The following is a 242,669-nucleotide window of genomic DNA, read 5'->3' on the forward strand; positions in this document are numbered from 1 at the left end:
TGTGACAATTTACTACGATACCGTTTTTACATTTCGACATACTTGTACTTTTTTGGGGTGTTTTATTTTACTTAAAACTTCTACTCTAGCACCATTGAATGACCATGAGACAATTTCATATAGTTAAAAATTACTTTATACATAAACACATGTGATATGCTTATATGATATGATGCAGCACTACGTATAGCAGTAGTATGAATCAAAATGAACTTTAATCTTGGCTCAACTTTGATGAACCAGAAAAGTGAAATGCTCTATTGTATTCATTCTGATACAATTTGATAATATTTTGATAATATAATCTTATAATATTCCATAACACTCTTAAAGGAGGCATACTTCGGAATAAATAATTTAACTTTTGATCATTCAAGAACATTTTGCTGATATAACATCTGTACTTTTACTTTAAGATTTTTTTCCGAACCTTTAATTGTGATTGAGTATTGCAGACTTGAGTACTTTATCCACCACCAGATGTCCCAAAATCCTCTCCTCACATTATCTTAAACTGAGATTCAGGCTGAGCACATGGAAACTTTTCCCCTCAGCAGCTGAATCTGAAATAAAGCCTGCTAGTGAAAACCCTTTATTCTGCACAGGTCAAATATCCAAGTGAAATGCAAAAATAATAAACAAAACCCAATTTTGAGTGAGAGGTGACTTTATGGGGAAAAACAAGAAAAGTAACTCATTTATAAGACATGATCAAGCAACACATAAAGTGCAAAGAAAAACATAAGTGTATATAAAACAAACACAAATTAACAGAAAAACTCAGGTCCAATAAGATCAGAATAATTAATCATAGATTGAAAAACAAATGTGAGAAAATAACAGCCTACAGTGTCATGTGTGACCACCAGGTGGTGCCCCATACCAACAAATGGCAAGAAAGGCACTGATCGCTTTACACCTTTTTCTTTTGTCCTATAATCGCACACCTAAGATCCATATCTTAAATGTTTTTAATTTTTTATTAATGTGATTATTTAGTTCTATTTCTATTATTAATATTTCAGTTTGTGTTATGCGCCAGTAGCCATAGTTGTAGCATTATATTAATTGGCTAGATTTAGTCTGCAAAACCTGCAGTAAGAATAGTATTCCATTGACGTATCAGTGAAATCTCATAAAATATTTAAATAAAAAGGTTAAAACTTTGGTTGCTATCTCCCTGGGAAGATGTGGTTGTCGGGGAGATGAGGATAGGGGAGACATTTCAATTATTGATGAATTCGTACGTGAAAGAGAGGAGCCTGTTGGGGAGGTGGGGGGGAAATCCACTCCTACTCATTTGGTTTCCATAGCACCGCCCTCGCGAGAGATGCAGCTTTCATACATGGGGTTTTACTGTCCATGTTTTATTTTTGTAATACGTTTAAAGCATAAAAACGGAAAATAAAAAAAATATATAGGTTAATCGAAATTGAGTTTTAGGCTAAGCAATTCTCACTTCATTTAAGCTATGATGACATAGGCCATAGCAACCGATTGAACTAACATCTCCCTCTAATGTTTCGTGAAATTGGCTATAGTATACAGTAGAAACAGACTCATATTTAAACATTAGGGTGTCTTTAATTTCACTCTGGCCTTCCTTTGCGTTGAACAGCTGGCCAGATTCTGGACGCCAAACTGCTGTCGCTGACCTCGGTGCTGAATGCGACGTCAGACGAACCTGCGCTCTCCACAGGAGACACGATACAGTATCACTCCCTCTTTGATTTAAGCCACTCCAAACACCCACTCCCGCTTTTCTAAACTTTGATCTGCCATTTTTTAATCATCATTTTTCCTTATTCATCCTCTCTCTCTCTCTTTCTCTCTCTCGCTCCCTCTCTTTTCCGTTGATTGCGGGTCCACTCCGCTCTACGACGCTGCCTGGCAGACACTTTCACGCCTTTTTGTTTTCGTCGTGATGGCACTCGGCGCGGCTACTGTACGCCAGGCAGGGGAGGAGTTGGTGCTGGATGAGGCTGGCGCCCAGTTCGTTTGATCCCCATTTTGCACGAAGGGAGTACTCGTTTTAGGTCTTTTATTGTTAAAAAAAGTAGGCTAAGATTCGTTCGTTTGGATCGTCGCCTCCCTGGACTCAGATCTGTTACAACTTCGCCTGTTATTTTCCCCCTGTATAGCCGCTGCAGTCGGCGATCCTGCGCCGTACCATGACGATTAAGCAGTAAAATAATATTGAGAAATAGGCCTACACATAGAAAATTGGATATGGAGTCCGTAAAGACGAGAGCCACGGCGGGGGTGAAGGAATTTGCGGGGAAGGCCCTGGGTCATATGCACAGGTAAGGACATGCGTTTCTTGTCTCTTTTTTCCATGCTGATTGACGTGTGATAATTTCCTCGTGATTATTAACATGCTTTGATTTTAATCAAGAGTCAGGGTTGTGTGTGTGAGTAGGTCTACCGGTCACCCAAAATTGTTGTAGGCTACAACTTACAAGGATCTCTAGTCACGCCTCTAGGAGCGTGGAAAAAAATATGCAATCGAATGTGTGTGTGTGTGTGTGTGTGTGTGTGTGTGTGTGTGTGTGTGTGTGTGTGTGTGTGTGTGTGTGTGTGTGTGTGTGTGTGTGTGTGTGTGTGTCACAGTCAGTCAGTCCATCCCGATGCGGGGCCTGTACGTAAATCTCATTAGCAGATAGGTTAAACAGGACGTGAAGGCCACGTGCGAATTTTTTAAGATTCATTCATAATTGATGATACATTTCATATTTTATCTTGAAAGCCAGTGACGCAGGCGGGAAAGACAGGCCCGCAGCATTTGCCTCAAATTAATCTCAAGACATCAAGTTCAACCGACAGGGTTCATATGGAGGTGTCCAAGCTATAAGACACATTGCTGCTTTCTGCATCAGCAAATTAATAAATACATTAATGCAATGTTGCATGCCTACACTTCCTGTTGTAGCCTATTCGAGTATTCCCTTGACTAGCCTACATTTTTTTCTTCTTTCAAGCATTTTAGAGCAGATGTTTTTGGCTTTTGATTAAAATGTAGCCTAAGCCTACTGATGTTTGACTTCAATGACAGAATCAGAAAAACGCATTTCTGTAGGCTATTGTTCTCAGGCGTATAGCTAAAAATAAGACCTTTGATTTCACTGCAGGTCAAACATCAATTTGTGTTAAATTCGACTATATTCCTTTAAGAATTAATTAGTCATATTGCTTTGTATCCTTTTGTAGAAACGCGCATTTTAAATGTTTAGATTTTGATTATATTTTGCACCTTGAATTTGAACAAACAGCGTGTAGCGAGTAGCATAAATGTGACATTCCTGAATATAAAAAATCCTAAGGAATGCCCACCGACGTGCGTCTGGAGGAGCCGCTGGTCGGTCCCGTGAATGCTAATGAGTGTGAAAGTGAGCGGGCAGCTGCAATGCGGTACAGTCAGGGACACGTTCGCCTGTTCTCGGCTCCGCAGGCCAAGTTGGTTATTTATTTTCTTCGCATAATTGTTTTTCTAAAGCGCAAATAATATACACGTGTTAGGCCTAATTTATCGTTCGTGTCTTTTGAGTCATCTTCTTCCCGAGGAAGAAAGCACTGTATGCCCATGTAGGCCTCACCAAAGGCCTAAGTGCAGCTGGTTGGTTTACGCTACCCTATACTGTATTTTCTCCACTTAAAATGACATCAAATCTGTGATAGGTACACAAACAACTAAGGCTCCCAGGTAGGCTATCCAGCCCATATCCGATATCCCACAATAAGATCTCCACGCAACATGCAAAGAGATGGGCCTCCTAAGCCTACACCATGAGGTGTTTCACATTTAGAACTCATCTCAGGTGATGTGGTTTTAGAATGAGACACTTGCTAGACATTGTCCTCACATGGCTGTTGTTGCAGAGTGATGGAGAGGAAGCAGAAGACCGGGGAAGTGATCGAGCTGACGGAGGATGGGCGGCCCCGGGAGGCCGCGGAGAAGAAACCCCCGCTGCTCGACTGCACGTGCTGCGGTCTGCCCCGTCGCTACATCATCGCCATCCTGAGCGGCATGGGCTTCTGCATCTCCTTCGGGATCCGGTGTAACCTGGGCGTGGCCATAGTGGGCATGGTCAACAACAGCACCATCCACCAGGATGGCAAGATCATCATCACAGAGGTGTGGCGAGCGCTCGTGACGTAGGCCTACAATAAGAGACCCCCCAAAAAACAAAACGCATACTTCATGCCTCAAGACACACAATTGACGGTTATTTTAGCAAAATAAATGGAAGGAAGAAAGATAATAATTAATTCCTTCGCGCACGATACAGAATGTGTAAGGCCTATCGTCTTATAAGGTCATGCAATCACCCAAAACCTCTATTCTACCCAATAATAGGCCTATTGCTGATTTCCAAAATATAAGTGTAAATAAGACAGAAATCCTCTGGCCCACAACATTTTGTTAACATGCACGACTCACGAGTCGTTTATGGGCCAGAGAGTTGATCCTGATTTATAATGTCAGAGGTTTTCATACAATGCTCTTTCAGTGTAATATGGTTTTAAATTGATCAAATGCCTATGTGTTTGCATAATTTGGTTAATATGTGTTATGTTAAAACACACACACATATTTCAGTGATTCTTGAGAAGTGGGACAAAACAGGGTGCAATGTTGAAAAAATACAAACCCTTTGTTTAGGCAAATTAAATTACATGTAGTATGTATCCAACATATACTAATATATATATATACTATTTTATATACTATCTATGATACTAAGCTATGAGCTAAGCTTTGACACAACCTCCCAGCTTTTGTCCTTTTTATCAAAATGCGATTTTTACCTTGCAATTCCTTATCAAAATGGGCTTTTTAGCTTGCCATTCCTTATTTTGTGTCAACACCGTCAGACACCAAAAACACAAATTAATTATCCCTCAATTTATGCTAGACCCATGAGATGTATAGTGATCACAAATATTCACCAAGACTGACAGAGGCCACAAAAAATATTTTCAAAATGTATATGAATATAAATTTATTTTTTTACATCTGACGGTGCTGACATATTTAACGTTTCTTAAACAGAACAAATTGAGTTTTTCTAGTAGCCATTTAGTTTGATGCTAGTAGCCTATGAAATAAAATGATCGAAACATTTCTAATAACTTATTCAGAAATGTTAAGTTGGTGTGTTGACATATCATGGTTGTGATTTAGGACTTTCACGATTTGGAATATAAAATATTCTAAAACTTTAACACTTATCAGAGCTTGTCTGACTCTGTACTCTGCAGAGGTAGAATGTGACAAGAGGTCCTTCATAGTGACAGCTACTAATCACTAACAACATTCTATGAACATTTTTCTTCTTCTTCTTCTTCTTCTTCTTCTTCTTCTTCTTCTTCTTCTTCTTCTTCTTCTTCTTCTTCTTCTTCTTCTTCTTCTTCTTCTTCTTCAGAAAGCCAAGTTCAACTGGGATCCACAGACTGTGGGGCTGATTCATGGATCGTTTTTCTGGGGCTATATCGTGACACAAATCCCGGGGGGATACATATGCTCCAGGCTGGCAGCAAACAGGTAGGCGACACTCCCAGTGAATCACCATAAAAACATCAAAACGACACTTATTTGCCAGATTTTATTGTATTATTTTTTTTAAATATAAAAATAATTTGTTGCCCTGTTCATGCGAATGCCTTGAACAGTTGGTGACTCTCGTTCCTCTTGCGCTCATTGATTTATCTAATTAAAATATGAAGGAAAAATAAAATAAATCAGCCACAGCCGAGGCCAGGTTTAACAAAAGCAATGGCGTCACTCTTGTCTGAATGATGAAATAGATGAAAATGCACAGTAATAGGCAGAGCGCCACATTAAGGCAGCAGACAGTCATGTGTTCGTTTCACCGGGCTGGCTGCAGGCCTGCAGCTCCCGGTGTCAGGGCTTTCTGCCACCTGTTAATGAGCTCCCTGCGGGGACCCGGGTCTAATCCCTCGCTCCCTCAGGGCGTGGAGACCAGACTGAATCTTGTCGCCAAAGCCTTTCATTCACATGAGAAATGCCAGAGCGTTATTCGTCACACTTAGGCTACGTTATAGGCCTATTACACTGACACTAGGCTACACTATAATATTAAGAAGGTGCCCAATTTATGGATTGAATGTTGAAATCAAGGCTACTAGAAATGGATAATGGGTCTACGCTACTTTAATCGGCAGACCTGCTATTGCCACCACAAAGGCAAAATGGTTCGGCTTAAACCTTAACACTAGAGGCCAAAATCTGTAGCATACTAATAGGCCTAACAATTTAAAAAATAAAATGCAAGTATTGACCAAATATAGGCCTAGAAATAGCCTAATAGTAGCCTAATAATAGGCCGATAGCCTATTTTATAAAAAAACACACACATCCTGGTAATCTACCTGCTAGGCTATATCATTTCGAATTGCCTTTATATTATATTTATAATGTAGGCCTTTTTCCTTGAAAAAATATTTTCCTCGTCCTGTTGATTGACACGCGGATGTAATTGAATCAGTTGGTCTCGTGCCCAACAGTAGTTCCAACCGGATTAGGGTTTGCCCCCCGCGCGCAGATGAGAGCGGCAGGAGAACGTGACAGAAATGAGAAATAGCTCGGTGTTTATGTATGGTATGGCCCTCATCGCCGGCGCCTGGTTTCACTTGGTCAGCTGTTCCCTCGCGGTTAATAATAGGATGCGAAAAAATATGAATAATGTTCATCCTTCTTCCGTTGACAACGAAAACAAATATGAAATATCATCATATTTGCAGAGCATTCCTTGCAACCTGTATAGGCCAAGTGTTTAATCCGTAGCCCATGTCTACAATGGGTGAGGTTTTTTTAACAACCAGATGATAGGCAAAGTCATAAACGAAAATGCGTTAAGAAATAGTATCCCAAGCTTAATCAATAAATAGGCCTTTTTTGGATTTGCATCGAAAGCAATGTCTAATTCAAGTGAAATCGGTTGCTATGCGACACACAAGCATCAGCGTGGCTGTATTTATATCTATGGTGACTGCAACGGGGCGTCGATATATTTTTTCATGACGTCAATCAGAAACGGAGGTCACAACGTACGAACATCATCGCTGCATGTTCCTGCTGGGTGCAATGTTGATTATATCCTGCTGTTCTTTCCAAAGCCAGATAAAGACAAAGAGATCTTTTCAAATGTCCTTTCATGTAAAATATAAATGTGTCATTTTTCATGTAAATGTAGAAAAGCGAAGTGTAATTAGCAAAAGCCTCTAGGCCAATAATATGTCATAGGCCTATTTGATCTGATTTGATAGGCTATTTCAATGCACGTTCCCTTGTCCTCATGGCACAAAGCGATATGTCAATGACAGGGGTTCAGTTGAAATAATTATGAAGGTAGCCTAGTTGCTATTTATAACAATGCAATGTTTAAAATACATCTCATCATTTTCAGGGTATTTGGTGCAGCCATTATCCTGACCTCCATCCTCAACATGTTCATTCCCCATGCTGCCCGAGTCCATTATGGTTGTGTCATTTTTGTGAGGATATTACAAGGGCTGGTGGAGGTAAGTGATCATCTCAAGGGCTATAACAACATGTTTGATATACTGTATTCTCCTTAATAGAAGATAACGGGATATGCCTGATTTGAGTTTCTATAATTACGGTTATCAATCGCTGGGAATATGCAATAATACACCACACAGAAAGGGGCTTCCTGGGAATTTTACTCTGTGAGAAAGCAAAGGGGAAAGACTGTATTGCACACTGGATATTCAACCAGAGGAAATGTGAGACAAGCTGTATTGATCCAGTCCAATACAGCCCAGTGTTTGGGGGATAGTCCAGTTCCTGTTTTGCTTTCACAATTTGTATCCTGGATACAACAGCCAAGTGCTGTTGCTACAGATAGATGAAAAGGGAAATGCTGATAGGCAAACACGCTCTGGCTTTGTGGTGAGACATGACACCCAGATATATGCCTGCTGTAGTAAAAAATAAAAATACAGATAGCTGATACTGCAGTTCATCTGCAAAGATATCAGACATAATGAAAAGTGATGACTAAGGCATCCTTTATATACAGTATATGGGAAATCATTTTTAGGGAATACCTGGCTGAAGGTTTTCCATTTCAATGTTTGTGGATAAAAATTGTATCAAACTCAGAATCATGATGGTAAGATAATATTTTATCAGTAGTCCACCGACATGTTAGAAGTTGCATCCCATCTTCATTTACAGTAAGGCAAAACGATATAGCATTGACACATTTCTGTGGAGAAGAGATCAAATCAATCTAATCTACTAATCTAATATTGCACTGCCCTGCTCGCAGTGCAGATTGTATTTTACCTCGGCACAGTTTGTTCAAATTAGTGGCTGATGAACACTTAATAGCTGCAGGGCTGCTCTGCTTAACAAGTAGCTCATCAGCTCCTCTTTGCTCATCGCCACGGTATTTGTTCATGTTAATTACAAGGGTGAAAATGTTAATTTTTGTTTGTTATTATATCTCTTGGTTCATGTTCGTTTCTGAAAAGTTATTCCTGTGTAGATTGTTGCAACACATTAACTCCAGTTATCCAGACACAAAAAACGCACTCATGCCTTTATGATGTTTAAAATGGTTATATAGTGAAACAAATGATGTTTTGTTCGTATTCATATAACAACTTTTAGATAATTAATTACCGTTTGTTGGATCCACCAATAATTGGTACAAATCAACGTATACACGCAGCACATCATTTGTACGTTGTACAAACCTATATATTTATTTATAAACATCCCTACTAGCTTCTTGCATGACAAAAATGGCCGACATGGAGCATCGACCGCTCCTTACGTGAATACATAGCCTACATTTCCAAAACAATATCAGGAAGACTGAGTGCTCTGAATAAAAGGCCAGAGAACATAGAGTTCCATTCTGCTGCCGAGTGTTTCTGCATGTTCCCTCAGCATGAATTGAAAGCCACTCTCTGTATGTGGTGTGTTCAGGGAGTGACCTACCCGGCATGTCATGGCATCTGGAGTAAGTGGGCTCCTCCGCTGGAAAGGAGTCGCCTGGCAACCATCTCATTCTGTGGTAAATGCTTATTTTTTTCAATTTCTCCTGTTGGGCGTTTATACGATTGATGTATTGCATATATAACTGTGTTCGTTAAGAGGTCTGAGCATCCAGCGCTTTTACTCCCCTGTCTCGCTGTCTGTCAGGCTCTTATGCTGGTGCTGTGATAGCCATGCCTCTGGCTGGGATCCTGGTTCAGTACACAGGCTGGTCCTCAGTGTTCTATGTCTATGGTAAGATTGTGTGAAACATGAATTGTTTGTGCGTGTGTCAGTTGCACAGCGGTAAAATGAAGACAGAAATATGTTATTAAATATGTGTGTGTGTGTGTGTGTGTGTGTGTGTGTGTGTGTGTGTGTGTGGGTGTGTGTTGAAATATGTTAGACTAAAGGGGTTTTAAGCTTTGTTGAAAGTTAAAGAGTTTGACAATCCAGTGTGTCCAGTGAAAGTCAAATGGATTTATCCAGGCAGACATCGTATTGATCCCCCCCTAACATCCCTCTCCCAATGTTTGGTTGTGTCAATAACCCACCATCTCTCTCTTTCTCTCTCTCTCTCTCTTTCTCTCTCTCTCTGGACTTAGCTTTCCTGTCTGGTTTTTAAACTGTCAGGCATTTTTGAAAGATGTAGCTGCTGAACATTGTCTGTGTGTGTGTGTGTGTGTGTGTGTGTGTGTGTGTGTGTGTGTGTGTGTGTGTGTGTGTGTGTGTGTGTGTGTGTGTGTGTGTGTGAGTGTGTGTGTGTGTGTGTGTTTGAGTGTGTGTGTGTGTCTGTCTGTCTGATGTCAAACTTCGCTGCAGTATTTCATGTGCTGGCGTGTGATGTGTCTGTGATATTCAGGGGTCGTCGGCATCATCTGGTACATGTTCTGGGTCCTTGTGTCCTATGAGAGCCCTGCTGAACATCCAACCATCACTGAGGAGGAACGCTGCTACATTGAGGAAAGCATTGGGGAGAGTGCCAATCTAATGGGACCTTCTGCGGTAAGGGGATACAGATACCAACCTGGACTAAAGAAAGTCATGCAAATTACTACAAGTTCCAACATAAGCTGCAGTATTGCTTTTATACAGCCGAATCCATCGTCTTTTGTCAAAGAGACACTATCAAACATTTCATGTACCGTATATAAATGTCCAAAAATCAATCTTCTTTCAGAAATTCAAGACCCCCTGGAAAAAGTTCTTCACCTCCATGCCTGTCTATGCAATCATAGTGGCCAACTTCTGCAGGAGCTGGACGTTTTACCTTCTGCTGATTAGCCAGCCTGCATACTTTGAGGAAGTGTTTGGCTTCGAGATAAGCAAGGTTAGCTTACAAAACAACTGACGAGCCTGGAGCATGAATTGTATGACCAATAAATTGACCCATTCAAATGCTATGGAAAAACAACAACAACACAACACAACACAACACTAGGGTGTAGGAAACAGACGTTTGTAGAGCTAAGCATGTGACACTTTGCTCTCCGAATGATTCATAATCAAAATCGAAGTGAGTGAAACTGGTGGCCTGTGATTTGTTGTCATGAGCGGATATGTTACATCACAAGGCAGCGTCAGGTCACAGAGGCTACACAAGATCGCCACAGCTATCACAGACAGATATTTGACACTGATGGATTTTTTTTTGATGGACTGATGGTCAAGTGACATAGGTTGCCTGTAATAGATAAATAAAGTGCTTCATATGGAATAAAATAAATTGAATGATAAACAGTCACGTCTGGTGAAAATTTACTTTTTGATGCATCAAATGGCAACCTGTCTGTTCAATATTATGACCTCTTAAAGACCCTAAAAACATAATGTTTGCCATTTTAGATATTCACAAATAAACAAGTTCAGACATTTTTCATGCAGAGATTAACCCAATACTATCAACTAATTTCTCCCAATTAAATGCAGAGTGAACTACTTTTTACTTGAAATGTGTCGGCTATGAGGCCCTCAAAAATGCCCACATTGAAATAAAAAAAAGTAGTGTCCATGAAGTGAACACTAATAATACAATACACAGCATTTTAAAGATGGCAAAATTAACAATAGAGGGACACTGTACCAGGGTTTTGAGGATGTATTTCCCGAAGCAGGTTTTATAAACTGATCATATTGATAATGCTATTCTGCAACTGATAATGGTGGATTTTCCTATATGCGTTTGTAGGTCGGCATGTTGTCTGCCCTGCCCCATTTGGTGATGACCATCATTGTGCCCATTGGAGGCCAGCTGGCCGACTACCTACGCAGCAGGAACATCCTGACGACTACCACTGTCAGGAAAATCATGAACTGTGGAGGTGAGAAGTCTGAACTCAGGACCAAATATCGTTTCCCACACCTCGCTCTGCACAGCTACGGGGTGTTACTTCACAGTGTTCGATCCATGCTGCTCTCTTTTCGCTTTGCTCTTCACTGACAGATTTTTAAGGCTTTAAGAGATGGGCCTGTTAATGTTTTTGTAGAAAAAAAATCTATTGGTGCAATACTTACACACAAGTTGGCTTACTGATTGTGACTGCGCATTGATTTCATATCTGTCACTTATGTAATTGAGTGCAGACCATGAATCATGCTTAATTAAATTGGCGCAGCAATGACCAACAGCCCTGGGCTTTTTGTGTATGTGTGTGTGTGTGTGTGTGTGTGTGTGTGTGTGTGTGTGTGTGACCTGCTGTCTGTCTCTTTCAGGATTTGGCATGGAGGCCACATTGCTGCTGGTGGTAGGATATTCCCACAGCAAAGGGGTGGCCATCTCTTTTCTGGTGCTGGCTGTGGGCTTCAGTGGATTTGCCATATCAGGTTGGTACAAGTGGAGGACACTTTAAACTCAATCAGAATATGATCTACACATGTACATTCAAGGGTATAATAGAAAGTAGTATAAATGATATGAGCTTTGTCGGGGAGTAACATTTCTGAATCTTAATTAGTGTGGCTGTTTTCAACAGAAGGGCCAATGGGTTAAGGGAGTATAAGAGAAGCGTAATAATCCACATTTGATGGTGATACATACATATGTTTATATGTGGAATAGCTTTCACAAAAATGTTTTACTGTTAAGACAATTTTGAAAACACTTAGTTAAAAGAACCATTTTGGGGAGAAAGGGATATATGCTTTCTTGCTTAGTGTTAGATAAAAAGATAAACCACAACCTTAATCCTCATTTGTTGTTATGCTAAGCTAAGCTAAATGTCTACTCTCTAGATGAAGCTTTATATATACGATACTAACAAAACAAGACAGGGGTTATCAATTTTTCTTCTTACAGTTTGCAAGAACGAGAACAAAAAAAGAATAGTTTTAAGTATAAATTAATTGGAGACCATTAGACATAAACTAGAGTCCCTCTGATGATGAGATAAGATAGACGATTTAAATTTTCAGAACTTGCAGTTATCAGTATTGAAATACATAAATACAATAATAAACTGTGTTGAAATGTATTTGTAATATATTAATTCTAAACATGATTGCTGTTATTTAATAGTAGGTGGAAGATCCATGTTGTTTATAGCAGCAATGATGATGAGCTTAAATCAACATTGAATGCATAGCTAAGGACTTCGTTTAGAAATCAGTTTTCATATATTATTTGTTACACGTTTTTCACTGACTAGCCCAATGTGCAGCTTCCTTCAGCCGTTTTCATTCATTCAACAGATCCCCTCATGTCTATGCTCAGTTACAGAGAATGCAGAGGTCCATGACTGTCTGCAAAATCAGTTTCGTGCCTGTTGTTCTTGAGCCCTCTCCTATAGTGTTTAATAATTCAGTGCTAGGATTCCCGAGGGATTTGCCAGGCAGGCAGTGTGAGGCTGCTCGCGAGGACACTTACTCATTCAGCCAGTCAGAGTGGGGGAGGAGGAGGAGGATGTGCGGCGAGTTGCTCCCTATTCCTGCATCACCGTTTGGTCGGCTTTTATCTACAACTGTGTCATGCTCCTGTTGCTTTTATTCCATGATAGTACTGTTGCAGACAGTGTACTGTTTCCCTCAACTTGCCAACTAAAAATCTGTCTGCCAGGCCTCGTCATAATTCACAAAGCTCACATATTGACAGTATTTCAATTGTTATGTTCCCCCCTCCCTCCATCAGGCTTTAATGTCAATCACCTGGACATCGCTCCGCGCTATGCCAGCATCCTCATGGGCATATCTAATGGTGTGGGTACCCTGTCTGGGATGGTATGCCCAATCATTGTTGGTAATATGACGAAGAACAAGGTAAGGCAATGAACATGGCAGTAAGATCCTATCGTTTCACGAGCTCAATAAGTCTTGAAGAAGACCCTAAACACATTGGGATCACTGCAGGTCCCCTAATTTAGCATTTATGAGCAGTATTTACAATATATATATTTAATAAATGGTTTATAACACATTATAATTTTTTTTTTATGAACTATCTATGGTAATAACGTAGTTGTTTGCATATGTAACTGTTTAGAAATGTATTTCCAACATAGAAGCATCTACAAGTACAAGAGGTATACAAAGATAATGAATGGCAGTATATTTAAACACATTTGTATTAAATATATATTTAAAGGAGAAATTAAATTGCTGTCTCCAAGCTACACCAGGGTGACAAATATTTTGTTACATGTATTAAAAAGTCAAACTATTTTTATAAAACAGCTGGGTACACGGGAGGAAATCACTTTTGTTGGGGACCATTTTCAGCTGCGAATGAATATGCATTTGGTCAGCGAGTGAGTACTTTCCGTTGCAGGCTTGTATACACTGTATGTTCATGGTAATGATGGAACAAGTAACCCAATGTGTTATTGGGCCAACAATACTTAGGAGATAATGGAATCTACTTATTGGCCATTGTAGTAATTCTTGTTGACATCAATAACATGTCCAAGCCTTTCCTTAAGGATATAAAAAAAAATTACTTTTATTTCCCTTTCCTCTCCCTTCCTCTGTAGACCCGAGAGGAGTGGCAGTCCGTGTTCCTGATCGCCTCCATGGTGCATTATGGAGGAGTGATCTTCTACGGGATCTTTGCGTCGGGGGAAAAGCAGCCGTGGGCCGACCCGGAGCAGACCAGCGAGGAGAAGTGTGGCTTCATCGACGAAGACGAGCTGGCGGAGGAGACGGGCGACATCACTCAGAGTTACGGTGCCTTCGGAGGCGCTGCGGCTAAGACGTACGGCACCACTACCACAGAGGTGAACGGAGGCTGGGCTTCAGGCTGGGAGAAGACAGAGGAGTACGTCCAGGAAGAGGCACAGGGAGCAGGCTACGGATACAGGCAGCAGGAGGGATACTCTTAGAAAACAAACACACACACAGTCACTGACACATGAGTTGACTTTATTTTTTCCTGAGTGTGCATCAGTTAAGTCATAAAAAAAAATATCAAAGAACAAATGAGAAACTTAAAGAAAACTACAATCCATCGTTGTATTGTTTGCACAGATTCTAGAAAAAAATAGATCTAAAAAAAGTATCAACTCAATGTAAAAATGACTAAAATGCATAAAAAATGTAAAGATATTTGATTAATAGAGGTGTAGTAACACATATCAATTTGGCAGTCTGTAAATGTATTATTATGCATATTGATAATAGATATACTTATTGGGGTGCAATTTGTGTGTAAGTGTGAACATTTTCATCCCATCAGCCGAGGCTTTCTTGATCCCTCCGAAGCCTGTAGGGTTACATAGGAGCTGCCCATCAGAACAGACCTATTTATCAAATTAACTTAGAGTAATTTGCCAGCCATAACAGTGTATAAATGTGTCACTGCACAGCGTTGTGAACAGAAAGTAGACACTCTGTGGATATAAATTGTAATGTATCGCTCCTGAATGCACTCAGAGTAGTGTGTCCATTCAATGCACAAGATGATGATTTTTGTTTTATTCGTATCACCGGCTTCTGTGCGTGTGTAACAGTCCTTAATGGTGCAGAGATATATGACAATTGACATAATGATTGTGATGAATGTTTGGTTACACATGCGTAAAAAGGTAGAAAAATGTCTGTCAAATGTTTGATACGTGTGATCCATTTTGTAACCCCGGCACCTCTGCAGTTGATCGTTTGAGTTTAGCATTTTGCAAGCCGTCACACCTCAGCAGTGTAGTGCACAAGTAAAGCCATCCTCAACATTACGCTCAAAATGACTGTCAAGCCATAAAATGTCTTGTTGTACCAATACATTGTTGAAACATTTGTTTAAAAATTAAACACACTGTATATGACAGAGATTACTAGAGAGAAAAGTATGTTTAAGAGTTTATAGATTAAATTTAGACATTGGTAGACCAAGAGATTAAATGAGATCCATGGTCATCCATGATCTTATGAAGGCTTTATGCAATAGAAGACTTTATCGGTACAAGAGCCTTAGTATATCAGAGAAGGAAACTCAAGCTTTTGTCTTTAAGTATATATAAACCAGAGACAAAGGCACAGCAAAAAGGAGGAAAAATACAGAAATCCTGTCATGTCAAATAATCAAAACTGTAACAGGAATCAATGTGTTCGTGTAGGCTCCAACTTTGTCAAGTGAGAAGCTGATAGAGAAAATAGGCTTTTCAGGGCCCTTAAAAACTAAAGGGAGAAGATTTTAAAATGTCAAATGACGTCATAGAGGTTGAAGTGAACATTCCCAAACAAGTATTTGAATGTTTACATGTATCTTTGCTTTTGCATAATGTTGACCAAAACAAGAGATTTCTAAAGAGAGGAAATAGCAGGAAGGGCAATCATAAATGGGTGCAATTTGGAAAAACTGCCATTTGTTCATTTCCATTCTCAAATGTAGGTAGTTCAGACATTTTATGAATTAATGTATAATGTAATGACGTGTCTTATCCTATAGGAGTCTGACAATGAAAGGCTTCTGAATCTGTCCTTATTCTGCACTTACACTGAGAGGTCTGAAGACGGTCGATTTATTTTAATTTTTCACTTGTCTGTGGGGACCTTGAAGTCAGCACTTCACAATGTAGATGTGTGTGGATGTGTATTTATGCATGGCACAAAGTGAAATTTGTAGCGTACTACCCTTTAAAAAAATGTTTTTCACTTTTCTTTCAAACTTATTTGTCTTTGTCTCAGAAACTGTTACTGATGCTTCAATTTCTTTGCACAATTAACCAAAGGTGAAACTCAGATCTGAGTAGATCCCAGATCTGGAAGACAAACATTTTTAAGGGGGTACCGACCATCAGTTCCAGCGTATGGACCCTCCCCCTTCAACCCCAAGTGTGCAGGCGGCACCAAACATTACTCAGTGTACAAAGCAATAAATTCATAGTAACAGTTCTGGTCAAACGTCATGAACAGTCATTATGTAACAGTTTTTTATGCATTTGTTTTAAAAAAAAGTCGTGTTTTTTGTGATAACAAATGTAGAAGAAAAAGAAACACTTGTGAAGAAAATACAAATCAATATATGTATGACAATATAGTAATAGAGTGCAACACAAACGTCTTTGACCACCACTATGTGCAAGGAGTTTGTGACCGCGCTGCTCACCAGTTGAGAATGATAAAACAATCTCCGGCTGAGAAGTGGACGCTCTTCTTCATGTACCTGTTTTTGTTTTGGTGTGTTCCCCATGTGCCGTTGTCTCTCTCTCTCTCTCTGTCTCTCTCTCTCTCTCTCTCTCTCTCTCTTTCTCTATCCTGAGATTTATTTACTTTGATTAATGTTTCTAATTCAGTGGCTGGAACCCCGTTGACCTGCTTAACCACATGTACCTCCTCCTTCCCCCTGTGGGATGAAACCTGAAAAGGTTATTCTACATTTTCAGAAATGACAAATGTGCAATCTGAAATAGTTAAAAAAGTTTTTCCTGTTTTTGTGCCTCTGAAGTTACAGTGTGATTGTATGGCTTAAGTTGCTGTGTAAATTGAGAGGTTTGTTGATGTGGAAATGAAAAACTCTATATCCTTTTTTGATAAAAAAAAGAGCAGACAAATATGTATGTATCGAGTGTTTGTATTGACAAAGGAGAAAAATTGACAAAACTTTCTGAGAATCTTCTACTCTACCATTGCTTCACTTTCCATATATTTATATGAACACATTGACGTATCATCACAATTAAAATATACGCATTGAATTAATTAGCAAACAGCTGCTTATTAACACATTCAGAAGTTACAGAAAAACAACATCATTTATAACTAGTTGTGTGCATGGTCACCGTGAACGTGAGTCTGATATCAACTTCCCCTTTAGCTCCGTTTTGGTCTCTGCCAACTCCTGAGGGAAGTGCCTACGACTGTGCAGCTGCCACATTTTTCACCAAATGTTTCAACTCCAAATGGAGTTATTAAAAACCATAATATCCTTAACATTGCAAAAAAAAAGCTACCGTGAGTAGTTGATATTTGGAAAATCAGTTTAGGCTCTGTAAACTGGTATGTAAACAAAAAGGGGCCCACCATAGCAAGCAACATGCCAGTTTACAGCGCCTAAGCTGTGCATAACAATTAGATTTGTTTCAGCAAACACACAGTACAACAAGCATTCTCCAGAATCGCCGACTCACCCTGTAAGTGTCTTTGCAGAGGATATATCAACATCTACAGCCAGAAGTCAACTTGGTTAAACTTAAGGCTGATGATTTTGAGACTTTGACCTTTGAAACTCCAATTACTGAGTCAATTCTGACCATTTATTAAAACTGAAGTTTACACAAACAAACAATGCGTTGTAAGTAACATGAGCAATGCATGGATGTGTGCTGTGGTGGTGTTGAATTGGCATTGTTGGAGTTGGAGTGGATTTCAGCTGTAGAAAAGGGAGAGCGATATAGTGAACACGGGCACAGCTTATGACTCAGGTGAAATGGATCAACTAACTACTAATCTGAGTACCCGGAAGCCCTCGCTTTGCAGCAATACTATATTTCAAAATGATGTTTACTTGAAGAAAAGCATGGTGTCGGTCACGCTATCCTTAGCAGAGTGAGTTTTTAGCTGTTTTATCAAGGCCACAGGAAGTGCACAGTTAATGGTGGCCCTCCTTTCCTCATTGGTGAAATCAATAGGGTTAGTCCCCAGTGTTCGGCAGGAACTATTGACTGTTCTAACCCCTTAATGGAGATGAGAGGGAGGAAGAGCACTTATTGAGCCATTTGGAGGTGTAAGTTCGATTTAGGAGCCGACCCCTACCTACTACCAACAAAGCTCCTGCACACAGTCCTCACTGAAGATCATCAGACGAGATACTGTAAAACTAAACAAAGCAGCACAACTGAGCCTGGGCAGAGATGCACAATCTTTGTTTCTCATTTCGCAGTTCTTACCTCAAGCCCAGCTCAATCCTGGGGTTTGAGTTGAACCGGTTTTTACAGGCCGGAGCCGGTTCTCTGGCGTTGTGAAACCAAAACACTGGTTCTAGCTCCAAACTAGCCCGGAACCGGCTCCGATTTTGCTGCGGTGTGAAAGGCCTAATTGAGATGTCTTCTTTTAACCCATTGATGACGGCTGCTGCGCGATGCCACATTGTATCTCCTGACTGATGCTGCGTCGCGCAGCATTGTTACTTTATCTAATTTTCATGGCGTGCGCAACATAGAATGCACCGTCATTGGTTCAAATACACATGAGGTGGGTTTTTTTGATTTTTTGAGACCACGTGACCACCCCAAAAATGTGTGGTTTGCCGAAAATCACGCCAATCAAAAAAATTATAAATAAATAATAATAAAAAAATACGCCAGCTGTGTCGGCAATAGTGTATTACAGAACAGTTAGTGGCGTTCGGAGCGCAGAATCAAGGTCTACTATAGGCTACTGACGAAAATCACACAACACATCTATTTATTAACAATATTTATGAATTTAGGCTATATTTTGCTGCTCAAACTCAAATTCAGCCCAGCCAGGCGATAGTTAAGTTTCAGTTTCGTTTTCATCTCCGTGGTATACAGCCGTTTGGACCATCTGATCGGCTCCCGACAGCAGGAGTCAGTCTGCGTTCCAGTTGTACTGGGAAGTTTATGGTGCCAGTGATAAATGAACTAAATAATAAAATAAAGCTATCTCCTCCTTCCTATATCTGTCTATCTTTATCCCTCCACTGCACACTCAGTCACTACTATCCATGCTAAAAGGAAGCAGGATTATAACCTCGTTTAGCACATTATTTTTAAATATTTTATATTATTTATTCTTTTTGTTCTCCCCCATCTAATGTTGACGATTTTTAGAAAAATGTGTTGGTTTGTAAGCGCTAAGGGAGCATGTTTAAATAAAATCTGTGAACCTTAACTTTTAAATGTATTTTATTTCATGTTTCTATGTGCTACACAGGCTTAGATATTAAGGTTTTGGTAGACTTTACAATTCATAAAAAATGTTCAGAAAACCCTCAGGCATTAAGGACATGCATCCTAGATTGCAATAGTCATCAATGGGTAAAAAAAGAGAGGCTATTATTTGCTTTATCCAGGTATATTAAGTCCTGATTCTGCTCACTGATCTGCCAAAAGGAAAACACCAACAGTTTTGACAGAAAGCAGTTCTCACACTTTTACCTAAACATAAATAATGATTTATTATTAGGTTACAATAATGATTCAATAATGTGTCTTGCTCACAGGAATGTTAGATTTTATAGAGTTGGCGAATTATCTTTTGTTGATATCAGGGGCTGATGAGTATGATGTGAAATGTCCAACACGTTTTGCTTCAAATCCTGTTTTGCTTCAAACCATGTTTGGCTTATGATGATTATTAATTCTTTTTTTTTTGCTTGTTGTTACTTGCTGTGATCTCTGACTTTCAGCGTGCAGAGTGACATATGAGCAGAGCTTGACACTATGAAGCTTTTTTTTAGATTAATTTGCTGAAAGAGAACCCTTTATCAGTTTACAGTAAATCTGACATGTATGAGGAGGAAGAACTGTGTATGAGTCTGGAAGAAATCGGTTTTCAATTTTCAACTCTAGTGATGTGTAAACTTCAACCTTCCAGTGCAAATAATTTTAGAAAGGACTTAACAGTAAAGTACGAGACAAATTCTCTCTAACTTGAAAGTACAGCACATAGACCTTGGATTTTTTTATTGATGTGGAGAGCATGGATGTACTTTTGAGATTTAAAAAAAACCAAACCAGATACAAATTGTAATTCCAAACAGAGTATCTTTTTTGACTCTAAAAACATGTCTGAGTTGGATCATTTAATAATTCAGAACCTGCTTTAGATATATGATTTTGAAATATTAACTAGGGCAAACTATGTGCACTCTGTAGAGCAGGACTGTTTACTGTAAGTAATATTCAAAACACATTCTCTTTCCAAACATCACTGATGTCAAACAATGCCACAGGAGCTCGGAAAAGCCCAAGGTGACACAGAGATCAGTGTTTGATTAATGCACAACTTCTGGATCACGTGATATTAAAAACCTGCTCTTTTCTCCTGTCTCCACCCCAGTCAATATGTATGTATGTGTGTGTGTGGGCGTGTGTTATTGTGACCCCTGTCTCGGCTCAGCTCATTGCTGTTGTTAATTTGACAGACTCAATAAACTTGTCACCAGCCAAATCCTAAATGGTATTTTCTCACAATCAACCAGCCAGAACCGCTATCCTGTCCCGCTGCAAGTGAGGGAGGTGACCCATAACCCAGTGTGACCATCAATCTACCAATTAACGCAAAACAGAAATTGCCACTACCTTTACCCTCTGAAAATATAAAAAGTCAAGGTAACGTCAGCCTCTGTGTCTGTGAAACACGTCATCTAGCAACCCTTGAAATGCTCTCTTAAGTTTCAATGTTTTTATTTGCATCACATCCTGTATATAAATATAGCATGTTGGTGTGTTTGTGTGTGTGACAGCACTTCTAAATTGAGAGAATGTGTGCGCATATGTTCAGCGTCTTAATTGCTGTTCAACTGTGGGTGGGGGGCAGGTGCTTCTATAGCCTCAAGGGAGCTGGGCAGTGGGGGAAGGGGGTTGTGGAAGTGGAAGTGGATGGCAAAATTACTCTTTAAGGACTGGGGGGGGGGGGGGGGGCACTGTGCTCGTGTTGTGGCCGGGCCCCTGAGATCCTATGTCGCTCATAAATAAGCTCCTGATTTGCACAATGTGCCTCTGGCACAGTCTGAGCGAGTCACGGGATGATGAGAAAGTGTGTGTCCTCAGATGGGATATCGACTTAGGATCGGATAAGTAAGGACACATGAAGATTGCTTCAGGTATGATTGATTGAAATGATTATCCACAAATAAAAGTGCCACAAACGAAACCGCTGCATTACTTTTACCAATCATCATGAATTAACATTTGTAGTTTCTTCATTAAAGAGAAAGAGAAATGTATCTCTATTTTAGTCTGAGTAACATTGTGTGAACTTTCTGAAGCCTCTACAGCAGCTTTCTGCAGTCACATACAGTCACACGTGAGCTGTCCATGGTGCTCGTTGAGGGATCTCTGCGTATCACAGCCATGGGTGTGTTCACTGAGCTGTACTTAGAAATGCAGGATACAGCATGGCATCATGGTCTTCACCTTAAATTATCCAGTTCTATACGTTGCAATCCTACACCTCCCCCCCCACACACACACACACACAGTCTCTGGATCAGCGCTGACTGGCTCGGGAAACAACATCATGTCCTCCTCCTGCACGAGTCAGGAAGCGTGATTGGTTGCACATGCCAGCCCTTTAGCACTATCACCACAGCTGATGTATATTTAGCTGGTCTTCACCATGCCCCCCCCCTTCCTCCACCCACACCTCGTACGCAGCCTCCATACCACCTTGTCAGGAAGTGCGTCATAGGCTCGTCAAGGGGGAGCTTCTGGGGCGAGGCATGCTAATATTAACAAGTCAGATACTCTCCTTCACCTGGGGCCTCATTTATAAAGCTTTGCGTGGGATTCACGTGGAAGCTGGCGTACGGAAGAAATGTAGGATGTACGTGCGAACAAAAATATTCGGATTTATAAAACAGTGCGCACTCACGTCCTACGCCTGTTTCCCTTTATAAATCACAATCAACTCTAAATGTGGCGCAGCCTTTGCGGGCTTCACGTACCGCCCATATTTACCCATACATAGTCATCGACACGCCCGAATTAATATCATTTACTGAGTGCATGAAGGCGGTAGTGGCAATCGCCGACTGAAAGGGAAATGGAAAAATAAACTCCACACGGTGTGGATCACTGCGGTCACCCCGAAGTAGCCGTTGGAGAAGTGGCGAACAGGGAAAATATAGTTTGGTGGCAGTGTGAGCGTAAAGGCGATAGAGTGCAACCTGTGGCGATCTCTGTGAACGCTGTGGCCGAAATAAAAAGAAGTGATCCGACATAAAAGTGGACGCAAACAAGTGCATATCCTCACTCACACAACAGTGTTTGTGCCACGAGCGGGGGGCACTGAGACCCCCCATGAGATACAGATTCGGAGAATTCATCCCGGGGCAGTGACGGGCGGCGGAGGGTTAATAATAAACTTCACAGTCCCTTTCAAAACACAATCGCGACGTGCTTAAACACAAAGAAAAACACATAAATAAAACGGACTAAAAGCCGTGAAAAAAATCACAGTAGCCTATGTGATGTACAGTATGGCTTATCATTAGTGTATGAAAAGGTGCACTCCTGTCTGCCTGACTGAGGCATCGAGAACAGCGTCAGTGTAAAAGTAATAGGCTGTATTCCACCTCAATATTATCAGAATTAATTCCACAACATGCAGATAGGTTATTCTTTAATAACTGCAGAGCTTATTCGAACGTTGCTATTTTGTTTTTATTTGCACTCATATGTCTCCGTTTGTAGGCTATTTAAGATCCTAATTCGTTTTGTTTTTGTTGGTATCACTCCATGGAAAAATCCGTGGAGGCATTTGTTCATTAGTTGTAAGAATGGCTTCATCCGTTTTGCAAAGGAACTCCCAATATATGATAGACCTACATGGCTTATAATAGGCCTATCTGGATAAATTTTACACAAACACATTCGTTCTCGCACTTCATACATGTGCCGACGGAGTCGCCGTTTCTCCTTTCTCCACTTTCTGTGCGTACGCATGGGTCAGAGTTTGCGTGGAGGACCGCACATCTCCCGTCAAGTTTGGTTTTTATAAATCCCAATATTTGCTTAGAAATTGGCGTGCGCCCTCTTCTGGGCGTACGCAACGTTTATAAATGAGGCCCCTGGCCTCCCTCAAGATCACACAGGCAGACACACACATGCAAAGTAAAGACACTTTCTTTCTTTCTTTCTTTCTTTCTTTCTTTCTTTCTTTCTTTCTTTCTTTCTTTCTTTCTTTCTTTCTTTCTTTCTTTCTTTCTTTCTTTCTTTCTTTCTTTCTTTCTTTCTTTCTTTCTTTCTTTCTTTCACACAAAACATGTTTGGTTTGGTCATAAATTCCACTAAGAGGCATTGTTAAGTAGTCATTTAGGTGCATCGCAGTGTTTGACATTTATGTCTGACTCAAATTTCTTGTTTTTATGAAAATCATAAATGGTTTTATTACATTTTTTACACCAACAAAAATGATCACTCTTGCGATTTAATAGTTAGATATGTGGATGGATACAAAAAACTACAGCTTACAGCACACATTAATATCAAATAGAAAACAAGAACAATATGTACATTGGGAGGAAAGAGAGGGAGGCATTGTTGCACAATAAATGCAGCTGATGCACCTGGATTAAAATGTATGTGTGTGTGTGTGTGTGTGTGTGTGTGTGTGTGTGTGTGTACATGGCCACGCATGCCTGTGTGCCAATAGTTCCTTATTCAGGCTCGCCTCTTAATGCTCTATCACCAGATGGGAGCTAGCGGTCGATGTGTAGTGTGTGTGTGTGTGTGTGTGTGTGTGTGTGTGTGTGTGTGTGGGTGTGTGTGTGTGTGTGTGGTTAGGAGGGGGGTATTTCCCAAAACCCAAGCATCAGGCGTTCTTTTGTCCTCTTGCCTGTCACCGATGGCTTCACAGTGGGATGACACACACTCAAAATCTCATTAAAAAGTGAGAGATGGGGGAGGGCTTTTCATGACCATTGGGACTGAAAGAAAACATGTAATAGTGAGTCCAACTTTGTACAAGCAATGTTATGTGTCATATGAGCATTTGAAAAACGTCTGTAATCATTATGACTATGTGTACCTTTTGACATTGTGCAATTAATAAGGTGGTATTAATATGAATTAAATAAGGAAGTTGAAAGATTTCTACACTGCCTCAGACTATAGCTACAAACCACAAAAAAAAGCCTACTTCCTCTATTGCTTTATTGATTTCATGCTTCCAGCAATACTTGTGATTTGATGCGACACATCTGATAGAGAGGTCTCAGGGTGAAGGGATAACACAAGGAGCCCTTCACCGTCTGCCCTTTGGTTCTGCTTTCATAGAGACGGCTCAGAACACCAATCCTGACTGCCAGTGCTTACCATGATGAATCAATTTACTGTAACTTGCACCATATAATGACAACCCTGAAAGAACATTTTTCAACAGTCTTTATCTTGAAAACAGGCATTTTATCATCTCATGTTAAACCATTTGCTGTAATTGCGAGTATGAATGGCACAACACCAAGCCCCTTTCTTCACCGTGCAATTTTCCCATTAGGGTAAGAAATTGCTTTGCCATCGTAGGCAATTACTCCCCACTCACGGCAGCTAACCACACACCATAGCTCCTACATTGAAAAAACAATTGTTGAATCCATTTTACTCTTTGTTACTGACTTCCTGCAGTCGAATTTTAACGAGAATTTAACAGCACATATTTACATTCAGCTCATATATTGGTTTTGTTTTGGGGCACTGCTGTTATGAAACATTGGTGCACGGTGCCTTTAAGAGCTGCGCCTGCAAGAGGCGACACCTTGGGACCTGTGTGTGGGAGAGAAAAGGGGACAGACAGTAAACAAATAGGATAAAGCACACAGGGGACACTGCCTCTGACATTTGCTTTGGAGCGATGATGGAAAAATAAACAGCTTGATATTTTACATGAAAAAGCCGAGGTTGGATTGTAGCTAAGGCTATAACTCCCATTATTTTTCCATCACAACTGTTCAAAGTATGCCAGGACTGGTCAAATTGTGTGTTCTTACTGTTTGATTGATTTACATAGTTTTCTAATGTTAATGGTATAAACAGAAAATGATGGTCATTACACTCCCTGTAGTAACGTTTAACTGTGTCCTGAACTCTCCATTTGTCTCATTTTCTCCACGTAATCAGAGATATACTCCCGTAAGAAATGTTATATATGATCCCATGATTATATTATCAGATAATAAAGAATGGCCTATTGAAGAAATGTACAGGGTCGAGAAAGAATATGACAATTGTGTTCAATCTTTCATCCAAAGGCTGCACCTCCTGTCAACTCTAGATTGTCACAACATCAACCGTGCGACTAGATAACGCCTCTGACAGACCTAGTCAGCTAAGTGAAGGCTGCAGAAAAGAATCAGATGAAAAGCACAAGATAATGTCATGATCTTTCTTTCATCATATCAGCTCCCTTTGTCATCTGCTCATTTCCTTTCACTCTCTCTCTCCCTCCCTCTCTCTCTCCCTCTCTCCCTCCCTACTGCTCTCCCTTCACTGTCACTACTGCATGGTGACTCAGACACTGCAGAGAAGCTTATCTGAATGATATCTATCGGATGAGTCATGCACCGTTCAGACACGGTCCATCTCTGAAAAAGTTTTTCCTCGTGCCAACAAGTGCTCAGCCTCCTGCGCAAAGACACAGTGGCAGGCCGTAACCTCCCAGTGGCTGTTCATACTTATATCCACTCACACTCCAGCAGATTTTGGCTTTGCAGACAGTGAGCTTTCATGATTGATGTATCAAACACGGCTTATTTTCAGACTCCCCCTCCACACCTATGCTCCTGACTGAACAAACAAGCCCATTATAATGGCGCCCTGACCGCCGCTACACAAGAAGCACGGTAAATCTGTCAATCCACTGCTCCACAGAAGGGCAAGGTTTCTGTTCATTCCCTCGCTCTCTCTGTCCATCTGTCATGCTCTCTCCCTGCTGCTCAGACAGAGCAGAGAGGCAGCTCCTCGACTTGGTTTTCAAGCTTTTTAGACTATGTAGGCTACACACCCTATCCATTGCCTTAACACACTCAAATAAACACAAACACATGCAAATTCTTTGTGTCCAGGGTGCCAACAAGTCAGTCAAGCTCAACAACTCCCCAAGCAGTGGTGGGAAGTAGTTCACATTTACTCAATAGCAGAACAATGGAAATACTTTACTTTTTCCAACAGTTTGCAGTTGAAAATACATAAATAAATTACAATATTTCTCTAAACATCCATAAATAAAAGCTGGTGTTAATTCATGTCAATGTAGTAAAACAAAGGTGTAATAAACTAAACTAAACTCATTATTTTATTACTCAATGAATCATATAAATAGTAAATAGGGGCTCTTAAACTAAAGTACTGCCAACTAAACAATGATCCAATACGCTTGTATAATAATATAACTCTGCCCAATCACAAAACATTTGGAGGAGTTACGTTTGAAAAGGTGACCACAGCAAGAAAGAAAAAGATTCAGTTAAAGTTAATATTAAAATGTATAACATAATTAATAATAATAAAATAAAATGATGCCATAATATTTCTTGGCAGGGTCAGAGAGGACACAATGTTTTAGAACAATTTTCAATCCTTTTTTTCAATGGTGAAAGGGGGATGTGTGGTAAAGCTTTTCTACATCTCTGCTTCTTCACATCTCTGTGTATACTTGTGTATGTTCTGCACACAACTGAATAATGTGGCTCTAAATGTATTATTCGTGTATGTCCTTGCCTACTTTTCAATTTTTTTCTGTCTTTTGTCTGTTTCAAAAACTGAGATGAGTTGCTATGGAGACTAGGCTACTTGTGTAAAAAGGAAGTGGCATAGGAGATAAATGTGGTTTTCAGGAGACACTCTAGGACCACGAGGCTGGGGATCAGAGAGTGAGTGTGCAGACTAGAGTATGTGTGCACAAATACTCACAAAGACACGGAAAAAGGCAAACATTCACTCATCCACCATTCTGTTGCTTGTGTTTGTATATTATACAACATTAATCCACAATTATGCTCATATATGCTGATAAACCCTTTGTTCCTCATCACACTGGGACTGAGGCTGTGATCCTTCACGTGTTGACAGGGGTTAAGCGACTGGCCAGTGATAATACAGCTGTTTCAGGCACTCCATCACGTGATAATTACATTACACTGGTACTCCATTGCTTCCACTCGCTCCCGGTAATCTTGTTAAAATCCCAGTGATTGGAGTCAGAGCGACAGAGAGGTGAATGACAGAGAGTCTTGTGGAGCCGAGCCCTCTCAATGTCCGACTGAAGGTTGTGAAGTGCATTAAGCTTTTTTCATCTAACCATGGAGCTGTGCAGGCAGGGGCGTAGCACCAAATTCTGGGCCCCTATACAAAAAGTCCTGATGGGCCCCCTGAAAAGCGGTCTTACAATACACATGTCTCTCTGAGCCAGACAACTCCACAATATTTCATCTGATGAATGACCAAATCATTACTTTTACCGGTGTTTCCCCCATGATATGTCTTAGTCAAGGTGGTCACAGGCCAGGGTCACAGGAGGCGCGGCGCTTAAATTTTGGGGGTATTTTGCTCAAAGATGCCAATGCGCACTATAGAAATAAACAACTGTTTATTTGAATACAGATGTGCAATTTTGTTTGCTATGTGCAAGTATAATTTTACAGACAGTACAAAACACAATTAAAGAAAACTTCTACTGTTTTTGTGCAATACTATGCAGACACACTAAATACAAATAATAGACCATACACTTGTGTAGGCACATCAAGTGCAAATTAAACTTTTTAAAGTTCCTTTATGGATGGGGGCTGTGATTATCGTGGACAATAGGCCTACTGTGATGCGATAGCCTATAATTAATTAATGGTTATTTTTAGCCTACTTGCTTGATTTCTTTTTAAATACAGGTTGTTTTGGAACATGTCTTTCCCAATTTAAAACATAAAAATAAAGCAGCATTGAAAATTCAGAAAATCAATCTTGTTGGCCTACACTAGCATGCTGTTCTACAAATAACTCAATAGTTGAAATAATAAATACAATGTGTTTTCCCCTTAAAATGTCGAAATGCATTTCAAAGGCAGTAACAGTGTGGCACTTCTTTAAACTTACTGAAACTTGCAGGGGCCATCACTCTCATCAGACTTTTCTTTGCGCTGTCTGAGCTGATAGATAGGTTGTGTTGCCACAGTGATGTGGAGTCTTAAACTGTCCTAGCTTTGCCAGCACTTATTTCTGTACAGCTAAATATCCCCATAGAAACATCGCTGCGTTTATTTTCGCCACCAGTTCAATTCAATGTTGGCTTGCTCCTGCTTACTCTCCCGCATACATGGCTTAGTCATGCGCAGGCCCCTGATCTCCTTGCAAGGGTCAGGGGCCTATCACAAGCCAGTCAATTATTTCTTTTTTTGGAATGGCATTGTTCAGGGCCTTCAAAGATCGGGGCCACACATTTAGCTTGTTTAAAAAAAAAAAAAAAAAAAAAAAAAAAAAAAATGTATGGGCCCCCCTCTGCCTTGGGCCCCCCCACGACTGTATACCTTGTCTACCCAGTCCGTCGGCCCTGTGTGCAGGCATACACAGGTATGAAAATGCAATGCACTTGAAAATGAAGGTAGCCTATTCAAAGAATTGATGTTTCCTGTTTTAGGGTGAAGCAACAGACCTACACGATGTTGGGTTGGATTTGATTTCTTCTACTGATTATTATTATTTACTTCAAAGCAGGCACATTAATTCTCGACACAATGTGTGCTGCGCCCCAATCCAATAAAAGATGGCACATCTTTTTCCTTCTTACTCCAGCATCAAGGGTTTATAATTAAGTTGTTATGCTGCCCTCTAGCGGCCTTGTGTCATTATACTCCACAGACACACATTTTCTCTATCAGGACATTTGATATTAGTATGTGAATATATGCAAACATTTGCCTGAATATATAGTTTTTTTTCGGTTCCTTTTTTTCTGCTTTCCTGCTGCTGACTCGAAGGTGAAGTACAGTAATTTTCTCAACCAGAGTGGCTCCACATTTAGACGCTCAGTGTGGCAGGTAGTTTGATTAAAGTAAAGGTCTGCCCTGCAGCTACTGATCCCCTGGCCTGCCAGCCTCAGTCGAAGTAGGCAGGACTCATTTATCATGAGCAGGAATGTCTGAAATATTATTTATTAGTCATTTATATGAACAGCTCACAGCCAGACACCCACCAACAGTCTGTGACAGCAAGGCATGTTTAAGGCTCTGTAGGAATAATCAGTGGTAATTAAGAGGATTCAGTGACATGATTTAAATCACCATGAATCCCTTTGAGAGGGAAAACAAAGTCTGATTGGAGTATTTATTTCCCAACATCACATATAATATGGTGATGGGCGCACATTTTATGAGAAATTAGGTACAAGGAAATGTCAGTGAAATCCCTTTGCTCCCTTCAATGCTTTTAAAATACATTTTATTGAATTTTCTGTCAGGTTAAAAAAGAATTCTATCTAAGGCAAAAAGTCGGGAAGGACTGTTGTTAGTGGTATTCACAAGTGAATAACAGCAACCATTTGAACGTATTAAAAAAGGCATATATGATTTAAAATCCCATGAGGTTTTAGAAAATGTATTAGTTCAGAAATAGTTTAATGAGTGCAGCAGAGCTGAGGCCAAGGTATCCTTAAATTAAGTCTCTGTCGAACTCCATAAACACTATGGGAGATCCCCAATGGAACCAAAACCATCTATTTGTAACACCCTAGCTGCAATCAGTTTGAACTGCATGCCCTTAAATAACCCTGATAATAATTTCTCCACAGCCCCCATCTAACGAAATATAACTGTATTATTTAAACATAAAAAAAGTATTGATGAAAACATATGATTCTTGCATGTGGATAGTTAAGACAGACTGATCTGAATATCAGGTCAACATGAATGATCATTAATGTAAGTGTTAATGTGTGGAAATCAACATTTTGAAGTCACAGTTTTCACAGGAGACATTTTTAGAAGAGATTAGATTACTATAGAGTTTTTGGAACCAGAAAAATGGATACATGCACATACACCTGGTAAAGGGCAGCACACACAAATCATTTTCCCTCACATGAACGCAGGTCATTCCACCTCAAAACGAGATCTTCTTAAATCTGACAGGATGATAAAACACTTGTGAGTCCCTAATAAGTGTGTCCCCATCTGATGGGCCCCAGGTCCTCTTGACCCAGGGGACCAATTTGAGTGGTACACAGCACATGGTGCCCCGTGCTGAATTATCCACGCCTTCCCACCACCACCCCCCGATTGCGGCGGGGATAAGAAAGAGGTGGATTAGGGCTCAGTTGTCTTGGCAACATGCGATGCCATCTGTCATGTGTGTGCTGATCCGCATCGTGTAGCTGAGACATTGTTTTAATTCAATGATTTTTTCACTGCCAGACAGACCTCTGGTTAAAATACACCAGCTTGTGTAATTAATAATAGGGGTGGGGGTATGAGATTGTTTTTAAATTATTATTATTGAAATTACATCTCTTAATACAGTATGCTGACTCACAACCCAGGTGCTGTAGTGGGACGCTTAAAGAAAATAATTGACATTTTGGGAGATACAATTACATTCAAAAACAGGACCAGGTTAGCTGTTTTACCGGTTTCTTCCTCTAATTATTCACCTTAAAAGCAAATAAGTGTGTTTCACAAAATGTCAGACTTGAGCAATATGTTCTAGTGCAACAATGTGATTGACAGATGTTTTTAACAGCTTTTTAGAAAACAAGAGAGGTCCACAGTACAAAGGAAATCCCTTTACTAAGTTGAGAGTTAATATCACCTTATCCTTTAAGTTGTGCCTGCAGACATTTTACAGAGATGAACCTGTGTACCCGCTTGTGCTGTCTGGCTTCCTTTTTATAATCCCAGGCTGCGTTCCTGGACGCTGAGGGACTATGTATTAACTCTGTGGGTGCTTCCGAGTCATTGTTAAATTGTTTTAACAGGTCTTTAAAACGTCATCAGCGTGTCTGCTAAATTGTGGATCTGCTCAAAGGAACATTGTCTTAAGACAGAGAAAGGAGTTGGTTTTCTCCCATTTTAGTGCTCTCTAAGGCAACTATTCAATAAAATGTGTGTGGGGGGTTACATTCTTAAATGCATGTTGTATACTGTGAGTCTAATGCATCAATCACTCATTAATATTCACAATAGCATAGGTCAGCTGAATGCCAACCAGTGCAAATGAGGGCTGTAGGGAAGTGTTCTGATGGAGGAAGAAGGGAGTGTCTGATAGACGCAGTAACATGAGGGACTTGTCCTCTGGGAGAAGGCAGCAAATGAACCAGCAGCCACACCTGGGACCCCCCACCCCACACACACACAAATACATCAGGAGGAAAGAATATTGGGATTAGTGTATGGCTGCATCCATTACCAACCTGATTGATTGAGGCCCTAAGGCTGCTTGCTGCTATATCAAATAAAAAAAGGGTGGGAGACACCTTTTTGTTTTCAGGAAGTGTAATTAACACCAACATCAGGCTAGGCAAGAAACAAAATATTGATGACAAAGAGATAGCAGAAGAGATATTAATCGACAGTCAACACTGATAATGATAATGAGCCATTCTATCAATTGACAATCAATCTATCTATAATCAATTACTCCTGCATTTTGGAATGAATGCTGCCAGTCAAAGTAGGCCGACATTAGAGAACATATAAATACATTTTTCTAAAATATTGTAGATAAACATAATTGTTGGTAGGATATGGTCCCAAGTAGCTGCAGAGCTTTAATATTGGGTATTCATTTTGTGAATTGGCTCCAAATTTTTTTTTTTGGCCATTGCATATTTCCTATTAAGGAGCACATGAGTCACCAATCACCACTCATAAGCAGCTGTTTAAATATGCATAAGGTATTATATCATCCGCTCTGCATATGCAACCAACTGTGCACAAGTGGATTGATTAGTTAAGGTTATTATCAAGCAAGTCACTGAGGTTATGATTATACAATGCAGTGGCATCATAATATTATGGTCTGCAAAGCCTCAAATTCAAAGCCAATATGGCATTTTTGAAAATATCTTACTTTGGCACCAGTTACCCACTGGCCCACTTGGCCTACTGTTGGTTGGTTCAGGTCCCTTTTCCACAAGGAGGAAGATTTGTGAGGAGCTGCACAGCCTCTAGGGGGCGTGTGTCAGAAGCGCTAAAGGATGTTTACTTTAGTAATAGGTAGACTTCAGAAAGATTTCTGCATTCCTCCCCTGCACACTCATTCCTAACTACCCAAAGTATGCACTAGTCTGTGACTAATGTGTAGCGTTCCCAAAAACTTGATTGGGACTGCGTTGCTAGAGGAACAAAGTTTAGGCTACTTCCGGTTTGCTGTCAAATCAGCACTTAAAGCTGGGGTGAAGGATTTGGGGAGAAAATAGCAGTTGGGATAGAGATTCGAATCCAAATACCTCAACCGCTCCACTTGTGCTCTTTGGTCCCTCCCCTATGGTCCCTCCCTGACACGCTCTACACCAACAACGTCATGTGAATGGACAGTACCAACAGCCAATAAGAACAGAGAATCGGAGCCTCGCACTGATTGGTCAAAGTGTACAGCTCATGTTAACTTTGACCAATCTGAAATGACATACCCCAGCTTTAACTACAAAATGAAAAACACACCAATGAAGTTTATTTTGGTTCAAATTTGAACGTTTTTTTTTTACTAGAAACTGACTGGTACTCTGCATATAATATTCTCTGCTAAATGTGTCAAGAAAAAAACGAAAGTAGGCTCAATTGATTTTTTCTTTTCGGTCTAACAACTTGTCTTCAGGAGCCTTCACCATAAGTTGACACCACACAGTTGCAGGCGTGTACAGGAGAGTTTGTTTTAAAAAGTGACGGCAGCCTCCCACCTCGTTACATTGTTATGTGCTCACATGTGGAGAAGCCGAGGGCGATGAACATCTGGCCGTGACTGGTGTGTGCGCGTGTGAGAGGAAAAATACGGACGAGAAGATACTGCGAAGAAACGTCTATGAAACTATTCTTTTTGAAGAATCCCGCGGTTGATTTGCGTTTTGTAAGTAGGCTATATTTTAAATCGTAAAGCTACTGTGTGTTCTTTTGTATTTTCCCCATAAAAGTTAGGAATGTTAAAGGATGATTGCTGCTGATGATGACGGTAACCATGATGATGATAACACGTGTAGCCTACTAGGCTGTCTGCTGATTATTGCAAAGTTTCTGTAAAAGTTTAGACTAGATTTTGATTTTTGACAGTGTTTGAAAGCAGGACAGGTAGCCTACCATAACTTTTGTTGAAACCTTTTTTTCTCATAATGTAGCCTGCAAGTTTTTTTTTCTATTACAAAACTTATAGGCTAACAGAGTTATTAGCCTACTCACTTAGCACTCACCGATGTGTTTTTTCTGCAGCCTATTTTAACTTCACCACCACATAATTTAAAGCACTCTTGTTTAGTTTTCTTTGTCTTATTTATTTTATTTTATTTTATTTTGCACACAGTAAATATCCCCCAGAATAATCAGTTTGTAAAACAACAACATCTTGGTTTCATACATGTTGCCATAAGAACAGATGTAGTGCATTTTGATGTTTGAACAAGTTATCATGTCACTCTCTCAATACAGAGATAAATCCTCCAACATGGACTGGTCAACTTTGAGTCAGAACTTACTCAATGAACTGACTGTTCTGAGAGGTTCATATGTGTATTTTATTAACCTCAAACTAAAATAACCAATGGAAGAATTTTGTCATGTATTTTTATCTTGCTGCCAAAATGATATTTTATTGTGTGTCGCTGGAGCTGGAGAACAGTAGTTCTCTACAATTCAGGGTGCGTAACGGCAGAAGGCTACATCTCTTCATCCTGTGTTGATATGAGGTTTATTTAGTCTGGAAGCAGCTGAAGGAAAGTCATGGGGTGAGGACACCACTATAGCTGAAACATCTATACTCTGCAGTTGTATCCATTCAATACGCCTACCTGTTATTCATTCACTCGTACTACCATTAACTCTTATTATATATATATATTATATATAATTGAGTTATGTAAAATGTGATTACATTTTTTTTTCAAACAGTTAAAAGCAGAATTCGCAAGCCTATTCAGCAGCACAGAAAACTCAAAAGAGACTATTCTTTCAGAGACAGATTTGCAACTCAAGCTTTTTTTCTCTCCAAAGTAAAGTTGAGAGCTGCGCCTGTCATGTAAGGAAGACTTTTTGTTAACTAGTTGTGATATTAGTTGTTTACCAGGCACAAGGGCTTTGGTTTCATTCTCTGGAGATGTCAGCGTTAAAACTGTGCTGAAGGCCACATGCAACCGAATCATCAATCACTCTGTCTTCTTACGCACATACAGTACATGTTCAGGTATTTATGCCTGACGCTTGGGCTCAGATGTGTCATTTTGCCAAAAAAATTTTAGGCGGGCTGGCTTGTAATTTTAGCAGAATCCCAGCTAAGAGCCGGGTAGACTGTACGAATGATCCCTTATTTAGAAAGCACAATTAAAGGTTGTGAAATACTACTGAAGCAAATCTTACTTCGGGAAACATGAAAGGTTGTGCCAAGTAAATGAGGTGGAATACAAACGCTGATACATGCATGGGCCTGTGTGTGTGTGTGTGTGTGTGTGTGTGTGTGTGTGTGTGTGTGTGTGTGTGTGTGTGTGTGTGTGTGTGTGTGTGTGTGTGTGGACCCTCAGCTCTTCAGGAGTATAAAGGCTCCTAGTGTCTTAGAGCTGGCCAGTAGGTGACCTTTGCCTTCCCTTCCCAGCAGAGCCACCCTGTAGTGGAGGTGTGAATATTGCACCTGGATGTTTTGTTAGAGACAGGGGCTCTCATGCCCTGCCGGTCAACCTGTAAACCAGCCCCAAACTTGGCAGACTCGAACATCTAACATCATCTTCACATCCATCTAAAAAAAACTAAGCCCAGAGTTCACTGACATACATATTGCACACATCTTTGCCCATCTTCCTCTGTAATTATGTGATTAAACAGATTTCTCATTAACTTTTTTGCCTAGTGAGGTGACTTTTTGGCAAACTACTCTTGAGCTTGTAATGACTGAGCCACAGGGGGTATCCAACTATAAATGAGCTCTAAAGGACCATGTTTGACGGGTCCAAAACATCTGGCCTCCAGGTGTGCTTTCCCTTGACTATTCTCCTTAAGATAATATATGTTAGCAGATATACTTTTATTAGCCAAGAAAGCTACATGACTGAAGGGACGGCAATGTCACTCTTTCTCTCAGGCTGTCGGTCCACCACTTTGGTTCAGACTAAAATATCTCAACAACTGTAGAACAGATTGCTGAGGCATTCATTGTCTGCATATATGGATTATAATGACTCTGGAGATCCTATGACTTCTTTGGATGGTTAGCATGAAAGTTTGATATTCCTGTTCTGCTCCGGAAGAATAGTAATAATTTTTAACTGCTTAGCATCTAACGTTTTAAGAAACCCGATACTTTAATTTATGACCAAAATCACCAAATCCTTGCAAAACAAATGACATGTTTAGTTTCAGATACAAAATGTTAGCATATTACCCAGCTAAACCGAGATGTTGGACATGATAAGCAATTTACATGCCCTGATTATTGTATCATTTGAATGGCTGTTTTCCTTCTGGGTGCCTGCTAAGTCTTATTACCCTACAGTGCAACTTTAAAGTTGGTCATCTGGCACAAACTGAGCCTCTGCATGTTTCTACTGTATATATCTACTGCAGACCAGGTGACCCACTGCATATGTTGTTGTCTTAATTCCAGCTGATTAGCAGCGAGTGTTACTGGCAGTCAGAGCATGTCTCTGCATTGCACTGAGTTTTATGATGGAGGCTGCTCTGGGAACAGGACAAATGATCTGATGATGTAGCGGCACCAGGAGACTGGCTCAGGACTGTAGCTGTATATCTTAGTCAGTCACTTTAATCCCTTTGATTAATGGTGCAGGATGATAAGTTGTGAGAATAATGTCTATGCATGCCATCGAAGTATACAATTTGTCTCAACATGTGTTGTTGCTTTTGTAAATGTGCAAGGCAGCTCCGTGTTTTCATTGGAAAGGAATCCACCAGTATTACTCTTGAAAAACATTAGTTGGTCTTAAAACAATACTAACATGTCACAAAATAATGTGAATCTTCAGACAAACAGTCAGACTTTGTTTTATGGTCCTCGATCCAAGCTTAGCTAGGACACCTGTCTGAAACAGAAAGAGGGAATTCTGCACTTAAAGCATTTTGTTTAGGAAAATACCCACTTGATTTGGCTAACTCAGACTTTTGCCTTTGGATTTTGTCCAAGATCTCTTAGATTGGAGGAAGGGATAGCAGCTGTATGTTATTTCACTTGTTGTTTCCATAGACTATATTGTCACTTCTATGGTATGTGAAGTGAACTGATGTTGTATTTTGCAGGTGTAGTGATTATAAACTGACATTTGTTCCCAATTTTTGCCCTAGCTTTGGTAAATTCAGTAGGGGGGACTTTCACACAATTAAGAATTAAGAGTTTGCCGTTGATTTTATGGTTGTATAGGAGGCAGTCAGAAAACAGCCGATTCAAGTTAAGTCAAAACCTGCATCTGTTATTTGGTTCACCAGCATCAATCAAAGACGATCGATCAAAGCTGAAGCATGGACAGTGATGTGGAAGCAATGAACACCAGCCTTGACAGCCCTCTAAGTCCAATGCACCTGACCGGTTTGGGGATGAACTGTCTTCTTGGCCAAAAGTACAGACACTCTGGGCCGGGCCTCACCAGCCCTCAGGAGTACAACCAGTGGCTGCCTTACCGCCACGATGCCAGCCTGCTGCCCATGAAAGAAGACCTGGCCTTCTGGCTCAACACCCTAATGGGTGAGACAGTTTTTATCCATTGATTTTCACTCAAAACTGATGTTATAGCTACACTATGTGGATAATAGCTACAGTAAAAAAAAAATCCAACAGAATAAGTTATTTGATTGTAACATTTTGTAAAACTTATATATATATATATATATATATATATATATATATATATATATATATATATATATATATATATATATATATATATATATATATATATATATATATAGGGGAAGGTGGGGTGATTTGTGCATTTTGGAAGATGCAAAACCCCTTGTTTCTAGAAAACCGTGGAAGAAATTGGAAATGTGACCACATATTTAAGAAGAGCCATCCATTTGACTCATCCTGTAAAGAAGGGAGACACAAGGAATAAGATATAAGCACATTTAAGCTCAAAAAACTGTGTTTTGCCTTTCAAAGTAAAATTTCCATGATCAAGGTTTTTTGATTATTGTGTCTGAACAATTATAGACACGTTTGAAAACATTTGACACATGTTTAGTGCTTTGGTATGCTACACTTTGAGTCTATATAGTTAGCACAATGTCAACCCTAAATTGCTGCATCATGCCTATTATCCAAAATTCTGGGGATGGGGTGATTTGTGCGCAAGGGCCTGGGTGAGTTATAAGTAAGTAAGTAAGTAAAATGTATTTATAAAAGCACATTTATGACAGTTTGCACTGTCCAAAGTGCTGTACATAGTGCATTCAGTAGGTAAACAATGAAGGTACAATAACAATAACCAAAATAAAAGACGTAAAGCCCATACATCCACATAAACACAGATAGTAGTGCAGAGGTAAGATAGTTAATGGGGAGGAAACACCAGGGTGTACATATGGGTTTTGAGCCTTGATTTAAAGGCAGAAATGTAGGGGGAATCACATTTGTCAGGTGGCAGTTGGTTCCACAAGCACGGAGCAACTAGTGCAAAGTACATTTCTGAGAGTTGTGCCAGTGGCATGGCTGTATACGCTGGTCACCAAAAGAAAGTGATTGTCTACAGTAGCTCAGAAGAGAGTGACATCTCAATTCCACTTAACGACACCACTGATGAGAGTTCAGATGGCCAGAAAGATGATGATGGTGACTTTGTCATTGTGACACAATGACGCACAAATCACCCCACGTAGCGTCAAGACAACTTTTTTTCCGAAAGCTATATTTCTTAAACAGTTTATTCCAGATCCAAAGTTTTTATTGCCAGGGATGCACAACATCCTGAAATATATGTACATATTTGAGTTGGAGACATAACTGTCAAGGCCTCACTTTAAAATCACTTTGAGTAAAAAGTTGCACAAATCACCCCACCTTCCCCTATATATATTTTTTTTATTTTATTTTTTTTTATCATCAAAATATCACGTCAGGCTGTCACAGTTGACAGTTTGATTTTGGAACTGGGGCTTTTATTTTGAAGAGTGGGCAAAAAAAGCTTCAGTCACATTAAACATGGAGAACATTTACTTATCTCAAATTCACTTTAAAGCATTGTGAGAGAAAACATTCAAAGTCTCCACATGCCACAACCTGTAGGAGGGTGTCTGGAAAGTGACAAGACTCCAGTGGGATGGGTTTCTGACTAATGCTATAACGCACAAAAGAAAAGTCTGTCATTGTTTTGTAAAAGAGAGAACTGTAAACAGGCATTCGAGTTTTTTTTTAAAAGGGATAATGTAACATATACATGTATTATGTATGCTGTGTATTAGTAGTGGCACATAGTTCTACAACAATGTCAAGCTTTACCAGCTCATCAACCAAAGTGTTACTACTATGAGATAGACAGATATGGTAGCAATGGGGCTCATTAAGATTGCTGGTGCTAATCACAATTGGAACTAGAACTGCAAGCAGTTGTGAACGGGGGCCAAGCCTCCCGCGCGACTCGGGATCGGGCGTCGTCGTCCGCGGCGCCGGCCCCTCGCTTCACGGAATCCGGAGATGTAAAGTTTTTGAATGTGGGATGTTCGGTGTGGGAGTTATAGCCCCAAACGCGTTTTCTTTGTTTTTTGTGGTTTTGGCGCCCCCTATGGATGACATTCGCAAAACTACGTTAGATAGAAAGATGCAGCTCAATGTACCAAACAAGTGGATGTCAAGTTTTTGAATGTGCGATGTTCGGTTGGGGAGTTATAGCAAAATGAAATTGTCATCCTCTCCATTGTAAAGACACTTTTTTGAATTTTCCCATTTTCCCGCCTAAAGACTTAGAAAATGGCGAAAACAGGTAAAAAAATTTAAAAAATCTTTTTTTTAATAAGTCCGGCCCACATAGGAATTTCTTGCCCATATTTTTGCCATAGGCTCAGGTATGCCCCATGATAGTCTCCCTTGAGTTTCAGGAAAATCCCTTTTTTTTTTTTTTTTTACCGATTTGCGCGAATCTTTAAAGCGCTACCGTTTGGTCTTCCGATGGTCGTAGAACACTTATTTGACCAACTTTTGCTCGTGGGAGTCAGTAGAGCATAATGCTTTTGGTTTCGTCCAAATCGGGCGAAAACTGTAGGAGGAGTATGTTTTGGTGACTGACACAGTTTTTTCGATGTAGCAAAAAATATATCCTATCGCAAATGGGCGTGGCCTATCTCAAAAGATGCAGCTGACTTGTGGGCATCTGTGGATGTGAAATTTTTGACTGTCGGACTTTCGGTGCGGAAGTTATAGCCCAAAACGCCTTTTCCTTTGTTGTAGCGCCACCTAGTGGCCGGCATGTCTGAATTTTTTAGTATGCTGAGAGACCGGGGGTCTGAACTAGTGATGCAAGTGGCATGTCCCAACCCTTTACGGTTTGGGCTGCAGCACCACTTTTACGTAAGGAATAGGAATAATAATAATCCCTACAAGAACAATAGGGTTCCCTGCCCCGCAGGGCTTGGGAACCGCGTTGCTCTGCAAAACGCGGTCCCAGCCCTACTCGGGCTTGGCCCCCTAATAAACAATGCTCAAAACATCTGTGTGGAAATGTGTAAAAAATACCCTTATACGGCCCAAATATTTTGTATTTTCACCTTTATTTAATGATTTACAGAAAAACCATGTGTTTTCAGCAGCATTTTCACCTAGTTTTCTTTATGAAAACTGTAGTGGACAGATTTGTCTCTTGCTTTAAGAAATACAACACCTTTTCCAAGGCATTTGAGCTGCTGACCTATAATGTTAGAGTTAGGGTAAGTGTTTAAAATATCTTGGAATACATATTATGTGTGTAATATTGTGTAAACAACTCCTTTAAAAGATTTTGGCATTTTCATATGAGAATTGGTAGAAAATAAAACAAATCGTTGAGCCTAAACGAAAAGTAATACCTATGGATTGCTGTACGTAATTCAGCGTTTTTGTGTGAGTCCTCAGGTGTGGACCTCAGAGCAGACAGCCTGATGGAGCGGTTGGATAACGGCGTGATCCTCTGTCAGCTGGCACAGCTGATCCAGGACCAGATGATGCAATACAGCAATGGAAAGGTGCTGCAACAACAACACACAACTGACGCACACATTCACACACACACAAACATGTGCATACAGAAGAGTTCACTTGAACAATAACTAAAACAGAAAATAAGGTCATTTTGTTCCACCAAAGGAAGGCAAAGAGAGAATGAATGAATGAATGAATGCAAAGTCATTCTACATTTCAGAGGAGATTTATTCTCTTTTGCACTTCATCACTGTGACTATACAAACCTTTTCAAGCCACGATGAAAATCATTTTTCATAATATATTTACGACGTTTAAAAAAACACCTGTTTGGGCCTGTAACCTGTTGTTACATGTCACAGCTAAAAGCTTAGAGAGTCTTAAACCAGTGTAATGAGGTCAGGTCTGAGGTTGACAACATTTGGTGGTGCATTCAGATGTTGTCTGTCATCTGATGCAATTACTTAGCCTCACCTTAATGGTGTTTTTGAATCGAAGAAAAATAAGATAATATTTTAACTAGTGTATTGTCTGTCTTGACTGAACTCTGACATACTGACTGGTCACATTTACAAATATTAGTCAATTATTTAATTATTGGATAAAACACGTTTCCACTGCAAACTCACTAGCTATGTGTGTAACAATAACAATCACAGCCTTTCATGAGAAGAGTGATCCGCTGGCGAGCTGATGCAACTTCTGGATCTTTTTTCGCCCGCGACAACACTGCCAACTTCCTCTACTGGTGCCGAAAGATCGGCATTGACGGAGCCTACCTTTTTGAGTCGGAGGATTTGGGTGAGTAAAGACCGGAGATTGAGTCCCACATTATGGAGTTAAGGAGCTCCGGCCTATCCTTTTACCAATAAAGGTGTCAAGTAAATCTTGTCAAACAGCTGTTGTAGAACATTTAAACTGAAATCTTTAGACTTTGAGGTTCACCTCACCGAGGTAAAAATAATAAAACAAGTCCCAACAACTGCTTGTAGACAGTTATACATGTGTGTCCATGTTTGGGAGAACATCTTGTCCCTTATATTTCTTCTTCAATATTTTCATTCATCACAATATCTCCAACGCTGTTGTGTTAAGTAACGAAGGGTGTTATGCGGTTCTGTGCTTTCAGACTCCCTGCGTCATTTCTAACTCACACCTTCTGCATGCATGATGAGAAGACAACCCACTTGCTGTACATGGTCCTGTATCATTAAACACACTCTTCTCTGTGCACTTCTCACTCGGGCATGTCAATGCAGGGAGGCGGATGCGTGAGAGTGATAATGTGTAGGTTAATCCCCACCAACAATAAGACCCCAGCTGCAAGCAGAATAACCCTCACTTTACTAATTGAGCGATGCTAAGAGTGAACTTGCTTTGCTTTGACTGGCTTCAGTTTTTCCTGGCTTATGAAGGCACATATGATTATTCTTTTTTTTCTTCTCTCATCTCCTTTTCCTGCTGCAGTTGGGATGTGACGGTGGAAGTTGAATACAGGTGAATTCAAATAAAATACCATGATTGATGGTGACAGTCTCTCTGCTCATTACATTTAGATTTAGATTGTGTTTTGTTGTCGCACACACTTTTATGCATGCGTAAAGGTGGAGTCAGCACTTCTTGAGAATGCTTGTAGTCAAAATCACGTCTTGTCACACTCAGAGAATATCTACACACATTCCGCTGACAGTATATCCTGTGCATGCACAGAAAAACATTCCAGTGTAAATACACAGCCTAGGTGCTGTAAACGGGTATGCTTACCCCTTTGTTTACATACCCTTTGTTTACATACTTGTTTACATAGCCTATGATGTGTATTAACTCTGGAATTATTTTTTAGTGCACACACAGTACTGACAGCCAGGTAGTGGTTCTTGAGGAGATATTCATATATTTATTTATTTTTTACAAAAAGTGATTTTGAACTAAAAGCTTTCTCCAGAATCGCTGACTCAACCTTTAATCAATTGTCATCTTAACACATTAACGAACTATTACTTTTTCTGTTCCAAACTGAATGCACATACAGTAGCCTAGGCCTAGTTCCCCTCTTTTCAATGTATAGTTAGTTGACTGGAAGCAGGAGGCTGACTTGTTGATGAAGTGTTCATGCCCTCATGCCCCCAGCTGCACATCCAGAGCCCTCAGGAATTCCTGCTCTGCTTCAAAGATAGAGAGGCACAATAGATAGCTCCTGAAATGTGCCCTCTCTGTTCAGACTGCCGATCCTGTTTTTCTTTTGACAAACAGAAGTTTATCTCCGGAAGCATCTTTCCTTCCAGATGAGTGACTGTTTTTCTTTCTTCTCATATGTTTGTCCTGTATTTATGTACTGCGTGAAGTCCTCCACAAGCAGCCTCGGGAGGTGTGTCTGTGCCTGATGGAACTGGGAAGAATTGGAGCCAGGTAACTCGAAAAACACAACTGCTGGAACAGCTCTTAAGGAGAAAAACAAAACTGAATCACACTGAGAAAAAAACTGCACTATTCTTTTTTATCCCAAAAAATTATGCCAAAACAAGTTTCCTATGTACTTACAAAGACAAAACACCCAAATATTTTTTTGCATTTAAACCAATACATTACAGTTAAGTAGTAGGCCTACCTGTCTACTCTGTGGTTTCCCACCTTTTTTAAGAATCTACCTTATCCATCATAGTCGCTTAGATTAACTCAAGTACCCCTTTATTGATACCACCCATAATGTAGCAAATGTGTTTATTTGAAATGATATAAACCAAATGCTGTTTTAAACTGCTAATCTTATTGAAGTGCATATTCCAATATTTTTACATACACCAAAGCTGTCAATATTAAGGACAACGTTGGACATTTCTACCATCTTACTCTGGTTATCCATTACTTTTATGTATCAATTTCCACTGGTTTTCCGTTAATGTTACTTTTAGCTATATTTTTTTACCCGCTCTCAATCGCAACACGTGGTGTTCAGTAACATATATTTTTTCAAAAACCAAACAGTTATTTCTGTTAATTACTATCAGGTTTAGTTCCTTCACAGTCTTTCCAAGTGCTGCCTGGTTAACCAGAGACCTTTTTCCATGGGGGGTTCAAGTGCTCCTGGTTGGGTATCACCCTTCTATACTCTGTGATTGATTCATCCTCTCGATTGCTGAGATATTATTTGTAAAAAAAAAAAAAAAAACTCTCTTTCAGGTATGGCGTGGAGCCCCCGGGGTTGGTGAAGTTGGAGAGAGAGATAGAGAGGGAGGAGGCCGGGTGCTTATCTCCATCATCCCGTCTGCCCTTCTCCTTTTTTCCTCCTCCTCCATCTTTGAATTCACCACCACAATCCCCCTCTCCTCCTCCCCCTCCCTCTCTCCCTCTCCCCCTCACTCCGAGCACAGCCGGCCTGTCTGAGACCCTCACTGCTTCCCTCGCCTCTGATCTTCCATCAGCCACAACAGACCCAGCACCTCCATGTTCACCCTCCCTCTCAGCCTCTAACCCTTGTACAACCAAAGCAACAGCCTCAACACAAACACCTTTGTTCTCTTCACCCTGCACCACTACTCACACACCTGCCTCAGCTCCACCGTCAGCAGCCGTGCCCTCGCCGGGCCAAACCCTGCTATCCGCCTACATGGTCTCCTCCTCCACCACAATAATAAACAAGCACCAAGATACACAACAAACTACACCTCCCGTCAGCTCCCCACCTGCAGCCCTCCTCACTCCACGTTCCTCCAGCAAATCCACAAGCCGGAGGAAGAGCACAGGCACCAACAACATTCTGGATGATATTGTATGTATTATTGTGTCCAGTGAAATAAATGCTACATGAGCTTACAGATTTTTAAAGGTATATGCTGTATGTTTAGACTTGAATTGACCCCTCCTATTGTCTAACCTTTCCCAGGTGAGAAACATTATTGAAAATCCCCCCTGCAGCTGTCCGACCAGGTTCCTTGTTGAGAAGCAACCTAAAGGCTGCTACCGTGTCGGGGATAAAGTTCTGTATATTCGGGTGAGTATATTCACGATAACATGGCCTCTTAGTAATAATGTTCATATATAAAGACAGTTTAAGAGAAACATGTATGCCGCTTAAATTACATTTTTCTCAAGATGAGAAAAGGTGATTCATATTTGTCATGTCTGAAAATATTGATATTGGACATATCTGACAATGTGTTTTTTTATTAAACTGAATTATTGTTTTTTTTAGGCAATCACAATTCAGTTAGAGGAATACAGTGGTTTGGTTAAATATTTTAAAAGTCAAGACTCGAGGCTTGACATTTTTTTTCTTCTTTACCAACATTTAGTTGAAACCACAAACAATATTTAGAATGTAAAATCTTTCCTGTATCCAAGTCATAGACTGTATAAAGCAGGGGTATTCAACTAAAATTCAAATAGGTCCAGTTAGAGAAAATGTCCTCAAGCAAAGGTCCGGAACATCATAATGTCTAACTTGCGTTATGATTCAGTGTGATATATAGTGAAGTAGCCTAGTAGTTGTATCAACGTCTGCATGTAATTAACAACTGACTGTCAGATCAATATAGAAAGAACAATTCAAAAACATTTCAACAATATTTATTCTCACTTTTAAATAATTATAGATATATAATGCTGAAGATATATGTATTATTTAAGTGACTCAACTGAAACTAATCTCTTCATAGAGAAGGGCTGCATTTAAAAATAAAATGGTGAAAATAAATATAATAATAATCTTAAAATAAAGATAAAATATATAATTCATTTTTGAAAAATTAAATGATTTTGAGAAATATGTTCAATGTATAATTTCTAAACTTCACTATACCTATTATGTTTGTTTAACATAGTAATCTCCCACTTTGTCTAATACTGGATTTTTATTTTGCAATTTTGAAAAGCTCTGAAAAAGTGACATGTCAGAAACTAAACCCCTGTAGGGGGGTCTGGGGGTTTCCCCCCCAGTAATTTTTTTTTGTGTTTTTAGAATGTAATCGGAGCATTCTGGTGCATTCTGGGGAAAATAATAAAAGAAAAGGTCAACATTTAATATAGTTAAGATGAATAGAAAAATTAACAAAACAACATAACTTGCTAGCAGCCAGATAACTGGACTGAGGGACGGATGACCACTAGCTTTCGCTAATGTTAGTGGGGGCTACTGCCAAATATCTTGCTAAAAAATTAACCTGTATTTATAAATTCTGCCATTACTAAGAATATATAAAACTTAAAATGTAGATAATTGAAACTACATACAAAAAAAAATTTAAAAATAATGTTTTTCCTGTTGCTGTTGTGGGCAGTAGATGCAGTGCTGCTGGCGATTGGTGATTATGTCAATCTTATGTCTGTGTCATTCACACATAGGTCTACATCAGGGTAATAGAGAGTCCACATGATTGCACCTTGATCGGTTTTCACCAGTCTTACAAAAGGGGAAAAAACCATAGATAGTAAATAATAGGAAAAAACTCAGCTGTTGATCGCTCGTTAACTCGCTCGCGACACACAGAGCCGGTGAGCGAGCGGGCGAGCGAGAGAGAAAGCTGTCTCTCACTCTCCTCCCGCTGTCTTTCTCACTCTAATCTGATTTATTTAGCTGAAATTCTCGTAATTCTTGCACTTCTCTCTGTCATCTCTCGCATGATAGCTCACTGTCTCTTTGTCTGTGAGCCAGCCTGAGCCGGGAATGCACAGATTCGATTGGCTGCCTGAGTAGCAGGAGGCGGGATGGCTTAACTCGAAAGCATTTCCTGATTCGCTAAACCAGTACCGTAAAGTCTAGAAAAGCTGCGCCGGTCAAAATAGAAGCGCCCCGTCAAAATTAAATACTTAAATAATTGATTGACTACAGGTCCGGGTCCGTATAGGACGGCGTCTGGGTCCGGACCCGGACCGCGGTCCGCCTGTTAGTGACCCCCGGTATAAAGTCTTGCATTTGGTATGTCTGCCATACACCTTGACTTCCTACCTACGACTTGTGTACTAAAATGTTGCACCTGGGGCCCTCTGTGGTGTAGTGGTTAGAGCGCGTACCATAGAGGCTCAGTCCTCGATGCAGCAGACCCGGCTCGCTCTCTGCATGTCATCCCGCTCTCTACCCCATTTCATCTTTGTCTCTTCACTCTGTCAATTAAAGCATGGAAAATTCCAGAAAATAATCTTGAAAAACCTACTACGCTTGAGCAAATATTACCGCTGCACATTATCTGGGCAGCATTAAGTTCCACATTGAAACATGATGTGCAAAACAAATTAGTGTATTATGTATTTTCTAGAGGAAAAAGTTGGATCACGCCCACTCCCTCCCCTAGTTTGACGACAATAGTGCTGATGTGTTGTTTTATAAGGTAGTAATAGTAAAATAAATATAAGGATAATGTAACAGTTATTTAAAATGTATACATTAATGTGAAATATGATCTGGAATTGTAACTTGGTACATTTAAACCATGACGTGAATTCCAAATCAACTCTTATGTTTCATCCACTGAAGATGCGTCAAAGATGCTATAACACATATAAGATGTGAGGTGCGAAGGCCTTCAGGTTATTAATCAACAGCTTAGTCAGCAACAAGTGCAGTGTGTCAGAGCCACTGATCATTTGGGATGGAGATGTAGGTGCCTTTCAGCCTCCCGGAGTCGTGCACCACCCATATGGCTTCTACACAAAGGCTCAAGGAATGGCCTTCGTAGAGGCAGGGTTGCTTAGCAACCAATGGTCAGGATAAGTCTGGGCTGACAATGATTTTATTCAGCACCTAGACCTTGAGCAAATAGTTCAAACCTGAAGGAAAAATAAACACTTCTCCTCTAGCATTATTTCTAGAAGATATGAGCGTGGTGTGCCGTTCAAATGGCTGCCCACTCAGGAGTTGGAGAGAAAAATATAAAAGTATAGGTTTAGTGCACACTGTGTAAGTAATGCATTGTCCATTAAAGAGGTCACGCTGTAAAACATAGTTTATTTTTAAAATGTGTCTGTGAAATCAGATTGATCACTTCGCTGGCTAATTGGTCACTTTTTAAAACCTGGTTAACGCTTTGTTGATTAGATTGACCCATCACTCACAGCAGCTTTACAGTCACACTTTCACGGGCAGAGATTGAAATATTTTTACAGCCCATTTAGGAAATAATGTTCCCCTTCCAGTCACAGACCACCTGTTTCTCCACAGCCCACCTGTCACTAACAATAGAGCCCATGTTAGAACTCCACAGCAAAGAACGGCGATAAGACGTGATAACCAAAGCATATTATTAGCGGAGCACATTTATGTTAAAGAAAAGAAAAAAAGGAAAAACCTTTTGACTTTTGGGCTCACATTTTCTACTTATCATTGCAGGGTTATCCTTACAATGTTGTCAGTCCGTTTTTCAAGCTATAATTACCAGTTTGTAGACACTGCTTGCAGTGCTCCTTTCCCCTCGCCTTCTTGCCGCAAACACTCTGTGTGAATAGAGGGCCGCAGCCCATCAACCCCGTCTCCATCCATTACCTAGAAGCTCACAGCTGCCTACATGTGTGCTGGGAAACATGCCATAATCCTCAATTAGCATATACCACGATAACCCCAGTGCAGCCCCTAGGAGAGCGTGCCATTCAATGTGTACAGACCTTTTTAGTGAGCAGATACTATTGATTACCGAGACAAAGTCATTAGTGCGGGGGTTTAATCAGACAGCTTGTTAATGAGCGGCTGAGCATGACAGCCCCTCCTCACGTGTAAACTTTATGACCCCCCCTCTCCCTAACACCACACACACACTCACCGCTCCCCTCTATCCCCTCTGGAGGCTATTCAATCATGCTGGCCCTGAAGTGCTCCGCCATTCTTTGGTGTAAAAAAAGGGGAAGGCTTTTTTCTTTCTTCTCTGCGCCCAATTAGGCTCTCCTCCAGCTTTGTAGCAGGGACAATGTCTGATTGAGTCAATGGAAGGAAAATACATTCAGACATTTCACAATATCATGCCACATCAGTGCTTCGTTATAGGATGCTTTCTACATAAGAGAATCTTTTTTTTTTTTAAAAGAAGCATCGTGTTTTGAAGGTTAGCTTTAGCTGAGCAAAATCAGGACCGAAGTGAGGATGATGACAACCCCTTCATCATCCTCCTCTCTCAAGTGTCCTTGAGCAAGACATTGACTCCATAGAAGCTCCAGGGGTCTTTGTCTTGTAGGTGACCCTGAACTTTGACCTTACAGTGGAGAAAGTAAGAAGAGGGAATTATCATTCTGAAGTGGCATTACTGCCTATCATTTGATGGAATCATTCATCAACCATGAATGTCTTTACCACATTTTGTGCCAATCCTTCCAATTGTTGTTGAGACATGACACTGAAAACCAATAATATCAACCTCATGTGTTTTTAAAGTTATTTCAGCGTTTTTCGCTGTATAAGACAGAATTGGAAAGACAGAGTTGAAATGGGGCAAAGAGGGGAGGACATGCAGAGAACCGACCACAGGTTGGACTCGAACCGGACTGAGCCTCTTGGGGCGACGCTCTAACCACTAGACTATCCGATTGCTTTCCCCAGAGCTGTGCAGATAGCATGCCTAAAATCTGCCTCATTGTCCTTAAAAATCATTATGATCAACTCCAACTGTAACTCTTCTAACTTGCCAAGGGCTGTCTATAAAACTAATCAATGTGCTGTCCCGGGGTCTCTCAAAAACACAGTATACCTCACACATGGAGTATACATAATATATAACTTTATGTAAACTGGTAGTCTCATCAAGATCTCTTATGCAAGTCGAATACAGCATGACACACATTTGCCTTCATTCATCTCTACTGTACATTTTAGACTCACTGTACTAAAAAGAAAAGAAAACAAAACGCATCAAAATAAGTTGTAGCTAAAGCCTGCCTCCTTTCGGCCGGTGTTCAAATGACTCCTCTTTCCCTGAGCTCATGCATCTTTCAGCAGGAAAGGAGAGAAGGAATCAATGGAGCTGCCAGGGAGAACACAGGGGAATCCAGACGGTAGTTTATGGGCTGCAGACGTAGTACACTTTGTACAGAGACCTTTGAGGGGGAGGGGGAATTGTAGAGACAGAAATAAATGAATCTGCTCGAACAAAGAGTGCTTGTGTTTAATATTAGAATACAGAAAGATGCTGACTCTGTTTTACATCATAATAATTATAATAAACAATTTTCTATATTGGTTGGCGAGACATTTCCCTACTCCCCTGCTAATAGTGATAGCTAGTGTATGTGTGAATGTGAGTTTCTGTGTCGGCGTGTGTATGTGTGAGTGTGTGTATGAGTGTGTATGTATTTGTGTATGTCTCTGTGCATGTCCATGGGGGTGATCTTGATTTTATTTGCTGTTTTTCTTTTTCTCTGCTGTTGTTTTTAATCTCTGTAAGGCACTTTGAGTTACTTTTGTATGAAAAGCGCAATATAAATACAAAATTATTGATAAATTGATTGAATAGTTGTCTGAGTCATGTGATAATTTAGCCATATAAATATAAAAATAATTTATCCAAAGATATATACTTTATTTTATCATGTTTTAAACATACACCGTGAGAAAAACAATGTTCATAGTCAAACAACCAGGATACAAGAAACAACACAAATGAAGCAAGATAACCAGAAGCCAGAATAATAAAAACAATAATATTAAAAGCTATAACATCATCAATTCTATTTCCTGGTTTTAAACACAACAGAAAAAAGTTAAAGTAAATACTGGCAAAAAATAATAAACACTCACAATGCTGGATTCATTTACATTTTATTAATTTTATTTATCTGGAAAATCCAATTTAGGATGAATTCTCAGAATGAAGACCAGTCAGAATTACAATTCCAGCACGTCTGACAGGAAAGTGGTTTACTCAGGATGTCAGACTTGACCCCTGTCAACCTCAACATTTTAATCTGCAGGATGACAGCTGAGACGCACCACGCCTGGGCTTTTCCTCTGTTGCTGCTTTCTGCCTGTGCACACGTGTCTGCAAATGTACCATTGATTTATTTATTTTCTAATGTCGTACACGTGACAAACGCGTCCCCGGAACAAGTAGAGGGGATCCGCTTGTGTTATCAGATTCTTAATGGCTCCGTAATGAAGGGTTTATTGGGCGATAAGGCGAGAGGGGGTGGGACTGTGCTGACAGGACAACGGATGGCTTTGCAAGGCCTCCTGGGAATGTTAATGTCTGCTGGGAGTTGAGGGGTATGAGCGCTGAACTCATCTCAATTTCTGCTTATTTTTTTCTCTCTTTCTCCAGGCTTTATATTGTGGCTGTAGTTGCCATGGCAGCAGTTGGTTTTCTGCTGTAAGGATCTTTGTCTTCTGTCTGTGAAGGATGTGTTGATTCAGACAGCAGCTGATCTCTGTGCATCTATACAGACTGGCTGTAGAGTAGTTATTTGATTTGAAATGCTGTTCATTAGATGTCTTGTGCTGCATATCTGTGTGCCATGATGCACTGTGTATGCATGTTCATGTGTCGATTAGTCCTGCATGTGCGTGTGTGTGTATGTGTGTGTGTGTGTGTGTGTGTGTGTGTGTGAGAGAGAGAGAGTGTGTGTGTGTGTGTGTGAGTGTGTTTGTGTGTGTGTGTGTGTGTGTGTGTGTGTGTGTGTGTGTGTGTGTGTGTGTGTGTGTGTGTGTGTGTGTGTGTGTGGGGGGGCTCAGCTTGTGTCCCACGAGGTGTTGTTTCATTTGGTTTAATGAGATTTTGACAAAGCTATCCCGGAGATCATTTGCCTTTCATAGGCAGGGCTACACATGCACAAGAAGCTTGTAAATATTAGACTGGTGTGTGTGCATACATTGTGTGTGTGCATGAGTGTGTGTGTGTGTGTGTGTGTGTGTTGGGGGAGGGCCGGGAGATTGCTTTTCATATAAGTGAGAATTCATAAACATCCTGGCAATATATCAGCCAGAAAAAAATATATGCACACTTCATTTCCAAGCACTCTCTTCTCCTCCTGACTGTTGCCCTTGCAGATGCTGAATGAGCGCCATGTGATGGTGCGTGTGGGCGGCGGCTGGGAGACCTTCATCAGTTACCTGCAGAAACACGACCCCTGCAGAGGAGGAGGAGGAGGAAGGTCAGAGGTCAGGCTCTGTAGGGACAAGGCCAAGCCACCCAGTTTGAACATCTCACCTGACAGCTACATGGTGGTCGGGGCCCATTACCGTGGCAAGAAGTAGACTCTCATATTGTGTTCTATTTTGCTTCTGACATTAACCTTAATCAGACAAAACGTGGTTATTGTTGTTGTTTGTTTTTTTCCTACCTCACGTTTAAAAGAAAATGCAACTTTTAAATAACAGATAAGGTGATTGTTATCTTTGGGAATGCACTAACCTACTGCAACAACTTGACAGTTAAGCCACGTGACGTGCATGTCTTCAACGATAAGACAATAACTGTTTATTACAATCAATGAATCATTTCAGTCGCTGTAAAAAAAACAAATGCTGAGCATTCGCTTGTTCCTGTGTTTACACTTTCAAGATTTGCTGCTTTTTCTTAGTCATATGTGATACTAAACTTTTATACTATAGGTTGAATAAAACAAGCAATCTGAATACATAACCTTGGGCTATGAGAGATTATAACAGGAAATTATCCCTATTTCATAAAATATTTGTACTAAATGAATGAATTGTATAATCAATCAAATAAGCAGATTAACCAATAATGTAAACAATGGGTAGATGCAGCACTAGTTTTCCGTACATAATCATTAAATGTCTTTTCAGGGAAGGTTCTGTGTAGTACTACAAGTTAAGTTATACATTTGTACCGTTGTAGTTTAGACAGTAAACATGCAGCTATCTGTTTGTATATCATGGTTTTTGTAGTTTGAATTTGTATGTTTGAGTTTTGTATTTTGGATGTTAAGGTTACATCAGCAGTTCTAGTAGTAGTCTTATGTAGATCTATGCATAATGACTCTCAGTGTACGTAATTATTTTTCTGTATTTTAATGGATAAAACTTGTTTTGGTTTCTGTTTAGGATAAACGGGTTTTAAAAACATATATGTTTGAATGTTGTTCCTTGTTTCATATTTACGTCTTGCAAGGATATTTTTTTTTATCACCTTCAAAAGGCAAAGACACAAAACATCACATCCTCCCTCTAGATGGCACCATGTCCTCAGTGACAAAAGGCCAAGCCTCTCCTCCACGCTTGTTTGGGGGAGTGGCTGTCACCACTGCTGTCATGATAGTGGTTGCGTTCCGAATCGCATACTTTCTACTATATAGTATGTAGAAAAAAGATTTAGGATGTCCCGATTCTTGTGGCCAGATTTAGGATGGTTAGAAGTACCCGGATGTCCTACTTCATGCGGCCAAGATTGTTAGTGTTGAAAAGTGCATCCTATTTGGGCGATTCTGACCCACAATCCAGTGCGCACGTGAAGTGACGTCACATCGACGAAGCCTCCATATGAAAACAAATGGGGATGCGACGGATATAAAAGCAAGAGGCAAGATCAAGGCGCAATGTTATGATGAAATAAGAGAGTAAAGTATGTCCCAATAGTATGCCTACTGCATCCTAACTAGATTCTTTTTATTGTAGGATGTAGTATGTAGAATAGAAAAAAGAAAGAGTATGCGATTCGGAACGCAACCAGTGTTTCACCTTTCACAGTACACTCATCTCTTAGTTGGACTGTTTTTCAGTTTTAACTTCCCAAACCACCTCTCGCCCATAGATACAAAAGTACAAAACATGATGCTACCTCAGGAGAGTCATACATTATACTTTTCAAAATAAAGTGCTTTGAAAAAAAGGGGGAAAGTCTTTGGAGAACTTGAGCTACAGAATCCGGTGGGGAACAAATACAAACACTGAAATTCACAACCTGTTAGTAATTACATATTTTATTTCAGTAAAATAAATTAATTAAAAATGGACACAAGTTTTAATATATTGAAAGAAACTAACTGTAATGAGATCATGCAAGACTGTAATGTCTTTTTAGTCCCCACATAACATCTTCAGTGGATTGAACCAGTATAAATGACTTGTACAAAATAATAGCTGTGCTACTGAAACAAGTACCACTGTGAATGGCTGTGTTTTTCACAGGGCATCTCTTGTTGCACAGAGTACATTTCTAAGTTCAGCATGAAACACAGGAAGTTGCCACTTGAGAGGGATTTTTCAACAATTTTCAAATACATTGTTACACTGTGCTGACCTCATTTGTTCTCTAAAGTACATACGTCTTTTTTAAGTCTTGCTACTGTGTGCTACTGTTCTTCCATATTGAAACTCAATCCAATCGATGACAATATCTCAGTTTTTAAATACAGATGGGTTCTGGAAATTTAATATTTGACATATGGGGGGATAAATATGTGCTTTTAAGTTTTTGCTTTTAATACCTTTTGACAAAAATCCTGCACATTTGCAGTGGTGGCACATACTAGAAAACTCCGATTGGACCACCTATAATACACAAATAAAACTTGTTAAGCGATATGTGCAATTGTGCTTCAGTCCTATCAACACAATATACTTGCACCATGTACTTACTGTATACATTACAGTTTTACTGCTCACAGTAATACTTATTTTACTCCGTATCAGTTTGGATGAGAACTTCAAACTTTATAAAACCATAACACCAGAGGACATTGGTAAATACACTGACTCAAATGTCAGTGTTTAACCATATATATGAATATTTTTATATTTATGGTATGTCCTTGTTTCATGGCACCAGTATTTTCACAATAAGAGCCCAGACCGACTGACCCTAAGCACACAACATGGTATAAACCCAAACCATTGTTGTAAAAGACACAACAGGGGACCTATTACATGCTCTGGTCATATTTTGCTCCCGTATGTAGCCGTGTAGTGTATAACTCAACCTGCTCAGACTTTTACGAGACCCAGCAATGTGCAAAGATTCAACAAGACACTGATGATACAGTTTTCAATCATGCCTCAGTTAATTTTCCCAACCTCTGAAAAGTGGTAGCCTCATGAGGAGGTTAATGGTAATGGTGAAAGGACTGAACATCACACACAGTGTTGTCAATACACATTATAACACCTTTTTTTTCTTCTAAGAAAGTTATTTGACATAGCTGATAGAATATCTCAAGACTCATGTCCAGCAATCAACATTTATAAAAAAGAAAAGAAAACATCATCACACATGGCTGTAATATTCTTGTATCATGAATTTGTAGTAAACTTACAACTTTCAAAATAAATTAGATATAATGACGAAAATAATAATATTTGCGTAACAGCAAACTGGCCAGTGAGTTATTATCATCCATCCAATGTCTCTTTTCCACAAACCAAACAAAAATCCTACCTGCTACACTCATCCCGCTCCATACTTTACACTATGAAGTGTACAATATTGTAAGATAGTACACAGAAATGGTTGTATTAAACTGATATGTACTCCAGTTGTTGATTAGAAAGGTCACTTTCTTTTTCTAAATAAAAAAAATCTTCTCGGAATAAAGTACTTTATTATTACTCTTTATTTAAATGTTTTTTTGTTGACATTGCAGCCCTATTAGCTTTTATGATAAAGGGACTAAATATGGAAATTAGACACTGGCTGTAATCTTGCATATTTACATGAACTGTAAATGTTCATCGATATGCACTGTCCCTGTTTTAAATTAATTAATCAAAAATCTAAATTGAATTGTTACAGAACATTGTTAATTAGCATAACACTTAAAATCATGCCATCCGAGTATGAATCTCAAAATTAAAATACTAGAGTGAACAGCTCCTCTGTTTCCATTATGGGAAAATGATGTCCGTCACAGTAAATGATCCTTCATACTGCTTGTTTTTTATTGTATATCAGCAGTTACCGAGCCAGATTGTAGTCATGACGACACTTTTCTCCTCTACCTAGGATGTAACTTTGTTACTGAACTCACAGAAGATGAGAATTGAAAGCCACTTGTGCTTTTTTTTTTAAAGTGTGATCACTGAAGTTGCATTTGTTTTCTTCTGGAAATGCTTAACTTGCTTGTATTCAGAGTATTACACAAAAAGTAAGACCAATATTTAAGGGTTAACAATGGAGCAATCCAATACTTCCTCCACAGTTTGGTTTCTTGTTTTTACTCTTGTTATGATCCAGCCGCCAGCAAACACCCCGGTCATGCCTGTCAGTTTGGAACCGCAGAAAAAAACCTTGATGTTGCTGAATCAGGTAATGGATTCATGCTCCTAGCACCTTCCTGTAACTCTTTATCCTCTCCACACTGTCAGACATTTCACCTCTAAACAAACAGAAAACAAACATTCTTATTCAAAATCTACTTTACACGAACAATGATCTGATCCTACATAGAGATGCATTTGTACATATAGAATCTTTTAAGAAGCATCAAACGATTTGCTCTTCGATGCAAATTTTCATCTTGTGTATTTTATCGCACTGACCACAATGCTAGATGGATTTTGCGCTCTGCAGAGGAAGCAGACGTCAGCCCCGGTGCTCATGTTTTGTATCAGTTTAGTCTGCTACACTAAAGATAAGCAATGGGCAGTCAACGCCAGATTTTTTTTCCCATTACAAACAATAACACAGCACACATCACTCGACTGAAAGAGGAATGCTGACAGGATGCTCTGGCCTGATTTTTGTGTGTCTGTTCCTTTTGGTGGATTTCTCCAATGATTCATCCGGAATAATTGAGCGTGTGTGGAAAAGCACGTGCTGGTGTGTGCGTGCTGAGTGGGAGTGTATGTGGCTTCATGTTTTTAAGAGAGCACCATTTTTAGACGGATTCTCTTCAGAGAAAACAGTCACCTCAAGATCGCCATAAAGTCAGCATTTCAAACATCGGAACCAAATAAAACGTCTTATTTGTGCTATGAGAGCCTTGCCACAACCATACGTTACTGCAGGTGTTACTCTTGGTGTTCCTGGAGGTTCCTCTGGGATTTCTAAGATTGGGTGTGTGAAGTTTGTCGTTGCTTTGCTCCTTCTCAGGCACACTGAACACTGAAGGGGGGGATGGCAATGTCGGGGGTGGTGTTGTGATATGGTGATCAGACAAAAAACGTTTTAGAGTTAAACATCAAGGTTGGAAGGGTGTGGTTTGTGCGTAGGATGGGTCAGTTGCTTGAAGACGCCTCTGTCACACGGTGCCGTTCTCCTGCCTCGGCTTGTGGCTCGTTGTGCGAGTTGGTGTGCTCAAGGAGGGGGCCAAGGTGCAGAGAAAGCCAGCCAGCAATGTGAGACCGAGGCCGCCCCAGGCACAAAACATGGACCAGCCATAGCCATGGCTAATGTCCTCAGGGAGGCCGTACATGTAGCGGGGGTAGCGGGATAGCTCAAAGTTGATTCCTGCCACACATGTGCACAAGGAGATGATGCAGCATGTTCCTGTGTGAGCAGAAGAGACAGGCAGCGATTTAAAATGGTTCCAGTTTGAATATGACATACCTACATGCACTATGCATCAGACTGCAGGACCGGAATCATGTTACTGCACAACATTGATCTACAATCTCATGTCAAGCCAGTGATGCTCTCAGCTGTAACCAGATAAATACAGGAATTGAATGAAATTGGATTTTGTCTGCCTGTTTGTGTGTGTGGATGTGGGTATATGTGCTCTCACAGTACCTCCCATGAGAAAGAGTAGCCCAGCTACATATTGCATGAGGTCATGCTGCTGGCAGCATCCCAGCACTCCAATGATCCAGCCAAAGAGAATGATGGACACGGCCATGCCCACAAAGCCAGCCGTCATCCTTCTTAGATCTGCAAGCAAAGTAAACTGTAACTTAGACGTACTGTTATTGGCCGCGTTTCCCAGATTCGATCGTTCTTTGGGACCAAAGAAGGGTCGAAAGAAGGGTTCGCCTAAGAAGGAGCGCTAAGATACGGGTGTTTCCCAGATGCCATCTTAAGTGCCTTCTTTGGAGAACGCGTAAGATTAAACGAAAGAAGGTTCTTAGTGGGAGCTGTCCACCGCGGTGGTGCTGAAACTGAATAAATCGATGGAGGGCGAATCGATCACCCATCTCTTTATCAGCGCATAAATCACACACAGCACCCCGTGGTCTCCCCCACACAGGTGGAATTATGCTACGCATGTATCGTGTGTGTGTGGGGGTGTGTGGGTGCGGGTGTGTGTGTGGCAACAAGTGTATCCAAGCAGTAATCAAGCCCATTAGCGCATATATACCCCGTGGATATAGGCACACACATGTGAGAGTGGAAGAAAGCGGCAGCAAAAGAAACAAGCGGGCACCGTCGTTTACCGCCGAGGAGATGGGCGTCTTAGTGGACGAGGTCTGGCAGCACCGGGGAGTTTTATTCGGGGGAACAAGGGGCAAAAAGAACATCACGGTGATGAACCGTGTTAGGCAGGCCATAGCCGAAAATATGTCCCACTCCAGCCCATGTAGCCTGCGTGACTGGCGTGCTGCGAGGAAGAAGTTGCAGGAGTTCTAGAACCAAACAAAAAGGAAGAGTGCGAAGGTTTCACTAATCAATCTCCCTTCGTTGCAGGTGATGCAGACGCCCAGTAAAGACAGCGCGGAGTAACCCCTCCCCCATATGGTTTCAATAAACTATTTTGGTTTCTTTTCAACCATGTATTGTGTGGATCATTTTGCATTGAAATGAGGGTGTCAAACCTAGCAACAAAAAGTCCCAGGCAATTTGTAATTTATCTAAGCGTAGGTTAATTCCAGTGCCAGACTTTCAGGTAAAGCACCCGGACACTGCAGCAATAATCATAGTGTGCAGGACGTTACATCTGCTGGTTCTGTTTATTTATTTCAACCTTCAGGCCTGAGAGTTGATATGGGTGATGTGGTGGTTGTGGGTTTATGGTTTAGTGATCAGTGCTTGCTTGGTGACTGGTGGTAAAGGGGTAGGGGCTGGGGGTTGTTGGACCTCAGAAGAGGTTGATATGTTCCTAAAAACGCAGCGCAGCCAGGAGCTGCATCTCCGGGCTGAAGGCAAAATTGCAGCGGGTTGCTCTGGATGTGTGGAGACACCAGAGTGATCAGCCGTTGGATCTCCGCACGGGGCAGCCGGTACTTTGCCTGGACGGCCCGGTCTGATAGCACGTCCAGTGGGGAGAAGTGCCGACGCACGTATGCATTTATGTAAACCGTCTGGCTTCGCGCACGGCGAGGCTGTTGGTTCGCAGCGAGAATGTGTTGTATTGCAGCCATGGTTTCTCACACGCGCGGACTTTGGCAACGCCTTTATAGCAGGTGGAGCCGCTCTGGATAAGGTTCAGCTGAGTTCAATTAAATCTGTTTCCTTGATATCTGTGAAATGCCACAGGGTTGTTGATGTTTTTTTGTATGTGTAGTAGTACTATAAACTCACATGTGTGTGGAAAACGTAAACGTCTAATTCATTAAAAACAAAAAAATGAGTCTATGTTTATTGCGCCAGGTCCGCATTGAGCATTGTTTTATTATTTCGAAAAGTGGAGGAAATAAATTTCCCTGACGCGGCATGATCACTGACGATTTGGTCGCTAAGAAGGTTGTAAGAGTGGGTCAGCTCCATCTTACACTTCCGTCTTAGTGAAAGAACTTCTTTCGCTGAGAACGAATCTGGGAAACGCATTCTTCTTTCACGGCGTTCTTAAGAGCGCTCCAAAGAAGTACTTAGCTCCAAAGAGGCTCTTAACGAATCTGGGAAACGCGGCCATTGTCAATCAGAAAAGATCCCAACCGATAACTGGATTGAAGCTCAGAAGGTAAAAAGAAAGAAAAAAATGTATTCAAAACCAATAAAGCACATGTTTTATCTAAATCTGTAAATAATGATAAAGATAAACAAATAAAAAAGAAAGTATACAGATATCTAGAATATATACTGTGCATTCATATATAAGAATAGCTAATAATCTTATGTTTTGGTATAGTATGTTTAAAACAGAACACATGCCAGCAGATTCACAATACTGAATTTTAATAAAAATGATATTCCATGCTGATGCATTTAGAGGTCAAACAACTATTTTCCCTTATCGCTGTGAACAAGGATACCAAGCATAAATACAAGGAATACAAGATAATCCAAGGGTTTTTGAGGAGAGATTGAAGAGAAGATAAGCCTGTATTAAGCCAACACCTCCCTTGTTGTGATGACCTGATAACCTCAGGTCATGAGTCCAGATGGGGAGAGAGGGGCTTTTAAGGTGAGTGAGTGTGTGTTTGTATGTGGAGGCGAGGGCAAGTATAATCTTTCAAATGACCCAGACATTTAAATGTCACCAGTGTAAAAAGGCTAACATTATGGTAAAATATTACTCTAAGTTAATGGCCTGGCTGCTGCAATTGTAGATGTAGAAGAAATATTATATTTTTGGTTGATTGAGGCAAATTCCTAATATTTCCAAAACATAGGCCTATCAAGTGGTGTGGTAGAGCTATACTATTACCTTGGAGAAACATGTACAGGGAAAATACGATGAGGCCCAAAATGAAGCCCCGAGGGATCCCAAATTCCACAGATAATTAGAAAAAGTCAGACTCAAATAAACCCCCCCGAATGTAGAGGGCTTGTCTGGAGGATACATCTCTAAAATGCTAACTGAACAAGGAGACTTGTGCATTGACCGTTATCAGGTGGTAAATCATGGATTTTCTCCACCAATTAATTTGAAGTTGTTTCTCTTTTTATTGCTCAAATAGTATGTTAATTGACTACAGCAGTATCATAAGAGCAGAAAGCTAAACATATGTGATAAACAAAAAAGATGCATTAAACATAATCAGTGACAAAACCAACTCCACGAAGACTTTCAGACTTACGGAGTGCATGCCACTCGTCCTGTCGTATGGTCTTTGTGATGTTGACGGGCAAGTTCCGTGGTAGGATGGACGAAGAGTAGTGATACTTGACTGCGGTACATCTTTGAATTATTCCTGGAAATATTCAAAATAAATATGGAAACAATTATAGTTGGAGCACAAATATCTTCAACAACAAATAGAGGTAGAACAACAGAAAGAAGAAAATTGAGAAAATAATATCTCATTCTGAACACATGTTGAGGGATTATGAAATAATATACACACATGGTAGACAAGCTTCATATTTATTTCACACCCACACTGAGATTAAATGTTCTGAGATGGCCTTATTAACCTTGTGTTCCCAACCACTCCTACATTGTTATCAAGGAGGGGGGGGATTAGGAAACAATATGGAATACGGATTATTTTTAACGAAGGCTGCATAAGGAACCTTAATTGTTTCCATTTGGAGTTAATCTCTTCATATGAACTTGATGGTCAGTGCAAATAAATTGCATTCAAAATAAGCATTCCCAAGACTTTTGGAGCACACTTGTGTAGAACAGCTTGTACTTCATATGTGAAGACATGCTCCAACTTTATATTTAAATTTCCCAGCATGTCATCATTTAGGTAATTTGATATTTAAGGAAAGATGAGGGTTATTTACTACAGTACTTTGCATTTGTCACAACAGTCCAGGACCATGATGGCAGGCATTTTCATTTTATTTGCTTCTTTTATTATGTTTTTAAATCGAGTTTTGATTTTAATTTTATTTTTATTTGCTTCTTTTATTCGCTTTTAAATGTTTTATAATGTGTTTTATGTATTCTAATCTTGCCCCTGTAAAGCACTTTGAGTGGCCTTGTGTCTGAATTGTGCTATATAAATAAACTTGCCTTGCCTTGCCTTGCCATATTAATTTCTCTAATAGGGGTCCAATAGCCTTTTTTTCAGTCAGGGCTACTCCTGAGGAAATATATTTCTATTATATCAGGGTGTATTGAATGTTTTCCATGCATGCTGCTGTGGTATGTACAAAACACCGAACAATTGTGGTACTTTGTTGGTCATCTAAAGCTTGTCATCACATTGAACCTGTAACATGAACACTATGCACAACATATCTACTGTTAAAGTGGCATCCCATCTAAAAAGCATATTTTTTAGTGCCCAGCAGACCTTTGACAGATCCACAAAGGTGATTTTTATTATTTTATCCGATTAGATCTCTTCTCAGGTCTGTGTGTGAATCCTGAGTCTGTGTTTGATTGATATCCCCCTGACTGTCCTGTCAGATTTGTTGTTCCTAAAGTTCCGCTTCAGAATTCTTATTCCTACACTGAATTTGGTGATTTCCTGTTATTCCCAGTACATCTTTGCTCACCTTTTAATCCGAGGAGAGGGCTAATTAGCCAAGTAATAAACTATGCATTGCACACAGGCTACGCACATCAGGTATATGAATGAACAAAAATTCCACACTTGTGAACACCTAATAAAAGGCCACTCAAAGGCCATCTCTCAATCAAAAATGTGTAGATCTGGAGCATGTGTTAATTGGACACTTTCTCAGTGTTCAAATGAGTCCACATACCAGCAGAAATAATTATTTTCCCGAAATCCCTGCTGTCACAACATGGTGATCATCAAGACTGTACTAACGATTAGACAATCATCAAACACCTTTGTATTTATGCCCTATCAAAGTTTAGATTTTGCAGTACGTGGGGAAAACAATCCATCAACACAGTTTTGTCAATTGCATCACTTGACTTGAAGCAAGTTAATCCACAAAAAACCTGCCTAGCTGTTGACATCAGACCTATTTTGCGTGTTAAAACTTGGGTCACCCTGCTTTTCAAACTGATGAGCATGATCACGATTAGGCTGCTTGGGTAATTAGTTATCAGTGTGCACGCTTCTCTATAGCTCTGAAACTAGTATTTTCATAACTGTCATGTGGTTAGATATAGATGTATGTGTGTTTTTAATGTCACATCACTTTGACATGTGTACCACAACTACCTCATGTAATGTGGAAATGTATCCTTTGTGTAGAGGTGAATTACAAAGGCTGGGATAAAATAAAATGCGGGGTTAAGACTTTTGTTCACACTTCGTCTTAAACCTCTACTACATTACATGTAAAAGTCCTTATATAAAGCTGGCTCTTTAAACCTTTGGGCCATTGAATAATATGTGAAAAGTTTTTTATCAATAATATCAGATTACTCAGACATCAGAACCAATATAAGCCTGGCTTCGCCCGCCTACCTACTTCCGCTCAAATGTCATTTCCCCTTAAGTAGTCAGTCTGGGGCTACGGTGTATTCATGTGTTCGAGCTCAGGAAAATGTATTTGCGTCCAATCAGCGAACAGAGCGAGTGGCTGAGAATGATGACGTCGAAGTTGCGCGCCAGTTTCAGTTGAATGCTGCGTTCCTTTATCCTCAGAACTCGAAAATTTCTGACTCGGTAGTTCCAAGTTCCAACATGTCTGTGTTCCAGTGCATCTGCTCGCGAAAGTGTGGACGCCTACAACCTTTCTCGTCCAAATAACTGAACGTTAGGCTCTAGCTACAGTAGTTACCGTTGCCAGGTACTGGTAGATCAATAGACCACAATATGTAGTGAAGTCGGAAATTTCCGAGTTCCCAGTACAACTGGAACGCACCGTCAAAAGCCGGCTCATGACATACGTCACGACCAAACGTTATGCGATTGGTTGGCTGATCCAGAGTGGCACTGGGCAGATCCAATAGTTTTAAACTTCAACAGACACCCGCCTCCAAGTGAGTGAATGTTTGCCAATAGAGCAGTTCCAGACCTTCTGTACAAATGAAATGAAGTACGATGGTCTGGTAGGACCAGGCTAAACCAATATTGGCCCTTAAAATAATTTAAGAGACATAGTAAATATAATCTTAAGGATCCGCCAAGGCTAAGTAAATTGATCATATACTGCATCATGTGTTCATATACAGTATGAACATTATCATTACAGTATTTACTTCTATAGCTAGTGAAACTAATAGTAAATACATACCATTATGCCTGATATTGAGCCAGATTCTAGTCTGTGTCTCCATTCTGGCTGATTGGAGCTCATATGTTGGATAACCCAGAGGTGCAGGAGCTGGTAGTAGCAAGCACTTTTAATAGCAGGTAAAGACATTGAAGTCATGTGACCTCAATCACGTGACGGACATACTATGCACATGTGTAGTCTACAATTGATGACCAAGACAGTAGCACTGCAACAAATGTAATTGCTTTAGTAACTGTACTTTACCGTCATTTAGTTTGCTAGTATGTTTAAAATGTAAGCCACATGTATTGTTTAGACATATTCCATCCAGTTAAATACCAGGAAAAATCAACATACAGCCTCAAAACTTAACATAGGACAAAATCAACAACTTTCCGAGACAATAACGATAACAATATTCTCCATAGGCATTGCATTGGAGTATTGTGATAATGCCACAGAGTATAGCACTGTATGATTGTAGTTGTTGTCCTGCGATAGTACCCTGTATATGTGGATGTAAATTTAGTTTAAATAAGCATTACTGTTGTCACTATATAATGATTTTTTTTAAAGCAGATTTCTTTTTTTTTTTTTACTACAGACTTAGTAGAATAGAATAACTCAACTGTCATGGCAGACGTTTTTAGTTAGGCTTTTTTAGGGGCTTATCTACTTCTACTTTGGCAATTTTGACTCGTTTTTTTCTACACAGGGTTTCCATCCTTGTCTGCTTGGTCTAAGGACGTTGGTCTGGACAAGGTAAAGCATGTATGTTATGTATGAGGCCTGCCATATGGCTTCTCCTTGTTGTTCACGGAGGAGGACCATGGCTGTCGATACAGTCTTCTGTGCTGTGGCCCAAAATTCAAACCAAATGTATCAATGATTTCAGCTGATTCTTGCACTACGTAATCGCCCTTTTTTCAAATGGCGTTTTACAATATGTTGTCTAATCTCTTACAGATGCAAAACGGCTTCAGCAGACCGGCCATTATCTCGTCTCAGAGAGCGGGGACTCAGAGAGAGGAAGTTCACTCAGCACCATGGACAGCGAGAGAATGACATTAGACATAGGCGTACTAAATTAAAAAAGAAATACACCCATATCCAGTTTTAAAACCTGAACATGTTTAATCGCAGACACACAGCGTAATGAGAGCTGACAGTAGTGGGGCCTCTGTATCGTCCTGTGTTTGTGTCATGGCTAGGTGTGAGCTCATCACTGCTGAGCATCACGGCCTGGTGCACACATAGGGGGAAAAACCAGGCGTCAACACTTGTCGTGTTTACCTTTATAGATGAGGTCCTCGGTCTCCAGGTCGAAGCCTTCCCGGTGACACTTCCTCCAAAGCCCGGAGATGGTGGAGTTAAACTGCCGACTGCAGTGAGACTCCATGGCAGACGCTGCGGCCAGAAAGTGCCGCTTCCCCCTGACGAGAGTGGCAGCATCTGGGCCGCTACCTTTCCTCTCTAGGCTCTTTGGAGGCATCTGGAGGGGGAGGTTGTGATTCGATATGTAGATGTATCCCGGGTCGTTTCGCTTGTTGGCATAGTTTTTACACCTTTCCCGGTGTCTCCTGGCGTCGGTCTCGTACCAATAGTCGGTGCAAATGGCCATGGCGAGCAGCCCGAGCGCACAGAACGCCAGGAAGAGCCCCGTGCCCGTTAATATTTTCATAGCGGCCATCTTCCCCGCTCGACGGAGAGCCCAAACAGTTGCAAGAAGGTTCCTCCGTGGCCGTGGTGCTGCTGGTGGTGGTACCGCGTGAAATGAATCACGACGGCACTCAAAGCCGCACACTGCAGTCCCGCACTGGGAGCATGATGGTGCAAGGCCAGTGTCGTCCGGACTGAAGGTAGCGCTCTATTGTTGTGGGTAGCCCGGTGGATGCTATGTTGTTCCCACCATCTGTTATGGTACAGGAGGAGAGAGCGGATGGATGGCGACCAACGCTGTGAGGAGGAGGCAGGGGCAGTGATGTAGTTGCGCGCTCTCTCCTCCAGGCTGCTGCGGGGATGGGGAGGACAGCAAGGAATGTGCTGCTCTGTTATTATAGGGGATTGGTCATTTGTGATGCCTGAATGATTACCTTTTGGTGGGATTTTGTAAACTTTCTAGACAGACGTGCAATAGCTTATAGGAAGAATTTAAACATGTGCAACTATTCTTTAAGGACTCAATCAATCAAATCAATAAACATTTCAGTTTCTACCTAAATATATGAGGTAGTGTCTGTTTTTTTTCCCATAGCATAGATAATAGGTGATTTTAAGGATGTTATGACTCAGATCACAACGCTTATTTGTATATTTAAAAAAAGAATAAGCATAGCTTCACACAAAGCTCCAAAAACACACAGACAAAATGTAGCTAAAAGAGAACTGTAAAGTTAAATTGGGGAAAACTGGTATGTAAACAAAAGGTATTAGGCCTATGAACAATGGGGGGCCAACGTTCTAGCAACATGCCCGTTTACAGAGTCTAGGTTGTGTATTATTTTCATCATGGACAGGTAGCATATCTTGGAGATATTCACAGATTTTGACAACAGGCAAAATTTCACCAGAATCACCAACTCCCACTTTAAAAGGAGGACTTCAATTAATACCACACTCAGTTCTGTTGCACCACCTATTTTAATTTTCAATGATTTGTTTGTAATGATTAGTTTTACTATTCTTATAAAGAAAACAATATAAAAAGTTGTATGCATGTGCTACTCTAAATGGACACAATTCATAAAATGCACTGTATTTAAATAGGTGCAGCATGAAATTTTAACCTACATTTTAGTGAATGTCTATTTAGAGTCCGCCACAATATAATGTTGTATCGTCATTGTACAGCACCATATTCATTATGACTATGTTTCATATGTTATAGTTTAAAATGTTATGCTTTGTATTATTTCTAGGTCTAATGCTTCGGTAATAATTTGGTACTTAATTTTAATCATGTCAATAAAGAACAATTAATACAATTAAATGCCCATGACGGACAAAGAGTAGCCTAATTCCTACACACACCTGCCCCTTTAAATCCTTATTTTGAATGTTTTCACACTAAAATGAGACTCAGCCACTGTAAATGATAGACCATCTGTTTGCAAGCTTATTGGAACCGATTCCTGAGGGCAAAGGACCATTTTTCTTTTTTTTTTTTACAGCATAAAGCACTGATCTCATTGTTTCATCTAACTTAAGTCACTTTGAGGATCTTCAGTTTTTGGTGAATGACATTGCTATGATGGCTTCACAGGCATTTAATAAAACACTTCAACAGATAAATACATTGTCAATTTGACCACAATCAAATATATTCATCAGCCCGCAGGAATGTATTACGTGGACGAAGCTATGAAGTTTAGGATCACAGCTGACTATAATGATTTTGTCACTTGTGTGTTTGTGCTGCTTCCTGCTGAATGTGTCCCACCAAGGTGTACATAGCGGTAGTTGGTGGGCCTTCTGCTCTGTGACTGAGGAAGGCTCCCTCAAACAATAGGCCGCTCACCAGCTGATGACAAGGAAGACAACCCGCAGCGGAGTCGTTATGGCAACAGAAGCTTGCCAAACAGACTGTTGAAATTGGACAAGTGTGAACACACAGTCAGCACACCCCTCCCCCAATATTATATGACATTGTAGGCATAGGATCTTTGGCAGTAACAATATGGTGATGGTCCACATGTTAATGTGCAGGGAGTTCAGTTGAAGGCACAAGGCTGCCTCAGCAACTTAACACAAGTATACTGATCAATATCAGGACTTCCTAATTCCACCAAGTCCATTGTAATGACTGTGTCCCAGTTTCTCTGTGGTCTTGATAATGAAAACAAACAGTTGCCATTTTAATATAGCTGTCCCAAAATTACAGTTTATTTATTTTTTCTAGAAGTGGAAACATTATAGTTATATGAACAATCCTGCATGGTTCCTCAGAGTGATCTGTCCAACAGTACCAATCTTTTTCTTCTCTTCTTAAAAAGTCAGGCAGAGCATTTTGTGTGAGCTCAAAGAGTGTAAGGAAATTAAACTTTGGCTTCGACCTGAAACTAGTGTAACAGACCACCCTGACTTCTTGGCACCAAAAAATAGGGATAGGTGGTGGTACACGTCTGATAAATCTGTACGTTATTTGTCTCACTTTCAATAAATATGCAACACTACATCAGCAACAGAAAATGCACAACATTAATAATACATAAAATGTTTAAACTACTTAGAATTGAGTATCTTAAAGAAGGAAGTCCTTGCAGAGGTCCAATAATACCGGTTTGGTTGAAAAGGTTCACCAGGTGTAAATGTGCAAAACAACATGATTGTTTGGTCAACAATTTAAGACTATTTGGAAACCAATTTTCCATACAAACTCTCTTAATACCCATGGTATTTAAGCCTGGCACATCAGTCCATGTATCCACACAAATGTCATGTCAGCAGATCAAGAAGGGCTTCCTCTCAGTCATTTGTCCATAAAGTGCTGTTCTTCTGTCAGATATTTGTTGATGTGTGTAATAATAATAATAATAATTTCATAAGGAGGTGTAGTCTATTGATCAAGATGAAGTTGAAATGTACCCGATATGGGAGTTTGGTGAATAACAAGATTTCTCTCCAGAGTTTTGTAAGAGAAGAAAGATGGGGGTCCTCCATGTTCATCCAACAATAGCAGAGAGCAGAGCCATGACAGTCACACCGCAGCAAATGAGCAGGATCTGCAGTAGCGATTGCCTATAAATAAGAAGACGACAATGGTTCAGATTGAAGGACATTTTCAGACCACATAAGTCATTACACAGGTTTAAATAATGTCAGCAGACACTGCAGGCAGCCTTGTCTGTGGCTGATGTGGAACAATGTCACAACTTTTCAAATTTGTAACCAAAATATATTTTTTTTAATTCTATTTTAGCAATTACAGACAGCTGGACAGAAATCCACAAGTCCCTTATGGCAATATTTAGAGCCAACACCAGGGAAGGCCAAGTGCAATAGCCAGTGCACATTGTTTATTTTATGTGTCTACATGTATTTATTACATGTTTATCTAAGTTAAATTTTGTTTCACATTTGTTAATTTTATTAAATTTTTGTATTTTATCAAATGCAAAAAAACTAAAAAAACAACGTGATATCGGCATTATGTATCAGCCATCGGCCAACCTGCTCTCGAAATATCGGTATCGTCATTGGCCATTGAAAAACCCATAACGGTCGACCACTTATCTCAAGGATACATATCATGCTTTTTAACGAGCAACACTTACTTTACACTTTTGGTAGTTTACAAAAATCTCCACATGGCACCACTGAGAGCATAAACATACCTTAAATTGGTCTCCTCCAGCAGGTCAGGAACCACATTCACCAAGGCTATGTGGAGGAAGCCTCCAGAAGTGAAAGGCAATATCCAAGCAGTGGCGTTTTCTAGAAACAGTGTGAAAGACTTGTGACTGATTCTGGTAACTGGGCATTGGTCTCCAGTTAACAATAATGTGTATGATTGTATGTATATTGAGAATTGCTCCCATCTTACCTGTGCCTTCTGGAGACTGAGCACACAGAGCGAAGCATGCTCCCAAGACCCCGACCAGCGCAGTGGACAGCTGCATGCGAGCAGCACTCCACCGGTCAAACCCAGCCCTCAACAGAATGGCAAAGTCTCCCACCTGCAGAAGATGACATTTTTATTTTATTTCCTATAGCAGTCTGAGTATTCCTATGTACTTTCTGTTGTGTAAACATAAATTTGAAATTATCTGAACAAAGTTTGTTGTAACCTCACCTCGTGGGGTATTTCATGGAGCAAGATGGCAAAGGTGGTGAGGTACCCAACCTGCAAGAAAAGTCTCATTAACACCGATTTGTCTTACTTGGTAAAGAAATGCCATCTGTAGTATCCAAAAGTGGGACAAATTGATCCTTTTCAGGGTTTGGAAGTACCTCAGTTGAATGCTAAGCTCTATGTTTCCAGTGTGCAATGCATAGTGCAGAGAGGGAAATGGAACAGACAAAATAAAACAAAGCTTTATAGGTTAGTTATTAAGCAACTCTTAAAGTCTTTCAGAGTTTGTATAGTCCTATATATGAAGAGCATGACGGCACCGATCAATCTTGTGAAGCAACATTAGGTTCAAAGTTTAGTTCCATGTACTGTAGGTACAAGGCTAGTGGATAGCATCATGTAAAAATAAAAGGAAAAGAGTTAGAATAAACCGCAAAAGAAAAGCCCATTGTGCATAATCCAGCTTCATGACTTATTTCCAAATGTCATCATCTCATCTTCAACCGCTTATCCGAAATCGGGTAAATCGACCCGAGCTTGATTTCCAAATGTTTTAAAATAAAAATTACATTTCTTGTAAATTAAATTATGAATGTTTCGTGATACAAGCCAAATACGTTATTATATTAAAATATAAATGTGTACATGCAAAGTATTAAGGTATGTGGCGGCCAAGCGTTCATAGCGACTTCGCTTTTTGATCCATCGATGTCTGCTCTTCCTATCATTGTGGAGCAGAATTCACCAAGTGTTGGATTTAAGAGCACAATATAGCCTTAGCAACCTTGTGCAATAAAAATCATCAAGTCTAAATAATAAAAGTTGAAAGTATATTCGTCCATGCAGAATATACGATGTAAATACGATTAAATCAGACCATTTTCACTGCAGCAAAATAACATTGAGATAAATTGGCATGAGAGTGAACATAATACACTGGTGAGATGTCATGTATGTGTATGTTGGAGACATCTAGCTAACTTCCTTTCTGGCACATTGGTCCATAGTTCATGCTGTTTGCCTTATGTCTCTCCAGCTGGACTCTCTGCCATCCCACTGCCACAAATATACAGTAACTTACTGAAGGGACACAAATCCCTGTTACTGCAGTTTAAAGTGCACCTTTTACAACAAGCCTATACAATAAGAAAATAATAAGTTAACATCTTTTTTTGTATCCTGTAATGAATGTTCACTGAGTTGTCTACCTATATGGATGTTGATACAACATGTCCAAAGCTGTGCCCTTTGGGTCATATGCTGCCGCCAACACTGAACTTACAAGGCACTCCTTGTTATACATCCAAATTCTCCCCATATATTTTGGTCTTTTGCTTTCATTAATTATTTTAGCGTTCATCTTTGGCCATTCTGCATCCCACCTGCTTAATACTCAACTTGTTAAAGGCCTACTTCACCGGTTTGAATATGAAGGTGTATTGAATTCTGAGATCCTATGTAGTATAAATGTGCGAAAAAAATTGAAATCGGTTCATCCTAGCCTGAGAAAAGGCAGAAAGAGTGTTTTTTTTAACCCTACATTTATCTTTCTAGTGACATCACAGAAAGAGAAATATAGGGTTAAAAAAAACTTACTTTGTAAATATTACTGTGATGTCTTTTACTGTGACATCACAGTAATATTTACAAAGTACGTTTTTTTTTAACCCTATATTTCTCTTTCTGTGATGTCACGAGAAAGATAAATATAGGGTTAACAAAAACACTCTTTCTGCCTTTTCTCAGGCTAGGATGAACCGATTTTAATTTTTTTTGCACATTTATACTACATAGGATCTCAGAATTCAATACACCTTCATATTCAAACCGGTGAAGTAGGCCTTTAAGTGCACACAATCCAATCTTAAGCAGTAATATAGCATAAGTAGCCTGATATTTATGCTGAATGAACTTCTTTGTTCAGCTTTCATTTTCAAGTACCTTAACTGTCCTACATGTTGACCTGCTGGACAGTCTAGTGTCAGCATATGTACTTTATGTATAAGCAATGTTCGCCAGCGTATAATTGTGGGTTAATTTGGAACCCTGGGGAGCTTTTTCACATGCAATTATATTTTTTGGAAATCAAGACTGAATGTAGTGACCTACATTGAAAATGTCGTCACATGTTTATAACTGTCGCCCCAGATCGATAAATGCAGTAATCACTCTCCGTTTTGACTTTCAATGCAAGGCATTTTTTGACTGCATAAAATAATTAAACATGAAAGAGATATACTGCTTCCCAGGATTGTCATTGTTTTAATATTTACCAAATGGTGTTCAACAATATGTAGTTATTGTCTTTCAGAGCTCACATTCTAGACTGTAACTTAACATGATGGAAAGACAAACAAATTTTACATTGTCTACTTATGTGCACATTACTATTAATTCAGAGGATGAAAGAATGTGTGTTCTCTCCTTCATCTTTGATCTGTATTTGAATGAGAAATGTAGGCGTTCCAAGTTGATTGATATGGAGTCTTTTTAGTGTTAAGGATATTACAGCTTCTTACCTTTTTGCTAACCAGAAAACTCCCTGCTACTGCCAGTCCATGAGTGAAGTTGTCAATGCAGTTGGCCAGTAGGTTTAAGTATCCACTTGTCTGTGACACACGAAACATAATGCCACTGTTACTCACATTATCCCTGCTAAGTCGAAACAACAAGAAGTATGGTCAACAGGAATGTAACCGTATTCATCAGTCACAACATTCACTTTTAAGGTACTATTCTGGTTACATTGAATCTGTCTTACTTAAATATCAAGTTTGTATGATTTTAGAATTTGAATTCCTAAATGCCAGTTTAAGTTAGTGTAGTCTGACCCCATTATAGAGAGGCTGTAAGTAAGACAAAGAAACACCAAAAGGCAGCAGCTGGTGATGTACCATGATGTCTGGGTCACTGTTATTGTTTTCCCCCTAAAAAAGGGTTCCCAGGGGCGCCCTTAGCTCAGTTGGTAGGGTGTCCCCCCCCATGGGCCTCGGCCAGCAGCGGATCCGGGTTCGATTCCAGCCTGCGGTCGTACTCTGCATGTCGCTCCCCTCTCTGCCCCATTTGAACTCTGTCTCTACACTATCAATAAAAAGCATAAACATGCCAAAAAAATATCGTAAAAAAAAAAGGGTTCCCAATGTGAGCTGGGATAGGCTGCTGACCCCTGCAACCCTGAACACAGCCAATAAGCTATGTTAAGTGTTACTAAGTCACTGGGGATGGCAAACTACATGAATCAGTCATGAATTGTGGTGTCCCTTAAAATAATAATAATTAAAAAAAATCAGTTTCTGTCTTTTTCTTAACTGGGAGATGTTTTGGGTGTCAACATTACCGTACCTTGATTTTCTCTGATCTTTGCTGTGGACACTGTTGCTTGGAGGATTTCCATGACTCAGCATGGTGCCTGTTTTTGAGTGACACGGCAGTTGTTCCACTGAATGAATTCGGCTGTGACTGTGGAGAATGAAAAAAGGCAGAAATGAACACATTGTCCTAATATGCCCACACTTCTATTTAATACATCTTCAAATTTAGTTTTATCTTTATATATTCCAATTACACATCAGTGCTCATCATCAGTAATCTGCCATCAACTCTGAAGGGCTTGCTCCCTTAAGGAAACCAATTTGGCCTCAAATGACATCTGTCTTACTAACAGAAAGTAAATGGCAGAGGCAGACTGGAATCCACAGTGTAATAAAAAGCTCTTTTATTGTTGTTACTGCTGTGTGAAAGGGTGAGCCCACTGCCGGCAGAAAAAAAAATCCCTAATTATTTTTTTCTAATTTCCTACCTACTGTATACAGTCATAGGGGAAGGTGGGGTGATTTGTGCAACTTTTTACTCAAAGTGATTTTAAAGTGAGGCCTTGACAGTTATGTCTCCAACTACCTACTGTATACAGTCATAGGGGAAGGTGGGGTGATTTGTGCAACTTTTTACTCAAAATGATTTTAAAGTGAGGCCTTGACAGTTATGTCTCCAACTCAAATATGTACATATATTTCAGGATGTTGTGCATCCCTGGCAATAAAAACTTTGGATCTGGAATAAACTGTTTAAGAAATATAGCTTTCGGAAAAAAAGTTGTCTTATCCTCACGTAGTGGGGTGATTTGTGCGTCATTGTGTCACAATGACAAAGTCACCATCATCATCTTTCTGGCCATCTGAACTCTCATCAGTGGTGTCGTTAAGTGGAATTGAGATGTCACTCTCTTCTGAGCTACTGTAGACAATCACTTTTTTTTTGACCAGCGTATACAGCCATGCCACTGGCACAACTCTCAGAAATGTACTTTGCACTAGTTGCTCCATGCTTGTGGAACCAACTGCCACCTGACAAATGTGATTCCCCCTACATTTCTGCCTTTAAATCAAGGCTCAAAACCCATATGTACACCCTGGTGTTTCCTCCCCATTAACCTCTGCACTACTTACTTACCTCTGCACTACTATCTGTGTTTATGTGGATGTATGGGCTTTACGTCTTTTATTTTGGTTATTGTTATTTTACCTTCATTGTTTACCTACTGAATGCACTATGTACAGCACTTTGGACAGTGCAAACTGTCATAAATGTGCTTTTATAAATACATTTTACTTACTTACTTACTTATAACTCACCCAGGCCCTTGCGCACAAATCACCCCATCCCCAGAATTTTGGATAATAGGCATGATGCAGCAATTTAGGGTTGACATTGTGCTAACTATATAGACTCAAAGTGTAGCATACCAAAGCACTAAAACATGTGTCAAATGTTTTCAAACGTGTCTATAATTGTTCAGACACAATAATCAAAAAACCTTGATCATGGAAATTTTACTTTGAAAGGCAAAACACAGTTTTTTGAGCTTAAATGTGCTTATATCTTATTCCTTGTGTCTCCCTTCTTTACAGGATGAGTCAAATGGATGGCTCTTCTTAAATATGTGGTCACATTTCCAATTTCTTCCACGGTTTTCTAGAAACAAGGGGTTTTGCGACTTCCAAAATGCACAAATCACCCCACCTTCCCCTATGCTGAATTGTTCTACTTTTGCTTATTTTTCCCAAACCTAACAGATGACCCTTACGTTCCAACACCATTTAGACGTTTGTATTTTAAATATTAAAGAAGTGACTGATTCATCTCAGACTGTAGCATCCGTTTTCCGAGAACATTCCCTTCCTTGTTCCCTCATTCAGAAACCCCTTACGTTGCTAGACTGACAGTAAAATTAAGTGAGAGGAAAATAGCCTGCTGTCATCTGGCCGCTGCAAGTCAATGTTTGCCGCATGTCTATGATTGAAGAATGAGGAAGTAATAAAGGGTTATGAATTTTCAGGGCCATCAATTTCCTCCTGCTGTAAAACAGATTGGAGCTAATGAGCGATACAATTCCTACACATTTTACGTCATGCATTGTAGCTCTCGACACATATGATGCATCCATCAAAAACACTGACCTAATTCACTGAGAAAGCAGTTCAGTTTGTAACAGTCCCTCGCATCTTGGTTTAATTACCCCAAAAATACAGTATTTTAGCAAACAAAATACATAATAAGCTCCCTGTCTGTCTTTAACACACTGTCACGCTGAAACCGTGTCTATTGTTGCCTCAGTCTCTAAGCTGAGAGCTCTCCTGTGGACACTGAAATGGCCAAAGCAGCTGCTTCACCCCAGTACTATAAATAGACACTAGTGGAGGAGCTGAGCCGTGGATTCCAATCTTCTCCCTCAAAGGCGAAACAAAGACAGGAGGGAGGAAGAGACAGTCTTCACAACTATACTGCAACCATTCATTGTCCAAATAGAAGCCATGCGGGTACAAAGTCGTTTTTGTCAATCTTTGAGAGTCCTATTTCATGTGACGCCATTGACAATAGGATTAGAACAGGCATCTGGTTTTGGAATTAGTTAACGCACTAATAAAATAAAATAAATATGAACAGCCGTTTCAACCCAGAACAGAATAAATATGAATTGGTTAATTCACATTTTTAATTGATAAACATCAATTTCATCATAATTTACACTAAAATAATCTTAATAAAGGAATAGTTTGACATTTTGGAAAATATGCTTATTTGCTTTCTGGTGGAGTTTGATACGGTTTTAGAAGGTACCACACATGTTGGTATGGTTAGCATATCTTAGCACAGTGGTCCCTAAATGTCACACTATTCCTTTAAACGTTTCCCTCTTAGAGTAGATCACTGATAAACTGCTTGTACAGTAGGTCATCTGATGCAACAGTCACCAAAATACTGATAACAGTGACAGAAATATGCAGTCAAAGCACCAACAGTGGCCTGCACTAAGCACATATAAAAAACAAAAACATGTGAACGCTTGCACAAACATGTCTGTGTGCAGAGGGATGGCAGTGATCACAATATTTGAGAGAAGAACATTTTTTAATTTATTCTCATATTATTCAATTGAAATACTTACAGCAGAGTTAGAATTCAGGTCTGAATCTGAAGCAGGATCCTCTTGACTGTCTTGGTCAGGGAACATCTTCTCCAAGACTAAGAAGGCCAGCAGGCCAACGATTACCCACTGGCCCTGGGTCATGTAGTGGTTGTGTTTATCAGCTAGAATGGAAGCAGACATAAGACTGAGTAAGCAAATAAAGTAAGTGACAGCAGAGCTTCAACATGGCTCAGTGGTTATAATAACTATAACCAAAAGCTGTATAGAATAAAATAAAACCAATGCAATCCCATTGCAAATTAAATATTTACATTATTAATGCAATGCATAATTAATATATTTCTAAATTATATCATATCTTTAGAACTGTTCCCAAATGAGGTTAACTATCATTAGACTAGCCTTCGTTGTATGCGAGGAGGTCTTAAAGTCAGGGCAATGGAGCAGTAAAAATATGGTTGTCTTATACTAGTAAACATGTCATTAGCACATTTCTACTGATCACCGTGATTGTTTAAGAATAGGTCAAAGAAATAATTAATACTTTAAATCCAAAAGGCAGTGATGTGATATTGGCAGAAACCAGACCCACCTGAGGAGCCAGAGAGTGCCCACGCCTCAGGAAGGAGGTGAAGGAATACATCGCCCAGGAGACCACCAATGGCAAAGCTCAAGAGCTGCTTCAGCTTCTGGCATCCAGCTGGTAAACACAAACAAAGAGAGAATAATTAGAGACAACACATACTGTTTAGTGTGTGTTTAATAAAGAACTTTACATTCATACAAATACATTATATCATGTTGGCTTGAGATCACAGCTGCAAAAACAAGAATTTATAGCTCTACAGTTCATTCCTCTGTCTAAATGGCCCCTTTTATCATGTTTTAAAAAGTATAACATGAAACACATAAAAGTGTCTCTGACTTTGGCTCTATTAATATACATACTGATCACTCATGTGTTCCCCAGAAATTTGCATTAGGAATCCCTTCAGTAATGACTAAACTCCAGTCAGGACTGCACTTGAAAACCCAGGGACTAAAATACATCTGGAATGCAAGGTTCCTGTGGGTGGAGCCACTTAAGACGCCACAGGCCTCAGGCTGACCTACAGTAACTGAGGCCTGAGTATGGAAGCATTTCTGCAAAGGTGTTTTTTTATAACACACAAAGTGGAAATATAAAGAAGAACTGGTGGATTGAAACACACTGTGTTCAGGCATAGGTTAGGGGGGAAATCCAACAAATTGAACTGCTTGTATGCATGGACTGGTTAGAATAGTAGATGTATTATTTTCCTGGGCATAATAAGTGCACCTTACTACCTGCTACCATAGCTCTATGGATGGAAATTCCTATCTGCCCACCACTTTATTCAAGAGAATAGGATGTTTTCACTCCTGTCTTGTTTAGTTCGATTGCATCGAACCCTGGATAATTTAATCCCTTGGATTGGATCTTTTGGGCAGTTGTGAACACAGAAGATTGTGACATGATCCAACCTCGATCCAACCCAATTGCCAAGTGTAGTGCCTTTTTCCGCTTGTACAAGCTCCTCTAGCTAGCTGCTCTATGCATTATGGGTAGGACTGTACGCCTTTCATTCCTTTGGTTTAGTTTTCAGCAAGATGAATGGGAGTAATTGTGGACAGCCGCTGCCGTGACTCATTTTCAGCATCAACTTTATGCCTGTAGTGATAAACAAAGGCCAAGATTGATTTTTCCAGGATACTTTGCAATAACTTTGATGATCACTTAATAACTTTTAACCTACTGCCATAATTAGGTTAGGATTTTTATTTTATCGGCAGTAGTTTATGAAACAATTCCTACCAAATGAATGACATCAGCATCAGCTATACTTTGTGTTTAATTGTAATGAGCAAATGTTAGCAATAGCATGCTTACACTTAGAAATAAAACGGTGGGCATGGTACACATTACATGTCGGCGGATTCCTTTGTTTTTAAAAAGTTACCTCTGGGGTGCAAGATATGACAATATTCAAATTATTCATATAGGGCATTTAATCAATACATTTTGAAACAGTCTTTTATTGTCATTTCTAAACTGTTTTTTTAGGAAAGTAAATCTTTTGGAATCCCACGATTCGATTTGATTCTGATTCTTGGGGTCATGATTCGATTTACATTCAATACTGATTCAAAACCATTCCCGATTCAAAATCGTTAATGGTTTTATCAATCAGTTCAAAGGAAGACTTCGGGATCTACTCCAGTCAGCTGTGTGCTTATGCCTTGTTTCCACTGAGTGGTACGGCTCGGTTTGGCGCGGCTCAGCCCGCTTTTATTTGCGTTCCCATTCCCAGAAGTTGGGTAGGGTCCCAAAATAAGCGAGCTGAGCCGCTCCCATTTTCGGGACTCCTCCGTTGGGGTATCAAGCCATCTGAAAGGGTGCCAAAAGGGTGGAGGTCTCCAAAGCAGTCTTTTGATTGGTTCTGTGTTAATAAACCTGCCGAGTATAGTCACCTCGGCAAGAGTGTTTAGCAAAAAATTACGGCGCACAGTTCTCTGTTTATTGTGTGTTTTTTTCCTCTTCATTGAGTTAATCAGTAATGTCACCACAGTAACGAAGCTGCTGCAGCAAGCGCTGTTCGCTCTCTATGGACCAAATATTTTACTGTAAATACGCTCGCAATACAGGGGAGGGGGACTCTAAATACAGGAGCGGCTGGTTTGACCATGTGAAGATGTGAGAAGGCTGGCTTGACTGCAGTAGTTCCATGGCTTGTTGAGCCATATTCTGGCCATGGCCATCGGCGTCCGCCATAAACCCCTGTCCCAGCTTACCAACACAAAGGGCAGTGTCGGCGGTGGAGACGCAAGACAGATCTAGCTTAACCGAGCCGCTCTGTGGAAACCAGGCATAGGAGGCATTGACGCAAATGATGGCATAAAAGCCAATTAAAGTCCATATCTTATCTATCTTTATTTAATTCCATTTTAATGTGAAGCTTGTAATGCATAAGGCAAGTCAACATTATCGGCGGCAGCAAACTACATTATTTTTTTATATTTAGATTTGTTTTACCCAACAGTCGGCCATTACTCATATTCCGTACAACACATAGCTGTTGCTCCTGTTTTTGTCTGTTTCTAAAAGAAAAGGTTTTCCGTAAAAGTCGCCACTGAAGAATTCCCTGGAAGTTCAAGAGCCCATTTCTGACCGGATTTTCACACCACTGTGCACCATCTACAATTTTAAACATAAACAATGTGCAGCTGGGTTTAGCACTGGCTGCCAAAGACCCAGCAGAACTACTGGTTGATCTTATTAGGGAGTGTGGAGAGCTGAGATTTACAACGGAGACACTGAAGGGCTGGCATTTTTATGTAAATAGAAAGAAGTGTGAGGATCTGTCTCATAATGTATTGTTCCACCAATACATTATGATTTAAGAATATGTTGATGTTGCGTTAATGAGTCTGCAATATTTTCCTAATTTTAAGCAAACATTTGATCTCTGAAATCTTTTGCTTTCAACACTTTAGTCTTTTGTCAGATAGGAGTTTCACATTAAGATGGTGTCATGTGCATTCACGCTAACATGTGTGCATAGAGAATACTAAACATTATTAATGCTGAACATTTGAATAATCTATTATTAGGATGACTAGCTCTTCATAATGTAGTACAATGGTTCAATAAAGGGCACACTAAATATGAAATAATGCCTATTATTGAATTGTCTATAATGTGTAAACAAATAAAAATAAATAAAGAAGAAATCTGAAATATTGTGATATAGTCTTGAGTTACCATATTATCTTACCTTCTGTTTTGAGGGCTGCTCCAGCTTCGATGGGAATGACAAGCAGGGGGAAGATCCCGCTGAGGCCCACAGCGACAGAGCCCACCAGGGACAGGAACCAAACATGAGCACGTTCACAGGCTAAGAAGTCAGCTACTGCCTGGAGGCCTGGTAGGTCATCCAGCAGGCCTTGGCCTTGTCCTGCAGACGTGGCTGTTGTATGAGCCATAGACGTTTGAGTCATCTTCTGTCTGCCTGATGCCCCCCTGAAGGTCAGCATCAGCAGGGTCACTGGAATTAACAGAGCAGCTACAGCCCAGTTGGGCTTCCTACAGCTTACAACGTTCATCCGTCCCAAGGTCCAAAAAGCACGGGCAACCAGTAACGCTGCAAGAGGAGCACACTTTCAGACAAAAAGGCCTTGCTGTACCTCTTAAACAATGTCAAGACTAGCCAAATAGCATGTTCTGTATTATTATTATTATTATGTAAGATATTTAGTTTTCTATCACAGAAGACAAAGCAAGCAGCACCCCCCCCCCCAACCCCACCACATTTTTATTGCATTAACACATAATGATCCTTCCAATTTGTTCACTTCAATTCAATGTATTAAATTAGTTCTTAAAATAATTGTGACTAAATGTTGTAGTGCAGTGGTTTTCAAACTGTGGGGCGCGCACCCCCTGGGGGGTGCAGGGTTATGGCAGGGGGGGAGGGGCGCGGATGAATATGTGAAAAAAATAAAATAAAAAATTTGTTTGTGTTTTTTTACATTAAAGCCACTACGTGTAACATGGCACGTTGGCGTCCCCTTTGGACAAAAGCGGTAGTATTTTTACGACGCCCGCTGTCGCAAAGCTGTTTTCTAGCTCGTGCCAGGCGTGCGAGTGTGAACTGAGAAGGGCGCAATATAGTGCATGCCCGTGTGTTGAAAGTGTGAGGACTCTTTTCGGCTTTGTGAGAGTGGTTTTGACACTGCATCAACTAATGCCAGTCAGTGCTACACACACCTGATTGCAATGAGTTGATGCAGCAGTGTCATCTACTCTCTCTCACGGAGCTGAAAGATTACGTGTCCTCACAGAAAGCGAATGAACGAGAGACAGTAGTTAGTATGGATCACGATGAGGTAATGTGTTTGTGTTGTTGATGTAAATAATGACTATTTCAGATAATGGTTATCTGGTGATGGTGAAGCAAAGCAAACTTTGTGTTAGTACCAACCGCTCATTCATTTAGGAGTAAACACTGCAGTCTAGTTTCGCTCTCGTGAAATTGTATACACGTTGCTTGGCAATGCCCTCGTCCCGCCCGTAGCCTATATCACTCTCCCTTTTAGCTTTTCTTCATTGCATTTTCTTTTTTTTCTTTGATGGTTCAGCCCCGTTATCAGTCATTATGACGACAAATAACTGTCTCAAACAAGGCTCCCCTTCCCTCACCTGGAGGGATAGGCTTCTCAAATCGCGTTGTTGCGCCACACTGAAATCTGCGACCAATACGGATATGTGAACATAGAGCCTGCACGAGCGAACCGAAAATCGGACTGGGTGTGCGACCAGACCAAAAGCAGTAATAAAAACTATATAAAAACGTCTTTCTTTGCACTGATGGTCTCGTTTGCTGTTAAAGGTAATTTATGATTATCAGAGGAAACATGAGGCTGTTTAAAAGATATTTAAATGTTACTCGTAGCCGCTTTAAGATCACAGCATAGCTGGACAAGCGTTCTTCTGCTTCGTTCCTCTCACTGCATTTAAAAGGCATTCATTATATTACAGAGAAATAGGTCTCGTTAAAGAAAAAGAGCACCAAGCCCAACCCAGAGGACCCTGCATAATTTTTTTTATTTTAAATTAATATTTTTATGGAAAATCCATGTGTCCTTCTTCAATAGCTTCTAATTCATCAGACCCAGTGTCTCCAAATTATTTGTTCACACAAAATTCCTCATATTTAGCCTCTTAATTTTCCTCTCAAAGTGCACCAGATTCATGCATTTCACTATAAAAAGGTGAAAAAAATCTCCCGGGGGGGCCTACCCCCGGACCCCCTTAGGAGGGTCTGGTTCTCCACTGGCTACTATTTCCCTCCAGCAGGACATTGGAGGCACTAGCGGGAAAAAAATGGGTGTGTGAATGACATTTAACTAGTCAATAATTTGGGCAAGTCTGTCTGCCTATCTTTCTCACTCCGCTGCACACTCAGTAATTACTATCCATCCTTAAAGGAAGCAGGATTAAAACACTGGATTAAGATGCTAAAATGTATTAAAAAATGTGTTTAAAAATGCACTAAAATGTTTAGAATGTTTCAAAAATATGTTTAAATTTGTAAAATAATTAAAAGATCTTTCAAGACACAGGGATTTAGAATTTTTTTTAGGGGGGGGGGGCTCCGCTGAAATTTGTTCTCTGGGGGGCTCACTCTCTCACACAAAACCCCTGTTGTAGTGTATTAATTCACCAAAATATATGGACAGAAAAAATTGGAAAACTTTTTCTTTGAAATTACTCTTAATGACCTAAGATGATGAATAGAGCATTTATCTACTGCAATTTCTTGTAAGCCATCTGTGATCAGCTAATATCAGCTAGTATTTCAGCCCATTTGATGAATCTATCAGGGTGGAATAGACATCATTGAACTAACACAATTCTAAAGCACAGTAAATACTGGAAATTCTTCAACAACCTGCCTTAAAACCAGATGCAAATTGTTTGCATGCTCGAGCAGTGTGAAAAGTGAAGTTGTGCCAAGGTAGGCTATCTCCAGACATACCAGACTGCCAGTGTTTGCTTACTTTTAGCAGCTGCCTATGAGTCTTTCTGGCTATATGCCTCTTTAAAAGTCACAGTGGAAAAGTTAAGACCGCCTTGCAACGGACTATTTTAAAAAGTAATGTTTCTGAAAGGTTGTAACAACAGAACTTAAGGCTATTTATTCTTGCTCAAAAACATCTGAACATCATCATTAGCAGGGCAGGGTGGACCACAACAACGATATAAACACAGAATTTAAAAAAAAAAAAGGCACAGTGCTGTGAAACTGACCAACAATGCGACAAAACAACGTTAAAATGAAACCCGTGCTTGTTACAAACAACGACATACTGAACTAGCTGTGTATAAAAGTTAGCACGCTTACGATAGCCGTCATTCGCATCCACGTTAACATCAGACGCTCACAGCTTGCTAACGAGATTAGCTCCGACACAGAAAAGCGGTTCACATCAACGCAAACGGTTAATAAGTAGAACTAGCGTCAGTTGGAGAAAGTTGGTGCTAACGTCAACACAAGGGCCAGGAAAACCTCGGCAAGCTGCTAACATCAAGCGACAACACGAATTGGACCTTTTTACGATTAAAATTACCTTGTGGTTTCGGCAGTCTTTGCACCAGAGTGTCCCTGCCATCCAGGCCGATTTGGTGCGTTTCAGCAGCAGTTTCTCCAGCTGCTGAGGGCAGGACCCGTTAGCTGCAGCACAGGAGGAGGAACAGGCACGCACCGAGGCTTTCCCTAAACAGCCACGTATCAAGATCAGGGAGGGGGAGAATAAAAACATCCAGCACGGGGATCCCCGCCCCACCAAAACAGTTCAGGAAGTAGGATAACTTTATTTGTTTTGCCCTAAGGTCAAAGAAAAAAATCCTGATACATCCAGAGTAAATTTCTATGACTTTTTGAGATTTGTGTAGGCTACTATTTCATTGGAAAAAAAGTGGGCATAATAAAAGCCAATGAACTAGGCTAATCTAATCTAAATAGCCTACATTAGCAAATTAGTTAGGCTACAACCAGGGGTCGATGTAGTCATTTTGGGGCCGAAGGCAAACACAGGGATGGGGCCCTCCACAGCTTGTTCTCCACCCCTTTCAATCCTTCGCCTAGGCTATATTTAGGAAAAACATAAAAAAAAAACCATGATAGGCCTCACTTAATATTTTCAAATTCAAGTTTTAAAACAATGTTGCCAGAGCATCAACATAGGCTACAATGTGTCCAATGGACAGTTCAAAATAATAAAAATAATACAAATTCATTAAGATTACATTAAAATTCATATGGCTACATTCACAATAGGCCTACTACTGCTACCTGGTATATTTTGTGTCTATATTCCTGACAACGTTCCCTACAGTCGAAATTGACAATTATGACTGTATGTTAGAACACATTTAAAAAGTGCATTTAGCATAATATGTGACCTTTAAATCATTTGAAATCTTTTGGTGGTATTGTTGAATTAAATAACACTTAAAAAACAACATCAACAATAAATTATTCACAAACAAATGAAAAACGGCCAACCAACCTACCCTCAAAACTATAAAGTTGGCCTGTGTTTGGTTGCAACATTTAGGCTTTGTTCATTCTTCTCTCATCACTGCAAAAGCACTGAAATCATTACAAAAAAAGTTCTTAATCTTTGAACTCAAATCTGTTCCTTCAATTATTTCCAACTTCTTTGTGTCTTGTGTCTTTCTTTGCATTAAGAACTTTTTTAGGTCTATTTTTATATTTTTCGAAACAATACAGAAAGCCTTGGTGCTTAAGGCAAAAATTAAAACAGGATGATGCTGCTCGTCAGCTTCATTGTGGTAGGACCCGTCTGGTTGGTCAATTGGCCAGGTTTCTGAAAAACTGGTCAGACCTGGCTGGCCGTGTCATCCTGAAGACTTATGTCAAAGCCTTTAGAAGTTATTGTCCCCAAAGGGAAATTCTTTTTCACAAAAATGTACGTTATGGGGAGAGATAATTTAAACCTGTTTGTAGACCCAGGAAAATTACAGAGTAACTAGCCTGTCCTCTATAAGAATGTAGAAGAACTACAAAAGGTACCCAACCTGTTTTTTCATGGGGTCCAAATACTTTTCACAGCCACACCCAGACACAAGTAGCAGGTACATATGTTTTCCATGAGCAGGAACGACTCAGGAAATATAATCCAGCCAAAACTGTTTGATATCAAAAAACCCAATCTTGTCACCATTTGGCACACAACGGGTTTATAGGATGGATTATGTTTGAAACAGTATCACTCCGTTGTGTGCTCAATCTGAAACATTTTGAACATTTCTGCTTTTCTACTGCTTTTAAAATGGCCGTAAGCGGAGCTGCGGCTCTGTGTAAACACCCAACTTTGAATAGATATTGACATAAATATCTAAAAATCTAAAAATAAAGTTTAGCTTAGTTAGGTTCTTGGCTTCCAAAGACCATGGGCCCCCCAAGTGGCTGAGCCCTAGAAAGCCTTCCCACTTTCTACCCCTTATGGGCGGCCCTGCAGATACACAGTTATTGTTTCAGAAAATTTAAAAAATAAAAAATAAAACAAACAATTAAAAGATAAAAATAAAACAAACAGACGCGTGTTGAAAACACGCGGTCAATGGCATTTAGAGACCAATTTAGTAGTTCTCAGCTCAGTTCAGTTTGTCTGTGACAATGCAAAGTGTGAAGTGGCCTTGTATGTGGCCTGTTCAATTTCTTATCTGGTAGTCTAAACACATCTGCAAAAGTATTCAAAAACATACAAGTCTGCCTGCTGGCCTCTATTATTCGTTACAATATTGTTATGATAGTGACATTCACATTGTGCTCAGCTTATTAGTCTGTAATTTTTGAAACATAATTTGTTTTGAAATTGCGCAAACTGCAACTCCCTTTGACATCTTCATCAAGTTCATTCCACAGCTTAATACCCTTTACAGAAATCGAAAAGGATCGAAGTGTGGTCCGTATATTTTTCTCAGTGAATTTTCCTTTTCTTTTTAAATCATGTGAAACTCATCTTTCTTCAAACATTACTTGTTAACTGTTAGGAAGGCTTTTTTTTTAAGCCTTGTAAATAATTTGTACGGTGTGGTAATTTACCACATCACGTAATTTGAGAATTCTACCTTCAATAAAGAAGTTATTAGTGTGTGCCCTGTAATTGGCTTGGTATATAATTCTTATTGCTTTTTTTAACCCTGAACACACCATCCCATTCCCTACCGTGAAACATGGTGGTGGCAGCATCATGCTGTGGGGGTCCTTTTCTTTAGCAGGGACAGGGAAGCTGGTCAGAGTTGATAGAAAGATAGATGGAGCCGAATACAGGGCAGAAAACTTGTTAGAGTCTGCAAAAGACTTGAGACTGGGTGGAGGTTCACCTTCAAGGAGGACTACTACCCTAAAAATACAGCCAGATCTACAATGGAATGGTTTAGATCAAAGCATAGTCATGTGTTAGAATGGCCCCGTCAAAGTCCAGACCTAAATACAATTTAATATCTGTAAAGAATAGGAAATTGCTGTTCACAGACGCTTTCCATCGAATCTGATGCTGAATCTGAAGCTCGGGCTATTTTGCAAAGAAGAATGGGCAAAAATATCAGTCTGTAGATGTACAAAGCTATACCCCAATTGACTTGCAGCTGTAATTGCAGCGATAGGTGGTTCTACAACGTATTGACTCAGGGGGGATGAATACTTTTTCAAGCCACTGTATAGGCCTATTACATGGAATTGAACCCTAAATATAGTAATCAAATCAAAGCTAAAGCCAAAAAAGGCAAAACATTAAGGATTCCCTGCAGAGTTTTTATTATTGTGCCAAGAAACACACTAATGCGCCAACAAAGGCAGTGAAGAAGATCCTCAGCTAGCGAACAAACGCAGGGTTTCAAGAAACATTTATTTTCAGATGTTTTATGAGGAGGTAAATTCATTCATTGGTTTACAAGAAAACTCCACAGTGCACCTTTAAATAAAGAATGTGTTTTAGTGATGAACTATAGGCAGGATGGTCTTGAAATACACTAACAATAGAACGTCAAGAAGGAAAATATTTATATGGAGGCACTGTCTAGCTGGTAAGCCTCCCCATCCTCGCAGCAATTTTCTCTCTGGTATAAATCAAGCCCCAACCTCAGCGATTTTTACCAGCATCCAATAAGGAAGTGCAACCCTGTCTCATCAAAATTACATTCCCAGAGAACTATTCGGCATTCTCAATTACGTTTGGCTAACAAACTTATTTTGTCCGTGATTACGTTTTATTGAACATATTGCAAATAGGGGTTGGTGACGGGAGACGGGCGATTTATTTAAATTTTTATATCCAACTGTTGTCAGAGCGGGAGGTGTGCGTTGTCTGGGCGGCTGCCTGAACAGGAAATTAATCTGTTCATATTTTACTTCATTCATTCAGCCTACATCGGGTCCCATGCATAGATAGTATAGCCTAATAAATGATGAAGTCGGCGATCGATGTTCTGACATGATGGCCCCGCCTCCTTTGGGGGGAAAACAAACCGCACATGCACAGTTGCGGTCCAAAACAGCTAAAAGAAAATGATTAGAGGTAAATTAGTTAAAATTTTGACCAACAGACACAATGTCACGTTCCTTTACAATAACTCTGTCAGCTTGATAAAGTTAAAATACTGAACTGCACAGCGCTGCAGGAAAAAAAGCTGATCTCGTTCATTCAAACTGGTGACGTCAGACGCACGCCCCTCTACAAACCAATCAATATCGAGGAATGCGAAACGAGCCTATCGGCAGCCCTGAGCTAAAAAGATTATAATATTTCTAGCGAGACCTATGTACTTTATGTTCATAATCTTGATATTGTGAATTCATATGATCTGTCTGAAGGCTAATTCTCAAGAAATGTTCGGTACACAAATAGGCTACGTGCCAAGCTGTTGATCAACTGGGCAAAATCAAAGATAGCACACACACACAGCTGACAAGAGCGCTCCCTCCCTCCCTCCGCCCTCCGCCGAGTTTTTTTCCCAGAGCAATTTTTTGTTGTCAAAGGTTGCCATGGTGACACAAATACGTCACACTTCAGCTAGTAAGTGCATAAACATATGTTTTGAAAACATTTCTAGCCAGAAATACATCAGAATATCATTATATTCGGTCATTGGACGTATCTGATCTCTATTTGGTTAGTTATTATGGTGGTTTGCCGACGTATTTACCACCGTTGCTATGTAATCCTACATTTCTCATCATCCTTTAGGGCCCGTTCGACTCCTATCAGAGTGTCTGCCGTGAATTCAGGGCGCATTCCATTTACAATTCAGGGCCTCCGCCGTAAAACCAAGTCAGACACATTCACACGGCTGACACTTCCTTTCTGCCCCATCATAATAAAAGCACTTAAAGCTCACATATTATGCACTTTGCTGTCAATTTTATATGGTCTAAGTAGTCCCTAATACTTATTTTTTTAGATGTTTGCTGAAAAACCCGTTCAGGGGCCGGTTTCCCGATAACGTCATCTCTTAGCGAGCTACGAAGACTCCTACGTTATGACTTACCAAAGTTGTTTACCTCTGTAGTCGTGGTTCCCGAACGGTCTCTTAGGAGAAACACTCCATACGTCGTACGTATACTGCTGAAATCGATTGCTCAGAGTTCGATTTTCCATTTCCTGCTTATTTCATGCGAAGCTGCATGACAAGTCTTTGCGAATAAAAGATTACTAGAAATCCTTCTAAGCCGAAACATTTATTTAACACCTCTTGCTTTATAATCTAAGTATCTTTAAGAACAATAATCAGTAAGTCAGTAAGGAAACTGAAAGTAGATATAATATCGCCAATGGCCTATATCAATAAAAACAGACGGCCCAAACAGCGTCCAAATGAGCTAAAATCCTAAATACAATAAACAGTAACATGGCACACTTATTTTAAGGTAAGCTTTAATTGATTATTCATTAATTTTTTTCACACGTTTACATGTTTTGAGGCGGAGAATCCGACGCACTCTGCTGTCAGCTGAGCCGGCTCAGCTGACAGCTCCGCAGTGTGTGGAGTGATGGTTCTAGTATTAACCTTGGTCGAACGTATTACCATAGCCTATAGGCCTACTGATTTAAAAAAGGTAGCCTAGGCTATAGAAAAATATAGAAACAGCAGAGGAGATTAAGATTGTTTCCAGCAATTATTTTCTTCATGAATGACTTGTGGCAGTTCCATGCGCAACAGGGATGTCACTCGTGTCCGTTTTACGCATGGTGCTTACGGAAGGATAGCCTATGTGGGGGTCTGTAGTAGCCAAGCCTATCTCTGGCGATGCCACAGCGATCGCAGGGACTTCACTTGTCATTAAACTTATAAATCTGACTGTATTTCATATCAAAGGGACACAGCGATGACTGTATTAAATATCAAACTGATAAAAACGATCCGACTGTAGGCTGTAGTGTATCACGTAGCCTATAAAGTATTTTCATATTGACGGACATCGCATCCAATCAGTTAATGCTGATTGTCAAGTCAGTTAGATGACTATGTACTTATAGTTTGAACACTTTGTGAATCAGAGTGAATGGTATTCTGCTAAAATATATAGCTTACTTTAAATGTGATATGTACGCTATATACAGTTATCGTTTTTAACAGTTTGTTATTTAATACAGTCATCGCTGTGTCCGTTTGATATGAAATACAGTCAGATGTATTAGTTAAATGACACAAATAAGAGCTGAAACATCCCCATGGTAGAGCTAAGAAGGCTCTGCGGGCGCTCCAGACCAACCTTACCAACGTATGACGTACGAAAGAGATTCGTAGCAAAGAACGTTTCGGGAAACAGGCGAAATGTTAAGTAGGAACTCTACGTAGGGGTTACGAATGACGTAGCGTTAAGAAGGCTCTACGAAGGCTTTGGGAAACCGGCCCCAGATCATTTATTGTAGCAAGCCTCTATACCCTGATTGTCCTCAGGTCTCAGGATGACCTATATTTGTGCGATCTGGCTGGCCCCTCCCACCTCTCTGCCGGGCTTTCTTTATATGTCCATGGGGCTCTCCCACCGTCTCTGCCGTGCTCTCGCGATACTAGAGAGACACTGCGTGACTGCGAACACAGTGTTTACCCGGCCGGAGCTAAGCCATACTTTGAGAACAGTTTGACATGACCTGACATGGTTAAAACCAGTGAAAACAGTAGCTTCAAAGTTTGATTTCTACAGGAATATCTTCCCATCCTTTGTCATGTTAAAAACGAGTCATTTTCAGACTGCTGTGGGGAATATAAACAGCGTGTTATGAGCAAAACTTGGTGCTACAACCGAAGCTACATGGGTGCTAACGCTAAAAATAAGACTCAGACGATAAAATAAACTAAAAATACCACTAAAATCAGTGAAAAAAATATCTTCAAAGTTGACTTCCACACTATTAAGTTCCAATCCTTTGTCCTGTTAAAAACGAGGCATTTCCAGACTGGTGTGGGTAATAGAATTATGTTTTTATGAGCAAAAGCTGAATGCTTGTCTCGAAGCTAGCTCGGAAGCTACCGGCTAAAAATACCACACAAATCAGTGAAAAAAATATCTTCAAAGTTGACTTCCACACTATTAAGTTCCAATCCTTTGTCCTGTTAAAAACGAGGCATTTCCAGACTGGTGTGGGTAATAGAATTATGTTTTTATGAGCAAAAGCTGAATGCTTGTCTCGAAGCTAGCTCGGAAGCTACCGGCTAAAAATAGCACACAAATCAGTGAAAAAAATATCTTCAAAGTTGACTTCCACACTATTAAGTTCCAATCCTTTGTCCTGTTAAAAACGAGGCATTTCCAGACTGGTGTGGGTACTAGAATTATGTTTTTATGAGCAAAAGCTGAATGCTTTATAAAACATTTCTTTCAGTTTCACTGTTTGAAAAAACCCACAAGTAGCTTCCTATCCGTTGTGTTATTAAAAACGAGGCATAGACTGCTGTGGTTAAGATAAATTAGTGGAGTATGAGCAAAAGCATTCTGTGTTGGTGTATGTAACATTCAGGCTGTAGGCTACTATGGGCATCTTGTCGCTTAGCGGGGAAAGCAACATGGCTGTCTCTCGGAAAATTTTCCATCGGATCTCGGGGCCGTGGACCAATAAGAAATGGGGGGGGGGGGGGTTATCATAGACTACTGCTAATCTGGGGGGGAAGCATGGACATATAAAGAAAATATGGGGATGTGGCTGTGCAGTTTATGACGTCATAAACCGCGAGAATTCTGAACGGAGTATATTGGGGGGGAGGGGTGGGGGTTTCAGAAAGGGGGAGAGTGAGAAAAGGAGAGATTGTTATTTTTTTTAATATTTTGGCAGTCTCTAGGCACACCGTGGACCCATGGATATGTTGGAACACATTTAAAAAGTGCATTTAGCATAATATGTGACCTTTAACAGGAAGTAGGTTACATTATTCCCCTCCTCCGAAACGTCCCCGTTTCCACACAAAAACATCATAGGGGCACTAAGGAATAATGGAACCACTTACAGAAACATGCTGCATTACCAAAAAATAAATAAAATAATTTAAATTGAACAGATTCTTTATACCCTAAACCAGGGGTATTCAACTAAAATTCAAATAGGTCCAGTTAGAGAAAATGTCCTCAAGCAAAGGTCCGGAACATCATAATGTCTAACTTGCGTTATGATTCAGTGTGATATATAGTGAAGTAGCCTAGTAGTTGTATCAACGTCTGCATGTAATTAACAACTGACTGTCAGATCAATATAGAAAGAACAATTCAAAAACATTTCAACAATATTTATTCTCACTTTTAAATAATTATAGATATATAATGCTGAAGATATATGTATTATTTAAGTGACTCAACTGAAACTAATCTCTTCATAGAGAAGGGCTGCATTTAAAAATAAAATGGTGAAAATAAATATAATAATAATCTTAAAATAAAGATAAAATATATAATTCATTTTTGAAAAATTAAATGATTTTGAGAAATATTTTCAATGTATAATTTCTAAACTTCACTATACCTACTATGTTTGTTTAACATAGTAATCTCCCACTTTGTCTAATACTGGATTTTTATTTTGCAATTTTGAAAAGCTCTGAAAAAGTGACATGTCAGAAACTAAACCCCTGTAGGGGGGTCTGGGGGTTTCCCCCCCAGTAATTTTTTTTTGTGTTTTTAGAATGTAATCGGAGCATTCTGGTGCATTCTGGGGAAAATAATAAAAGAAAAGGTCAACATTTAATATAGTTAAGATGAATAGAAAAATTAACAAAACAACATAACTTGCTAGCAGCCAGATAACTGGACTGAGGGACGGATGACCACTAGCTTTCGCTAATGTTAGTGGGGGCTACTGCCAAATATCTTGCTAAAAAATTAACCTGTATTTATAAATTCTGCCATTACTAAGAATATATAAAACTTAAAATGTAGATAATTGAAACTACATACAAAAAAAAATTTAAAAATAATGTTTTTCCTGTTGCTGTTGTGGGCAGTAGATGCAGTGCTGCTGGCGATTGGTGATTATGTCAATCTTATGTCTGTGTCATTCACACATAGGTCTACATCAGGGTAATAGAGAGTCCACATGATTGCACCTTGATCGGTTTTCACCAGTCTTACAAAAGGGGAAAAAACCATAGATAGTAAATAATAGGAAAAAACTCAGCTGTTGATCGCTCGTTAACTCGCTCGCGACACACAGAGCCGGTGAGCGAGCGGGCGAGCGAGAGAGAAAGCTGTCTCTCACTCTCCTCCCGCTGTCTTTCTCACTCTAATCTGATTTATTTAGCTGAAATTCTCGTAATTCTTGCACTTCTCTCTGTCATCTCTCGCATGATAGCTCACTGTCTCTTTGTCTGTGAGCCAGCCTGAGCCGGGAATGCACAGATTCGATTGGCTGCCTGAGTAGCAGGAGGCGGGATGGCTTAACTCGAAAGCATTTCCTGATTCGCTAAACCAGTACCGTAAAGTCTAGAAAAGCTGCGCCGGTCAAAATAGAAGCGCCCCGTCAAAATTAAATACTTAAATAATTGATTGACTACAGGTCCGGGTCCGTATAGGACGGCGTCTGGGTCCGGACCCGGACCGCGGTCCGCCTGTTAGTGACCCCCGCCCTAAACCTTAAAGCATGTATCATTGTAGCCTACCCACTATTCTAGGGACACTATTTCTGTAAGAAAAATGTGTTTTATAGCCTGTGTGGTTGTATAATTTAAAGTTTCTGATCAAATATGTGGCGGATTATATATGAAATTATAAAATTATTAAATGTACAGTTTAAAATGTCACTGAATAGGCTTCTTGAACTTACTAAAGCAGCACTACAATGCGTGTGTGTGTGTGTGTGTCACATCTTGTAGCCTACCCTGACAGGGATTTGGTTGTTTTCTTTTAGTTAATGATATCAAATGTTGCTATAAATTGTGCATAGCCTACACATAATATAAAACTAGGTACATATTGAATGTGAAGCCTGCAACTGAAAGTATTTGGAAGGAGTAGGCCAGTTACTCAAATGGGAGTAGTTTAAAGATAGCTTTATTCATGATTTTGACCTTAAAAGGTAGAATTTTAGGCAGTATTATGACTGATTTAATCTGCATGATAAGGTTAAGATCTCTCTATAACAGTTTTTCCAATGACTCTAGCCTATTTTCTTCAAACTGCCTTTGTATTTCACATCCCTCAATTAACACCTGTCACTTTCACATGGGCCTATTTTAATTAAATATTCAGATGATTCAGCAGATGCAAGGTGTGTCAGTTCTGTGTGCAGTTCACGGGACAGTGTACAGGGACAGGGAACAGGTGGACAGTAGTGTTCGGGCATGGTGGGAGCTACACACCTCTTAAATGTAACCAAGGTTGGGAGATGGATATGGATTTTGGAAGGACCAGGAGGACTAGGCTGAATCTCCATTCTGGGAGAAGAGGTTGAGGTGATGGAGGGCTACAGAAACCTGAGCATTTATTTCAACAACAGACTGTAAATGTAACATGGAGGTTGTGCATGGAGGGACAGAGCAGACTCTACTTCATGAGCAAATCCTTGTTAACCTGTTTAAGACCATATAGTTGGTTGTGGAGAGAATGATAAGGCACAAGCTGCTGAAGATGATGGACAGCACTATTCCGTCAGCTATTTGACCACTACAGAAAGTCATTCCTGATACAATCCACAATAACTGCTGCTACAATGCTACAATTTCCCTATGGCAATAAATAAAGTACATTATCCATCTATAAATCCATCCATCCATGCAGGTATATTTAAACAACGCCTATCTGGATTTTAGATTATGCATATGGGTTCTGTATTATAATCTCTGAAGGACACACCTTTTGGTTTACTATTTCCACAAGAAAACAAATGAGCAAACAAAAAGCTTAATTTTCCATATTGGGCCTTCAAATTGATCAGAAAATCAACCTTGCGGTAAAGAACACCAACTGAATACATTGCTGGAAAAGTGTCAATGTTGAGAGTGTGAACATTGTACAATTTTACATTTAAACACACCTACAATTCACCACCATGCTTTTGATTAGATTTAATTTATTTGCACAATAAAAACAACAAAAAACATAGGCCACAGAAATATAAAATATAAAAACATTTTTAAAAGGCAACATATTGTGCAGGTGAGATATAAAAAAAAGTTGTGAATGATATCTTACTTCAAAGGTCATTTAATGTAAAATACTGAAGAAAATAAAACTAATTTAATCCTCAAGGTTATACAGAGGTAAAAAGACAAGCAAAGTGGGATTATGGTTGTAGTTTTCCTGCTTATTTAACTGTAAAGGCCGCCTACAACACCCTATTCGTGATAACCATCAAACTACATCGTGCACATTTACTGAGTGACGACTGTGTTTAATTTCTCACAAACAAATAACAATGATCATCTCACAACGATTTATGCTCTTCGTAGCTCAGGGCTGCCGCTATAGGCTTGTTTCGCGTCACGTGATATTCCTCAACATTGATTGGTTTGTAGAGGGGCGTGCGTCTGACGTCACCAGTTTGAATGAACGAGATCATCTTTTTTTCCTGCAGCGCTGTGCAATTCAGTAGTTTAATTTTATCAAGCTGACAGAGTTGTTGTTAAGGAACGTGACATTGTGTCTGTTGGTCAAATTTTAACTGATTTACCTCTGATCGTTTTCTTTTAGCTGTTTTGGACCGCAACTGTGCATGTGCGGTTTGTTTTCCCCCCAAAGGAGGTGGGGCCATCATGTCAGAACATCGATCGCCGACCTCATCATTTATTATAGGCTATACTATCTATGCATGGGACCCGATGTAGGCTGAATGAATGAAGTAAAATATAAACAGATTCATTTCCTGCAGCGTTGTGTAGTTCAGGCAGCCGCCCAGACAACGCACACCTCCCACTCTGACAGCAGTTGGATATAAAAATAAATAAAAAAATCGCTCGTCTCCCGTCACCAGCCCCTATTTGCAATATGTTCAATAAAACGTAGTCACGGACAAAATAAGTTTGTTAGCCAAACGTAATTGAGAATGCCGAATAGTTGGGAACGTAATTTTGATGAGACAGGGTTGCAAAGTGACACACATTGTAGTACCTTCCGGTGGCCACTGGGGTGGTACCAAGACTGAGCAATTTTTCTTTGACTCACGTGTTAAACAGGACCTTTTCACATTTTCGTCTTATTAAACCTATTTACAGCCTGGTCCAAAAAAACATTCTAGTCTGTATGTTTAGGTCATATCTCCATGACAACACTGAGGGGGGTGCATTTTTTTCTAGCAGGCTACTTTTTATTCTTTTTGGAGGTTAAAATGTATTGGCGCGATCTCTTGAGTGACAGCTATCCGCCCGTTGTCCCTCACTTTGCCTCGGAGGTATACGTCAGCTCGATGGGCGTATCTCCCTCCCCCCGACGTGACGTCGATTCCCTTTTTCGGCAAGAGGAGTGAGGCGGAGTAAAAATCTCACAAGATGGCGACGCGCACAAGCCAGGATTATTGGATGCCGTGTGAATAACTGAGGTCAGCCCGGATGCTACATCCATTTTAATATACTATCTATGGTATAAATATAAACCCTCGATCAGTTAAGATGGAGATAATGGGGTTTAATAATAAACAAATTGAGAGTTGGTAGTAATCAGGCAAGAGCAGTGGCGTTTCCAGGAAATTTTGACTGGGGTGGCCAAGGTGGGCACAGAGCTAAAGTGGGGTGACCATCGCACACCTGAATGAATAGCATGTGATACGCTGTACAACCAATTCAAAGATGATTTATAATTTATTTATAAATGCCCAAATCATGTTATCCATTGTAATGTTTGTCAGAAAACTAAACCCCTGAAGGGGGGTCTGGGGGCATCCCACCCCAGAAGATTTTTTTGTGTTTTTAACATGTAATTTAAGCATTCTGGTGCATTCTGGCGAAGAGAATAAAGAAAAAAGTCATTTATTTCTATTCAGATGAATAGTAAAATTAGCAAGACAACATAACTTGCTAGCAGCCAGATGCCTAACAACTGGACAGAGGGACGGATGACCACTAGCTTTTGACCAAATATCTTGCTAAAAAAATAAACCTTTATTTATGAAATTCTGCCCTTACTAAGAACATGTTACACTTGCTAACTACAAACTTTTATTTTTTTATTCAGATTTCAAAAATCTGCTAGGGCACGTGCCCATACACCTGCATGGGTGGCACACGTGTCACAAGCACACTTATGCTGTTTTCAAGACCTTTGCTCACCAGAGACCAGTTCTAGTGGCCACAGTCCTGCCATTAATTTAGTACTTGCAAATTGCAAGCTGATCTCAAATCAGTGGATTGGAGTGTTTGTGTGATGAACGTGGCAACTACCTATCAAAAAAAAAGTTAAGAAAGAAAAAAATAAATACATATCATCTCTGAACTAGGCTACATATCAGCAAAAAAAAAAAAACAAAAAAAAACATCCGAACTGGGGGGGCCACTGGGGTGGCCAGAACGATTTCAGGGGAAGAAGAAGAATCGCCACTGGGCAAGAGTGTAACAAAGAGATTATGGACCCTACAACAAGACTTACAGGCCCCCGTTACCACACATATTTCTGACTGAACATAGAGGATATTGGTACTAAACTGTGGTTTAACTGCATTCACAGTTCAGTGTGTGTGTGTGTGTGTGTGTGTGTGTGTGTGTTTGAATGGGTTAATTTATGATTTTCATAAAATGATTTGCTTCAAGTTAAGTTGCATTAAGAATGCATGACTTTTCTACATCCTTTCTTTGTAGTTGGTAGTACCTAAGGACCTGAATACTCCTTCTCTTTAACCACCTTTTAAAAAAGTTTCCTTAAATATTGAATCAGTAAAAGTACTTTATCTATGTTTAAATATAAAGTATGTTGCAGTCATAGTTGCACCCCCTCTGCTCCCGTGGTTGGATCTTTAGGTGATCATCAGCCCTACCACAAGTAGTAGAGCACCCAACTGTTTAACTGCACAGTAGGTTCTCTTAATTAACTGCCTGACCACCAGGTGGTGCATGTGACAGGAGTTTACTGCATACATTATTATATGACATTTACCCTGACAACAGCCAAAAACAACTTATCTCATTATGTTATCATAATTATTACATTTTATCTTAAGCCCTGCAGGATTTCTTTTTAAACTTGTTTTATTACTTGTAGCTAAACACTTAGGTAACTTAGCAGTCCCCCTTAGTCCCAGTTGGTCGACTTGTCCACATGTTTTCCACCCCTCTTTTTATTTTGGATCAACCTTGAAAAAGTGAGCATTTCTTACTTTGTTTAAAGTGATTCTAAAGAGATACAGAATGAACAATATTGGTCTACATTTTTCAGGTATACTTGCCACCATAATAACGAATAAAATCATATGGCTTTATTATACAAATGTTTGACGATGGACAGTCTTAACTCAAATGGATTACATGTTCTTTAGGGGATGTTGTTTTTAACATTTAAGAAGTCTCACCAAATGTTAAGTTCTCAGACTGTTAAAAATAGGCTGGCTAACTGTGGCCCTAACAGTGGACTTAGCAGAGTGAGATGTGAAGATAACAAAAAACCTGATTAATATCCGCATTGAGTCATCCTTGTCTGTCTTGAGCAATACAAAAAGAAAGGGGAACTTGGTAGTTTGGTGGGATAGGGGCCCAAGGCCTTATATGGGTAAATGTGTGTGTTTGTGTGTGTGTGTGGAGTTTGGGAATGAAGATACTCCAAAAAAATGTTAGTCAAAAATGTATGGAACAGGTTGACAAGGCAGATCAGGCCTACTATACTCCACTCGAGTTTGAGTTGTTCACTGATGTAAAGTACTTTTCCACCGTGAATGGTTGTGTGTGTGTGTGTGTGTGTGTGTGTGTGTGTGTGTGTGTGTGTGTGTGTGTGTGTGTGTGTGTGTGTGTGTGTGTGTCTGTGTGCGTGTGTGTGTGTGCGCATGTCCATATGCCTTGTGCCTTGTGATTCACCCGTGTCTAATAATACCCAAAGCCCATAGTCTGATAGTTGAGTCTTGTGGAGTCCAGAGAAAATGAGGAATCAGGAATAAGAAGTGAGAGGGCTGAATGTCCCCTTGCATGCATCTCAAGCGACCGTTCCATGTCATTGTGAAACACATGATGGCCACCGAAACCTCTGGTGATTATCAGCCAGGAAACATAGGCCTTCTCTGTGGACCGTCCACCCACAGAACTGAAATATTCAGCATAATATTCTCTTGTTGTTGCTTTCATTTCAAAAGAATCATACGTGAAACAGAAGGCATTTTGGCAACAAACAAAAACATTTTTTTAAGGCAACTCATAAAGTGGGCATCAAGTTTTCTTTAGGTTGTTACGGCCCTGTATTGGTGCATTGCCTGTCAAAGTGACAATTACTTCTGTCTGCTGGTAATTTACATGAGCCTTGCAAATGCGTCAAAACATATGAAATCATCTGACATGTGTTCTTCTGTTTTATAATGAAATTCAATTTGCATTTATTTCTGTGCTGGAGTTATGCTGTTTCATTGTAAGCAGCTGAAGGTTTATATTCATATACCATAAACACACATTTTGGTATCTTTAAAAACATAAATTGAACCTAAAAGCTGTATTCACATTTTGTAACACCGCACCTCCTGCAGATGGGAGGAGGTTTTTCTTTCTACCATGGGAGCTGCTCTGCTTTTCATATGAATGAGCTGAATAGAATGTGCTGGTTATTGTTTGCAGCTTTGTGTCACCACTGCTATGACACTAATGTGTGTCTGCGGCGTTTGTGACACCTAAATGCATGCCCTGTTTTACAAAAGTAGTTATCCAGATCATCCTTTTTTTGATAGAGATAAACAAGTTCATGTTGCCATTGTATCCAAAAAAAATCTGTTTCAATCTATATGTTTACATGGTACCTTTGTTCTATAAATGAACTTAACGAAATCGAAGAAATATTATTAGTTGATAATATGGAGTGGTGAAAAAAGAGGTCACTTTAATGTGTCATTCTCTTTAAATGTACATACAATTTGTAAAAAAAAATAAAAAATAAAAAAAAGGCTCAGTACTAAAGTCTAGTGGAGTCTACAGGTTTTAGATGTGACCAAATGAACTGGACTTATCAGCATAAGGAGTTCACGCTGGGTAAAGTTTGTCACCTTCTTGTTTTAATAAGGAAGAAGAAGACGAAGAAGGAGAAGAAGTAGTAGAAGAAGAAGAAGCCTTATGCTACCAACCTAAATTGGTAGAATTAAGGAAGTTTTTAGTTCCCCTGCTAATTTGGAGATATATAGAAAGCCTGCATTTTTCAACCACCTTTGGCATTGTGCTTCCAGTAGTTCAACAACACTCCTGTGGACACCTCAGCTCATCTGGATATTGCACAGAGGGGGGACGGTAAGATCAAGGCCGATTTGTTCTCCGAGTGAGGCTGTGGGCGTATCCTGACTTTCCTCATACGAGCACGCTGATATGAGATCATGTTTTGGTGGTATTTTGTGTATTTTAGGTATACCAATGTTAGGTTTGCGAGCCGGATCTGCTAAACAGTATTTTACCTGAAGTCTTCTTCACTTCTGTTGTATTATTCTCAGGACTGTGTTTTTTTATGTGTTTTTCTTTTGTTTAATTGTTTGCTTATGTTTAGAAAATAAGATTATAATTTTAATTGGTTTTGTTTATTACTAATAGTCTGCTTTAGTCAAGAATAGATTTTCATTTTCATTTTCATTTAACTTTTATTTATCCTCGAGAGACCAATTGAGGGGTGACCCTCATTTTCAATGACGTCGAGTCAATGAAAGATGAAATGGTCATCACATTGTATGTTTATGTTAAATGTTAGACGTTACAGAGAGCAATTTAAATGCATTATATTGTGCAAAGCTTAAACATTTTGTATAGACCTTAAATGCAAAAATCCGCATGAGAAGTTTTCACTTGAATTTTGTTTCAGCTATTTAGGGGTGGATATAAATAAAAAATTTAAAAAAAACTTACCAAATACAATTTTTTTGTGTACAAATTCAGTGTTTTTGATATACTATCCCTTTTTTTGTAACTAAAGTGCCTGTTATACAGCCTGGGATTGTTCTCTTTCTCTTTTGGACAAAGACTATTTTCTTTCAACTGAATATATCAACCAGTTCAGAAGAAATGGTGAGCGGAGATGATTTCGACATTGTAATACTGCCGCAGGAGTAACAGAGTGTGGACATCAACCTGCAGTCATTCTGGTCAAACTGATGTTCAGCAGAGGAGAAGTGCAACACTTCCTGTTGCGACGTACCCTGTATCCTGTTTTCCACAGTCAGTGGTCATGCGTGTCATTCCCCTCAGCGAGGCTATGTGGGCACGATCTTGTGACCCTGCGCTCTGAATCTTCTGACACTGAATCTAGGGAGACTCCACACGTCTGAGTAAAACTTTAATTGTCAGCAGAAAAATATGTGTTAGCAGCAGAATAGATATATTTAGGTCTTTTGAGAAATGGCCGTGACTTTAGTCTGGCTTGCTAAAAGTTGATGGGGCAGACAGTCAGTGAAAAACAGACATACTTCATTGTATAATCCCTGTGTTTTGAGGTGTTAAATAAGATGTAAAAAGCAACCGTAAAAGTTTGGTTTGATAACCAAAAGACTTGCCTTAGAATATTAGCAGCCTCTTAAAATAAGTGCATACAAATATAGTGATGAGAACATTGACACCTCTACACAGCGGGCCCAAAGACTCGAGGGGCCATACGCTGCCGATTATTAAAAGGTGCCAATGTAAGTGTTTGCTTGCTTGGTTGTGCTTTAACCATCTGAGATATGTATCTTGTGACTGCATTCAGACATAAAACACAGTTACACCCTTTGGTGGGACAGAAAGCAGTACTAGGTCAGAGCTACTGCAGGTTATAAGTAACTTCATGGGTTATCACTTGAGCTTTTACTGTAAGAGAAATAAGAATGGTATCATTCTTCCAAATTAACTCTTTTCAACACAGCTAAGAAGTGTAATTAACAAAATATCAAACTATTATTTTAAGCAGCATTACCTCACCATAGAAAAACAATCAATTACAAGTAAAAGTCCACTTTTTTTAAATTATATGTAATGTGACATTATGTACCTTTCCAAATAACATATTCTTCTTCTTACAAATTATTATTTTTTATTAATAAGCAAGAAAAACTCAACTTTGCTCATTTCAACACATGGGTTTCCATGCTACCTGGTCGATTCTGAGCCATTTTTGTTGTGATTATTTTGTTATTTTTACACATTATGTTGCTGCTGGTTCGGCTAAAGTTACACGAGATCGCTTCAAGTTAATGTTTCTCTAAATCTAAGTTTTATTAGTAGCATAATGTAGTTACATTTAAAAAAGTCAAAGTACTCTATTCAGAAAAATGGCTATTACTGATTGTTGAAACTTGAAGGATTAAGTAGCATTGTTCTTTTGTTGTAAGTCAAGGTAGAGCTACCTTTAAGAATATTATATATTGCTGGGTAGTTTAATCTATTACAGTGCATCAGATGCGTATGTTTTATAAAGTGTATGTAATATCTTAATTTGTATATGAACCTGTAATTATAGATTAATGTTGAGTAAAAGCACAAATATACAGAGGCATAAAGTGGAAACACCCAAGTAAAGAACCTCAAACGTGTATGGACAGTGCTTGAGTTACATTATATTGTCAGGCTTTTTCATTACATTTAAAATATTATTTTTTGAGAGAGCTCAAATGAGTCAGTTCTGACAAAGACTTTGCTAAAACTGGACATTGTGTGAGTGTCACATGCTATTCAGGGCTATTGTGTTGCGTTCAAGTGTTTATGTTATTTGTCGATCAATGTATTATGATGACATATAGCTGGACCCAGGCTATTTAATGTGGCACACCTGGTTACAACATGTAATGCAATCCAACAGACCCGCTACTAATTTAACACTTTTCCTTTTATTTATTTTTTGAATTACTTAATTTAGGTTTTATTTAGCGATGATTGTGTCGCGGACTGTAATAAGTATACTCGCAATGCCAGTTCAAATCACTTAGTGTAATAACAGTCATTGTTAATAATCGTATGCACATGATGGAAAATATTCGGACAAAACAACACATGGCATGTGATCTGCCAGGGTAAGGTTGTTTTCGGCCTTTCCCTGATGTTGCAATCCAATTGCAGAATGTGAAAAAAGAGTAGCACGGTTTAATAATAGCAAATAATTTACTTATAATTTATACAAATACATTTAAAAAAATCAAAAAACACAAACACAAGATTGTAATGACTTTATGGCAGTTCTAGTTGTGTTTGTATTCTAGCAGAATTATATTGAAATCTGCAGAAGTGGTATTTTGGTGCAATAAAGTCAAATGTGTTATCTGCCTCCTCCTGTTCCCTGTGGTTTTTAACATGCTGTACACAATAATGTCAATTATGTCATGTGTTAACACAACTATTTATGTACAATTTGCAATGGCATCATTCTTTAACAATGTCTCTTGGTGTACTCCTTTATTTTACTGATTTATTTTTTACAAAAGAGGATGACACACAATAGTTTTAATTACAAAGCAGCACCTGGAGCTGCTATGGATTTAGTGTCTTGTTGAAAAAAAATTAAAAACTTTCAGTAGGCAGAACTGCATATTCTAGGATAAAGGGTTGCACAAAGTCTTGTTTAAGGTTGAAGAATGGTGGCTTTAACCTCTATGTCACCATGTCACACACAAATCAAAAGATTAATGCACCAACAAGGAAAACAGATCCCTACATACTGTAGTTCTGGATCATCCTGACCATATGCCACGTAAAAAGAGTCATTTAAAGGCAGCTTTCAGGGAACTGAATCTGAAAGGCAAGTCCCTAGTTCCTCATTTGATAATATATCTCTGTTGTTGTGCATGTCCTTTATTTTGCACGTAGGCCAAAGCAAGACAAACAGACTGAGAGAAGTACAGTTTTGTGCATAAAACCAGACTTTTTGGCATCTCAAAAAAGCCAACTAAAAAAATAAAGAGGACCAAACCAGATATATCATTTGAAAATGTGTTATCTTAGATTCAAATTGTCAATGCTAATGGTGAGTGAGTGTCAATGTTGATAGAGCAATAATGGGAACCAGCATCCCCTGAATTAAATGCAGTTTTAAAATTACCCTTCAACAGATGCAAAAAAAGATACATTCAATGGTTTAAACCCCTTTCATTTTAACCATCTCCTTTATCAATTCTGACTCAAACCTGATAAAATTATTACTTTGATGCTTTTACTTTTCAATGCAGGACACAGAGTGTTTTTACAGTATTGTAGTTAAGGATTGGAGGATAGAAGATGTTATCGTGATAAATCATGATAAAAAACACCAACAATATGTTTATTGTGATGAATATCCATAATCAGGATTATCTTGAATATTTTCACATGAGTGACTTGAAAAGGTTGTCGTTATATCCATTTCACGATTTATTTTGAATTGCTTCAAGGGGGAGCTGCATCTTTCCAGTCAAATCTAAATCATAAACCGGCACCATGGCTGAAGGCTCGGTTTGTCCATTGTATACCCAACAAATTAAGCTAATTTTAAAGATTGTTTTATTATCTTTCACCAAAAGAAAGAGATGAGTCCTTAAGTGATACAATAAAACATATCAATCTCAGTCTTAACCAAATGTAAGGTAAAGTGACCCATGTGTGTTTCAGAGCCATTTTAAGAGTTCAAAAATTTGATTACTATTGGGATAGTATTGTCAATCACAACTTTTTTTTTGCCAGTTTAATAATGACACAACATTGTCATATTGAGCAGCCTAGTGGCATGAGTTGATGTTTGTTTTGATTTGTTCATGCTTTTCAACACTTGCACACAAACCTACAAGTCAGTTTCATAATAAATGTTGACACATACAGTACCTTACTATTAAATGATCAAACTTGAATTTGTTTTGTCATTTTAGCTGAATTTTACTAAAAATAAAATCATTGTCTTTTGCCTTCACTGAAAATAGTTGTGATGGAATTAGCTCCTGATCTGCTGTGGCTCACTCCGTGTATTAATACCATTGGAAAATGCTGCTGTACATGTCATCAGTTTTGCTCAGCCATCTGTGATTAAGTATGGGCCGGTCAGTGCTGTCAACAGCCTGTGTGGTTTTCACAGCTCCCCATTCAGAGACTCTTCATTCCAAAAAAAAATATTGTCTGGAGACAAGATGTCATTTTGATCAAAAGCCTTTTGAAATAATGACATAGGACACAATTATCTAAATGACCAGTTCAGTTCAGTTAAACAGCATGTAGTACAGAATGAACATAAGAAGCCAAATGTTGTAGGTGAACCTGCAAATACCACAACATGGCGCTGCTCTGCTAGCTACCCAGACTATTACTTGCCCTTGCCTACAGCAGAGGCTGTATTTTCTATGCAGAGTGTACGGTGTGGACAAGAGGACCATGTTTTCATTGTATCAGGCAGTACTTGAAAGCTTAATCAGATACGGGATGTCAGCATGGTATGGCCACCTCACTGTTAAAATGACTAAAACTTGCTCGTCTGGTGCACACCGCAATGAAGGTGATGCAGAAGAGTAAATACCAACCCTTCTATCTGTTCGAGATAGTGACTCACTGACCCATCACATATCCTCCACACAGAATATACTGTAAGCTCTTGCCCTCTAACAGACGATAGAGTCCCTCTTTGTTAACTCAACCGTTTTTAAACACTCATTTGTTCCTACCTGTTAAACTTTTAAACGATGCTGCTTGAGGCTGTAGAGATTGTGCGATAATTTTGTGGTGTTCTACTATGTGGTTTAGGAATATGTGTTTTTGCCACCGGATGTGCAATACTTCATGTGCTATTTATTGTTGCGATTGGTACAGTTGGTGCTGTATTGTTTGTTCTTATGTTTTTCTTTTATTTATTGTAACCGTCAGGGCATTTAATTGTGTATGCAGCGAGTCCAAGACGGGACAATAAAGTATATCATATCGAATTGTAACATATCCAGTGACAATTACTATCTCCTGTAGCTTCATGATAAAGTAGTCTTCCTGTGTATTTCATTTACCTGACAATGTTGCATGAAGTATGAAAGCAATATTAGCATTTCAAAGTAGATTTGACCATGTTCTTTTTTGTATTTGTAGTTAAGATCTCTGCACCCATACTGGAATAAACACACTGACCTCGGTTAGTGGATAAACATAACCTCAGTATTTTGATGGTACAGAAAGTAGTATTTTCAGCCTGTGGCCTTATCACAATGCTTCAGTCTTCCTCTTAAAAAGGCAACACTAACAATATACACTCAGATTTGTGCTACACTGTTACTGTACTATCCAGATGTTATCTCGGCATCTATGAAATATGCAGTATATTTTGTTATTTGAGTTGACATGATATTTTCAGAAACTGGTAACCAACACATATTACTTTTTATTTTTCCCTAATGCCTTCATGGCATACCAAAGCATAACCGAACCCAAGCAAATACATGTTGCAGTTTATTTGCAGCCGAGGGACTTGGCAACCCCCCCCCCCCCCCCCCCCCCCCACACACACAACAGGAATCGCTCTACCAGTATCTCCTCTTTGTGATAATTATAATCTACATTTACCACAGTGTAGTTACACCACAGATACTATACCTTCATCTTATCTTCCAGCTGTGTGTTTGTTTGTTTGTGGACACAAACTTGTGTTTGTTCTCCTTAACAACACGTTGCAGTCATTCGACTACATGGTTTGGTCCCTCAGTTTCAGATCTGCAGTACAGTACAGTACAGTACAGTTGTTTACAATGTGACATTTACACATCACACAGAGTACTGACAGCTTAAAATAATATCAATAATATATATAACAATGTGTGCATGTGCAATACATTATAGCATATATTTCAAATGAATATGGGTTTTTCTAAATGGAAAAATTACTTTCTAGATGACTTTGAATACTTCATAACGCTTTTTAGAGACAGTGTGTAAGTACATTTAAGGCAATGGAAATGATGTGCTTAAACATGCATTTTCGATGAAGCTTATTTTGATTAAACTTTTTCAGATTACCGGTTAAAAAGCTTAGTATATTATGCATTTAGTAAACCGTTTGTTATTGTAAGAATAGCAGTGAATTTGCTAAAACAATCCTTTAAACCCCCAAGTCAAGCATTAATAGGTATAGCATTGTCTAATCATTAAATGATACACTAATGCAGTTATGAAATGTCCTTTGTGGAATAAACTCTACTGCTGATGAGATCAAATCATGCCATAAATTAAATAAAAAGAATTGCGAAGGCACAGGAAAATAATAAAATCAAGCAAACTTGATATATATAATATTCAACAGCTCACTGCACCCTGTGTTTATCACTTTGTTTTGCAATGAGGTACACCCTTAATGATGATTGGCTGCTATGAGGAGGGGACAGTATATAGACCCTGATGAATGTGGAGTTTCATGGTCTCCCCTGACAAATCATCAATGGCCAGGAACCTTTAGCAGACACACTCTATTGCTCCCACCCACAGAGATTTTACAGAAGTCAAAAGTTCCTTTTTCATTTTACAGTCAAACAGAGGGCCTTGTTTATTGCATTGTAGTTGAAACAACTGATGGCCCCCCGAGAGTAGATAAGGTTGTAAGTGCATGCTTTACAATAAGAGAGAGAGAGGGGCATTTTTTGGTTTTCGTTGAGTGAGAGGAAATTTTGAAACATTGTGCAATGGTGCCGCAAAAGTTTTGAAAGGTTGTGAGAGTGTTTTGCCAGCAAAGCATCTGAGAGTCGGTCGGTTGGAGAAGAAGTCTCCATGTTGCATCCATACAGAATGGAGAGCTATCTCATCCCGCCTGTAAGTATCATTTATTTTTATTATCATTCAAACTCTCAGGAGACTTTCCAGCGTGTGTGGCTTGGCAAAGAGTTTCTCAAGTAGTATGTTTTTAAACATCAATACATTTGATGGACAACATGTCTTATCTCAAATTACATGACTAAATGTGACCGTACTTCAATTTGAATGCACACAAACTGTAAGAGACTTTTTTACAACGGGCAACATGAAAATGAAACTCTCGAGAGTTTCAGAACAGTAATGGCAAGAAAATATTGTTTATTGTCGTAGCACATAATTCCTTTCAGGGATTATAAAAATACTGTAAAGTAATAGACATAATGTGTAATGTACGTTAAAAAAGTCATTTTGTGTTTGAACATTTTTTTCTTTGCTCTTTCAGCATTCAGAAGAAATGTACGAACCTGAGATTTACAGACACCAAATTGCAGAATATTACAACAATCAATACATCCTAGATCCAGATATCCAGGCAGGTGAGTTTTACTTCAACTTCGATTTTGTCTCTATTGTGACAAATGTATCAATTGAAATCACCACTTGCATTTTTACATTAAAGTGAGTGGTGTTGGAATATAAAATATTGAATGCAAACTGATCATGATGATTGTTAGAGGCAAATGTTATTGACAGGAACTTAATCCACCGACATGAATTAAGTTTTCAAAACAGTGCGTTTCAATTTTCGTTAGAAGAAAATCATTATAGTCAACTGACATTTCATTCTTCAAATTAATCACCGTGACCCGATGCGGTGACGCTGACTCTTCTGGTGTATCGCACAGAAAAAGCCTGCAGTGTGTGCAGCTGGAGAGCACCACTTTGGGGTGTATGGAACACAGGAAACAGATGCCATTTCTTTTCGGCTGCTACAGCTACAGACATAGAACAACTTTCGCCCCATGGGGTTTTGTTAATACGAGAGAGGTGCTTTACTTTCTCTTGAAATCAACAGTTTTGAATACTGCACCAAAACAGTCTAAACAGGGGGGAAAAACTTGTCCTGACCTTTTACAAAGAAACCCCGCCACTGAGAGAGATTCAGTTTTCATGATTTCCACTTACAGCTTAATTTTCTTCTTGTCATTTTTAGATACATTCTGAAAGGACAAAAATAGATGGGGGCAACATTAAAATAGTGAAAATAAAAAAAGGTCAAGGGCTATGGCAACACTACAAGTGTGGAAACAAACAGGAAAGAGCTTCATGCTGAATTCTCCATTACTCTCCTTATTTCACTCGGTCTATGCAAACTCAGGCACTCTGAGTAAGCTGCTCTCTACTGTAGTTTATGATTCCTTTCCAAAGACACACACTGAGGCTTTCCTTATGCGTCATCTCTAACCGTTGAAACACGCTTAATTTGCTCTGTCAAATCATTTTAATCATAGATGTTCATGACTTTTGTATAAAGAATATGTGTGTTCCAGTTCACTTCCCAGGGTTTCAGTTCTTTCTCCCCTTTTTCCTTTTTTGAAGTGATAAAGAATTAAGTGTTGAGACAGCAAAACAGTGATCATAAAAAACAAAACGCTGTGGCCATTGGGCCGTTTCTCACCTTCTCTATTTAGACCACTGGGACTACCACCCTCACCCTCACATACATCCTGTAGAGTTTGAGAACCTCCAGGAGACCAATTTCACAGAGCTGCAAAGTGTGCAGGCTCTCCACCCGCCCGGCCTCATACGACACGAGGCCATTCGATACGACGCAGAAAGTCTGCTCGACCCAAATCTTGGGGCACATGCACATGTGTTACAACAACAAGTAAGTGCACTTGAAAAACACTTATACATAATAAAATAAAGAGACAAACATTACAATAAACACACACATGATCGGGTTAATGTTCCTGCACACAACAGACAACATGTATTCAAGTGTAAATGTCAATCGAAATAAACTGCAAAAAAAAGTTGTCTTTACCTTACCTTACCTTACTTTTTTTTTTTTTTTACTTTACTTTTATTTATCCTTGAGAGATCAATTGAGGGGTGACCCTCATTTCCAATGATGTCCAGTCAAACAAATGCAAAGCAAAAACAACAATAGATACACAATATACAATATTACAAATACATCAAATTCACAACAACTGAAAAACCAAAAAAACTATTGACATTTAGACACTGGTGAAGAATGGCACCAATTAAAATTAAACGGGTGAAAGTACAATATAGCCTAATTAAAACAGTTACAGGTAGAGTTTGGCAGATTTAAGATAATATGTTTAAAAACTAGTGTGTTGTGCTCTGATTGATTAGTCAGGGGATCAGTGTAATAACTGATCACTCATTGATGATGGTGATGATGACTAAAGGAAGGCTCTCCTGAACACAGCCTGGTATTAAATCTACTAAATAAATTACTTATTAGACACAAGAGTCTCTGTGTTTGCAGTGGGCAATGAAAATATATTTACATGTAGCAGACAAGTGTTGAAATGTGAATACACATGTGAAAAATTCACATGAAGGTTTTCCACCACCAACTGTTTCTTCTAAAGGATGTTGTGAAAACATTGAAATGTTGCCCACCCAGGCATACAGCTAGAGCAGCGTCCACATATCACAGCTCATGTAGAGAGAATGAGAGAGAGAGAGAGAGAGAGAGAGATAGAGATAGATAGAGAGAGATAGAGAGAGAGAGAGACAGAGAGAGAGCGAGAGAGACTGCCACACATTTACAGTGAGAAGATTTAGGTGCAACAAACATACCCTTCAGGATCTATGTGTCTGTTGTTAGATACAGTATAATATATTATATACCCAGTAATTTATGGTAGATTTGGCTATTTAAAGACTCCGAATTAAAATGTAAAAAAAAGAAAAAAAAGTGATTGTACATGTTAGGTGGAGGTATACATATCTTCCTTAATGAAAGTAGTAATCAGTTGATTTTTTTTCATGGGTAAAAGTATAGCACACTTAAAACACTCCATCACAAAAGTTCTGAATGCAGAAGCACAGCCATATTAGCAAGAGTACGCATAATTCAGAATGGTCCTGCTTTATATTTGGGTCATTATTAATGATGCATTAACTTTTGAGCGTATAGTAAGAGTGGAGCTCATTTTGAATCTGAGTAAATGTACTTAGTGACTTTCCACCATTGAATAGCATTACCCTTGAAGCTCAAGTGCAGCTCTTCAGACAATTGCACTCTTTATCTGTTCAGTTCTAATAGACACACATAGTACAGGCTGATCCCAAAACATCCAAACATGTCATACTAGATCTCGAAAAACAATGCTTAATTTAATTTATTTTTTCTTATTGTGCAACCAATAAGAAAAAATACATAATGACTTTACAAATAAATTCAAATACAATTGCATCACATTCTCCTACAGTATTGGAATATGTACTTTTGTGCTACATAAAGGGAATTTAAATATGATCAACTATCTCCAAGTTAAATATATTTCATAAGTGTTTTAGACCACCTAACTTTGATTCACTCCTTTATTGTAGGTAGCGTTCTTCCCTCGAACTCTGTACACACAGCATGTGTCCCAGCAAAGCTCCAGTGATGAGGAGCACGGAGGACGGAGTCCCCCACTGGAGGTGTCTGACGAAGAGTGCCCAAGAGATCAAGTGCGTTATGTCACACCAGGGGATCTGGGTAAGGAACCAGATTTACTTGCTATTTCACACTGTACCCTATGTGCGTAGGATCGGCACTTCCTTCATGTCTAGTGAGTAGTTAGCACAGATATTTTAAAACATATCAACTATGCTGGCCATGTGAAGACTCTCAGTCATCCAGGTCATTCGATATATATCCAGTTGCCTTTGACATAGCACCTGTAAGCAATACATGCTTGGAATGCATGTATAGTCAATCTGTGGTTGTACTGTAAGGCAAACATGCACATGTTTTTTTTCAGACAAGAAGTGTGATGTGCAGTTGCTTTGGTATTGAATAATATGTTAGTCTGTATAGTGTGGGGGTTAACATTAGTGGTTTCCTCTCGTCCTGTAAGAATGAAAGCTTCTCCAAATGCCGTTCTGGTTTATGGGCCAGTGATTTTTTTCCCTTGCATTGGGATGTTGTAGGTTTCACATTGACTCATGTCAGCTTGACCCATGTGTTCTGATGATAATTTAATATGCACATTAAGGATGAGCTATCAGCGGTATTCACCTTGCTGATCATGCATGTTCAAAGGAAGTGGGCTCACAAAAAGAAAGAGTGGTCGTTTGTCGTTTGATTTCCAAATAACGTTTTTACGTACTTAATTAAATCAGTTTACTAAGTGGTAAGAGCAATCTACAGCATATGCAAGATCACAAAATAGAACAATAAATCATGGTGAAGAGACTTATAATAATAATCGTTGTTTTAATGATGTATAGTGCCAATAGTTTTGTTTGAAATGTATAGAATTAAGTTCCTCACTTAACTATTGAGTTTGATCCATTATCATGTGTTGGTGCAAACAGCCATTTAGAAACTGATGTGATAAACATATATTTAAATTCATATTCGAGATGGATTTTCTTTTTTACTGCATTAGCAACAGTTATATGTACTCTTCTAGTTTCATCACATATAACCATGACAATGTGGAAAACACTAACCTGCCATGACTCATGGAGGATAACATCTGCCAGTATTTTCTTAGAATTGAACAGTTTTCTTTTGTATACTATGAGCTGGCTTTTTATGAAACAGGATCCAGAAAATGAAATATACTGTGTTTCCTCACGACAATTCTTTAGATTTTTTTGGTAACAATGACATGATTGGCATGTTTAAAAACAATAATTCATTGTGTCAATATTCCAAGACTAATACATGTGGCTCTATGCTGGTTTGAATGTGATCAAATTAGATTTAAAATGCAGAAATTACAATAACAACTTTTAATTTATTTTTATTTTAATTCAAATTTGTATTGTGTAGCTGTACGTAATATATACAATGATATGTGCATATCAGTTTCAAATCAGTAACGGTGCAACTCTTATGTTTCCAAAAGGCAATAAAAAGAAGATTCGGTTGTACCAGTTCCTCTTGGACCTTTTAAGGAATGGCGATATGAAGGAAAGTATCTGGTGGTTGGAAGTAGACAAAGGGACATTCCAGTTCTCTTCCAAACACAAGGAGGCTCTCGCTCACCGCTGGGGAATCCAGAAGGGAAACCGCAAAAAAATGACATATCAGAAGATGGCGCGTGCCTTGCGCAACTATGGCAAAACTGGAGAGGTGAAAAAGATCAAGAAGAAGCTGACGTACCAATTCAGTGATGAGGTTCTGGGGAAGGGTCATCAGGAGAGAAAATCATATGTGTAGGCAAATACTGAAATGAGGCATTAACTCATGAGTCAAGTGTTGGCATTGGAAGTGTAGTTTCTGGTGTTTGATGCATAATCAACTTTGTTAATGTGGTAAACAGCATTTTGTGAATAGCTCCATTACTGTTGTACAGTGGGATCAGTCCCTCTGTGTAACGAGACATGTCGGAGACCACTTGGTAAGAGTCATCCAAAGAAAGAAGATAAGAATCACAAAAGCCAAGTTTGTCATCCCTGTCTGATTGTTTAGATAACAAAATGCTAAGTAGCAGTATGTTCATTAAGTCAGGACCAAATATGAAAATGTGTAACATGCCATTTGCAAAAGTGAACAGTGATTTGTGAATAGATACTAAACGTTGTAAGTATCTCCAACGTGTTCCTATTTGGCTCCCTGGGATAGGCTCACCCTGTATTCTAAACTCCGCCCTCCACCAGGTGGGGGCAGCAAGCTGCTTCGTAGTGCAGCGATTTCAACACAGTGGCCAAAGTTAAGAACTGCAAGTCAATTTATGCTAGTGTTCAGTGTTTGAAAGATGTTCAACACACACATCTAATAGAAAATAACAACAGCAGTAGACAGTTAGACTAATTTAGTTTGATCTAGGTGTATGAACGGGCAACTCAGTGTTTATTTCAAAAATCGCAGCAAGAGAAAGGCAAGAAAGGCACGAAGGCATGAGCAGTATAGAGTTACATCTCTTTAGTTTCCGGGCAAACATCTAAATGTATAGACAAGAGAATGTGGTTTATTTTCTGGACTACATGTTGTAAGGGGTGTTACCAGAACACCAGAAGTGACTGGTTTTAATGCCACATAAAAGTGATCTTCTCATCTAACTCAATTCCTATTCAACAGTCCAAGGGAAAACCTAGAGGGGGACCTTGCCAATACTGTACATGGTGTAACTGTGGCGCTTAGTATGCATTTCAAATTAGGGTGTACACACAAGCAGTGTTATGCTCTAGGCTATTTGGAAATGTCTGTTTACACATTTTCAATATTCAAGTTTTAAATGCAGTTTCACAACATGTAACAACTGGTTTGGTGAGAGAAAGCTTCACACTTCTTACTGTGTTTGACAATTTTTTTGGACATGCTTAAGTTCTCTTTTAACTGTGGGTAAAACTACTGTATGTATATATTTACGTAGCAATGTATTATTTAAAACAGCAAGGGAAAAAAAGTTTTTAATTGGATACATTACTATGATTATTCACATTTCGAGAATTTCATTAAATATATGGTACTTTGTATGTGATGATTGAGAATCGATTGTAAAATAAATACATTTTAACATGTGTTGTAAGTGTTGCTTGCTCAGTAATACAATCTCACATCAGAGGTAAAACACACCAAAAAAAGAGGAAGAAGAGGTCAAACGTGATATAAAGTTGTGTAGTGTTGAGTTCACTGATCAGGCATGTCTTCCCTTATTACAGCTATAACGATAACTGTTGACAATGAGGGACAATTAGGTATACATGGCGGGGGAGTGAAGTGGCTTCTTTCATATATCTGCCTGTATGTCCTGACTGAGTGCAGGCGCCAGCTCTGTATACCAAAATACCAAAGCGACACATTTCATGTTAGGAGTCCTCCATATACAAGTAAGCAATGCAGTTGAGTAACCGGTTGTTTTTTCTCTGCATTGAAAACTGTTTCTTGAATTTCTAGTCACATCATAGCAACTCATGTCTTTATTACTGTACTGTGATAATAATTTGTTTTGTTGTAGTGTTTGATTCATGATGAATTCAGAGCAGCGCAAGCTTCAGTGAGAATTGTAAGAGACTTTGCCAGGATATGCTTATTAGATGCTTATCAATTTCACAGCCATCACAACTCCCCTTAAAACTAGGAAGTGACATAACTATATGTATTTGTCACATTTCAAAACCACGTTAACAGATGAAATTAAGTTCAATAAGATATAGTTAAGATATAAGATATAATTAAACAACACTTAAAACCTTCAATGAACTAACCAATATGTAGCAAAATACAAAAACACTGTAATACAAAGGAGTAATAACTGGCTAAAATGTAATGTGCACAGTGAACATATATAAAAACTACAGGACCTGGTGTCCCAAGTGCCAACAGCTCCCCTCTATGGTCAAGTTGTAATTGATACCCATAACCGATCTACATTAAAATACAATGCAATATCAGTCTTAGTTAAGACACTTATACGTAAAAGTTCTAAAGTGCATGGAGTATACAAGCTTATCAAAAGATAAGGAAAGGTGAGTTCTGAACATGTTGGAAAACTATGTCGGAAAAGACACACACATTCTCTCAACTAAAGTGTCAGTGTCACAACAAGGTCTATTGCTAGAGGTTGTCACTGCTTTTTCTGCCTGCCATTCTCTGCTAATTTGAGAGTGAGAAAAACCGGACCCTTTGAGAAGTGGCTTTAAGAAGTGGTTCAGATAAGGTTTAGTGTAGATAAGGAGACCCACAGGATTGAGGCTCATTTTGTCTTGAAATTACAGGTTTGCAACAAATGCAGCTCTCAGATCAAATTCTTTATACAGCACTGGCCATTTGTGCAGCCCACAATAACCACTTCTCAAAATTTGATGACTGTTACTGCCTGCATGTATTTCTGGTAAAGATCTTAAAGCGTCAAGTTTTTTTGTTTTCTTTCAACCTTGAACTTTTGTTTTGAGTGATTATAACTATGTTTTTTAACATTTGTACGTATACCTGTATATTGTTTCTTGTCCTTTGGGTTCCTGGCATCTTTATGCTTTGTTAATTGACAAAAAGATTGGTTGGGATACTGTGAGGGGTGAGGACAGTTTAACATTTGCCAAAGACATACTGTATAAAGCCTGCACAATTAAGTTGGAGTGTTCATGGGTCTGCAACTGTGGAGGTGTTAATCCTTAAATACTGGGTCCTCAACCCATGCCAGATAAAACTAAACTCCTTTTTCAACCATCATGTTTCATTCATCATGACTATATTTACAGGGTAACAGGGTGCAGATGTGAGGAGTGCAAACAAACAATTTTTTAGGATTCAGAGTTCTAAATTTAACTGCTGCCTTACATCCTTTCCCTTCCCTCTCAAGGCCTATCAGTCAGCCGAGGTGTTGGAGGAAAGGATGGTTGAAATATAGCCCCGAGGTCAGACGTGTCTGAAGGGGTGGGGGTTGGGCAGGGTGCTGGGGGCCGGGTTGGTGCTGGGCGGGCTTGAATGGGCTTTGATGTGGGATAACGTGGTGGGGGGGGGGGGTGGTTGTTGTTTTTTGGACATTGCGTTGGGCCTGGAAACAAAATGACAAGAGAGGTGGGATGGTTCATGAAAGGAGGGGGTGAGTGGGCCGGGCGTGAGGTGGGGTATTTGGAAGCAGCGCCACTGTTAAAAGCGAAGGGCTGAGATAGACAACAGACTGTTTAGGAACAGTGAGTCACAGTGCGGAGGTGAGGAGATCGTTCAGGATGCCAGAGCCAGTCAAGAAAGCAGGTATGTGTGCTCATTCAGCTACTTTTTGAAAAATTGTCATAACATTTCCCCAACCCATGAAAATTTACGTTGGCATTAGATTATGAAAAATAAAAAATAAATGTTGTTTTTAGCATAATCCAGAAAATAAACTTAAACTACATTTATCATTGTGTTATCAACATGCTGTAACTGAATATCTAGCGGCATATTTTACTTTGACTGTGTTTTCCTTTGAGACGACATCCTCTAAGAGACCTAAAATACCATGGTAAAATGAGTGTGACAAAATATTTGGCAATGTTGGACCACGCCCTTCTTAAGCGACTGTAGACCTAAACCAAACAGCTCACTTGACATCTGACCTGTACATTGTGTCCATTATCACCATCGATATGCTGTGTGAATGATTGCAGACTTACATTATGATGTTTGTTTATTTGCGTAACTCAGGTTCTTTAAGTCACAATTATCATCTGTTTTAACTTAACAGCTCATTTTGCAATTTATCAGAATACATAATGGATGCTACAAAGGTGTATAGAAAATAAGGGTTTTCTAACCACATACAATTTACTAGTCCAATACAGTACGTTTTGAGTTTGCTGAAGCAGTAGGTCAACAATGTGTGCATTGTAAAAGACAGTGAAACTGCACTATAAACTTATAAACTAATTAAAAAAAAAACTATAAGTAACTAAAGAGAGTATATGGACAATAAAGCAATTAGGTGAAATGTTATATGTCCAGTGTCAGCAGTTAGTAGGGAATGCAGCTTAAAATGAATTCATAACAATGTTGTAGACCAGGTAAAGTAACCATCTATGCCTCTACCACATATCATTGAAATATGTTCCATGGCTTAACAAGTTACCACAATTTGCTTGGTAGCCTAATGTGACGTACTAATACTCCAATAGCCAGTAGCCAAAGTCACAACATAGTACTCGCAATTATCCATCCTTAGTACAAAGTGTTTTCCAGTGGTCTTGTTACACGTCACTCGGTCCAGCTGGAACCATCGTCATTGTGGAATCGACACTGTCACATATCCAGCATCACTGCATTCACAAAATGCATCACTGATCCCAAAATGCCGGACCGGATTCCAACTTGACAAATTACTTTCCACACTTTTTCCCCCCTTCTCTATGTAGGGAATGGATTGTCATTTGTCAAGTGAACAGCCCGACATATCACATTTCAAACGACACAGCGCACAAATGGCCAGCTTGTGTTGGTCAACACGTACTCAGTTGTCAAGGATGTGTTCAGAACAGTGAAAGTTATCTTTGTCCTGAGCCTGTAGCATTATGAGAAGAACCAGGGACTTATCACCTGAATCTGCAGCTATCCTCAGCTTTACTGAGTTGCGGCTCCTTATTTAGATGGTCCGCTCACAACTTGACTGATTTCGATCAAAACATGACTAAATAATAAACTTAATTATTAATTCAAACAAAAAATAGTAATTCCATACAAGAATTAGGGGTAAAATATGAGCAATCAACACAAACAAGTTATTTCTTAAAGTTAATTAATATGAAACTATTCTCCACGGTATTTTGAATTTAAACAAACAAATAGTCATCTCTGGACTCTAGATAAACATCCTTTCTATCTGCCATGATACCAACACACATTTTTAAGTTCTCAAAGATGATCCGAGAAACGTTCAGTAATTGTTATTTCTTGCACCCCCTTTGGACAAAAGCGGTGGTGTTTTTAGTACGACAGCTGTAGTTTCTGGGTGAGCGTACCCATGACAAAGATATTTAGAAAAACTATATAAAAATTGCATTATTTGCACTGATGGTCTCATTTTATTGTTACATGTAATGTATGATCATCAGAGGAAACATTTTACTGTTTCAGAAATATTTATAAGTTCCTCGTAGCACCTTTAAATTGATTGTCCTAAATAAAAGTTGTTGAAGGTATATTGGCTAGATTTCCTGTGAGTGAACCATCATTTAATGTTGTAAATTCATTGATAACTGGTTATTTAAGTTGAGGTTATTTTTTTTATTGTAGTACTAAATAATAATGAATGACTTCTATACTAACTGAAATGAGAAGAATAATTTTACTTTAAAAGGTGTAAAAGGTAAAGCAGCTTTACTCGTTAACAGCCTGACAAGAGATGTCGTAACAGTGACACTGGCTGCAGACAGACTGAGGGCACATCATTCTTTCTGGGTCTCCAGAGTCACATAAATAGAGTCAAGTTAATCCCTAAACTATGATACCTGCGCCCATGTTGCAGCTGAAGCCTGCCAGGCCAGCCTTATTTGTTAGTCCAGTATATGCATACTATATTTAAACTCATAGGGTCATCTTTCAACACGTGGAGTTTTTTTATTCGCTGTGTTTTTTTTATAATGCTACTTGTGAACTGTTAAGGACTCATACATGTAAATAATATGTGTCTGAATTACGCCTATACATTTCATGATTCCAAACACCTGGTGTTACTGTGAAACACGTGCCTACTTGGGCTGGGGGTTTCACTCACTATTTTTAGGTCCTTCTTGAAGATGAAAAGTGTTAGAGAGTGACATTGCATACAACTTAACAAAAGAAAAAAAGCACAGTAGGAAAAGGCAACAGCTGGTGTTTTATACAGTGAGGGTAAAAGTTACTATTTATAGTTTCCAGACTGACATTATGTATTGAGTTTTTCTTCTATTTAAGATCACTACCCATGTCTGCTACTGTAAGTGATATGAGTTGATCATTTTGTAGTCGTAGGCTGATGTTCTGTTTGTTACAGATATTCCAGATGTGTCTTTGATTCCCTTCGGTTTAGCTTTTATTTTCACCAGATTTTCACTCAATACCAGACACTGGAGAAAGAGCAAATGTTTGGATTGGATGTGAATTTATGATGGTGAATGTACTTAAATTCCCTTATTGATTAATAGGACTGGATGTATGGATAAAGTTTTGCCTTAAAGATATTCTTCATCCTGTGGTAACCAACATCTTCTTTGGCAGTGGTGGTATGTGACTAAGTACATTAACTCAAGTACTTTACTGAGCCACAATAGAGTAAAAGAGTACTTCACTGATTTTTTTCTGACAGGAGTACTTACCAATTCATATTTAACATACATACAAAATGTATTATAATGCAATTTTATAAGTTACGTTATATATGTAAAAATGTATCAAACGACATCGCCCTGGTTGTCTGCCTGCAGGACGTCAGCAGCCCTTCCAACTCCCAGCACAATGAAAAAAATCCATCTTAATGCTTTAAACATGTAACAATGAGACAAGCTGCAAACACACCCTGAACTTGGTGTACAGGTGTGTGTGTGTGTGTGTGTGTGTGTGTGTGTGTGTGTGTGTGTGTGTGTGCGTGTGTGTGTGTGCGTGTGTGTGTGTGTGTGTGTGTGTTGTGTGTGTGTGTGTGTGTGTGTGTGTGTGTGTGTGTGTGTGTGTGTGTGTGTGTGTGTGTGTGTGTGTGTGTGTGTGTGTGTGTGTGTGTGTGTGTGTGCATTGTCCTGTGGTATGGGAACCTCTAAGTGAGACACAGGAACAAGGTGACCCAGGCAGGTGGTTTAACCAAGGTAAATAAGGTCTGTAAGGTATTTTAGCATCCCTTTACTCTCGGTCTTACACTGTGTTGCCAGAAGAATGTAGGCCAACTTCCATTTAAAGTAGGCTAATGGAATACACAATTAAGTTTTCCAATCTTATTTTATCTGTGCTCGATGAAAACTTTTAAAAACCGAACTACATCCAACTGATAATACATCTGTGCATAAGTAAAGCTTTGCAGGTCTTTTATTTAATTCTTTTTTTACATTGTGGTATTGTTACGTTCTCTGTAGTAAAATATGTGAATGCCTAATATTACACTGTCCTCGGGAAGTGCAGTAGCCTTTTAAAATGTACAATTTGAATGGGTCTCAGAGGACCCACGGACACTGTTCAAGGACACTGTACAAGGACAGCAATGTTGACTTGTCATTCTTAGGAACCTTAAAATTTTTCATGACTCGTAAATATGTGTTAGTGTTGAATAACCCTGTAGGTTTTTTCGTCCTTACAGCATCTGTTCTTTTGAACAAGGCTATCCCTCACTCAAGTAAAGTTTACAATTATTCCACCATGTCTACTCAACTGAAGCTCAAATTGTTTGCTTCAGTCCTCCACTGTAAAGTACAAAAGCTGTGTAAAAGAATACAAAGACCGCACAAATATGACTTACCACACAAATATGACACAAATATGAAGCCAGATGCAAAATTGTTTGGTTTTCAGTCAGCCCCACCCAGTGTGCTGTTGACTGTATAACACTGTGCTTTTGGGACATGAGCAGCAGCTACACTCAGCTCTTGAGCTTTTTTCTTCTTTTGCAAAAACATGAATGGCGCCAACCACTGTATCTCTCATTCCTTGTGTTTCTCTCTCTTTCTCTGCACTTTTTCAATTCTCAATAGATATGCTTGACTATGGGTTAGAATGGATGAAAGCGTCCAAGAACAAAAGCAACATAAACACAACATATGACATTATTTCTTGTCATTGTCATCTTGTCGTTTTTCTCTGCAATACAATCATGGTATCTCTGTTTTCTTCTTGAGATGAATGGATTAGAACCTAAAAGCAAAATAAATCTAATTGACACATGACACTTCACATTCTTTTCATTTTAACTCACTTTACTCACCTTCTTCAGTTTCAGCATTTGCCAAGAAACCAAAGAGTCAAGAGGCAGAAGAGGGGTCCTCTGTGGTCTTTGAAGCAGAGACCGAGAAGCCCGATGCTAAAGTAAAATGGCAGTGCAACGCAAAGGACATTGCCAGTGGCAACCAATACGCGATCGCAGCCAACGGAAACAAGCACTCCCTAACTATAAAACCTATTTCCAAGGAAGATGCCAATGTCTATGCAGTGATTGCTGGTAGTTCAAAGGTCAAGTTTGATCTGATGGTCTTACCAAAGCCAGGTGGGAGACTTGAAAGCTTTCAGCTGTGCGTTAGAGGCTTCTGCTCGCTCACCTGCATACTTGACAAAGCACAAAGCAAAATGAAGCACTCAATGCAGAAAGCCACCAAGGCTGTACATACTTGATGCACTGCATGTACTTGTGTTTCCGCAACTTTCTGCACCCTTTGACCACTGCTCACCAACACACCTCTGAAAAAGCTTTGTCTATCTTTAAAAAGTGTCTGCTCTTAAAGTAATCCTATGACATTTTGGGAGCTGCGTTTATTAGCTTTACTGCACATTTCCCCTATGCCACTTACAGTACTGAAACAAAAACAATCCCCTGCTCTCCAAAAGGCATTTCCAACCAATGTTATGACCATTGTCATTAGTGTCATGAAGAACTGTTGACAGGGCACCTCCAACTTTGCATTAAGAATACTTGAGGTTTACCAGACCAATCAGATCTTAATTAATGGTCTTTATAGCAGATGTTACATTTGGACAGAGCCAGGCTTGCTGTTTCCCCCTGCTTCCAGTCTTTATGCTAAGCTAAGCTAATAACCTCATGGCTTCTTTAACTTAAAGCATTCTCTATACAGACTTCAAAGTACGAAGAGAATCAATCCCTTCATAGCCTTACTGTCAGCAGGAAAGCTATAGTTTCCAAAATCTCAAACTATTCCTTTTACAATCTGGATATTAATAATCACTGGCTTAATCACAATAAATTTGTCCAGCACTTTATCAAATTTATAGAGCATTGTCCTGTATGCTGCAATGCATGTGTGTTAAGTGCACGGGGCGACCGTGGCTCAGGTAGAGCGGGTTGGCCAATGATCCAAGAGTTGGCGGTTCGATCCCCGCCCAGCCACCTGTGTCACGGTTGTTGTGTCCTTGGGCAAGACACTTCACCCACCTTGCCTGGTGTGAATGTGTATGACTGCTGTGTGGTTGAGGTGGTGATCGGAGGGGCCGTTGGCACGGAATGGCAGCCAAGCTTCCGTCAGTCTGCCCCAGGGCAGCTGTGGCTACTATCGTAGTTTACCACCACCGGTATGACTGTGTGTGAATGAATGGAACCTGGAACCCTGTAAGTGCTTTGAGTCCTTAGGGAATAAAGCGCTATATAAATCCTATCCATTATTATTATTAAGTGTGTCACAGAGCAACATGAATGTCTATGACTGTGACTCGCCAAGGTCCTTTCTTTGGACTTGATGAGGTGGAAACAAATGTCGAAGAAAGGCCGCAGACTAATGGGCCCAGTGGGCTCCAAGAAACTGCCCACAGCTGTCTGTGGCTCATATCATAGCCACCACCCTTTACTCTGTCTGCATGGTGACCTTGACCCGCACACCAGCACATTATTTCCTCATGAGTAACTGCCTCTTGACTGGTGTTCAGGATAGGCATGAGAGGGAGCTGATAACACATGGAAAATCAGTTGGCCTTTTAAATATGATAAGACATGAGAAATATTCAGGAGATAGAATGCTTGCCAAAGAATATTTTCATTCTGAATATCAAATTGATGGTATAAATGTCTGCATTTGACTGATTTGACTGTTTGGTATACAGTATAATATGCAATGAATATTTCTCAGTGCTCTGGCACAATTCATTTAAAAAACCCTCTGAGACCAAGCTTACCTAGTCTTATTGTTTATTTAGTAACATTCGCAATCATAAACCTTATAAAAGCTTTTCTACCCAGCCTGGAACTTGTGTTTCTTTTCAGAGACTTGTGTACAATAAATCTATACGATTAGAAATGAAATGTATAGTATTTTTGTTCATATTTAATCCATCATCAATTGTTTCTTATCGTAAGATTTGCTTTGGAGCTAAACACCATATTTGTTTTCCAAAAATGCTCTGGGAGAGTCCTTCGTCCAATCAGAGTTTTTTTTTCAGTCAAACACAATTTAGAGTAAAGGCCTCTATTGTTTTACTGTTTAAAAGAATGGCATAGGGGAGGAAGAAGTTTAAGAAGTGTGAATAGTTTGTATAATGTATAAGTTATTATGTTTATTTTTTCACTTTGTGAATCCCGAGAGCTATTTTAGGCAACAGTAAAGCAGATTCAATGTTGCTTAGCGTGTCATTTCAACAAATAGCTGTGATTTCCGTGTTGTTGTTTTTTGTGTCTTTATGTGCTATCAGTATTCTTTACATTGAAGTGACATTACTGCAACACATATATATTCTTATAGCCCAGGTTGTAATAAAACAAACTATGTCTATAGCTTGACTGAGCATTACAGGGTTGATGTTATACAAGCTTTAATAGATAATAAATCCAGGTGGTCCAACAAAAGTTGGAAATACAGTAGCTTAGGGCTCAGAGGGTTTAAAAAAAATCTCCTTTTTCCACACTTTTAGTAGACAAATATAAATAAAGTTTGCCGAATCCATTGCTCGCTTTTTCAAGCGGATTATTTGTTTATAGGGATGTATAAAGTATGGACCCAATGTTTTTTATTGTACCCGTTACTTATTATCTGGCTTGTTATCTCTGTGGTGATGGTGAACACAGAAGCCCCAGCCGTGGCCCCTGCTGATGGACCTGGAGAGCCCAGTGTTGAACTAGAACCGGTCCCTGCTGATAAACCTGCAGAGCCCAGTGCAGAACCTACTGCTCCATCTGAGGCAGCCCCCACACTGGACCAGACCCCTGCCCCGGCAAATAATGCTCCTCCAGCTGAGGGTGAGTTACTCCTTTACACATTTGTTGATTCATAAATGCACATCATACTGTCCATGATTCTTTCATAATTCTTTTGTTAAGCTTCTCAACATAATGTCAAACATGCCAAAATATCCAGACCATTTTTATATGCCATTACACATTCATTATGTTATGCTATTTACATTTTTTACCTTTGACAAATTATTTGAAGTTACATGCAAAATATTTTCCCTTGAAATTATTCTGATAATGGGAGGTTTGGCATCCTGTAATTCCATGTAACCCAATTTTTTCCGCTTTTGAGTATAACTTTAAATATTCTACCTTAATTTATTTAACTGAGTTTTTCCAATTTTGGATTAAACTGCCTTAAAACTTGAGAAACTATACACATTTTTTCTATCGTACGCAGCAGTTCAGTAATTTTAAACCAATTTCAGCATTTTAGGGTAATATAATTTTTCTATGTTGAAGGATTTTCATGCTCTAGTGTGCACCCAAAGTGTCTTGAATGACATAAACGTTCATATAAAATATATTAAAATTGCCTAATTGCAGATGGGATAGCTATGTATAGCTCTAAGCTGCTGCTTTCAACATCTACTCAATGAAGATAGTTTGAATTCCAAAATTCCATTCATGTTGTTGGCTCTGATGCTGTTGGATTTTCAGAGGTGCAGCCTCCTGACACCAGACAGGATCTGACTGGACTTTTCACAGAGAAACCCAACAGTGGAGAGGTCACTGTAGGTGAGTGTTAGGGTTTCTTCTAACATATAGGGGGAAATATGTTTCAATTGCCCCCCAGAGAAAGTCGTGGGCTTAGTGTATGTCACATTTCGTATGTTTACACTTTTATTAATATTTCTCTTCAGTCCTAACACTTAGCGAGGCAATGTATGAGGAAATGTGTATATTTTGAATAAAATGTAGTCACTTCAAAATTTGAAAACTACAAGTACATCCCAGATTTATCCAAGTGATGAAATATGTTCATGTCACTCATCATCAACCACTTATCCGGGGTCAGTTCGCCCGAGCTCCAGCAGGGGAGCCAAAACTTCCCGTTCCTGGGCCACATTAACCTTGGGGACCCTGAAGCGTTCCCAGGCCAGTGTGGAGATAAAATCTCTCCAACTAGTCCAAGAGGCCTCTCCCGACCTGGACGTGCCTGAAACACCTCCCTAGCCAGGCGCCCAGGGGGCATCCTTACAAACTGGCTCCTTTCGACGCAAAGGAGTTGCGGTTCTGCCCAGAGTTCCTCACAAATGACTGAGCCTCCCACCTCCTCTCTAAGGGATACTCCAGCCAGCCTCCTGAAAAAATTTTTTTGGCCTCTTGTACCCGCAATCTCGTAGCCTGGCTCTACCAGAACATCCTACTTCATTTAATTTGTACAGAGGGTCTGGAATCGCTCAATTGACAAACGTTAACTCACTTGAAGGCGGGTCTGTTGAATTTGAAAATTCTGGATCTGCCAACCAATCGTATAACGTTTGGTTGTTGATGTTTGTCATGCGCTGGCTTCTGACTACAACTGAAACTGGATCATGCCCTTGTTCACAGCCACTCCATCTGTTCGCTGATTGGACCGCCAAAAATCTGTCCGGAGAAAACCCACTAATATACCGCAGACCATGAACTGAAGGGAAATGACAATTGAGCGGAAGTATGTAGGTGAGCTGAGCCAGGCTAGCGATCTCGTCCTTTCAGTCATTAACCAGCCTTCATGACTAATAGGTGAGGTCTCATTCCCTACCTTGAGTAGACAACCATCGGTTTCCTGCTGAGAACCATGGCCTCAGATTTAGAGGTGCCAATGCTCATCCAAGCCGCTTCACACTCAATGAGATCCTAAGCCCACCTCTCCCCACCACAACTACACCTCACTATCCTGTCCATGAATATCACAAACAGAATTGGTGATAAAGTGCAGCCCTGGTGGAAGGCAACCCCCACAGGAAACACGTCCCTTACTGCCGAGAACCCGGACGCAGATCTCGCTTTGAGCTTACAGAGATTGGATGGCCCTGAGAAAACCCCCCTCACCCCATCCTACCTGGTCATACACCTTCTCCAGATCCACAAAACACTGGATGAACATACACCCATCCCCCTCCAGGATCCTTGCGGGAGTGAAAGCTGGATTGTTTTTCCACTGTCAGAAAAGATTCTGCATTGTACCTCTTCAATCCGGGATTCGACTATCGTACGAACTCTCCTTTCCAGCACCTTGGAGTAGACTTTACCAGGGAGGCTGATAAGTGTGATACCCCTGTAGGTGGCACACACTCTCTCATTGTGAACAGGGGACCACCACCCAGGTCTGCCACTCCTTCGGCACTGTCCCAGACTTCCATGCAATGTGTTGCACTGTGGAGTTTGACTACATCAGTGACTTCCACCAGGGAAATTCACAATGATTCCCCAGCAGCCTCCACAAGATCTGCCTTCACCATAGAAGGCGTGTTGGTCTGGTTCAGGAGTTTCTCAAAGTGCTCTTTACACCAGCAGATTACCTCCTCATTTGAGGTCAGCAGCGTCCCACCCATACAGTACAAAGCTTATTCCTGCTTCCCCGTCCTGAGGTGCCGGACGGTCTTTCAGAAACATTTTTGTGCAGACCGAAAGTAATTCTCCATTGTCCTCTGAACTTCTTCCACACCCTCTGCTTTGTCTCGTTAATGGCCTGTCGGTGTCCTTGCAACTGCCTCTGGAGTCCTCCAGGATAACAAATCTCTGAAGGAGTCGTTCTTCAGTCGGACAGCTTCTCTGACCACTGGTGTCCACCACGGTGTTCGAGGGTTATCGCAGCTTCAGCAATGGAAGTTTTGAAAATCGACCACTCGGGTTCATTGTCCCAAACCTCCACAGAGATGCCAGAAAAGCTCCGCCGGAGGAGTGAGTTGAAGATTTCTGAAACAGGGGCCTCCTCCAGATGATTCCAGTTCATTCACACTCCCCTTTTGGGCGCACAAGTTCAGTCCAGAGTCTTCCCCCACCCTTTGACCCAACTCACAACCAGATAGTGATCAGTTGACAGTTCCGCCCCTCTTTTCACGCGAATGTCCAGAACACGCGGCCTCAGATCAGATTATACGATTACGAAATTGATCATCAACCTTCAGCCTAGGTTACTCTGGTACCATGTACACTTTTGAGCATCCTTATGTTTGAACATGGTGTTCCTTATAGACAAACCATGATTAGCAAAGAAGTCTAATGACGAACAACCACTCTGGTTATGATCAAGGAGGCCGTCCCAATCACGCCTCTCCAGCTGTCTCAATCATTTCCCATGTGCGTGTTGAAGTCTCACTCGAGTTCTACCGGAGGGAGCCCCATGTAGCACTCCGTTCTGGGTCTCCAAGAAGCTTGGTAGCTAAAATACTCAGAATTGCTGTACTGTGCATACAGACAGATAACACTCACATTGCTTCTTTGGGGTGTGCCCCGCCTCTTGGCAGACCCGGCCACCAGACACATGCAGGTGGGCCCCCTTTCTGGATGTTCATATGCATAAAGATATATAACTTGACATTTAATACGTGAATTATACTCTAAATATGCTGATCATTTGTGAAATTCCATCCCAGAGTAAACAAAAGAATAACAAAAACTCAAAGCTGCACTAACTGCCAGAGTACCTGTATGCAGGGTTAAACCACATGAAATGCTTTTCTTTTATGCAGGTGCAAACATCACATTTGTGGCTAAAGTGAATGCTGAATCATTGCTGAAGAAACCCACCATCAAATGGTTCAAAGGAAAGTGGATGGACCTGGCCAGCAAGTCTGGAAAACACCTGCAGCTGACGGAAAAGTATGACCGCAACTCCAAGGTACACTCATGCTGCACAATAAAATAAGAACATGGACGTTAGTAGGGAAATAATCTGCATTATTTTAATGTTATGATGAACACATTACATCTGTGTGAATCAGTTCTCATGGACAACTGCCTAATATGTTTTTTTATAATTAGAATTAGTTGCAATATGTAACATACGTTTTAAATTGAGGCAAGAAAGGTGTTTTGGTCAGTCACCCATTATAACATCATGATGAACCAAAGGCAACCTACCTTAGAGGATATGTTATGGGGAGACTGGTTGACATGTTACCCCAACAAGAGACCTTAACAAGGACAAAGGCTGGAATAATCTGTGGCACACTATAAAAATCCCAATCTGAAACTAACTCATGATAAAATGGTATAGGTATTAAGCATAATGTTTCACAGGGTTATTAATCAAAGATGTTCACTTCAATGGGACTCATGTCCATCCACATGCTTGTGGTTGCAGGTTTACACGTTTGAGATGCAAGTCATCGAAGCTAAGCCTAACTTTGCTGGAGCTTACAGATGTGAGGTTTCTTCCAGGGACAAGTTTGACAGCTGTAATTTTGAATTGGCTGTACATGGTGAGAGGCATATTGTGGGAATACTTTGTTCAAAAATGTTATGTGCTAAAATGTTTACACGTCACATAATTTATCTTGTCTTGTATTTCCGTCACTAATATGATTATCTTGTTATCAAACTGACTTTGGATCCTGCTCTGCATTTCAGAGGCTCATGCCCCTGAAGGTTTTGACATAAGATCTGCTTTTAGGCGCACGTAAGTTTAAGACTTGTTACTTTGCAAAAAACACAAAACAACTTTATTCACATAACAAACTGAATATCTGATGATCACTAATTTCTTTTTTTTTATGTGAGTTTTTCTCACAAAGGGTTTGACTACTGGTCCCTTGTTACATTGCATTGATGCTGTCACATAGAAAGTCAACCTGTGTTTGTTTGACCTACACTGCTTAAAGAAACCCTTGAAACTATATAGATTATTATCCTTAATAAGTAACAAACACAATCTATTTTAACCCATCGTTTTATAAGTGGTGATTCATAGTAACAGTTTAATGGTCAGTTGTCCTAAACATTGTTTCAGCTCCAATTGTGTTTTAAATGTATTTAATAAAAAAAACAATGTTTAAAAAAGAAAGAGTTAATATTCCCTTGTGCAATAAGGAAAAATCACAGCTGTCACATTTTTCTGAGGGCCATATAATGAGCTTTAAAGTTTTTAATCATTGACTGTTTATGACTAAAACACAACAAAATAAAAAACTGTAAAAAAAAGAAAGAAAAAGGATACTCTAATAATAAAAGTATATTAAGGGTTGAGAAGAAACTATAATTTTATATCAAGAGAACATGAAAAGTATACTCATTTGTGCTTTATCAGTGTTTCCATTTAATAAACTATCCATCTCAAACTAATTTAAAAAGAAACTTATTTTATAAATCAGATACCAAATTACAAGGGGGTGCCCTTAGCTCAGTTGGTAGGGCGTCGTCGTCCCCCCGGGCCGGGCCCAGCAGCAGACCGGGGTTCGATTCCCGCCCGCGGTCGTTCTCTGCATGTCACTCCCCTCTCTGCCCCATTTCACCCCTGTCTCTCTGCACTATCAATAAAGCATAAAAATGCCAAAAAAAATCTTTAAAAAATAAATATATACAGTATCTCACAAAAGTGAGTACACCCCTAACATTTCTTCAAATATTTCATTATATCTTTCCATGCGACAACACTGAATAAATGACACTTTGATACAATGTAAAGCAGTCAGTGTACAGCTTGTATAACAGTGTAAATTTACTGTCCCCTCAAAATAACTCGACACACAGCCATTAATGTCTAAACTGTTGGCAACAAAAGTGAGTACACCCCTAAGAAAAATTTTCCAAATTGGGCCCAAAGTGTCAATATTTTGTTTTGCCATCATTATTTTCTATCACTGCCTTAACCCTCTTGGGCATGTAGTTCACTAGAGCTTCACAGGTTGCAACTGGAACCCTCTTCTACCCATTCATGACGACATCAAGGAGCTGGTGGATATTAGAGTCCTTGCGCTCCTCCATCTCCCGTTTGAGGATGCCCCAAAGATGCTCAATAGGGTTTAAGACTGGAGACATGCTTGGCCAGTCCATAACCTTTACCCTCAGCTTCTTTAGCAAGCCAGTGGTCGTTCGGAGGTGTGTTTGGGGTCGTTATCATGTTGCAGTACTGCCCTGCGGCCCAGTTTATGAAGGGAGGGGATCATGCTCTGCTTCAGTATGTCACAGTACATGTTAGAATTCAATGAACTGTAGATCCCCAGTGCTGGCAGCACTCATGCAGCCCCAGACCATGACACTCCAACCACCATGCTTGACTCTAGGCAAGACACACTTGTCTTTGTACTCCTCACCTGGTAGCCGCTCCACACTCTTAACACCATCTGACCCAAATAAATGTATTTTGGTCTCATCAGACCACAGGACATGGTTGCAGTAATCCATGTCCGTAGTCTGTTTGTCTTCAGCAAACTTTTTGTGGGGTTTCTTGTGCATCATCTTTAGAATAGGCTTCCTTCTGGGATGACAGCCATGCAGACCAGTATGATGCAGAGTGCGGCGTATGGTCTGAGCACTGACAGGTTGACCCCCCACCCCTTCAAGCCCTTCAGCAATGCTGGCAGCACTCATACGTCTATTTTCCAAAGCCAACTTCTGTGTACGACGCTGACCACGTGCACTCAACCTTCGTAAACTGGGCCGCAGGGTGGTATTGCAACATGATAACGACCCCAAACACACCTCCAAGACGACCAGTGGCTTGCTAAAAAAGCTGAGGGTAAAGGTTATGGCCTGGCCAAGCATGTCTCCAGACCTAAACCCTATTGAGCATCTTTGGGGCATCCTCAAACAGAAGGTGGAGGAGCGCAAGGTCTTTAATATCCACCAGCTCTGTGATGCTGTCATAAATGGGTGGAAGAGGGTTCCAGTTGCAACCTGTGAAGCTCTAGTGAACTACATGCCCAAGAGGGTTAAGGCAGTGCTGGAAAATAATGGTGGCCACACAAAATATTTACACTTTGGGCCCGATTTGTAAATTTTTTCTAAGGGGTGTACTCACTTTTGTTGCCAGCAGTTTAGACATTAATGGCTGTGTGTCGAGTTATTTTGAGGGGACAGTAAATTTACACTGTTATACAAGCTGTACACTGACTACTTTACATTGTATCAAAGTGTCATTTCTTCAGTGTTGTCCCATGGAAAGATATAAAGAAAAATGTGAAGAAATGTGAGGGGTGTACTCACTTTTGTGAGATACTGTATATATACCAAATTACGGTAAACAGTCAAATCTTACATCTGCTGTTATTTTCTGCTACTGTGATTAAATTTGTTCCAGGTCAAGCGTATTTAAAGCATATTTTATGCACCATCCAGTGTTTAACTCTCCATTTCGATATATACTGCGTATATCAACAGCATAGTAACCTAAACCCTCAAATGTATAAAGAATAAGAACCCAAGATCATTTAGACGTTTATAAATTAGAGTCCAAATTAGCTGGAGTATTGAAATTTGACAAAAATGTCCATGTGCACATAAATGACTCAATTAAAACTATATTTTATTGAATTATTTTGGCTAATCAGGATTTATGTGTTTAAACTTCTGCTAAACTTCAGTGGAATACTACATGTTTTTTACAAGTAAAACTTGACCTTTGGAAATGCTAACCTATTAGGAGTGAAGCCAAGAAGAGAAGTGGAGGACACTCAAGGTATTATTAAAGGGGTTTGTTGCAACAATTAAGGCGTGTGTTCAAACTCTGAGGACTTCTGATTGTTAAAGAACAGAGAAATCGGGACCAGGTTTAGAGACTCTTACTCTCTCCTGTGGCCTGTTTATTCACTGCTTTTAAATCAAGAATAACCAGTGTTGTGGATGTTGCAGCCTACGGTCTGCTGCATTTTGAAATAGACAACACCAGAAAGAGGACCATGAGAGAGCTAAGAGGGCTACATTTTAAATCCTGAAAGTCAACTTTAGTAGCTGTCGTTGTGTTAACCTTTGACTGAGGCAGATCTTTATACGTTGAGATTTGGTTGTTAACATGTGCTGGTTGCAGCCAACAGCTCTCTCTGATCTACTCCTGGGTCTCAATCAAAACAGCAGAGCCAGCTGCACAAACAGCTACCCGGTAGAGTGAGCTTTGACGGTGGTTTGATCGTACTGAAAATGCAGGATGTGCTAAGACACACAAGCTTTTCAGTTTCAACTCTTCCACAGGGTTGCCACATAGAGGAAGTGCTGCTATGGCGTGTTGTCACTTGGCCACATAAACCAGATACTCAGCTTCTAATCCTGTGGTTGGATCAGAGACCGGAGACAGGCGCACAGTCAGATCTATGTGCTTGTCTTTATCTTTCATCCCACTGATTAGAGTCCAGTAGACACTATAGTGACCCTTGTTGTCTCTAACCTTCAGTGTTTTGTATTGTTCCTGTTTGGATGACTGTTTCTGCTCATGGTCTAAAGGAATGGTGTGACTATTTTTGGGAAACTTGCGTATATGTTATTTTCCAGAGAGTTAGATGAAAAGATTAAGACCATTCACTGGATGTAGGGAAAACAGCCGGCTCCTCTTTAAATTGAAGAATAATTGGTTTCCCCAGACAGGCTAATGGTGAATTTGTGTCTTCCTCTAAGTAAAAAATAATGTAAATTAAAATAATTAATATTTGTTCTTTAAGAATAAAAAGGAAGAAAATAAAGGAAAATTAAAAATGCTTTATTTCTTCAGGAGACCCAAAAACACAAAGTAAATAAACCTGAAGAGTTAGGCCTTGCTCACACTATACGAGTGGGGTGAGCTTGGCGTGGGTCTTTTTATTTAGGTTCCCATATTAACAGGTGAGATCCTAACACTGCCTGGGTGTTAACCATATGAAACCCCAATAATTTTATGCTTTTCTGTATTTATTTATAGATGTACTTATTTATTATTTGTAACCCCGTTAAATCAGGGCAGTAGTATTCTGTTTATCTATCTCTCTTTCTCACTGGCATACACGCTGTCTTGCTTAAAAAAGATAAAAACAACAGCTTTGCTATCGACAATTCGGTAACACTTTACAGTAAGGTACACAAAATTGTAGTACCTACTACATAGATATGTGTTTTCTACTACATAGGTTTTTTTTGTGTTACCTACCACAATTTTTTTGTGCTACCTAACACATAAGTTTTTTTTTCGTGCTACCTAACACATACGTTTGTTTTGTGTTACCTACTAAATAGTTTTTTTTTATAACCTACTACATAGGTTTTTTTGTGTTACCTACTACATCGTTTTTTTTGTGTTACCTACCACAAAATGTTTTTTGTGCTACCTAACACAAGTATTTTTTTGTGCTAACTAACACATACGTTTGTTTTGTGTGACCTACTACATAATTTTTTTTGTGTTACCTACCACTGTCAGGATTGTACCAAAATGGCAGGCCAGAACCCAATAGCACGACAACAACCCGTTCAGGTATAGCAACAAAGTTTAATAAAGAATCAAACCAGGTAGTAGCGAGGCAACAAGTCCAAGAGGGGCAGGCAAAGGGAATCCAAAATCCAAAAGGATGGGTCAGAACACGAATAGGCAGGCAGGTAAACAGGCAGGAATTCGGAATAGGCTGGAGAGCAATGTAACACAAAGACAATCTGGCAGGGAACTGAGGGAATGAACCGGTATATATACTGTGGGGCTAATAGCTGATGGGGAGCAGGTGAGTGTGGTTAGGCCAGGTGGAAGTAATCAGCAGGGAGTGTAGAGCAGGGGGGAGTGGCCGGGTCTGAAATGACAAGAGAGTTAATATGGGAACAGACAAGTGACAAAAAACTAAATTGTGGCTGAAGTAGTGACAACCACAACATTTATTTTGTGTTACCAAACACATTAGTATTTTTTTTGTGCTACCTAACACATAGTTTTTTTTTGTTCTACCTAACACATATGTTTTTTTGTGTTACCAAACACATACGTTTTTGTTTGTGCTACCTAACACATTTATTTTTGTGTAACCTACTACATAGGTTTTTTTTGTGTTACCTACTACATAGGTTTTTTTGTGCTACTCACTACATACTTTTTTTGTGTTACCTACTACATAGGTTATTTTTGTTACCTACTACATAGTTTTTATTCTTTTTGTGCTACCTAACACATACGTTTTTTTTGTGTGCTACCAACTACATAGGTTTTTTTTTGTGTTACCTGCTACATACATTTTTTTTCTTTTTGTGCTACCTACTACATAGGTTTTTTTTTGTCACCCTGTAGACCACCTTAACCAGCCCATCCAGCTGGCACGCTGGCCCCCCATCTGAGGAGGGCAGGTCTGAGCTACTGTGCCCGATGGGAAATAAAGGCCAAGGGTACAGTAGCTCAGACCTGCCCTCCTCAGATGGGGGGCAACGCGTGCCAGCTAAGGTGGTTGAATGGAAGCACCTTGGCAGGAACGCAACATTCGGCTACAGGGTGATAGGTAGGTAACACAAATAAAAAAATCTATGTAGTAGGTAACACAAAAAAAATTATGTGTTTGGTAGCACAAAAAAACGTATGCAGTGGGTAGCACACAAAAAAAACTTTTGTGTTAGGTATAGCACAAAAAAACCTATTTAGTAGGTAACACAAAAAAAACCTATGTTGAAGGTAACACAAAAAGAAAAAACGTATGTGTTAGGTAGCACAAAAAACCTATGTAGTAGGTAGCAACAAAAAAAAATTATGTGTCAGGTATCACAAAAAAATAAAACGTATGTGTTACGTAGCACAAAAAAACCTATGTAGTAGGTAACACCAAAAAAACCCTATGTAGTAAGTAACACAAAAAAAAATGTATATGTTAAGTAGCACAAAAAAAACTTTGCAGAGGTAACACAACAAAAAACCTATGTAGTAGGTTACACATATCTATGTAGTAGGTACTACAATGTTGTGTACGTTTTCATATCGTATCCATGGCCAATGCAAGATCAATGGAAATAGGGCTGGTACATCAATGATGCGTGCAGTGTAAACACAAGAGTTTGTGACAGGCAGCAGTTCCGTGACGCAGTTACCTATTTCCAAAAATGTTGAGCTGTTCCTTTAAACATGGCAACATCTGTCTCTCACGCAAAACATTTGACTGTGCATTAATGTATTGTATCCATCAATGCACACATGTCCTTGCAGTCTTAAATAATTATGTCCAATTTAGCTTTTTTAAATATTTGAATATTGTTGTTGTACAGTACCATTAAGGATCTATACGTCTGCATATTGTAGCACCACTAAACATGAATGACCGATATTGGCTAAAAACTTAAATGTTTTTTTTTTAATTCAAACCAAATCTTTCCTGTTAAGTATTAACTTGTATATTTTCTTTGGAGAACTGTGCTGTTGATATTGATGTTTTTCTGCTGGTGGCTGATATTTCTGCAGTAGTATAGATGGAAAGGAAGACTCTGGAGAACTGGACTTCACTTCCTTATTAAAAAAGAGGTAAGCATTTAGAAAATAGTGACATAAATGTGAAGACTTTTAGGATGGGGAAACAAGTTTTTTCACTTGTGTATAATTTAACTGTGTCTCGCTCTCATTCTTTCTGGATTGTCCTGCCTCTTCAGAGAGTAAGCTACTTCTGCATTGGAATGTATACATAGAATAATGACTTTATAACACTCACCTGCATGCCAATCACCCTGAACACTAACTCATAAGGTACAATGATAAGTTAGAAACAAAAGAAACTTGGAAATGATGATTGACATCCTTTTGAGTTTGAAAACAAATAATTTAATATATTTGCCAGTGAAAATACAGCATCAAATATATACACATTCACTGAAAATCGAGTCACCCTATTTTTTCTCACTTATATTTTCACATTACTAGATTTTTACTGGTATCAATAATATTGCATTTGCGCTCTTGTCGTCTTTTCAATCATAATGTTCTCAATTGATTTCCACTTCATACTGTGTATGGCCTGTGCATTATTCTCAATCATCAATTCTACCAATGAGCTGTTCTCCTCTTTTTGGACACAAAACAAAAATACATCTATGTGTCATACAACGAGATACTCATTGTCCCCTGTGCTCAAGAAAGTTTAACACCAAGTCAAACCCCAAACACAAAATGAAGTCTGCATGGAAAAATTACTGACCCTGTTAATTAGACCTACATATTTCATGCTTGCAGATTTGTAAAATCATATTTCTAATATGCTGATGGTGTTGCTTTTGAAATGCTGTGTTTTAACTGTTCTGGTTTGTTTTGCCATGTTTGCCTTTTGGGTTTCTTCATCTGAATGAGCAGCAGTTTCTTAAAAGCCTCAACTCGGTAAGAAACTGCTGACATGCTGGTATAGCAGGAAAACTTTTTTGTGCATGCATCTTCATCCATCAAGATTCAGCTGTGTATTTACTTATTAAAGAGCAATTTCTATGTTGCTTTATTATGTCAGGTCAATTGTTAAAGATGTAGCATTATTATTTAAAAATGTATCAATATTGTTTGCTTATCTACCTAATACATTATATAGTCTAATTTATTTAATCATATTTGTACTTTATAGTTAAACTCAGAAACCTTGTCATTTTAGCCAGGATATAACCGTGCAACAAACAACTAAAAGGGAGGAGGGTATGCTGCTTACAGCTGGGCCATACAAGAATCATTATTATAATATTTCTTAAATTAATTATCAAGAGGGCTATTTTAGTCTGTCATATTTCATGAGGTTCATGACTGCAAACAATAAGAAAAGGCTGTAATGTGAATGGGAAAGGATGTAAAGGATCAAAATCCAAGCTACTTTCTAGTCATGCAAGAAGTGACCATTTTTACCTATAAAAACCACTTGTTAACAGCTTTATTACACATATTTAAGAATAACAATAAAGTGAGGCTATACATTATTAAACAATGAATGAAGTTGATGAAGCATGAGTAACTGATGAAGTACCTCTTCATTCATTGTTAATTTATATAGCGCTTTTCCCTGGTTTTTCACACTCAAAGCGCTTTACATTGTTTCGTACAAATTCACCCAATCACCCACACATTCATACACCGATAGCAGCAGCTACCACGCAGGGTGCAAGCTAACTATCGGGAGCAATTTGGGGTTCAATGTCTTGCCCAGGGACACTTCGACATGTGGCAGCTAGGCGGGGGATCGAACCTCCGACCCTGCACTCCAGAGGCGACCTCCTTACCCACTTCGCCACTGCCGCAAATAGTGAATTGATCATGAGTAAACTAAGTAATATTGGGTAGGAATGTGCGGTAAACCTATTTTTTATATAATATCACATACCAGCCCACTTCCTTTAGTCTATTTTCTATTTTTTAGAACTCTTTGCTAAAAGACTGGTTTTAACATCTTCCTCTTGTCGGTTCTTGTGTATCAGAAATGTGCAGGTGAGCACATCAGAAACTGATGTGGATGTGTGGGACATCCTCAGCGCTGCTCCACCTTCAGAATACCAAAAGCTTGCTTTCCAGCATGGCATTACTGACTTGAGAGGCATGCTCAAGCGGTTGAAGAAGATGAAGAAAGAAGAGAAAAAAAGTGAAGGTTTGTGCAGTTTATAATAAGCTAGCTCAGATTCTATAATGTAAATGCATGGACTTAATCGTGACTGAATATTGTGTATGTAACTTTTCTGAAAACTAGCTTTCCTCAAAAAGTTGGATCCCGCTTACCAAGTACAAAAGGGGCATAAAATTAAGCTGGCTGTTGAGGTTGCAAATGCGGATGTTGATGTGAAATGGCTGAAGAACGGACAAGAAATTCATCCATCTGGGAGGTTTGATAACAAATTCTGTATCTGCACCTTATTAAATATTTAATAAATAGAGGGGAAAGGGAAGTTTGGGGTCCCTTGTTGAACCTGTTGCCCCCCTGACCCGACCCCGGAAAAACGGATGACCATGAACACGAACATGAATACTGTGACAAAAAAAAATCTATTAATTTCTGTCTGTCTCTTGTCTCTGCTTTCATGACTATATGGATACATGCCATACCTTGTACTTTCATCAAATCATTAGCAAGTAAGTGTCCAGCAGCAAATAATAAACATGTATTTTGGATGGCTATATGAGCTTCTCCATCAACATGTTTACCATTTAAACTTCATATTTCCAACTATTCTGTTAGTTCATTTGTCAAAAATATGATATGAAAAAGTTATATGCCTATGAAAAAGTATTGCCTATTCTTAAAAATCATCCTGGTCTTTGTCAAGGTACATCTTTGAGAGTGTTGGCAACATGCGCTACCTCACCATCAACCACTGCTCCTTGGCAGATGATGCGGCTTATTCCTGTGTGGTAGGAGAAGAAAAAAGCACCACTGAGCTCTTTGTTAAAGGTATTTCAAGTTTAGAAGAAATTTACAACATCATACATCCATAAATAATAGATTTACAAGGTTAAGAGTCATAGTTGGATCTCTCATTCCTATCTGTTTGGTGCAGAGCCTCCTATCACAATTGTGAAGAATCTGGAGGATCAGATGGTCATGAAGGGTGAGCGGGTGGAGTTGGAGTGTGAAGTCTCGGAGGAAGGAGCCAATGTTAAATGGTTAGATATTTGTCTTTACACTCACACATCATGCATGCAGTCATCAACTAAAAATAACCGTACAAATCAAACTAACAAAATGTACTCTCTAAATATTCAGTTAATCAGGTGTGGCTGACAAACAACAATATGTTAAGATTTATAATATCAATTAGCAAGTATAAGTAAGCCTGTCTTTGATGTAAAATCACATTTTCAGTAACTCTGACAGAGTGTCTATTGCTCAGACACCCAGCAGATGGCATTTGAGTTTGTCATGTCCACAGACAGGGCGCCGTCTCTGTGGCAGACTGAAGCAGTAAATTATCACCTCAACGAAAAGGTCACATCAGCATTTTAGTCTGTCCCATGTGACCTTTATCTCAAGGAGAAAGTTGCTGCGAATGTGCATGTGCTTTTATTCCAAGTCCAAAGTAATTCTCTTGGAACAGACGCCAAAGATCAATATGTGGGGTAAAACCTCATATGATTAATGGGGAAACTGAGATAAATATAACATTGCAAAAGGCAAGAAGAGCCGTGACCTATAGTTGACAAAAATCAATGCATAGTCTCCGTAATAAATCTAATGTACTAACCTTGATTGGCCAACTTCTCCAGGGTATTACAACTAGGCATCTAGTCTGAGCATGGGATGTTTGTTTGTGACATTAAACTCAAAGGTCCGTTTGCTCGTTTTTCTGAACTTTCACCCAAATCCCATTAACTTCATTTCCTGAATTATGTAACACATGTTAACAAGCTCTTTAAAACCAGCCCCTAAGTTGTATTATTGTACTTTTAATCATGACTGTTATTCTCAATAATTATGGTTGCTGTGTGAATGTCTGCACAGGGAGAAAGACGGTGTTGAATTGACAAGAGACGAGTCTTTCAAGTATCGCTTCAAGAAAGACGGCTGCAAACATACACTGATCATTAACGAGGCCACCAAGGAAGACTGCGGCCACTACAAGGTTAAAACCAATGGCGGCGAGTCAATGGCTGAACTCCTGGTGGAGGGTGAGTGTCAGTCATGTGTGTGCTGGCTACAGCATGAGCCACTTTTGTCAGTGGTGACCACACCAAGTGCACATTCCCATACCCCACCAGTGGCTGTGTGGCATTGCCACCCCTGGCATGCTGTCTATCTTTGGATAGTGTCTCTTGCCATGGCCTGCATAAATCTTCCAAGGTTATTTCAGCGACGTAAGTCCACGTGCCAGCTAAAGTTAGAAGACGTGGAACATATTTCACCTGAAAGGAACAGGTCTGCACAAATGACCTGGTTCCTCTCCTTGGTCTTTGTTTTTCCCTGTCTTTGTTTTCTGTGTTGTCATTTTGTTGGTTTAATGTGTCTTGGTCACATGTTTAAAAGTAGTTTCATCATGTGGAACCAAAATAAAATTATAGCCATAATCATCAATAGTTCAGTACAAGAAATACAGAAACAATTCATAAAACAGCCTGTGATTTAAAGTGTTATTTTGTCTATGAATCAGGCACTAATTATCATGAATCGGTTCAGACAACTTAAATTTAGGAACAGTGGGACACAATAAATGATGGGCACCAAAGGGGGACAGTACTGGGAAAGAAAACTGGGAAAAACAGTGCAATTATCACTCTTCTTCAGAACCTGAAATACATAACTGTCATGAGCCAAGGAGAAGAGCATTTGGTTGTTGTCCATTTTGTACTATATCCTCCAAACAATATAGGCTTGTGTTTACCTCTAGGTACATTGTTCTAGCTTTGAGCTTTGATATGTAAGCTTCATGCTCCAAAGCTTCATTGCTGAATCCCAGGACTTGTAGTCAAGTTTGGAATGTAATCTATACATTTTCTATGTTCTTTAACATATACGATTTAAAAGATTTTCCAAAATCCCATTTTCTTCTATATTTTAACCCATGCTGTTTTGGAAGCATAATGTAAAATACGTTACCCTGTTATTACTTCATAAGTTATAGGTTGTTTAAACAATTTTTCCCAGACTTGAGTTTTGCTTTACAGCACCGTATTACATACTGTAGTTGCCCAAGAGTATACCCAAAGTATATTTTTTCGCCTTAGTCCTTTTTTCTTCAACGTACCCACAATTAAGTAGTTGGTAAGTATTTCTAACAGTTTTCGCAACCTCAAAGAGTACGTGTTGGTTTAAAAGTATATTTTATTGCTACGAAATAGATTTTCCTCTAGTACCAAGTCTCCTGGTGAGGCTGATGAAAGATCTGCATTCGGCACATCAAAAAGTCTGATTCATGGATAATAGTCAGATTTTGATATGTGTTTCAGTAATATGAAGGTTTTAAGTATTTTTAATCATGCTTAGAAATCTTAATTTCAATCCACAGGTGATCTAGAAATCATGGATGGGGATGGTTCAAACTCATCCACAGATGGAAGTAGGCAAAATATAAAGCCCAGCTAGTTTCACCCCTTCTTTTTTCAATCTCATTTCATCTTAGTGCCATCAGCTCACATACCAAAAGTATTCATTATGAACCAAAAAAATCATCAGCCATCACATTAAGAGCCATCGACATTTTGTTACACTTTTCTGTTTTGTAGACACTATCATTTAGTCCTAGCTATATGGTGAATATATACTTTTGCATATATATTCTCGTTATGTGTGTGTGTGTGTGTGTGTGTGCGTGTGTGTCTCAGGGTTTATTGTGTGTAAATGTAATCCCAATCTTTGCTCCTGTTCTCAGTCCAAGTTAAGTTTATCTGGCCTGTTAATCAAACACCGAGCCTGCCAAGAATTACCAGCTGCCCTCCCGCAGCAGGGATCAACACCTCGGTCCAAAGCAGAGGCCCCATTATAATGCCATTCCCACCTTATTTGGCCTCAGAGGTGATGTTAAACTCCTTTAACCTTTACAAGGAGCATGGTGTCAGTTATCACACCTGGATAACAAGTTCTTTGGGATCATTATAATGACTCCCCTGTACATTATTTCTGGTGATATAGAGTGATAGCCAGAAGCTCCTGCGGATTGTCTTATCCTCCCACTTTATTTTCTACCATAAATCCAGTTAACTATTCCCCTTGTGACTGTTCCTAAGATACAAAACACAAAGATAATGAACAACTCACCCTCCAACATAGTAGTAACATATTTTCTAATTTTTTCCCCCACATCATCATCTTATTGTAACTTCTTCCACCATTCCATACGGTAGCACCTCCTCTGCAGTCTGAAGAACCTGATAGTTTCCATTATTTGCTCTCTGATCCTGTGTTCTTCTGACCACATAGAGAAAGACTTGGAGGTCTACCAGAGCATAGCAGACCTCACAGTGAAGGCCAAGGATCAGGCGGTTTTCAAGTGTGAGGTGTCGGATGAAACCGTGAAGGGAACCTGGTTCAAGAATGGCGTAGAAGTCAAGTCTGATGCCAGAATAAACATATCACATATTGGCAGGTTAGGGCACTTTACCTCCTTGTACATTTGCTGAATATATGCCATTATACCTTGTGTAATAAACCTTGCTTGACCTTTTTAGGATCCACAAACTGACCATTGATGAAGTCAAACCCGAAGATGAAGGAGACTACACTTTTGTGCCAGATGGCCACGCTTTCAACCTTTCTGCTAAACTCAACTTCTTGGGTAATATAAGTGTTTTATATGTTTTACCCTTCTACACTATATCACAAACTAAATTGGTCTTAAACTATTTCTCACTTTTTTTTTCTTTCCTAGAGGTGAAGATCGATTATGTGCCGCGCCAAGGTACAGCAAATGTACCCTCTTGCCTCAAGTGCAGAATGAACCAGTTGAATTGCAACTGTCTGTTCATTTGAACCATTTTCTCTCACTTTCTAAGATCCTCCTAAGATCCACCTGGATTGCATGGGTCGCACTTCTGATACAACAATTGTGGTGGTGGCTGGCAACAAACTGCGTCTGGATGTGCCTATCACTGGAGACCCTGCGCCCACTGTGATCTGGACCAAATCGGATAAGGTAAAACAGACTAATCGACTTGTGTTATTAATCTGCCACAAACACAGTGTCGGACTGACACCTGTCATCTCTCCCAGTTGGTAAAGTCTGAAATCTAAGGCTCCGTTCAACACCAAAAGTATTCTTGATAGCCTAACTAATGTCACACTGTGTAACATTCAGGAAAACGGCATACTTAGACAATATGTATTGTTGTTCTAATTTAGACAAACTAACTAGAGTATCAACTCTTCTGAACCCTAATACTAATTTATATTAGTATACCCTATACTAATACCGATGGTCAAACCCGATGGATAGGACAAAGAAAGGCCGGAGGCCTCTTGGACCCTGAAGGACGGGGAAGTAAGTGTGCCTGTCAGTATGTTGACAGCATTCTAGTTTTGTTTGTCAATTGAGTTAGCTCGACGTTAATGAAAACAATATGTTCAACTGTTGCGCATTGGATGTACAAATGTAGCCAGTGGAGAAGTACATGGATTTCACCCTATGTAAAACTTGCTAAAGTTCTGCTGCTTGAGTTGGGAGAAGATAATGCAAGTGACCATCAAGACAAAGCAATTGATCTTGCAACTACATCAATAAAAGAGCCTTTTGTTATATTTATTTATTGCTTTACCACCCTGGAGAAAGAACATGCTGCTGCAGCAGCAACAACAACACACAGATGCAGACTGAAAAGCATCTTCTCCACTGGCTATTATTGTGCATGTTGCTTTTATGTCTCTGTTTTACAAAGCACTCAGAGCAAGGTCACAAACTGCATGTGGTGTTACTCAGTGTCTGCCAATTTCGATAAGGTAAGAGCATGTTCTGAATCTTCCTACAGACAGACAAGGGTCGTATGGAACTGGGAAGTAAGTATAAACATGGCAAATAAAGTTACAACGGTTATAAAGTGACTTTATGAAATGATTCCTTGAATTACATACTCCAATTGCTGAATAACTTAAAAACAGGCATGTGCCGTGTAAGCACAGGTCAGTGTGTAGAGAAAAATTATTTGGACATTCCATTGGAATTAACTGCCTTTACAGAACAAAGAGCAAGTTTGTTGATATTTTTGGATTCAATAAATTACACTTTTGTGGCTAGTTGGTTGACCTTGAATTAAATGTTTTGTTTTTTACTTCTACAATTTTTCTCTTTTTCTTTACATGTTCAAGGTGCTGCTGTTCTACTGTTAATAGATGCAATGCATGTGAATATGTGTAAATAATGCAATTCATATTGAAAAAGGAACATAAACCTAACCAAATATTTTCAAACTACAGTATAAGAAGTCAGCATATGGATACTTAGAGACTTGTGATCCCTGATTTCAGAGGTTTTCCAGCACTTGTCCTGCATTTGCATGGTGACATCTGGAGTTGTGAATTCAAATGTGTTCATGTTCATGTGGTCTTGAAAGCACACATGAACCCAAATATAGAATATACTGTATATAGAATAATAGAAACGTTGTGTTGGAAAGTGGTATGTCTAGCATTGCTCCAAAGAAGCAGCATGATGTGTATATGCCTCTGCCTCATCCACTGTTCCAGCATCTTTACTTGGAGTACGTGCAACCGAATCATCAATCAGTTTAGAGTCATTGTACCAAAAGGTACTTCACTCAAGCACAATTAAGTAACTCTGCTCTGGTTTTCATTGCGTAGGTCCTCACAGAGGCAGACGGTAGAGTCCATGTCGAAACAACCAAAGGACACTGTGTCTTCGTCATCGAGGGGACCGAGAGGCAAGACGAGGGAATCTACCACGTTATAGTTCGGAACCCCGCTGGGGAGGACACTGCAGAAATAAATGTGAAAGTTGTCGGTGAGACAAAGCTCCCCCATTCCTTTTAATGAGGAGAGTCACATTTCATTATGATCAGCGTATAGACACAAGCCTCAACATTTCCAATGTCCTTACGCATACAAAGCAGCAATCTAAGAACTATGACTTCATACAAATATTTGATGTCAAGCACATTTTATGTATTCAATAAATCACGACAGTAAGCAATGTTTTCCTCCAGATGTTCCTGATCCTCCCAAGGCTCCCAAAATCCTTAGCATGGGAGAAGACTTCTGTGTTGTCCAGTGGGATCCCCCCCTGTTTGATGGTGGACAGCCAATTATTGGTAACAAAAAGAAAAAAATCTATCTGGAAATGTCTTAGGCGTCATCCTTTTATTGTCCTGACAAGCCTGGTTGACACACACAACATAATTTTCTTCCATTTTCTATCTAAGGATATGTGATAGAGAGAAAGAAGACAAAGAGCTACAGATGGATGAGACTGAACTTTGACCCTTACCCTAACACAACCTATGAAGCCAAGCGGATGATTGAAGGGGTGGCTTACGAGATGCGAGTCTATGCTGTCAACGGCATTGGCATGTCTCGTCACAGTCCAGCCTCACAGCCTTTCGTGCCAGTTGGTGAGTCTAGAGTATCATGAAGATGTTATGTGGATGACTGATGGTAGACGGTGAGAACGAAATAATATCACCAAATAAACCAGATAGATTAGCACCGTAGAGTACAATGCTGAATATTGTGTGCCAGATGATGAGAAAAAAAAGTGTGTTAAGTAGGGGAGAACGGGGTAATGTGAGACACTTTTTACATTTGCTTCCCTCTAAGGGAGCTAAAATGATTTATCACTCAAATTTACACATTTCCCATTAATTCGGGATGTTTCCTAGAAAAGGACGTTAGCAGAATTTATTCATGACAAAGGGCAGTGAAAATATGATTGTTTTAAAAAAAAAGTTGTCTTGTGTCTCAGTTTACCCCAGCTGTGGGGTAAACTGAGACAGACCAGAGAAATCAAGGGCGTAAACTGATCCACTTACTTTTTCCACTCTGAAATTACCATAACAAGACATTTTGTAACAGTTACAATTCTGACAGCTAGCTTGAAAACCAAATATTCCAAAACTAATGTCGGACGAGTAACAGAATCATGGGGTTTGGTCAATTATGAAAAACATTTTCTAAACACTTGATAAAATACACCATATAATTCATATTCAATAATTAACATTCAAATGACATATAGAACCAGTTAGATTAAAACACAGTCTGGGGGTCAGAACACAGGACCCTTAGAGCCAGCTAGTGTCTGGGGGTCAGAGCAAAGAACAATCAGAACCAGCTAGAACATCCTGGGACTCAGAACACAGGACTAGACCCAGCTGTCATTTCCATCTTTTGAGTCTTTGATTAATATTTTTCTGCATTTGTTTTATTGGGATCATTCATTGAATAAAGACATATTACTTAGGGGCCACTTACACTAGGGCCGTGGCCCCGTGCCCAAGCTCATTTGCATACTAAAGTCTAGAACGTTTGGCTAGTGTGACCACGCCATCCGTATTCCAGCACGGAACCCCTTGGCCACGGCACACTTGGGAGAGGTGTGCCGTGGCCAAAGTACAGATGCTAATGAGATGACACGCGCACAAGCAAGCGCAAAGGCGGCGTTCCTGACGTGAATTTATTAAGGATGCATAGTCCGTTAACGTCCGCTGCCTTACTAGTCGGCACCAGAATTGCCCACCACTTGGACTTGTAGCTACATAAAATGTGTGAGAATTAACGTGTGTGTAGGCCTAGGTGTGGGCTAATAAAAGGGAGAGAGCTAAATAGGTGAGCGCAGAAAGCAAAGGAAAAAGGTTTTCGTGTTTACTCACGTTCGTCAGATGATTTTTTTCTTTGTCCTCCCGTCAGCTGTCATAATAATGCCTTTACGCATGGCGGTTGAGACAAACCCAACACAACACACAGCGGGACTCCGCGGTGATAAGGAAACAGTAGCTACTTTACAAAGACACTTAAAATAACGATCTCTGCCCATACAAAAAGTTCTGACTTGGATTACTTGATAGAGCGATCGAAGTGTATAAAACCATCCGGTACGTATGGTCTGATGACGGGCCGTTATATTAATAATAAACAGCGTGCTGCACAAATATGAGACTGTCCACCGCGACCTATTACGTCAAGGCTACATTTAAAAAAAACAATAACTTAAGGATTCTCGTTGCTCTAATGTGGAAGTGGAATATATGATGCAAATTTGGCCGGATGAAAATATTCACAAACAGTCGTATAGCCTACAAGTAGACCACGCTCCAAATCCAAACGCGCACGGTGACGTAGGCAAGGTGCAATCGTGCCCAGGCCACGAGCAGTGTGACCACGGGCCAGCGGGAGGAGTGGGGAGGGGGGGAATCATGCTGAATCTTCCTGCAGCACGGAACAGGCAAACGGCCCTAGTGTGAGTGGGCCCTTAGAGTCTATTGGTGTTAAAGGTCACTCTCCTGTCCCCCACATACATACGTGCCAAACCATGCCCTTGCTGACACCCCTTCAAACATCAACCCCCACCTCCAGCCCACATTGTCTTTTGTCTTATTCAAACTAGTCTCCTTGCTACCTCAAATATAATGGATTCATTAAAAAAGGGCACAGACACTGTCTCACTTTACCCCACAGCATTTGTCTCACTTTACCCCACTGCCACAATTTTAGAAAAAACTACCTCTCAGCAAATCAGGCTAATCTTCAGTTATCATCATCACATGGTTTCATATGTTGCTAGTTCATCAAGATGTATGATAGAAGTTTTTCCACCTGAATCAAAAATACCTTTGGCACAACAATCGATTAAGTTGACAGGAAGAACATTTACTTTTACATGCAAAAAAGACATTTTTGTGAAAAAAACATGCTTACAACATCACCAACATCACCATGAGGTCCTCTCTTTCATGGCCAAGGGGAAATGAGAGGGGCTTGAAAACATATATCTCACATGACCAAATATGTGTTCCATTGCCTGGACACAGGGGGTGTCTCACATTACCCGATGGCTCACATTCCCCCGTTCTCCCCTACTTGTAAAAGAAGGACCGCTATGGCTCAGGTAGAGCAGAGTTGGTTATTTGATTATTTGCTCCTTCTGTGTGTCGAAGTGTCCTTGAACAAGACACTGCATCCCTATTCCTCCTATCGGTTTTACATTTTACTCAACCAATTTATTGTTGCACAGACTCTTGCACAGTGAAGGGATCGGATTTGATGAAACACAACCAGATACGTCGTATTTTTAATGCCAATTTCTTATTGTCTTTGTTCCATAATGCAAAACAAACGGTGGCAATTTAATCAAGATTCAGGTGTAGATTTTTACTTTAATGTCATGAGAATGTAATTGTATAGATTTATACAAGCCTGTATTCAAGGGATTAATTTCTCTTTCAGTGAGAAATTAACTTTTTTTTCCCACCATTGATCACTCAGTCAGGCTGAAATAAATCTTAGGACTGTATGCTATGCAGCACAAGCTTGTAAACATACAAAAAAAACTGGACAATCTTACATAGTCACATATAAATACATCACCTAACCTCGATGCATCCTGTGGTCTTTTTCTCTCACTTCCTAAACAAATGTATGCCCCTTCGGAGCTGGTGTCGTAAAAACACTGCAGCTTTTGTCCAAAGGTCCTGCTTGAATCAACAAAAAGGGAAAGTTCCTCATAGCCACTTTAACAACCATCTCATTCTCTGCTTGTTGATTTAAGAGCATATATTTGTATGCAGATGGCCAATGGCTTGTAAGACAGCTGATTAGGAAACTATCCGTGGCATCCCTCTCTATAAATAATGGCCTGGAAGTTTGGACCAGCTGCTTACCTCAGAGGGGTTCTGGCTACTGTGAAGGCTGCTTGGGAGGAAGCATTGTTGTCTCGACAGCAAAGACAATAGGCAAGAGAACAAGAGACCGCATGTGAGAACCAGAGAGAATGAGAGCATAGGTTGGAGTAAGGCTTTTTGCTGAGAAGGCGGACACCTACAAACACCAGTTTCAATACACAGTGGGCCTTCTAAACTACTGAGGAACAATGACAAAACCTAAACTTCCAAAGACAGCTGAGAAGCAACAAGTAGAGGAAGAGAAACCTGTGGAACCAACAGAGGCAGAAGCCGTCGTGCTTGAGACAGTCGAACCTCCACCCCAATCTCCACCTCCACCTCCTGAGGCAGAGCAGGAACCAGGAGCCAGTACTGAAGCTCCAGCGGCCCCTGCAGAGACTGTTCCTGTAGAGGCTGTGCCTGCAGAGGCCGTCCCCAGTGAGGGAGCTCCGGCTGAGAATGAGACACAACCAGCAGAGGGTGTCCCGCCAACAGAAAATGCTCCCCCAGCAGATGGGACCCCTTTGGAGCCCGTTCCTGCTCCTGAACCAGTACCAGAGCCTGAGCCGGCGCCTGTTGTTAGTAGGTCCTAGCCGTCATTTTGAGACTAAGGTTTTTCTAAATTGAAATTAAACTTAGTGTTGTTCCTTCCTGTCTATCACATTAATGGCAACATCGCTGCATATTCCAGACCCTCATTTTGTTTAGTAGTTGCTTGTTTGGAAGTGTTAAGCATGGTTTAGTAATCGTGATGTAGATGTTTCAAGTGAAAAAGAAAATCTGTATTTGCTTCTCAAAGCAATCCTGGTCACCTTTTGCCTAAAGTAACCAGAGCTACATTTAAAACAATCTCTGCTGCTGTGACTTTCTACACACAAGGAGACCCTTGACTTCTGACAGGTGATCCCATAATTTTCTTGCACTACATAGCATCTGTCCTGTGACCTGGAGTCCGACGCAGCCATGACTTAAATTCAGCACCTCTTTTGTCATCTTGTCAACAACGTAAAAATATCGAGTTGACTAAATACTACCTATGAACAATGGGATGGGATGTTCTCCTTCGTTGCCATTTTGGAGGATTCTTCACATGCACACTGCAGCATGCACAACTAGTTATAGTACATACTGGTTTATCACTGTCAGTTATTGAGTCACTCCAAAACATTTCAAAATAATTCCTGACTGTGCAATACACTTGAGAAAGAAGATTAATTTGCAAACATGGCTAATAGACTATTTTCATAAATGATAACACAACTGCAAATATTTCATATTGAAACATTTGCTTTGATGTTATTTGAATTAGGACCATGATCACAGCAGTATCTGGTTACATTACATATATGCTCTTTTAAATCAATCTTTGTAGATTCAATGTTAACTGTGACTTGTTTTTGTGAGAAAAAAAAAATCAACAGTACTTAGAGCTTTTGGAAACCTGGTCTAAAATAGTAAATATCTATAAATGATATCAACGTTTGGGGTCTTGATAAGCTTTTACAAAATCTGATTAAAAAACAAATGTTCATAAATATTCTAAAACTTAGTTTAAAAAAATGCTTTTTTACTTTCTATATTGTTTGACAGGACTGTGTGGGCCGGAGGTAGCCTGGCTCCACCCGCCTACCTACTTCCGCTCAAATTTCATTTTCTCTTCAGTAGTCAGTCTGGGGCTGAGGTGAATTTCTCAACTTTAGCTCAGGAAAATTTCGGAACGTCCAATCAGCGAACAGAGCGAGTGGCTGAGAACGATGACGTCGAAGTCGCGCTCCAGTTTCAGTTGAATGCTGCGTTCCTTTATACTCGGAACTCGGAGATTTCCGACTTGGTAGTTCTGAGTTCCGACCTGTCTGTGTTCCAGTGCATCTGCTCGCGAAAGTATGGACGCCGACAACCTTTCTCGTCAAAATAACTAAACGTTTGGCTCTGGCAAGTTACCGTTGCCAGGTACCGGTAGATCCATAGACCACAATATGTAGTGAATTTGGAAATTTCCGAGTTCCCAACTGGAACGCACCGTCAGAAGCCGGCTCATGACACACGCGACGACCAAACGTTATGCGATTGGTTGGCTAATCCAGAGTGGCACTGGGCAGATCCAATAGTTTTAAACTTCAACAGACACCTGCCTCCAAGTGAGTGACAGTTTGCCAATTACAGCACTTCCAGACCTTCTGTACAAATGAAATGAAGTACGATGGTCTGGTTGGACCAGGCTAGGCCAGAGGATGGGGGGAACCAAACATGCCAACAGTCAATGTTTTTATAGAACTTTCAGGCAAATAACCGTGATTTATGGAAGTAAATGAGTGTCATCGGATTTTGAAAATAAAAAGCCATTGAATTTTAAGCACTGAATATTTATGCATTGAAATAACGTATCTGAATTTTTTGCAGCCTTGAAATAATGTATCTGAATTTTTTGCCTCTGAATTTAACTCATTACATTTTAAACAACTAATTTTCACCTTTATTTTACAATGTTCTCAAATTTAAAATCAAATATTCAACGTTAAAAAATTCAATGTGCCAAATTCAACTGCAAAATCCCGTGTATGAAATTCAGAGTAAAACTTTGGGGACCCAAGGAAGAGCAATCGATCATAGATGCTAGATCGCGTTCAACAAAGAGAGCAAGTGGGAATATTAGCTCATTGCCTTGGATACCCCTGACTGATGCAGGAAGGCAAATCAGGTTTTAGCCATGTCAAACGGCAACGCAAGTAACGATGGTGCTTCGGTGAGTACAAACATGTTTCTATATATATGCTAGCCATTATATTCTTCCCTATATAGAAACATGTTTGTACTCACCCAAGCACCATCGTTACTTGCGTTGCCGTTTGACATGGCTAAAACCTGATTTGCCTTCCTGCATCCGTCAGGGGTATCCAAGGCAACACGCTAGCTAATATTCCCACTGGCTCTCTTTGTTTGTTGATCGCGATCTAGCATCTATGATCGATTGCTCTTCCTTGGGTCCCCAAAGTTTTACTCTGAATTTCATACACGGGATTTTGCAGTTGAATTTGGCACGTTGAATTTTTTAACGTTGAATATTTGATTTTGAATTTGAGAACATTGTAAAATAAAGGTGAAAATTAGTTGTTTAAAATGAGTTAAATTCAGAGGCAAAACATTCAGATACATTATTTCAATGCGGCAAAAAATTCAGATACATTATTTCAATGCTGCAAAAAATTCAGATACATTATTTCAATGCTGCAAAAAATTCAGATACGTTATTTCAATGCATAAATATTCAGTGCTTAAAATTCAAAGGCTTTTTATTTTCAAAATCCGATGACACTCATTTACTTCCATAGTGATTGGCTCAAAATTACTGTGTCATAAGAACCAGAGCACAGCCTGCCTCATCCAAACCGAATTTGTGTCAAGTTTATCAAATTAATACGAAGATATCTTTCATTTGGATTGATAAATATGCCTCTTTTCGGATGCTTACTGTCATGCAACTAACTCCCCAAATTTCATTTTGAGAAGGATTTTGTGGCTTTGGGTTAAGGGGGCTTTGACAAGTGAACTTACCTTATTTGCATTTCTGTTGAGTAAAAAAATAATGGGACACCAAATAATGTGTGCATGCTGCTCATTCCAGCATTAAAGAGCCTGGTGTATTTCACTGTAAGCATGAAAATTAGACAATGCTGCTGCAGTGGAACAAGGGGGAGCAAACATCAAGCACTGGATGCAGCGAAGTCACAAAGCTTTGAAAGGGTTTTTGCCACTTTACATCATTTGTTAATTTCTGGTCCGTTTCGTCTACTTGTTCAGTGATTCACTCTCAGCGTATTTGATTGATGCTTTAACCCACAGTTATCTTCCTCTCTCTCAGCCCCTACAAGTGAGCCCCTCGGACTGTGCGTGGACGACATCAGTGACACTTCCATCTCGCTGAAGTGGCGGCCGCCTGAGAGGATCGGCTCAGTTGAACTCGAGGGTTATGGGGTTGAGTACTGCAAGGAGGGAAGTAAGTGCTGGAGCCACCTGCCTGTATGCTTCTGATAAGCAAGTTTTATATAGCACATAACATCATCATGTTGATACACACCAATCATTTAAGCACTACTATTATTTTAGATTAAAAAATGAAAATCTTGAAAATAGAAGACTGACAGTAGTTTATCAAAAATAAGTTTATGCCCAATATATATATATATATATATATATATATATATATATAAGATACGTAGCATCCCCCCTCCAAAAAAAGGAACAAAACAACTACAATACAATTGGATACTCTTTGATGATGGAATTATACAGATCAAACTGTTATATCTGGATTTTATTTGCCGTCTGTGATTATTTCAACATCTGATTATTTGCTAACAAAATGACTTATTTCTGTACTTTTAACATGCAGTTGAGTGAATCTTATCTTATCATTTTAATTTGTCTTGTGTATCCTGGTCGCAGCGGATGAATGGATACCAGCACTTCAGGGTCTGACAGACAGGACATCTCTGATCATCAAAGATCTCACCACCGGAGACAAGCTGCAGTTCCGTGTGCGAGCCCACAACATGGCAGGACCCAGTGCTCCAGCCACTATGGCTCAAGCCATTACCATCAGGGAGATAATGCGTGAGTTTAATGAGACATGACAAATGCATCTCACAAGGCCAAATGTTTCTCCTAATTTAAACCTGACCTCAAGTCTTGTAAATCTTAATTTTTTAATTTGCACAATGCCTCATTTTGTGTCTTCTTTCTTTCATAGAACGCCCCAAAATTTGGCTCCCCAGAAATCTCCGCCAGACTCTCATCAAGAAAGTTGGAGACACTGTCAACATTGTGATTCCATTCCAGGTGTTGTAAACATTGAATATGTTTAAAGCAGACACCTCAAAATCATCATTAAAGCACTGTGATGATTTACTTATAGTCGTACTCAGTCATCGTAATCCAAAACGCCTTTTGTCAAATTTAGCAAACATCTAATCACAGTCCGCTACCAGCCCGTACTGTGTGTGCACATAAAAAAGGAGGGTGAACAGAGGGGGTCGGACCAGGCGATAGCGAACGAGACAAAACCTTTCCAACCAATCAGCTGAAGGCAGTGTTTGTGACGTTAGTAACAACAATCCTAGTCGAGTCATCACGCAAAGCCTGCCGAGTGTCTTCATCGTGCCCAGGACAATTGATAAGACTCCAATTGATAAGACTACTATATTAAAAAAAAAATTATTCAGCGCACAGCATTCTCTCTCCCAGTGCACACACATTTCATCCAAGTGCAGCGCCACAGTTTTCTGCAAGGAAAAACGCTAGACTTAGCCTACTCAGATTAAATAGTTGCAAAAAATCACATTGAGGCCCACTGGTTAGTATTTAGGCTATACAGGTGCCTGCCTGTCGCCTGACAGCTATCACTGCCTGCAGTTAATGCCACAGCGCATCAAGTTAATGGGGCCGATCCGCGACCCCTTTGCCTGCAGCCCCGCATGGATTTATTTTGAAAAGACTCACAATGTTGTAGGCTACATAAGTGGGATGAGAATGTTCTTGTTGTGGTCAGTTTAAAAAAATAATAGTTAGCAAAGCAGTTAAATGAGACTACTCTCTTCTTTGTCCTTTCTTTTTTGTCTTGTTAACTGTTTTTTTTTCTCGACGGTCTATATCTTCCCCCTCCCCTCCAGGGCCTGGGACAACTATACGGGTTGTCCCCCCTTGACGGTGGGCCTGTTCATTGCTATTGCTAAGACAAAGCAGGTCTGGGGACAGTGCATCTGAAGGAGCAGGAAGGGAGGGGGGATTTGTTTTGTTTTACACTCCAACTTTAAATCTTCATACAGTTTAAAGACAAGACCAAAACATGAACGATGCACTTTTCGGTTATTTGGTTAAGTCTGGGAGATTCAGAAGTAAGGATAAAAACCAACATTGTAGGCTACATTCTATAATGTGTTTCTTTTTGCTTTTAACGGTACAAGAGTATGTTGTTTTGAATTTCGGATGTTTAACTTCAAAATTATTAACAGAGTAGGCCTACGTCAGTAAGATTGTCTTTGTGAAATTATAGTAATGTGACACAGTGCCAGAGAGATAATCTAACAGCAAAATGTCGCAGGAGAATGATAACACACCATACTACAAAGAGTGGCTTTGAGTGGGATTGATTTGTGTAGAATTATAAATAATATAAATAACTTTATATTTATGGTCCACCTTATTTCAACACTTTTTATCTGCACTGTGTCCTTGCACCACTGTTGTGTTTATTTGTGTCTCAGGTGTTGCTCTCTTCACTTGTGTGTTTCTATTATACTGTACATTTTCTTCTTATATTGTATTGTTGTGAAGAGCCTTGGATTTATGAATTATATTGCCAATGACTGCTGCTCTCATTGTTGTGCATATGAAAAATAAACCATCTTGAATCTCTTGAAAAACCCTTTGTCTTTTTCTGATCCTGCAGGGTAAGCCCAGGCCAAAGGTTACATGGAGCAAAGATGGGGAGCCTCTCGAACCCACATTTGCTAGTGTGAGGAACAGCGATCAAGATACCATCCTCTTTATCCGCAAGACAGAGAGAAAGCACTCGGGGAAGTATGATCTCAATGTGCAGATTGAAAATGTGGAAGACACGGCAAGTGTCACGCTGCAGATTGTCGGTAGGTGGGACATAGAGAGAGAGAGCTGTGGGCATTACCGGGATTAAATATAATCTCTGTCGTAAACTGTAACAACATTCATTCTAGTTAACCTCCAACCATACATGTACAGCCGTTTCTCACCATTCATATCCCTGCTCTGTAGATCTCCCAGGGCCCCCTTTGAAACTAACTATCACGGAAGTCTGGGGCTTCAATGTGGCACTTGAGTGGAAGCCACCTAAGGATAATGGAAACTGTGAAATACTTGGTTACAACATTCAGAAAGCTGACAAGAAGACCATGGTGAGACTTATTGCTACAAAAACATTTGTGTTGGTACTACATACATTACAATGACATTAGAGGTCTTCTCAGGGCAAATGTTTTGGACCTAATCTGAAAACCTACATTAAACCCGGTCCCCGATATAAGACAATGGAAGAAGAGGACATTAAGATCAATCCAAACATTGTGTTTTGCTGTCACTGTTACCATGTCGTAACAATAAATAATGAACAGCTGCAGTCAAATAGATGGATAATTAAAGACATCTGTACCTGTGCCTCTAAAAGCTGAATGATCACAGCATGTAGCCACTTCACTTCATGATCCGACCATTTGGATGTATGAGACATATTAAAACACAGAACAAAGATCTGAATACAAATGAACATTAACGGACCTAATACAATCTTATGTGATTTGGACCTGGCCTAACTCAATTCAGGTCCTGGTTATTAGTATCAAGTGAACTTGTGAACAATTTGACATACTTTCTCAGAGGAAGGCAGGGGGCGATGTGTCATTAGCCCTGAAAATGATAGTTTAACCTCTGTCAACCAATGACAGAGCTGCTGTGAAGCTATATTTGCAATATTCACGTTCTATTAAAACGAATGACTGCGTCTGTACAAATGGTAAGATGAATGCTGTATGGACACAGAGGGATTTTTTTGCCCCCCTTGTGAAACATATACACCAATCAGCCAATGCTGAGCACACAGTCTCCAGCAGGCATGCATTATGGGCATGTTGGCAATAGCTCCTACTGGCACCCTCCTCCAACCTGGAGCTGCCAGGAACAATGTCGGCCAAGAATGTCCTAATCTTATCCTCTTAGCCCTGACATGGTCTGGATTGTCCGTAGACTGACGCAGGGCCATTGTTCCTCTACCTGCTCGGCTCATGGTTCATGTTTCATGGTAGTCCTTAAATTAAATTGACTTGGATCTCTTTATAGAAAGCTGAGGCATGTTGATTATCATGTTACCAATAACAAAGTACCTTGCTAAACATATTCCCTCATTTGTTGTTATGATAAACACACCACCTAAGCTTCCCTATAAGTGTTCAGTTGGGTTGAGAAATGGTTGACCTTGAAAGCCACAGCATGGGATTCCAATTATTTTCCTTAAAAGTCCGCTTTATTGAAGCATATATGCATTCATTTTGACTCCACTAAATTGTTCACATTTTCCTTTTTTGCCATCCGTTTAAGGAGTGGTATACAGTCTATGAGCAGTACAGGCGAACCCACAGCGTCGTGCCTGACCTCATCATGGGGAATGACTATGTATTCCGAGTCTATTCCATCAACCTGGTGGGTCTAAGCGAGGATCCCTGCGACACTATAGACAGCGCTCACATCAATAAAACAGGTGGGCACTAACTGCACATATACAGCGATGGAAAAGCAGTAATGAACTTGTCTCTATGTCATGTACTGTAAGTGCAGACTTTGCACGTGAAATCGGAGCAGTCGTCATGAATGCTGGAAATCGTCTGTATGTATGTATGTCTCTCTTCTCAGGTATCTCGTACAAGCCACCTACCCACAAAGATCATGACTTCACAGAGGCTCCAAAGTTCACACATCCTTTGGTGAACCGGTCTATCATAGCAGGATACAATGCCACCCTCAGCTGCTCAGTTAGAGGCATACCAAAGGTGAGCTTGTGATAACATTAAAAATTTGGGGCAACATTGGGTGTAATAAAATATTAAAGAGGTAGGAACTGAAAATCAGTAAAATACACAAATGAATAAAACCAAAGGAAACTCCCAAACCAACAGAAATTAATACCTCATAACCAAAACACACACACACACAAACATACACCTGCCCTACTTTTCATGCAGATATTTGGAGATTAGCAAGTAATTAACACCCATTCGTCAGCCAAACAGTATATACACCAGATACATCTAGTGATTATGATTGGTACTATCGCACCAGAACTGCAGAACTAAATTATAACCTATTTGTGCAATAGTGTTGCAGATTGGGAAAAATAGCACCTGATGTATTGTTGTACTTTGTCCGACCTTATTAGCCCAAAGTGACCTGGTTCAAAAACAAGATGGACATCTCAAATGAAGCCAAGTTCCGGATGCTCAGCAGGCAGGGCGTTCTGACGCTGGAGATCCGTAAACCCTGTCTGTTTGATGGGGGAGTGTACACATGCAAAGCAGTCAACGACAGTGGAGAAGATGTAGTAGAGTGTAAACTGGAGGTTCGCCGTAAGTATTCCGCTCAATGGTACAGACACAGAAAATAATGTTTTTCATTACCTACATTCTTTTTCATCATTACGTTGTTTTTTTCTTTGTAACTGTTTTGATTCACTCTAACTACTCTTATATTTGATTGTTTTCACCCCAAAGCTAAATTTAAATAAACCACTGTTCATTACCAAACAGCAAACAGACACAGTAAGTGACTAGCAATCACTTATTGTGTATTTTGGAGCATTTGGCAGATTAAGAGCCTGATATTTTAGTCAGGAGTTGGTGGCGACCAAAAGAGGATTCGAAGGGAGTGAATATTGCTTCATGTCTACTGGACATGTGTTCCATATCAACTAAGATGATATTATGTCAATATTGTGTTAACACCTTTCAAAATTTCCCACAACTAGTGTTAGACTATTGAATAGCGTGTAGGCCTATTTTTTTTTGGTAACACTTTACAATAAGGTACACAAAATTGTAGTACCTACTACATAGATATGTGTTACCTACTACATAGGGTTTTTTTTTGTTACCAACTACATAGGGTTTTTTTGTGTTACCTACTACATAGGTTTTTTTGTGTGCTACCTAACACAGGTTTTTTTCTTGTGTTACCTACTACATAGGTTTTTTTTGTGCTAATTAACACATAGGTTTTTTTGTGTGTTACCTACTACATAGGTTTTTTTTGTGCTACCTAACACGTATATTCTTTTTTTGGGGCGACTGTGGCTCAGTTGGTAGAGCAGGTCGGCCGATGATCAAAGGGTTGGAGGTTCGATCCCCGCCCTGCCACCTGTGTCACAGTTGTTGTGTCCTTGGGCAAGACACTTCACCCACCTTGCCTCGTGTGAATGTCGATAGATAGCCTGCTATGTGTGTAGTAGGTAACACAAAAAAAACCTATGTGTTAGGTAGCACAAAAAAAAACCCTATGTAGTAGGTAACACAAAAAATACCTTTGTGTTAGGTAGCACAAAAAAAACTATTTAGTAGGTAACACAAAAAAAAACCTATGTAGTAGGAAACACATATCTATGTATTAGGTACTACAATTTTGTGTACCTTATTGTAAAGTGTTTCCTTTTTTTAGTATTTAGTTTTTACAGTTGTGTCGCCAATTGAACTTTGTGCAATAAGTTTATCAAGGCCTCTGTATTTTGACCTACGTTCCTTACTTGCAGCTCAAGTTCCCAAAGAAGAAAAGAAAGTCTTCGAAAATAAGTAACATTCAGGTGGCTTGCTGAGGAGAAGAACGATTTTTCTCCAGTGACTCCTGCATGTTGAATGTTTTTTGGTCATGAAAACCTTTTCCCCTGCATCACAAACTGTGTTTACCAAACATCCTTTTTTGGTTTTCAGAACCACTTCGCTCTTCTGCAATCACCTTGTGTTTGGTCATCCACACTGATACAGTATGTTACTATCATTTGTACAGCTGGATTACAGACGTGACCAGGTCCCTTGCTTACATTTGCTGTTGATTAGTAGACAACTTTAGTGTTGGTTATGGTTATTCCTAAAAGTATAATTCATGGTTTGTCACTCTATACAACACTCATCTCAAGAGAAGAGATACCTGGATAATTTTGTGTAGTGAATTTGGATAATAGTCAAAGAAACCAAGCAAAACTTATGAATGGAATTTGTGATTTTTTTTGTCCCATTTGTCACTTATTTCAGTTAATTAAGGGAAGAGTTGGATACAGTGTTTGGATTGGTTTGTGTGTATAAAATTGCTTCAAAGACGCTAAATATGGAGTGATTTCATTCATTCATGTATGGAATAATGGTTTTATATTGCAGTGTGGTCAATAATAGTGTCCAAGTGGACCACAGCTTCTGAATGTGCCATCATGATAGCTGTAGCAGTCGTGGTATTCACAAAACGCAAAAAGCCTGCCAATGATACCGAGAAGTCCAGTGGAATGGGCTAGAGTTGTCAGGCGGCTTAGTTTTATTATAACAAAGCCTCGCTAAAGCCAGAGGTGTGAGGCATGTGCCTAATGTGCCCGCCACAGAGGGATCTGTGTGAAGGGCTGGAAGAGCGGGGGTTGTCCTTGTACCAGAGAAGAGGAACACATGGCTGTGCCAATCAAGCAGGAGCTGTTGCAACACCAATCAACAGCTATCCCTTTGATGCCTTGAATGTAAATATTTCCTGTACCCTCTCAACATACAGCTGCAAAGGATCCAGTGAGCCTTGATCATTTCACCGGGTCACTAGTAGCCTATATCATAGGTGATAGATGTCTTCATTTTTTGTCATGGTTAGGGCTCGATGTTTTGACGTGGGGTTTCAACTGAAGCCACAAATTACAAGTTAAAGGCTTCACAGTTCCAAGCTAGCAGGACTTATCAAGTTTCATGTCCGCCTTTTTATACAATCCCAGAGGTTATTTTTCACTCATCACCAAGTTACAACTCACCACACGAGTGACGGAAACCAGAAGTGGTGGTCAACATTACTTATGGCTGGACGTGAAGTGAAACTTCACTGAATGGCACACATGGTCTTCATATTAACAGGCTTGGAAAAGGAATGTATACATGTACAACTCATGTCACCCCTAAAAGGGTGTTTGCACGGACAACTACTTGTGAAAATAGTTCACAAGACTAGAGCTAGCAGCTCTGTTAGGCTGATTTTAGGCACAGCTGTGCTTCGAGCTAAATGCTAATACTAGCATAAGTGAAGGAAGTAGCAATAATGCAGTGTAGAGGTGCTGCAAAAAATTACATCGAAAATTATTTTGTTGGATATTTTGTTTTAATAATCTGAATCTGCGAAATAATTTATAGGCCCAAAGTAACCCAATGTAGAAGGCCTTTACCATGTTCACCGTTTAGCTTTAGTTTGTGTGTTAGCATAATGGCTGATTGAAATGTCATTAGTTTCGGGGGGGGGATCTACCTTATAAGTGCTCATTGAAGTGACATTTTGTAGATTGCTGATGATGGTGCCATATGCAAAGTTAAGGAGTCACCAAGGCTAAAACAATTCGTCCTGAGGGGACGTAAATGTATGTGTACCAAATTCGATGGCAGACCATCCAATAATAGTTGAGTAATAGGAGTAAAAATCACAAACATGAACTTCTCTGTGTACGAGAAGAAAAGTCAAAAGAAGGCTATATGATACATATTCTGTGAACCATGAAGGTCAGTACCAAGGTTTGTGCCAATCATTTATATTTTATAATAATATAGTTTTAGATATTTTCCAAAATAAAAGTAAAATTTGACCATGTGGTGGCGCAAGAGAAAACATCAGGGGAAGTAGGCTATTAGGATTCTTCCTTTGATAAACAAGAATATTTGAACAAAATACAATGACAATCCATCAAAAAGTTGTTGAAACATTTAGTCTGGACCACTATTGCTATTGATTTAGCCTCTTAGCTATTGTGACTAAATCTGGCTTTTGGGAAATTTGTCTGAGCAGAAATTGTACTCTGTTACCTTTACTTTAAGCCAAGTTTACATACATTCTATTTAGTGGCTGGATAATATGATTGTACTCGGAAGTATGTATCAAACGTTTGGTAAGAGAGATCAAATTTAATTAATCACCATAGTAAATTATATTTACACTGAACACAGGTATCTAGCAGCTGGCTGAATATACTTCCAGTGGTATGGAAACATGACAACATAGGGTTTTACCATTTAAAAGTTAAAGATAAACCTGTGTTCCCATGTGGCCATTGTGCAGCAGAGAGTAATGTTCAGAGTTGAAAAAGGAACACAAATGTATAGTAGTAAATATTCTCATTTTCAGGGGATGTTTTTAGTATCCCCAGTCCCAAAAATCAATCTATGCTGCATTACATTGGCAGCAGTGATACAGTATGACAAGAATCTTTAACAAAGTAAATAGTAAAATCATTTGAGATAAATACAATATTTGATTTAGCACTGTTTTAACTTTAACACAAAGGTAAATAAAAATGCTTGCATTTTCCAATTGTATTCATTCACAATATTTTAAATGTATTTGTCTACTTGGAACAGAAACTGCATGGAGATCTCTCATTGGAAAAACTACAAATAAGATTTAATTTGAACTAAAATTAACATATTGTTTTATCATATGCGTAACTCTGCAAAATGGTTTCTGTAAAAGATCAAATAAAAATGTCATAGTTGATAGTTGGGTTAAAAAAAGAAACAATCACAGTATACAGTACATAGATTCCTCCCACAATTTGCACTGATCAAAAATGACGTACGACGTACAACCACGTGTGTCGACATAAAGCCAAGAAGACAAACAACAAATGAAAACAAACTTTTTTTTTTACAAAGCACTGCTGGTAGCCACTACAGTCAAGGAGGTAGCTTCCTTTCTTAACATCCCATTCTTGATTACTTGTTTTTTTTCTACAAATAATTGACATACAAATATAAAAACCAACAACCTAACTACAAAAAGGTTTGTACATTTTCACCAGATGGGACATCAGGCGCTTCAAAGAACAATCTACGGACATTTTGGTTGGTGCAAGAGTTTACACACCCAGTCGAGACGATGCTTACACAAAAACAGAGAAATAAGAAACCCAGATGATTATAAAATGAAATGGTGCATTATAAGGAGACAATAATATCTTGTTGGAAGAAAATGTTTCCCTACATTGCCTAAATTCCTGAGCACTCACATGACATGCACTTGTGGATACATGCTCCGAGGGTGTATCCACCTTAATGTGTACAGTCATGCTCCAGCACACCAAACAGCCAATCCCTCGTCACACACAGTCTCACTCAGGGTAATCAACTAATGCACTCAACAATGTAATAATGATCTTCTGGTGACTTTACAAATGCTAAAAAGAACACACAGTATGTGTTTTAAGTCACCTGCTAATAATGTATCTGAATTGAAAGGACACTGGAATCATTAGTTCAAAGATAATTCCTCTTATTTTCAACATAGACCTTGTTTTCCTTCATTCTTACCATCATGTTCATTTATCCCAGTCAACATTAAAACAATTGATTTACTGTAGAGCCATTCAGTAGTTGCACACAGACTCCAGCATCATAATTTTAATGCAAAAACACACTGCCGATACTTATCTTTAAATATCTGTGGTTGCGAAATGACCCCTCCCCCCCATTTAAATTATAATGGTCCATTTCATACTTTTTGGCACAGTTTATCCACTTTCTTGTTGACTCAGCTGGCTGCCAGTTTTGTTCTGCATTCACCACCATGATGGAAGAAGTGGAAGAGAGGGGATTACATTAACGTGTTTAACGTGGACAGTATTTGTGTTTTTAACTTGTTGCTCACAATCCAAATTATGTTTAATTATCAGTATTAAATCAACCAAAAACATACGTCAGCTATCACTCTTCCATTTAGTCCAACAGGAGTAAATACAGTGATTTAGTTTGGACCTGTTTGGTGTGTGACGGTCGCCAGACTTCTACAGCCAGTTAGCATAGCATAGCATTAAGACTGGAAACGGGTGGGAAAACAGCTAGCCCTACTTTAATTGTCATTAGTTAATCAGTTAAGTTATTAGTTAAGTCTTTCGTTTTTGAATACATTAAACAGGCTAGCTGTTTCCCTCTGCTTCCAAACTTTATGCTAAGATAAACTAACCAGCTGCAGCTTCATATTCTGTGTACAGATATGTGATAAATGGTAGTATATTTGATTTACTGTGAGCAGGACAGTGAATAATTACTCTTTTGATTGATTTGAACTGTTTTAACATATACAGCTAGTTTTTATTTTTACATGGACACACTAATTTTGAACAGCTTGTGCTCATTAAGAACACGAGTCAACAATAATCTGCATTTCAGATTAAATCTCATTTGAGTGTTAGTGTACTGAAAATAAAAGTTTTTTTCGGTGTGTCTTGGCCCAATGACAAATAAAACATGCAACTGCGCAGTTAAATAAGTTTGATCATGAACAAACATCATGATGGTATGAACTCAGGAAATAAGGCCCAGGTTAAAACAATTCTGGAATTATCCTTCAGACTAATGAAATGAATGACACTGGGTTTTTTTGTATGAAGAATTAAACAAAGAGAGCTGCTGTTGTTTTGGTGAATGTTTGGGTTATATTGTATATTCATCATTCAAAGGCCACCTTTTATACACCTGACATCATCTCCACTCCTGCTACTCAAACAATAAATAACATCTTTCACCACCACCAGGCATAGCTGTCGCTTAAACAGTGATATCTGCTACTTTTATCACATTCTTAGTCTTACTGAAGTAACTTAAAGAAAAGTCTCGTTTATTATAAACTGGCATTAATTTATACCATTCTCACACTGGTATACTATTATCACAGGCATGTAGGGCCGAAGTTATTGCTGAAGTTACATTATTCCCCTCTGGTGGGTGAAGACCACCTGAAAGTTACATTCAAACAGAAAAGTCTAGGATGATTATAACATTTGCTACATTTATATAAAAAAAAAATAAAAATAAATCAAAGTATAAAATCAACAGTTGCTGTGGAGAAGCTTTAAAATGTTTACAAGATGTATTACATTTAAAAATTAAAAAGCTTATAAGTAAAGGTGGAACAGAGAAATCATAAAATCTTTGACGCATACATTGAGGTTTGCAAGATCGAAAGCAAGAGGCAGGCACTGGTGGCAAGACTTTCCTTTGCAAGATCCTCGGTCAACCAGTTTGTAACATGATGTGCTGAATTCAGCTCACTTGGAAACGGTCTCGATGTTTAAAACAAAACATACCAAGTTCCCTTTAATGATTGGTGGCATCTCTGTTAACAGTAATTACAAACGTTAAGTGCTGAATAGTCTTTTAGCAGGTCAGTTGGCACATCTTGTTGTCCGATATAAAAATGTTTACATATTCTTGTAGCATCTAAATTCACAAGATCTGTGCACACAGATGTATTGGAAGGTCGGAAGCGTCCCTAGTCCTTGACTCGAGGTATGTTGTATGAGTAGTGTACCAGTGGAAGGCCTCTGCTCTGACAGAAGCAGGCTCTGCCACAGGCCTGAACCTGGTCTGAGCTGTCCGACACAAACGAGTCCCCTTCGTCTGCGTACTCAGACTGAGCGGAGGGTGTGACGCTGTCTGCCCAAAACCCCTCAGTGCGCTGGCACACGGCAGCTCCCGCCAGGAGGGTGGGACAGCTGTGAGACTTCACCAAGTGTCTGCAGACTGTGGAGGACGAGGGAGAAGAGCAGGTCCTGGCATGCAGTTCAGCCTCGCACCGCTCGCATACAACTGCCTCTCCACAGAGCTGCGAGTACACCCCACAATCAAAGCCCAGTTGGGTGGAGGAGCCTTCGTCTGTGAGCTCCGACCCTCCGCCACCATCGTCTCCGTGACCTTCTGCACCGGCCTTCACCTCCCTGCTGGAGCCTCCACGGCCGCGCAGTCTCAGCCAGTCCTCCCTGAAGGCTGGGCTGAAGAACACATACAGCACAGGGTTCAGGCACGCAGGCAGTGGGAAGAAGATTAGGGTGACGGACTTGGCGATCTCTGGGCCGCCGGCCGTAGAGCCGGTCAAAAGAGGGGCGAAGGAAAAAGCAGCCACAGGGCAGAAGAAGATGCAGTTGGTAAAGATTAGCCAGGCCACGTGTCGCAGGGCGCCCGTCTGCTCTGGATCTGCCAGCTCCACTCTTCCCAGGTGGCAGTACAGCTGGGTGTAGACGGCTGCAGTGAACAGGTAAGCCAGCGCGTTGAGCAGCACCAGAACTACTGTGACGCTAAGAGCCGGACTCTCACCACCGGCGAAGGGCAAGCAGAGAGGAGAGGCGGACTGGTCCCCGGAGGTCAGGAGAGGTAGACAGGCTCCAGCAGCAGCCAGCACACCCAGCAGTCCCGCAGCCAGACTGAAGCGTCTGTCTCCTCTACAGCAGCCTCGAGGGCTGCTGCCGGGCCTCTTGGTAGACATCAGCACCTTTCTGAGGATGGTCCGCACGGCCACGCTGCGCTCCACGGCCGCCAGAGAGAGTAACAAGACGGCCCACTCTGAGGAGAAGACGGCCAGGGCTCCGGTGATCTGACAGCCCGGCCCCATCTCCCACCACACACCGAACTCTGCGAAGGAGCCCCAGGTGGCCACGTCCAGAACGGTCAGCACGCCCACATACAGGCCAGTGAGCAGGTTGGCCAGGGCCAGCAGCCCCATCAGCAGCCGGGCTGGAGAGAGACATGGAGTGAGGGAGTGGGAATGGCCCGTGGCTCGGTGTGTGGGGGAGAAAGTGGCCACCAGCACCAGGCTGTTAAAGACCAGCGACACCAGGCAGATGAACCACACTGTCAGACGAATCATCCAGTTGCCCAGCAGGTGCTCACAAGGCTTGAAGGCTCCTAAAGACAGAAACAATGTAGTTAAGTGTTAAAAGGTTCACACTTAATGTAGGTCTTTATTCTCAGATTATTTCAAAGTTCTTACTCTGATTGGTAAACAAAGAACTAAAACATAATCAAACATTCAAAAAGCTGTTCAGTGCTCACCTGGTGAAGGAGAGCAATGCATAATCATTGAGATTCTTTCCATATCCTCCCCACCTAAAATAGAAAAATTAAATGCGAGAAACACACAAACGTTAAAAATGCAGTCAAGCCTTGCAAAGAAAGTAGTCAGGTGTATATGGTATGACGTATTTAAATGTATCTGTCTGTGAAAATAACATCTTCTAGAACGTGATTTTTTTTCTTTTACTCTGCCATGGTGCTAAACTGAAACATTATTTAAATACAGTATAGTTATTTATACATAATAATATATAGTAAAACATATCTGCACTTCACAAAGTCTGGAGAGTTAAATACAGCAGTTAAATAACATTTACATCTGGAGGAGTGGTAATAAAGACTATTTGTATCATGCTTGGGTATCCAGAGTTATGCAAAACAATCTCTGCTGATATAGTTATATCGTTAGAAAAAAATAAAAGTAAATAAAAAAAAAAAGGGTTAAGCTGACATTTCATCTGTTCCAAGCCAGGTATGAAGGCAGCATTCCCACCTGTAGATTTCTTTACTTCATTTTCCTCAGAAGAACTCGACACTGAGTCACATCCGACGAATGCACAGCACTGGTAGGCGTACGGGACAGAGATAGACCTAAAAAAACAAACAAAAATGGTTTAGGAAAGCTGTGAACATCCTGCTGAAGTCCTGTGTTGAATATACAGATGTTCCAACATCTAAATACCATACTGCAAAAGGTATAAATAATGTGCTTGTCTGCAAATATTGTGCCCTTCTGATTTTTTCTCAAGAGTAATATTTCGATGTTTCCATAGTTTGTCTACAATTGTGAAAAAAATCAAAATATGAAAACAGACGCTGCTGGCTTTCTCATTAAAACGTACAAGATGAGGTGGAGTTTGCTTCTATTTTTCTGTCACATACATTTAACCACAGCAGATATATTATTTGTTGTAGTTGTACACTTTCTGTTAATTGCAGGATTAGTGCACTTTATTTTGATCACAAATGTTGCATTGGTTAGGGTTTCCATTTTGTCCACTGAACAAATTGCATGCTTTTATTTCACCATCTTGGACTATAGCAAAACAAGTTTAAAAAGGGAAGGAGACAGTATTTATCTGTTAAAAAATTATACAGGTTTGTGTGTGTGAGAATTTGAGAAGTGAAATAATAAGACACAATCAAGACAAATACATAACAGTTCTGTTTATTTATAAAATATGAACATGTTATTTCCCAATTTTGTCACCAATCAGTGGAAACAAAAGACGGGAAAATAAACTCAGTAAGTGGCTAAGGATGACTAAATACACATACTGAATACACCAATATCAGAGAGGACCCTCTTCAGAAAAGCCTGAATTCCTCAACACCACGGGAGCTTATTGTTAATGATATATGCAGACCCTTTCCACTATAACTCAGTTTTGATGGCCAGAGAAAAGCAAACTTTGGCCCTGTCTGTACATGGGCTACGTCCTGTAATGATGATCTATCTTTCTTAAACTAACTATAAAGAAGTATTTCTATAACAGATTTGAAAGATTTTTATTTTCCCCTTCAACAATTCATGATAAACAAGTGTGATTATGTATTTGTTATTATTGTTTATTATTATTAATTGTTCCGTATTAGAGTGACAACTTAAAGGGGGGGGGGGGTGGGGGTCACATTCAACAAAGGTCCACGGCCAGTTATAAAGTGTTTCTGCATTATCTTCCGAAACACTTGATAACAGGTCCTGACCGTCAACCACAGAAGATCCTTCTCACCTGAGTTTGGGCAGGTTTTTTGCAGTCAGCACATTTTTCATCTGCGGGTTCCCTGAGAGTTTCAACTGACTGAGCGCACTCAGTCCAGAAGTCGGAATCACATTCAGTGAGTTCATACTCAGATCTCTGCAAAACATTAATACACACAAGCACTTTATTTATGCACAAAGTTGCCAATAAAACCAAACAATGATACTGGGTTTCTGAACTGGTTGTGAAGAAAGGCGTTGCCATAACACACAGGTCATATACTCACAGGTTGGTGAGTGCGGTGAGGGTGAGGAAAGCATCTTTGTGGATAACTCCGATTTCATTTCTACTCAGGTCTCTGTGTAAAAATCACAACGCAATGAACTCAAAACCCAGGCATTCAAAAATAAATGCTTTTTCAGCATCAAGTGTGTGTTGTGAGTGTGCGTGACTGAGTGGACTGGACTTACAGTAAACGGAGAGCAGAGAGACCTCGGAAAGTGTCCCTGTCAATTTGTTGAATATGGTTGTGCTGAAAGCTTCTGTAGATTGAAATAAATAGTTTCTCAGATTACAGACGAGCACATAACTTCATTACCTTAATTGTTTGTTATCATCAATTTTGAATGTTAAGAATCTGTCTGATAATCTTTACAATTCTCCTTTGAAAGGATTTGGGAACTAAATTCTAGATGTTCATTACTCACATATCCTGCAGTCGGACGCAGCCCTGCAGGGATGGCAGCTCCTTGATATCATTATAGGACAGGTCGCTGATTGAGAAAACAAACAGCGAGCATAAGACAACAAGGAAACATTTTAAATTAAGCAATAATTGGCTCATAAGCAATGTCCCTTCACATCAGTGTGTACACTTTTTCTTTTTCATTTTTTTTTAAGTGATGCGGTACATGACAAAACAGTGAGAGACATGACAAAAACACCATTGTGTGTGGGACAAGACTACATGAACACGTTTGGGACAAGACAAGCTGTCAGAGACAAGACAACAACAACAACAAGTAATAAAAATAAATAAATTAAAATATATATATTATTATTATATATATACACGATAAAGAAATAGAAAAAATAAATAAATAAAAAAATAAAAATACAGAAATAGACTAGTAGTAGCTCATGGCATATTGAAATAGTGGATGTGAGTGTGCGTGTGTGTGTTTGTGTGTGTATTTGTTGCAGGTAGAGTTAGGCAGAGTAATTGAGAATAAAATCTGAAATTAAAGTAAATAACTGGGTAGTGCGTCTCCTCCCCCCCTGCTTCGCTTCCTCTCCCCATGAAGTCACTCCCCTATCTTTTTATTTTATTTTTTATTAAATTAAAACTTTAATTCTTAATGAGGCAGGAGGAGTTCATCTTTCAGTCGCCGCTGGACCCTAGGGAAGGCTGATGGATTGGATTTATATAGCACTTTTCTCGTACTCAAAGGGTTCCAGCTATCATTCTTTCACACAGTCATACCGGAGGTGGTGAGCCATTCAGCGCCTGTGGCCCCTCTGACCACCACCTCAGACCAGCTATCATTCATTCACACACAGTACACTTTTCAAAGATGCCAATTTTTTGCAAATGGGAATTCTAATTTAGTCTGCAACAGTGTTTAAGCCATAGTTTACCGACCTAACACCACTGGCACAAGATTTATGGTTCAGATTAGTTTCTAATGATCTTAAAGCAAGACAAGAAGTCACTCACAGCGTCCGAAGCAACTTGAGATCCTCACACAGATCAGCAGGGATGGAGGAGATCTTGGTTCCTGACAGGGTTCTGAAAATGAAAAAGCCTGATTAGTCACTTCTGATTCAACAAACAAAGCAAAAGCAGGAAAAGATGCTGCATCCAGGTTCACTCACAGACTCTCAAGGTTGTTAGTCCACGTAAGGATGGGAAAGTCCTGCATCATGCTGGCCCCACGCAACATCCTGAAACACACAGACATGGCAGTAGGAATTGGCACATAAGAAACAACCTTTCAAACAGACTCAAATTGCTTTGCTTTGGGTCAGCATGGGACTTACAAGGAGTGCAGGTCGGACAGATTCTGGAAAGCTGAAGCGCCCACAAAGGACAGAGGGTTGTCATAAAGATGTCTGCAGAGGGGGGAGAGTTCAAAGCAAAGTCATTTACAATGCGATAATGGCACCATCTTCTGGACAGTGAAGTACTGAGGCAGGCCTCACACTTAAATTCCATATTAGCTCATACTGTAGGATGTGTGCTCAACCGAAAGCATCCTGTAAATGTAGCGTTTGTACAAATTTGTGTAATCAGAGTGATATATCCTTGTGGAGTGAGTGTGGCCTTACATGTTTCGTAGCAGGGGGTTATTATGAAAAGCCCCTTCTGGTATGGAAGCGATATCGTTGCTGTGAAACCCGCTGCAGGGACAAAGTCAAGGGAGACAGTGTAAACAGGAGACACTTTGCCCAATACGAAACCTGACATACAAGTTAAGCTGACGTGTTACACCAAAAATAAAAATATCAAAAGTAATGACACAAAAGGAACAAGTTAAACCAGATCAAGCACCAACAAAAGGGGTCAATTACCTCTTAATGTGTGCTACAAAGATGTAGGTCTCTCAATTGATTTAAATAATCCTATAATTAAATAATTCAGGTGCCGATCAGGAAAACCAGGCATGTGGTTTTTAACATTAGAATTAAAATGAGCACTTGTTTAAAGATGTGGCAAAAGACTCCAGCAATTGTTTTACTGTTTATTCATCGCATCCACAAAACTCACTTTTCAAATGAGTTTATTTTTTGTTTCTTTCCAAGCGTTTTGTGGTAATTTTCTTTAAATCACATGAAAACCAAAAGGCAAGCCTCTGATTCCCAAAGTACAAAATACTTTCCCTGACTGAAGAAAAAACAGGAGGATATACTCACAGTTCCTTGAGTTTGGGCAGTGCCTCTATTGCTTTAGGAAAAACCATCAAGCTGTTGAAGTTAAGATCTCTATGAGGCACAAGAGAGAGAAAGACACAGGATGTTGGTCTAATCAATGGTACATTCAAACAAAAATGTCTACAATTTAGAATTTCTAATCAAGGTACGTTCAATTATCTGGTTCTGTCTGTGACTGCTGTCAACACCAGGGCACATACTTGTCACTAATATCTAGAATTACTATCATTCTTATAATCCTAAAATATGACTTACTAGCAGTGCCTACTTAACAAATATTTTCACCTTCTCATAAATACCCAATACTAAATTCTAATTAACAATCCCTTTTTAAAGGAGTCAAAAGCTCCTGAAAACACATCCCATTGCACTCCGCTAAGCTGATATTATTTCTAACACACTATGATATCAGATTTGTTTAAAGGTTTGTCGATAAAAAATATCACAAATAGTGAAAATTTACTGAAAACCCAAAACCAAACCTTCCTGAAACAACAGCCCAACCTCTTTTCTATAAAACCTATAGGCTATTGAACACCTTAGAAAACAACTGCAGAAAAGCTATAATGCAGAGCTGCTCATTTCAATATAGGGCTACTTGTGGCTAATTAACATCCACGCGTGATTAAGAAATATTACACTGGATCAACCTGAATACAAGTAGATACAGTATTTTTAAATGTATCCTATTGGGATTTAGAACAAAAAGGACTGGACATCCCTGGCGGCCTCCTGTTAAGGTCTGTGTGTCGTACAGTTGCTGTTAGGAAAGGCTGCCACTAAAAGATTTTTCATGGCTGTGTGGCAGGAGGAAGTGGAGAGTGGGAGGGCAGATTTGATAAGCATCATGTACTTTGCTCTATTTATCCTAGAGCAATTAAAGGAGGAAGTGGACACAATGATGTCTGGAGGACTGGAGCAGAGGTGGGTGGGGGAGCTGTTAGCACACACAAACAGGAGCACAACACACACTTAAACTGATACACACACACACACACATTTACTATTGTATGACTATACACTTACAGTGTTTCCAGGTTCACGAGTCCAGCAAAGCAGTTTTCTCCAATCTCCTTAATTCTGTTGTTATGAAGATGCCTGGAAACACAGAAGCAGTTGAACACACATCCGTGGAACTTTTCACACCATGACAAGACAAAATATGGATCATTCATATTATTCTAGATTTGATTTGCAGCTTTTTTGAATTGTTCCACACAAAAAAATTTAGTGGATGCATGTGATCTGTGACTCAGGTGTCTGCACCGTGTGTGTATATGCAGAAGGCTTCCCTTTGCCTAATAGATTCAAGGTCTTTTCTTCCTGTTTATCCTAACATGTTTATACTAACCCTGCAGCAATACCACTCAATGTGTGTTTCTATCCGTGCGTGTTTGTGTGTGGGTGTTTATGGGAATGCATAACAGCAGCAGTGAAGCTCAATGAACGTTTCGAACAATCGTACAAATCCGTAAGGCATCAATTATTTGTACAGGTTCCTGTCGCTAAAGGTTTTCGTATTTCTTATTTTATTAAATTTCACGTTCAAACCCCAATGGCACATATTACAGCACAATGTGTCAACTTAATAACCGCAAGCTGTGGAAATAAATACTACAGTATATTTGTGTTTGCAGTCGGGCCGAGAATACATTCAGAGCCAGAGCAGAACACAAGGAGAGGCACTTTGAATTGAATTGTGGTGACAGAATTATGCAGATGAAGTGTGAAAAGCGAAATAGGAAGTACAGCATCTTTGATTCGGAGGGGAGGCACCAGCAGTGCAGTGATATTGTATTAACTAAATTGTACATAGTGAGGTACAGTAAAAAGGAGATTTTTGAGTTGCATAATCTTAAACATTAATTTAAAAAACCCACAGAAACGGATGACACATCAAACTATTGCTGTTTAGTTGGATTTCAAATGGAGAAATATACTCATCCACTTTACACTCAATGACTTTTACTTCTACAGCTACCCCCTCAGGTCATTGGAGTACTGTGAACATATTCTCAGATAGTGCGCCTGGTTAATTAAGCGCTTTAAAAAAAGCACACCAGCAGGTTGTTCCTGCTGAGCTATGTAGTGTATAGGTCTATGAGGCAGCATGCAAAGTTCTCCTAGATGTCCTGAGGAAATTCACTAGGACTCTCACACTGTTTATCACTTACAGTCATATGAAAAAGTTTGGGAACCCCTCTCAGCCGGCATTATAATTGACTCTGCTTTCACAAAAAAAATATAAAAGTGGTATGTCTTTAATTTACCAGGAACAGCTAAGTACTTTTGGGAGCAGTTTTGATGATCCCATTCTGTCTCACTTCAGCAGAGAGTCAAAGAGAAGTGCAACTTGCATTTAGGCACCTAAAATACATTTTCTCATGATTAAACAGACATTTCTATGAGGTTCAAGGCTTAACAACATAATCCAACCAACTTTGTGTTTAAATTCATCAGTTTTACATGCTGTTACAGGCATTAAAATCAACAAAACCACAAGGGTACCCATATTTTTGCACAGCCAGTTTTTCACATTTTATTTTATTTCATACAACCAAATACTGCTTTTCAAAAAATCTTTGTTTGGAAAACATCCCAGTACTTAGCTGTTCCTGGTAAATTAAAGACATACCACTTTTATATTTTGACTCTGAAAGCAGAGTCAATTATAATGCCGGCTGAGAGGGGTTCCCAAACTTTTTCATATGATTGTACATGCTGTAGGTTTTGTGGATCGATTTACAAATGTTGTCCTTAAGGGTGATATTTCAGTCCAGTTTAGTGGCACTAAAATACCATACTATAAATGATTTAGGTTTGTATTGATAATTGTAAGATTATTTGAAGTGCAGCTGACAAGATTACTGCATACAGGTGAAGGTAGTTGATGTTTTGGTGCCTATGGTCTTTCTTTATCCAATCTACACACTAGCAAAGGTCCAATTAGCCTGGAACATTGGTCAAAGAGATGAACTGATACACTATACAACACATTGGTACTTAATAGGAATGTCCATTTTGAATAATTTTTCTGATTGAGGGGAAACAAAGGGTGAGAACGAGAGGGAGAAAAAGCGTGATGCAGACTTCATGTTTCTGTTAGGGCTTATTAGATTTGCTGCTGTTCAATTATGAAGAGCGCTACTCTTTCCCTCCTAAAGTCCTGTGTCTGTCGGAGAATCGCTGACTTGTAACATAAAACTGCATTAGCCTATTGTGTTTTACCGCTTTAATCAATTGGATTTATTTTTGGTTCAATAGGTGGATTGATAAAGTTTTGAGTTGATTGACATGTATAACATGTATTTTTTTTAACCCTTAAACCGATATTAATAATCTGTTTAAGTCAATATCTTATCGGTTAACGGGTTAACCATCAACATCCCTAGGACTTAAATATTAAGGTTCAGATCATCCTAAACTATGATTAGAAAAGTAGCTTAATATAACTTACAGCACAACTAGGCTGGTGAGGTTTGCAAAGGCGTTGTCTGGTATGAGTGCGATGCGGTTGAGCGCCAAAGTCAGAGCCTGCAGATTAGCTTGGTGTCGCAGGGAACCAACGGGGACCTCCGTCAGGTTGTTGTCATCCAACCAGAGGTGGCGCAGCTGCTGGAGACCTTCAAAGCTGTCATCTGGAACAATGGTGATGTGGTTCGCATCCAGGCGACTGCAGAACAGAGAAACAAGGATAAGACATGCACTCATTACATTTTCTTTATGATATTGAAGTGGACTCAGGCATTTTACACTACTGTGAATACCTAGGAAAACACTAAAACGGTAAAAGAAAAATCATAAAAAATTTATTTTACAGATACCATGAGCAGAGCAGCAATTAGCATGTACCAGAAAGTTCCTCTTGCAGCTCAAAATCCATGTGAGGGATGAAGTGCATTTGTTTATCATGGGTTTTGACTTGTGGACTCTACACAATTATTTAAAATACAGGTAACTGCACACTAGGCTACAATGATAGTATTTTGGCACTGACAGCTTGACAACACTTGGTTTTCTTCCAAGCATGAAAAGAGAGTAAAAGCACAATGCTAAAACACACACGTTATGCCACCAAAAACATGTGATTTTTGTGTTCATGTTTTGCGATGAACCTTAAATGGTTCCTCTCAATGCAGAGGGGCAGAATCTCTACTTCAAAATTCTGTTGGAGGGCACACTCTTGAGGACTCCTCTGATTCTTTGTCATTACCAACATCTTGTGACTTTGAGCAAAGGTTTGAAAAAAAACTGAATGGTAAAAATTAATAGGGCTTTAATCTTGACTGACTCCTTGTTTCTAAGGGATATCCACTACAATGCCTTCGTTATTGCAACCACTGCAATGGTCTAACTAACTAGATACCTTACATCAACCGCTCATGACAACTCGTAAACGACATACATCACTCATTAACCCTCGAGGAATGACATGAATGTTTTTTGGTTGCCATGGAAACTGTTGGACATTAACAAGATATTTTCTGACTTGTCACTTAAAAAAGGCACATAATATTATAGACAATACTCTCAAGTTTCATGCATGGATATTCAGGAAATCCAATGTGTTTACTATACTGCACTAGAGAGCAGTAATCCTGCAGCAAACTGCTGAAATTCGCATCGGAAGCCTATAGTTTGGTTGTAAAAGAAATATAAAAATATTTTTAATTTATTATGAATGCATTAGTGTTCTTTTCAGCATCACCACACCGTTTTTCCCTGCGATCCTCTCTCACTGAGAGTCTCACCCTCCCTCAAAATTCCTCAAGTGTCTGGGCTGGAAGAAAAACAGTCTTGATTGACATTTAGCTCTCCGAGGCTTTATACAAACCGAGTCCTGGCTCTGCCAAAGTATATTACTTCAGCTACAGACCTTAAAACCCTCACAGAGAAAAGACATCTGTTAAAAAGACAGAGGAGAGGCAGAAAAAAGGAAGAGGGGAAGTAAGGGACAAGGGGAGGGATATAGAAGGGTGATAATAGCTGAAAGCAGGATTTTCAGCACGTTTCTCCAGCTGGATTCATAACTCCATTAGTCCCTGACTGTCAAACACAAATACACCGTAGTGGAGGGAGGTAGCACATATAGAGCCATCTACATGTTATGCATAATGTATAGTATGTACTTGACATGCAATAGAAAAACAATGGTTGAGTGGATTATAAACTTTTGAGAAACCAGATAGTTAGGAATTAACATGTGGAAACCCAACAATCCTACCGAAAAACAGAAAAGTTAGCAACAGTGACCTACATTTACACAGGGCTATAGCAGTGCTTTGTGCATAACAAACACTGCAGCAGAAGTAAAGTATGCGATACGAAGTGGAACCGCACCTAAATGACATCAACAATGTCTTGAGTAAATAATGGAGATTTCAACTGTTGGCTGTTGGAGAAAGAGTCGAGTCTTTCCTGCCATGGCATCAAAGTGCCGGTGTACACTTGCAACATTTAAAATACTGTAGGTGCTGTCACATATTAAACAGGGACATTTAAATCATCTTAATGAACGACAGCTCTCTGTCTGCATTAAGTCTGTACAGTTGAAGGAATCTGACACACCAGGGGACTCATTTATAAACGTGGCGTACGCCCAGAAGAGGGCGCACGCCAATTTCTACGCAAACATTGGCATTTATAAAAAGCAAACTTGACGGGAAGATGTGCGGTCCTCCATGCAAACTCTGACCCGCACAGAAAGTGGAGAAAGGAGAAACGGCGACTCCGTCGGCACATGTATGAAGTGCGAGAACGAATGTGTTTGAGTAAAATGAATCCAGATATAGGCCTATTATAAGCCATGTAGGTCTATCATATAGGGAGTTCCTTTGCAAAACGGATGAAGCCATTCTTACAATTAATAAAAAATGCCTCCACGGATTTTTCCATGGAGTGATACCAACAAAAAACAAAACGAATTAGGATCTTAAATAGCCTACAAACGGAGATATGAGTGCAAATAAAAAATTCAAAAAAACTTTTGAATAAGCTCTGCATGTTATTGGATTCATTCTGATAATATTGAGGTGGAATACAACCTATTACTTTTACACTAACGCTGTTCTCGATGCCTCAGTCAGGCAGACAGGAGTGCACAGTTTCATACACTAATCATAAGCCTACTGTACATCACATACTGTGCTAATTTTTTGCGGTTTTTAGTCCGTTTTATCTATGTGTTTTTTTTTGTGTTTAAGCACGTCGTAACTGTGTTTTGAAAGGGACTGTGAAGTTTATTATTAACCCTCCGCCGCCCGTCACTGCACCGGGATGAATTCTCCGAATCTGTATCTCATGGGGGGTCTCAGTGTCCCCCGCTCGTGGCACAAACACTGCTGTGTGAGGATATGCACTTTTTTGCGTCCACTTTTATGTCGGATCGCTTCTTTATATTTCGACCACAGCGTTCACAGAGATCGCCACAGGCTGCACTCTGACGCCTTTACCCTCACACTGTGCCACCAAACTAAATGTTCCCTGGTCGCCACTTCTCCAACGGGTACTTCGGCGTGACCGCAGTGATCCACACCGTGTGGAGTCTATTTTTCCATTTCCCTTTCAGTCGGCGATTGCCACTACCGCCTTCATGCACTCAGTAAATTATATTAATTCGGGCGTGTCAATGACTATGTATGGGTAAATATGGGCGTTACGTGAAGGCGGTAGCTGCGCCACATTTAGAGTTGATTGTGATTTATAAAGGGAAACAGGCGTAGGACGTGAGTGCGCACTGTTTTATAAATCAGAATATTTTTGTTCGCACGTACATCCTACATTTCTTCCGTACGCTAGCTTCCACGTGAATCCCACGCAAAGCTTTATAAATGAGGCCCCAGGACTCCAATGGGAACTGTGGTTTAGATGATAAGACTCTGTATGGCTACTTCTAGACGGAACCTTTATTTTGAATAGCATCTGGCACAAATGCATGTTATTTCCGTTGTTTGGTAGCCTGGAAATCCAGACCTGCCGCTAGGCGCTAGCAAATTAAATTTGCTGCGCCTGTTGGTCTGGACACACAAAAAGTCAAGAAATCCTAAGCTACGTTTCAATTGGTTCTATCTGATATGGGCGGGCCAGAGCCCTATGTATGGTGCTCTGGGACGTAACCGGATGACGACAGTGACGTGCATGCGGCATCAAAGCCGTGATAGCAAACACCAAAGATGGCTGCAGATATGTTGTTTGAGTTTGAGACAGCGTTGGCCTCGACCCTTTACGATTTGGAAGACAGCACTCAAATCTTTCATTAGAAAGTAAGAGGAATGTTCTGTTTTGCCGATCGACAAAGCCAAAAGTTTAATTCAACAGTTAATCCCGCTGTTTGCTAAACGACCCGGTTTATACGTCACCTTATTCATTGCTCTGATTGGTTGTAGACCGGAGACTCTTTTTCAAGGGAGACCTGTTCCCATTCCCACGTTACCATTCACACACACATTCATACACCGATAGCAGGCTTACTATCGACATTCACACGAATGTCGATAGTTATTCGATAGTCGATAGACGAAACATTCACATTTGAAATGCACACGTAGGAGCCGCCCCTTGAGTTGGGAATTACTATTGATCGTGGCCAGACCCTCTATCGTTCTAGATATCAGGGTCTGGATTTCCAGGCTAGTTGTTTGGAGAAAAGCATACAGGATTTTAAAGTGATATTTTTACGTGTATTTATCAGTAAGTCAGCCCATTTTCAGAGAAGACAAAAACAGCAAAGCTAGCAGCTTCAGTGAAATTTTATTTAGGCACAACAGTTGAGCTAAATGCTAGCATAGCAGCACACTCACATGATAATGCAAATGTGCTCAATTTCAAGGTGTTGTGTTTAACATGTTCAAATAATTGAGTGTATTAGCATGCTGAGATTTACCAAATACCACTGAAAAAAAGTAACATTCAAGTATTTGTAAGAACAAATCAAATGGCAATCCATCCAACCACAAACGTGAACCACATGATTGTGGCACGGGAACAGAAAGATCACCACAGTAATTGTGATTCATCCTCTGGAAACCATGACTGTCTGTGCAGTGTGCAATACGTCTTATTTGAAAGGTGAGTCTTCAAAAGAAGCCTTTACAAACCATTAGTGCATCTCGCCTGTGAGCCAGTGACCTCAAACTAAACCGTATTGTTGCCTACAGAACCATTTTTGCATATATTTGTTTGGCAAATGTTCAGCACCAAACGTTAAGATATTTACATATATTAGTAGATAAACTTTTCTGTATGCTGTTGCTTTTTGTATTATCTGTGTGGGTAACTGTCTACAACGTGGTTGTGAGTTCGGCACAAACACTATGACTTACTTCGGAAGGTGGACTGTCTAAATACACTGCAGTGCTTTCTCTAATAAAGCCCTGATGACTGCAGACAACCTTCCTGTCCAGGAATTCAGGACAACCTATCCTTCTCATTAACTGCAACTTCTAGAGAAAGCAGGGGCTATTCATAAAAATCACTAACAGGGCTGGTGTGACATTATGGTGTGAGACTGTCAAAGTAGACAGATTCTTACGTGTTCATGAACCACAAACAACCCCCGCTGATCAATGTACACGTGCCATCAGCATTTTAAAAGACACGTTATAGTCCAAAACTGAGACTGAAGTTCCTTTTCCTCTGTTAAGCTATGTTTTGCTAAATTAATCCAACTAAAAGTCTGACCAGTACATGACATTGACAAAGTATCCCTACAATCCCTGCTGCTAACTGTTTTTTTAATACGATAAATGTGGAAAGGTCCACATAAATTAAAAAGCCAGACAATACCCACACGTGCATACCCGGATGTGTGTGTGTGTGTGTGTGTGTGTGTGTGTGTGTGTGTGTGTGTGTGTGTGTGTTGACTTACAGAGACTGGAGAGCATGAAGGGTCTTCAGGGCAGCACTGGGCACAGTCTTCAGCTGATTGTTCTGGAGCATCCTGAGAGTAAAATGGCATTGATGAATCAAACTCTACAAACAACACTTTGTGCATTGTGAATCTTAAACAATATGCATTCAGAGATACATTTGATGCTAACTATGTTAGTAAGCTTTCCAAAGGTCTCCTCTGTGTGTTGTTTATGTTGTAAACTAGCTGCACTTATACCCTTTGGAAGAGAAACTGGTGTTTTCCTGACTCTTCCTGTGTGTGTGTGTGTGTGTGTGTGTGTGTGTGTGTGTGTGTGTGTGTGTGTTCACGAATGGAAACAAATATACACAAATCCAGACTATCCGAGAAGACTCTCACAAACAGTTCCCAAACTCATGAAGAACAAATAAATTTCATCGGACAATCGCTTTGGTAGCATGTGAAATTGTTTATGCTTTTGTAGTTCAGAATATTTATAAAACCGATCTAAATCAGAGGCGAACAGGGTCTGTTTGAGCTGCTTGTAGTCAAAATACTTCAAGTTGTTTTCACTTGTGTAGTTACATGTTACAATGTGAATGAATCACTTGATATGATAAGCATATACAATGCCTCCATGTGTTTGTGTTTTCTGGCCTGTAACCAAGACCTCACCTGTAGATCAACAGGACTTTGAACTTATAGCCAAGTGCAAAATCAATGGGGAAACGCTGTGTGTGTTGCTCAAAATGTTCGAGTCTATGCAAGCACACTAGGGTGTGCTGCCTGATGGAAATTACACTGAATTAATTTTAAAACAGACCCCGTGCGCAATGATCTGTTGGGAAAAGTGCATTTTTTCATCTAAAATTCTATGAGTATGTACAGGGTAGCAATAACTGACAGAACCACAATGTTACCACAAATTGCATTATTTACACTCTCCATCAGTGTGCGGAAAACACTGTCTCAGCCATAAGTGTGTGTGTTGACGGCGGCAGGGAGGGTGTATGCTTACAGGACTTTGAGCTGATGCAGTCCAGACAGGGCTTCGGGGTGGATGTATGAAAGGTCATTCCCCGCAAGTCTCCTGTGGTGAGACAAACAATCACATTTATATTTGGGGAATTTTTCAAATTAGACATTTCTTCATATAAAGATAACACTATAACAGTATATTTCACTTCCTATTGAAGCATTGCATAGTGTTGAGAACTTCTTCACAAGCAGCGTCTCAGTAGAAGTGCTAGCACTGACGTGGGGCCTAGGGTGACAAAGACATGTGTCAGTGCCGTGGCCTGCTGTCACTTAGTCTGTCTCCCGCAAGAGATTAGAACTGTTCCTGGATATCCCTACCCTCCTTATATCGCTTTCTGAGCAGCACAACCATCAGATTTCAGTGCTACCTTTAGAGAGAATGGAAAACACATTCACCCCTCTAAGGCTGATACAAGCAGAACAGCTTTGCAACGGTCTTATTACATGTATCACTGGGCAGCTGCTTTAGTCCCTGCATGAATTAGTTGGGGCTGACGGGACACCTCCCTTTCCTGTTGGGAACAGGAAGTGTATAGGAAATAGGGGTGTAAATAAGCATGGGACAGGCTGACTGGGACACACACAGCACAAGTATACTATCTGGCCTGAGAGATTAGCAACTAGATTTATCACTCTGCAACTTGAGTCTGGCCAGGCCAAATTCCCTGCAATAAGAGCTGCTGGGTGTGAGCCTGAGAATCAAGGCTGAGTGTGAGAAGACCAACAAACCTTACTGTAGATTCTAAACTGATCTTGTTTATGGGGCTGAATTTAACCGAATAAGAGAAATAGTCCACTTACTGTTACGCATATTTGTATCAAAACTATAAGCTGACAGGTATGAATAGCTGTGAGTCCTTGGTGAGGCTTATAGAGCTGATAAAGTAAGAGAATCATGAAAGCTGTAGTTTGCTGAATTATTAAAAAATCTACTGAAGGCAAGGCTAGTGTAAATCCCAATAAACATATTTAACATAAATTAATTGTCTAAGGGTGTATTCACACTGGGAAAGTCCGCTAGCTCACTTGCTTGGGTCCAGACCAAATAGAGTTTAGATTTTTTTTGATTGGTGTGGTCCACTTTCATATTGCCCCTTTTGCAAGTGAACCAGCCTTACGAAGCAAAACCACATGTGATCTGAGGTCATTCATTCATTGGACAGACATTCTGGGGTGGAGAGAAGCAGGAAGCACAAAGTAAAAACTGCAAAATATATAATTTATATAATATGGGGTTAAAATAATAAAAATGCCTACATCTAGCCTATAAATAAAGAAGAAAAACATCAAATTATTGTTGTTTCTTATGGTTATAATATGTAGCCCTATGACAATGCCACGTTATGTGGATTGTAGCCTACGATGTGAAACCTAATTTTTACTGTATTTTTGCTGCTGGACGTGCGGCTCGCAAGACGAATAGGCTCAAGCTGACACTGTATCAGCTGGGTGTCAGTTCGGCGCAGTTCAGCTCCAAACTGACACAAGGATAGTATTGACGGTCCCGTAGCCTACATGGGAAGCAAAATAAAAACACATACTTCTTGCGCAGCGTGAACCGGTTGGACATGTGCAGGAGACGCTCCCCTCTCCTTCATCTGATCGCTGAACACATTCAGCATTTTTACGCGGCCTCTCGATTAAATGTAATATATTGTTCTGGGCTCCCGGTCAAACCAAAACGTATCGTCCTAACAACGGCGACAACAACACTTTCCCATAATGTGAAGCTGACGGCAATTTATTAAAAAAGAAAAGAAAGAAAAGGCACAGTGCCTCCTGCATTTGGGTCGGATCGAGTCCGGACAAATTCAAATCACAAACGAACTGCAGCAGAGCGCGTATGGAAGCGCATCGAGACCACCTCTTCAGCTGGGTCTCGGAGCGCTGGGTTGGTCCGCCCCCGAGTGCGATTGCTGTATTCACACCTGCCTGAAAGATGCGCACCAAAGGCGGAAGTGCATCTGAGTTTGTTTCAACCAAGCCCCAACCACAGTGATTTTTACCAGCATCCAATGCGGAAGTGACTAACATTGCAGTGCCTCCCGGTGGCCACTGGGGGCTGTATGCAGATGACAGCCAGTTTCCATTGACTCCAATGTTAAACATGCCGTTTCCACAGCATTATTAAACCTATTTCAGGCCTGGATCAAAAAACCATTCTAGTCTGTATGTTTAGACTATTTTATATAATGTGTGTTTAGTTCATCCATGACAACTCTGAGGGGGTGAATTTTTTTCTACCAGGCTAGCTTTTATTCTATTGGAGGTTAAAATGTATGAATATTAGGGGCGCGGCCTCTTGATTGACAGCTAGCCTCTGTCCCTCACTCCGCCTGGAAGGCTAGTTGTCAGGCTTAGCATGCTAACTCCGTCATCTTGAAGTCGACAGCAGTGCATTCATTCCTCCATTCGTGTCGTGCTTGGTGCCAAGCCGTCTTGTTCTTTGGTAAACTGTACCACAGAACGTCCGTCCCTACCCCGCATAGTGTGCTATTATACAGTTTTTTGAATTTCCGCTAGGGGGCGCTGTTATTAAGCCCCGACTGAAGAAACTTTGAGAGGCCACGGCCCTCACACCGTAAGTCCGATTGACTTGAAATTTCTCACACAGGTGTATGTTAGGGTGCTCTACAAAAAAGCTTCTGGGACCATATAAATCCGCCTGGGAATATTTTTTGCTAATTAGCATAAACTGAAAAACAGGGTTTGAACCAGGGTTCGTAGAAGCTTTCGGGCACGGCCGACGGGCGGGGCGCCGCCGATGCGGGGATTGGCGGCCTGCGCAGGGCTGCCCGTACTTTTGCAATTAAGGGTAGCACCAACATATGTCTAAAATTTGGACCTGATCCGATTTATAGTTTTGGATTTATGATTTTTCACGTAAAACGCAGCTAATCAACAAATAGCGAAAAATCTATATATACGCAATTGGGCGTGGCCTATGCCAAAAGATGCAGCTGACTCCAGTGAATCTGTGGATATAAAGTTTGTGACTGTGGGAGGTTTGGTGTTGTTGAGTTAAAGCCCCAAACGCGTTTTCCTTGGTGTAGCGCCACCTAGTGGCCGGCATGAATGAATTTTTTTGTATGCTGAGACTTCCCAGACCTGGATCTAGTCATGCAATTGGCATATCTGCACCCTTTACGGTTTGGGCTGTGGACACAGTTTTAGGGAGTGAAGTATAATAATTGGAGCAAAAACAATAGGGTTCCCTGCCCAGCAGGGCTTTGGAACCGCGTTGCTCTGCATACAGCGGTCCCAGCTCCTGCTCGGGCTTGGCCCCCTAAAGATGCCAAAAATGTTTCATACTTACAGCTTCTCCTGTTAAAATTAAAACTTTTAGTTGTAAAAGAGTAATTTAACAGTTTGGTTGTTGTACTTTTACTTCAGTAAAGGATGTGAATATTTCCTTCTCCACTGTTTAATCTTTACCTGGGTCATCTTTGAGTCTTCCTTATACCAGCAAAATAATTTTCATACAAGTACTTTTAATATAACATAATGTTCTACTTTTACTCAAGTGATATTTTAATTGGTGACTTGTAAAAGAGTCAATTCTCTGATATGATGATACTTTTAATGACCACAGCCAGGCTGGTGGAATTTGTTTTCAGTACAGCCCCTTGGTACAGGTTACAACTTTACATTGAACATTAAACATAGATACAGACAGGAACATTACATAACATAAAAGGGCCATGCTTAATCCTCAGCGTTCAGATTTTAGAATGTTAATTGCAGTGGGAATAAAACTGTTTTTGAACCGAGTTGTTTTGGAGGCAATTGTCCTGTAACGCCTCACATAAGTAGCTGCAAGGCATGAGTGTAGGGTGAGTGGGATCAGAGATGATTGTGTGGGCTCTGTGTAGTGTCAGTTTGCGGGATAGTAATTCAAGGGATGGTAGGGGGGTGCCAATAATTTTGGATGCTCTGTTGATTCGCTGTAATTTCTTCCGGGAGATTTAGTCAAGGCTGCCAAATCAGACTGATGGATGAGGTGAGGATGCTTTCAACGATGGCTGTATAGAAGCGGAGCAGAACTTCTTGAGCAAGTCTTTGCTTTGTGTGATATGGAATCTCTACCCTTACTCATATATGGTTTTTAGCTACTCTTTAGACCACCGATGGGCTGTAAAGCCCACTGTAGCAAATGGTTATTTGTGATATTGGACTATACAAAAAAAAATTATATTTTTTTTGTATTTGAGCAGTTACAACAACTGGGCAAGGGGTGTAACAATGGTACTATCATGAGCTACTGTGGTCCCCTCTTTCACCCAAAACATTACTGGAGCCGCAAAGTGTATTTAATCATTTAATTCAAATGTTGCACCTTAACATAAAAACCTGCTCTAAATATTTTATATAATATATGTATTTATATTAAAAATTATAGGCTATTAAATTAGTGTTCTCATCTGTTTATAAATTGAATGTGTCCTCCCTTGTCATGTGTTACTGTTAATAACATTTTCAGTCTCTAGACCAAAATAAAATTAATATTATTACAAATACATTGAGATCAGCTTGTTCAGCCCTTAGTCAACACTAGGAGACATTTGTTTCAGCTATGAGCTTTTTAATGCCCTGTCTCAGGTGCTCGGAGGTGATATTGAGAATATGTTCAGCTCTGTTGGGGTTGTTGGACCAAACTGGAGGCAGGGAATTACGTGACTGAGCTCGTCTACCGGTAGGCTAACTAGTAGAGTGAGTGCTGTTAGCCTAGCTCCTGGCGGTCGTGCTAATGTTGCTGATTCGGTGTACGTCACGGTACTTCATCTAGATGGGAGTATCTCCCTCCCCCCAACGTCACTACATGTTCTTTTTTGGTACGAGGAAGTGAGGCAGAGTCAAACTCTGACAAGATGGCGGCGCGCACAAGCCAAGAAAAAGGGATGCTCCTCGGTGAACTGAGATCAGCCATGACACGACATCTATTTTACTATCTATGGTTTCAACCGAACTAAACACGGCATGTGTGAATACACATTTAAAAACCCTTCACCAACATGGCTCCAAGCCATGGCTCCAACAAGCCATGGCTCCAACAAAGTTTTCAGATAAGGATGTTAATGCTCACTAGCTTTATAAAAAGGCTGCCTATTTAGTTTGATAAGCCCAATGCATAACATTTGTCTTTACTGAGCCACAATCTATCAAGAGTTTGCCCTGACACCTTTTTGAAATCAGATTTTAATTCTTGGACATAATCTGCAGTTATATTCAGGCAACACTGTACAAGCTGTCATGCAGATAGGGATTCCTACAAATTAAGAATTACAAGAATGGTGATAGGTGATTTCCAACTGATAGCTGCCAGTGAGGCTAATTCAATATCAGTTGACTCTTTGAGAACCTTGCACAACACAGAACATTCAGTCACTGTCACAAGCTGTTAACAACCCAATGCAAACATGGTTTGACAAATCATTCGGATATACTTAAGGTTTCACACACAGCAAGAGCTTTTTCTCTTATAGGGGAGACCGGGGTAAGTAGGCACACTTTTTACTCTAGTGAGAATTGCTCATCACCTAAACATCTTTCAATAGTCATTCCTACATTAAATTGAAGCTTAAGGTGTTGGCTTGAAATGTGTTGGCTTGAAACTTATTGTAATAAAGAAGACATTTACCATCAAAGACACTCTGACACATTGTGACAACCAACCCCATCAAGAGGTCGGTTGTCACACACTATGGGGTTGTTTGTCACAATGTTATCTTTATGGGAAAAATCTTAAAAAGAAGGCAAGAAAGCAGAACTACATTTGAAAGTTTAATTTCATTGTCAAGTTGAAAAATAGGCCTACATAACTTTATGCATCTTAACACAAAATGAGCAAGGAATTAACAAAAAGGAAATCCATATTAAGACCAACCTACTGTATGTAACAACATAAAGAACAAAACAAATAGGTCCAACAATAATAAACTACTCAACTAGGATACACTCATTCACTATCTGAGTTACAGCAAATGTAGGGTCTGCTCACTCTAACTAAGCAGAGATTGTGTGCCCACTCGTTGCACATACAAGACTTCTCCCATACCTCCCCTGAATGGGTGCTGGAGAACATTTCCATACAAACCAAACACAAACTATCCTCTTCATCTGATGAAGATTCCTCCTTCTGTCTCTTTCTCTTCTGTTTCTTCTTCCCCAGCTGGGGTGGAGTGCACTGGGTCGTTTTGATTTTGTTTCCCTTTTTCTCTTTTGCATGCTAGCTGCCTTTCCAGCTCAATTCTCTCCTTCTCTGGGGTGTCAGTGAGGATACAGCTTGACATTTTATTTTGTTATTGGGTTCCTTTCCTGGCTGCACCCTTTGGATAACATGTGACAACCAACCCCCCAAAAAATGTGACAACCAACCCCAACTGGAATTTATTGCTAGCATCAAGGCCAACAACCATCTGACAACTAATTAGCTTGATAAAAAAATATAAACTATATCTTACCCTTCACACTTTTTTAGGGTAACAAGTGTTTTGTTATAAACCCATTGTGTAAAAGCCAAGAAGAAAAATACTGAGGAGCTAAATATTTTCAATTTGACATGAAAAACACTAACAGTCCTCTCACCTCAAATACAGCAGTCTAACTCCAAGAAAGACTATGTAAGTGACCTCTGATTCCAGTTGTGGATATTTACATAGCAAAATGTAACAGACAGCGCCTTCTGGTTCCGAGATATAACGATTGTAACAAATTACCCCGCTCTCCCCTACATCTTTCAGCAAATTCAGTACACCTCGCCCCAGGCTTCAACAAGGACAGAAGAATGTGCTAAATCTCACAGAGGAAAGGCTAAATAGTCTGCTTGTGAAACACCACTCCCACAGGTCTACCTTTGTTAATAGCTAAATCACAAAGAGCCCATATGGGCACTCTGACAGCAGTAAATGGCTACAAACACGATTTGCTACATTTAACAGAATAAAATAAAAGATCAAATAACATTTAAAAAGCAGTTGATCCTCAAACTGTATTGCAAAAGCACAATTAAAATTTCTATATGGGAAACTACCATGCCAAACCCCATACAAGCACTCCACCCCCCACAACATGCTCCCACATGTACAACCTTGTTGTACCGCCGTTGGTATAGGCATCAGCGGTGATAAGCTGTTTACTGATTACTTAATTTCCTATGCTCATGCCGGCAATGAAAATGTTCATAACACAACTTTAATAATCACATAATTGTTATAGAGCTGTGAAGTGGGTTCCAGGAATTAAACTCATATTAATTTTTACCAGCGAAAATGTTGTGTGGCTTCCAGTTTCGCAGCTTGGATCGTCATTAAAGTCTGGATGTTGAACCATCAGTACAAAAGATTAACATCTGAGCTACATATCTACTCTTTGATTTTGAGGAAAAAGAGTTAAAGGTCACTTTGTGGTAGCAGTGAATTATGACCAGCAAGGTGCATTAGGGAACATCCAGTCCCCACACTTAAAATTATGTTACGCTTAAAAAAATGTGCCGTTGAGGAAACGGCACAATTATTTTAAAATCTGCAGATTAAATCAATGTTCTTTTGGATCCTGGGTTATTCTTGGATCAAATCAGCAGCTACAGCGCTGCACTTTATAGCCCTTTAAGGAATTCCTGTGTGGGTGCCTGTGACCTTAAATAACCACAACTTTACAGACTGATCATTTGCACATTATTTAACATCCTGCAGCTCTTTTTTTTCTTCGAAAAAACAGACATTTGCACATCTTTCTTTTTGATAGTACACATGACCGATGAAATGCAACGTGATTCGCTGAAATACACATGTGGAAGGCAGTTTCCCTTCAGTTTCTATTTTGTTGTTAATTGATATTTTGATGTTAATTTTTTTTTATGTCAATGGACCAAGGCAATATTTTACAGTTATAGATTTACAGTTAGCTATTCATAGTGTTGCTGTTCTTTTTATTGATGTTATATACATTGTATTGCACTTCAGGGCAAAGGCAATGAATCGCAGTTGAAGTCAAGGGTCTAAGATTTTGAATGGTTTTTATTTCATATTTCTATGTGCTAAAGAGGCAGAGAAATTTGAAAAATGTTCATATTTTTTAATGATGGTGTTTATTGATTTTCTAATAATTCTTAATACATTTCTGGGAAAAGGCAGTGATTTACAGTTAAAGCCATGGGGTTTAAGCTTTTTATTAATGTCTCCGAATCTGCTTAAGAGGCTGAGAAAAGTAAAAATTGGCATTCCTTAGGTTTTAGAATGTGTTTTTAGGCAGACTTAAGTATTAATGGGTTAAACTTAAAATAAATAATGATTTGACATTGATTGTGATAAGAATTGATAGACTGATATGAAGGTTTTTATCATGATAACATTTTTAGACATACAGTACCATCACTTATTTAAATTTGGCTATTTTAACCTTGCTTTTGGGGTAATTGTTAAATTATACTGATATGGATTTTATTACATCATTCAGCCAGATTCCTACTAATAAAAAATTACAGGTAAGAAAACAAATCTTTATTTATATAAATTAAATACAGTTGCAATTAATTGAATGTCAAAAACAATATAAAAACATGACTTTAAAAATAATTAAATTAAGCAATTATTTTAAATAATTTTATCGAAAACATATTACCCCCAGAAAACCGATCCAGGTGTCATTTACCACAGTTTCCTGTGGATGAAGAGAGCCTATCGGTCACAGGTTACTTGCAAGAATACAAATAAACTGCAAAGAAAACAGAGAATACCTGTCATCACATCTGCTGAGCTTTTAGGTGCCTTTGACAAGAGAGAAAAAGAGCGGAGGAGATTGCGTGACTACGAATGGGGGAGTATTCCTCCCTTGTCTCCGCTCTTGTCTTGTATGAGGATGGTCTGCTCTCTTTCCCCTCCCTGATCTCTCACTCTGTCAACTCTTTCTCTCCCTGCCTTTGCCCTATGGGCCCGTGCTCTGCTTCCCCTGCTGCAGCCTTGGAGCAAAAAAGTCCTGCACTAAAGTTTACTGAGACAAGCTTGCAGATTTGTTCCTAGAAAAAAAGAGGTTAAACAAACACACATATGAACCACGGATGTGTAAATTAAAGTACCTTTCTTCAAAGACAGACACACCAAAAACAGTCCATCCATTACGGTGATATAAGACACGACAGAAGTAAGAGCGAGACTGGGTGGGTTTTTTAGCCTTGTTGCCATGGAAACCATTGTTTTGCCCTCTTCCTTCCTGCCTTGCATTCCTCCCCAGAATGCGATGAAAAGTAAATTGCCTTTCGACAAAAGCAGAATGAGAGTGGCGTGTGGAAAAGAAGAGGGGTGATGACTTGGTCGGCTGAAAGATGCAAGAGAGTTGAAAAACATGCCCGCCAAAAGGCCAAGTGGAGCTGGAACCTACTGGAGTACGTTCACCCGGTGGTCATTTGTTTTCTCAGGGTTGCATGTTACCTGATATCAGGTAGACAGATTTTATCTAGGACTCCCAGCGGCACCAAGCCAGACAGCAGAGTATTTAAAGAGTAAAGGAATAACAAACACCCACTGAGATTAGATGTACGCCACTCAACAAAGCCGCCAGCATAGATGTGCTGTTGCCACCCTGATAATCCCTTAAAAGCCAAAAAAATCCACACAGGATGTCACATGACTGTAGCTTCAATACGTCGTCTCACCTCACCTTTTTAATTGAACGTTACTGCACCTTTTATAACTGCCCTTGTTCAGCTCATGAATGGTGAGTGATTCATGACCTCACGTAACGCTGCGCTTATCTTCTTGGGCTGAGAGAAAGGGCATGTTGTGCATCTATGCCGTGTGTTATTGCAGTACAAACTCAAATATCCAGGTGCATATCACGAAGGCCGGCCCTCATGTCCACATTGTACAGAGTAAATACATCGTTAGCAAGAGCAAAAAGAGGGGCATGTACTTACAGTTCCTCCAGATAGGGAAGGTTCTTGAATATGTATGCTGGAAGCTCAGTGATGTTGTTCATGCTCAGGTCACTGTGGAAACAAAAAATCTGTTAAAAAAGACAGTTAAATCCCGCAGTTCATTTAGTTTTCTTTCAGTTTGTTAAACTTTCGTTTAGGATCTTGAGAGGAGGAGTGGGAGATAGTATAATTTTTTTAAGACCGATACAATGACATCGGTTTTATACTTTTGAAAAAAACAACATTTTAACAATGCAAACTTGTATTTTTGTCAAGCTTAATCCAACAAAAGATTACTTTTGTGTACTTATTTTTAAGCTTCCTTGCCCTGATTTTTTTTACTGCTTTAACTATTTAGCTATTTTACCTTGATTTGAATATTTTAGAGCTGCAACGATTAATCGACGAATCGATTATTAATCGATTATTAAAATAATCGCCAACTATTTTGATAATCGATTAATCGTTTCAAGTAATTTTTTAATAAAAAAATTAAAAATTCTCTGATTTCAGCTTCTCAAATGTGAATATGTTATGGTTTCTTTAATCCTATTATGACAGTAAACTGAAATATGTGTGTGTTTTGGACATAATACATTTGAGGACGTCAACATGGGCTTTGGAAAATTTATCAAAATTTTTCCCCATTTTCTGACATTTTATGGACCAAAACACTAATCGATTAATCGAGAAAATAATCGACAGATTAATCGATTATCAAAATAATCGTTAGTTGCAGCCCTAGAATATTTATTTAAATGTTTTTATTGCCTCCCTTTTACTGTGAAGCCATTTTACCTTGATTTGGAAAAGTTGTCATAATCATTTATAATAGATTTTCCGATTTAGTATGAGATTCAATTCTCAAATGTCTCAAAATGAAATCATCTGTGTATTAGACCTTTTTTTATCTTCCTATTGTGCACTACATACAGAAGCGATAGGGTAGTTGCGTCATCAGTCCATTATGGAAGTTGTATGTCTTTTGACTGTACCTGCATGAGTGTAACCTCAACAACAAAAAAAACCTTGAAAGGCCCTTCTCTTTAGCCCCAGGGATCTCCATTTTTCAAACCAACTCCAAGAAAAGTTAGGCATGTAGCAGCACGAAAAATATGCACACAGGACTTGATTTGCTTCCCCACCTAAGCTAATATGACTATGCGTTTACATCTTCCTAATGGGAATACAATTTAAAAAAAGCATGCACACTGATAACTTTAGGGAAAGCAGGGCGGTGTTTACAACTGGCGATAAAAACTAACTTCTCTTAAGTCTAGTGAGGGGAGCAAACTCAAAGCTCTGAAAGCCTTATCTTGATAACGAATCCAAAAACCTGCTTCAAAGAAAAACCCCAAATGTAAAGAGACGGCACATATCAAGACTGAAAAAACATCCGGGATTCACAAATGAAGCAGCTCCCTGCTCACCCGCCCTCCTTCCCCTTTCTCTCTCCAACTGGCCATCTTGAATTTCACTGCCAGATCTCTCTAGGACCTTGTGTGTGGGCCCCCCGAATCCTACAAGGATCATATTGCCCTTCCTCTGCAGTCCCGCACTACACACACAAACACACAGAAGCACAGAAGCCTTAAAAGGTGGGCCCTGACAGAACCCTAATCATCCCTGCGACCTATGTCCACTTACCTGGTTATCAAATTACCATATAGACTGTGCAGCTTACAACAACACTTCTATCAACATCCACCTATACACCTCCTTATCAGTATGTCCTACTCCAACCACTGCTGCTGCGGATCTGCTGCCGCTAGTTGGTCAGATAGAGACATCTCTAACCACATTTCAAACCTACATTTTTCACAGACTGTTGACTGGTCTGAACCACATGCAGGGCTGGGGAGTACGGGAGGCATGCATGACTCTATCACACTTCCTCCCTCCCTGTGCCTGGCTGCTTTACTCATCAAGGTCCTGGCCCGTCCCAGCTAAGATAGATTGGAAGGGGACACTAAAAATGCAGCTGTGATAAATGGTGACACGCATAAACGCTTCCACAAACAGGTATCACAGAATTTATATCCCATGAGCCACTTGGCTTCACTTCAGCAGAGAGGAAGCGGAGAGTCTGAGAAAAGTAGCAGGCATGCTTTGAGAAAAGGAAAATGAATATAACCCTTTTGATAACACATTGTGAATGTTTTAGTCAAAGAAATTCTACATAACATACTTTTTAGTGTATAGTGTAATTCATTGAAATGTTTACTTTAAATGCAAAAAAGGTTATATTTTAGACCAGGGGAGAACGGGATAATTTGTCACACGGGTTGGTTGTCACAATCGTTATATCTCGGAACCAGAAGGCGCTGTCTGTTACATTTTGCTATGTAAATATCCAGAATTGGGATCAGAGGTCACCTACATAGTCTTCCTTGGAGTTAGACTGCTGAATTTGAGGTGAGACGACTGTTTGTGTTTTTCATGTCAAATTGAAAATATTTAGCTCCTCAGTATTTTTCTTCTAGGCTTTTACACAATGGGTTTATAACAAAACACTTGTTACCCATACAAAGTGTGAAGGGTAAACTATAGTTTAGATTGTGGTTAGCAAGCTAATTAGTTGTCAGATGGTTGTTGGCCTTGATGCTAGCAAGAAATTCAAGTTGGGGTTGGTCGTCACATTTTTTGGGGGGTTGGTTGTCACATGTTATTTCAAGGCTGCAGCCAGAAAAGGAACCCAATAACAAAATAAATTGTCAAGCTGTATCCTCACTGACACCCCAGAGAAGGAAAGAATAGAGCAGGAAAATGCAGCAAAAGAAAAAAGGACAACAAAATCAAAACAACCCAGTGCATCCCAAGCTAGACCAGCTGCCAAGGCTACAGTAAGTTATGTAGGCCTATTTGTCAACTTGACAATGCAATTAAACTTTCAAATTTAGTTCTACTTTCTTGCCTTCTTTTTAAGATTATTCCCATTAAGATAACATTGTGACAAACAACTCCATAGTGTTTGACAACCGACCCCTTGATGGGGTTGGTTGTCACAATGTGTAAGGGTGTCTTTGATGATTAATTTCTTCTTTATTACAATAAGATAGAAACAGTGAGGGGTACACATTTCAAGCCAACACCTTAAGCTTCAATTTAATGTAGGAATGACTATTGAAAGATGTTTAGGTGATGAGCAATTCTCACTAGAGTAAAAAGTGTGCCTACTTACCCCGTTCTCCCCTACTATTACAGTGTTAATTTTGGCAGCAAATTCTGATTTAGTCTTAGTCTTAGTCTTTTGAATATCACACCATTTAGTCTTAGTCTTGGTAAAGTCATTTAAAATCTTTTTAGTCTTAGTCTACTAAATATAAGCAGATTTTAGTTGACTAAATCTACAGCGGACTTCGTCGACTAAGTGTTTTTCTTCATTGAATGGTATTAAGGTTTCAATATGCAATACAGACACAGATTTAATAGTTGTAATACAAAACATGTATTCTATTTAATTCGTAATAATCTCACATAAAATCAGTGTACCTGACTGGATAGGGGGAGGGGGGCTTTAAGAGCCTTTGCCCAGGGGCCCATTATCTCATGATCCGTCTATGAACCAACTGGATTCCACAATCTTTTTGCTTTTTGCGGGGAGCAAGCACAAGCATTATTTATAAAAAAAATAAGTGGGGGGACCCACACTAGGTCTTGAAACGGGCCCCGAGATCGTTAAGGCCGCCCCTAGGCAGCAGCAGCAGCATGCAGTTACGTGCTGATAAAATTGAGCAACTGCGCTTTCCTTTAAGCAGCACTGCTGCCGCTGTGTGTGTTCGGACTTCTTTTGCATCAAAGCCTTTTTGAAAATAAAAATGAGAGGTTTTAATTGAACGCTATATGCGTCGGAGTTGATTGTAACTTACTCGGGTGAAAACAGAAACTAACGGAGGGAGGCGGGAGTTTCACAGTTAATTTCCTATATACAGTATCTCACAAAAGTGAGTACACCCCTCACATTTCTTCACATTTTTCTTTATATCTTTCCATGGGACAACACTGAATAAATGACACTTTGATACAATGTAAAGTAGTCAGTGTACAGCTTGTATAACAGTGTAAATTTACTGTCCCCTCAAAATAACTCGACACACAGCCATTAATGTCTAAACTGCTGGCAACAAAAGTGAGTACACCCCTTAGAAAAAAATTACAAATTGGGCCCAAAGTGTAAATATTTTGTGTGGCCACCATTATTTTCCAGCACTGCCTTAACCCTATTGGGCATGTAATTCACTAGAGCTTCACAGGTTGCAACTGGAACCCTCTTCCACCCATTTATGACAGCATCACAGAGCTGGTGGATATTAAAGACCTTGCGCTCCTCCACCTTCTGTTTGAGGATGCCCCAAAGATGCTCAATAGGGTTTAGGTCTGGAGACATGCTTGGCCAGGCCATAACCTTTACCCTCAGCTTTTTTAGCAAGCCACTGGTCGTCTTGGAGGTGTGTTTGGGGTCGTTATCATGTTGCAATACCACCCTGCGGCCCAGTTTACGAAGGTTGAGTGCACGTGGTCAGCGTCGTACACAGAGGTTGGCTTTGGAAAATAGACGTATGAGTGCTGCCAGCATTGCTGAAGGGCTTGAAGGGGTGGGGGGTCAACATGTCAGTGCTCAGACCATACGCCGCACTCTGCATCATACTGGTCTGCATGGCTGTCGTCCCAGAAGGAAGCCTATTCTAAAGATGATGCACAAGAAACCCCACAAAAAGTTTGCTGAAGACAAACAGACTACGGACATGGATTACTGTAACCATGTCCTGTGGTCTGATGAGACCAAAATACATTTATTTGGTTCAGATGGTGTTAAGAGTGTGGAGCGGCAAACAGGTGAGGAGTACAAAGACAAGTGTGTCTTGCCTAGAGTCAAGCATGGTGGTTGGAGTGTCATGGTCTGGGGCTGCATGAGTGCTGCCAGCACTGGGGATCTACAGTTCATTGAATTCTAACATGTACTGTGACATACTGAAGCAGAGCATGATCCCCTCCCTTCATAAACTGGGCCGCAGGGCAGTACTGCAACATGATAACGACCCCAAACACCCCTCCGAACGACCACTGGCTTGCTAAAGAAGCTGAGGGTAAAGGTTATGGACTGGCCAAGCATGTCTCCAGTCTTAAACCCTATTGAGCATCTTTGGGGCATCCTCAAACGGGAGATGGAGGAGCGCAAGGACTCTAATATCCACCAGCTCCTTGATGTCGTCATGAATGGGTAGAAGAGGGTTCCAGTTGCAACCTGTGAAGCTCTAGTGAACTACATGCCCATGAGGGTTAAGGTAGTGCTAGAAAATAATGATGGCTAAACTAAATATTGACACTTTGGGCCCAATTTGGACATTTTTTCTTAGGGGTGTACTCACTTTTGTTGCCAACAGTTTAGACATTAATGGCTGTGTGTCGAGTTATTTTGAGGGGACAGTAAATTTACACTGTTATACAAGCTGTACACTGACTACTTGACATTGTATCAAAGTGTAATTTATTCAGTGTTGTCGCATGGAAAGATATAATGAAATATTTGAAGAAATGTGAGGGGTGTACTCACTTTTGTGAGATACTGTAGTTGCGCAGTCAGTTTGAGGAAATGGCTCTGTGTATTCAAGCTCGAGACACAGCCTACTACAAACAGATCGCGGAACTTAGCCGTTCCCCTAGACAACGTTAACGGGCAGGATATCCCCGACTATCATTTTGTCCATCAAACCGCAGAGTTTTTCTGCACGTCGGCTCTCTCCACCCGCTCACACTGTGAGGTCTTCCATCAATTTTCACCGACACAGGGTTGCATTCGCTGCTTCGCACTGATTGGATTTCTTCCCAACTTGTCCCACAATTCTGATTGGATCTGTTCTCCATTCGTCCCGCCTTAACAGTTTTGTCTCGTTCCTATTCGTAGACTATAGTGTCAGTTATATTCGTCTCAGTCTTCGTCATCATATCTGCCTTTTTATTTAGTTTTTATTTAGTTTTCGTGCGTGAAAAACGTTTGTTGACGAATATTTTTCGTCATAGTCTTAGTCTACGAAATTAACACTGTACTATTATCAATATTAAAAGTATCACATTTGAAATAGTTTTCTCTTTGCGATAAATGTTTCGGCTAAGGTTTCAGCAACTCTATAGTAGAGAAGGTTTGGTTTGAAAAATGACTTAAAAATAAATCTGTTCTTTTAATACCTTTCTTTCAATCAAGTAATCATTGCAGCTCCAAATTACATAACTGATAACAATAGTCTACCTTGCGATTAAAGTCAAATTACTGACTCGTGTGGATTATGGTGTATTGCAGTGTAAAGTCATAGTCATTGTTTACAATGGCATAATATATGATTATAATTATTGTAATTCATAACTATGACACTTGATATTTAAACAGTGTGTAATGACAATATATACTAAAATTTAGTTTTAATCAGGCTATCAATTTAAAGGGAATATATATAATCTGTTGTTAGGAGGTTTTACTGCATGCACATTGTGTGAGTCCTTACTTGTACCTGTAAAGTACACCTCAGAAAGTGCTTGGATAGATGTTAGTAAATATGTACATCCAATAACTACTGTTGTGAAGCCACGTTCACCATTTGACAAAGTGCTTTTTGGAAAATTCCCAAGAGCACAACAGGCTTCACGATTAGGAAAAAACAAACTACCCAGACTGTTATTAGAGTTGAGTTGCGTCATCAAACCAAACAACCAAGAAAGGAGTGTCATTGAGGTCGTAGCCAAGATGCCAAAAAACTGCAGTGAGATAACTAAATAATTAATTGGGTCTTAGGTTTGACTAGCCTGGCTCCGCCCGCCCGCCTACTTCCGGCCAAATTTCATTTTCCCTTCAGTAGTACACCAGTCTGGGTGTACAGTGCATTTCCCAGCTTTATCCGGTGAATCTACAGTCGTCAAATCAATGAACAGAGCGAGTGGCTGAGAACGATGACGTCGAAGTCGGGCTCCAGTTTCAGTTGAATGCTGCGTTCCTTTATACTCGGAAGAAGGAGATTTCCGACTTGGTAGTGCCAAGTTCCGACTTGTCTGTGTTCCAGTGCATCTGCTAACGAAAGTATGGACGTCTAAAACCTTTCTCGTCCAAATAACTAAACGTTAGGCTCTAACTAGTTACTGTTGCCAGGTACCGGTAGATTCATAGACTACAATATGTAGTGAAGTCGGAAATTTCCGAGTTCCCTGTCCAACTGGAACGCACCGTCAAAAACCGGCTCATGACACACATGACGACCAAACGTGATGCGATTGGTTGGCTAATCCAGAGTGGCACTGGGCAGATCCAATAGTTTTAAACTTCGACAGACACCCGCCTCCAAGTGAGTGAACGTTTGCCAATTACAGCACTTCCAGACCTTCTGTACAAATGAAATTAAGTACGATGGTCTGGTTGGACCAGGCTAAGGTTTGACAGTATCACACTTCACAAAACAAGCCTGTGTGGCAGAGTGAAAAAAAAACTAACACTCCTGGGAAAAAGTCCCTACCTGTAGTTGAACTTAAATCCCACATATCGGCTATAATGAAAAGTATAATAGCCTACCTAGTTATCAACCAGACACCACCACTACTGTAATAAATCTGACACCACCCTACACCATGTTGTAAAAATAGTCAAGAAAACTAATGTGATCAATAATTTTTCCTGTTATGTGTACTTCATTAAGATCAATCGACAGTAGTAGTAGTAGTAGTAGTAGTAGTAGTAGTAGTAGTAGTTTATTTTAAGATGGGAAAAAGTTAAATTGGTATTAATAAAGACAGCAACTGAGGGCCCCTGTATGACATCATTAATTTGAAAGGGAATTCCCAATTTGAAGCCCTGAACAAAAAAACGCAGTTACAGTTTTCATTTCTGAATATTTTACTGATGTAATGTTGACATTTAATTCAAATGATCCTGTATTTTGTATACAGACGAAATGACCTGCTTTGGAAGTGAAAGAAACCATAGTGGCATGTGTGTCAAACTTTACATTAGACACAACATAATACTAGACAACACCTTACATCATTTACATGAAGATGATGTTGTAAAGCAGTTTAAATAAAGATATTGGCATGCTAGCAACCACAAATTCCAAGCAAGAACTGCTGTCTTTCACACCCATGTTTTCATGGAAATATAAACAGCACAGAATTAAAGAACAACTTGTCAGTATTACAATCATATTGACTGAATAAGGTAAACTTCCGTTTCCAGTATGTCATTATGAAGACTTATAACAACTTGTATCTATGTAAGAGAAGTGTGCAATATACGTAATGAGTTATACCAGTGTTTCCCACAGAATTTTTTTCAGCAGCGGTGGTGTGGTCCCCCGAACCATATAGGGGAAAGTTTTTTGTACCCTTTAAATTTGAATGCATGAATCTGGTGCACTTTGAGAGGAGAATATGCACTTAAATTCCATTCAAGGAGTCTTGTGTATAACTATAGATAGGATAATTGATGCTGACTCTTAAACAAGTTTAACCCTATTAACCCTAGCCCCTAAGCTATTTTTTAGATGTTTTGGTTCGGCCGGATATCTTTTACTGTGACATCACAGTAATATTTACAAAGTACGTTTTTTTAACCCTATATTTCTCTTTCTGTGATGTCACAAGAAAGAGAAATATAGGGTTTAAAAAAAACACTCTTTCTGCCTTTTCTCAGGCTAGGATGAACCAATTTTAATTTTTTTTTGCACATTTATACTACATAGGATCTCAGAATTCAATACACCTTCATATTCAAACCGGTGAAGTAGGCCTTTAAGATTGCATTCATCACCCCTTTACCGCACAGCAGTCAAGCTATGAACATCATTTATTTGGGCCACAACCTGGACTATAAGAATATGTGCTGCAGTGATGTTGTTTGAATGTAGGAAATATCAATTAGACCAAGGGTGTCAAACTCATTTTCACAAAGGGCCACTCTACAATATGATAATCACACAAAGGGCCAGACATGTAGTTTACTGACATGCCTTTCTTTTTAATCCAAAAAGTAAAAACAACATACCTATGAATATATTGTAAAACAACCTGAGTACAGGGCATATAGGCTAGGTTTTGTTTCAACATTTGGGGGTACAAATCATAGGTGGGGGGTATGGGGTCGCCCCCCCAGAAAATGTTGTACTCAACACTTCATTTCCTGAATTCTGGTGGATAAAAATCCACCGATCTGTCCCTTTTCTAGAATATATTTATTGGAAATTTATTTTTTTCTGTAAAGGAGAAGACAACATTCAGGTTCATTGAGAAAGAGCTATGATGGAATATTGCGGATAAGACAACATGTAACAGATAGTTAGCACAATACCTGTTACTCTGCTTATCTGTTTTGTTTTTTTTAAGATTATTTTCTGGCATTTTTCATGCTTTATTTGAAAGAGTGGAGAGACAGAGAGGAATGGGGAGAGAGAGGGGGGATATGCTATGCAGTAGGGATATAAAATATCATAGTATGCAGTAAATGGCACTGGTCAGATTTGAACCCGCGACCACTGCGAAGGACTGAGCTAAGGGTGCACTCTACACGCTATGCCATGGAGCCCGCTCATCTGAAGTTTAATAAACTTTGCAAGCTGATGGACAGTGGCAGAACTGTTTGCAAAAAACATAAAATGACACTTTAATGTTTCTGTCACAGTTTGTTAGAAGTGGAAACAGAGGTCACAGAGGTGGTCTGTTGATTGCTCATATGGTTCAAGTGTTCTAACGTTAGCATTACGCCAAGCATAAGCATTACATTTCTTTCCGAAATCGCGCTAATGTTGTGGTAGCCTATAGAGTTATTAGGAACACAATCTATTCTTCCTCCATCTCTCTCTCCCTTCTGCGCTTGGTGCCGCTTTTAGTTTGCCTCACTCTTGTAACATCACATAGCCTACTACATCACCGGTTGTGCAAAGGGCAGAGGCCAACTAGGTCAAAGTTCAAATAATTCGATAATATATTTTAAATCTATAATTTGTATTTTACAATTGTTTTATAACTTGTGTATCCAAATTTTGTTTGCTGACAAAATATACTGCAGTTTGAGCTACCTTTGCAAAAAATAAAAAAAATAAAAAATGTTTTTGAAAAAAAAACGAATATCCCGAATACTGAATTGAGCTCGGAATACTAATTTAACAAACGAATACTCGGATATTCGAATAATTCGGGCCAGCCCTAGTTAATTGATCGTGATATTTTGTTACACAGGCTATTTTCTCAATTATCTGTTTTTGACACTTTCATTTGAACCAACACAGCGCCTATTACTGCTCTGTATAACAGCTTTCATTTCGAGTGCACCTTGAAATGTTCATTTAACTTCTTTCACTTAGTAATATAAGTACATCACTAGTGCGTTTACATGCAGACTCATAATCGGGTAAATAAACGAATAAGACTTCAACAGGACTTGTAAAATGCATGTAAACACCTTTATCCAATCTACTTCGCACACAAATCGGCACATTAACGGACAAGCGAAGTCGGATAAGAACACCTAGAAAACTCGTTCATAGTCGGCATTCTCTCTGCATGTATACAGGGATCGGATATCGCATATCGGAGTTCTCGTTCTGCGCTTGCTCGAGAATCCCTGCAGAGGATTTCACAAGGAAGTGGAAGAAGGAGAAGACGTAAAAAATAGTAGGGTTATTGCCGGAAGGGAACCGGACGTGGCTTTATAACCACTTATTGAAAGGGATACAGCGCCACCTAGCATTGTGGAGACCGCCATGCATTGGACATGTATCCGATTCCTGAAAGGCCACGTATACTCAGACAAGTGACACGGTCCGTTCGAGTGTCTAGTTCGGTATGTCTTAATCCAATCTAGACTGTGTGCTGTGAGCTCGGTCAGGTGCACACAGACATTAGGGCCCGACCGATATGGATTTTTGAGTGCCGATGCCGATTATTTTCAGAGAAAAATTACGATAACGATTAAATCGGACGATTATTTAAAAAAAAATATATAGGGGAGAACGGGGGAATGTGAGACATTGGGTAATGTGAGACACCCCTTGTATCTAGGCAATGGAACACATTTTTGGTCATGTGAGATATATGTTTTCAAGCCCCTCTCATTTCCCCTTGGCCATGAAAGAGAGGACCTCATGGTGATGTTGTAAGCATGTTTTCTTCACAAAAATGTATTTTTTGCATTTAAAAGTACATTTTCTTGCTGTCAACTTAATCGATTGATGTGCCAAAGCAAATTGATTCAGGTAGAAAAACTTCTATCATGTATGTTGATGAACTACCAACATATGAAACCATGTGATGATGATAACTGAATTGCTGAGAGAGGTATTTTTTCTGAAATTGTGACAGTGGGGTAAAGTGAGACAGTGTCTGTGCCCTCTTTTAATGAATCCATTATATTTGAGGTAGCAAGGAGACTAGTTTGAATAAGACAAAAGACAATGTGCACCGGAGGTGGGGGTTGATGGTTGAAGGGGTGTCAGCAAGGGCATGGTTTGGCAAATATGTATGTGGGGGACAGGAGAGTGACCTTTAACATCAATAGACTCTAAGTAATATGTCTTTATTCAATGAATTATCCCAATAAAACAAATGCAGAAAAATATTAATCAAAGACTCAAAAGATGGAAAATGACAGATGGGTCTAGTCCTGTGTTCTGAGTCCCAGGCTGTTCTAGCTGGTTCTGATTGTTCTTTGCCAGGGGCGTCAGCTCACCCAATACCATACAGGGGCACAATAGGGCACCAAAAAAAAATGCGAGCGCGCGAAGCTCGCGAGCTAAAAAAAATTTGGGCAATTATTTATTTAAAAAAAGCATGGGCACAGATAATTAATGCAAGCACGCGAGCAAATATTTTATAGCACTTATTTATTATCATAAAGCGTATCTTCATTAAATATCTGTCAGCAAACATGAACTTGAAAACTGAAAACTTGAAATGTGCAACTGTAAAAGGAAAAACAAAAAAACACCTCTACATACATACATGTCTGTGTTTATCATTTCTATTTCAGACCATCCTATGATGGTGTGATGGTGATGATCCTATGAGGTGTGTATATCATGGCCAGAAAGATAGGGGAGCTGTTCATTTTTTTAACAGTAAACGGTAGCGCCTCTGCTTCATTTTTGCGAAGCTGTCGATCAATTGTGACTGGCTTAATTTGGAGAGTTCTCCTCGCTCAACCGACATGATGGCAAGATGATGAAGCCTATCTTGCCCCATTGTGCTCCTCAACCAAGTGTGAAGGCGTCTCAGTACGCTGAATGTCCTTTCACAACTGCAGCTGTTAGACATTCTATGCTTCCAGAGGATAAAAATGTAACGCTTACGGACCCCACACACATCCTACCTCTACTGCGCGTCTACCTCGCGTCTGCGTCTGACTTTTTGTCACAGAAATCAACGTAGAGCGAGCACACATCCAACCTCAGACGCACTGCTGAGGCGCGTCGGAGGCACGTCTGCAGCGACGCTCCCCTTCACCTCAGGAGGCTCGCCTATTTTTTTCTGAGAGCAGCGCGTCTCTCTCGCGTCTCTGTGCTTTAACTGATAGAGAAATACTCTGCTGACAGTCATACCAGCAGCATTCACTCTAGTTACACGTTTACCCGGTGTGTTTATTTCAAAATAAAACATCCCTCAGTCGTATACGCGAATAATCCCTTTATTTCACGATTTAATTGTGCAATCAAAATCCGAGGGATTTAAAACCTAATTTTCAATTAGTTCTGGCATTTCATTTTTGGATAAATGACACATATAGAGATCCAATATAGTGAAGAAATAAAAAAGATCATGATGAGCGCAACAGTTTTCCGTTGCTCTATCTGTGTCTACGGCCTTCTTCTTCCCCGACCACACCCCCCTCTCTCTCTCCCGTATAAATCAGTAAAGTGATTTTTGAAATACTCTGCTGAGAGTCATATTGACTTCATACTGGCAGCTTTCGCTGTAGTTTCACCATTTCCTGGTGTGTCCCCTTCAAAATAAAACTTCCAACAAGCGAAAATATGGCAAAAGTTTTTTTTTTAAATGGCAATGGGGCGAACGGATTACTGTCCAGACTCAATATAAATCATATGCATCATAGATGACATGAAATAACTTCATTTTTAATGGGAATTATCTATGAAAACTCTATGTAGAAAGATAGGGCTTTTAGAAGCAGCGCTGCTGCAGCAGCAGCAGCTGCTGAGACGATGTGTGTCCGAGAAAAGTCCGAGAGAGGCAGCAGTAAGGTAACGCGACGCGCTCCAGAGGTAGACGCAGGATGTGTGTGGAGGCCGTTACTGTTTACTTCACTTCACGCCGGCCGGAGTGAATTGTCGCTGACGCTGTGCTGGACAGGTTCAAAAAGTCGATATCAAGGAGAATGATTCTCTCCTCAGTGTGTGCATTCGTCACGTACATTTCATTGCAGCGGCCGGCCAATGAGGGGGGCACCATGCATATAGGCCTATTTTAAGAAAAAAAAATGCAAGCATGCATTCTGTAGATTGCCAGATGAGTCAGACTTAAATAAAAAAAAATTAAAGGTATAAATAAATTAATTAATTAAAAAATCAGTGCCCCAGGCATACCCAGGCACCGCAGATCCACAACGGGGCACGTGCCCCGGTGAAAAGGGTCTGCCGACGCCGATGGCTCTGACCCCCAGACACTAGCTGGCTCTAACGCGCCCCACACACATCCTACCTCTACTGCGCGTCTACCTCGCGTCTGCGTCTGACTTTTTGTCACAGACTGTGAAATCAACGTAGAGCGAGCACACATCCAACCTCAGACGCACTGCTGAGGCGCGTCGGAGGCACGTCTGCAGCGACGCTCCCCTTCACCTCAGGAGGCTCGCCTATTTTTTTCTGAGAGCAGCGCGTCTCTCTCGCGTCTCTGTGCTTTAACTGATAGAGAAATACTCTGCTGACAGTCATACCAGCAGCATTCACTCTAGTTACACGTTTACCCGGTGTGTTTATTTCAAAATAAAACATCCCTCAGTCGTATACGCGAATAATCCCTTTATTTCACGATTTAATTGTGCAATCAAAATCCGAGGGATTTAAAACCTAATTTTCAATTAGTTCTGGCATTTCATTTTTGGATAAATGACACATATTGAGATCCAATATAGTGAAGAACTAAAAAAGATCATGATGAGCGCAACAGTTTTCCGTTGCTCTATCTGTGTCTACGGCCTTCTTCTTCCCCGACCACACCCCCCTCTCTCTCTCCCGTATAAATCAGTAAAGTGATTTTTGAAATACTCTGCTATACTGGCAGCTTTCGCTGTAGTTTCACCATTTCCTGGTGTGTCCCCTTCAAAATAAAACTTCCAACAAGCGAAAATATGGCAAAAGAAAAGAAGAAAAATGGCAATGGGGCGCACGGATTACTGCAGACTCAATATAAATCATATGCATCATAGATGACATGAAAGAACTTCATTTTTAATGGGAATTATCTATGAAAACTCTATTTGGAAAGATAGGGCTTTTAGAAGCAGCGCTGCAGCAGCAGCAGCTGCTGAGACGTTGCATGTGTGTCCGAGAAAAGTCCGAGAGAGGCAGCAGTAAGGTAACGCGACGCGCTCCAGAGGTAGACGCAGGATGTGTGTGGGGCGCGTAAGGGTCCTGTGTTCTGACCCCCAGACAGTGTTTTAATCTACAGTATGTCACAAATTATTATGCAAATTGGAATTAAGTGTCATAAACATTACATTTTTTGTATTTTATTTAAACTCATGGATGGTATTGTGTCTCAGGGCGCTTTGGATAATTGAAATCAATCTCAGACACCTGTGATAATCAGTTTGCTAAGTAAGCCCAATCAAAGGAAATCTACTTAACAAGGACGTTCCACATGATTAAGCAGGCCACAGGTTTCAAGCAATATGGGAAAGAAAAAGGATCTCTCTGCTGCCTAAAAGCGTCAAACTTAAGTGTGATCATCGTACTGTGAAGAGATTTGTGGCTGATTCAGAGCACAGACGGGTTCGTTCGGATAAAGGTAATATGAGGAAGGTTTCTGCCAGACAAATTCATCGGAATAGGAGAGCAGCTGCTAAAATGCCATCACAAAGCAGCAGACAGGTATTTGAAGCTTCTGGTGCCTCTGGAGTCCCGCGAACCTCAAGGTGTAGGATCCAGAAGTTTGCAGTTGTTCATAAACCTATTATTCGGCCACCCCTAAACAATGATCACAAGCTGAAACAGTTGCAGTGGGCTCAGGAATACATGAAGACTCATCTTCAAACAGTCTTGTTTAGGGCTGCAACTAACGATTATTTTAATAATCGATTAATCGGTCGATTATTTTTTCGATTAATCGATGAATCGGATAAAAAAAAAAATTGTAAATGCTGCATCTTTATTCAAAAACTGAACATTACTTCAAATTCACAGTGCAGACTGAAGTGTCAAAACACCAGGTTATTGCTCCAACGTCCCGGAACTATTAAAAGTAATATTAAATGATAAAAAATAAACTTAACTGGGATAACACAAAAAAAACATACAGTGTATGATATACATTTATACAGTATATAAGGGATGTCCATGGTAAACCAGTCAACCGATAACGATCCAAGTCTTTGTTGATATTACTATTGATACTTTTCTATTATTTTGTTGGAATATAACTTGTATTATTGCTTTAATTGCTGATATGATCATAGCTCAAGATAGGACATTAAATAGGTCATCATAATTCCATCTTTACTATCTATTTTATATTGCTGGGAAAACAAGTTTTCGCCAAAATCTCAAATTTCTTTTTTTTTGTGTTGCATTTGAACACATCAATCATATTACTGAGCCGGCCTGAACACATCACAGTTGACATGTTTGCTACTTTTTTCAAGCTAACTAGCTCTATATCCTTCCGATTTTAACATGGATTTAAAAACTGGATTACTATTTTTAACTGAAGGGACTTTCTACACCGTTCGGTTGTGTGATTACTGCCGCTGCTTTGAATGACTGTTGATGCGCCGATGCCGACTCTCCGAGCCCGTCTGCAGCAGCAGCAGCTGACAGAGTTTTTTTGGACTAGACGGATACTGAGTTGAAGGAGTTTTTTTAACCCAAAGACAGCAAAGGTACAACACTTTTATATAGGCCTACAGTCCAGTGTTAGATATGACCAAAATGCAAGCTGTGGCCGCTCACACTATAGCTTTCCCGCACCGCTTCACGTGCGGAAGGCTCGCTGTGGGCGTGCATGAACCTGTCGGCGGCTGGATGTAAACAGTGCCGCGCCTACAAGTGACTTATTAATCGCGCGACTCAACAAACTTGTTGCAGCCCTAGTCTTGTTTACTGATGAGTGCTGTGCAACCCTGGATGGTCGGATGGATGGAGTAGTGGATGGTTGGTGAATGGCCACAATGTCCCAACAAGGCTGCGACGGCAGACAGGAGGTGGCGGAGTCATGTTTTGGGCCGGAATCATGGGGAGAGAGCTGGTTGGCACCTTCAGGGTCCCTGACGGTGTGAAAATGACCTCGGCTGCAAAGAATACCTCTGTGTAACTGGCTGCTTTGGGCATAAAAAGGAGAGAAACTCATGGTGTGGCCCCCATCCTCCCCTGACCTCAACCATATTGAGAACCTTTGGAGCATCCTCAGGCAAAACATCTATGAGGTTGGGAGGCAGTTCACATCAAAACAGCAGCTATGGGAGGCTAGTCTGGCATCCTGCAAAGATATTCAAGCAGAAACTCTCCAAGAACTCACAAGTTAAATGGATACAAGAATTGTGAAGGTGATATCAAAGAAGGGGTCCTATGTTAACATACCTTGGCCTGTTAAGATGTTTTTGATTGAAATAGCTTTTGATTTCACTATGACCTCCTAATGTTGCAAATTCAACAAATTACCATTTTTAGTTGTTTACAACCTATAAAATGTTTTGAAACTCTGTTGTGCATAATGATTTGGAACAGTGCATTTGGAGTTTTTTATTTTTTTTTAAATACTTTTATTATTGGGAGGTTTGTTCAATAAAATTTGAAATACACTCAAACGGTTGATGACTTGAAAATGATAATGACTGTGATTTGCATCGACTATTTAGGAACATCTGGGGAAATCTAATTTGCCTTATAATTTGGATTGCAGTGTAACTCTATCTGTCATTTGAATGTTAATTATTGAATATGAATTATATGTTGTATTTGATCAGAGTTTTAGAAAAATGTTTTGCTTAATTGACCAAACTCCATCATTCTGTTACTAGTTGACATTAGTTTTGGAATATTTGGTTTTCAAGCTAGCTGTCAGGATTCTAACTGTTACAACATGTGTGGTTATGGTAGTTTCAGAGTGGAAAAAGTCAGTGGATCAGTTTACCCCCTTGATTTCTCTGGGGTAAACTGAGACACAAGACAACTTTTTTTTTAAAGAATCATATTTTCACTGCCCTTTGTCTTGAATAAATTCTACTAATGCCCATTTCTAGGAAACATCCTGAATTAATTGGAAATGTGTAAATTTGACTGATAAATAATTTTAGCTGTGCACTCACAGGCGTAAACGCCATATGAAGCCCTTTATGCTTCGAGTCCATCTTCTAATAATACACGACTGAGCCCAGGTTGATGCCCAATAAAAAGGCACCGAATAGGCTAAGCTATTATCTACATTTTGCAACATATTTACACCACTATAATAGTGATTTATAATCTCTAATGATACCAAGATGACATGCTAAAAGAAAAAGCAATTTACTATTTCTGGCTGGCAAAAAAATCTTGTCTGGCTGGTAAATTTTCTCATCTACCAGCCACCTTTGCCACCAAGTTTCAGTAAGTCTAGAGAAGTGCCAGACTCTGAAATCTTTAAGTTTAGGTTAATGTATTTATTTTTAAGGGAAACATTTTTTTAATTAAATGTTTTAAACTGTTTGTGTTATCGTGATGGACCACAATTATGCCTTAGACTATTCTCTCGCTTAAGATGTTTCAATGATCCATGATGACGTCATCAAACTCAGTTTTTTCTTATTGTTTTGGAACTAACCCAGTGTTTCCCCCAGCGCTTTATGGCAAAGGCGGCCGCCTTAGCAACGCCAGCCCCCCTCCTTGACTACCAACCACCCAAAAAAAAATATATATATATATAAATATATTTTTTTTTCTCTTAATTTACTAGCAAGCGCGATGTGTGCTTGTGCATGGTCATAACTGTGCGAAAGGCCGCAATTTACTACGGGAGAGTTAAACGAGCAGAAGCAAACCGACATTTAACCAGTGCAGTTCTATGGGGATATTTAGCTGAACAGAAAGAAGTACTCTGCAAAGCTAGAACTGTCACATCACCATGGCAACACAACCTATCTATCAGCTCAGACAGGGCAGAGAAAAGTTTGATGAATGCATGAGAGTGATGGCCCAGGCAAGTTTCAGTAAGTGTACAGAAGTGCCACACTCTTACTGTCTTTGAAATGCATTTAGTAATTTTAACCCTTTCACGCATAGAGGTCACTACAGTGGACAGCTATTCAAATGCTGTTTTCTTGAATATGCATGGGTGTAGATCGCCTAGTTGCATATCAGCCACTACAGTGGACTCTTATGTGTCATCCAATGCACTGCCAACCAGTGGCCAACCATTGTAAGAGCAGCTACAATTAGTCAAAACCAAGATGGCCGACAGGGAGCAGAAAAGTTGTGTAGCTCAGGAATATCCTGTAAATACTTCAAGAATAGCAGACTCTGGCAGGTAAAAAAAATATGGCAACATCAAGTAACATCTTAGGAGTCATATAGTTGTTCAAATTTCCAATTATTGATTTTACATTGGGAGGAAATGATGTTTAATCACATGTCCACTAAATTGGACATCATGCATCACGGACTTCAATAAATACTATGACTGCAGATGTGTTGTGCTTGAAAAAGCTTACTTTGCTGCAACTTTTTGGTTTTAAATCAATTGATTTATGTTATTAGAGTGCAACTTGAAGTATTTGTGTAAAAAAAAAAAAAAAAATCCAGATTATTCTATTATGTGTAAAACAGTTGGTGTCACTATGATGCCAATTTTCATATTAAAATAGCTTTGATGAAGTGATGTACAAGTCAGTAGGCTGTACTACTGAATTACACCTGAAAAAGAGAAATTGGAGAACCAAGGAAAAAGTTATCTGTTATTTTTATAGAAAATTTTTATTGAAAAAATTATTCCACGCTTTTTCATTGGATTGAAGTATTGGAATATGTTAATATATGTGAACAGGCATTGAAAATATATATTATTTTATAGTTTTCAGATAATATATCATTTTTTTCACTGTTTTGTTAAATAAATAAGGTCAAAATTGAGAAGTCAAAACGCATGGAGTCCACCCGAGTGGACATGTGTAAAACTCTCTGAAAAATGTGTGTTTAAAAAAAATGAAGTTATATTTTTTCTTTTCATGCCTAAAGAAGTATAAAATCACTTGAGAAAAAAATCCAGACTAAGGATATCATAATTCATGCATGAAAGGGTTAAGGAGAAAACACATTGTATCAATTATTTCAACTATTGAGTTATTTTTCAAACAGCATGCTAGTGTAGGCCAAGAAGATGTATTTTCATTTTCAATGCTGCTTTATTTTTATGTTTTAAATTGGGAAATACATGTTCCAAAACGACCATTAACCTCTGTATTTAAAAAGAAATCAAGCAAGTAGGCTCAAAATAACCATTAATGAATTATAGGCTATCGCATCACAGTAGGCCTATTGTCCACAATAATCGCACAACAGCCCCCATCCAAAAAGGAACTTTAAAAAGTTGAATTAGCACTTTGATGTGCATACACATGTTAAGAGTATGGTCCATTATTTGTATTTAGTGTGTCTGTATAGTATTGCACCAACACAGTAGAGGTTCTCTTCAATTGTGCTTTGTACTTTTGTATGTTTGCACATCATTTGTACTTGCACATAGCAAACAAAATGGCACAACTGTAAGGTCAGTGTCTGTTGTATTTTTGTATTCAAATTAACAGTTGTTTATTTCTTTACTGCGCATTGGCATCTTTGAGCAAAATACCCCCAAAATCTTCGCCGTGGCGCACCGCGCCTCCCATCACCCGGGGCAGTGACCACCTTGACTAAGCCATTTTCTGGGGGAAACACTGGTTTAACCCTAAAGGGATTTGCCTAATGGGGAGAAGGGGTGTAAACTTCTTCCCACTCCTTTTCAAACATGTTATTCCAATCATCAAGTGGTTGTTGTCATTCATGTATCTAAATATGCTTTCTATTCTGTGTAACATCAGCATGGCTTCTCCCTTTATAACATAAAGGTTTTCAGAAAGATGGAGGTGGAGAAAAGGAGAGAGGGTTGTATTTTGTCATACTTTAGGAGTTTTTAAGTGAAACAGGGGACATATATTAATGTTTTAAAAAACAGGAAAAAACATGTATGATTGAGCAAACGTGCAATAATTAGCCGTTAGAGACTGTTTGATGGGGGGATGGGAAAATATGTATAAGTGGCGGACAGGGTTGGGGTGGTGTTAATATCCTCCCATCCTCAAGTCATCCTGTTTGGAGAGTGGAGACCACTGACTGGCTCCTTTCACCTCTGCTGACCAAGAACAAAAGTATCATTCAGTTAAAAATGGATAGAGGGCACCAATGGTGAAGCCAGCGAGCTCCACCAGTAGAGTGCAAGACCCCCTAAGCTACCCCTCCTTTTTTCCCTAAGTCTCTCTCAACCTTGTTGGTACTAGGAAAGGAGGACCAAACCCAAGTGATATGTACTCTGCAATAACCCTCTTCTTGCTCCCTTAAAATGCACACGAGTCCAGACACTATTTAAAAATGTTTTAAACCTGTGCAGAGACTTAGTGGCAGCAGGTAAACTACATACCTCCAAAAGGAGTGTTTGCTTTGTTACTGGCTGAGGGGCCTCCTCCTTTCTCTCATCTGCTTTTCTGCGATAGGGCTGTTTCCACTACAGATGCCAAAACCTAAGCCCCTGCGGGCTGTAGGTACGAGTCCAATCCAACGTTGTCATATGATTCATTGTTAAACGTGTGGTCCAACATTACCACAAGAAAGGACGACAACATCAGAATGAATAGGCGCTACCTATAATGAGGAATTTGCCTGACCTTTGGACATTGTTACACTAATAAATCACTACCTTGAATGTGTCCGTTTCTGCTACTATGTTCCTTGTTGTTGTTTCCACTGACTAGATTTTTCTCAGTGTCTCTTCGCGATGACACTTACTCCAAAGACATGATAACTGCAAACAAATCCACACGTTTCGTTCAAGTATTGCAATGACTAAACACACATACGTGAGATTTTTTTTTCCTTTACACCCCAGTCGACCATTGTGGTTGCATTAGCCATGAGAGAAGGAGCCCTTGCAGCTGCAATATGTCTCACTAATCCATCATGATCCCTAACCCCAGTGCTCCACATACAAAAGACTGAGGGAGTGGGAGAGGACAACTTGAGTTCAAGAGACCAGGAGAACAAATGTGAGCAAGACAGAGAGAGGGACAAACAACCTTTCACACACTTTTTTAAGAGTTGGAAGTGATAATAGGTAAGTTTAGTGTTTAAAATCTGTCACAGAGCATTAGATTACAGTGTGCAAAGCAGGCAGTGCCACAAGGCGATAGCACATACTGTATCTCGAAAATAACATATTGTTTTTTTATTTTGATGTAAAATAGGCCAGCGGAGAGTCAGTAAGGGCTATGGTATAATTTTTTGAAAACACTGTTTCATGTTGTGATTAAGATGTCTGCCTGCCCGTAATAAATGCATTTTTTTTAACTTTCCCAGAGTAGTGTTTTGCAAATTTCAGCTGCGAGGAGTAGGCCTAGTGTGAGATGTCTTGACAGCCGGTATATGAATCCACTTCCTCCATTTACTTTACCTAACACAGTGGTGATTTCAGGTGGCAAAATAGCAAGGCATAGGCCACCATTCTACAAGTGGCATAACTGAACAAACTTTTAGGAAAGGTGAAATACAAGTTTTTGTCTCACTCAAATGACACATCTTAAAAAGGCGAGAGCCTGAGTAAAGTAAAAGTCATAAATCTAACAATTCTATTCTTATGAGGATCAGTGTAATTACAAAAAGCCACACTAAATTGCTGTTTTCAATGCTGTTGCAGAGGTGGTAACTTTAGTGTATGATTAACCCAGAGGTTGTGAAACTGAGTTGTTTCTTCATGGGGCAATCATCAACTGTATGCACCTCTCCATAAACATCTAACCTACCTGGCGCCCATTTGCTCTACTTTTTATAAAAATGAAAAAAAGGGCCCTCCTTACTTAAAGCAGTTGTTAAGCTCTAACCACTTGTGCTGAGGATTTGATAATGGCACAAACTTGACTACCAAGTACTGAAGTCGCAGCACTGACAATGAAGCACTGCTGGCTACAATCCATGCAGAATAACGCACCCAAAATCTGGCTCCATGTAGAAACTCAGCAGTCCGTATATCAAAATCAAAACGTGCTTCGCTCACATATCATGTACTACCCAAACTTAAGAGGAGGGAAAATCAAAATGTAGGAGCAGCGAGCAGGTGTTGCATCTTCAATAGTACTTCTGTGATACAAAAATCGTCTAAATTTGCACTGTGAAAAAATAAACAAAATGCTTAAATCAAATATTTCCCCGGCCTGCACTAGTTACTAGCTGCAACTAGGCTGGGCGGTATGACGGTATCATACCGTGGACGATATAAAAGTGTCCACCGGGAGAGATTTGGCCATACCGTTTACCGCAGGGAAAAACAGTTCATGTTGCGGGAGGCAGCTGTCCCTCCGAGTCCCTACAGTTACACTACATGCACACCGCCGCGCCACACGTGGCACTGCAGCCGAGTGCTGGGCTGCTAGACAGCTTCTTTACCCTCAGTAGAATAAGCATCACCTGTTAACTCTAGCTGTTAGCTCCTGTGTGCCGTCACTTAACAGTTAACAAACCAACTCCATGTCACGGTTGGCAGAGCAGATGGTTTAAACGGTCAAAAATGTTAACGGGCAAAGGGAACTTGATGCTGTGCGCGGCGCTTTGGCGTGCTGTTGTGACGCAGAGTTGGCTTGTATTAAGTAGCTTACTGGGTTAGCTCTCGTGAGCTAGCTGGCTAACACTGACATCTTTAGCGATATTCAGGGGCAGGGCTCAACCGCTGCAATGTTATTGGTGGAGACAGTCAGCAGCAAGGCTGGTCTAATGTTAAGTTTAAAACAAGTCAAACTTGAAAATATTATTTGTGTTGAAGCTGGAGTGAAATTGTTACCAGACATTTGCACGGTAGTTTATTTTGACAGTTTTTTTAAATGAAGATGAGCAAATATTGAAGGAAAACTCAAGTCTTACATTATTTTGATTTACTATCAATTGAAAAAGTTAGGCTACACATTTGGTTGATGCTCTCATTTTTATTTTGCACTGACCGACTAATAAAGCCAGACTTGTGTGGTATTTTGCAACTGTTACTCTTTTGTATGGAAATTAAAATTCCAAGTAAAGGAGGAACATAATGTGATAAAAGTAAAATATACGGTTATTTTAATCCATTGAATTTAAACTAAAAATACTATACCATACCTTGATATACAAATACCTATACTGTGATATAAGATTTGGTCCATACTGCCCAGCCCTAGCTGGCGCAGCATGTGCAAATATATTGTACACTACAGTGAAGCTCACATACGCGCCTCAAACTGTGGTTATATTGGCTTCAAATCTGAGTTAAAGAGGACCTATGATGCTTTTTGACTTTTATGACCTATAAACGTTGTTATGATGATTCATAGTCATGCTTAACCATACTAAATTATCAAATAATGACTTACATGCATTTCGACGTATTCCCTGCTGACCGTCTGGGGTGTCTGTGCAGAGCACTAAACACTATTCTAGCCAGTCGAGAAGTCACGTCTTCAAAGCGGTCTACCCTTTCATAATTCGTGACGTCGCATAAAAATTTGTGACGTGACCACGCGGATGTTTCCATGTATGGTAATGCTGTCACTTCCCTGTTCGCGTCTGCCTCGCGCCCTTATAGGTCCATGCTCGCGCTTCCCGCCACTGAAAGTGTTCCGGAAGGAAGGTAACCAATCACAACGGAGTGGGGTTTGCAAGAGGGGGCGGGGGGGAGGGTAGCGGAGATGGCCTATGCACAGGCGGAGGGAGCGGAGATTGCCGAAGCACACACACTCAAGTGTTGACAGGACGTGCTGGATCGCCAAAATAAGAGAAAGAGCTTCCCGAAAATCTACATAGTTTTTTGTGATGTGATTCGTGTCAGGTTGCTCTATAGCAGTGTAAAACAAGAAATTAAGACCAGAAAAGTAGTATAATAGGTCCTCTTTAATGCCCAGACAAACAGCTTTTCATATCTGGACAAAACATATTTGGGATCAGCAAATTACCCTTTAAGATGTAACCTGCTGCTGCACAACAGATACAATAATAAAGCTCTGACTGAACATAGATTGCTAAAGTCACAACCAGTCCTGAATTAAATCACGCTGATAATGAAGTTTAGCAAAAACCTCATCACCATGTCTAGATTTGAAGCAATTTGTCAAAAAGCATATCTGAAAATGAATTAAGCATTTAGCTTTTAATAAAGCAAAATTGTTCAGCATTCACTGGTTTCATTCTGAAATGTGTTTTGCTGTTTTTATAAGTTCAACTTCAAAATAATTGTATATTTTTGGATTTTGGAACCATTGGTTGGAGATGGAGAAAACAAGCAATTATAAGGCATCACTTTACCGTGGAAACTTCTGACTGTGATGGACTTATAAAAAAAAAGGAAAATAATCAACTGCAGAAATGCTTAATCTGTGATCGAAATAGTTTTCTGAAGGTTGATTAATCTGGATTTCACTCAATATAATTTATGATTGCTTCAACAGTAAATGATTATGTAGGCATATGTCATTAGTTGCAGACCTACATAATACGATAACAACATAATGAGCATATTTATAGGCTATGATTCCAGGGAAAGATCTAACTTTTTGACTGCAATGAAAAGTTGGTGACAAGTTGTCAAGTTTTAACTTAAGCCTTTGCTGACTATGAGACTCTTCCTAACCTCTTCGTTGGGACATTTTCTCTCTGGTGAGCCATGAGCAAAATTTCCCCCACCTTGATCACTTGCGATGTAAACACCACAACAATGTCCCACACTCGGCCCTTTCCAGTGAATGCACAGTGTGTGTTTTTTTTAGGGTTGTAGTTCAGACCGAGTGCTGGGTTAGTACTTACAGGTAGTAGGTGAAAGCACTGAGCCCGGTTGGGACGGTGGTCAGTCCCTTGCCGGAGCAGTCTGCACCCCCATCTTCATCGCAGCTGCATGAGGGCGAACAAACGGCCGTCGACTGCCCTTGACCAGTGGCACCAGGTCGAAGGAAGCACCACAAACATATCCAGAATAATTCCACACGCATGTTTACTCCTCGTAGGTCCAGGTGAAAGCGATAAAGAAAAACGAGGGGACAGAGGGGTGGGAGGGGGCTTTGTTTTGTGGTTAAAATCTATTCCGGACGTCCACTTCTTATGTGGTCGGTCGGTCGAGTTATGAAGAGATGAAATCCTGCTGCGAGACGCTTTACGAAACAAAATATAACCGCCGAGCACTTCATACATTCGCGAGCCCGATCAACCAAACAACAAATATCCACGTTAACATTTGAGCTACTGTCGAAAAACAAACATTGTCTTCGACGGCGGGTGGTTAACCTTGCCGTGAAACATTTCTAAGTACCCCGTGTGTGTCTTATTAAGTCCATGGAAATCAAATAGCACTGCTGGCGACAGGAGCGGTAGCCTACCTTGCGCTTTTTTTACGATTTCGTTGTCCCATTAAATAACCACAGTGGGAGAGGGGGAAGCCACGAGCGGTGCCTGGTACTGCGTCGCGTTACGGGCTAATCCGGAGACGGTTAAAATGTTCAGTTTCTAAACGTTGCGGACAATTGTTTGCCCTCTCTGGTTTGTTTGGTAGCAAGAGATCATCGTCAGTTTTTCAGCCATTCCTCGCGTTCCCCTCCTCTGCTCCTGACATCAACAGCATGCTTGTAGTAGCAGCAGCTCGGCAGGCACCCTACCGGACAACCTGCAGCACTGGGCCCGGCCTGTGTGTGCAACACTGAAACCTGCATCACAACGTCAGACTGTCAACCCCTGCACACTAGCAGTGACGACTTACAGAAACAAGTGTGAAGGTCCAGTATGGGTAGTGAGTGATTATTTTTTCCACAGTAAAAAAAAAACTATTTAACCACGTTCAAAACAAAAATGCTTCTTTAAAAATAATGTTTGTTGTAGGCCTCCACACTAGCAGCTGTGGAAAGTGTACCTACTCAGACCTTTAAAAAAAAGTAACACTAGACTACCACAGTGTAGGAAATAATAGCCTACCCTGTTACAAGTAAATGTCATGCATTCAAAAAAATTTAAAGTAAAAGTACAAAAGTATTCAGCAGAATTAAAATACAAATTGCAATAGTGCCCTTTCAGAATGATAATTTAGGCATATAGGCCTATTATAATCATTGATACAGATCATCACTTCAATGTTGCAGCTGGCAGCCTCTATAATGTTGGGTAGCTTGTGAATTTACTCATGGGTATCAAAACAGGCTTGTAAGTGTCATATAATACATCATAATTTATTTGTTGATAATGTTTAGTATCAACCTATAAAGTGCGCTAAACAGTTATCAAAGCATAGTGTTGTGTTACAACAATAGACCTATTTGCATCTGGATGTTAGTGGAGTAGAAATATAAAGAACCAGAAAATGACAAAAATTTGAGTAAAGTGCAAGTAAATGTAGACTGCTCAGTTACTTTCCACCCGAGTTCATTAGCTTTTGTGCATTTCAGAGGCTGGTCTAGTTGGTTAGTAAATCTTTGAATTGTAATTTTCACCCCTCAGCCTACACGTGGCCAGTTAATGAGACTGATGGGGCAAGTAGTAGCCTATTGATGCTGGTCTCCTTTTGACCCTTTGTTTACTCCTGTGCTCAAAGAATAGTAGCCTAACTTGGCTAAATGCAGGTTGTTTAGGAAATATGAGTCAACACATATATTTAGGAATATGCATCCTGTGAGCACACTATTAACAACAATGAAGTATTAAAACCTGATTTGTTGTGACACAGTGTTCTGAGCATTACATATCTCAAATAAGTTCTCATATAACATACAAAACATAGTATTGTATTGACAGCAAAATGTAACTTCAAGTGTTAAATTGTTGATCATTTAACATGTAATAAGCAGCATTTGGGTCTGAGTATTAGCATGCATTTAAATGCAAGCTATGAGCGGCTTTAGATCTGTGGCACTCACCCCCACAATCCTCTGCAAATGCATGGAGAGGGTGGTCGCTGAGGAGTTTGACTCCATGGTGGGCAAGAGCTCAGACCCACTACAGTTCACCTATACAAGGTGAAAAGGGGAGTTGAGGTTGCCGGCATGACCCTTCTGGACACAGTGGCAAGAGACCTTTGTGATTTGTCCCTATTTAATATTAGTAAATCTTTGTTTTATAATGTGTATCTTGTGAATTAACTGCTGTCCTTTATTCTCTGCTGGCTGTAAAAGGAATTGCCCATCACAGGGATAATGTAGTTTACTTAAAGGTGAAGTAAGCGATTTATTTATGTTAATATAAGTGTTAAATCGCTCTTTATTCATACAGTGATCACTTATATAATGTGCGCGTTTCATAAAGCCGATCTCTCAGTCAGCTGCTCTGCATATAATCGGCAAATAAACATTCGGGGATCCCGAAATTAATATCCCATCACAAGAGAGAACGCTACAAACCGACACCCATACTATACACTCACCGGCCACTTTATTAGGTACAGCGGTTCATTTTCTTGTTAACTAATAACTAATCAGCCAATCACATGTCAGCAACTCAATGCATTTAGGCATGTAGACCTGGACGGGACAACTTATTGAGGTTGAAACCGAGCAACAGAATGGGGAAGAAAGGGGTTTTAAGTGACTTTGAACATGGCAATTGAGGGTGCCAGGAGGGCTGGTATGAGTAGCCTATTTCAGAAACTGCTGATCTATCGTACTTTTCGGCCTACAAGCCGCGACTTTTCCCCCGTTTTTCAACCCTGTTATTACACAGCACAGAATATATTCTGTAGCTACTGGGGATGGGCGTTAGTAGCCTAATCGAGTACTCGAGTACTCCTCGTTTCAAATGATCTCGATTGGTGGATGAAGAAAATAGTTTTTTGTTTTTTTTAGTGTTTGTAGCCTTTAGGCCGGCCGGCGGGCCGCCCCTATTTTAAAATGTTATATACGTGTACAAAACGGCACAAAACGGATGTAAAGTTTAACAAAATTAAATATTTTGATCCAAGTTAAATAAACTAAGCGTTGTGTCAAACAGAAACCGCAAATAACTGCCACCTCCGTGCAGCGCAGCCAGTGTGTGGTCTCCACAGCACCGCGGAGCTGAATGCGGTGCTGGAAAACTTGGAAAGGCACGTAAAGAAGCCAGGCTGACTTCGGGCACATTCGAGCAAACGATAAGAAGCCTTTATTATGGAATATAGGATTGAGATTCAAAAGCCGACGGTGTAACGTTCCGTTAACGAGGAATTAGTCGCGGTAATTAGTCATGGACAGGAGTGAGCATACGCGGTTGGATATACTAGCCTACTACTTCTACTGCTTTGGTGAGTTATTTAGCCTATCTATGTGTTTACATTGTAGGACAATAATTGTATTGTAGGCCTATTTGCTGCCCTTCTTATTTAAAATGTCTATTTTGAATGTTAGCCAACTGCAGCCCATGCTTTTTTTCTCTCTTTTTTCTCTCTCCACTGCAGACCTACTCGATCGGTTTAAATTGTGGCCCGCTTATTTAATTACTTTCAGTTAGGAAAATGTGTTTTAAACTTGTGGAAAATAAATCCTTAAGATCATATGGCAACTGTGACTGTTTGACATAAGCATTGAGCGCTTTATTGCGGTCAACCGTTGTTCTGTAGACAGATGCGTTGCGTCCTAAAAATAGAAAAAAGTTTAACGAGGAATCGATTGATCCTCGAGGAATGCAAGCGATCACAAGAGTAGCGAAAACACTCGTGCCCATCCCTAATAGCTACTATTGCACAAAATGGTAACACTTACGTACGTTATGCAAATATGCAACTTGTTTGTTGAAATGTGGGAGCTTCCTCAAGCAGCCATCTCTTTCCCGACAATCCCCTCTGTGCACGAACTCTTACATATGGTAATTAAACATCATAACACCTGCGGCTTATTGTCCAGTGCGGCATATAGTACGGAAAGTACGGTACTGGGATTTTCACTCTAAACCATCTCTAGGGTTTACAGAGAATGGTCCGAAAAAGAAAAATATCCAGTGAGCGACATTTGTGTGGACGTCAAATGCCTTGTTGAAGTCAGAGGTCAGTGGAGGATGGGCATACTGGTTCGAGATGATAGAAAGGCAACAGTAACTAAAATAACCACTCGTTACAACCAGGGTATGCAGAATACCATCTCTGAACGCAAAACACGACCAACCTTGAAGCAGATGGGCTACAGCAACAGAAGACCCCACGGGGTGCCACTCCTGTCAGCTAAAAACAGGAAAATCAGGCTACAATTCTCACAGGTTCACCAATATTGAACAATAGAAGATTGAAAAATCATGCCTGGTCTGATGAGTCTCAGTTTCAGATGGCAGGTTCAGAATCTGGCGTTAACAACATGAAAGTATGGCTCCATCCTGCTATGCACCATCAACCATGCCATGTTCAAAGTCACCTAAACCCCCTTTCTTTCCCATTCTGATGCTCGGTTTGATTTCAGTACATTGGCTTGACCACGTCTAAATGCATAAATGCATTGAATTGCTGCCCTGTGATTAGCTGATAAGCTTTTTGTTATTATAAGCCATTGAACAGGTGTACCTAATAAAGTGGCCGGGGAGTGTATATACATACTACAGTATATACACTCATGGTCTCACTGCCGGTGCATGCCAGAGCGACAGATGGGTGAATGTTTATGCGCCTACAATGGCGGAGCAGGTAAAAATCCTTCCCAATGTCTGTTTTGATGTTTTTTATCATGTTTTATCACACTTACTTATCTGAGATGGTGCTAGATAACTCGCTGTTTGAAGGCCGCAATGCATTTATGTGGTGACATTTGGACGAGGGACATGGACCTATAAAGAAATGGACAGCGGATTGAAAACCGCTGGAACATGAAGCGCATTCATCATAGCTATGAAAGCTGCTCATTGGCGCAGGGCAACAATCCAGGAAGTATTCCTGGCTCTCATGGGAGCCTAACAAGCAAACAAGCCCCTAAAGCATGACGCGCAAGACACAATCTTGTTCGCCACTTGTATTGTGTGGACGGGGATATCTGCGTCCGGGCTCGTATGAAAATAAGCTCCTCCCACAGCACCATCCACAGCCCATTGATACCAGGCTTGGCCACTGAGCACTGCTGGATGTTGAGAGAAGGCACAGTCCTGGGGGCCTGACGAGGGAGGGGACTGCTAACTGCAGTCACTGACAGGAAGTTAACTAAACTGACCATTCCGCTTACTGAACCTTTAACCTTAAAGAGGACCTATTTAACTACTTTTCTGGTCTTAATTTCTTGTTTTACACCGCTATAGAGCAACCTGACACGAATCACATCACAAAAAACTATGTAGATTTTCGGGAAGCTCTTTCTCTTATTTTGGCGATCCAGCACGTCCTGTCAACACTTGAGTGTGTGTGTGCTTCGGCCATCTCCGCTCCCTCCGCCTGTGCTTCGGCCATCTCCGCTCCCCTCCCCCCCTCCTGCAAACCCCACTCCGTTGTGATTGGTTACCTTCCTTCCGGAACACTTTCAGTGGCGGGAAGCGCGAGCATGGACCTATAAGGGTGCGAGGCAGACGCGAACAGGGAAGTGACAGCATTACCATACATGGAAACATCCGCGTGGTGACTTCACGAAGTTACATGCGACGTCACGAAGTTACAAAGCGTCAAGCCGCTTTGAACACGTGACTTCTCGACTGGCTAGAATAGTGTCTAGTGCTCTGCACAGACACCCCAGACGGTCAGCAGGGAATACGTCGAAATGCATGTAAGTCATTATTTGATAATTTAGTATGGTTAAGCATGACTATAAATCATCATAACAACGTTTATAGGTCATAAAAGTCAAAAAGCATCATAGGTCCTCTTTAACCTTACCTTGAGTCATGATTTCATTTATGGATTTCTCATCTTGTTTTACATTAAACACAAACACACTTATGCACCGCTTCCAAGGTCTCTCAAGTCACAATGGTTTTATGGATTTGAAAACATTTAAAGGACAGACACCAACACATTAAAGGTGCTGTAAGCGGAATGGTTCTTTTATCTAACTTCCTGTCAGTTACTGCAGTTAGCAGTAGTCCGCTCGCTTGTCCCTACGTCACCACTTTAATGCACTGCGGTCTTCAAGCAGCGAGTTATCTAGCATCATCTCAGATCCATAAGTGTGATAAAACATGATAAAAACCATCAAAACACACAAAGACATTGGGAAGGATTTTTACCTGCTCCGCCATTGTAGGCGCATAAACATTCACCCATGTGTCGCTCTCGCGTGCACGGCATTGAGACCATGAGTGAGACAGGTTTCGGTTTGTAGCGTTCTCTCTTGTGATTGGATATTAATTTTGGGATCCTCCGAAAAGTTTATTTGCCGATTACATGCAGAGCAGCTGACTGAGAGATCGGCTTTATGAAACGTGCACATTAAGTAAGTGATCACTGTATGAATAAAGAGCGATTTAACACTTATATTAACATAAATAAACCGCTTACTTCACCTTTAAAGTTAATGGTTTTTAATCCAACAATATTGTTTTAAATACTTGAGTCCCGCAGGACTATGCCTTGCTGTCACCCATTCTCCGCTCCGTATGAAATAACCTGCAATAGCAACAGCCTAACATTCTTTAAACATGTGGACAATATGGCCTTGGTGGCCAAGGAGCTGTGCTGTGGAGTCCGCCGGACACTTGTTCACTTTGGACTCCTCACATCCCCTTCACCACTATTTTCAGTTACGTCCTTCAGGCTTCACAATACCTTAGGCTAAAAAGAGAACGTACAAGAAGACTTTTATTCCCACCACTATATCCGCTTTAAACATGGCCAAATAGACACAACTTTTTAAGTCAGCTGTGGCCCTACACACGTGCTTTTCCAGTGTATTGAACTTTTGATTTTATGTGAGTCTTACGTTATTTTCATGTAGTCTGAGCCACTTACGGAAGGCACTTATCTGTCACTATGTGATAGACGAAAAAGTTTTTTGAATTGAATTGAATTTAAATGTTTTTTTTTAAATACAACAAGATAAATATATTGAAATAAAAGGTACAGTATTTCCCTATTCCCTATCTATTTCCTGAGTGCAAAAGTATAGAGTTTCACAAAAAGTAAATACCAAAGTAAAGTTTTTAGTTGCCGTCCTTGACACTTTTAATGCTATGGTTGAACTAGTGGTTTCCCTCACTTATCTTATGTGGTGGATGATTGACAGGGTGGATACTTGTAAACAATGTAGTTCACTGGAGATGTATGCATGGATAATCCTGGTATCCATACATGCTATGTCGATGGGCATATCAAGAAATAGAATGTGCTGCTAAATAAATAGGCATAATAACATTTAATAGATTAGCAATCAATAGCAACAACTAATGCCTAATATTCTCAAGTTTAATGAGCCGTTTGGAAAGGTGTTATAAGTAAAGGGTACATTTGTGGAAGAATGCAGGGATCAGTACACTTCCTGCCTCAAGCGGACTGCATGTTGTTTTTTTTAGGGTTATTTATTACCTTCTTGTCTGTTTAACCCACAATCCACAGGAAAGCACAGTAATGAATGGCTGAATCAATCTACAAATCCAAGATGAATCCATTGTTGTTACATGTTATCAATAAACGTATTTATGGTATACTGCATTTAAAACAGAATAATCCTTAACACAATGACTGACACACAATTGCACACAAATTAAATAGTGGAAAACATGAATATTTAATTAGCATGGGATGACAAAAATGTGATTGTGCTTTGCATCCATGATCTTCTTAAACATGTTTTGTAGATCATGACAACTTTTGTAGACAACTGAAAGTTTAAATTTGTACAGTTTCAGGTACCCAGTGCAACCATAGAATAGAACAACTACATTTTAAAATTACATTCATTTATGGATATTTCTGCAGCTACATGTTGGGGGATAAAAGTCAGCCATTTGACTTTAACATATTTTGCGAGACATAAATGTATCTATTATACTGATGTTGTAACGGTTGGGTCTGGAGGACACAGGCGCGGAGACAGTATAAGTAAAAGATGATTTATTTCAGGAGAAACCAGCAGGGTGTTAGGACCGTGATCCGGGGAGGGAAACTGGCTGGCATGGGGGTCCAGGGAGAGAGCAACGGGGCAAGTCCAGGGGGCTGAGTGGAAGCAGGCTAGAGCAGGCAGGCAGGAGGGGTCCGAGGAGTAGTGCAGGAGAGCTAGGGCTGGAGCTGGTGGCTGGAGTCAGGCCGGGAGAACTGTGGCAGAGAAACAGGGGTTAACCAGGAAAAAATGCAAAAAAAGTGGAGCTGTAAACAGGTGAGCAAGAGAGAGAACTGACTGTATGAAAACAGAAGCTACAATCTGGCAGTGTCTGGAAGGTAGGCCCGGGTATATGTAGAGCAGTTGATGATGATTGATGACAGCTGTGAATGTTGATAATTGACTCCAGCACACCTGGCTCCACCCCTACAATTAGCTCAGCACAAAGACAAGGGTGAAAGGGAAAAACACACACAAGGCCAAGGGGCCCAAGCGGGATCATGACAGATGTAAGGTTAAGGTCATAATAAACTGCAGCAGTTGTTACAATTTTTATGGTACACACTGCAACTTTATGGCAAGCATTTTACATTAGATGCACACTTGTAGATACATTTGAAATGTTATGACTATGAAAATGCCAGCTATACGTCTATCCATATTTGCGCTCACTGCATGATATATGGCGCGTTCATATGGTATCGGACACACCGGAAAACCGAGGGTCCGAGCATGTGAACGACTGCTTAAATCGGAAAAAACAACTCGGAAACAACTGGAAAGTTTTTGGTGCCCGATTTGCTGACTTGACGTCGAATGCCTCAACAACATGACAGTTAGATGTTTCTTTTTCTATTGATTTTCACAAAAATACTGGAGAAAGTTATCAATGTTGAGTTTAAACTGTGAGCAGTAACAGTCCACACGTCTTCTTCGTAGCATCCACATTGTTGTTCGTTGTTGTTGTTACAGCATTCTGACTTTCAGACTTGAGAGCATGTGAAGTTGGAAGAACTACTTTACAACTCGGAAACTCTGACCATCCGAGGAGCACATTAATGCGCAATAAACCTCCTGTTATGCATAATTTCTATCAGTGACTCTGCTTCTGTCTCCACCAATCCCTAACCAGAGCGAGTTCTACCAGCATTCAATGCGGCAGTGACAAAAACTTTAGTTCACTGAGTGGCCACTACCAGGTGGTACCAAAACAGAGCAGTTTCTCACTGACTCCCATGTTAAATAGGCTGTTTTCAAAGCATTATTAAACCTATCTACGGCCTGGTCCAAAAAACCATTCTAGTCTGTATGTGTAGGTCATATCTCCATGACAACACTGAGGGGGGTGAATTTTTTTGGATTACGCTAGTTTTTAAACTATTGGAGGTTAAAATGTATGACAATTAGGGGCGCGGCCTCTTGAGTGACAGTTAGCCGCCCGCTAGTCTGGCATGACCACTTCCGCCAGCGTCTATTCGCTTGCGTCGAAAAGCAACGCAGCCCTGACGCAGCCCCCTCCTTTTCCGGTTGCTGGCTTTCCCCTATTGTGATCCCCCTCAAATTCGGAAACAATTCGCTCAGTCAACCCGTGTGCTTATGTGCAGCGCTCTCTCTCACACACACACACACACACACACACACACACACACAGGGTGTGAGAAGTCACATTACTGTAGACAGAAATAAAGTGTGGCTATACTTCGGGATAATAATATTGGCGGCGGCGGTCCGGGACGCAGCCTAACTTAGCCTAGCCTAGCTGTCCAACTTCATTGTACAACTACCCCCGGGCAGAAATACCCTCATAAACTCTGGAAAATGAAGCGTGGGGGTTTGAATTGAGCACCGGACCTTATAACCAGCTAGATTAAGATCCGCCGTTCCCTTTCTTTGGTGAGGGACTAAGCAGCGGTGTTTTAGCGACGGGGAAAGATTCCAACGGCTTCCACTATCACCTAGCAACTCTTACGGCTACTTGCTGCAGTTGGTGTAGCGCTCACAACGTCAAAACCCTGTTCTGCCTGTAAACAGACGGACTACGGCTCTGACTACAGCGATAGGAGGTGGTGACATAAGTTCTCGAATGCTAAAAATTATACTCGATCGCCGTAGCCGTCCTCTCAACCGCCGATGATAATGTTACCAGAGATAACACTACGTGGCTAGTTAACTCCGGTTAAGTTATCCCGTGAGCTCCTCGGGGGCTAAAGTGTATGGTGTCTTGACATGCTGGTTAGAAAGCAACACACTATGTATATTCCTTTTGTCTTTAATAGTTTTTGTGTGGCGTTTGCGGGTTTAGCCATTTCTCTGACAGTCTCTGGACGTGAAGACGTTCCATCAAAATAAGTCCCCCCCCCCGGCTCTATTTTGCAGGACACCGCTGCTGCTTCCCGGGGTTAGCCCCGCCCTAGATGATTGTGATTGGTTTAAACAAATACAAACAGGCTAGTCCAGTTTCCCCCGGTTTCCCCACCCGAATAGACGGCTCTAAACAGAGTGCTTCCAGACCATACTACGTGCTGTAGTTTGGTCTGGCTTTGCGAGACTAGCCGCCCGCCGACCCTCACTTCGCCTCAGAGGTATACGTCAGCTAGATGGGCGTATCTCCCTCCCCCCGACGTCACATCAATGCCCTTTTTCGGTGCGAGGAAATGAGGCTGAGTAAAAATCTGACAAGATGGCGACGCGCATAGGCCAGGACGATTGGATGCAATTGGAATAACTGAGGTCAGCCCGGATGCTACATCCATTTTGAATACTCTCTATGGTCTCCACATATTTTTTCCCCCCAGAAACAAATATTTCCAAAGTAAGTAACCTGTAAAACCGTGGGTTAACTGTAAACCTCTTAACACTCGACTTACAAATTCACATTATGGCATCTGACACTCAGGGCATCTCCACCTTTCACATTAGGGGCTATCCAATGTTCGCATGGGGGAAAGGGCAGTCAACCAGACAAGACACAAGGTGCACAGGGTGTGGTGACTACATTTGGTAATCCTGTAGCCAGGGGCATACAGCTCACCTGTAGCACATATATAAAAACTGGGATTGGGTTGCGAGCAATACATTATGAGTGGGGTGGTTTACTGGTTTACAGCATGGCATCAATCATGGCCAGTAAACTCGTCCCCCGCTCCGTTCTGGCAAGAGTGAACTTACTTAATGTGTTGTCCAGAAGGTGTCGAGTTAGACTCACAATTCTGAAAATAATACACAATTTTTAAATGAAATATTGCCTCCCACCTGACCGACATTGGTGAGATAAAGCTGTTGCATTCAAGCTTACAATATATATGAAGACATAAAAAGTGAGCATTGAGAATAGCAAGTAGTAACTTTAGGTAACAGTAATGGCTTTTAGCCTTGCTAAATGAAGTCAGGATTCTCTGCTTAAGTCTGTCCTCATTCTGTTGTTGAACAAACAGTTTATTGGTGCGAGCAGTGATAAAATGTGCAAGCTATTTTATTTTGGCATTGAGAGAAGGTCCAAAATCCCTCCCATGAGAGTGAAATTCAGAAATTATTAAATGTCAAAGCTTTGTAATTGTAGGACAAGTTATAATTTCTGTGATCTATTTGAGTGAGACATGAGGAAAACGGTCAAACCAAATGTAATTATCCAGTAGACTCACATTGTAGATGACCCTGGATGCAGTTAGAAGGGCCAGAAGTACATTGTAATGTAAATTGACTCTTGTCAAGTCAAATCAAGTGGGCGTCTTCAATTTTGGTAGGTAGTGTGTCTTTAAATGCTGATTTTATTGTTTCACTTGCTTTTGCTTGTCTTTGCTTTTGTTTGTTATGTGTTGGTTATATTGCTACACTTGTTTTTATCTGCATGTGTGCTGCATGGAAAAGTGTCTTTGAGTACCTTGAAAAACGCTATATAAATACAATGTATTAAAATTATTATTCTTTATAGTAGTACCTAGTATAGTATTTTCTTAAATAACTCCACACACGCTCTGGTATGCTACCATTCAACACAATCAGAAGTCAGCTATTTTGACTGAATATGGGAATAAATATTTTTCCATTAAACAAATATGCTTTGTTACACATTGTTGAAACAATGTAAATAATCAAGCATTGTATTTCCCTAGCATCTGAGTTAGTCAATGAAAACACACCAACTTGTTTTTGAAGTTTGTCTTGAATTTAAAGCCAACAAGCCAAAATTAAAGTCCTCTATTATTGAATATACACACAGTGTAGAATGATATTATGTTATGATATCTCTGCTAAAGCAAAAATATGTTAACCGTGGAAGTGTATTAATGTTTATAAAAGTTTATTTCTTAACACAGTGTCGGTGTAGCCAAATTCTTCTGAAGAGAAACAGTACCCCACAGTGGTTAGATTTTCTCAGTACTCCACTCTATTTTCCATTCACGCTCACTGGTTCATGAATTCTGCCTCCCAGGAGTATTACTGTAGCCTACTGAAACAGAAGCAGTGCATATGTTACATTCAGTGAACGGAAAACTGTATGTCAATGCATTCCACATGACATACAGGCATAAGGCATAGTTTCTAATAATTCAAATGCGGCATCAGAGTTTCATTATGATTCTGTGTGTAAAAAATGTCAACTCTGTTGTCGGAAAAGCTTGTGTCTTGTATAAATAACGATATAGGGAAGGAAAAAGAACGTGGGGTAAAATAATTAATAATTTGCAGAGCACACACATTTAAAATGAAACACTACTATAAAACAGTTGATGAAATAACTATACTAACGGTAAAAAAGTAAGCAGTTGTGAAAAGTAACTAAGTATATTTACTCAAATTTGTAAAAAAAAAAAAAAAAATGTCAATTTATATGGAAACACATGCAAGAAGACAAAACGCAAGCAAATTAAGAAAACATCTTCATCAATTTGACAACACATGATCAGCATTTAGAAAACACACATGCAAGAAGACAAAACACAAGCAAATTAAGAAAACATCTTCATCAATTTGACAACACATGCGCAGTATTTAGAAAAACGCTGCAAATAGCCCGAAACACAACGGAAGTGCTTCCGTAAGTGTTTCCAGAGGACACTTAAAAGTGGTGCACATGTTGTTGTTTATGCAGATTTTTACCATGATTTTGACTCACAGTGCTATTAAGGTTATCTTTCCGTCTACACTAGCCTACATACAAACATAGACCCTGACGTAACGTGGATTGTGTGTGCTCAAAAAATGTTTCTACGTATGTCCGGGTAGCAACTGTGGAACCAAAGATTGGGTCCTACTTTATACAAGAGCGCTAATTGGCTCTTACATAGCATGTTACGTAATGTAATAGTTAACAGTAACCATAATGAGGCTGGAAAAGAATATATCATGAATCATGTCAAGATTCGCTGGAAAGGCATTTATTTTTGTAAAATGTATTTTTGAAATAATGCTTTAGAAGGCTTGTCAGAGCTGCAAATGATCTGACACCATTTCAAAATCTAGTAGATAATGTATCATTTGTGTTGTGATCTCATTCATAATAAAGTTTTACTGTTAAACAAATGGATTGGATTGTGTTGCTTACTGTCACTGTTCGCTACCTTTAGTAAAGGATTACTTGAAACTCACATTTTCATAGTCAGGATGTTGGACTAGATTTCTGACCGATCTTCATGCATAGAATGATACGTTTTTTATTTCAACCCTTTATTTCTCTCTAGATTTCTCTGATAAGACAGTATTATTACATTTTAAAAAGACCAACACCATCCTTAAAAATAAAGCAGTTTATTCATAGCCAGTGAAATGGAAATAATAAGTGTATAATTCAAACAGAAGCAAAGCCTTTTATGTAACTGTCCAGATCATGTAGGTAAAGGACTTGTTTTGTCAGCTGGTAATAAAACTCAGGTTATAGATGTTGTTGCTGCTATCTCTGAAGAAGACCACCTGTCCCACCCAGTGAACACGTCCTCCTCTGATGGAACAGATATCTGAAGGTCCGGGTGGGTCAACAGACACTTCATCAAACACAGGCTCAGTCAGGTCACTCACATCTGTAAAACATGGCACATTCAATGTAACATCATGTAGCTGACATGTATCATACATCTGTAGTTATGGCAAAGCTACAAACTGAGGAGATTAATTGTTTCTTCCATTATAAAATAAGATAGGCTACTAATAAATTCAGTATAGCCCTGGCTCAATAAGCAACTAGTTATGACAGATACTGTGCTGTTTGGACAGGAAACACACACCAGCAGAGGCAACTTACAGTATTCTTGTCTGTATACACATTACACTGGACATATTTGCTGCTTGTACCACTACTGCTTACAGCCAGACAGCTAGCAGGTAGCAGCCTGAAGCTATTAAAAAAAATACTCTTTACAGTTTCCAACACACCAGTCAGTTTCACCATTTGTTTTTCACACAGGGACCTTCATTGCAGGTCTAATGTGAGTTCACAAAAACGAGCCGCAGGCGACAACAAACAGTCATTGTTGCCAAAGACTCCACAGCTCAAACGGTTAGCCTAAAGCTAACGGTTAAGCTAGCGGACGCTAACGCTAACTACTAAACCCCGCAACATTCTCTCATTTCAGTCAGTGTTGGTTATTATAGGAGGGATATGATAAAGGACATCACAGACATTCAACTAACAATGGGCCATAATTATTTAAAAAATATGACTACTTACATTTCGGACAGATGGTGTCTCAGTCTTCCTGCACACTGTCTCCTCCACAGTCCAGTAAAACGGCTTTAATCACACTTTTAGATTGCCAACATTTGCTACACAGCGTAGGCTAGTGTAGACGGAAAGATAACCTTAATAGCACTGTGAGTCAAAATCATGGTCAAAATCTGCATAAACAACAAGCCTGTCTGGACGTGTGCATCACTTTTAAGTGTCCTCTGGAAACACTTACGGAAGCACTTCCGTTGTGTTTCGACCTACTTCCGTTGTGTTTCGGGCTATTAGCAGCGTTTTTTCTAAATGCTGCGCATGTGTTGTCAAATTGATGAAGATGTTTTCTTAATTTGCTTGCGTTTTGTCTTCTTGCATGTGTTTTCTGATGTTGCTGTGCCGTGAGCTCTCAGGGCCACCGTATAGAACAGTTATTAGCAAGTAAGGGATAGAGTGACCATAACGCCAGATGACACTATCTGTCTGTCCTCGGAGGATTGTCAGTGATCACAATGATCACCTTCTTCTAGAACAGCTTTGGATGTCTGATGTTCGTCATTTCCCAGACTATAATACAGCTTCTTTTGTCTGATGACCACAGCTGACACAAATAAGGAGCATTTTCAGACAAGAGTTGGCTGTGAAGTGAACTAATGAAAATAGGGTCTTCATTGGCATTTCAAGGTAATGAAGTACATGTCTTTTTTGTTCAGACAGTATAAGCCTATATAAATAACCTAGGGACATTTGCTGTGTTTTTAAGCCTGTGAAAGGGGGCTTTGAGGACATACATAGTCGCAGCCATTCAATTCTCAGTGTGCTTTGTCACCCATGAGTGTCATTTGCACTAATCTTGCATCGCCCAATGAAGAGCCACTACGTTTAGTATAAAGCTGTGTTCATGAAACTTAATAGAATCTGGATTGGGTTATACTGGCGCAGATAGATGAGGCTTGCGGTTATAGTGACCGAGAAATCTCAACTATTAAGGCCTACAGCTAACATTCTCATATTAAAGGTTACTCATGGATATAATTCCTGAGCAGAAATGGAGGACAAATTGCTATTAAGAAGTGTGCATGTCTTAAGGCCTAAAGCTACCACTCTAATTAAAAGTTACTCATGGATATAATGCCTTAACAGCAAAAGGGGGCAAATTGTTCCAGGTTCTTTAACCAAACAACAATTGTTATGTGTTAAAGAAAACATTCAGATATTAGTACATGTGTTTTATTCGTTCGGAAAATTGTGGCACCAGTATTTATGTAAATTGAGATGTCCCCAAATTGCCCTTTGAAATTTGGCAGAATGCATGTTCAGTAATTGCTTTCTTGCATGATCCGCCTATGTGGTCCTGTCACTCACCCCTTTCTATCTGTATAAATGCTCATTGTAATACTGTCCCCTTAAGCTGTATTCTAGTATCTGAGCATGCTAGCGTCAGTACAGTGCTCACTCTTGTTTATCACCAGTTGGTGACATAAGTCCCACATATTGTTTCCCCTCAGATGATGAACAAGACATCCCTTCATTAGACGGACTTCTGTCAATGATCAGAACTGACAACACAGCACGCAACGAGTTGACTTTCTGCACCAAATGTATTCAAATGTCCCTAATGTGAGAGAGGGTGCAATTTGTTACAAAGGCAATAAACTGCTTCACTATAGGACACATCCTGCTCCAAAGTTTAGTTGACAACATCCATGCATACAGTACATATGCAATTTGCTTTACTCAAACAAACAAAAAATCTTTCTACCTACTAGATCTTTTTGACTGGTTAGTTACTTTAGTAACTGTATATGTTGTATGCATGAAAAGTGTGGGGGATTTGAAAAACTAGATGTGATGGAAAAACTACACCTCACATTCTTAAAGTGCAACTGCAGTAACATTGTGTATGGGGAACTTGGACGAAACCCGCCGTCTGTTATCTGTTATAGTTGAAAAAAGACTCACTGAAGAATGACTGTGGATTGTCCTACCTGTGGATCACGCAAAAGTGCAAAAACACAACACAGGCTGGAAGATCAGTTTCTTATTCAGAAGTGGCAGAGCAAGCTCAGAAAGCTCAGACTTCTTGCGATACTGTTCACAGGGTACACGCAAAGAGGGAATTGCACGGAAACTGCTCTCAAACTGCACTGCAAAAAGACAGCGCCTGGGTGCGCCTGTCCCATTTGCATGTATGTAAATGAGGGAATATTAAAAAATTCTGCGCAAAATTGCCCCCTTCCTATGCAAATAAGCCTCGCTGCAAATACCACCTAATTCTCAAAGACCAGCACTAACTGCCACAGCCGTTATAGTGGTGCAATTTACCGCAGCTCAGAGGCTTGTACTAAAATTACGCTATTTCTCTGTGCCTCTGTCCCCCCCCCCTCTCTCTCTCTCTCTCTCTCTCTCTCTCTCTCTCTCTCTCTCTCTCTCTCTCTCTCTCTCTTCAAAGCTTTCAAAGAGAAATAGTGCCAATGAAGAAACAGAAATGATGATGGTGTGGTCACATGCTCATGCTTTCAAGTGTAATAAAAACAAAACAAAAAACAACAACACACCCACTTCTAAAAATGTTGCTCAATAGTGCTAGTAGTGGGAATGCACCATTCAATCGCTTAGTTTATCGTGTTGTTGCACAGTGATCAGTTGCGTCATTCTATTTTTCGAATTGACATACACATAGAGATATTTAAGTCTATGACTGGCCGTCATTCGGACCTTGACATCCATAGAGCCATGCCACTTGCATAATAAATGTCATGCCTCGTACCTGTACATGGTACAGTTCCATCCAGGTAGCAAAATCTGTATCATATCTTGACAAATTTTTTCTGTGTTGTGACACATTCAGCAGTAAAATGTTTACTGCAAGTGCATTTAATGCACATGGTGTACCAAGTGTATCACTGCAATAACCCTGACATGCATTGTATAAGACAACTCTTTCTTGTTTTTTCAAAGAACCCTTTTTCCTATTATGTCCTTGCAGTTTTCCCACTCTCTAGTGAGAAAAAACAAACAATTTTCTATTAGTTATTAAGATTCAAACATTGTGTATGACTCACCATTGGCTTATACAATACCGACCTTCATAGTTGTCTAAGCTCTGTTCTCCTATCCTCTCTCATTCTGGCATTCCTCTCATTCTATCTTCATTTTCTTCGCCATCGAGCAAAGTCTCAAGTGTAGACTCAATGCTCTCCTCCATTTGGTGGCTATTTTGGTCTCCATGTCAACAAGATATGAGTCACCACACCCTCCTAAAAACATGGTCACTAAAACATGTTATTATTAATATAGCAATCAAGCAATCCATGTGCTGCTCACACGTTACTGAGCGTCAGACAAAATTTGAACACCTGGCCTGAAAAGAAGTACACAAGCATTTGAACAAAGCATCGCACTAGAAGCATTTTCTTGTAAAGGAGCTGTTTAAAAATTCTGACTCCTCATAGCCTATTTTTACATGCTGCTGTTAAAGCACTTTCAGTAAACAAAATATAGAATCACAGGCTTCATATCTGTGTGTGTTGGAGTCTATTACATATTCAATGTTTCCCTGGAAATCTATCAGTCTATGTATTTAAATACACTATCTATCTATCTATCTATCTATCTATCTATCTATCTATCTATCTATCTATCTATCTATCTATCTATCTATCTATCTATCTATCTATCTATCTATCTATCTATCTAGGATTTTGAATTCCATCTGACTAGCTAAGTGCCAATACAGTCCAGCAAATTAAATTAAGTGTAATAAGAGCCTTACAATCTGTTTGAAATGGCTAATTTGATATCATTCATCTGCTAATAAGTAGCCCATCACTGTATACTAATATTTAAACTATGCACAATGTGCCATCTTGGCTTGGCTGCACAATGCAATTTAACCTTTATAATAAACACACATTGTATAGTTATAATTTTCAACCTGGCTGAAATTATCTGGACTCAAATATGTCAATAGGTTGTGGCCTTTCTGTACAGATGTTACATCTGTTCTCTGCTTTCCTCATGCAGACTGAAGATCTGTTGCATTGGAAAACTAAAGCAAGCGTTGACGTGTCATATGAGTCTCAATGCCGTGTGATATTACACTGGCCACCTGTGGGACCAGGATGTGGTCAACCTCTTGTTCAGTATGTGCTTGGATAGGCTCCAGAACATGTGACTCCTTGAAAAAGGGGTCCATAAGCCAGCTTTGTAAGCCTTTGTTGAGAGGCATATAGACATCCCAATGTGAAAGAAGAATTCAACACTAACTTGAAATGGGCCCCTTTGGAGAATCATTAGGGTCAAAAAGTAAAGTAGTGTCCATTGCTTTTCTTCCTATCAGGAATCAGTTCAGTTCAGACCAAGTTTGGAACAGTGAGTGAGGCTTTTTTATTTATTTTTTGTCAGCACCTTTCACATACCAACTGCTATCCTCTCTGACTGTCTTCCATCAACTGCGGCCTATCTCTCCAGTTCAAAATGAATAACTGAGACAAGGTGACAAGACAGAAGATGAGTCAGAAGGAGAAAAGGTGCTATACTCTCAAGGTAAAATACCAATGTGATTGTACGATCAGTGTAATGCTATTCATCCTTTGAATGAACCAAATGCAAAAGCATAATATGTGGAAACAGGTTCCAACAAGTGCTTTGAAAACACCTGCATGTACACATATTGATACAATTGAATAGTTTGATGTTACTTTGTGTTAAAGTGCTAAGTATCAGACCTCTTTATTAACTGACTCACAAGCAGTGCTTTTTTGCCACATGGGACTGCAGATTACATTACTTTTCTCTGTTAGGTATCATTTCATCTACTCTAGCACTTTGTCTCCGCAGTGGTATACAAATAAAGTACTGTAAGCCATTACAGCAACAAAATGGATAGGAACATAAATATAAAATAGCTATAAAGGAGAACGACTGACTCCCTAGGGAACCCACACAGTCCATATTAGCCAAAGTTTAAAGCCTTAGGTACAGTATTGCTGATAGTATTTCCAGCCTACGACTCTTGTGCAAAACTAATTAATAATTTCTCAGTCAATGTCCTCCATGAGAGACATCAGAAGGTTGAAGCACATCACTGGATCTTGCTTGCGCACACATTTCTGCCTGCACAGTTAAGCAAGGCTTTCCCAATGACCTCAAGGCGTTTGTGTGTTTGATGAGATGCTGTTAATGAAGGAATCATGGAGCAGAGAGATGCAGAGGGACTGAAAGAGAATAACTTTGCATGAACCTTGTAGAATAAGGCATGATGAGGGAAAACGTTGTGTTGTTTCTTAATCAACTGCACATTCACAATAAGTGGTAGCTTTGCGTGTTTTAGCCAGACGTCAAATGTTTCAAGCTGCAGCTGTTAACCTCAAGGACCTGTTTCCTTTCTCCACAAGTTTGCTGGAAGTTGCCTCTGACAATTAATGATCTGCATCAAGCAACATAACTGCAAACACCCATACAAACCCATACATTTAAACAGTGACGTATCTAAGATTACGCTAAGCTAAACATGTGTTTTTTATTTATCTGCACAAGTTTTCAATCATATATAATATAGGCAATATCTCTCAAAGGCTATTCATTACCTTATATAACACATGAGCAAACACAGAAGAACAGAACAGATATGTATTAACACACACACACTTACAGATCCTGGAGGCGTATGACAGGGTCTCTCAGGAGATACTGCCATGGGTGCCATGGGTGCTATGGGTGTATGGGGTGAGGGGGTTCCTTCTTAGGACCATCCAATCTCTGTATGCCTAACTCTAGAGCTGTGTTTGTGTTCTCGGCATTAAGACAGACTTGTTTCCGGTGTGGCTTGGCCTCAGCCAGGGTTGCGCTTTGTCATCAATCCTGTTTGTGATATTCATGGACGGGATATTAAGGCATTGTCGTGGTTGGGAGGGGTTGCAGTTTGTTGGATCTCATCGCTGCTTTTCGCAGATGATGTGGTCCTGATGACATCATCAGTCCCACAAACAGTTGCTTATTTACTCATCCAGCAAAGAAGGAGCATCATTATCATGTTTGTAGTTGTGATTCTGGCCCCCTAAGACTGTATATATTTCCAAATGTCCATCTCCTTTTAGCTCTAGGTTGGTCTCCACTCACTCCATATGGAAATATCTGAACCTTTGGCAGCTAAATGCTCCACAATGTTCACCAGCCAATGTGTCTATCTGCTCATTTGGCCCCAAGCAAGTAGAATATTTTTTGCTGAACACAAATGAAACTAAATAATAAAGTTATTGAAATAATCTAAAGGTGAGGAGAACTAGTGACTGAATCTAGTTAATTATTTGTGGGTTTCTAACCTTTTTTCAGACATGCAGCCTTTGTAATGTTACGGCACTTTCCCAAAAAGCGGTAAGTGTGAGAGCCCGAGCCAGAATCGATTTTCCGTCAAACCTGCACCATCAATTTTCCACCTCAAGACCTAGCAATATTGCAGTGGAAATACCGCTGTGTTGTGAATGAAAGCCAGAACATTACCGGAAAGGGCACATATTGCGACGAACAAACGTAATCTGTTTACTAAACGTAACTCCATTCTTCAGAAATGGCTGGAAACTGGTCAAACGCCAAGCAAGAGAGCTCCTCTCTGTCTGTGCAGAGGACTGCCGTTGTAACAGTCAGTTTTATAACATGTAGCGCCACTAGGTGTCGCCTCCTTTTGTTTTCTGTCCGTTTGTATATCATTACGCTGAGCCCTGTGAATATAATGGCTATCTATCTACGGAGTAGTAATGTATTACGAAACGTTTAGTTTAGTTAGGTTGCTTCTTCTGCTGTGTACGGCTGAGGACAGCCGTATTATAAACAGGGGGGAATATGTAACAGTCGGTTTTATACATGTAGCGCCACTAGGTGGCGCCTTCCTTTGTTTATTGTGGAATCTAATGTTGAACATGAAGAAGAAGTACATGTGCTTCTCCGCTCTGTTTGAGTAACTACGCAGTCTACGAGTGAAGTCTCCGTTTTATATTCTTTATTTTGTAAGGAGTTGGTGTAGGCAGGAATCTCGGACTATGTTCCTGAACGCATGTATACTTAATAGATATAGTGCCGTAGAGACCTGGTTTGATATGGTCAATGTGTAATAAAAGAACCGTGAGGAGAATCCCACAAGTTGCCTACCGTGTCGTCATGCTAACCGGAGCTATTGCTATCAGACCACAACCTACAACCTGCACCATTCACCATTACACCGTGCTGCCGTGTACAATGAACATGGCTGTGTTCGGAAAGCCATACTAACGTCCTACTCATACTCATTTTGACTTCAATTTTAGTATGTGACGGTTTGGGTATGCAAGTTTGGGTATGCTAGAATTGCCTGGATGAGTACTAACTTCCGGGAAGATTTTAGGTATGGATCGACAGGTTACTTTTCCTACTCAAACGCCCCACAATGCACTGGGTCAATTCTACCTGCACAGGAAAATGAAATATTTTCAAGCAAGTTGCTAGGCAACGGCATTAGTAGTATGGCTTTTTTTTTGTAGTAAGCCATACTAGCGTCCTACACAGTGTTGCCAACTCTTCAGTAAGGAAAGTAGCTATTGGCTGTCCAAAAAGTCGCTAGAAGTCGCCAGATGACGTCATCGCCTAATTTGCATATTTGTAGATGACGTCATCGCCTAATTTGCATATTTGTAGACAGGAGTTTTATACAGTAATATTTGAATAGATGAGGTTCTAGTGTTATGAACGTGACAATCGCATAAACAAACAACGTGGTAATGTTAAGTCTAGCAGTAATCATACATGATCATGGTTTAAAAAAGCACTGCATAACATTTTGAATTGCACTACTCGTAGACTGTAGAAGAGGTGCGAAAAGCTGCTAACTGCTAATAGTGATGCTAACGGAACACGAGCGGAGAGGTGTATCTCCGTCTGTCAGTGCTCTGTTACGGGGGACGGGCCGGGAGGCTCCCGCTGCTCGTTGAGAAGCGTTAAAAGTGATACTTGCTTCGGCGAAAAAGTCACCAATTACACCAGAAAAAAAAGCTAGATTTGTCGCTTGTCGCTGTTTTGAAAAAAAAGTCACCAGGGGGGCTGAAAAGTCGCTAAATATAGCGACAAAATCGCTAAGTTGGCAACACTGGTCCTACATCCTACATACTCACCATCTATATACTGCATACTGTCTACTCAAAGATTGATTGTGTATGCGAGGTGCGTCGAAACGTTTTCAGTTGAAGTATACTCAAGCAATGAAGAATTTCTTCTTCTTCTTATAAGATTCAGGCAGTTAAGACGCTGTTTAGCGTATAACCGCCCTCTACAGGTTAGATATTGAACTAGATTTTTACAGTCCTGTGTTCATCATCTGTGTTTTAGACCTCTTGTTTTATAATTATGTTTTGAGGCGGAGGATCCCTCCGACGCTCTGTGTCCGGCTCATCATCAGACAGCACTCAGCTGTCTGTGAGTTGAGCTGGACGAGCTGCGGTGTGTGGAACAGAGATCTGTTCTGATCTCTCTCCACTATCAGACTCATATCACTCATTTCACTTAGTAACTCTAATGTTGTTAGGTATTTATCTTCATCTCTTATCTATTGTAAGAGTTTATGAATGACTGCACGTACAGTTGTCAGATCGCGGACCCCAAACAATGTCGTTGCCTAGCAACTTGCTCGAAAATATTTCATTTTCCTGGGCAGGTAGAATTGACCCAATGCATTGTGGGGCAGTTGAGTAGGAAAAGTAGGCTATACAATCGATTCATACCCAAAATCTTCCCGGAAGTTAGTACTCATCCGGGAATTTCTCACATACCCAAACTCGCATACCCAACCGTCACATACTCAAATTGAAGTCAAAATTAGTATGAGTAGGACGTTAGTATGGCTTTCCGAACACAGCCTTTGTGTCCAGACTAGCTAGACCTTTTTCTTCTTCATGTTGATTTTGTCAGTGTAGCCGCTACTAGGCGTATTACTGCTCCCCACTGGACATCTATTACCGGTATTGCATGTCATGTGTGAACAGGTGCAAGACAGGAATGTTCCGGAATGGAGCCGCATGTGTGAATAGGGAAATCGCTTATGGTGCCAGGAATGTATTCCCGTAATTAATTGGAAGGAACTATGTGTGAAAGAGGCTCATGAGTGACCCCTTTCACATTCAAGTCGTATTGCATCCACTGTTAATATAGAAATATTGATTATTGCCTCATTAGATTGTCTATGGGCCGGTTTCACAGACAGGACCTAGATTAAGGCAGGAGTAGGCCTTAATGTGGACTAGGTAAACTGGGATGTTTAAGTCACTGTCATGGATATGGCTTAAGTTTGGCTTAGTTAGTCTGAGACTATGAAGTCCTGGAGTAAGGGAAGTAAGCCTGATTGTAAACACCTGCCCATGAGCACATGCTGCTGGTCCAACGGTGATCATAAAAACCCGGAGTGAAGCAGAAACACCATTGCTTGTGAGAAAAAACAATGACAGAGGCTAAAAAAATCCCGTCAATAAACTTTAATGAATAGTTTGAAACGATCCGGTTATTGAATCTAAAAGCCACACTGCTGGGACTGAGCAAATAAATAGTTGGGCCGTAATTTGCAACAAATTCAATTAATGAAAATGTTACTAAGAGAACAATACACCAACTTCAGGTTATCTTCATTATTATCGGTATTTCACATCTTTCTCATTTATAATTTTGACATTATATTTAATGATATCTGCACTGATAGACTCTGTGGAAAAACCTAAATCTTGCTTTAAAGAAGAGCTTGCCACAACCTTTCAACAAAGGACAAAAAAGATGACGTTGCATGAAAGTTAGCCCGAGAATTCCATGAACAGAAAATGCAATATCTGAAGGAAGTATGACATGAAAATTAAAATTCTACAGGTGGAATTGGACATTATTTAACCTTTATTTTACCAGGCAAAATTGCTTGAGGTCAAATGACCTCTTTTCCGAGCAAGGCCTGGCCAAAATGGCAGCAGCTAGAATGAATGAAATATAAGACAAACATAAAAAGAAAGCACAGACGTGAGAAAACAGAGACAAATACATTCCAGTGGGTGAAGAACAAGAACAATTTTGAGGCAATGATAAAATACTATTCAGTGAAACATTGACACACTCCAAAATCTGCCATTAAAAAACATGTGAGTTGAGTTTTAAAATCCTTCTTAGTGATGAGTTCCAGCAATTTGAGTGTTTTTTTAATAGTGTTCCAGGCGGAGGGAGCATAGTACATGAAAGCCCTCTTCCCAAACTCAGTACGGGTTCTGGGGACAGAGGTGGAAAGAAAGTCCAGAGAGCATAAACTGTATGACATGAAGTTGGAAGAGAGAGCTATGATTCAAACAAGATACAGTACTGAGACAATTGTGATTACTAATCACAGTGAAGATATAAGTAGAAAATAAAAGGTGTTCATGTTGTGTTTTGTCATTTTGTTATTCATGTGTGTCAGTATTTTAAATCACAACAACCACATTTGAAAACAGAATTGTTTTAGACACTCATTTTATTATGCTGAATACATCTTCAATTTAAATGCATCCATCTAATAAGCTCAAGCAAAGTTGTTATTTCCAGTGCATTTTCCATAATTGAAAGCGGTCTCGAAATGTAAATTCATCAAATAAATGTTTTGGATAAGACCTATCCACAAGTACTCTTCTCTTCTTTTGGTCTTCATTTAGATATTCCAAATAGTCCATGCTCTCTCACAAACACCACTAAACTGAAGTTAAACCTGCCTCTTTGGAGGATTAATTTAAGATAAAATTTAGACCTTGAGTAGCTCTAGTCGTCCGTCTTGCAATTGGCTTTGTTTAATCCAGAATAGCTTTAATCTAGGACTATTTTAAACTGAGTTTGTGCAAGTAGCTTTGAATTAATCCAGCTCAGACAGGCATTTTAGTCTCGGACTAGGCTTAAGCTTTGTCTGTGAAAACGGCCCTATGTGTTTAAAGCATGCAGCATAAATCAAGTAGGCCTGTGAACAGCTGGTCAGTGATAATACATGAGCTCTTTTTACGTGGATTAATGAAAGAGTAAAATAGTTTTTCTTTGCTGCAAAATTGAAACAGTGGGGCTCATATCAGATTGCTTTACCAAAGAATGATCCCCATGTGAGCCACCGGCCTCCGTGGCAGAAACAAACACTGCTGTCCCATTACTTTTTGTTCCTTGTTCCAGTTATCCTGTTTCTGTTTAAGACTGACTTTGCCAAATTAACTATAGAATAAGTGTATGGAAATATGAAAATCTTAAATTCCAACATGGCTGACATTGAAAGGAGCAAATAGTGAAGAGTGGAACAATAAAAGTAACAGTACACAGACAAGAGATGTTTATTTTGTAATTACGACATCTTTTCTCGTAATTACGAGATCCTGAGTGTGCTACCGTAGACATGCAAACTGGTTGGGATTTTTTTTTTCGCAAAGACTGCAATACATTTTATAATATAGTGCTGTCATGCACCTGCGCATGAAATGGAAAATCGAACTCTGAGCAATCGTTTTCAGCACTTTCTTTCTGGACAGCGCCGTGTACGAATGACTTAAGGAGTGTTTCTTAAGAAGACTCCTAAGAGACCGTTCGGGAACCTCGACTATTTTGGTAAACAACTTTGGTAAGTCACAACGTAGGAGTCTTCGTAGCGCGCTAAGAGTGGACGTTATCGGGAAACCCAGAGCTCTCAGGTCGTCCGGGACAGGTCTACTCACAGTCCCCAGAGTTAGGAGTAAACAGGGAGAAGCAGCTTTAAGTTTTTATGCACTGCATATCTGGAACAAACTCCCAGAAAACTTGAGGTCAAATCTGAAGACTTCTCGGTTTCCCTTTTATCCTTTTTTTTTTTATGTCAATAATATTGACAACTTTCTTTTTACAGGTACATTTAGGTTAATTGTATGCCGTTTTGTACTAATACACTGTAATAATTTGCCATCGCTGTCCCAATGTTTAATGTCTGACATTTGTTGGACATCTGCAAAGACGTGAATGTGACAGAACTAGACCATTATTATATAAGCCACACATTCGTGTCGGGTCTGAATTCTTCTCTCATTCTTGTCTATCTTGATCCTGTGCAGAATAAGATGCGCAAAGGCGTACATGCCCACACAAGCTAAATACTTTTGATTTAAAGTGTAGCTTCTCTCTCTCTCTCTCTCTCTCTCTCTCTCTCTCTATGCTGCTCTCTCTATGCTGCTCTCAATTATCTGCCTTTGAAACACACAAAAACAAAAAGCCTTGCAGTTAAAATGTTAATTATCATGCCGTACCTGTAGTGTACTGAACTGGAACTACTCATTGGAAATGGTGAGTTATTTTTAGCCTGTGTCACGATACAAAAATGTTCTGTGAAGGTGCCTATGTAAGGTAGCTTTGACTCCGCACCATGGTGTGGGGCTTCTTGTCTGCCCGGGTTGGGGTGGTCCCTGTGGCAGCGCTCTCTGCGGCCTTGGACCGGGATCGCTCCCAGTGTAGTTGCCCCTCCCACTCCACCCCCCCAAAGGTAGCTTCCTCCACGCCGCAGGTCTCAGTGCCCACTGCCCAGCCACGTGTCTTTAGTGATAGCTAGTGTATGTGTGAGTTTGTGTGTCTGCGTGTATATGTTTTAGTGTGTGTATGAGTGTGTATGTATTTGTGTATGTCTCTGTGCATGTCTATGGGGGTGTTTTTTTTCTGTTGTTGTTTTTATTCGTTGTAAGGCACTTTGAGCTACTCTTGAGTATGAGCGCGATATAATTAAAATGTATTGATTGATTGACATATGGAGGCGGTCTATTCTTATGCCACTTCAGGCTCAATACTGGAGATTTAAGTCGGTTGGATTAAGGCATCATCATCATCTTCTTACAAAAAGAAAAAAAAGTCCTCATCCTGTGCAAAAATATGCTCTGAGGTACAACTGAAGCTTAGCCTGGTCCAACCAGACCATCGTACTTAATTTCATTTGTACAGAAGGTCTGGAACTGCTCTATTGGCAAACATTCACTCACTTGGAGGCGGGTGTCTGTTGAAGTTTAAAATAATTGGATCTTCCCAGTGCCACTCTGGATCAGCCAACCAATAGCATAACGTTTGGTCGTGACTCGTGACGTACGTCATGAGCCGGCTTCTGACGGTGCGTTCCAGTTGTACTGGGAACTCAGACATTTTCGACTTCACTACATATTGCTGTCTATGGATCTATTCTTTTGGGGGAAGTTGGCACACTGCACATAGAAAAATTAACATTAATAATTTATTTTGTATGGCAGATTGTCACAATTAGATTTTCTTAACATGACCAAAGAAAACATCTGCCAAGATGTGAGATGTTTTTCTAGGACCAAGGCCGATCCAGCACCTTCTGACTGGCTTTAGGATATTGACATTCGCTTATATTGAATTCCTGGAACAAGGAAAAAGCCATCCACAGACCTGCTGCCAGTTGTACTAGGAAATTAATGATGTTGTCTAACGTGTTTGGCTGAATACGTTCTTGATTTAGGAAAGGCTTGAAAAATGGAACCTGATGCAGAATAGCTTGGTTAGATGGTTGTTTTTGCAAATGCATGTACAAATAACAGCTACAGATTGATATCAAGGTTACAGAATAATCAACCTCAGTCCATCTCCTTATGGTCAGATATTTCCCTGCTCCCTCTCTTTCGCTCACAAACACTGAACCTTTTGACTCGCCCTCATTTCTCAGTATCATTCAACACCTTAGTTCATGCGTCAT

The 242,669-nt window shown here is 39.9% G+C and overlaps 7 protein-coding genes across 8 annotated transcripts; 4 read left to right on the forward strand and 3 right to left on the reverse strand.

Annotated features, from left to right (window-relative positions):
• Nucleotides 1-2,229: 2,229 nt before the first annotated feature.
• On the forward strand, nucleotides 2,230-14,337 carry slc17a6b (solute carrier family 17 member 6b; the record flags this gene model as incomplete). Its single annotated transcript, XM_080025058.1, has 12 exons — nucleotides 2,230-2,303; nucleotides 3,877-4,132; nucleotides 5,424-5,542; nucleotides 7,428-7,542; nucleotides 8,981-9,068; nucleotides 9,197-9,283; nucleotides 9,891-10,033; nucleotides 10,209-10,358; nucleotides 11,217-11,349; nucleotides 11,741-11,851; nucleotides 13,152-13,279; nucleotides 13,990-14,337. 12 exons carry the CDS (start codon nucleotides 2,230-2,232, stop codon nucleotides 14,335-14,337), a joined length of 1,752 nt encoding a protein of 583 aa, XP_079881184.1.
• Nucleotides 14,338-36,788: 22,451 nt separating this feature from the next.
• gas2b (growth arrest-specific 2b) lies at nucleotides 36,789-51,598 on the forward strand (the record flags this gene model as incomplete). Its single annotated transcript, XM_080029058.1, has 7 exons — nucleotides 36,789-37,011; nucleotides 40,369-40,478; nucleotides 41,094-41,235; nucleotides 42,780-42,843; nucleotides 43,615-44,203; nucleotides 44,318-44,425; nucleotides 51,392-51,598. 7 exons carry the CDS (start codon nucleotides 36,789-36,791, stop codon nucleotides 51,596-51,598), a joined length of 1,443 nt encoding a protein of 480 aa, XP_079885184.1.
• Nucleotides 51,599-56,541: 4,943 nt separating this feature from the next.
• On the reverse strand, nucleotides 56,542-64,905 carry tmem276b (transmembrane protein 276b; the record flags this gene model as incomplete). Its single annotated transcript, XM_080032287.1, has 4 exons — nucleotides 56,542-56,789; nucleotides 57,033-57,170; nucleotides 60,197-60,310; nucleotides 64,509-64,905. The coding sequence occupies 4 exons, from the start codon at nucleotides 64,903-64,905 to the stop codon at nucleotides 56,542-56,544; spliced, it is 897 nt and encodes a 298-aa protein (XP_079888413.1).
• Nucleotides 64,906-66,483: 1,578 nt separating this feature from the next.
• On the reverse strand, nucleotides 66,484-82,724 carry slc39a13 (solute carrier family 39 member 13). The gene is made up of 10 exons (XM_080039310.1): nucleotides 82,583-82,724; nucleotides 79,228-79,593; nucleotides 76,026-76,133; nucleotides 75,452-75,594; nucleotides 72,349-72,465; nucleotides 71,526-71,615; nucleotides 69,007-69,057; nucleotides 68,758-68,890; nucleotides 68,549-68,648; nucleotides 66,484-67,952 (listed from the first exon to the last, which is right to left on the reverse strand). The coding sequence occupies exons 2-10, from the start codon at nucleotides 79,553-79,555 to the stop codon at nucleotides 67,877-67,879; spliced, it is 1,146 nt and encodes a 381-aa protein (XP_079895436.1). The 5' UTR covers nucleotides 79,556-79,593; nucleotides 82,583-82,724; the 3' UTR covers nucleotides 66,484-67,876.
• Nucleotides 82,725-106,063: 23,339 nt separating this feature from the next.
• On the forward strand, nucleotides 106,064-112,932 carry spi1b (Spi-1 proto-oncogene b). Its single transcript, XM_080042899.1, has 5 exons — nucleotides 106,064-106,325; nucleotides 106,711-106,804; nucleotides 107,900-108,096; nucleotides 109,803-109,953; nucleotides 111,314-112,932. The coding sequence occupies exons 1-5, from the start codon at nucleotides 106,284-106,286 to the stop codon at nucleotides 111,625-111,627; spliced, it is 798 nt and encodes a 265-aa protein (XP_079899025.1). The 5' UTR covers nucleotides 106,064-106,283; the 3' UTR covers nucleotides 111,628-112,932.
• A 2,150-nt stretch (nucleotides 112,933-115,082) lies between these two features.
• On the forward strand, nucleotides 115,083-157,914 carry mybpc3 (myosin binding protein C3; the record flags this gene model as incomplete). Its single annotated transcript, XM_080028507.1, has 31 exons — nucleotides 115,083-115,107; nucleotides 119,777-120,046; nucleotides 122,567-122,737; nucleotides 123,392-123,469; nucleotides 126,412-126,560; nucleotides 127,026-127,143; nucleotides 127,292-127,340; nucleotides 130,302-130,337; nucleotides 134,043-134,102; nucleotides 134,919-134,945; nucleotides 136,019-136,185; nucleotides 136,285-136,417; nucleotides 136,859-136,983; nucleotides 137,090-137,195; nucleotides 138,031-138,197; nucleotides 140,443-140,608; nucleotides 140,691-140,797; nucleotides 140,891-140,920; nucleotides 141,015-141,154; nucleotides 142,813-142,972; nucleotides 143,175-143,279; nucleotides 143,391-143,579; nucleotides 150,703-150,837; nucleotides 151,287-151,454; nucleotides 151,591-151,679; nucleotides 153,289-153,484; nucleotides 153,630-153,769; nucleotides 154,965-155,124; nucleotides 155,277-155,413; nucleotides 155,800-155,986; nucleotides 157,784-157,914. The coding sequence occupies 31 exons, from the start codon at nucleotides 115,083-115,085 to the stop codon at nucleotides 157,912-157,914; spliced, it is 3,921 nt and encodes a 1,306-aa protein (XP_079884633.1).
• A 1,680-nt stretch (nucleotides 157,915-159,594) lies between these two features.
• lgr4 (leucine-rich repeat containing G protein-coupled receptor 4) lies at nucleotides 159,595-214,979 on the reverse strand. Of its 2 annotated transcripts, none has more exons than XM_080027533.1 (18): nucleotides 214,151-214,979; nucleotides 188,907-188,978; nucleotides 178,977-179,048; nucleotides 177,977-178,048; nucleotides 172,568-172,783; nucleotides 170,137-170,208; nucleotides 169,093-169,161; nucleotides 168,508-168,579; nucleotides 168,220-168,291; nucleotides 168,055-168,123; nucleotides 167,897-167,968; nucleotides 166,887-166,952; nucleotides 166,650-166,721; nucleotides 166,466-166,537; nucleotides 166,210-166,335; nucleotides 164,970-165,067; nucleotides 164,456-164,509; nucleotides 159,595-164,308 (listed from the first exon to the last, which is right to left on the reverse strand). In XM_080027533.1, the coding sequence occupies exons 1-18, from the start codon at nucleotides 214,330-214,332 to the stop codon at nucleotides 162,900-162,902; spliced, it is 2,937 nt and encodes a 978-aa protein (XP_079883659.1). In that variant the 5' UTR covers nucleotides 214,333-214,979; the 3' UTR covers nucleotides 159,595-162,899. The 2 variants fall into 2 exon arrangements, with proteins under 2 accessions (XP_079883659.1, XP_079883658.1); XM_080027532.1 differs by having other exon boundaries at nucleotides 164,928-165,067.
• Between the last annotated feature and the right edge of the window lie 27,690 nt (nucleotides 214,980-242,669).

Source organism: Ammodytes marinus (assembly GCF_949987685.1).
Source record: "Ammodytes marinus genome assembly, chromosome: 1".
Lineage (NCBI taxonomy): Eukaryota > Metazoa > Chordata > Actinopteri > Uranoscopiformes > Ammodytidae > Ammodytes > Ammodytes marinus.

Bases quoted from the DNA above. Each gene is read 5' to 3' on its own strand.
- spi1b (XM_080042899.1), top strand. From the start codon at position 106,284: ATGTTGCATCCATACAGAATGGAGAGCTATCTCATCCCGCCT. The intron at 108,097-109,802 runs GTAAGTGCACTT...CCTTTATTGTAG, and splicing joins CACATGTGTTACAACAACAA to GTAGCGTTCTTCCCTCGAAC. The intron at 109,954-111,313 runs GTAAGGAACCAG...TGTTTCCAAAAG, and splicing joins TGTCACACCAGGGGATCTGG to GCAATAAAAAGAAGATTCGG.
- slc39a13 (XM_080039310.1), bottom strand. From the start codon at position 79,555: ATGAACGTTGTAAGCTGTAGGAAGCCCAACTGGGCTGTAGCTGCTCTG. The intron at 68,891-69,006 runs GTGAGGTTACAA...CATCTTCTGCAG, and splicing joins TCCATGAAATACCCCACGAG to GTGGGAGACTTTGCCATTCT. The intron at 67,953-68,548 runs GTATGTTTATGC...TCTTATTTATAG, and splicing joins CTGGAGGAGACCAATTTAAG to GCAATCGCTACTGCAGATCC.
- lgr4 (XM_080027532.1), bottom strand. From the start codon at position 214,332: ATGCGTGTGGAATTATTCTGGATATGTTTGTGGTGCTTCCTTCGACCT. The intron at 179,049-188,906 runs GTAAGTACATGC...GTCTCACCACAG, and splicing joins CTTCCCTATCTGGAGGAACT to GAGACTTGCGGGGAATGACC. The intron at 168,580-169,092 runs GTGAGTATATCC...TTGTCCCTGCAG, and splicing joins CTGCCCAAACTCAAGGAACT to CGGGTTTCACAGCAACGATA.